This window comes from Sphaerodactylus townsendi, linkage group LG10 (genome assembly GCF_021028975.2).
Source record: "Sphaerodactylus townsendi isolate TG3544 linkage group LG10, MPM_Stown_v2.3, whole genome shotgun sequence".
In the NCBI taxonomy this organism is placed as follows: Eukaryota; Metazoa; Chordata; class Lepidosauria; order Squamata; family Sphaerodactylidae; genus Sphaerodactylus; species Sphaerodactylus townsendi.
Window position 1 is genome coordinate 57435048 of NC_059434.1, and position 288358 is coordinate 57723405.

A 288358-nucleotide genomic window follows, 5' to 3' on the forward strand; every position below is an offset into this window, starting at 1 on the left:
AGATATATTTTCAGCCCAGAAAAATCCAGATGCATATCCCTATTCAAGTGAGTCCTACTAGTTTTAGGTGTAAGGTTAAAACATGCCTTTTAGTCAGACTTTTAAATTAGCCCAGGTGCTGTTGGAATTATGGAATTTTGTCCTGCAGCCACTTAATATTTTTTTACCTTTACCATATTACATTATATTTTTATGCTGACCAAGAGTTGGCTCATGAACCTGTGTGCACAAAAATGTGAATAAATGCATAAAATAATCTGAAATAAGTGCACTATGAAGACTTTTAGAAGTTGTATGTGGTAACAGGATCAAGATGGCACTTGCTTGTCCATCCTAGTGTCTATCTGTGCACATGAAAGGTTACACTTGAGGCCTACCAGAATACAGCCCAGTGCTTTACCTGTAATTTGTATTCTCCAGTTTTGTAATATAACCGAATGCATTGCTCAGGCCTATGTACTGGGTTCTGTGTGCATAGGCCTGCCTCACTGGCAAACATGACATTCAACTTACCAACCTCAATAGGCTTGGATTCACTAGAGTGAGTGAAAGAGTGATTTCAATCCCTTCATTATTCACTACCTTCAAAGGTTAGAATACTGTGTTTATTAGGAAAGACAAAGAAGTAAGAAGAGGGCATAAAATATGAGTCTGAACACGGCATTGATGCTTGACATTTATCCTGCAATTGCCAGCCATTTAAACTATATACTATGTTCAGTCTGCTTTGCTCTGATTTTCTCAAACCAGTCTTAACTTTGAAAACTGCTTTCCGCCAGATGCCACTTAATTCTCCAACAGTATATGTGTGTTAGAATATGCCTAGCTGAGTCCAGTCAGGTTTAGACTCTGTCATAAGAATGTCAAAGAATATGCAAATACTATCTTACAGAATGCCTGTACACAGTATTTAATTTCATTAAAAAAGAGTCTGTCTCCAGTTGACATATGTCTCCTCATAAAACATGAATGTTTATGTGGCTCCATAGCAAACATTGCTATCAAGTTTGTTTGGTCCTTTTGTAATTAGTAAACCATGACTTTGCTCTGTTTCCCTTTGCTCCTTGGTAGTATACTTAAGTGCCTTTTTATGTGTGGATATACACTATAAACCAAACAAAGTCTGGCAAATTTTTAATTCCATTTTCAAAATTGTATATATTGAACTTTTGAGGCTGCCAATGACATGAATGTCCTGTCACATAATACAGTTCTGAGAAGGCTTTAATCTTGTCTTCTTGCTGCCTTTGCAAGAAACTAAGCATGACGGGTTTATGGCCAAGAAAGAAAGAAAACTTCCTGTCTTTATTCTTTCCAGCCAAAAGGTTGCTAGTTTCTTCTTAAAGCTATAAGCTTTAAAGAAAATAGTTCCTAACCCTTGGCTCACAACCTCATTATTCAATCCAGAAAATATTGTGGGTGACAAACTTGCCTTTGCAGAAGAGTTAAGCACAAGGCATAAGTGATTGAGCCAATATGATGTCAATCAATGGGCTTTGTCTGGATGTGGATGGAAGGATGTACCCCACGAAGGTAATTCAATTTATTCATATTACCATTTGTAGTACATAGATTAGTGTAACGCACAGGCCTTTTAGAGATACAGAGATACCTGGGCCACTTCTTGGTTTTAAAACCCCTACTCGTAATAATTTTTTTTTAAAACACATGACAAATGCAAACAAAATGAGGCACCAAAAAAGTGACACCTGTGCAATGTATCTGTTTTATACTTTTTTTTTTGGGGGGGGGGGGTCCCATTATCTTCAAAGGAACTCAGAAAAGTTCAGATTACTCTGTCTTCTCAACTGAATTCCCTACCAGGCCCAGGCAATTGGAAAACCTGGTTATCTACCTTAGTGAAAACGATCTAGTTCAAAGCAGTTTACTGAGTGTACAGAACTAGACCTATTTAGCATAATCAGTCTCTGTCGTGCTGTCATGTGGTCAGTTACAGTGGCAAGGAAAATCTGGAGAAGTGAAGTAAAATGAGCAAAAGGTTCTAACACTTGCCCCAGCTAAAACAATAGGCAGGAAGGACATATTTTACATAACTGAAAATAATCCTTGGCAAAAATCAGTAATGGTAGTCAGAAGAAATTAATAGGTCTCTCCCCTTCTGGCAGAAGATGCATTGTGAATCCCACTGGAAAAATTTCTATTGAATCCCAATGGAAAAATTCTCAACATGAGACTCAGTTGTAAATCTATAGGAAATTTGACTGCAAAAGTGATAAAAGGCATAACTGCTGGATATAGGCCAGGACATGTCTCAACTTCCCCTGTTCCCTTAGAGTGCAATGTACATACAAATCAGAGGATTACATGAAAGTTTTATAATTCCACATGGTGCATGGCTAACTCTCAGTGACAGTGACACTGAACCAAAAGGCCCTTTCAGGCAAAACTAGACAAAGCAAAATGAAATAGACAGTTGCTTTAAACAAATTTAGGAAAAGTCAGGGGCAAGAATACACCATTATATTAGTGGGAATTGCTGTGATAACAAAGAAGTTCTACATGTGATTTATGATAATTTATGATAATGACACTGATAAAGACATGTTTTCAGACTCTGAAACTACATCACTCTCAAATCACTTCACCATATAGCATGTTTATGTACCTAAGAAGTTGACAACAGTATGAAGTTAATTGAAATTATGGGAAGCAGTTACTAGAATACGGACCCTTCATCTCCATCCTCAAATAAACTATCAGATAAACAATAGTAGAGTTGCTACTTTGGGTATACAGAGTGATTAAAAACCCAGACAGATTTTAGGAATAATCCAGAAATTGAGTAATAGTTTTGGTGCTGAAACAACTAGATATTTTCCCCTACTCGTTTACATAAATGTTACTGATTCAGGAAGCATTACAGGAAACAATGCTACACATCCATCACCATGAATCCCGATTTAGTTTTATGTGCTTCACCTTACTCCAGTTTGTTATATCAAGTGACTAATTTCCTTTCCCATTGAAGAATAGTGAGAGGACTCAATCCCTGTTTTCTCCCCACTAGGGAATTTTCAGACATTGTGATAAAGTATGGTTTGTAAAACAGGGTTGATTAATTCCCAGTTTGCAGTGACCAAATTCTGAAGCTCCAACAAACTGGAATTGCAAACTGGGGTCACCAGCTAGTTTGTTCAGCACTATATTTGCACTAAATGTGGTTTGTTGTTGAGTAACAATAAATTGCAGTATAAAGAGGATGTAAACTTCTTCTAGGAACAGTGGTATATGAAGACATAAATATCTTTCCTCCTGGAATGTGAGAGAAAAGACAAGGAGCAAGAGACAAGAGACCAGTATGATAAACAGTGTCATTCTAAGCAAGCTGCACCCTTCAAAACTCCCTGAGATCAATGGATTTAGAAGGGTATAACTATTCTTAGGATTACACTGAAACTAGTAGTATTTATTCAGACCATGGTCATATATGAAGACTCCTGAAACTGTCTTATACTGAATCAGAACATCAGTTCAGTAAGGTCAGTATTGGCTACTTAGACTAGCAGCCATTCTCCAAAGTCTCAGGTAGAGGTTGTTCACATCACCTACAGCCTGGTATTGTTAGTTGGACATGCTGGCAGAGGTGGGATTCAGGGGGTTCCAAAGATTCTGTAGAGTCTGTTGTTAACATTCAAAATATCACTTTTTTAATACTCAAAATATTTTTATTAAGTATTAATATTTTTAATACTTAAAATAAAAAAGTGATATTAACATATATTTTAATACTTTTTAACAGCCATTATTTGAATCCCACCACCATCGGAACCTGTTGTTAAAATGTTTGAATCCCACCACTGCATGCTGGGGATTGAACTTGCATCCTTTGTGGGGCACTGTCTGCAATTATTCATTGCCAAGGCTCACAACTGCTCCGGGAAGGCGCCCGGCTGCTGATTGGCCCCGGGTGCAAGGGAGCAGAAACGGTCCACCTGGCAGCAAGATAAAGCTGTTTGTGACCTCTGGAAGAAAAACTGCCTTAAAAGAGATGTTATTGACCATACATTGTAGCACCAACTCTCGCACCAACTGCATGAACGGCTTGATTGTCTGTTCACCACCCGCACCACTGCTTGGCTGTCGCACCAAAAAATGCACCAAGCAATTTTGGAAAACAAGCAACCACCAACGGCAACAGTTCCAAAAAGGTCATGTCCCGGAGAATGCCTATGGTAGACCAAGGAGGAGGCCATATCCCCCAGGACCAATGGCCACTAAAGTCAATATAGAAGCCGATCCCTCCGACTGCATTGGTATGAACTTGAAACTCTTCCTCAAGCTGAAGGGTGGTTTGCCATAGGGACATACCACTGTAAAAGGCCAAGAATTGCAACCAGACCGAAAGGTCCTGCCTCAACCCAGCTGTGACCCGAATGTGGTGGTGAGGAGCTGAACAGCCCACTGTGGACCATGCCAGCCAAGCGCAAAAGGCTCGACCAGGGGCCACCACCCTGCAAGCAAAATTTAGATGCACCAGTAAGGATTGAATGCCATGCAGTTTACATTTCTTTTTCTTAATGGTGGCCTCTAGCAATGAGCAGAGTGCCAGCAACTTGTCAGCTGGGAGAGATGATGTCCCTGCCTTGGTGTCCAGCAGGACACTGAGGTAAGTCAGTCACCGCAGGACCTTCCGTCTTCTGGGCTGCCAACGGGACCCCAATCTCTGCTGCCAGACTCTGAACGGCCTGTAAACTCCAAGTCAATATGCAGTACCTGGTGGATCCACAAACAAAAGTCATCCAGGTAATGCATGACACAAGCCCTAGGCACTCTGTCTTTTACTGCCCACTCTAAAAAGTTCCATGATATTTGTAACACTCTTCCAATGCCACAATTCAAATAAATCTACTTTCTTCCTGTCAGCTTTTTTCATTGTCCAGCTTTCACACTCATACATAGTAATAGGAAACACTATGGCATGAACTAACTTTATCTTGGGCCAGTGACACATCCCTACACTTAAGAGGAAAATCTTACCATTCTTCAATACTTCATCAGAAACAGAGGGAAATACTCCTTTTACCATTTTGGTAGGACAATTGAGAGTTTACTAAATGGTTAGAAGTAAATGGTAACCTATTGCTGTATCACCCTTTATGGTGACATTATTACAGTGTGGTTTATGTTCATTTCTTCAGTAGCATTCGGCTTAATACAAACTGCCTGCAGATGAAGGAACAAATTATTACAGCATAAGCCTGGGGACCATCCTACACCACTCTGAATGTTGATTCTTTCTTTTTCTCTGTATGATATGTCTCGGTTTGTGCAAACATGTTTGAAGCAAAAACAGTTTTCCGTGCCACTTCAATGCAAATTGAGGTCGGCACAAAACATGATAAAGGAACTGGAGTGCATACATTCATATTTCTTATTCACAAGTAAAGTAAAGGGCACTAGTTTTTCAATAAATCAAGTGTGAATTTTTGGGGAACAATCAGCCATATGCCTTGAACCACTGTGCTTTGTTGTTTTAAAGGACTTTTCTTCTAGTGTGGGTAGCTTCAGATATTAGAACTAGGTCAGGAGGCAAATACTTCAAAAACATTGGGTGATCTCTTTGCCATGGGCAGTGTTTGCCACTTGCATTTTTTTTGTTACAAAGCAGCTACTGCAGGAAAAGTTATGGTTTGACTATGATTTTGCACATGGTTGTGAAATTTGTAAGAGAGAAGAATTAAGAACTGAGAGAAACTATAAACGCCAAGTAGGGCACTAGATAAACAGAATAGAATAGAATAGAATAGAATAGAATAGAATAGAATAGAATAGAATAGAATAGAATAGAATCTTTATTGGCCAAGTGTGATTGGACACACAAGGAATTTGTCTCCGGTGCATATGCTCTCAGTGTACATAAAAGAAAAAACAAACCGAACTCTGAAGTTGGCCCACCAACCAACTTGAGGTGCCATGACCATATTTTTTGTATTATTTCTGAGACTGCAACTAATGTGAAAAGTAGAGGAAACTTCCACTAATGATGTTCACAACTGCAGTTTGACCATGCAAACTGCAACTTCAACTGCAGTTTCACCATGCTAGGTATTCCATTTTAGAAGGACTGGGAGACTTGATCTCAGAAAATAGAACAGACCATTCTTTATGTGAGTAAAAGGCATGCACTGCATGCATTTTTCATTTTTACAATAATTGCTGACTATTCAAATACATGGGTACTACCATGTATTTACAGAGAAAATACATGGATATTATTGTTCCTTAAATCATAGTGCAGATTATATCATACAATAATTATCCTTTGACTCTCAATATCGGGTTCCCAAGTCTGAGAGAACAAAAGTACTATATGGGAAGGGTTTTTAAGGGAAGAACTGATTGCGTGAACTGAGAGAAAACAAAAAGTAAAAAAAGAACATCTTTTTCACCTTTATTGTTGGGTTAGTTTTATTTCAAGACCTTTTGCTGTTAACAGCAAACTCTTATAATCATTTAAAAATGAAAATGATGCCATTAGCATCACTGAATCACGTAGCAATCATCAATGAATCACGTAGCAATCTGTGATTGCATGAAATATACAACCCCAGGTCACCAGAAACCATTTCAGTTGTCACACTATTGAAGCCCCTGCCTCATTTGCTGGGAGAGTGCACTACCCTGTGATCCTCCCAGCATTCTTTGTTACCATTTTGTAGGGAATAAAACAATGTGCATTTGAGCCTTGGTATGAGCAAACGCATGCCTGCAGAAAACTGATACTTGTACATCAAGCAACAAAACAGCATGATTGGAACCCTAGGTTTTCTGCAAGTATGTGTTCACTGAAAGGAGCTGAGATGAATTCACTTTATCAAATTAATCCAGCTAAAGTCTCCACTAACAAGTCCTTCAACTGAAATCTACAAGCTGACAAACATAACAAACAGCCCATTTTTGAGAGCTGCTGTGGCAGTGGTGGCTGTCTGCCATCAGTGCCACTGGACCATTCCCTACAAGGACACTGCACAAGCTGGGGACCAGGAAAATGCCACTGCAGTGGGGCTGCATGGGCTGAAACAACACTGGTGCCCCCAGCATCTGGTGTTCTCAGCATTAGCTTAGAAGATATCACAAGGGCAAAATGCTGTGTTGGTGATGAACGTAGGAAAACCAACCCACCACAGGGTGACAGCTGCAGGAACCTAGCTACAAAAACACATGAGGGAAGCATCCATGCAGATACAAAGCATGCCCATGGCCCCTGTTAAGTAAAGGCATTGCTCCCTGCTTAACAGAACATATATAGCAGAGCAAGGCTGTTAGGCTGCAGGCCACTGTCTTGTACCAGTTAGCATGTCTCCAGGGAAAGTCAGGGGTGTCCCTTGTAGTAGCATGAGGGACTGACCAGGGGAAAATCAACTCCACAGGGATCTTCTGGCCCTCTGCAACTATTCCCTCTCCCAACTTTGTTCTGTTGATGAGGTCTGCCAGTGTGCCCATTCACTGTGTGTGACTTTCAGCTGCCACCAAGATGCTAGATGCTGAGTCCCATGGTCACTGAGCCAGCCACCATCGTCCAATGTTGTGCAACTTAGTATTTGGCTGCTGGCATGTTGCATGGTAGATGACCTGGGGATGGTTCTGCTCTGATCTTGTTTGTTGGAACACAAAAAGTGGAAGGGTGCTCTTCCCCTGTATCAAGTTGATTTGGCCAAGCAGAAAGTGGGCAAGGCTGTCTCGCAATTGGTGGTGTCCCACGAGGGTATGATGATCTCTTATCCTGACATATCATACAGGCCGGCAGGCTTGTTTGAGAATGGTGAAGGGCACCTCTTAGAATAGGGTATGGACATGTGGCTGCACAGCTGGCAGGTGGTATGAAATTGGTTGCAGGCTTGAGAGCATTGGCAGGAGCGGGGATGGGATCTCCCCAATTTTTGGCAGTTTGGGGAATTGGAATGGGTTTTTTTGTGGAGGCTGTGCCTGCATCCCTGCCTCCCTATTAATGGGTGTTCCCAAAAGGGGTCTTGGGGGATGTGGAGGTCACTATGCCGAAGGCCCAATTAAAAGCAGCCAGTTGGCCTACATCCTCCAGTGGCCAGGGTAGGATCACATAAAGACTAGTGCCAATTGGGTTCCCATTTACTTGCTACTCCATAGTTTCTTCCTCAATCAGGCAGGCTGCCTGACATCATAATCAATCCCGATGCTGTGCTTTTGCTCTTATCACCAACATTCAATAATGCACGTCAAAATGCACTCTGGGTGGTTATTGCTTCTCTGCCTCCTCCTCAGATTGACAAGTTGCTGTTTAACTGCTTCTTATTCCTTGTGCACATGCTACCTGGATAAGTGCCATTTATAAAAACCAAACAACAGGATATAGAATCTCTTTCTCTGTGTTATACAAATATTTATTTTCTAAAAGTAATTTTATTCTGCTTACTCATTGAAGCTTTGGCATCTATTTGGCCACTACATGCCTTTCTTAGGGTGCCAAACATTTCATTGTTCCAGGTTAGCAGGTGAGAATTTTAATGGCCCAGAAAATTAGATGCTTTCCTCATATCTGCCTGTTTAGCTTGAGAAACGACCTGAGTAAGGGTTAAGGAATCTGAGAGTATGATTTCAGTCCAATGAGAAAGGGGCTTTGACCATAAATGTGTTTTTCTTTTATTGCATATAAATATTATTTTACAATGGACTTGATTTTGGAAGATTTTTTATTTTCAATTATTTATTTTTGCCCTCCTCCTGTGTTTTAATATCTTCAGTGTCACTGACTGCTGTGGTTCAATTTAATTGTTATTGTGGGTATTAAATATTTTATATTGTTTTAAAAATGGTTGTTAGCTCTTTGGAATTTTTAAACACAGAACAATGGAACATTAATGTAAGATTCTTTCATAAATATCAGCATGGAAAGGCTATAAAATTACTATTAGCTCAGAGAAAATATTAATGCAAAGGAGCCTCTGATTCAGTTCAGAAATCATGTTAAACCATGGCTTTCTTAAACTGTCATTAATGTGAATGTCTGAATGCAGATAACTCCTCAAACTATGGTTAGCTAGGCTCCATCAGACCAGGATCTGAAGTTGGTTTATTGACCAGAATTAGTCTTAATTGTGGTTTCACATGACATCTGAATTATTTTGTTCATTTTACTTTGCAATATATATATCCCATCTTTCTACCTTCATCAAGGACCCCCATGCAGCTAATATTAAGAAATGAACATAATAAAAACTCATCCTAAAAGACATTAAAGCCAAACAAAAACACATAATTAAAACAATTAAAATCAAAGCTAAAATGTACATATAAAACATTTGCAATTAAAACAGGGCAAGAAGAAGGAATCACTGAGGAATTGCCAGATAAAGCAAAAAAAAAAAAGTCTTCACTCGCTGGTGGAAAATGGCAACAGGAGGGGATGGGCGAATCTTTATGGGAAACAATTGTTTTGGTGCCACAACCCCTCCCCTCACTGGGTTGCTACCTGCTTTATCTGAGAAGGCTTCAAGGACACCAGAAGAGAGGCCTTGGAAGGTAACTGTAAAGGTCAGGGAAATTAGTAAGGGAATAAGGATTAAGTCAAAATCCTGACTTAATCTTGGTTTAATTCTGATTCATTCTCTGGCAGTGCCATCCCAAGAAACAGTGACAAGACAAAGAAACTGTATCATTTCTATTATGAAGTGTGAGCTGAATCCCCCTTTTCCCAACAAACAAGCCATAGTTAAATGGTTTTGTGTTATGTCTGAACCAAAGTACAGATGACAGTAGAGTTGCTAGCTCTGGATTGGGAAACTTAGAGATTTGGGTCGGAGAAGGGGAGGAACTTCAGTGGGGTTTAATACTATAGAGGCCACCTTCAAAAGTGGCCACTTTCTCCAGGGAAACTGATCTCTGTCACCTGGAGATGAGTTGCAATCCAAGGAGATCTTTAGCGACCACCTGGAGGTTGGCAACCTTAGATGACAGTCATCATAAGTAATGGAACAGCTTTTCTCCCTGTAGATCACAGGTGTCAAACTTGTGCCCCTCCAGATGTTATGGACTACAGTTCCCATCATTCCCTGCTGCATGATGCTGGCAGGGGATGATGGGAACTGTCGTCCACAACATCTGGAGGGCCACGAGTTTGACACCTATGCTGTAGATGAACATTATATGAAGTGTAAGTGCAGATGAACTCATATGTTTCTTCAATGGTCCATACATTATAGGAAAATACCAGCAATAAAGCAGGAAATAGTATCCAAAGCAATTAAGAGTTTAGCCTGTAATTTCCAAGTATATAAAAATGTTTAACTTTTTATTTGCATTTTAATATTCTTTTTACAGTTTGCAGTATTATGAATGACCTTTTGCATTTAACATTTCCTCCAACTTAATGCCTTGTTAAATTAGGTTTTCTTTCAGGTTTAACCCAGTCAGCCAATAGTTACCAGGAAAGGTCCTTTTTTAAAAGCTATTAATCCCCTAAAATACTGACACAGTATAATTTTAAATTGTATGAATATACTAGTTGTCTTTTTGCTTATTTTGCATAATTACATTACAGGGCTATCCCCAGTATTTCCATTATATAATTCAATTTCTTTCTAAGGCTTAATAGTTTAAAATAAAAACATTGTCTTTTCAAAATTCAGTAAATGGATTTTTATGTTATTAACAGAGGGTAAAGAAGAGATTTGTAATTATACCACTGCCTTTTTATATGAAATTAACTGGATATCCCTTTGTCCCTTTTTCAATCAGTCCTTAGACCTGGATTTGGGACAGAATAGTGTTAGCTTTAAAGATGATCACCAGTTCTTAGAAATTGAGACTGGAATCTGATGAGCAACCAATGCAGTTGATGCAGCACTGGTTTTATCTTTTATTTATTACCCTGCCATTCTGCTCCCACTCCCTTCAAGTGTCCAGGGTAGCTTTCACAGGCTCATAGTTAATACAACAAAGCAATAAATTCATACATTGCCAAATGCTTATAAAATAGAAATTCATATTCATTTTCTGCGTGTGTATGCAGGCACATATGCACATAAGGTTGCCAACTCAAGGATGGGAAATTCCTGCAGATTTGGGGAAGGAGCCTAGCCACAGGGTTTGAGGAAGAGAAAGTTCTCAGCATGCTGTCAGGCTATACAATGCACCCTCTAAAGCAGCCATTTTCTCTAGGGTAACTAATTTCTGTGTTTTGGAGATCAGTTGTAATTCCAGATTTCCAGGCTACCACATGGAGATTGGCGAGCCTAGTACTGAATGTTTGTTTGTTTGTATGTGACAAGTGATTGGAACTGTGCTGCAAAACCAAATTTGAAAGGGGAGGAGGAAGAAAGTGACTTGATTTTGAAGCTTTCTCACCCTTGTGTGCTGGAGCCTCATGGGGGATTGAATGTGAATGAATTGTCACCAATGCATTCCAAGCTTACTGATGTATTTATTTATTTATTGGATTTATATCCCACCCCATCCCACTGAAGTTAGGAAAGCAGATTGTTTAATGCAGTTTTAGCATTTAAAAATGCACATGTATAAGGAATAAAAATAGATGGATTCACAATTAAAAATAACTTAAGCTTATCAAATCCAACACCAACAACGACGACACATTTTCAGGTGAAATTAATGACAAAACTCAAAATTTCTTTAAATAAATTAGGAATTGTTCTTTGTGTGCTACCCAAAGCAATCCTGGAATGCTGATGCCTATTCAGTTAGGGAACATATAAACCAAGAGCCTAATAATGGGGAAGAATGTTGGTATTGGAATTCACTTTTTAAAAAAGTATCTGGGTCAGCTACTTCAGGTTCATCATTTCTGATCCTGATATTAACATTCTGACAGCCATCACAATCAAATATGGTTTCAACCAAACCACTCTGAAATCAAATTTAAAAAATGAAGTACCATGCATTCCTTCAAAATTTCAGTCTTGTTAGGCCAGCCCATCTGTTTTATATTTTGTAGATGATTTTTTAAAAGTCTATTGGTATGTAGTTCATTTTAAAAATCTAAATGAATAGGAGGAGGTAGTCTTTCCAACACCAACAAAATAGGACCTGGAGTATGTACAGGACCAAGAGTATGTTTCAGTGTTCTCCTTTAAGATGACCTTTGTGAGAAGTCCCTTGAAAATTATGGCCACAAACCACTAAAAGTTCTCCCACGCATTGCTCTTGTATTGTTCTCCCATTTCAATTAAGGTTTGTACAGAAGAGGCTCCTGCACATTGTTTCACTATCAGAAATCAGGTTAAACGTGGTATTTTAGAGTGTATCTAGAATATTTCACATTTGAAATTGGGTGTCTCGGGACCTAATCAGGAATGCATTATGGTTTCTTGACCGAAATGATACTGGGAAAAAAATCCTTCTCAAGCATGCAATCATAGCTTCTCAAAGTTGACTGTCAAGAACAGGAATGAACTTCTGCACTGAAATTATACAGGTTCTTCTTCAGAGTTCAGCACTCCCATAGTTGGAAGTGGGGAAAGAATTTCTGTTTCAAATAAATATCCAAAGGCAAATGTCAGAATTTCTGAATAGAAAAGTACCAGAATTGAAGCCTGAAGGATTCTATACTATAAGGTCACTAAGTCCTGCACCAATGATTCCAAGTGTGAGATGAACTGTAACTGCTTAGTGGTAAGGAGTTTGGCCTTTGTACAATTTTATAATTAGAGCAATTGAAATTACCATTGCAGAGCAAAGTGTGCATTGGCTTGTGAATTTCCTCTCATTTTCGGACTTTCTGAAGTGAGTGTGTAACCTCAGCTTGTGGGTTCTGTGGGGCAGTACTTGGAAGGAGTTGCAAAGAACCAAATTTAAACAAAACAGTTTACTTTACTTAACAAATAACACTTTTAAAACATTTAACATTTACACTTTGCAGTCCTGTTAAGTTTGCATTTTCAAGTCCTTATTTTACAGTCTACTGATATTGCCGCAAGTCCAATCTCCTTCTTTGCTTGGTGTGGCTGGTTTTGAAGACTTCTGAGGCTCTGGTGAATTGGGCTTCAAGCATGATGAAGGTCTCCAGAAAACTCTCTCGCACCACTTGCTATTACATACACAAAAACCCTGGAAACAATAAATTTGTAACATTTTACAATAATATAGCAAAAAAAATAAACTCCCCCCTTCCCAACCAGTTCCCCACAACATTGCAGTTTACCTTAAAACAAGGTGTTATAGGGCTTAATAAAATTCAATCATGGTCCCAGGCCTGGTAGTCTGCCTGGCCTCCAACTCAAGGAGTTCTTGCAGCATTCTCTCACTCTCTCATATCTTCAGACTCCACCCCTTTCTGGGGTCATCCCATTCTGATTAAGGATAAGCCATAAGTGGTGCGTGTAAATTTTTTTATATTAAATACAGAGCATATGAGAGAGTGGAATCCATGCCCCAAAACCTACTACTCAGCATTTACACCATTCTATCTGCTAATCTCTCACTAAACTGAGTGATTTAGGAACTCTTCTTTCAGCTCAGCTTCAATAACAAAAGTCATCCCAACAGGCTGGAACAGGGTATAAAATGAAGAACATCAAGATGCAGGATGGGGAGACATTTAAGTTCGCCTGATTTGCATCCTCCACTTTTCTTTAAAATGTGCCCTCCCAACATTCACACATTCTTTTCTGACCTTTTCCTTACTATGAAGATCAGTGACAGCTGTGAAGGTGGGGAGATTTTATCAGGATGGTGTGGAATGCAGCTTGAATGTTTGTCCCTTGAACATCTGCTTCTAGCCTTCCCACTACTTTGTTACACAACCCTCCATGCCTGACAGACGGTACAAACAAAGGTAGCCCATGGCCACACAGCAGATAACAAAAAAGCTGATGCAAAGAGTAACATTAAAAACATTTCTGGTTGGACAATATTCCTGTCACACATGTAACTGCTGAATTCCTCAATCCTTATTTCCTGCACTTCCACCTTCTGCTCTCTAGAAAATTGAGATAAGATAGTGACATACCAGAATAACTTTTGGATCCTAGGCTATGGAGTTGCACATGAATATCAGAAATAATACTGTTCAGATTTAGATTGTTTATATTATTAGGAAAAGGGTATGATTCATGTCAAATCAGATTAGTTAGGTTCCAACTGTTCATGCTTAATAAGAACTAACACATGGCTTTCATCTCAATCTATTAATAACAAGTTTTGGCTCTTCAAACAATAATCAAAAACTGTTCACCACTGAACAAGCAAGTGAAAAGGAATTTATTCACAAGTTAAGGAAGCACATATTATAACATTGGCTTGTTTATATTAAAATAGCATGTATATCACAGAAGCAACTTCAGGTTATGGGACACACTGGAAACATAACCTCATAGCCTTTCAGATGACTAAATCCAGATGTTTTGCATATCGCAATACTATGAGCTCAATATATTTGCAAGGAAGATTCAATATCAGTGTGTAGAAGTTTGTCCTTGGCTTTAATGAAGTCTCAAGGTTAGATCTAGCTTTCTTGCACTCAATATCACCCTGTTTTCCTTTTTAGTGCAGTCCCCACTCCACATTGCTTTTGTCTACGCCTGCTGTCTATGCCAGTTACTATAGCCTTTTGGACTCCCTTTTTTTAATCAGTACAACTACTTGCTTTTCTTCTTGTTCTTCCTAATATGTTTTTGGGTGTAAATTACTATTTACTCCATTTTTATATTGTACCTTTTCCAACAACTGCAGGATGGTATACATTGTTCTCCCCTCCTCCATTTAATCCTCAGAGGAATCCTAAGTGATAGGTCAGACTGAGAAAGAATGACTGGCCTGGGATTCCCCAGTAAGTTTCATGGTAAGTGGAGATTTGAACCTTGGTACTTATGATTCTAGTTCAGCATTGCAACAAATATCCCATACTGGGGCATGTATACTTCCTATACCCCAATATGCATCCCCAATGCAATTTATGCATGATCTGAAGCATGAGGAAATATTATTGAGATGAAAGCCACACACTGTACATTTGGCTGCAAGACAGGTCAGTGTTTCCCTAACCCTCCTTGCTTTTCCTGCAGCCACACTGAGCCTCAATAACCAAAGGCTACAGAGTCTAATTTGGATTGAGATCTTGGAGCTAGGAAAACAGGGGCTTCATGACTCTCTCCTGCACCCTTTTTCCTGAGTTAAAATGATTTGGGAGGGGCTTTGTTTGCTCTGATGAAGGACTTTTTGATGCATGGTCAAATCTATCATGTAGTTTGCCCCTGAGATGGACAGTCAAATAGGGAAATGGAATTTGAGGTATGACATTCCCAAGCCAAATATATACATAGAAAATGCTGGTTCAGGTCATTAGTGTAATTTTCCAAAACAGTAGCTCAGATCTGATATTCTTAGGTATTTTGAAAAGTCCCTCCTATAATAATCCATGTTATTTTCTGTCTTTGGGTGCTATTAGCCTACTATAGTGTGTGTGTTTTTTTTCTTTGATCTTACTGGTTTCCTGAGCAATGACATATCTCCTTTCCAATCAGTGCCTGCAAAGGAGGAGCACGAAGAAGAAGAAGAAGAAGAAGAAGAAGAAGAAGAAGAAGAAGAAGAAGAAGAAGAAGAAGAAGAGTTTGAAGAAGAGTTTGAAGAAGAAGAGTTTGAAGAAGAAGAGTTTGAAGAAGAGTTTGGATTTATATCCCCCCTTTCTCTCCTTCAGGAGACTCAAAGGGGCTTACAATGTCCTTGCCCTTCCCCTCTCACAACAAACACCCTGTGAGGTAGGTGCGGCTGAGAGAGCTCCGAGAAGCTGTGACAAGCCCAAGATCACCCAGCTGGCATGTGTGGGAGTATACAGGCTGATTTGAATTCCCCAGATAAGCCTCCACAGCTCAGGCGGCAGAGCTGGGAATCAAACCCGGTTCCTCCAGATTAGATACACAAGCTCTTAACCTCCTACACCACTGCTGCTGCTCCTAGTGGCTTCTAGCAGCTCTAGCCCATCATATTTGGAAAAAACCCATAGAAAACTGCATTTCTTTCTCTCCTTCCTTTTTATGGTTGGGGCCCTTTTGTCTCTACAAGTACAATATCTAGGAAAATAAGAGAGCTGTGGACAGCATGTTCATGGGCCGTAAAAATCACTCACTCTGCTGTAATTATGGCTTCCTTTAATTAAAAATGGCCACTCTGTTCCCCAACCCCTCCTGTAAAAAATAATGGCAGACCAATGGAAAGGAACGGGTGGCTCTGCAAAGGAAGCCACTTTTATTTTGCCAAAGGAAACAAACAGAACACAAGAATGGATGACAAATATAGAGTTTTCAGTAGAAGGTAAGAAAAATATATAACCAGTCATTAATTTTTTTAAAAAGGAAAATGCAGACAGTTTTTTTAAAAAACATAATTGCTGTAAAAATTACCACACCCTACGCCTGGACCCAAAATTGTAACTTTTTTTGTCAGCATTCACCCCTAAATGGTAAATGACTGGTTGAAATGGTTGCTCATATCAATGTATGCTGTGATGGCAAACACACTATGGCTCATTCCGCACATGCAGAATAATGCACTTTCAAACTGCTTTCAGTGCTCTTTGAAGCTGTGCGAAATAGCAAAATCCACTTGCAAACAGTTGTGAAAGTGGTTTGAAATTGTATTATTTTGCGTGTGCGGAAGGGGCCTTTGAGAGAACTGAGCCTTCTGTATCTAATCCAGGTAAAGTTAGTTATACCCCATTTTTTTCAAATTAGTTTAAGCAATGCTTAAATTTTTGTATAAGATTGTATTGTGTTCTTCTGACAACAATTGCAGAAACCACAAATGTCCCTAGACACTGAGACCCTAAAATTCTGCCATAGTATCATAGAAGTAAACTCAAGAAACAGGTTTTTTTAATTTCAGCAACCTTGGCTTGTAATGGGTAAAAGTCCATTGTATCAATTAAAATCTGTCCATTGAATTCAGTGGGTTTTATCAGTGGGTTCTGATAAATTACATCATCAGATAAATATTCTCGGGTCTTTTGTCTTGGAAACAAATGAGCAGCAGCCACTGAACTGTAAATTAAATCTCAATGTCAGATAAATGTGTTATAATACTAGCATAACATTCTATCTTCATACTTTTGAAATAATATTGGCAATAAACATTGTTTCAACCAAGTGCTAATAAAGAATTTAAATCCCATCTTATAGTTATGAAATTGTAGAAGAAAAATTATTGATAGGATACTTGCAAAATCCATTTAAGTGTATGCACAAGTGAGTTTTAATATCCTATAAATGATACCTCAGCTTTGACCACTGTTGCAAGATTCAGCAGAAATAAAAGCAATGAGAAATGATTTGCAGATTTAAAGCCAAATGTATATCTAATTCTCAGTGATTTTAGAAATATGAAAATTACCAATGTGAGTGTCAAGACTACCTGTTTTCCTTTCCTTTCCATCTTAGAAGTTCCTTGATTCATACATCTTGAGCAACATAATTTAAAATCTATTGCTTCCCTTAAGGACTGAGTTAAATTTTGCCATTTACCAATGTAACCTTAAAAAATAGGGTTACTTTTGGACTAATCCAGTGTGTGTGTGTGTGTGTGTGTGTGTGTGTGTGTGTGTGTGTGTGTGTGTGTGTGTGTGTGTGTTGAAATGACATCTGGAGTGATGCAGGATTGTGCTGGTATGTTTGACCTCTCGTGCCCATGCTGACAGAGGGGCAAAGATGACAGCATCCAGGAACCCCAGTTCCATGTGGCCAAATCCAGAAGTGGGCACTGCTGCAGAGCTATCCTGGAATCCAAGAGGATGGCCCGGGGTGTCCCTGCGGGTGGAGCCAACTTTAGTCAGCTTCCACCCAGGCTTTTGAGCTGGGAGCACTACAGTAGAAGCCTCAGATTTTCAGATGTTGTAACTCTGTTGAGCCCTAAGGAGGACTTTCCAGGCAGCTAGTTTTTTCCCCCAAAAACTACCTAAAAGCCTTCTTGAGGCAACATGATGGTGTAGCAATTGCACCATTCCCAACCACTGCAGCCCTCTGGATTGGGCTGCCCATGTCACTTCATAAATAGGATATTTATGAGCCCTTCGGGGGAGGGCGGTTTAGAAATATAATAAATAATAATAATAATAATAATAATAATAATAATAATAATAATAATAATAATAATAATAATAATAATAATAATAATTAACTTACACACAAAGTCCAACTTGTTAGAAGAATAATAATATAACTTGATCTTAGATCCTAATAAAATGACATTCCAGGAACAAGTGTGCTAAAAAGTCACTAGAACGAAAAGAACTCAGACAGATCCTTTCTGAATATGATAGGTTCATGAATCTACCTTGCAAAACTACAAAATGGTTAGCATTTTAATATGGCAAAAAAACCCTCTTAAGAAATGAGGAGATGTCAAGAAATAGGCATAAGCAGACAAGCTATGTAGGGGAGGAATTCCAAAGAACTATAGAGAGCAAATGCGAGGAGCACAAAACAATACACTAATATAATCAACATCTTTAACATGCTTTTTTATTTCAAAGCCTCTGATTTCCCAAGCTCTCTTATCATATCTCATAATATGCCCATCACTGGCAATTTATCATCAATTTTTTTTGCCACAAGTCATGTTTCAAAAGAAAACTAAAGAGCACTCACTGCTTTAAAAAAACAAAACAAACACAAATACCCAGTCTAAATTGTAGTTTAAAGGCAAAAAACCCTGCCCTGGCTTCAAGAGATATTTGGCCAAGTTCAGAACAAAGGACAACACCACAGGGCATTTAACAGCTTCCCTACAAACTGGAGGAGTGGATTATTGATAGACTCATTAACAGCAGTTATTCAAATAGCAGTGCCAAAAAGAATACTTGGAATATCTTTTTAGATACAAAAATTAATAGCTGCAGAGATATATTTTCCACCTTAGACACAAAAATAATTGACAGTGCCTCAACACCAGGTTTGATTTTATTGGACACTGCCTTTCAGTAGAAGTTTCAGCTCAGATTATTTTAAAAAATAGAATACCAAGATAAGCAAACTTCTCAACCTGATCAACATTAATGACATCTACAACCTAATGAAAAGATGACAGTTTTCTCTAATTAGAGAAGATCATAACCTTTGATTTTTGGTGGTTAATTGGATCTTTGCAATCCAATGCTTGTTCAAGACTGGCAAAATTAAAATACTATGGGGAAAAACCTTGATTGATTACCTAACAAGTATATTGTGATGTTTCACTATGAAAATACTGTGTGTTTTATTTCTATGTTTCAGCATAGAGTTTAAAATTTATGTTACTGTGATAAAAAATCAAGCCTATAAAGCAAGAAAGGAGGGGGGTGAATGGGTGACCGAATACGTGATGATTGGATGGTAACTGTACCTCAGGGGGTGAAATTGATTGTTTTGTTCAGAGAGAGGCTTTCTGTGAGAGTAATGTGGAGGAGGAGTAGCATGTGTATGGAAGAAGGAGCTTGAGTGAGGTACAGTTCAGTGTGAGAGAAATCTGTGTTCCTGTGGAAGTTATTCACCTAAGTGGTAAGTGTAGAAAATAAGTCTGTGGGGGAGTTCTTGGCCTGAGTGACAAATTGGAAAGTTAAGTTGTGTGGCAGCTGTTGGCCTAAGGGGCAAGTGAGAAAGTAAGCCAGCATGGCTAGGTCTGACTAAGGAACCATTATGCTATTGTATCTATCTGAAACCATTATGCATATTAACCATACAAATGCTGTCTTACTTATCAATTCTATTCACGTCTAAGAAAAAAACCCCTTTATTTTAGAGCCACTCTCATATGCTGACTATTCTGTCAGTCTACCATATACAACTAATCCTGTTCTTTAGGTCCAACTACAAATTCTAAGAAAAAAAGTCTTTGATGGCAGAGAAAATAAGAAAGGCAGGAAAACAGCATAACATCTCAGAACACTACAAAACAATGCTTTTACAGAGGATACACAAAAAGGATTCACAGAGAAGGAGCAAAAATGCTACAGATATATATGCTGTGGGAATTGGAAACATCAATATGATGTCTCTAAGAAAAATAAAACTTCCTATAGCTGTGACCTATGATAGTTGAAGGGTTTGCTAAAAACTCAAGCTCATTATGGCTGTCAGAAAGATTCATTTCGCCTTTGAACATGCTAAACTAAGGGGAAGATGTCACTTTAGAAAGCAAAGAAAGATTCTGATGGATGAAAATGTCAGTTTTTAAATTGACCGTTAGCTACTTTACATCAAATAAGCTAAAGAATGGCCAAAAATATTACTCAATTCATTTCAATTACTCAAATGGATTGCCTTCTGTAGCCAACTTTGGTGTTTTACTTACAGACAAAATATCCTGGAATAGACCCGGGATCTATATCCCAGGGTGTTTTTATCCCAGTTTCTCCCTTCGCCCGGCTGCACGTCAGAGCATTGAGGCCAGGAGGAAGAACTTCAGTGAATTATACATGAGCCTCCGGTTTATTTTCATTTTCCATATGAATATTGATTTATAGTGCTCTAGGTAAAGAATTGATGGAAGTCCAAGTGGGTACTTTTTATTTAGCTTCTCGTGCCTTTACACACAGGGCATCTATTCAAGAATTTGTTGCTAATGTTGTTTCTTAAACTGTAGCTCTTTACATCTGTCTTGAAAGACCTAGATGAATTAATAAGCGATAGTTCATACAGTCAGTGGCAAGCAAATATATAACAATACTTTACCTCTATCTGTAATTTTTGTCATTATTATCCCTTTTACTGGATGTATAGCACATCACTTCTACTGGATGTACAGCACACAGGAACATTCTTTAAAATGACATGCTTTGTTGAATGCTATATTTTTTTCTTTTATAGTTGTAGGTGTCATAGAAGCCAGATCACTTTCTGGCAAAAGGAAAATTCCAGTTTTTCAAAGAAATAATTATGAACTAAATTCTGAAAAATTTATCTTCTGTGAAAACATGTCTGTTACCTACTGCCAGCTCATCACTTTCAAGTACACCTTGTGTCGTCTTTTCTGATTTCTAAAAAAAACCCTTATAACTCAAAAGTCATTCCTTCTACATCATTTTATGTTGACACTGCAGTTTTGCCAGAAACAATTCTCCTTTAAAACCTACAGAATATGTGCCTGTTTCCAATATGGTTTGTAGCTTTAGGGAAAACACACTTCAATTACACAGGCCTAGTGGTGCTGGCAGAAATTCAGAGCAGCTGCAAAAATTACTAACATAAACTAGGACATCACTTAGTGAGCTCTTGTCTCAAATTTAGGGATAAATAGAAGAATCTAGGAAGCACATAATTCACAAGGTATTTTCAAATGATATTTTCAACCATTAAACTAACACAATCCCTCCTTTTAAACTGGCAAGAGAAATTCTTCACCTTTAGATTGGACTGTACGGAAGATGTATCCTGCCTATCTGGCACACTGATGCTATGAGATGCCAAACAGCTCTTCTCTCAACCCAAGCTTTTGTGTATGATTCAATCCATATAATCACACCTCAAATCAGCTTACTATCAGTTGCCAGGAGTGTTACACATTGGTACGTGTTGAATGTGTTCAACAACTGACACATGAAGGACCAATCTGTTGTGTGACATTCCCCTGAACATAGGTTCTTAGCCCAGCAATTTGACTCTAGAATTCAAAATATCTATGTCCTGCCTCTCAATATGACCAGGAGCAGACTGGCTAGATACAATTTCAGTAGCACTTTAGATACTAACCTGAACTTTTTGAGAGTTAAAGCTTCCTTCAAAAGACATGAGTTGGAAGGACATTCCAACCAGACAGAGTGATGGAGTTGGCAGAAAGAAGGTACTTGGGTGGCAACCCAAGTCCACCTTGACTCAGGTGGCACCTTTTACAAATGCAATTTGGTTGGGCTTGGTGGCACCCTCCTTACCACTAGGCTGGCCTAGTGACTGAGGATTTGACAGCGCAGTTTCCAAGATCTATTTCAATGTAGCTTACTTAGAGCAACAAACAATTATCAATAACACTAAAACATTAAATACAAAAGAAAATCATAAGCAAAGAAAGAATAAAAGCAATTTAGAAAAGCATCAGCTTGAACTTGTGCAATATAACAGCAGCAGATTAAATTTGGGCGTTCTTTAAAAATGCTAAAAATACCCCACATAGAAATCATAGGATACAATCATTTTTTTGAAATCATAGGATAAAATCATTTTGAAATCATAGGATAAAAGTCGAAGAGCTAATACAGTCCATAATATTGGAGAAGGAAAAGACTTTGTGAAATAAAAGCATATTTGCCTGGAATCTAAAAACTTATACATTTGGCTCCAGGGACATGTCTGTTCAGATGCAGATCAAGTAAATCTTCAGTGCCACTCTGAGAAGATTTTATAGATAATATTTGTTGTGGTCAGAAGTCAGTACAGCATTTTCTAAACTTCTAAGGCCATCCCATTCTCATCAGATTTGGAAGTAAGTGAAGTAGGGTTATCTGAAGGCTCATTCCGCACACGCAAAATAATGCACTTTCAAGCTGCTTTCACAACTGTTTTTGCCATTCCGCACAGCTTCAAAGAGTCCTGAAAGCAGCTTGAAAGTGCATTATTCTGCGTGTGCGGAATGAGCCATAGTTAGTGCTTGGATTGGAGACCACCAAGGCAGACTAGGGTTGCTATGCAGAGGCAGGCAATGGCAAATTGCCTCTGAATGTCTCTTGCTTTGAAAACCATATAGAGTTGCCACAAATCAGCTGTGACTTGATGGCACTTTCCACCAACACCAAGATGTGGTCCTCATAGCTAATATCTGCTTCAGAATGGTCTTCAAAAGGAGTCCCATTTAAAATACATTGTATAAAAGCCAGCATGATGTAGGGGTTGGAGTGTTCAAGTAGGATCTGGGAAACCCAGTTTTGAATTTCCACTCTGCCATGGAAGTTCAATAGATAACCTTGGACTAGTCACACACTCTCAACCTAAGCTACTTGCCTGAGATGTAAAAGGCAGACAGGAATAGTCTAAGACACTTTGAGTCTTCATTGGGGAGGATAGTTGGGATTTAAATATCTTAATTTTCCAACTTAGATGCAAGAAGAGCATGGACAGCTGGCTAATTTATACCTGTTAATAAAAGATCACAATGGGCAAATTAGACAAAGCTGTTCAAAGGTGCTATGTACTAAGGAGGACACCTCCATGTTTATCAGCACTGCAAGTGGAATGGCAACCCTATCCAGAACAAAAAGACTCTTGTTTGCTATACAAAATATCCATTTGAAAAGCACCAAAACTTGGTATTCTTAGTTCCTTAGTATATATTCTCCACAACTAAGTTGTTGTCATGAGCCACTCCCTGGGTACTTACCAGGATACAGAGGACTCTATTGCAGAACCTGACAATACGGTGCAGCCAGAGTTGGAGGAGCCTGCAGATCCTCCTAAGGAACCCAGTAATGAGTCAGTTGTGCACAGGAGGTAGAAGCAGACACAGCTGCTGCAGAAGCAAAGGAGGAGTGTTCATATTGCAGCAAGATATGGGAAGATAGAAGTGTCTGCATTTGATGAGGATTAACTCCTTGCAGAATCCCAACCCCTTGGACAAGGCTCTCTGTATAAGCCTTGCTGTAAGCTTGCTTTTGCCTGGGTGCAACAAGCATATTACCTGTCGTGTGCCTGGGTCATCGCTGATCCCCAGCCTGTTTATTGGTTCTCCTGTTATCTGACTACGCTTTGCCTGCCGCCTGCCTTGACCCACTGGACTGTTATCTGACTACATTTCAGCTGCCACCTGCCTTGACCCATTGGACTCTTATTGGACTATGCTTTTGCCTGACGCCCATTTGATCTTGCAAGGCTGGACCCAACCATGCCCTGCCTGCTGACAGCACAGCTGTTTTGATTCTCTTTATTTACTGTGCAGCTCTCCAAAATTACTACTTTTCATACTACTTCTCATCATGTATCTTTTATTCCACGGCTTTTTTATTGCTTTTTCCAAGAGAGTTAATTATTTTTGAACCTAAACCAAACATGTGATTGAGAAGCAAAGACTCAGAACAGTCAAAAATGGAAGAAAAGGAATACAAGCCATCACCTTTCATTATGCCTGTGAGGAGAATCTGTTTCATTACATTTGCCTGATGTTTAAAACTGCTTTTTTAAAAAAATCTACGGCTGATTCCGCATGGGCCAAAAACAGTGGTGTGAAAACGATGTGAAAACAGTATAAACCCTTTTACACCGTTTTAAACCCTTTTACACCATTTTCACACTGTTTTCACACCGCTGTTTTTGGCCCATGCGGAATGAGCCTACCTTTGATTTTTACCATTTTGAATAGGCGGTGTTAAATGCAGTAATTATTCTATTCTAAACCAAGGAATAACTTGATCTCAAAAATCAAATCAAGATGCTTCAGGACATCCATATGCAAAATATGATTAATAACAGTCATATTATTTAACAAACGTCATGTCGCAAGTGCATTTTGAAGAATAGAAACATGGATCATTTCACATGGCAATGCAGCAATACATTAAAACTGTACTTGTAACTTGTACACTGGAAAACTTGGAAATGAATCAGTGCATGAATATCATGTACATGAAACAAACTACAAAACTGGCAGAGTCAAGACCAAAATAGACAAGATACAGAGAGATCTGTTTTTCCCCCAGCATCTTTTCAGCTCAATTAGAAGAGTGTGTATGAGTCTGGGTAGAGTGGTTAACTCTGTCATGCCCACACTTTTTTTTTCCAAATGGAAACATCTTGCATTATTATAGCTCTTTAGACTTGAAAAAAGCACTGTTTCCTTTAAAGAGAAAATAACAGTGAGAGGTAAGGATTGCTTAATATACCTGTGTGGGAATAGAGGCATTAAACATGAGAATGTGTTGTGGGTTGTGTTGTGGGTAGAGTGCATAGAGGGAATGGAAGGAATAATATGAGAAAGCAGTGTGTGTAGTGGTTAGTGTGTCTGATGAGCACCTAGGAGACCTAGGGTCAAACTAGGTTCAAAGCTTTCTGGATCATTGGCCTGTTCTATTTCTCATCCATAAGTTTCTGTATGTCATATTTCAGGCATTTGGAAGAAATGTTCCACTTTTACAAGTAGTTTAAGATTTTCTATTGTAAACTGTTTTCTCCATCCCATTTTTGATGGAATGCTTCATGATCTCCTCATTTGCCTGATGGATAACCTTTGCCAGATTTCAAGCAGTTAAGGAAAAGGGCCCCTACTTTATATGCAGTTAAAGTTCACACTTACTCAATATGGCACAGAAAAGAAGTTCATACTCAAGAAAGAGAAAGAAAAGTAGCATGATAGGACAGTCATGAAGGCTTCATTTGGCAACTTAAGAAGACAGGTAGCATAGCAGAATGCATACCAAAGACATTTTGCTTTTCCCAGGACATGATCTTTGATTCACTTGGTGCCTTGTTCTGGCAATTCAGTGTTTTCCAAATATTTTCTCTTTGAGGATAGGAAATCACCACGGGTGAATAATAACTATGGCATATGGGTGTAGGATGGGAGTGGAACAGCCAGATTTGCACAGTGACATGCATTTGCATACTAGAAGGCAGGCAGTGCTGTAGGTGATCACAGAGGTGTGCTTGGCATCTAAGCATGGCAGGTAGCTGGCAGCGCAGACACACAGGTTTGCATTAGTGGTCTAAGAAAATCTTCACTTTATCCAACTGGCAGAAATAAGACACAGGAGGTGGTCTGGTTTTAGTTCTTCAACCACATACCATGCCATTTGCTTTAAAATAAATCTCCCATTCTTGCTTTATGTGGGAAACGCCAGCCAAAAATGTGTTTCCTGTTGCAACTTGACACAAACAAATAAATGAGAGGAAGTTGAATGTATGTAATAACTATAATGAAAGAAAAATTATATTATTTTCAAAACATCAAATTTTTTAAAGTTTTTAGACTGAAACTGCAAAGCATTGTTTGTGTTGATCTCTAACCAAAAGGCTTGCCAACTCCAGCTTGGGGGATTCCTAGAGATTTGGGAGTGCGGCATGAGGAGGCTAGAGTTTGGAGGGAGCTTATCAATTTGGGACCTTTTCAGCCCTGAATTGATCTCAGTTGTGTTTCAACCTACTTGATACTGTGTGATGAGGAAAAGCATGGGCTGTTGAACTTTTATTTTTATTTTGCATGATAGATTCAAATCTGTGCATTTAGCTAAAGAAGCAAAGAAACTGGTGTGTCAATTGGAATATTAACGTAATTAAAATAAGCAACTGCTGAGATTAGGGACTGGCAGTCATTATATCTGAGCCAAGAAAAATCCCGCCCCCCCCCCCCAACCCCTTACTGGTAGTTATTTGACTATTTTTAAGCCAAATGCATGCCAGAGAATCTGAACTGCTAGCTAGCTATCCTGGGGGGAAAAAAAAACACAAAAATTTCATTCAGAAACATTCAGGAATGCCAAACAACAGCAGCTAAAAGGGGGAAAATGTTGCATTCCCTTTTCCTACTTTTGGGTCAGTTTTCAGGGCAGCAGGAGCGAGGGTAGATGAGACATCTCTAAAAGGCAAATAGGAGAGCATGTTAGGGAGCTGTAATATTTGCACAATGGCAGCAAGTTTTTTTACAAGGTTACAAGGTTTTTTACAAGGTTTACAATTCGGGTTCAAATGTAGACTCCAACAGCCTTGTTTCTCCCTATAGCAGGTTTCCCAGGGAACAGGAGGGAGAGGCAAAGGGGGTAGTGGCAAATTGATTGAACATTAAGCAGTTCCGTTTGCCCAGTTTTGAAGTGATAGTGGTGGAAACTTTATGATAGTATTGAGTTATATTTACTACTAGCAGCAAAGTCCATTGTGGAAGATATGCAGTGAGCCTGAGGAATGGGTGGGAGACGAAGGACTCTAGGCCTTACACCCTGCTGAGATCCCTCTCCAAACCTCATCTTTTTCAGTTCCACTATTAAATTGCCAGGAATTATTCAACTCATACCAGGCAAACATGAAGCACAGCATAGAGATTTAGGATGTGGGAAACATGAAAAAAACAGAACCTTGCTTTTCGTTTGACCAGTATAAGTCCTTAATTTAAAAATGTGAGGTTTTATTTTTATACAGTTTTATTTACTTTTGAACCTTGTCTATTGTTATTTTAATCTTTACAATTTTCCGCTTTCCTTCTCTTCAGTGTGAAATTCACATTGAGGCAATCTTCCATTTATGGTTATCTATTGCTATGTGGTTCATAAGGAGAAGGAAATCAGAGAATGTTGACAAAATCTGGACTCAAGCAGTCTTGTGCCACTAATAACTGAAAACTGGCCATAAAAACCTCCAGCTATCCAGGCAGAGCTAAATAGCTTTCTTGGCTTTCAGTCATCTCTCCCCTGCTACCTCTAAAGTCCAAGAAGTCTTCAGAGGCATTTGGACAGCCAGCAGAGCTGCATGAAGGGATCAGGTCACCCATCCCCATACCGCTCTCCCCTGATGCCTCCAAAGCAGCAGGACAACCAGCAGAACTGTGTGCAGGAAATGGGGCTACCCAGTCCCTGCACACAGCTCTCTCCAGCTGCCTCTAAAGCTCAAGCAGGCTTCAGAGGCAGCAGGGCAGCCAACAGAGGTGCATGCAGAGATCGGTTGAGCTGATTCTTGCATTCCACTCTGCAGATAAGATTTTTTTTAGGTTTAGCTTTAAAAAAACCCCCACAATTTGAAAAGCTGGAATAGTCAGTATAGGATTCCAGCTTTTTTGAACATTTCCAGGCCTTTTAAAGCTGAAACCAAAAAATGCTTCCCCAAATGGTGCACACCCCTAGTGACTGCTGCTGCACATTAGTAAACAGCCAGACCTAGCTGAGCCATGTATGCTGAGTGGCATCAAGTCACCTAGAGGCTGCCATCAGACATGGGGTTGCCAAACTCCTGGTGAAACCTGGAGATCTTTCAGAATTACAACTGTGTTTACTGACAAAAGGAAGACGGGAATGCTGTTTTTTTAAAAGAATCCTCAGATTGGATTAACTTTGCTATTTAGTGTATAGGTGATGATTAGTATATAGATGATGATTAGTATATAGATGATTATGCCAGAGATAGCCAATAAAACAATAATAAATAAAACAGCCAATGAAACACCTTGAGCAACATGTGAATGGTTTGCACTAAACACTGCATACATTCTATGAAATATTAAATACATTTTATCCTGTCCTTCCTTTGGGGAGCTCAGGGTGGTATATATCTTTCTGACCACCATTGTATCCTCACAACTATACTGTGGGAAGTAGGCTAGGTTAAAAGAGTGATTTGCCCAGACTCATCCAGTGAGCATGCTGCAGATTTGAACATGGTTTGATGTGGAAATAATTTCAAGACCCATTTCTTTTTGAAGTCCTAAACTCCATTTTCACATTTGACAGACAGTGCTTCTAGTTATGAACACTGTATTTTAACTCTTATTTTTTCCAATCCCCTAATATGTAGTACATGAATGATTATAGAATTCATCAGGCCAAGAAAACTGGGCCTGTAACATATATCTCATTATTATTTGTGGAATATGCACATAATTTTGGGCAAAAAAGGTTTACCCCCTCAGAATGTCTTGAATGTATGTGTGATCATAGATATGACTTCTTTGTTTCCCTGTCAGCATCATCTTCCTTTTATGGCAATTTTTAGGACAACCCTCAAGTATTATAGTTCATGTACATGCTTAGTTATAAATGATATCAATAGATTTCACCACAATCCTGAAGGTTCTAGAGCTGATAAACAAGAGATTGTTCCAAGTGCATACTAGACTTCAAATAAGATATGCAGAAGGAAAAATGAGATATAGCCAAATTTTCACTGAACCAAAGGTCTAATAATAAAGTCAGAATATATCCTTCTGTTTGTACTGTTTTCCTGGCCTAAGAGAACTCTTAGATTAAAAAAATATTGAACTAGACATGCTCAAGTAAGTTCTGTGTTCCTGTCTGAGCATGAAATTATATGTTGTAAATTAAAATGCTATATCTGGGCTTTCCCTGCAATCTATTTGTTCGTCTTTTCTTTTTCCCAACGTCTGGGAAAGTCTTCTTATAGATGACATGAGAGGAGAGAGGAGAGGAAAAGAGAGGAACCACTAAAACAAACAGACACCTCCCCCCAGCAAACTATAAATGTCTAAAGGGGGGGATAGAGAGAGAGAATTTGTAGACCTCACACAGGCAACTTTCAACAATAGGGAAAAAAGTCAGGAATTCAGACCCAAAAGTAATAGAAGAATTATGACTGTTGGCTCAACTACCACAGACTGACCTTGAATGTATGCTGTGCAAGCAGTCATTACATCAGCAACTGCAATAGAGAACAGACAATAAAAACTGTCTATTTCTTTACAGCAGATTCCGTCTTTACAGTTTTTCTCTCTTGCTTAACTAGTCATTAATTTCCTTTTTAAAATATAGATTAAAACATCACCAGGTTCTAATGCTGTATCCTGTATTTCTTGTATCCCATATGTGTTAGTTCTCTGGATTTGTTAGTTGACCGATATTACAATCCTGGGGGTGGAGGAGGGTTAGGGTTAGGAAGCAGTGTGAACCTGGCGCTGGGATAAATGCCACTTGTGCTGACATAAAAAGCATCTATGTTGGCATAGGGGTACTCACACTAGTGCTGGGGAGCCACATGAAGGGGGTGTTCCTTGATTCGGCACACTGAAGGGGGTGTTCCTTGATTCGGGCCAGCATCCTTCGGCTTCCTAAGTCCCTTTAGCCTGAATATGCCCATGTTTGCCTGTGCAAACTTATGCCATCAAAATTGTTGGTGCAGCCCATTGAGCTGCATATGCCACTTTCACGGGGGAAAGGGCAATGCACTGTCAACTTCCTCATTGTGATGTAGCAAGCCAGTATTAGGAAGTGGTGCAGCTGTGCCATGGCTATGCTAGCTGTGATGTTATTCTCCCCTTGGGGGGTAGTTAATTGTTTCTCTATGAAATTATTTCCCACAAATATTTTTCTAATACCAAGTTAATTGTTTCTCTTTTCTTATGAACACATATCTAATTCCAAGTATCAGGCAGCCCAATCCACGGAGGAGGGTACTTTGGTGGCAGACAGAGATAGCGCAGTCACATGGCCTCCACAGAGGTTTGTTGCAACATGGCAAGGAAAGATTAAAAGGAAACTTGCTGTCCCTGAAAGGCCGTATTCAGTCAAATGGGTTGTACCTGCCTTTTCGCTGGCATGAGTTTATTCCAGCAACAAGGGGCATTCCCAGGTTAGAAGGCCTGAGGAAGACAACTAAAGTTGACTCCACCTTGGAGAATGGTCCCATTGGTGCAAGTGTGTGCTCCTGCAGTGGAGGAGCACATGCACAGTGTCTGCAATGGTGACTCGGTGAACAGGCAATGATACCAGTGTAGTGTCAGGGTCATACCGGCTCCATAGTCTTTCCACCACCCGTGAATTGCACTGTCAGTTACAAAATTATGCAGAATTAGTCCAAGTCTACTCAAATTGCTTCACAAAGAACGTGACCATTTGAAATTCAAATTACACTCAATTATAATTTGTTTACTGGGCATCTATTCATTGAACTTTGACCAGTACTAATTTTAGGGAGGCACAGTATGATCTCTCAAAAATGATAAGGAATATGGATTTTATGAATCATGTAAAGCTTATAATTTCACTTCTTAATTTAGCAATGGTCCTAAATGCTGCTTGCATAAATCAATAAAATAAAATTGCAAATAACCAATAAATCAGAAGTGGTTTGAAGTTCAGAGGCATATATAAAATAGAGCAAACACCTGCAAGGTAAGATCAGCAGCATTCAACTTTCCAACCTAAGAGCTTTTAAAAATTAGATGCTCAGTAACATCCTAAGCATGGGAAGAAGTGGGCCTGGCAGCCTTCCCAAGGTAAGATTGCATAACTAATAATGAGAGACCCACTAATGGAAAAATCCCTGCTACTAATTATGGGAGAAGTTGTTGATGTTACTCTCCTGTGGTTAGCAATTTCATTTCTACTAGGCTCCAAGCCCTTCATAATACTTCAAAGTTGCATTAAAGAGGACACCCACATGCTGATCCGGCAGCAGGACCACACTTTCCTTTAGGTAGCTAGACCATTGCCCGATGGATCTGACTGTTTGGAGGGAGTAATAAATTTGGGTAAGGTTGATGCTGAATTCAGTCAACTCACCAGTTGAAAAACATTTGCAAGAAGCCAGATCTGTGCTTATTTTTTCTTGATCCTTTATTTTTCAATATATATTCTTCCAGTTGCCTATGAGTTCCACACGGACATTTTGCTCAGATCCCTTCCCCATTATATCTGAACCTTACCACTTGTAAGGTCGGAATTTCCGTTGGACGTTTACTTGTCAACATGAACCGTTCAATATTAACCGTGATTCTCTATAAATACTTAAGAATTCTGAATCTAAAGGAATTGGCGCACATTTGGAAGTGGTATGAAATCTTCTGCTTATAACTGTTTGTTCCATTAAAGAGGGAAAAGCTGACACTTATGCCAGTTCCCTAAATGCACTCTTCAAGCAAGAAAAAGAACATGAACATTTTTCCCATCATACCTGAAGTACGACAAAGGAAACCCTTCAGGGCAGTAATGCAACCCTTGATAATATAATCCCAAAGAGGTGGGAGTTACACCCATAAATGTATTTGTCCCTGACACACTGAAAGCCACAAGCCTTCAAATGTTTTCTAAAGGAAGAATGCTCAGTCAGGGGAGAGTTGCCAATTCTTTCTTAGGAAATGCCTGGAGATATAAGGCCTTTCCCCACTTACTTTAAGCCCCGTGCTACTTGAGGAGAGTAGCGCAGGGTCCCCCGGCACTCCCCATGACAGGGGCGGCTACAGTGCAGCCGCCCCGACACTGCCGCTGTCGCGCCCCCCCCTCAATGGCCAAGTGTTAGCATCCCAGAAGCGCTACTTCTTGCAAGAAGGTGCCTTTTTTGATGACCCTAATGAGAGCGCGGGGTGCGATGGGGACGGTACATGAGCACATCGCCTGGGATGCCGCGCGCTGAGAGCAGCGCACGGCATAAGGGAGATGGAAAAGAGTGGGGAAAGGCCCATTGAGGCAGTGCCTGTGAAGACCAGAGTTTGAAAAGCAGAGGGAGCTCAGCAGGGTATAATACTATATAGTCTATCCTTTGAAACCATCATGTCCTCCAGGGGAACGGATCACTCTAATCTGGAATAATTCTGTAATTGTGATTGTAACTGTAATTCTAGGAGAACTCCAGCCCCTACCTGGAAGAAGCTTGTAGTACTATGATTTCTGAGGGCACCAGCTATCTGATTGGTCTCCATGCATTTTCTCTTGCAGAGAGACATCAACTATGGAACAAATATGTCTTTCCCTTCTTCATATTTGTTCCCTGTGTAAAATATGAAATGCCCATGGAATATTTTTTTTCTTTTGGAGGAAAAAAACCCTGCCTTGTTTACCGCAAAGAGATCATCTTTGCCTTTTTTTCTGAGGCAGAAAACTTTTTTTTCCTTTTCAGAATGTTTGCAAATTTACAAGAAGTATTTTAAATTTGCCACTGTAAGCAGAACAGGATACACTTCCAAGTATTGAAACTATTAAATCTTTTCCTTTATCTTTTTCTCATGAATATTACATGTCCTAACTAATTGGGTTGTGTGTTATAGTTCTTAACTCAGCATTTTCACAGCTAAAAAGCCCCTCTAGATTTTTGCTAAAATGCTTGAGACATTCTAGCAAACTAGAGGTATAGTCTGCTGTAGTAAAGAATACAGAGGGCTCTAGACAGGACAGGGGAGGCGAGGGGTGGATTGAGAAGGCAGGAAAAGCAGCAGGAGGTGGCAGAGATGGCGATTGGGTAGGCTGCTTGGGGGCTGCATGGTGGAGGGAAGACAGGTAGGTGCCCCAACTGGTTTTGTGGGGGGGGAGGAGAAAGGATGGGGGACTGGCCCGGCTTGGTTTGAGGGGGTGGGAGACAGCAGGCAGAGGGAATGGAGAGGCCAGTGGCAGGCTTGGCAGGGATTCAGGCAGCAAGGAACCACTTCCCCTCTGGCCTAGCTTGACTGTGGGGGTGGGGGATGGGGAGGCCAGGGGCAAGCTCGGCAAAACAGTGAGTGGCAAGGTGCCACTGCCCCAGTGACCTGGCTTGTATTTGGGGGGTGGGAGAGGGCAAGCAGGGAGATGGAGAGCCAGTGGGGGGCTTAGCAGGGCAGCAGGCAGCAGGATGCCATTGCCCCATCAGCCTGATTTGACTTGGGGAGGGTGAGTGGAAGAGGCCAGGGAGGAGGATGGAGAGACCGGTGGCAGATGTGAGAGGGAAGGCAGGGGAATGAAGAAACATCGATCACAAGGAAGGCGGTTGGAATGTGAGGGACTCACTTCCAGCCAATGGGCATTGGTGGGAAGTGAGTTGTTGTGACATTTTATCCTATGTATCCTATAATATAATTCCCATGCCATGTATTATGGTCTAAAGAGGAGTCTAACACACACAAAATATAACAAAATATAAGCCTTTATTGGCATAAATTACAATAATACTACAGTACAATGACAGTACAAACAACAGATGAACATTTGAACAAAGCAAAATTTAAGCATTCGTAATTTCAAGCAGAAAATTTGCAACTGTCTCACAAAATGTCAAATCAGCACTATTCAACAAGTAATGTATCCTGTAATAGTCCTACAACTGAAAGCAATTTGCCAAAATTGAGCCCTTATATTTGGACCTGATCTTTTCATGCCTAGGGTATTCAAACAAAGAGTGCACAAGCATTTCCACACTACCATTATTACAAGGGCAAAATCTTTTGGTTCCTCTATCTTCCCGTCAGAAGAGCCGAAGGTAATACATTAAACCTTGCAATTGTCGAGGCTCTTCTTTGTTTAGGATTTGGCGATATGTTTAGGATTTGCCATACTCCTTGCTGGATCAGGATCAAGAGGAGTCACAAAAGCAGTGGAGAGCACTGGATAGTGCCCAACTGACCCCAACATTGCCATGGTTCCTCCCACCCATGTTTATGTACAAATAGGGAAAGGCTTGGAAGTATTTTTGATTGCCAATATGGCATGACAGTTAAATTAATCTTTCTTCAGCATCACAACCCTCATTCAAAGCTCTCCTTTAGGGTCAAACCTTGTACATTGGATTTTCATCAAACTAGATGTATTTTAACACCTAGACTGGTATAGTTTCTCTCTCCAGCCATGATGTCTTCCCAAATATCAGAACCACAGAAGGTCCACCTGGTAGTTGTTCAAGGGGGGAAAGGATCTGACTGCTGAAGGATCAGTAATTTTGCAATCTGGCTCTGGTTATTTGTTTAAGATCACTGAGAAAAAGTGATCTTAATTGAGAATAGGCCTGTCTTCAGACAAAAGCAGACTGGAAGAACTCTGTTTTTCTGAACTGTGGGGTTTGGCTGAGTTGAATAGCATTCGAAAACTGGAACTGTCATACATTGACTGCAATAGTTGTCAGCGCATAAAACCTCTGATAGAAGTTGGGTGCCCTTTTGCTGAAATCCACATGTAACAATAATTCTCTGGAAAAGCAAGTACTGTATCAGCAGAAAGATGTAAACCTATATTATTACAGTAACATTCTAACAGCAGATATTTTAAATATGAAAGTTAAACCTGTTACAAAAACGAATAAACAAATCTGTATATTATTTTATAATACTGCTTCCTGTGCCTCAGTCACATTTACTAATAATTTGTAATTCCACAAAATAACAAACTACATTAATGTAGCCATCAAATTAAAGAGTGACTCTCACAGTCTTAAAATCTACCAGAGAGATTTTTGTAATGAAATCTCCCCAGACAAATTATTTCAGTCCACCTGCCCTTGCAAAATCACTTTCAATATGCACTAAAAATGCACAGTGTCACTCCACCTAGCCAATAGCTGTTGAGAAACTGGGTTGCAATCACGACACCCAAAACTTCCATGCCCACTACATCAGCCAGTAAAAAGGCCTCTCCCTAAGCACAGGACTCAGTTGATTCCTTGAGACATTATGGGGCAGAAGTATGATGATACAGAATCACCTTTGCTGCCCTTTATCCAAGCTGTCCAGTTCATTCTGTTTAGAAAAGATGGCAAAAAATCCCAAAAATCTGAATAGCAGTTAACAAATCAGTCACACTAGGCTTGATTTATCAACACACATAAATCCTGACACACTGAAGAGACCTGTTCTTCCTAAAGTCTGTGATAAGAAAAGACAGAAAAGACAGTTTTTGTAACCTACTGGTTCTATTAATTCAACAAAAGCAAAAGCAAATTATCCAATCATGTTTTTTGCTGAAACTTAATGACAAGAATAGGGCATCTTAACAATAGCATACTCACTGCTATGCCCCAAATCAGAATGGAAGCACAGCTTGAAAAATTATATAAGCATTCATTAATCGCTGAAACCTATTTCACCAGGACTGAACTGCTATGGTGAGAACTTTCTACTTATGGACTTCTGAAATTGTGGCCTGATTTCAGGAATCCAACTCTTCAACTCTATACACTTTTTTCATTCTATCGTTCACTCTAAAGAGTGGTGAGTTGGTTTGCTTGGATATCTCCTGAAATTAAAATTGATTTCCCAACTATAGTGATAAATTCTCCTGAACAAAATGTCTGCTTTAGAGTATGGGCTCTCTAGCATTATTCCCCATTCTCCCTAGGCTCCCCCTCAAACCTCCAGGAATTTCCAAAGCCATAGTTGGCAACTGTAGAGAGACTGGAATCTAGGAATTCTAAGAACAGAATATGACATTCATGGGAGGTGGCTGCAGGCAGGTAATGTTAAACGTAGCCACCAATAAGGAAAACAAACACCTGGACTTGAGTGTAATGCAAGTTTTTGATTGGACAGAGATGAAAATAATATGTCCTTTCACAAGACAAGGACTATGGCAACTGATGTATTAGGAAGGAAACATTAAAGATGATAATTGCTATGCTATACTAAATTACTATACAGAGCATGACTTTTTACAGACTTGTGTCTAGGACTGAGCAAGAGAAAAGCTGAAATCAACTGGGTATGCTAAACAGAAGACTTTGAAGTTCTCAAAGGAAGTAGAAAGATAGTGTTACCACAGAATAACCATAGCCTACTCCAAAACATCTGGGATTGGAGGAAGGCAGTGTTTCACCCTTGAATCTAATAATCAGTTTTAGGCCGATTATACACTGGTGCTCTGTCCCATGCTAAGGAGAGATTCTTTTTCAGGGCAGAGTTTCCATTACGGATTTCTCTGCCCCCCTCCTTCATATTCACTATGTGGCTGATCCCATAATCTCTGCTGTTTGTCAGATCAAACAAAAAGTGATCTTTTCCCCTGTTTTGCAGGGAAGATGAAAACAATGGCTCTGCATTATTCTTTTATTTGGGTTTTTTTGCTCCATCCTGCCTCCCACTGCTCTACTTCCATCCTTGCCAATGATTGGAATGGTGTTTAAAAGATTTATTTCAACTTCAAGTATTTGTACCCTATTGGATTTATAAAAAATACTGATATATCTAATACAGGAATATTGAAATACTGAGGAATATTGAATTAACAAGCCTCTCTCTTCTCCTGCAGCAGCAGAAGCAGCAGGAGATATATGTGTGTGTTGAGTGGGGAAAGTGATAATGTCAGTTCTAGGACATGGTCCCCTTCTACAGCAGAGTGTGGCCCAGGGAATTGCTTTGTCTCTTTCATTTGGGAATTATTTTTGGAAAGTGACTACAATATTGATATAACAGCAATATTGATATGACAGCAATTTAAAGAGTTTTAACAAAGCCAGCAATCTTGAGACTACTGGGTGTGAGGAGATCTATGCCTTTAAGAGTGAATTGATGGATGGAGTTTAAAGAACCAGGAAAAACAGAGATCCGGAAGAGTTCAGCAGGCAAGTCGAACTCCAGGCATGGGTGATAAATTCTTTGCATGGACCTCTTTGCATGTAAATGGCCATTTCCCCACTTCAAACAAGGGCCGTTTCCCCACTTCAAAAGAGAAAGCAGAGGCAAATCTAATAAACCAGTTTCTTCTGAATTCGCATGTTTTTGGCCGCGCAGTCACCTTCCCCACCGCAGCTAGCCCCTTTGAAAAACTTTGCTTTCTACCATGGCTTCAGTAACACAGCACTCAACACAGCCGCGCGGTCGCCGGAGATCGGCAGGGCGGGTCTCTGTTTCTATTGGCTGGAGTGCCATTTCCTACCCCCATTACACCCTTAATCTTTAAGTTCCCCTAGCCCAAAAGTATTTTGAGAATACAGAGCCATGGTCCCTTTAAAAACAAACCTTGTGGAATAGTTTGCCAGCGAAACAAAAAGGAGAGTCAACTGTCAACCACAGCGTGTGCTTTCTTTTTTTCCGCCTTCCCTGTATGACTGGGGGTTGAATTGCGGCACCTAGCTCAACAGGAAGCCGTGGCCTGATTGGATGGAAGGATACTCATCACTTTCAGCGGCGGGAAATTGGGCCTTAGAGTCACACCCCGGAATTTCCCACTCCCCCACGCTCTGTGCGGGCTTTTCCAAAAAGTGCAGTTCCCTCCAGGAGCTAAAGTGACATGCGCTGAGGGGATAGGAGAGCAGCAGAATCGGATGGCTGCGTTGTCGCGGCGGATGTGGTGGGGAGCACTGCTGGACCTCGGATTATTTGCAAGGAGTAGCCCGCAACAAATGGTGCATGGAAAAACGACCAAGGAGACCCCACTACAACCCAACTGTGCTGTAAAGAGTATGAGGTAAGCATTCCATGCATAATGGGCATTAGTCTGCTAATATCTATTACATTTGCAAAGCAAGGGGTTAGGTTTCTTATAAGGGCAACTTGACCATGAAATATCAGCTGTGATTTAGTTTCTTATCATTATCCTTGCTGCCTTTGATTCACAGTTCATGTGAAACCAAGTGCAACATTGTGTGTAGTCTCAAGAATCATTTTACTAGTGACCATTCAGCCAAAGTGAATCATTTAACATTTCCACTGGAATTAACAAAATACCAAAATTTTGATTTGTCTGGATCATATCCCTTTAAAATATGAGCATGTATAAACATCTCATGAGATGATTCACACAGCTGAATGCTGATATTTTAATAAAATTTACCAGCTGGGAACTTATTCTCAGTGTTCCAGTTATGATATCCCATACCCTGAGACAGACATTTTGGGAAATACGTGGGTGACGTAAAATTTACTTTGCAGTGAACACAAGGGATTAATTTGACCTAGGCAACACCAGAACAAATTAAAATACTAGAAGCTGCCCCTTGGGACGTGTGAAGCAATGCCTACAAGCATGTGTCGTGTGCTTTCTCCTTGCCACAGAATAACCACAGCCAGCTCCAAAACATCTGGCATTGGAGGAAGGCAGCCAGACAGCATTACATTTAGGCAACAATGAAGCCTTGGAAGCATGATCACTTGAACACTTTGTCATGTAGAGGTTATAATAATACTTGAGTAGTACATCATAGCGAAATGTTGCATATGGAACTCTTGGGTTTAGGAAAAGAAGTTGAAGGAAAAGTTGGAGAGAAGTTGAAGGAATCAAGTTGAAGGAGAAGAAACGAAATGCACAGTCAGAAGGATTAAAAGAAACAGAACATGACTGAGTGGAGATGGGAGAAGGTAGTTTGTCCCATGTGAGTTGTTAACATGGTATGCACTGCTCTTTAGAGGAGAAAGGAGAACAAGAAATAATAAAATGGTTGAGAAGCCCCTGACATTCACTTGTGTTTCCAATGGAAAACTGCTCAGCATAGATTAAATAAGGTGTTAGAAAGAATGGGTGCCAAAAGATGATGTCAGGTAGGTGTCAGTCACCAGGGGCATCACTCTCATGGCATCCACTAGACTAATTTGTGCATTACAGCCAGTGATGTCAGGGAATTAAAATATGTTTTACTGCATTATTTACAGTTTCACTAAACCAAGAAAGTACTGTACTCAAAGTACCCAGTTTACTTGTAATGCTAGTTGAGTTTCAAAGATTAAGTGGCAAGATGGTTGTTACATATCAGTTTGATTTCCTGTAGTGGAACATTTGTATTCCCCTTTTCTCCCACACTGGTGAGTCTAAGTGAATTTGCCAAAATTACAAGTTAAAGCAAGATAAATGAATCAACAGACACCAGGTGCTTTCTTTAAATAAATTATTAGTTATAAAGTTATCTCTTTATATGAATCTGAGTGGTGATGAATCTGCAGAGCACAGAATGAGGACAAAGCATGACACAAGTCTCACTTGGCATTCCCATTGCCATTCTGATGGGGGTGGCGGGTGAGGGTAACCTCTGGCCTGCTGTATGTCACACAGAGGGCAAAGCCATTAGAGGCTTGGCCAGCATGGAGCAGTTCAGCTGCATTGGCTGTCTGGGGTCTAGACCGAGGTGGGCATGGTGATATAAGGCCGGCATGGGGTGAGCCCTGTCTCCTTCTAGCCCTGCTTCTGGAAGATTGTGCCACCTGCCGTACCTTTGTTTAAATGGTTGTCTTTTTGTATGTCTTAATGTTTGCATGACTCTTGTTTCCCCTCATCACATCTTGGCAGGTTGCACATGGAGACTGATCAGTTGGGGGAGGTGGAGCCTGTGCACCTGCCTCCCTATCATTGCCCACCTAAGAGGCCTCATGACCATGCACGGGTGGGGATGCTGTTTGGCCTACACCCCTAGGAAACAAGGAGACATCCATTCAGCAGCCAACACCCAAATAACTGCAACAAACCTGTTGCTCCAAGTTTTCTCCAAACTGTGGAAAAGATGTCGTGGTGGATTCAGCAACCATGCTGCCTGACAGCAACATCCATCCCCTATACTGCACCCTTTGCTTCTATGTCTATAACCAATAAACAAGCTGTAGCCATCCGTTTTATCACATAATAATAAAGTGTCTATATACAAGAGTGCTATTTAAATAGAACTGTACTGATCTGATACAACCATTGAGACACAAAGAATATTTATAGTGATTCTATGTTTCCATTCCAAGTCATGGCTAATTGAATCTAACAATTAAAGGATGCCAGGATGGGGAAACTACAACTGTGTAAAATATGCATGTGAAAAATAGTGTTGATAACATGAATGAATAGCAGAATGTATGACTTAAAATAAAGTGTTTATAAATAACTGACAAGTTTACTCTTTGTTTAAACATAAGTGGTACACAATAATGACAGGTCTGTAGGTTCAATCAGCTTCCTTTCAAGTGGATAGCATTGTATTTGACAGTCAATATTGTTTCAGTGCTAAGAGAGATTCACAACAATTTATGCTGTGGGTTGATTTGCCTTGGCCCCCAACTTACTTCAAATTAAGCACAATGTTCCATTGACTGTGGTTAAGTCACAACTGTTAGCAGGAATAGAGTGGGTTCCTTTGGATAGGTAAAGTTAATCAGCACACATTCTGAGAAATCTGTTGATGGAGAGCATGTCCAGGATAGGCTATCACATGCCTTGTGGGCAGTAGCAAAGCTGCAATGGGGCAGAGGGGGGTGTCATGCCCCAGCCACGGGCCATTGGCAGCATGTGGGGGCGGAAAATCACCCCCAGACCTCCCTTCCAGGGGGGACTAGGGGCGGGGCAGATTGGAGTAGGGTGTGGGTGGGGTACAGGTTCGCAGGGGCACACACGGGCAGGTTGTGCCCCAGGCACAGTTCCCTCTCCCTCCATCCCTGCTTGTGAGTACGTGCACTACGAAGGAGCACCTTGTTGCTTAGCGGCATTTTTGAACTTGATAGTAGCCTTGTGGCACATCAGAGGAGAGGGATGAAACTGGTCACCTCTCTGCAGGTAGGGATGTGTAGGCAGTGATGAGCAGGTAAATGTTGCCTCATTTTGAAGCCAGGGTGGATCTGTCCTTAAGGCAGTTCATGTAACACACATCCTGCCCTCAAAATCGTAAGCAGAGATGTCAATCATCCATTTACATATGTTGAATACTGTTTAAAACTAGTTGTCATGTTTTCACTGGGGGTAAAATGACTAGACTCATCACAGTTTCAAAACTTATTGTTCACAACCCAGCAAAATCTACCCATCCAACGTAAATTAATGATGCTTTCCAAATGTTCTAACCATAAATGAAAGGCTGGCTTAAGGTAGGTGACCTTATGTTGGTTATATTGTAAAATAGTTATAAATGAATTATTGTGCAAAGCCCCAAGCTGAAGTTTTTATGTAAATACCCTGATCTTAATTTATAGTGTTCTTATTTGTGTAACATTCTGGCTATTGGCATTAGTCCTATGAATATATGGGTTTGGAAATTGTGCACTAAGGTTATAAAACATTCTTGTCCCAATTCACAGCTGTAAGAAACAGAGAAGAAAGAATCGCTTCTTTTCAAAAGATTTGCCTGGTAAACTGTTTTAAGTTGAAGGATTGCGTAAATGACATACATTTGACTGAAGCATAATCCCAGCAACTGGCAGGTTTAAAGTCAACAAAAGGATTTATTTTTTTACACACTGAACAATTGACCTTTGGCAATCATTGTCCTAGAATCTGATGCTGGGAAACAGTAAAAGTATTTTTCAAAGACTAGCAAAGTCTGGAGAATATTCACTTTATTTCTGTTTATATTAATGTATTCAGTAAGGATCACTTTCTTATAAGTGTGGTTACAGTCGCCAAAGTGATGCCAGATCATAATGGTGTTCATCTAAGAGTAAGCTCTCCTAAATTCAATAGTACTAAACATTAATGGGCATAGGGTTGTAACATTAGTGAGTTAAACAGTCTTCTTTTATGGAGGGCGCAGGGTGAGTGATAGTTTAAAATACACGTGTAATAAATTATGGTATTTAAAGATTATCAAGGAACACAACATTATGTTTCCAAGCTGGGAGTGATTATTAGGGAACAGAATAACACATTATTTCACAGTTCCTTTTGAAATTAATATTATTAACATCCCCAACCTTATTGAAATAAAGTAATTAAATGGAGGACCTTAGGAAGATTAGCAGTAAATTGCTACAAGTGCTCTTCTTGATCTTGATATGATGAATGTCAAAGAAGTCTACACAGGAAGATAATCAAGTGTCACTATAGAAGATGTAGAGGGCAGTGGTGCGATTCAAATAATTTAACAACCGGTTCCAGTGCTGGGATTCAAACAACTGTTTGTTTACAAGCACCATTTTAACAACCGGTTCTGCCAAAGTGGCGCAAACCTGCTGAATCCCACCACTGGTACAGGGTCAAATGGACAATCACCAAGAAAGAGCACAGATATGAAAAGAAGAAAAGAATGTACGTTGGAACAAAAATCAAAGAGCAAAAAAATGACTTTGGAAACAAGAACACAAGAAATACAAAAATAACACAACAAGCATGAACACTGGAATGCTGCCAGACATGAAATGATGATGCTTGGAAGCCCTTTCGCAGATCAGAAATCACTTTTGAATAGTATTTTTCCCTACAGGAAAACTGTCTAGAAAGAAACCAGGCTCAAAGTTGCAGGTTCTTTGAAGGAAAGTACAACATCATGGGGACATAGTACTTTAATCTTTTAAAAGAAATCCATGAGAATAAAAGGATTTGTTGAGATCTGTAATTCTTCTGCAATGTTGCCTTTTTTTTCTAATTCACATCTCAGGTTCTCATTTCACTGAATGACCTTTGTAGTTAGGGTGAACTAGGCTTGGTCAATACCCTAGAAATTCTCTAAAATTCAGATTCTGATTTTTTTTAGGCATAAAATTATCTGTATGCCCGATTAAGACAAATAATACCCGAATTTTTGGAGGGTATTTTGGTGTTTTTGTATTTTGGCCTGCAAGGGGTGCATTTTTAAAGATAGCCACAACAAAAATTTTGGGCATCATCCAGAGACTCTCCTGATGATGTCACCCAAGTTTGGTGAATATTGGATCAGGGAGTCCAAAGTTATGGACCCCCAAAGTGGGTACCCCTATCTCCCATTGTTTCCAATGGGAGCTGACAGGAGATGGGGGCTACTGTTTAAGGGTCCATAACTTTGGACCCCCAAAACCAAACTTCACCAAACTCAAGTGGTATCATCAAAACAGTCTCAGAATGATACCCTGAAAGTGTGGTGCCAGTAGCTTTAAAAATGCACCCTTGACAGGCACCCCAAAAATTGCCCAATATTTTCTGATCTGCAGTGCCTTGGCACCATGTGTCCAATGGGGAATTTCTGTGCAGGCTGCACATTTTTGAAGATACAGGCACTAGGCTTTCAAGGTGGCTCCAGGAGACCCTTCTGTCAAAAATCATCCAGTCTGGGTGATCTTTGCTTTTGGGGGTTCAATTTTATGGGCCCCCAAAGGCTTATTTTGTTTCCCTGCCCCTACACATGAAGTCTGCTGGCTGAGTTCTTTCAGAACTCTCTCAACCTGCCATCCCCCCCACCGTCCCCAGAAGTTCACCAAGACTGGATGCTATTACCAGGAGAGCCTCCTGGAGTCATCTTGAAAGTCTGGGTCCAAAGTTTATGTTGACTGAGAGAAGGACTATAAAAGAATTTTTGGAGATTTTTGTTGGTCCCATCCAGGTCTTTTGCATTGAACAATGAGCAGGATACAGAAAGTATGTATCCATACTTTGAGAACATCAGCCAGACTTCTTCCTCCATGATCTTTAATCAACCTTCTTGTCTTTTGTCTTATGCTCTTTCTTATAATGTGTCCTTGCCTTTTGTAGGACACCAAATGCCAACTGGGCCATTTTTGTTGTACAGTAGCTCATCTGTTCTGGGGGACAGAGAAAAATTCTTATTCTGTCCTATAAGTGTGCCTTCCTGATTTAGAAGCTCCTAGTCACTGGTTCTGTGATGCAGGCTACTTTCTGGGATTACCAAATGTCACCATAAACTACTCTGAAAATTAAAGCTGCAATGACCTAGGCAATGGGGTCCTTTCTCCTATCCAGCTGGAAATTGACAGGAGAGATTCCACAAGTGAGGATCATCCCAATGTGATGGGAAGTCAAAAGTTACACCTGGAAATATGTTTCTAGTTTAAATAGCATGTTTCCATTTTAAATATATCTGTAGCAGTGATCAAAACCAAATATGTGTTGTACACTTCTATATACAATACAATGTAAACAGTGAGTGTTTGAACATTAATTAGAATGATTTCAGGTGCATGTTGGCTAGGAAACACTGTTAATATTGCTTTGGTTTCTGAATGAATGTTTAGCCATGTTTTGCCTCAATTGAAAACTCTCATTTGTTCTTTTCTTGGCCCCAAGTGTACCTATTTTCCTATACGCTAAACTGAAGTGTAAGCATCTCTTACACTTGTCAAACCCGTATTTTCTCTGTGGGAACATCTGCAAAAGTGTGACATCTACTTCAGTTTTCCAGCCCTATTGAGGTAATCCTTCTCTAGATCAATGCAGTTCTTTATATCTAGTTTCTGGCCAGTTTTTTAAAGTGTGTCCAGCCAACTGTCACATGGCATGAATCTCCTTTCTGTAGCTTTTTAGACTTTATTACTACTATACCTGTCTATGTATGTGTGTGCATGTGCATCTCTAGTCACATGTTCAGGTTCATGAAATGGTGTCTTTGGTGCAAATTGCATGGATTTCAGTTAGCCTTGAACCAGCAAATTGTTTTGGAGGATCTCAGTTTTGTTGAAAGACTGTAGAATTAATGTCTCTTCCTGAAACGCTGACCTCAGCACTTTCCCACTCTTGCTATTCCCATCAGCTGTGATTGAAAATGCTGTATCTTTAGATGTAGCACATTGAATCTTGAGATGCCAAAACTCCTTTTCTAGTTGAAACTCACTTCTGGATGAATTGGGAATAGGTGTGTCACTTAGTAGAGTCATGAAACCCTGGGAAAGAAACAGAACAAAGTGCTTCACTTGGTCAACCTATTAATTTTTTCATCCCCACCATCAAAAACTGGCAAATTAGCAAAGGGAACTGAGACATGTCACTGTGTGAGCCATGATGCGATGCTGGGAGATATTTAATTGCTTCACAAAGCAGACTCAAGGTTGGAACTTAGACAGGTTCTGACACATCTTTCTGCTCTTCTCACATCTCTTATAACTGCATGCAGTATTCATTTGCAGAAAACTATCTTTTGTAGCTGAAATTTAGCTTAATGCTTTCTGATGCAGATATAATAATAAGAAGCAATCTATGCCTAATGAGTGCATGCAGCTTTGTAACATCTGCTATCAAACCTTGTACATCCAACCTTAGGTCGTCAAAGATAATAGATTTGTCATTGATGGGTAACCTTAACTTTGTTATGCAAGAAGCTATTTCTCAGTTTTACTTGCATATCAGAATGGTCTGATCCTAGCTATGGCCATTTCCGCACAGCCACGCTGGGGATTGGGTCGGCGTACATGACGCCGACCCAACCCCCCCAGGACCATTTGCACGAATGGTCCCAGTAATGAAAGGGAAGACGGAGCCACGGAGTGCTGTCGCCCGATCGACCTACCTTCTCTGCGACTGTCCGGCATGTCGCCGAGGCCAGGGGACATGCCCCCCTGCTCTGCGCGACCGCTCCGGAGTCGCAGGGCAGGGGGTGTGTGTTCCCAGGCCTCGGCGACACGCCAGATGGTCGCAGAGAAGGTAGGTCGATCGGGTAAGTGGGGGAGGGATGGCGCCTTCCAGCCACTGCCGTTCGCACAGCAGCAGTTGGAAGCCGCCGTTTTCCCAAAACCTCGATCGGGGAGCGAGGTGGGAAAATGGAAGCTTCGTGCCGTTGGGGAGGAGTGAGGGTGGTGTGGCTGCGAAGCAGCCGCACCCCCCATATGAACAGCTCCCTGGGGATGGTGTTTTTGCCGTCCCCAGGGTGCTGTATTTGGCCCGTGCGGAAAGGGCCATGTCATCTTTGTATTGCTGCCTTCTCTTCTCTCACCAAAGCCAAAGGAATTAGTGCACATGAAAACTAGAAATCAAGAACTAAAGGTGCTACTCTGTGCACATGCTCTCTAGTAGCCTGTTAGCCATGTAATAGTCACGCTGAGAGCTAGCTAATGAAGCTAGCCAGTTAGAAAGATATTTTCCGTTTCTTTTGCCTCCAAGTTCTGCTATCCTATCTTGTAGCTAGTAAACATCATTTACAGTAAACAACTGGCTCTGTCTCATTATTATGCAAACTCTGCTTTATAAATCTCACAACATTTTCAAGTCTACCTTGTTGAGGGTTTCTGTAGGGGGAGACCCTTGGAATATGCAGCTGCCTTATTTGGACATCCCTGAGTTCTTTATTCTTTTCGTTTCCTTCTCAAAATGAAATATAATCTGGCCACAAACTTTTTTGCATACAGAGCCTGGAACTAGGAAACTTTCAGACTCTCAATTGTTTCTTACTTTTTTACTTCCCTTCAAAAATGGATGTTTTTGGAAGCCTTAGACCTGATCATATTTGAGTCAAAAAGGTATTTTATCTGAAACAATTGCCAGAACTATATAGAGTTATTTTAAGACTGTGATGGCCAGCAATGAGTCCACAGGTCACTTTGACCTGACATTCCAAATCACTGGTGACTTATGAATGAGGGTGAGCAAAATGTGGGTGGAATATGTATTTAAACTGGGAAAAGTTTGGCTCTTCACTCAGGGCTCAGCTCCAGATACACCCATTGGCCAATCTGTGTATTAACCCCCAGCACATAGCAGCACATAACCATTGAAACTTTAATATATAATGTGTTTTCAAATCATAGTTTTGCTCTTTGATTTTCAGGGAAAAGGAACTGGGATGCTGAGAAGTGCTGCCCTTATGGAACAGTAGTCGAGCAGCCCAATCCTCAGCCTTAGGCTGCTGGGAAGGGTGCTACTTCCGTGCCACCCCATTGTCTCCAGAAGGCTTTCCAGTGGTGTGTGGAGGCAGGTTTTCCAAACCTCTCTTTTGGAAAACTCTCCATAGGGCTTAATGAGCTTACACCACCCTAGGCTGCAGCATAACTGCCCACAATACTGGGGTGAAAGCTGACTAACTTTGGCTCCATCCCTGGGCTCAGCATCTAGCACAGGATCCATCCATCCCAGGGGACCACAACATCCACCCAACAACATGTTTGCCCCTTCACTGGGGTAAGTTCTCTGGGGAAGGCAAATCTGCTGGCATGGGCCTACAGTACCACCATATGTTGTTTCCCAACCCTCTGGATTGTGCTGTAAATCTCATGCATCTGGCCTTTTCGCTGTTAAAAAGTATTGAAAAATTGGCAGTAGGTACATTAGCCAGGCAGCCAACTGCCAGTAGATACATTTTTGTGTTTATTTTATATGTGACTGCCGAAGCTATTGAAAATGCGATTAGATTAAGATGTGTGGTTTCAAAGAAACATAGTAAAATTAGCCTACACTTTATCCTTCTCATATCCTTCAAGCCTTTAAAGTCCTTTCCTTACTCAGACCAAAGGTTTTTTTAAAGTATCTGCACTATGTGAAGAATTATTGTATAAGTTTAAACCTTCACAAGTATTCAGTGCAATAAAGAGCACCAACGGGACTGGCAATATTAGAAGGGTTGTGTGTTTCACTGAAACCCTGAATCCAGATGAAAACCTCCCTTTATGTGAAGTTTAGATATTTAGTTAAACCAAATGCATGTGTACTTTATATTACCTATTACATATGGCAGAAAATATTTGCCTGATTTTAATTAGAGGAGCATTTCTCAAACATCATTGGAAAACCAGGATTAGGTCAGACTCTGAAAGAGAGAGAGAGAGAGAGAGAGAGAGAGAGAGAGAGAGAGAGAGAGAGAGAGATTTTACATAGTGAAATGTGGTTCTATTGTAAAAAAAAAGACTGACCAGATTCCTCCAGCTGCATCCTAATTAGGATTTTTTTCCATAGTACAGCTTCAGAAATCTTCTACACAATTTCCCAGAATTTTTGAGGAATTCAGCTCAAAGATGAGAGTGCTTCTTCCCATCCTTCTTCAGCCAAATGATGAAACCTACCAGCCGCCATCCTAGATATAGAAGAGGGACAGAACTAAAACACAACCTATCATCCTTTACCAATCAGGAATGGCAGAAAGGAATGCCCTTTGCAAATATTTATATGTATTTAAATGTATTTATTTTATTTTGCTTTATTCATAGCCTGCCTTTCTCACTGAGACTCAAGGCAGATGACCCAGCGTAAAACAATACAATCATAGGACTAGGATTACAACAATCTTAAAAAAGCACTGAGTGTGGGACTTCAGATGTTCAACAATGTTGATAATGGTATTAAATAAGCATAAAAACAATGCAGTGAGTGTAAGAATAAGCACAGTAAATAGATAATGCATGCTATAATCAGTGAAAGCCCATTCTTGAACCATTTTGTTAAAATGTAGCCCTGAATAAAACCTGAGGCTTATATATTAAAGCAGCTGCAAAAATACCCTATGTGTAGAAATTGAAAATATCAGCTATACCTACAAGTGAAGAATGGTGGGTGAAAGTATTAGAGTTGGCAGAGGTGGCCAAACTAACTAACTTTGTTACTTAAAGAAAGGAATGGGCAGTGTAGTCCAGAAATGGAGGGGATGAATCCAGAGGTGGGATCCAACCAGTTCTCACCACTTCTCTAGAAGTGGTTACTGATTTTTTCTGAGTGCCGAGAAGGGGTTACTAAAGCAACCTCCTTGCCCAATAGGGACTGGAGGTGTGTGTGTGTGTGGCGGCGCCACTGTTTGAATCCCACCACCATCGGAACCTGTTATTAAATTTTTGGATCCCACCACTGGATGAATCCCCCTCTGGATGCAACACAGGCTTCCACCCGTGTAAATGCCCTTTCTGGGGCATTTACGCCAGCAGAAAGGCAACTCCACTGGGCCTGACCACTGCTGTGCTCCAGGGCACCAGCCGGGACACCTGACCTTGTGCTAGTGCTTGTATGCTATGCTGACATTTCAGAGGCACTTGGCGGGACAGGGCTGACCTTGGCCTCCAGATCCTTCTTGGCCCCCATACACTGTTGGAGCTGCCAGGTTTGGGATATGATAACAGTTGTAGAAATTCAGATGTAATCTTAACAGCTATAAAGAACTAGAAAGAAGCAAGATGAGGAAGGAAGGATGTAGGTCATACATTGACAGTAAGATGGTGGGAAAGTTAAACAATAAGCCAAGAAATAGTAAAGGTCATCAAAGGAATAACTTTAAAATGTGATACTTGTTCATCAAAGCATCATGTCCTCTTCAGGATAGGACAGTAAAATATTTGAGGGTACGAAAAAAATTTGGTGTGAAGTAGAGCAATTACACAAATGAGTTACCGCATATGACCAATTCATACCACCCAATCTTAATCAACAATTGAATGCATTTTCAATTAATGTGCTGTGAATCCCAGAGCATGAACTATCAATAGAAATGTTTACTGAGAATGTTTTATATGGGCATATTGTTTAATATCAGTCAAGATTAAGAGGAAGTAGAATTGAGGTGATCAGTCTAGATACCCTGGCTATCATCAGATCACAGCTTCAGATGTTAAAATGCTTGGAAAAACTAAACTTGGTCAAGGCATTTGTGAGGAACTAACGGCATCCAGATGTTCCTTAATTAAAAAAGCAATGAATTCAGAAATCTAGGTTGCCAATTTTTTACAGCATATTTTGGCTGCCATTTATGCCAGAGTACATTGTCCAGTCGTAAAGGATGTCATTTATAGTGAACTGTGATGCCAAAAGTTAGATGTCACATCTTATAAGGCAGATAAGTATTGTGCCTTCAAGATAAGAAATTAGATCCTGTCAAACAGATTCGTGCATACAAGGCTTCCCTCCCTCAGATTTCCCCCATCCTTTGACTGATTTTCAATTCCAATCTAATGATATTCTGTGGATCCTCCATGCCTAGGAGTGACATTTGTGTGTGTGTGTGTGTGTGTGTGTGTGTGTGTGTGTGTGTGTGTGTGGTGTGGGGGAGTATTTAGGGCTTCAGCCACAAGGAAAAGGTGAGACATTTGTACTCTGTGGATAGAATATCAATGTTTTTTAAGACAGACTCCCAGAATTTTGTTTCTGAATTCACCAATGTCATGTCCATGTCATTTTCTGCAAGTTGTGCATACAACAATGAATTGTTTGTCGGAAGAGGTTTTTATGCATTCATAAATATTGCTTAAATTTCAGGAAAATACAAGTGCAACTATTGACATTATATATCGAAGAGTGTGGATTTTTGTTGAGAACACTCCACAGGAACCATATACATAGAAGTCGTATAGATACATAAATTAATATTACAGCCTTTGAATTTAAAAAAAATTCATCAACCATCAATTCCCATGTAGCCAATATGTTTAAAACTACAGTTGAATTGCAAAATGTGGAAAAGTTCTGCTTCAACTTTTGTACCATGTGTAGACAAGATTATTTTACTGTCTGATTGAAATACCTGGAAATGATTGTAATTCAGACTCCAGGGTTAAAGACTGTGTGACTTTCATATCTGTTCATCTGTTTCCATTTTCCCTTTATGCAAAATGTTCACTGTGATTATCTTAGTGGGACACATCACTGAAGCACAAATATTTCCCGCATTAAACTCCTTCTAATTTCAAAACTGAAAATGTTATTATTAAGAGGACAAACAAAATATTTAGTCATGTTCATTAAAACCTTCTTGGTAAAATATTACATGATATACAGAGAATATTTCATAAAATATTCCATAGAATATTCCATAAAAAGAATATCATTGCAATCATACATAAAATCAAAGCAAGGGGTCTTCTCTGTGTTGTTATATGTGAGCATTAGTAGAGGGGGAAATACATGTGCACATAAGGATTCAGCTCCTGCGGAAAACTTCATATAATCATTCATTTTATATATTTTTCAAATTAAATCAGAATTAAGGAGGACTAAGATGTAGCTCAGATAGGATTTCTGGAATAAGAGTGGAAGAGGAGAGTAAGGAAATTTGTTTATCACTAATTTCAATGAATAATTTTTTTAAAAAAATAAGACACATTTTAAAGTTTTCAGTTATTGTGTGAGCTGTTAGAATAGCAACAAAATGCCCCTCTCCTGCAAAAAAAAAATCCTTGGAACCTTTGTGAACTCGATCACTATATAATAGGAACCTTTGGGTTGCTAACGTTACTTTTCCTTTTTCAACTCATTATGTGCTTTCTCTTTTGCTCTTTTAAAAAGATCAAAGACCCTCCAGCTGAATGGATGTTAATGGTCCATGCACTCATTTGAGAAGCTCCAAGCTCCTGAAATCTTCTCACTGGAGGTTTGTTTTTTTTCATTTGCTAAATAATTCAATACAAAGTGTATCTGACACTATTAGCAGGAATTTTGCCTGCCTCCCTAGTTAAGCAAGCCCACTTTACCATGTGTGAAGAAGCAGTTAAAGTGTGAGTGGCTTGTCTCCTTTAATAGAATATGGTCTTTGAAGTCCAGAGCTTTCAGAGGGTTAATGAGTCTCTTCCTCATATACATATACTTTCCCTCACATTGTTTCTCAAGCTTGTCAAAGACTGACAAGCTTGAGAAAACTGAGTTCACTTTGTTTATTTAGAAAATTTGTATGCTACCTCATCAGAGAAAGGGCTCCAGAGAATAGATTAATTGGATTGAAAGCTGTAATATTGATCAAACTCTGTCATTTCATTCTGAGCACAATTGTTTAAACTTTAATTGGCACAGTAGTGTTGTAGAATTCACTGCAAGTGACTTGCTGCTTAGCAAAGTAGGTTTATCTCCTATTCCCAGAGGCATGACAGTGTACAGTTGGTTGAACCACCATAGCTGAAGGAGTGGCCACTAGCTTAGATTGTTTGAAAAGGTGATTAAACAGACTCATAGAACTATAAATGGATTCTCCATATTTAGAAGCAACATAACATTAGATTCCAGCTGTTGGCAATCAAATTCAGGAGGAGGATTCAGTCTAAGTTTATCTGTTTCTGAAGTTTCCAGTTGACCACTGTAAGGAACAGAACGCTGGACAAATCTCAGCAAGGTTTTTCATGTATGATACTTCCAATTTCTATACTTTGCAGCTTCTGGTTGGCTTTGGACCATCTTTCTGTGGAAGCCATCAGTTATAATGCCATTCTAAAAAGCTAATGTTAAATATTAGTCCTGAAATTCCTTCCACAGTCCTTTACACAGGTGTAATGTTACTGGAAGATACTTGCATGGTACAGGAATTACCTGTACGATATTTGGATATTCAAGAACAAGTTCGGATATTCAAGAACATTTTCTAATGTTGCAATAGCTAGCCAGAGAATGTGGAGGAACTGGGCATGGAACACAGCAATTCAGCAGTGCCTGGGAAAACAAGATCACAGTGACCTTAAGTTTTTACCACAGTATGTAGATCGAACCTTTAAAAAGTATGAAAAGTAAGGTAATTGCTACCAGGTCTATTACTTTCCAAAAGGTATAGAATTTGAGGTAGCATCTTGCACTTAGGATAAATCCTTAGGGAATTGGGAGTACTAATTGAAACAAGGAAATCTGATAGTCCTAATTTTTCCACAGCCAGGTATAATAAACAGATGTTTGATCTGTATTAGGCCATATTTTAAAAAATGCTGATGTTCAAAGCAGCTGAATTTTTCACACAAATGAGTGAGCTCACACAATGATGCTTTTGATTTCCACTATAACTCATTTCAACATTGGCTCTGGATTGGTGGGGTATGCTTTACTGCTTGAAAAATAACACTGCAGCTTTCCCCCTTTCTACATAGAGGGGGATTTGCAGAGAAAGAAAATCTCAAAATCTTATGTTGTGTGCTCTGTCTCCTAGTTGCATATGTACTTTCTATCTCTGGATTGTGATCAATGAGTATAATAGGCTGAAAGGGAATCTTATATCTTTGATGGAAAGTTTTCCAAAGCATCACCCACTAGGTTTACATGAGAACGGAAGAAAATAGGAGCAATTTGAGGGCCAGAAAATCAAGTTGAAGAAAAGCACTACTGAAAAATTAGTGCTACTAAAACTTGGCAGAGGGAAATAAAAAAAACCCATATAGTCTATGTTAATACCTCCTTACCAACAGGAGTCTTGGAAATAAGCCTATACATGGTAAAAAGGCATATTGTCCATAGAAGGTATATTATAACACTAGATAAATAATAGCAGCCATGCAGAATTTCATTACTATCATAAACAATTGATCAGCAAGCTATACTGAAGACACCCTGTTCTTGTACCCTAGGAGCTCCTCCTCCAAAGCCAGATTAGATCAGATAATGGGTTTTCCTTAACTTTCTGAAATAGGCATTTTATATCTAGGCTTCTGGCTGATTTGTGCTGAGGCTCTAGAGTTTCATATGATATTGGCCACAGGACAGTGGTAATGTTATTCTGCTCATGAGGTACAGATCTGCAGGATAAAATAATGCCAGCCATTTAAAGTTCTACTTAGCAGATTTAGACTCCTACAGTTCTGTAGAATCAGACATGACAGCTAATCCACAAAAGCTCAAACTGAGCTCATTTTTCAATTCATGTAGATTTTTATTTTCAGAAAGCTTTTTAACATTAATGTAAATGAGCCACCCTGAGCACACACATTATTATCCTGCCTAATTATAAACTTGGTACAATAATTCATGCAGCTCATCATGGACATGCAGTAATTTGTCACATCCAATCCCTGAAATCAGCTCATCATTTGGACTTTTGACAACAGAAAATCCATAAATACAGCAAGCTGCCACATCATGAATTTCAAAAAGAAGCCCATGTATGGTCATGGAATGAACTCACATTTGTTCACATTTTGAACTTTTATGGATATTGCAGACTGAAAGGGAAGCTGACTTTATAGACATTTCATTCGATGACAGGGCTAAATTCTGATCACCTGAACACCATGTGACAAGGATAATTCTGATGACCTCCATATTTTTGCATATCGCTACTAGGGTGTTTCCAAAGTTTTTGCCATCTACATTGTAAAGGAACTAATCCACAGCCCTCCATTTGTAAGACCAGAGCAAGAAGTTTAACATTAAGACATTTTGGAGGACACTGGATTGCCATGAGTTGGAAGCGATTGGACAGCCCTTAACACACAAACACATTTCTCCCTGGAGCAGAGGTGTAGCTCCAAGGGGATGGGGGGTGCACGACACACCAAGCACATGTCCCTGTGGGGATGTGGGGAGGGCGTTCCGGGGGCGAGGTGTTCTGGGTTGAGGCAGGGCTGGAGAATGCACCAGTGCACCGGACACTTTCCCCCTTGCTACACCTCTGCCCCAGAGTTTGGATTTTGAAATTACCTGCTCTTGTTTGATGAATACAGGGTTTTGTTGAGTAATGCCCTTGAGCCTCATTGCATACATGGTAATATCAAGAAGAGGATGGGAGAACCCACACTGTGCAATGCATTTTGTTCAGTTTAACTAATTGATAACTGCTTTCCCCTCCCCACAGCATGGCTGAAACAATTCATATTCATATGTCATATTTATTTATTCTTGAACGTCCAAGCAAAATTATACCGAAAATACGTAACTAGTACCTGACCTGTTTATCTATAATAGCACTATTTATCTATTTATAATACTGGTAGTAGTTGAGATAATACAGCTTTGAGTCCTACCAGTTTTATATACTGTTAGATTACATACATATGGGAATGAGAAGTGACCACTGATTAAAGAGCAGCCGCGACTTACCGCGGCCGCCATTGCTGGTGGGGAAGGGCCACCTCCTAGGTAGCTGCCACCTTCCCCGTTGCCTCACGTGCTGGCAAGAGCTCACGAGGTTTCAGGCTTGCAGGTGCCCCACAGGCACGACAGGCCTCTGGGGCACCAGGCAGTGACGCTGGCGCCCTGACATCATGGGGGAGGCCAGGCGAGGCCTGGCCCAATCCCTCCCCATTTGCCGGAGCAAACACATTCCCACCCACCTCTCCCTGTTTTTACATTTTGATAATGCATGTTTATTATGTTAGAGGGTTGGCGGATTGTGCATGGGGGAGTGATCATTAGCTGGGGGGACAGCGAGCAAAATGCCTGCTTTATGGGAACCTCCTTATGAGGCTAGGGGTGGAGCAAGCCAAGGGGTAACCTGCCCAGACGTGGGCTTCTATGGCTTGCGCCCCTGGCAGCGAAGAGTCTTCAGGAAGTGGCAACCGCCCATCTGGAATCTCACAGCTGCTCCAGCATATGTTAATTTTTCATCGGCAGGCGTGCTGAGAAAAATTTAGGTGTCTGGGGGACAGCACTCGTGCTGCCCAGCACACAGATCATAAGATCAGACCCCATGCTGCGCCTTACACTTTGTTTTACCTTGAACCAATTTTTGTTAATAAATAACTTTTACCACACACAGAGTGATGTTGTATTTTACATTTATTCAAGGAAAGGCTAGGAGGGTTATTGGCTACTTCCCTCAAGCAGCAAATGGGATTACTCTGATCTCTGTACCATCGAATAAGATCTGATTACTACAATATTTTCATAGCTTCTTACCAACATAATGATTCTGAGGTACAGGTCCAAATCCCTATATTCCTGTGGGATTACTTCAGTTCATTTAGTCACAAATAGGTTCCTGATCTACTGTATCATAAAATTCAGAGCTCTTGAGTTTCATGGTGATTAGCATCTCACACATAAATAGGGATTACCACATGGTTCATAAAATGTAATTGCAAAAAGGGATGGGTCACAAATGTCTAATCCCTGGGAGGAATATCAGAGGCTGACTCCCAACTAATCAAAGGGATCAGATGAGGTCAGCTTTTGATTCCAATCTTTGCTCTACCTTTTTCTTGCAGTTTTCTAAAGTTTTCTGTATAGGGTCAGAAGCTGACTTCCAGCTCATCAACCTTATTAGCTGAGGGTTGGCTTCCAATCCCAAAATTTTGCTGCTTTCCATAGAAGATGACTCACAGCTGATCCTCATGATTTTTGCTACTCCTCAAAAGTTTTCTCTGTAACTGAACAGCAATGGAAGTCATGCTGTCACAAACAGGTTGTGAACAGCCAAACAGCCCTTTGCTACATTGGCTGCCTGGGCACATGGTTGAATGAATGCATAATCAATTGCTCCGTGAATACAAAACGTAATGCTGCAGAAAGATGACTGCAGCAAATATGCTAAACTTAGTACATTTTGAGAGTTCAAATGGTACAGTTTCTTCACTCTTTCTTGTCAATGGAAAACAAGCTGGAAAGAGTTGACAGTATCCTACCAGGTTAAAATGCTTTTCTTCAATTATGTGTTCTGAGAGGGAAAGTATTGATATCATTCTGAAAACTAAAGAGAAAGTAGTCTGGAAGAGGATATAAAAAGTCATGAAACAAGCATTCAACCACATGTATTTTAACACGTTGATTTACTGACACTTCACTTTGGAATCTCTGTGTGCGCGCTTGTGTGTGTATGTGGGTAGGTCAGTTCCCTTTCTTTCCTCCTGAGTTTGCCATATCAACTTACAAGCCTGGCAAACTCTGAGAATGTTCTCCCTGTAATAAAATAAATTTGCTCAGTGGGCAATTTGTATCTTACCAAGATCATTATAATAAAAAAAAAAGTCTCCAGAAATTTAGGTCACTTGGAGGGGTTTTTTTTCCCTGTGACTTGAATAAAAGAATGGCACAGCGTCTTTTATTGCTGGTTGCAGCTGTGGAAACACAGAGTGCATTATTCTTTCACTCTCTCAAGAGCTCAATAGCATTGCAAAGATGCACAAGTCCAGCTTTTTAATGATGTTATGGTCATGAAATCAGTGCAGATTAATTGCCGAAAAACTGTAAAGTCTTAGCAGTAAACTTTACTGGGAATCATACATTTTGAAACACCAATCATTAAAATAATGGAATAAGTTGGCCCAAAGTTCCATTAAACTTTTTTAAAAAATGTGTTCAGTGGGTCTTACAGAATCAGCTGAGCTGGTCTACAGAATCAGCTGATTTGGTCTACTCAGAATAGTACTCCAGTCTATTCAATGGGTTTTACACACAGGAAAGTGTTCTTAGAATTTCCCTGCAAAAACAGACATGATGTGGGATGATGCATAGGGCATGGTGTTTTTCAAGGCTTAGTACAAACTTTCAACAGTCCCCTCTATACATAAATTCAAATCTCATACCACACATACCTACTCATGAAAAGAAATGTCTATTGTATTGCCGAAATAAATACCATAGGATAAAACCTCATGGATTTCTTTCCCCTGGTAAAGTTATCCCTGACTACATTTAGCCTGAATGTTCAACTGGATTTCATGATGGTTTAATTTCCCTTCATAAACAACTTTGGGTTAGTGGAGTAGGTCACACAGCCCCCCTCCCCCCCCACACACTTCCTACCTTATTTTCCCTTTCAAAACTGCCTTTGCAAATCAAATTGCACTTCACAAACTGCAAAAAAATCAAACTGGTACTTGTATATTTTCCCCAACAGCAAATATAGCAATTTTAAGGCAAATTTACATCAGAAAAATGATATACAGAAAAGTGATAGGCAAACACTTCTTTCCACACTTGCATGATCAAAGGCATAGTACCTTCCTGTGACTCCTTTTTGGTGAAAATTAACATTTAAGGAGATGGGCAGCACAATCCAGGGGATGGGAAATCCTTCTCTGGAGGTGGTGTCGGCTTATGTCAATGGATTTGCCCTCCTCAGGACACTTACTCCTGCAGAGAGGCAAATACTCTGGCACCTGGCTACTGGGGGGCCCTGAGAAGCACTTCTGCACTACCCTGAGCTGCGTTGACTTGGTGAGAGTATGGCTGGGCATTCCTGGGGGTGGAGCTGATGTTGGTCGACTTCTACTGCCCTGTCAGACCCCTAGCGCTGGCAGAGCCAGTATCAGAGATATACTATGATTTTCATGGTGTATCTCCTCTTTCCCCCATAGGGACTTTTGAAAAAGTTTTTCTTTTTATATTTTGGGCTTCCTACATTGTGGGAAAGCCCTTTGGAGCAGGTGGGTGGTGTCATTCCCTCTCTCACTCCAGTTTTGGATTTAGTTGTATGTAATAAATCTTCCACATCCCATCATTTTTCACCTTGTTAAGGTACATTGGAGCCAAATGCAAATTTGCTTCATTATTTTGATGTCTAGCAGCCAACAAAATGGCATAAATGTGGAAAGAACTCTTCTTTTTTTTGTAAGCTCTTCTTGTAGGCTCTATAAATACAAATAAAATCACATAGTACTCTATCATACAAAGTCACTTCAGAGTATCTCAGGAAGTAAAAATTTGAATTAGATTTCATGAGCACAAGAGAAGAGATTTTAATGTTTTAAATTAAGCCCAAGTTTGCTTAAGATGGCTAGGATAAAAATAAAACAAACACACAAATAGATCAATCGTTTGTTTAAAACATGAATATATTGTGGGGGGTGGTTATGAAAGAAGTCAGTGTCCATTCAGCTGGGGCTGGAGATCTCCTGGAATTATAACTGGTCTCTAGATGATAAAGATCAGTTTCCCTGGAGAAAATTGCTGCTTTAGAGGGTGGATTCTATTAGTAGTAGTATAAAGCCTTTACTGGCATTATAAATGACAGAGGGTGGATTCTATTGAGGTCCCTCCCCTTTCCTCACTTCTATTGAGGTCCCTCCCCTTTCCTCACTCCTAGGCCCTAAGGATGCCAGGAGTTGGCTTGCATGGAGGCCGGGGGCAAGGCTTGCTGCCCCTAAGCCCCGCCCCTGAGCAGGGGGTTGGGGAGGTGGGGAACCCGGAGAAGGTGTTGTCTCTGGGCACCATTTCCCCTGATACGTCTCTGAACTTAGGTGATATAGATCAGTTCACTTGGAGAAAATGGCTGCTTTGGATGATGGACTCCACGGTATTGTACCCCATTGGTGTCCCTCTCCTCTGCATAGGACTCAAGAAATTCTAAAAGTGTTACCGCGCTGCCTGGTAACTTTTAATAGCTCCAGACCAACCAGCTCTCGGCAGTGCAGAGGAACAGAAATGGGACCCAACACAGCGAGTATAGTGAAATAATAAAGGGTTTTCAGCACCTCCACACCACGGCAACTGCAACTGCCTAGCAACACTTTCTCCCACCCGGGAGTCCGGGGGAATACAGGACAGCCCACAACCATTCATTTACAGATACATAGCAACCAATTAGAGTCCGAAGGGCAGTCCCTTCCTGAATCTTGAGGGCAGAAACGGGGCAAGGCGATGACATAGGCACATGTGGGAAAAACACAAAAGAGTCCTATGGGTGTTTGGGGCCAGGAAATGAAACCTAACGACGACGGCACCCTTATCTGCCTGCTGGTGGGATTAAGGCAAATGGAGGCGCTTCTTCCGGGGTCCCTTTTGTCAAACGTCCGTTCATGGGTTTTGCAAATGAAAGGGTCGTGCCCAGGTGGAGCAGGGGTGGATTCCTGCCTTGGGCAAAGGAGGTTCCATACAGATACAAATACAGAACACAACTTTAATTCCTACGTTCTATCTAATACAACTTGTTCCTATCCTCACTCACCCATTCCAAAATCTCCAGGAATTTCCCAGCCTGGAATTAGGAACCCTAAAGTCAATTGTGACAGACTGTAGAGGAAAAGTTAACTTTAAAAGTCTGTCAGGAGCCATTATTGTTTACAATTAGTGAGAGGAACAGGGAAGCCATCTGATTGGTGGTGGTAACCCTGCACTCTGATTGCATGACGTATCTTGATGAGGGTGGAGTTTATCTCCCTGAGGAGAACTTTCTAAGAGGCTTTTGGAGTTTAAAGTTCCCAAAGTAAAGAGCTATTAGATTTTGCTGTTACAAAACATAATAATTCTGGGGAAAGTAGTGACAGTCAGTGTGTGAGTCCTGTCTGTGGTGGTATAAAGAAAATAATGCATAGACTGAGGGTACAGATGGTTGGGTTTCTGAGGGGCCCAGGCTGAGGGGCCAGATATATAATCAGTCAGAGGGATATCTCTTCCAGGAAGAAGAATACCGAAGATTGGTCAGTCTTCAGTATTGGGTTTTGCTTTTATTTTATTGTTTTTATGTTTTAGCTTTTGGGGTTTTCTATCTGTGAGGGTTGTGAAGGAAATGAATGAATGTACAAAGCCTGATAGAAGCCATTGTGAATAATCCATTAGCCAGAGTACCATCTGAAGTATAAGGATTGGTGCCATCTTAGGAAACAACTTATTACTATGTAAGCTTACTGAAACTGAACAAACATATTTAAGCCTGTGCATGAAAACAAATACTGCTTATCTGCCAAAGCTTTTTTTGTTTATATCTATTTTTCTTGCCATATTTACCTTTCTCCAAGTTATTCATCTCCCATTCCCCTCTCCTGTCTGTTAATAAATCTTTGATTTTGTTTAAGTTTTATCTAAGTCTCAGTTTTATTATTATTTGTATTTTTCTTGGAGTATAATAGGACTGAGGAAAAGTGTATCTTTTCATTGTACTACTATATTAGAAACAGCCCCTGAGGTGAAATAGGTGGGAAAATCTGACAAGAAGGGTCAGAGAGTGGTTTCCCTGCCTCAGTGATATTGGAAGGGGGGAGGGGGTCCATCACAACAATGTATACCCTCTTGTGTGTTTTATACTATTTGTAATGTGTATTTTTGCAAGTGTGGCATATAGTACATAATACAAGAACTAGAAGCAAAACTAGATTGAAATAAAACATGACAACAAGGGATCTAAAAGACTATAATTTGTCTTCAACAGATGTTTTAAATCTATAACAAAAAAAAATCTTTGGCAGTTTCTGGTCCCCTGCTTCTTTTTGCAAAGAAACATAATGCCAGCAAAGACACCAAAATAAATATGAACACCTGCCTACACAGCTCAATAATATTTCCCACTTTGGGAAAATACTTGTTTGATGGCATGTGGCAGTATCTGAATTGTACATGGTTGCCTTTTGTACTACTGTCAAGCAGGTAGAAGTGCTGATCAGAAATGTTGATAATGCCACAACAAAAAGGTTAACCTAATGGAGGGAAAATTCCACTTGGGGAAAATGGGAGTATAGAACATGATGTACTATATCAATTAAACACTTAGATAAATGCACGTCCAATTATGTCATGGTTGGAAATAGATCTCAGCCTCTGATGCTCTTGCCTGAGTCTCTTTTTTTTCAGTATTGCATGTCACATGAGAAACTTTGTATCCTATTACAGCCATCCATGTAAATCATTAAGTCAAAACAGAAGCAGTCAAAATCATGAGGCAAAGAGGGCGTCTTTGGTGCTGAGGGACGGAGGGGAGAACTTGAAAGATTCAGTTAATCAGGGCCTTGGCAACTGTTGTGAAGTGTGCATGTCACTGTAAATTTTGATGGGCTTCATTCACTATAATCTTTGATGGGTTTATGGATTTTGTTCTTGTCCACAGCATTCAGGGCCAGAAGAAACATTAAAAAGACACTCATGGATAATACTGAGGGCAAATGATAAAAGAGGAAGCATGTAAAACAGTGTTATGTGTGTTTTTAGGCATGATACATCTCAGGCCAAACACACTTTCAGGTCTTTGGCATTACAGTGAATATCATAAGGCAGACACGTTTCAATGGTTCCAGTCCACAACAATTATTGCAGTTTACTTGAGCAGTGTAAGATAGCTTCACCCTGCACCTCCAATAAGAAAAAGTTTCTTCTCTTAGGTTGTTTCCCCACTTCAAAAATGAAAGTGGAGACAAACTGCGCTCATAAGATCTGGGTGTTCTTGAGCGCAGGTTCATGCTCCCCACTGCAGTTTGTCCGTTAGGGAAGTTCACCCTTCCACTGCGGGTTCAAAGACGTGGCACTCCGCACGGCCCCGCGTTCTGCAGTGATCTGCAGGGCGGGTCTGTGTTCCGATTGGTTGGAGTGCCAAACTATTTTTTTCCTTCCTAAAATCCACGTCGAAACGTCACCACACGCACACATCATCACAAAGCTGCCCGATGTGATTTCCTCGCTTTTGGTGCTGGCTTTTGATTGGCCAGCATGTTGCAGTGCAGAGATTTGCAGAGATTTGCTGAACGAAAGAAGCGCACAGATTTGCAGGAGGCACCCCTGCATTTTCCCTCCCCACCTTTAGGAAAGCAACTCGGGTCTTTGCAGTCGCCCCCCCCCCCATCCCTTTATAAACACACCTGCGCCGAGCTGGTTTGCATCACCTCTCCCACACTCCTGGCTCTGAAGCTTTCCTTGCAAAAGTCTTTGCAAGCCTCGGGGAAAGTGGCCACTCTTCCCCACCCCGAGCAAGCGAATTAAAGCAAAAACTGGAAAAGAGGAGGGGGAAAAACCCCAGGAGGGGGGACAGCTGCGTGCAAGCATGCAGTTTTCTTTTTTGACAGTCTGCGTTGCAAAGCAGGTATCTGAGACCCCCCCCAGTGTAAAAACCAGCCCGATCTTCTGAGGTGGCAGTCCTGCAACTGAGAAGGGGATGTAACACATTTAAGGAGGGAGACAGCTCACTGAAACTAAAAACTTCGTGGGAGAGCCTGTGTGAAAGAGGGTTGGACTGGTCATCTGGAAGCTCTGGGTTCAAATTCTGTTCATGCCATGGAAGCTCATAACAACTTGGGAGAGGGCATTCTCAGCTGTGACCACGTTGCCACAAATAGTCAGTGATCTCTGCTCCACAATTTAAAAAAAAGGCTGCGTGCGCATCCTGCACAGCTCACTGCTTCCTTATTGGGCAAAAGGCTCCACGTCACTACCAGGGGTGGGAAACTTAAACCCAGAGTGACCCACTGGGCTTCCCCACTCCTTGCGCTCAGCACGAGTTTTCAAAAGGGTGCTCTTCCATTGAGGAGAAGAAATGACACGCGCTGAGGCTGGAGGACAGCGGCAGAATCGGGGTGGCTGCATTGTCGCCACCGGTGCAGTGGGGAGTGCTGCCGGACTGTGGTTACTTGTCACAAGTAGCCCGCATCAAAAGGTGAGTGGGGAAACAACCTTAATTGCTGCGCAGCAGCATATCCATTGTGCAGGTGGCAAAAGAGGGAGACTTGTGAGAGTAATTAAAGCTCTACAAAACAACATACATTTTAAAGGAGGGTGTACAGGTTTATGGAAGGCACCACTAGCCCCACAGAAATCCATTTCTCCGTTAATATTTACTCGCAGAATCACTTCCAGATGGTTGAAGTGGAATCTGGGAGACCCTAGTCTGAATCCTGGATGCCCTTGAGATAGTCACAACCTACCTAATTGGTTGTTATTGTGAGGCTAAAATTGAGATGGTAGAAAATGCTGTTTTGGATCACCCACTGGGGAGAAAAGCGAGTATAAATATGTAACTTACCAAATACATACCTATATCATTGTTTTATGGAGTCTCACTTCTCCATCAGTTCCTAATCTGCCAGTCCTGCTGTTTCCCCCCTCCACCTGTCATGGTGTCTTGACTTCCTCCTGTTATCCTTTGCTTTCTTTCATTCTGCCTCTGATCTTCACCCCAATAGCTCTGTGTCCCTCATTTATGGATGCTTTCTCTAATTTATCTCTTTTTTCCCCCTTGCTCGGTTAGCATCCTGTAGTTAGTTGAGTGTCTGGTTGTCAATGCAGTTGCCTGTCTCTGTTTTCTTCTTGGCCCATTCAACATAAGTCTTCTTAACATGGTGGTCATTACCACTATATTTTTATATAGCATAATGGGTTTCTACTGTAATATAATTTGTACCTGTCTCTTTTGTGTAATGTTAAAAGCTTTATATTCCCATTCCTAGATTTTAAGACTTTATATTTCCATTAAAAAATTTTTTTGTATTGTTATGTGTGTGTGTGTTTTGCAGATACCTGTGAGGGAGGCCATGCATGGAACCATCCATGGCTATTATAGAAAGGTCTCTGTAGGGAGGACCACAGACTCCATCTCCCCAACACGGATGTTGTGCACACTGATGAGATAGTGTCAACCAGCTTCTTTGCATGCCAGAGGCCTTGGATTATTATAAACAGGCTTTTGTGCATGCCTACACCAAATTGTGGAATTATTCTGGATACAAAATTCACTCTGGAAAACACCACAGCAGCGCCATCCTGGCCGCCCCTGAGCAGCATTGAGCGAGATTTTTGAAAAGCCGTGTCTTCCTGCCGGCACGGTGCTTACTACACCAGCGGGAAGACACCGCTTTTCCTGCTCCAGCGTCACTCTGGAGGGCTGGAGGGACACACCCACACTGCCCTCTGACCCCTGGAGGTCGGAGGGCAGCATGGACATGTCCCTCCAGTCCTCCAGAGTGATGCTGGAGGGAGAGATGAGTGGAGGGGACCGAAGGAGTGGTGGCGGAAAAGGCTTTTCTTTCATGTGGTTGGAAGGAAAAACACCTGTTATTTTTAATCTTTAAAAATATGGAATTATAAAACATAGAAAAAATTCAGAGAGAATTTTCTACATTTCCAAATCTTTACGCTCTAACATCAAAGGAACTGGTAAAACATTTTCTTCTTCTACTCAAAATTTATCTCACATATACTTAAATTTTGATTTTAAATTTTCATACTTTGTACCTTTTAAAAAAATATTGTTTCTAAACATTAATGCCCATATTATTATCAAGTATATATGTATCCATTCTCATGTTATGATTACATTTTGTGGAAAACAGTCCTGAATAAGAGCTTTTGAAAGTATATCATGTTTACAGTTTGGTAATTCTAATCTCTCTTTAGTAACAAAGGTTCAAACTCAGGAAAAATAAGTTATGCAAATAGAATCTGATGGAAATGTGATTGGTCATTATAGACTTTCTCTTTCCATCGTTATCTGGTGATCAGAAGCATATGATCTTAAAGCCATCAGTAAAGGCTGAAATATATATTTTTGATTAAGCACAGATTACATGAAAAAAGAACTTAGATTAATGTATTACAAATATAAAGACCGAAAACCACTTTAAAGGAATGTTGTCAGTTCACTGCAAACCCACACAGTATATGATTTCACTATAGCAAAATAAATTGATTTTTCAAAAAAGTTTTTCATTGGCATATTGCAAATATCCAGATGCCTGGAGTTAATTTCAAAAGATTTTGTTCACTGATGTTTTCAACATTAATTAAAAAAAATCACTGCTTGGCTTAGGTACAGTCAGCATTTAAAGGATAATATTCAGACCAAATAGACAGCTTTTAAACAGATGTTTAATTACATGAGTTCCAGTCAAATAGATCAGTGGTAGATGTCCTGTTGTTCAGATGTGTCTGCTTAGATACAAATGTATACTGTTCTGGCTCAGTATCTTCTGCTGAGCACTTTTGCCATTAGACAACAACTTGAGAACAACATAATTTTAGCCAGAAGGCTGAATCCTAGTACAAAAAGCTGAAATGACCAAGCCTGGTTACACATAAATCATAAATAGAGTTCTTCCATGTACCTCTGCCTACATAGCTTGCATCCATTTTGGCAAGACTGAGTATAAAAAGCTGAGTATAAAAAGTATACTCAGTATAGACAACAACTTGAGAACAACATAATTTTAGCCAGAAGGCTGAATCCTAGTACAAAAAGCTGAAATGACCAAGCCTGGTTACACATAAATCATAGCTGGAGTTCTTCCATGTACTTCTGCCTACATAGCTTGCATCCATTTTGGAAAGACTGAGTATAAAAAAGACTGAGTATAAAAATGACATTGTCTTCATCATCTACAACATTTCTGCTCACAGTCACATAAATCAAATTTCACATATCAATTATTCAAAATAGAGTCCTTTTGTCAGATTTAGGAAGCAGTCCTAAAGTCAATTATTCAAAACAACTTGGTTAAAATCATCTCTAGACTGTGAGCCAATTCACACAACACAAAGTCCTTGTGCCAGGAGACCCATTTTTCTATGGCATGTGGGGGTACCATTCTAATTGGGACTGTAGCATACATACAGGAGATTAACCTTCCTGTTCCACTTGCCATTTTCCTGATGATCCACATTAGCCATTCTGCACCACTTGCCATCATATTAAACTGTGGCACTGAATAACTCTTACATGGGTTCCATGACAGTTTGGACACAAGTTATTTTTTAGTTAAGTACCAACCCGTGGCAGTAATCTGCTTTATTTGCTCTACTACAGTTCTGAAGTGGATTTGGAGACTGGGATATGTTCTAGTTGATCTTCTTTGACAAATATGCATACTACATAATATAGCTGTAAAGCTAATGAATCTGAAGTATTATTGACATTATTTTTTTTGGCTATGGGTACAAATTTGAGAATGCTTTGCTGAAAGTAAACCCAACAATAAAATCAGACTCACTTCTAAGTAGATGTATTTGGTTGTTCTCTGTATCTTGTGCGTTACCATTTAATAATACTTTTTATCACTAAGAACGTATATTCTGAATAAAAACAGTCAAGGACGATAGTATGTGATAAAGCAGCCACAACATACACTTACAGTGATGCACACTAGACATTTTAAATAAATATTTTAATTCTATTATTGGCATTTACACTTAGAAAGCATACAATATGTTACAATTTTATCAAAATGTAAAAATATGAATGTTACATAAGTAACAAATGTAAAAAAAGAGTATTTTTCTTACTTTCCCTGAAAGTAAGAAAACTATTTTGTATAGGAAAGAATTGATACCAAAAACATAGTTTAGCTAAAAAAAATCTTAAAAAATTAAAATTGTTTTGTTTTTACACAGTACAATTGGATTTCAGAGCTGCAAGGAACTGGGTTTTCTTCACAAACAAAATTTAAAATGAGGGGATTCAGAATGGTTGGCTCCTGGAAATGAATCTAAGAGTGGTTCTGCCCCAACCCCCAATCTCAGGACAACTTGTGATACAATTTGCACTCTCATACAGATATGAAAAAAGACAAAAAAAATAAGGACTCCTGCTTTATGTCTGTTATGATCAGAACAGGCTACTACTGCCACTTTCCCCCTTAAAATGCCTATGAATGGAAGCCAGCTTGCATATATTTTAAAGTGGGGAAAAGGAAAATGTGTGTAAGTCTCTGCTATGGAGTGTTTCATACTCAACTGTCTGTACTTCAGTACAAAACATATTTTAGAAGCACCCTTCCAGCAGCAATGATTTTTGTTTCTAAATAAATAATTCCTTTTCAAATGCCTCTGTCATAGAAAATTCTGCGCTGTAGCAAAAAGGTTACTCTGAGGTTTCACAGGCAAGGCAGTGCTAAAGATTAATGGTGATAATGTTTATTATAATGCTATATGGCTTTTTAGCATTTTATAGGCAAGAAGTCCTTCCAATGGCCTCCTGTGAGGTAGCTTTGTACTTTTTATAACACCTTCCTCCCAAGGAGATGAAAATACAACAGAAACACAGAAACAAAAAGATTTGCCTAGGCCATACAGAAGCAGTGGCCAAACAAAGATTATGATTATTTTTTGCTCACCTTGCACTTGCCCACACTACTTATTTCACAGATTTTACATCCATTTGTTTTCACGTTAGCTAGAAATACTGCCAGTTCGGGAAGGGGGGAGGGGTAAAAATACAAGATTCAGAAGTTCTCACACAACCTTGTCAAAAATAATAAAATCCTAAAGTGCTGATGAGCTTCAGCTCTTTCTAGCACCTTTTTCATTGAGAGAGATAGCAGAGCAATCACTCAAGCATATCATTCTTTAAAGTATCCAGATATGAACAACTGCAGAAATCAGATACAGGAAGTATGTTTTCCAGGAGGCCTTAAATCACAGTTCCTTCATTCAGCCTCTGTTTCTTCAAATGTCTCCCAAGGGGGAAAAATACTCAATATTCTTCCATTTCAGAACCACTTAAAACTGGATACATACGGGATACAAACACACTCTGCACAGTTACAATTTTGTTTCTTTTTTGAACAAATCACTATTAATTTAAAATTTTTACAATTCTTTCCAAATGCTGCATGCCAAATAATTTGTTTGGAAATAATAACACATGCAGGAGAAACAAATCCAACCGATACCAATAAAATTAGCAAAACATTATTTGTCCATTTCAGCAGCATAATGGTGATTATTTCTGAATGCATCCCTCTAACCACTGGCCCTGGGTTTAACAAGTGTGCCTTTTTCTTATCTACAACGATAGAATGGCTTGAGTGTTATGTGCTTTTTCAAAACGTCAGTATGAAGTTCTATACATACTGCTCAGCTTCTCCATCTTTTGGTTGTGTTGTACCACTTTTGCTCTCTTCATTTACATTTGCTCCTGTCTTTTCTGGAAGAGATGCCAAATCTTTAAACACATCCACATAATGCCCAAATCCTGGGCCCCAGTTCAAAAGACTGTCCCAATTGAAGTTGCCTCCTTGTTGCCCGAGTTTTAAAGGTGATGTACTGTCATTAGTGCTAGGTGCAGTTGCCTGTGCACCAACAGGACCACCACCCTCTCCTCTGCGGCCAGGGTACCTCCTAGGCTTGAGCCTAGCACCAAAATTATCCTCATCATCTGCATCTGATTCATTAACTTGAGATAATTTAGGTATCCTGGAAGTATACACTATAGGTTTGTCCCTATCATACTCCATCTCAGAACATGTAAAAGAATCATGGGAATCACTGTCAGATGATGATTCTGGAGCTGGAATTCCATCAGCTGGATTCCTTGTTCTTGAAAGTGGCCTTCTACAGTCCTCTTCAGAAGAAGACCTTCCATGGTCAGCACTGCAAATGCTTGGATTTCTAGGACGTGGTGTGTTGAGTCTTTCCACTTCTTCAATGGAAAGTCCAATAGGAGGGCCACTCTCCAGAGGAAGCTGTCCTATTGATTGTTTTAGGCGACTTCCTGGCCTGGAACTATGAGTTGTCATCATTTGAGGGCTCTTGCTTCTTCTCCCTAGTCTAGTAGGATAGTTAAAAATGCCAGTTTGGCAGACATCATTGTGCATTTCCAAAGGACTTCCTTCATGCATTGAAAGATGCATTTCCCTTGCTGGACTATTCCTGTAGAAAGTTGATGATTTGGAAAATGGAGCTGGACTGTGACGAGAAAGATGATTGGGTGTAGGGCATGCAGAGTGACTCAGGGAGGTTGTCCTTAGACCTTGATTGTATGAAGGCTGATATGTCAAACTGCTTGCTCCCAGGGGCATTGGAGACTGCCTTGCAAACCCTAATGGACTGTGCCTCTGAATGGAGAATTTGGGAGTGTGGCTCCGAAACTGCTTATAGTGCTGAATAATGTCTGCATCCGAAGGAGCTATGCTGCTTGCATTGTCAATGTCATAGTGTTCTATCTCTGGTTCAGGGGAAGCCAGAGGGGCACTAGGTATTGTCTCTGCATTGTGTGGTATGTCTGTTTCATCAAATATGAGATAAGGGTTTTCTCTTTCAATTATGTCAGGCTTAGGGTTTCCTTCAGGCTGTTTCCTGATTGTCATATCATCACCATAAGGAGGTATATTATCAGGGTCATCAAAAGCATTGTTCTCACTGCCCTTCTTTTTCTTTTCCTTTTTTTTCTTTTCCTCCTTCGGGACTTTTGCTTTCTTTCCTTTGCACTGATTGCATAAGATCAGGCTAAGCACGAGCAAGGCCAGCACAGTAGCACAACTGCCAACAATGGCTGGAACAGCCCATAGTGGTAAAGACAGTTCAGCTGGATAAGGCTGAAGGATGCATATATGAGCTCCATTCATTCCTCCCTTGCATACTTGTCCATGGGCACAAAGAATACCAACACAGGCCACTGCTGTCTCACATGTTCTTCCAGTGTAAGATTCAGGGCAGGTGCAAGTGAATCCAACACTATCTTCAGGTTCACAGCTGCCACCATTATGACAAGGGTTGGAGGCACAGGCTCCAGGAGGCACACATTTATACGTATACCACTGGTTAATACACATTAATCCCCCCCAACAGGGGTTGCTGGCACAGATGTTTGGCCCTCGGCAGCCAATCTTCACAGATGGATCTGTTCTGGAGATGGTAGCCAGACTATGCTTGCCCGTGAAAGGAACACTTTCTTCACCATACTTCAGATAGGCGATGCAGCCATCAAAACCTAGGAAAGCAGAAGAATAGTGACTTAATTTTTTTTCTTGAGATTGTTGAAAAGCAAAAATAAATACTTTCTCAAAACTACCTTATGTAAAGTTGAGAAAAAATGAAGCTACAGTTCACTGGGTATAATTCTTGTTAATGGAGCTCAGCAAACAACCTTAAACCTCTGCATTGGGCAGCCAATCCAGATGGGGGGCAGAACTCATCTTTGGAGACTTGTGCCAACATGAATGCCCACCTTGCTGGTGCAAGTGGGAAAATGCACGGGTAGAGAAGGAAGTTAAGTGGACAGCTCAAAGTCATACAGCTCTGTGGTGCCCAACCCCAGAAACGACAGCCATTTCTCAGTCAGTGGATGATAATACTCAGACATGGTTGGGGGCATTTCTGGAGATGTTTCTCAGGGTGGAAACTCAGTTGGTTTCCACCAGCCTTTTGACCCGAGTATACCACTGCAGGAGGAGTTGAACTTATGCCATCCTTTTGGGTGGCATAAGCACATTTAATGCTATGGAGAATTATCTGGTTACAGGGGGGGGGGGTTGGTCTTTTTGCTATCTTCCTGCACCACCTGAACACCACTTGGAGGCAGTGCAGCAGCAGAACTGTCACTGGCTGCCTGGAGCTCTGGATTGGGTTGTTAAAGCCTTTGCATAATGGGGTTTACATACCATTATTTTTAAGGTATCATTTTGCATATCATTATTTTTAAGGTATCATTTTGGAATGAGACATACACCTTTCTCTACTCCTTGGGGATTAAAATGCTTTTCAGTCCATCACTGGATGCTCTTCAGTAAACATAGAAAATCTAGAAACCATAGATTAATCAAACCCCAGCTGGCTGTGACATCATCATCATCATCATCATCATCATCATCACCATCATCATCATCATCTCTGTTATTGTTATACAAATTAATAGGGGGAATATGATTGAAGTCTATAAAATTATGCATGGGATAGAAAATGTTGACAGAGAGAAATTTTTCTCTCTTTCTCACAATACTAGAACCGGGGGGCATTCATTGAAAATGCTGGAGGAAAGAATTAGGACTAATAAAAGGAAACACTTCTTCACGCAACGTGTGATTGGTTTGGAATATGCTGCCACAGGAGGTGGTGGTGGCCACTAGCCTGGATAGCTTTAAAAAGGGCTTGGACAGATTTATGGAAGAGAAGTCAATCTATGGCTACCAATCTTGATCCTCCTTGATCTCAGATTGCAAATGCCTTAGCAGACCAGGTGCTCAGGAGCAGCAGCAGCAGAAGGCCATTGCTTTCACATCCTGCATGTGAGCTCCCAAAGGCACCTGGCGGGCCACTGCGAGTAGCAGAGTGCTGGACTAGATGGACTCTGGTCTGATCCAGCAGACTAGTTTTATGTTCTTATGTTCTTAATATCCTGACCTCCCTGACTGGAGTCAGGCTCAGTGCAGCATACACTATAATTAAAAACAATTTTTAAAGTACATAAAACACAGAATCATTTAAAATACAAGATGGAAATAAATCTGAGCCTATGAAGAAAAACCAGTCTAGCTCAAACATAAACTTTCAATCAGAGCTGTCCAAGCACTGGCTAAATTAAAGGGGATAACGTGGAAGAAAACCCATTTGATACTGAGACTGGCAGATGATATTGGGGAACCATGAGTGGCATCAACCAAAAGCCTGGCGGAACATTTCTGTTTTGCAGGCCCTGTGGAACTGCTTATGATCTCACAGGGATCCACATTTGTTGTAATGTCTGAATTCACAAACCATCGTTGGAGCAGAACTGTCCCTTCCACTCCAACTATGGTCACAGAAACCTAGACAGTATGTCAAATCAACTGAGAAATGAGGCAAAATGCAGACCAACAGCATTATACATACACTACAATTTATTATTTAAATTTATTATTTAAATTATTTAAATTCTTATGTTCTTAGTACAATAAAAAGCCATTATTTATTAGACATGCAGTTGATTCTCTGGCTCTAAATGCTCAAAAATGAATAATACAGTCACTTTTGAAACAAAGATTGGCCTTCTTTAATTTCAACATGTATTGGATTTGGATGAGACACCCAGAAGTCAGTCAAATTTAGAAACCAAAATAAACATGGACTCATTTTCTGTACTACAGCCTTTTAGAACTACATGGACATTTAAACACCTCTGAAGAACAAAATTCTTCCTTTAATGGTTCAACTGATAAATGGAACTGAGCGCCAATCGTATGAATTTTACTGTTTACTAGTATTTTATTGTAAACTGTGGTTTTAAATTTAAAATTGTATTTTATTTGTATTATGTACAAATGGAAGCTGCCCTGAGCCCAGTTTGCCAGGGTACTAAATTTCTATTCTATTCTATTCCTAACTTAAAATGAATATTAAAGCATGATCCAAAACCAGTTAAGACACTTTTAAATCAACTATATTCAATGGAAAAGATAAGCATGTGCTTAACAGCCCTAACCTGTATATGTTACCCTGGAATTAAGCTGTGACTCTTGGTCACAACACTATTTTAGAGAAGAATATGGTCATTTGTAACTGACTAAGTTCTTCTCTAAAATGGTGTTGGTGTCAAAAGTCAGACCCATGGACACCCTAACATCTAGTTTGACTCTTACTTTCTAATAAACATGCATAAGATTGCTAACATGAGTCTCTTCCAATGAAAGTAATGGAACAAAATTGTTGCTTTTATTTTTAATTGCTACATTACAAGTCCCACTGATGTCAATTTAATTTCTAAGCAGGTATGTTTAGAATAATAAAATTAGTCTAAGTTTTAAATTTTTCATTACTTTCATAACATACACTAGAGTTTTAAAACACATTTTCTGCTTTGTCATTTGCCTTCAACAGCTAGAATATAAAAATGATGTAAAGAAAAACTCTTCCAGCTAAAAAGGGCACTCGAAAACAGGCACATTTCTGTCAACTAATGACCAGATTATACTTGAACTTCTGACATTTAACTGGAGATTTTTCTGACAGTAGCCTAAGTACATGTAGACACAGAGTGACCCACCAACCAAGTGCTGAAATTTTCGTGACTTTTTCCCTTTGTCAATGTCAAGACAGAATTGAAAAACAAAGATGCCAAGACCAGTGTTCTCTATACTGATAACTAAGCAATGGTGTTATTTGTTCACTTTAAACTATACCATATCATCTTAAACAAATTAGATGATTGTACATATTGATCAGCTCATGAAATGAAAACTGCAGGCTCATGAAGCTTCAGTTTGCTATGGAGCCATGTAGGGAAGGACAAGTGTAACCATTTAATCTCCAGAGGATTTCACTACCTACATGTGCATTCAGTATGCTAGGCTATTATAGTGATTCGGTAGCCTGTTATTTATGAATTTGATTCTTACATACCTGTCCACCCAAGGAACTCAAGTATTTTGTTCTTTATCTTCACAACATTAATGTGAAATAGGTTTGACTGAGAAACAGGAGGAACCCAAGGTATATGGCAAAGTCAAGGCAAAGGTATATGGCAAAGTCAAGGCAAAGATTTGAACCTGAATATAGCACACTGAATATAGAACCTGAATATAGCACACTGAATCTCAGTGCTTGACATAAGCTATGGCCCTTTCCGCACATGCACAGAAACACACCTCCACCGGCATGCTCCGAGGCTGTTCGCACCGCAGTGTGCAAGCAGCCCCTGACTTCTCCCCCAGCCGGAGAGGTGGCTCCGCACAGAGCCGCCTCTCCTCTGGTCCCCTCCACTGACCTCGTCTTCCAGCATCACTCTGGAGAGCTGCAGGGACCCGCCCACACTGCCCTCTGAACTCCAGGGGTTGGAGGCAGTGTGGGCGTGTCCCTCCAGCCCTCCAGAGCGACGCTGGACAGACAGGTCAGTGGAGGCAATGGAAAAAGCGGCAGCATCTCGGCGGTGCACTTTGCACCGTGCCGGCGGGAAGCCAGTGCTTTGCAAAAACCTTGCTAGTTTTGCGAGGTTTAAAGTGGCGGCTTCACGCTGCTCTGGGTTGGCCAGGACAGCACTGCTGCGAATCAGCAGCGCCTCCTGTGCGAACGCTTCCCCAGGGACGGTGTTTTTGCCATCCCTGGGACGCTCTATTCCGCTTGTGCGGAAAGGGCCTATGTGTGCCAAGATGGAAAGCAATGGAATGAGTAAAACAGAACTCTGCCATGGAAGGATCCTTCTGTACAAATATCATGCCTATACTGAATAGACCTAATGTGGTTACTGAAGACATGTTAAAATTGTCAGAATCGCAGACAATAAAAAAAAAACCAAAGTAAAAGAACTGGAAAAATTAAAAGGGAAAAAGGATATTAAAAAAGAGGGCGGGGAAGGAAAGGCTACTTCTGAAAGCTCACAGTTCACACAGACTTGCTGATCCCAGGTTTTCTCAGAACTACTAGTCCAGCTGTTGAATTTTAGGCTCCAGTGTCTGAGGAGGTGAGAGCTGAAAAAAACCTTGCTCTACAAGCCAGCAAAATTGCTCCTTTCAGCAAGAATGGTCAGGCGCACCCAGAGGCTTGAGTGGAGTAAAGTGCCATTTCCTTTGAAGTCCTACCTACAAAAAACTTTTTAAAGATAGACTTCTCACCATAAAATAATTTTTTCTTTTCTTTACATATGAAAATCTAGACCTGGATATTCTCTGATCCTTCAGTATGTCAAATTGCCAACTGAGCTTGTGATAGTATCTTCTGAAGAAATATACAAATCCTTAATTTGCATTATTTTATTTGATGTTTACAAACAGCTTAAAACAGGCATTTTTTTCCAATCTGTTATTTAATGAAGGCACCAGATAATTTAATGTTCTGGATTCCTGTTCAGTAGTTCCATGAACCAATATTGTGATCTAAAGATATACTTTCCCTGGTACTTTTTATTGCAGAGTGGGGATATTGTAGAGGGTGTCTAACGTTTGGATTATGTGGTTTTGGTGCATTATTTCCACAACTTTGGCATAGTTATCAATGCATATTAGATTTTTTTTCTCCTTGTTTTTCACATACTGTTGAACATCTGAGTTCACAGAGAGTTTTATATCTCCCATTTGTAAATCTTTGGCATGTCTTATGCAATGTAATTTAATATTAAGAAAATAGTGTATAAAATGGCACATACATTCCTACTGCAGGGCAGATTCCAGCAATTTGTCAACTTCTACATCATTCGTTTTTAAAAAATGTTTCTTGCTCCCATCCCATAAGCATCTGTTCTTGCACCAAGTACAAATCTGGTCTGTTAACCAGGTCTACAAGCATTGATTAGGTCAGTATACTGAATGCTTTCTGTGTGACTTCATTCACACCACATCTCATACCAACCAAGGTGATGTGGATTTCTTTGTTTTCATTGGACACAGTAAAAAAATGTGAAGTGTGAACTTTCTACAGGCAAGGTTATCCTATCTGGTGATAATCCTTTAAGTTAGACGATGCTTAGTATAAAGAGCTCTCTCTCTACAATATCACTCCTTACATTTTGTTAGTCTTGGTGTCTGTATCTAAAAAATCTCTCATATATATAAGAGAGAGAAAGAGAGAGAGAGAGAGAGAGAGAGAGAGAGAGAGAGAGAATATCTAAGAATACTAATGCCTTAACTGCTGATTTAAAGAGCAAGTAAGGTTAATCTCTTTAACCATTCTTTATATGCATGTTTCTGAACAAGCTGGTCTGAACAAGCTGCTTTAACTGTAGCAGGATATCAGTAGATTTCACCCTGAAGCTAGATTGGTAACTTTCCTGTGTTAACTGTGTTTGCTAATGTAGCATCTGCAGTGTCAAAAGAATTTGTTCCAGTGACTGACAGCCCCACCCAGAGGGGTCTGGTGGGCAGGGACAGTGCTGCTAATGTGTCATCCAGCACCCTCCAAAGGGCTATCCCATAAACATGAAAAAAGAAAGAAAGCCCTACAATTCCCGCATGTGGGAGAACAGAGATATGCCACAGAAAATGTGATGTACCTCCACTGGTCCCCCCCCCCCGCTTGCTCCTGAACATTCTAGTGCAGAGTCTCATGCCAGCGGGTCTGGACAATGGCAGCAGCTTCTGGGTCGTGAAGCTACTGGGTCCCCTCCACCAACACATTTTCCCCTTGCTCTGGTGGGATGGCACCCATGTTAGCGCTAGGCTGAGCCAGTTCCAAAAAAAGGATTCCTCCTTGGATTGGGCTGTGAGACAATTTCAGTTTCCTAAGACACTCTACTGGTGATCGGAATATCACTGCTATTCAACAAAAGTACCTTAAAGGGAGACCTCAGTATAAAAAATTGAATTGTATCGGTAAGGATTAACTACATTCTTCTAGCAAGACTGTGGCTCATTCCGCACATGCAGAATAATGCACTTTCAAACTGCTTTCAATGCTCTTTGAAGCTGTGTGGAATGGCAAAATCCACTTGCAAACAGTTGTGAAAGTGGTTTGAAAACGCATTATTTTGCGTGTGCGGAAAGGGCCTGTGCTATTGCCTATACTGCTGTTGAAAATGATCTCTATACCTATCTTATAAACATTTCAGTTTTATGTAGAAATATCACAGGCTGCATCTTTTAGATTCTGTTGCTTTTTAACCACAATACTTACATTTTTTTTGCATGGCCGCACATATATATCTGCCAACTGTGACCTTACTTAGGAAACAGTGTAGTATATTTTATGATTATCAATTTCAACTACTAATTTAGTCACAATCTCACTTAGAAGTACTATTTTTTTCCCTTGGAACTCACTTCCAGGAAATATCCCTCAGACAATAGTCTTAGTTCCTCTACAAGCTGATCTACTTTCCAATAGTTAAGTGTTGTTAACTGAGTGGTTTTTATCAGTGCAATCCTATGTAGTATTATAATTTTCTAAATCAATGGATTTTCATTGTCAAAAATTAAATTCATCCATGTTTATTTTACTGTACTCAACCACACTATGTTGCATTATTTTGATGAGTCTTCATAAAACATTATACATAACTTTTGGTTTGTTGGCTTTGCTGTAAGTCTGAACAACTACGTATCTTGCATGACAAATCCATTTTATTTTTTACCACCCATGTGAATTACATACCTGCATCATTACTTCTGAGGGCCTGGTTAGGTGGAATCCCACCAAGAGAAACTGTAACAACATTAAATCCTCCAAAATCTTGTGTGACATGTAGGATGTCTCTATTGTGGATCTGGTCAACCTCCAGTATTGTTGAAGTCCCATTCTTTTCAATGAAGAAAGAATGCCAGTGACCATCAGAAACATAAACTTCAGGGATGCTTCTCTCTACCTTCCCACCAACTCCAGCATCAGAAATATAATGCATTTTGCCACCTTTTATCTGCAAAAAAAGTTTTAAAAGAAATATTATAATAAATATTATATTTTGTATGTTTTGATTGCATAATAACATGTAATCAGAGGGCCACAAGGAGTAATTGGCAAGGGGGCATTCCATTTTCCATTTCCTGATGGGTCATTAGACCTCATTATGATGAGCAGTGGCTTGGGATGACTAAAGTAACTATGGCCCCTTCCGCACACGCAAAATAATACATTTTCAAACCACTTTCACAACTGTTTGCAAGTGGATTTTGCTATTCTGCACAGCTTCAAAGAGCACTGAAAACAGTTTGAAAGTGCATTATTTCTGCATGTGCGGAATGAGCCCAGGGTGTGCTCCACACTCCCATAGGCACTGAGGAGTAGTTCTTGAATACACTTGACATTCTAATCCCCTCCACACCAGCATTGCCAGCCTGCTGACTTGGGATGTGGGCCTTGGCATGCAGGCCCTGGGTAGGGAGCAGCTGTGAGGGTGAAGCATGGCATGCAAGGGGGCAGCCATGAGGAGGCAGCTGCTGCCTGCTGGGTGAGGAAGGGAAGAGGGGCCGCCATGGTTGGCATGGCTGGAGACAGAGTCTGCTTGGAGCCTTCCAATGAGGGAGAAGGGAGAAATGGCAAAATGAGTCATAAAACCCTTTCTGCCCCCCCTCCCAAGACACGCCTCCAGTGGTAAACAGGGATCAGACTTTCAGAACTCTTTTGTTTCTACATTCAGATAATTCTTAATTGTTTTGAACATCTCTGGGTGGAAGCAACAAAAGAAAGATCTCAGAAATTCAAAACTGCTGCAGGCCACAGTGTATGTTTATTATTCTGGGATCCCATCATTATCTTTATATGCTGCTTTTTCTAACAATTTAACTGTCATAGGCTTAAAATCCCACTGGTGCTCCAAGATCATTTGAAAATGCATTTTTTTGCTATAATTTGCACACTGTCAAAAAAAAAATAGGCACTCTCAGCCCAGAAATGTGGAACAATTTTTCTTTAGAGGTTTGCCAAGGCATAAGCCTGAACATCCCTTAGGATCACAGCAACACTTTTTGTTGTCTGTTTTGGGATAAGCAGAACTAAATTTGCTGAGTATTTTTTTTAGGATGAGTTAGATTATTATCTGCTTCATAGCTTCATAGCATGTATAAAATAAAACCATTTTTAAAAATAGAACACTACAAAATGTAGTGACTGTCTGCGCAGCAATAACAAAATTGGTGTCATCTGCTAAAGGGACTGTTGGGCAAATGTGTAATGTAGTCCTATTTTGTAGAGATTCTTCCAGAAGCAAAACTACACACCATGGTAGTCCACATACCCAATCAAAATTCAATATCAAAACAATCAAAACCTATATTGCAATATCCCAAAACTGTGGCACTGCATCACCCCTTGCAATTACTGCATCTTCAGTACATCCAGTCAATTTATATCCCCCCCAAAAACATGGTCTGGGCAGATATCCTAGTCCATCCAGCCCTACACAGGCAGATGTGTAGCTCTGAGCCTTCCCTGCTGTTAAAGTCCACGTGGGCTCCAGAGATGGCGGGGTTGAGCTGAATGCTGGTCTGGCTGAACCCAGTATTGAGCTCTCTGCTAACTCAGAGCCCATGTGGACTTTGGAAGCAGCTAGCAGGTAAGTGAGGAGGAAAGAGAGTAAAAGAGGAGTTGCTCTTATTTTTCTAAAGGTGTTAGGTGAAGCACACCGTTCCCCAAATTCTGGCAAATATTGGCATTTTTCAGGATCAGCTTTTTAGCTCCTTTAAATTGCTACCTTTTTTCAAAGATAAACCCCAAAAAGCCAAAATAGTTTTTTTTTCAGGTTTCTTTTCAGTTTGGCTTTATCCAGATGCACAGCTCTATTGGTAATTCCTTAGGGGGAAGGCACAGGAACTGTGGTTATGTTATAGCATTCTGTGTAAGAATGCATCTTGCACCCCTATGAAATAGACGGAATTTCACATGCACTTGTCCTGAGAGCTGTATCAAGGCTGCTAGAGACTGTGCCTACCCAGCTTCTCTCCCTCATTTGCTTGCATGTCCACACAGACACATGCACACCAGCCTCTTGCCTTGTTTTTTGTGTATCCCCATGACTACATGCCTTAGATAGCTATCACCTAGTGAAAAGACAAATATACCGTAACCAAATGTTACTAATGGTTCACTTTTTAAAGTACAGAAGGAATGAATATGTTTCAGTATAGTCTAGAATATGATAGTTAATATTTTTGTTTCTGGAAAAAAAGAACCCCAAAAACCATAGACCTATGAGAGAATAGGAAGCCAGATAAAACTGATAAATTAATGCTGGCTGAAGCATAAAACTGTGGTATTACACTGGAGATTCATATAAGCTGAGGGAAAATGGAAACAATTAAAGTAGTCCAGAAAACTTGGATCTCATACCTATCCAATAAAGGAGTTTGCCAGCATTACTGTTCTACTCATTTAGCGTTATGACTAAGTGGACTGAGTCATACAGAAAGACTGAGCCCACTAGTTTGTCTTGTAAAAGGTACAGATGTTGGCTATACATTTTAAAATCCATTTGCACTATGTCATGCTGATTCTTCAGCATCTCTTCTGAGAAGATGAAGACGTGTATATTCCATGTAGGGTTCAGCTGTAACTGTGGTTGATACTCTTTTGATAACAAGGAAACTAAGCTGGCTTAAATCAAGGACTTTGGCTCAGTCGGTTTGAGGACTGGATTTGTGTGATTATGCCTTTAAACAAGGCTTCAAATTTCACGGTGGTGGTCACATTTTATAGGAGGTCTGAACAAGAAAAAGATTTCATTCTAATGTGCAATGTTTCATTAAGAACATATGCAACAAACAGCCTTCCGGCTGCCATTCAAATAGTCAGAACTTGGAGTCTAGACAAAGCTGATTAGAAACAAAATAATTCAGCCCTCTGATACTTGGAGCTGTGCCTAGCACTAGTCAGCACTCTGGTATTTATAAATAAAAGAATGGGGTTAATACAGAAAGGGCAAAGACCATTTCATAGCAAACAGCCCAATCAAATCAACTCAAGTCTTACCTTCACGGTAGTATAATTGCTATTTTCCTGTATATGAATTAAAACACCATTTTCACTTCTTGTCCTAAATTTGACTTCTATACTACTCATACTTTGGGGCTCCAAAATGGCATCTCCAATGCTAAGTTTCATCATATATTCCCATTTTCTATTTTGGCGCATGTGGTAGTCAAGACGACCTTTGCCTTCTAATGATAGGGCAGTGTCAGCAGTAAGATCTAGAGCAAAGAAGAAAGTGTTCATGATAAAGTTGTTCAACTCTTGTGTGAAATTTGGCAGGAAGGATCAATATGGCTAGGGGTATAATCTCTTGAGAATTTCATCCTAATTTGTTGAAATCGAACAAAAAAGTATATGCAGAAAATAATGTGTTTCTTGTTAAACAAATAGAAATGAATGACAAAAAGAATAAAAACAAGCATGCTAATTATATTAAAAGAAAATGAATAAAATTATATTAATAAAAATGCACCAAATCTGAATAAAACTTCTATATATATTCGAGTTCTTACAAGTGAAAGTTGAGAAATTTATAGCAGTCATAAATAGTGGTGGAAGAAGATGAAGACAAAGACAACGAAAAAAAAGAAGAGAAATACTGTATTTACATTTTTCACAGTTTTTCCCAGCTAGTCCTTCTTTGCAGTGACATTGCTGCCAAGACCAGTAATCTACACATGTTCCACCATGTTGACAAGGGTTAACAGCACAAGCTCCTTCCAGCCTGGGACACCTCAATGAAGAAAGAAAATAATACAAACTTTGAAGAAGCATATTTATTTAATTTGTAGGATATTTAAATCATTGTGATATTTTTTGAGAATAGTTCCTTACACATGTGAAGTTATGTGCATGTATAACATGGCTTTTGGAATAATAAGTTGTTCCCTTTGATAAAGTCAGAAGGGGGAAGAAGTCTTTCTTCCTCTTTTGAATAAACCAATAAGTCTCGGAGGTAGGCTGGGTATCTAGGCTCTTGTGTCATCTTGAAACAGAATACAAGGCATGCCATATTCATGTCCTGGGAGCTGTGGATAGTGGTTAACCATTTTATGAGTGATTGTGATAATTTTTATGCAAACTTCCTGACTGGCTACAGGGACCTGTAATTTCTGTGTGGTTCCCAGCACTTTGTTTTGGTGTATTTCAAAGGTTAGGATTGTTCAAATTTATATCCTAATTTCTGAAAGCTGCTCAGTAAAATTACAGCCCTCAAGATTTCACCAGTGTCTCACGAAGAGTGTTAGTACTTTGTGTGTGCTCAATAAGCAGAATGGTAGCACTTGTAAGAGCAGAAATTTCAAGCAACACCAAAACTAATTTGGATTGGGGTTTTTTTTACCACGAGATATGACCCTTTAAATGTTAATCCAGGAGGCATGTTTCCTGTTGTTCAAATTAGTTCTTCTGGAAATCTCAGTTTTATGGGAGGCTGACTATTCCTCAACTTGAGCTGCAATTTCACAATTTACCTGTTACCTAGCTTCTTGCATTTTTATCGTCTAATTTCTGACCACAGCATCATAAAATTTCATCCTATCCTCAGCAGAGCTGACATCTTATGAACAAATATGTACTTGAATATTGAGGACAGACTGTGCTATATACACAGTTCCGCTTTTGTTTCTTCTGTCCCCTTTCACTCTTCATTCTTATTATGTTAAATAGGAATTTAATTCTATAGTATTTTGTCAGTTTCCTTTATGTTTTATTTGGAAAGAGAAAGGAGGGTAGAACATTTTAACAAAATAAATAATCCAGTCATTATAAAAGAGACAGGAGATTTACACACTGTATGCCCACCACAGTACATCAGTTAATTTTCTTCTTCAATACTGCTCACTCCTGCTTCCCTTTTCCTTTGGATATAAAAAATTGTGGTGCTGTCCGGCAAAGTTCTTCACCTCACCATTCTCCCCCCACCCCAATCCTCAAGTAGAAATGAAGAAACATTGAGTGATCATCCTTTGCGCCTTGTCCCCGGGCACAACTAATCTGGTCGCATGGAGGTGCAAAATTGGTTCCCCACATGACTAGGTCTGCCGCGAAGATGATGAGGGAGAAGGAAGTCCTGCTGCTTCATTGTCTTTGGGCTCCCTTTGCCCCACCCACATCATTATCGACATGGATGGAACCAAGGACACCCAAGGATGCCGCGCCCCCCTCCCCTGGGCTCCTGGAAGCCTGGCAGCCGGCCACCCAGCATCTGCCTTCCCCTCTGGGGAGAGCAGAAGAGACTGCCATCCTCCGATAAGTGCTTTTATAAGCACTGAGGCCGGGGGTGGGGCTTGGAGACATGGTCACACCCCTTGGTGGGGTGGGCATGGCCACACACCCCTTAGTCCTACCCTCGGCCTCAGTGCTTATAAAAGCACCTCTTGGAGGATGGCAGTCTCTTCTGCTCTCCCCAGAGGGGAAGGCAGAAGCTGGGCTGCTGGCTGCCAGGCTCCAGGAGCCCCGCCCCCATTTATCTCCGGGCGCCATTTCCCCCCAATATGCCTCTGCATTTCTGCATAACTACACTGCATACAGTCTGAATACATAATATAGCAAGTAACAAGAGTAGAATAACTTGGACTATACATTAAATTAAGAGCAGAATGATTTTTTAAAAAAAATATTTTCTGTTAAGCAAATCTGAAAGGAAGCCTGAAACCACTTTGTGCTCTGAAACTGTCCAAGATATTAAAGCAGGAATTCTGGTAGGCAAGAGACACACAAATTACAGACACTTCTACATTTCACTGGTGAAATTCCAGCAGTTGTCTGTCTATGAAAATATAATTGATGTTGATCTCTGCACTACAGAGCTTTAGGAAACCTTATGTTAGAAGTTGAAACTGTGAAAGAAGGGATGAGATAATCATTCTAGACGTTCTCTTATTCCAACTCTAGGTTCAAACAGTAGGATGGAAGAAATAACAGGTTTGGCTAATCAATCATTTTGAAATGACATTCACAGGGGGAAACCAGGTACAAGGGAAAAGATAACAGACCCTGGGACTGTAAAAAGGGCATTAAATGTACTGAATCAAATCAGCTGGAATAGGATTTGGAATTGTAGAAGGAATTTTGCTTGTCTTCAGAATACTAGAAACTGGTATAAGAGGAAAATAGTTCAGCATAGTCTTTGTATTAGTTTTACACATGTGAATACATGTTGACTTCATTGTGGTGAATGACAACTAGTTACAGAACTGAAGAACTAGTTACAAAAGAACTGGTTACAGAACTGAAGTGTTAAACTCTAATGCTATAAAGCCATGTACAATAGTACATATTAAACCAGACACAATACTGGAACATACATTTCCATATGTGTATTGTAATTCAGATGGACATAGGAGCTGCTATTCACACTGTATATTGTACCCACAATTTGTGTTTTGGATATGAGTATGCAGTTAGTGGCAGAATTACAACTCCAGCAAGAAAATTAGCATGATGAAACTTTTCATGGACAGCTCACTTGCTGAAACAGAGATTTATGTACAACAGTCATTTTGGTTTCTGTAAAAACATTTATGACTTAATTATGTAAATCATCTAAATTTGCTGATTCCCTTTTTATTCTGCTGATTTGTTTGTTTAACAAGATTTGGATCTCACCTTTCCACACTTACAAGGGCTTATAAGCCAGCTAACAATTTAAAACATTCATAATAAAATCACCTTTTAAAATCAACCTCTACCCCAAAAACACACACACACTTCATTAAAACAATTTTAAAAAATTAAAATACACACAAAATATTTAAAAATCAATTAAAGCATTAGTTAGGAAGGAGGAATCATTGAGGGAAAGCCAAATATAAATGTCTTTACCCACTAGTGGAAGATGGCAACAGAAGAAGGCAGATAAATCTTCCTGTGGAGAGAGTTTCATAGTTTTGGTGTCATGGCTGAGAAGTCCCTCTCTCAGGTTGCTACCTGGCTAATATCAGAATTGTGTAAATAAATACATTTATAAATGACATACTGATCTAAGATGCCTTCAGCTGCCAAAGCTTGGCTGGGTTCTAAGGGACGTCCATTGACTGCAAACTCCATTATGCAACCGACAAAATCAAGACTTTCCACTTGCCCCTTCCTTTGAAGTACTGGCTCTATGGATCTGACACCTCCAATGGTAACTCTGTTTGGTTGTACATCTAAAGTCCTGGGGAAGGGAATAAAAAAAAATAAGTACTGACAAAATAGAGTACTGACAATAGCCAAAGCTCAGCCACACTACCAATAAATAATTATAATAATTAAAGCATTAATGATCACATCAGTGGCTTGAAGACTACTTACAGAAAACTAATTTGTTGAGGATGTCATATGCAGATATTACTCAGAAAAAGCCTTTTGAAAGTTTAAATTAGTTTTGAGAGGGAAGCATGGGAAAACTCCATTTTCTTTTTAATGCACTTGGCTACAGTTTTAACTTTATTAAAACCATTAGAGAACAATTGTTTATGATGACTACATGTAATACAATAGTTTATTCTAAAATGAAGTAAACACCAGTAAATACCTTACTTTGTTACTCAGTTTGATTGTTCTGACTGATCCACACACAGTATAGCTTCAAAAGTAATTTAATCAAAAAGTAACACAGAATGAGTTGTAACCTGATCTTTAAACATGACAACCAGGATCAGGCAGATTCCATAGAGGTCAATTATATCATTCATCGAAGGCGTACTATGTGTACCTATGCTGGGAACATTTAAGTAAATAGACCAGTTTATGACTATCAATGGGAAAACTTCCCCTGGCTCAAAACATGAAAGATCAACTTATTAGCAACACTGGAGAACTCTTGAGAAAAAAATCTTGTTATTCTACAAAATGTGAAACTACTGATAACCTGCCACAATGATCCCTCCATTCCTTCATCCTATCACCTTCCAAATCTACTTTCCATCTAAATCACATTACATCAGCTTTTTCTCTGGTGGTAATACTTCCCTTTCCCCTTTTAGGGGCCTTAATAGCAGTGGTCATCAAGAGAAGGAGAAAGGAAAAATGGAAAGGCAGTGTCTGTACATCTCTGCCTGACACCCTGAACTGTGCCAACTGCAACACTCATAGGAAGACTGAGAAATGCAACTTTTTCCCCAAGAGTGTCTAATAGCCAGAATACCACACAGAGGAAGTTGCCAGAGACTGAGATCCCCTGTCTATCATCTTCCATTTCTGCTGTATAATTTTTGGTTACATATATATTTTAAGAGTATATTCTATTCTTCAGGATGTTTTCATAACCCTATTCAACCACTGGCTTCTGCTAACCATGGCAGGAAAACACATATTGTAATGGCATATGGACCTGGTGTTGAACTAGACCAGGGGTAGGGAACCTGCGGCTCTCCAGATGTTCAGGAACTACAATTCCCATCAGCCCCTACCAGCATGGCCAATTGGCCATGCTGACAGAGGCTGATGGGAATTGTAGTTCCTGAACATCTGGAGAGCCGCAGGTTCCCTACCCCTGAACTAGACAGTATGGAGGTAGTTGAATAAACAAAGTATATAATTCTTGGTTTCTTGTAGTTTATCTCTCTACATCTGATACTTACAATGCAAATTACAGCAATTGTGAAAATTTTACCACACTTTCATTAAAGTTTGATAGAGGACACGAAGGAGAGACAAGTTTGATTTGTAGACCACATCTGGCCTCCAGGCTTCTGGTTGGTTAACCTTGATACTGATTATTATTCATATTATATAAAATATCTATCTCTGAAAATATATTTTCCTTTGTTCTAAGATAAAAATGTGCATCTGAATGCTAGTGAGTGAATTATAATATTTTTTAAAATTAAATGTAATTGTGGTTGATTAAAATATGAGAGCTTGATATGTTCAGCATTGGCAGTTACAGGGGAAAACTGGTTTATGTTGCAAAGAGAATGCAAAAGAATATAGCATTAATCAAGAAGGATGACAGATGGGCAACAAAGGTGAGAAACATACTGGCTGGGGATACACTTCTGGGCAGCAGTGTGTGTGAACAAGATCCTGGGGTGTAGGTGGACTGTAAGTTACATATGAGCAGTCAGCGTGATGCAGCGGCAAAAAAGACTAATGGGCATTCCTTGGGATGTATTAACAGAGGCATAACATTCAAATTACAAGATGTCATACTTTCACTGTATACTGCATTTGTTAGGCCACACCTGGAATCCTATGACAGTTCTGGAGGCCTTACTTCAAAAAGGATGAGGACAGAACTGAGCAGGTACAGAGGATGATCAGGGCCGAGAGACCAAGCCCTTCAATGAAAGGCTGAGGGACTTGGAAATGCTCAATCTAAAAAAGAGGAAGTCAAGGAATGGAAATTATTGTTCTCTTTATGTATTTAAAAGGCTGTCACTTACAGGAGGGTAGAGAGTTGCTCCTGTTGGCAGCAGAGGCTAGGACTTGTAATAATGGGTTTAAATTATGGGTAAGGTACCAACTGGATACTAGGAATTTTTTTTTTTACAGCAGTGTAGTTCAGCAGTGGAACTGGTTGCCTAGAAAGGTGGTAAACTCACCCATCCTGGCAGTCTTCAAGCAGTGGGTAAACAAACACTTGTCATGGGTGCTTTAAGCTAATCCTGCATTGAGCAGGGGGTTATACTAGATGGCCTGTATGGTCTCTTCCAATTCTGTGATTTCTTCAAAGAAGAATCTTTCAGAAAAGAACCTGAACTTTTATAAAGTGAAGTGAAAGCTGCACTGAAAGCAATTAGCAGAAACAAATCACAAGGAGTAGATGGGTTAACAATAGTATTTTAAGCCACAGAAATAGGGTCCATCAACATCATAGAAAAATGCCAAAATATGAAAACAAAACAATGGTCCACAGACTGGAAATGCTCAATTTGTGTTCTAATTCCCCCAAAAAGCAACTATGAGACTATCACATTAATTTATCACATGAGAAAATGTTCAAAATTTTACAACAAAGAGTGTTATCACATACATAACAACATATGGCAGATGTTCAAGCTGGACTCAGAAAAGGAAGAGGCACTAGAAATCATATTGCAAAATTACATTGGCTACTTGAGCATACACAAAATTTCAGAAGAAAATCAGATTTCAGCAAAGCTGTTTACTGTGTGGATCATGGAAAGGTATGGCTGGTTTCACACATACAAGTTTATTATGGTCAAAGACTAAGCAGAAAGGTTACAGCAAACTATTGGTGTGCTCCAACATACGAATACACAGGGTTAAATGCACATGGTTGTCATAAGTTGGAAGGTATTAAACATCACATCACATAGTTTTTCATGTACAGCCATAGTAGTACAGTATAAATAGTGCTCATCAGTCAATGCTAGAACTTTACCCCCTTGAAGCGTGCCTGGGAATGAAATTAACATTTTTTTTGTCTTTAGTTTTATAAACAGAAGAATAAGAGCAGGGTGGCCAACTAAAAAACAGTAGGTGATTATTTCACATTCAATGTGTAAATATTCATAACCATGATAAAAAGCAGATGTGCAGATGGAGAGTAGGCAAGGCAATGCAAGTCTGTCGTCAGCACCCAAAGAATACCAAAAGAAAAAAAAGCCCTACCATTTTGGGTCATTTAGCTCAATAGTTATGCTTGCCAAGCTCAAACTTCCTGGGTTCAGATATAGAAGCTGGTGAAACTCATAATGTATACCTTCAATTCATGGGAGATAGTATAAGTCCCAAATTTACCCTCCCACCCTTAGCCACCAGTTACCATTGTGGCTGCTGCTATTACAACATTAAGTTGGCAATGAAGGACTCTGACTCCATCTCTACTATGCAGATCTCCGAAGAATATATTTCCTAGGTGAACCAAGGCACAGTATCTCACAATGACTGCCACAGCAAGCATTACACCTCTGACAGGTCATTAATTCATTGGTTTGCCATAAGTTGGAAGTGACTTAATGGCCCTTAACACAGAGACAATGAACAAAATAAAATGTTATTTACCAATCACTAGAGACAGCAACATTGCTAACAGTGCAATAGCCTGGTTCCGGTTCTTCTGAGCAGGAATCCACAGTCAAGGAGGCAGCCTGCAAAAATTACATCATGAGTGGATTAGCACCTTAGGCCTTCATCATAAGGCCCATAATAATTATTGGTTTGATTTATTACTAAATGTGCAAACTGGGAGAGTTGAAACTAACTTTTGTGGTTTTGGATTTCATTTTTTAAATGCATTAAGAAAGAAAACCCAGATGTAAACTCTTACCATCATCTTTCAATACTGGCAGTAACTTTTGTATTGCGGTAATAATTATTTTTAACTACACTTTTGTCTTCAATCCCCACCCCCAAAAGGCATTTGGAAGACCGGAAAAGCAAGGGAAATGAAACCAGCTTATATTTATAGTGTGAATATCTTATTCAGGATTACAGTTAGGTGATGTAAAAGACATTCTCAGATGTTAAAAAAAAGATACTGAGAGAAATTTGAGGGCATTAGCACTTAGGTAGTCACTAAAATGTATGGGGAATAGAAACTTAATATACCAGCAAGACTCATAGCACATTCACAGTACTCTCAGTCCTACAAATGAACTGACAGTACAGGATACCATGCTATCAATATCAGTCTGCCTTTCCCAGAATATGTTATCCCAGAATATGGGATACAGTATCTAAGGTCGATTCTGCACAGCATAATAATACAATGTTACAGTCAGTATTCTAAAATCCGTGTCTATTTTATCCCGGTTTCTCCCTTCGCATGGGTGCCCTTTCTATGAAGGAATCAAGTTAAGACCAGGAGGAAATATTCCGATTTCTTTTGCATGAGCCTGGCTTTTTTTGTTTTTACAAAATTCAGCCACATATACTTGAACATCCCCTGTGTGCTGATTGGCTCTTTCACCCGCAAAGGCAGCACTGCTGATTGGCCAATCCACAGCGACTGTGGGAAAACCAACCAAGACACCCCCCTTTGGAAAGGACCTGGTGCAGTCAGCAACATGGCAAACACATTGTTCTATACAAAGTAAAAAAAATTGACCAATACTGGGCAGAGCACTATGTCCCAGCCACCACCACATGAGACACTCACCCCCCCCCATGATATAATAAATAAATAAAATATACCAAATAACATTTGACTGGTCTTTGGGGCTGTCACAGGGTGCTTGAGAGCATCCTGCCAGGCAGGGACTCCCCTGCCTTTCTGCTCCAGGCCCCATTGGGAACGTGAGCCCAGAGTTGCAGGGCTGGGCTTTCTGGGCTGCGGCTCAGCTAGGCAATCAGGGCTTGGTAAAAATAAGCAGGAACGGGGAGAGTGCTCATGCTTTCCCACATGGTCTTGCTTGCCTGGCTCCCAGAAGAGCTTCCTGCCCCCCACCCCTAGGATCCCGTTAGTAATGTGAGCCTGGAGCTGCAGAACTGGGCTTTCTGGGCTGAGGCTCGGAATGAGGCGAGCACTTGTGCTTTCCTCCATGGACTCAGTTGCTTGGCTCCTGGAAGAGCTGTCAAAGAGCAGAAAACTAGCTTGGGGAATGTTTTGGAAAGGGCAGGCAGCCACTCTGATTGGCAGCTCAGCAGAAATGAAACTGACATGATGTCAGGCAGGGCAGGAAGATCAGGCAGCAGGGCAGGAAAAATAAATTGGTTTTGCTCCTGTGGTGTTCCCACAGAAGTTGGTTCAATGCAGGATTTTGGAAAAAGATTCCGGTTTTGGTGGTTTTTGAAAAATATTGCAGGACAAACCTGCTTCAACACTAGGAACCATGTGATTTCTTGGCCAAACTGGGATATTTCCCTTGTTCAACCTAGGATATTTGAACCATGTGAAATCAACCTAAGTACCCTGCACTACGTGTCTGACACTTCAAGATTCCAAACAGACAAGGTGGAGATGATACATCTTGATCCTTCCATAAAATGTGAATTGTGGGAGACAAGTCTTTTCACCTGTAAAATGGTTAACAACAAAACAGGAAAGTAGGTTTTAAATACTAAAACCTAATGGAGACTGAAGGGTTAAACCCCTTCTTCCTGTCTGACATGGTCCCAAGGCAAATTGAGACTACAGGAGTCTACAATTTGCATTTTATGGTGGGACAAGATGCATTTATAGAGTGTTAAAATGCCAGGCTGTGCTCTGGTATATATATTATTCATGTTTTTGTTAAATAGGAACATTCCATGTCTAAGCACCCAATATATATGCTGTATAAAAACAGACTTTCTATCAGCCAATTCCTTACAATTAATCTATATCCATTTATATTGAACCAATTAACCTTCATTGGCATAATAACACAATTGCAGCATCGATGACAAAACATAAAATTTTTGCTACCGGCGTCACAATCTCCTGACAATCCCCATTCAAAAGGAATATAATCTTTTGGTTATCGGCATGCTCCTCAAGACCCATCAGTAAGGGTTCTAAATATTTGCTCCTAGACCTGATGTAAAGGGGGCAATACAACAGAACATGAAGAACCAACTCTTTACACACAGTTGAACAGGAACACGTTCTTTCATGATGGGGAATTCCCAAGCCCCTCCCCTGTCTAAGAGCAGAGGGTAACACATTACCTCTGGCCAGGGTCAAGACTCTGCGCCATCTGGCCTCAATTAAAATGTGGAGATAGCTAGCAACAGTTAAGTTGGTAAGGGAAATTCCCAAATAGAGGGGAGAACAAAACTTGTCAGCTTCCTTCAACAAGAAGAGGAATTCTTTTTGATAAAGTCTTTTTTAAATGGCAAGATAAATATTGCTATGCATTCTTAAAGACAAATATTAACTTTAGGAAAAGTTTTGAAATTGTAATTTACTGAGATCCAATTTCATAGCATTCAATTCCTAAAGATATTCAAAAGGTAATACTTGATACTTCAGCAGTTAATTTGCTGCTGTTACTTCTTAGTTCTACCTTGTCATATCTCAAATCTGACAAGTTAATGATTTTACCAGTTTCTTACATTCCTGTAGGAAACGATGGATTTTAAAACTGGTGGAGCCACAATATACACTTTTGACACTAGGGTTATTTTATTTATACAACAGACATATTTTAGATAAAGATGGTTTACAGCTCACACAGAGATGATACAAATATTAAAAATATAGACTATGGTAGCTGCATGATAGATGTTGAGGAGAAAGGTGGGTGTATTAATATTTTCAATAAACAAATAAATGTTGCCCTCACTGTTGTAGTTACTGTTAAAGGGATTTGTATATGAATTTGTACTGAGATTGTACTGGGAATACATAAACATCTTAGGGTGGAACTATACAGTATTAGAGATATATGGATAGTGCTGAAAATGGCAGTAATTTTTCTTCCTGTTTTCTCCCCATATAGTGTGTTGTAAAAAAAATGTCCATCACACTCCCACTTTACTTGCTTGACTAAAGTACAGATAAATCAAAAAACATATAATATCCATGCAGATCCCAAATCAATCCAGCATCAGGTGTGAAACTGGCCATTACTCACATCTGGTTTCCCATTTTATGCCTTCACTGGCTTAAACACCAGAGTTTGTGATTTCTGGTCTCTCAACATGCCACTTTATGACACTTCACAGTTAATATTCTTAATGCAACTCTAAAACCAATTTAGGAGATGTTTACGTTGACAAAATTAACAATGCTTTCCATTAACTATTATTGTAATGTAAATAAAAATTACACAAGAGACATGCTTTCCATTAACTATTATTGTAATGTAATATAAATAAAAATTACACAAGAGACATGGCTACTTTATATGAAACAGGACTGGAGATCAGAGCAAAACATAAACTGCCTTGGTTCCAAAGGGACATGTACATACCCTTGGACAGTGGCGTAGCACCAAGGGGATGGGCTGTTTGTGTGTGTGTGTGATGCACCGGTGCAATTCGCCTGTGCGGGGAAGTTGGGGGGGGGGTTCGTTTAAAACTGTATTTGGAATATTCATTGTATTAAGGGATATGAAAAAGTGGGGGAGGGAGAGATAAGAATATAAAACTGCAGCAGAAGAATATCTGTTTAAAAATGCACATAGCAATAATACAGTCTTCCATGTCAATATATTCTTTCATTGTCCCAAGCGTTATACTGGACTTTTAATTAGTCTTTGCTAATTATTCCTACCATAGTTTTTACCAATTAATTAGACCATTTATCCTTTTTTAAAAAACAACATTCATTTCAAACGTTTATATGCTTTAGGATAATATTTGATGTAACCGCTACAATTCTGCTTTTTTACCACATGCATTTGGTGTTTATTTGAAACAACGGGGGCTGGAATGAAATGAGCTTTATTTAATTAATTTTAAGTTGAAGAACACTTACCATTCCAGCCCTCCGGGCTATAACAGTGTGAAATTGCCCATCAGACACTTTCTTTGTTGTGGTGAGTTTGTATGTGCCACTGCCAAGGTTGTATGAGAATCTCAACCTTTCTTCTGTTATTTCCAGGGCCAAGAATTCTGCTTTATCTCCAGTTTGGTTGTCATAGTTATACAACATAAGAGCATTACTTTTGATAGTTGCAAACTTTATATAAATATAATTGTTGTTTGGATCCATACTGGGAAATTCCATATAAGACAGTTCTTCAAATCCATAGCTATTTACTTCACAGTGTTTTCCAAAAACACCTATACACATAAAAAGCATACAAATAAAAAGCATACTCTGTTTAAAAATGCACATAGCAGTAATACAGTCTTCTTTGAAATGTATTTTATTTACCTTTACCTTTGAAATGTATTTCATTTATTGAAGAGTACATCAAAAATAAAGATACTAAACATGGTTCAGTGAAGTTGTGATCCACTTGTTCTAATAAGGGTTCATCAATGTAATTTAACTTCTTCCAATAAGATATAAAATATTTAAAATTTATTTCATTGTTATAGTTCTCAGGAGGACAAATATGCACCAGGAACAAATTAAAAAAACCTCATTTGGCATATGCATTCTAAAGCAAACATTGCTCTGCCTAGCAATATTTTAATTGGATTTAAATATTAATAAGACATTTTCATTCAGACTGTGCCAAATAGTAAGTTATTTGGGTATTTCAGAATTAAAAAATGCTTTTGCTATCTTAAGAAATACATAATCACATTTAGATAGCATTGTATGGTTGTGATCTGTGATCTACATGTACATTCATACTCTGCATGCCCTACTTTAAAGTGCTTTTCACATATCCATGTTCAGTGAAAGTGTGGAAAATGGGACTAAAATGGTTCTGCTGCCCTCACCTTTGATCACTACAAGTTCAAATAAAAATCTGAATATACAGCTGACACTCAATCATTCGGCAGTCCCCTAATGGCACAATTGCACGTTCTGCACAAACAGTTTAAATATGGGTAGTTGTTAACTGGTCAAACCCCACGGCCAGTGGTGGGGCTGGAGGATACAGTTGCCAGCAATAGGTGTGGAAACTCCTAGAGATTTGGGGATGGAGCCTGGGACAAGTAGGCACCTCAGGGGAGCACAATGCCATAGAATTCACCTTCCATAATTTACAGAATATCAGTCAATGCATTCTTTCACTCTCCTATTGTATTAGTCTCTAAATACTGCTTCTGTTTCCCGTGTTTTAAAAAGGAGGTTTGTTATTTCAGAATTAAACCAAAATGCTTTTGCTTTCAACATTGCTTACTATGTCAAATAATATGGAAAAATGGGAGACAAGAAGAAACCACTTGTTCCTTTGATCTAGCAGTTCAACATCTATTATTCCTTAGATCTCAAGTCAACATATAAGGTATTTCACAGAGTGCCTGTGGTATTTTCCCTTAGTATGCACTGGCTTAAAACTTATGGACCCTTTACATTGTCCGTATTCGTATTTTGTTTCAAATAGGAAATCTTTTATGAAACTTTTGAACTGCTTGTAAAAATTTTAAGTTTATAAGACATTTAACAGACTCACTAATTTCTGAATGGAGAAGTAGAATGTAACCAAGAAAGAAAACTATATTGGGGGCTGTAGAGAGGAGAAATAATTGGACCAGTCTGTGAGAGAGTGGGATTTGGGATAAGGAACAGAGGGAGTTGGATTTGGCTTAGGAAAAAAGCAGAAAGTGGTATTGGGATATGGGAACTGAGTGAATTTAGATCTGGGATTAAAAGGAGAAGAATAAAATCTGATATTAGGACAGGGAAAAAAGTGATTTGAATTTAGAAGCAAAAAGGAAAGAATAGCACTTATATTTAAAATCTGATGATTCATCTAGACATGTAATGGAATTAAGTGGTAAGGAGATGGCAGAATGACAAGATGGTAGAATTAATGGAACCACTGCAGAGGAAAGATTGGATCTTTCACAGGTTCCCTACATCAATAATTCCCTGTAAAATGAAATGCTAGAATAGAACTTTTCTCCTTGATGTACACTTTTTTAAAATTGTAGGTAACTTTTCAATATGGAAGTACTGAAAATTTGACTCTCCCCACCTCCTATCTGAAGTGGTACAGTTCATGCTGCCAGTTCAGAATTCTGCTACCTCTTTCTGTTGTGTAGACCAGGCCTGAGGAAAAGTGGGATCTACCATTTGAATAGCGTTGCCAACTTCCAGATGAAGCCTTCCATACTACAGAGGTCAGTTTGCCTGCAGAAAATGGCTGCTTGGGAGAGTGGACTCTATGATATTCCTTACTGAACTCTCTTCCCAAACTCTACCTCCTCAAGCTCAAAACCTCTCCCCTGAAATCTCCAGGAATTTCCCAACTGGGCGTTTCAACCTTATATTAATAGGATGGACGATTGAGATTAGAGGATGGATTTGAGGATGGGATAAGGTTACCTCCCCTGATCCCTGCCAGTAGTCTCAGTTCCTTCATTGACTCAGCTATCTTTACATTGAACCTTCTTTAAAGCTATTTTGTCCAAAGCAGAATGTTCACTGTGGAAAATGGAGGAAAACATATTTTGGAAGCAAGAAATCTTGCAATGGGGAAAGTAAGTTGTTCAGCACTGTTTGTTCCTCCACCTACTTGTTACAGGAGTTGAGTCTGCTAAAGCTCAGGTTAAAGCAATATAAACAGGATGTTTTATGTCTTCATATGTATTTTATCTATGGTCTAAATTGTTTTAATGATGTGGTCTTTTAATGGTTTTAAGGTGTGACCTATTGTGTATGTTTTTAATTTGTTAGCAGCCTTAGTGCCCCTGAGAGGAGAACAACAGGGTATACATTTTGTAAAAAGAAAGCCAGTCTGGTGTAGTGGTAAGAGTGGTAGATTCTAATCTGGAGAACTAGATTTGATTCCTCACTCCCAGACATGAAGTCTGCTGGGTTAACTTGGGACAGTCAAAATTCTCTCAGAACTCTCTCAGCCACAACCAACTCACAAGGTTTCTGTTATGGAGAAGGGAAGGGACAGAGTTTGTAAGCCATTTTGAGATTCCTTATGGTTGAGAAAAGTGGGGTATAAATCCAAACCCTTCTTCTTTTAAAATAAATAAATACATAAATAAATAATGGTACCTCCTCTTCCAGGATTTACCCTGATGGACGTTGCAATCAATGAGTAACAACATCCTGGTGGTCCCTGCCCAAAAAAGGTTTGGCTGCCCTCAACCAGGGCTAGGTGTTTTCATTTAGTAAGACCCTGGTTCTGTGGGATCTGATGTATTTGGCATAGGGTTCTGGATTTTTACCGAATCTGCACTGATTCGGACGGATTCGGACGAGCAGGGGTCGAATCTGAGCTGTCTGAATCCTAACAGATCCGAATCCATGGGATTTGGATCACCAGCCGAATTGCGTTTTTATTTTTTGGTGTTTTTTCACATTTCAGCCTGCAGGGGGCGCATTTTTAAACATATCGGCACCAAAATTTCAGGGTATCATCAGGAGACTGTCCTGATGATACCCTCCAAGTTTGGTGCAGTTTGGTCTAGGGGGGGCCAAAGTTATGGACCACCAAAAGGGGTGTCCCTATCCCCCATTCTTTCCAATGGGAACTAAGGAGATGAGGCTACCCTTTTGAGGGTCCATAACTTTGGCCCCCCTGAACCAAACTGCACCAAACTTGGAGGGCATCATCAGGACAGTCTCCTGATGATACACTGAAATATTGGTACCGATACACCTACAAATGCACCCCCTGCAGGCACCCCCAGAAATTTGCACAAGACTCTTTGTTCTGCAGTGACTTAGCTGCATTGCTGTCAATAGGGAATTTCTGATAGAGGGCTGTGGAGTGCACATTTTTCATGGTAAACCCACAAAACTTTCAGGGTATCTTCAGGAGAGTCTCTGGATGACCCAATCTAGGTTTGGGGAACTTTACTTCAGGGGGCAGTGGGAGATGGGCCCTACCCTTTTGGGATCCCATAGAATTAAACCCCCTGAAGCAAAATTCCCCAAACCTGGATGGTGTCATCCAGAGACTCTCCTGAAGATACCCTGAAAGTTTTGTGACCATACCTTCAGAAATGTGCACCTCACAGCCCTCTACCAGAAATTCCTCATTGACAGCAATACAGCTAAGTCACTGCAGAACAAAGAATCTTGGGCAAATTTCTGGGGGTGCCTGCAGGGGACGCATTTTGAGATGTATCGGCACCAAATTACCAGGGTATCATCAGGTGACTGTCCTGATGTTGCCCACCAAGTTTGGTGCAGTTTGGTTCAGGTATGGCCCCTCAAAAGGGGTGCAACTATCCCACATTGTTTCCAATGGGAGCTGATAGGGGTTGGGGGCTACACCTTTGAGAGTCCATAACTTTGGCTCCCCTGAACCAAACTGCACCAAACTGTGGGGATATCATCAGGATAGTCTCATGATGATACCCTGAAAGTTTGGTGTCACTAGCTTTAAAAATGCTGGTTTGCGTGTTTCACCGCTCACTCACTCCAGCAGGCTTCATGTGCAGGAGCGGTGAAACATGAAAACCAGAATTTTTAAAGCTAGTGGCCCCGAATTTCAGCGTATCATCAGGAGACTGTCCTGATGACACCCCCCAAGTTTGGTGCAGTTTGGTTCAGGGGGACCAAAGTTATGGACCCTCAAAGGGGGCCCCCTATCCCCCATTGTTTCCAATGGGAGCTAAGGAGATGGTGGCTACCATTTTGAGGGTCCATAACTTTGGCACCCCTAAACCAAACTGCACCAAGCTTGGGGGGTGTCATCAGGACAGTCTCCTGGTGATACCGTGATATTTTGGTGCTGATATGTCTAAAAATGTGCCCCTGCAGGCACCCCAAAAATTTGCCCAATATTCTTTTTTCTGCAGTGACTTCTGCATTGCTGTCAATGGGGAATTTCTGGTGGAGGGCTGTGGGGTGCACATTTATCAAGGTACAGTCACAAAACATTCAGGGTATCTTCAGGAGAGTCTCTGAATGACACCATCCAGGTTTGAGGAACTTTGCCTATGGGGGCAGTGGGAGATGGACCCTACCCATAACATTGAACCCCTTGAAGCAACGGTCACCAAACCTGGATGGTGTCATAAAGAGACTCTCCTGAAGACACTTTGAAAGTTTTGTGGGTTTACCATGAGAAATGTGCACTCCACAGCCCTCCCACAGAAATTTCCCATTGGCTGCAATGGAGCCAGCCAGCCAGCCACTACAGAGCACAGAATCTGGGGAAATTTCTTTGGGTGACTGTGAGGGGTGCACTTTTAGAGCTACTGTCACCAAAATTTCAGGGTATCATACAAGTACTGCCCCTATGATACTCCCCAAGTTTGGTGAAGTTTGGTTCTGGGGGTCCAAAGTTATGGACCTTCAAAAGTGTTGCCCCCATCTCCTGTTAGCTTCCATTGGAAACAATGGGGGATGGGGCACCCCTTTTGAGGGTCAATAACTTTGCCCCCCCAAACCAAACCGCACCAAACTTGGGGAGAATCATCAGGACAGTCTCCAGATGATATCCTGAAAGTTTAGTGCCACTAGCTTTAAAATTGCGTCCCCTGCAGGCCACAACGTGTAAAAACACCAAAAATTCAAAAAAATAATAAAACGGACCCGAATTTTTTGGATTTACCCGAATTTTTGGGCATATCCGAATCGGCTATGCCCCAAAATACCCAAATCCGAATTTCAACGAATTTTTTTAGTACTGACCAACCCTAATTTGGCAAAGTCTGTGAGACAGAACTGCTCCACCAGACGTATGATTGGTGCAGCTACAATTGAATCATCTAAGCTGGGTTATTAAATGTGGCATTTTAATGTTAAATTGATCTTATTTGCCATCTGGAATTTTAATTGGTTTATATTTTTATGGTTTTATGATTGTATGTATAAAATGTTGGAAGTCCTGAGCCTGCAAGGGGAAGGGCAACATACAAATCGAATATTTATTTCCACTTACCAAATGGGCAATGACAGTCGTAGCCCTCCACTCCATTTTGACAGGATCCTCCATTGAAACAAGGGTTGCATTCGCAGTAATTGACAGTGGAGTCACACAGTTTCCCTGTGACAGAATCAAGTGTTTCAAGATTAGAAATTCGCAGTAAAATGCATTTGGACAATTCGCCTTACCAATAAACTGGAACCATTCTTTTTAATTGAAAATGATAATCCAAATCAGGGCACAAGAGATATTTGGTAGTTTAATTCAAAGTGAATAGACTGTTTATTTTGTTAGTCTGAGTTGGTTTCCTGAGGTAATATTTTTAATGGAAAGAGAAAAGAAATATCATGACAGAGAATATTTACAGATATTACTTAATTTCCTTTCTATCAACCCAGTATTAAAGTTCATAAAAATGACCTCCACAGAATTATATAGCTTGGGGGGAACTGCAAGATTTTGTAAATACTAGTATCTGACAGTTTTTCTTCTCTCATTTTCCTTCATGATATAACAAGTGCATTTTAAACAAAGGAAGGATGGAAAGAAATAACGCTAGAAACAAATACTTTTAATAGATTTCGGTATTATTATTATTGTTAGTATGGTGTAGTGTGGTGTAGTGGTTAAAAATGTCAAGACTAGAATCTAGAAGACCTAGGTTCGAATCCCAACTTGTGCAGGGAAGTTTCCTGAATATCTTGGGACAGTCACACTAAGCCTAACCAACCTCAAGAGCTGTGAAAAAGTGGAAGAGGGGACAACGATGTAAGCTTCTTTAGGTACCCTGGTCGGGTGGGGGGGAGGTAGGTACAAATGAAGCAAAAAAATTTAAAAGTTTGCTAATAAACAGCACTGAAAATTATTTACTACATCAAATTTTCATGTGTGACACGGCAGTTGAAAAATACAGATACAAGAAGCATTTTTAATACTTTTTCTTTCCAGTCAACTTCTTTTAAAACATTTGAAAATATTTACAAAAATCTAATTCATTCCTTATACTTAGGGTTGCAAAACAGAAAACTGAAGATTTTCAAAAAGGGGAAGTAATACGCTACTGTAACATAACTTACATTCCATCTTGGAACTGATACTTTCCAAAACAAAGTATGATAATCATTAGTAGATATAATTATAACGGATTGCTTCAACCTTGATGTTAAACTGAGGTAATCTTTCATTAAAACTGCTCTCATTGGAGATACTTAATTTGTCTCTATAGAGAGATGAGGTGCAATGCACCTGGCTAAACATAATAAATCAGTGAAAATCTCTCTACCCTCCCTATCTTGAACTCAGTCGTTCTAGTGCTCTATACATTAGAAACTTGAATAATCAGTGAACAGAAAATTTGCATTAGAAACTGTCAGTCATTACAGATAAAAACCACAGTGAGTCATCTGACTCACCTACTGACCATACACAGACACAGGTCTTTTCTGCACAAGCAGGGGTGCATCTATTTAAAATGGCACCGGGGGCTAACTAAGGCCGTTTCCGCACGGGCGAAATATGACGTCGTGGAAACAGGAAAAGAAACGTCAGAGCGAGAGCGTTCGCACGCATAGCAGCGGAGGTGCGCAGTCGCGCTGTCGCGAAAACGCTTAATCGGCGCGAAGACGCTGTATTCAAAAAACGCTTCGAAGCGCTCTTTTTCCACATGTGACGCACCGATGCCGCAGTCGTGCGAACCGCCGCCACGGAGCCGTTCTCAACAATGGCGACTGCCAAAAGGCCAAGCTTGGTCACCGTCCCCCCCCCCACACACACGTTTGTCCCTGGTGATTTCCCTGCATGGGCAAGCACCTTTCCCAGATCCATGTCGCCTGTGCAGATGGTGGCTGCCCATACACACTCTGGTCTCACAGGTAACATGCACTGGGACTGACAGTAGCTGGGAGGGGAGGCAATGACTGATGGGGGACGGGCAGGACATCAGGGCAGTCACGTCAGCCAATCGCGCTGCTTCGCGAGTGCGCAGCCGCAACGGAGCGTGGCGAGACGCCGCTTCCGCAGCGCCTCCGTGCGAACCGGCACATTTCTGCGGGACTGCGGACGCCTCCAGCTCCGCCTGTCTGTGCGAACGCTTTTTTTCGGAGGCATCGCAATTTATGACGTCATCGCGTCGCTCCTTTTGTCCGTGCAGAAACGGCCTAAGGCATTGCACCCTCCCACACACACAGCTGCACCTCACCAGCCACTGGGTATGAGATGCAGTTGAAGGCAATGTGGATTGCAAAAGGGGCTAGCTGGCTTCAGCCTCTCTATGTGGAGGTGGGGTGGGGGGCTTGCCTGATCTCCAAGTGGAGTTGGGAGCTCAGGCCAGGCTTTGATTCAGCTTAGAGCTACAAACTTAGTATCAGCCAAGCTCAGACTAAAACTGGCTTCTCTTATCCCTCTAGCTTTATACTTTTGGTTCCACACCCCAAGCTCCCCAAGACTCAGACCTGCATATCCAAGGGACCATGTCTTCCCCACCAGATCCCTCCGATCTGCAGAGGAGAACCTGTTAGAGGTCCCTGGCCCTAAAGACATCTGGCTGGCCTCCGCGAGGGCCAGGGCTTTTATGGCCCTGGCCCCCATCTGGTGGAACATACTTTCTAGGTAAAACCTTGTAGGTCTTGCAGGGCCTGTAAAACAGCCCTGTTTCCCCAGGTGTTTCCATCTGGTCAGTCGAGTTGACTAATTGTACGAATCCCAACTTACTATCTTGGCCTCTTGTGGGCATGTTGGGAGGGGGTGGGTCTGTCTTTATCGTTTCATTCTGATTACTGAGTTTGTACTGTGAATGTTGTTTTATTCCGTTTTTCTTGGTTGTATGCCGCCCTGAGCCCTTTGGGGGAGGGCGGGCTACAAATATGATGAAATAAATAAATAAATAAATAAATAAATAAATAAATAAATAAATAAATAAATAAAGCCTGCAGCTTAGAGTTAGACCCAAACTTGCACTCAGCTGGGTTTAGACTGAAATTGTCTGCTCTCATCCTTCTAACTTTATACTTATGGTTCCACCCCACAACCTTGACATTGGGTTGGAGGAGGAGCTGGGGGTGAGGCCAGGCTTAAGGCAAGGCTCAAATGAGCCCTTGTTGCTCCCAATTCTACATGGAAACTGGGCAAGACCAACCACACATTCAACCACCACATGGAAATGTGAGTGGGGTGAGTCTGGCAATTGCTGGCAGGGCAACTCTGTTGGGAGTTCTGGACTGGGGAGCAGTTGGGAGGGCTGCATCCCAAGAAGTAGTACCTGAGGCTCAAGATGCACCTGTTCCCCAGATATGCCAGTGTACACAAACTCTTGAAAACGTTTCTCAAATGTTTGCAAAACGTTTCCAAAACCTACTGTTTGTCCACACTCACCCCCTCGAAAATGCTTCCTGGTCACCATTTTAGAGTCATTCCAATTTTTTTACAGATCTGTAGATTCAATGTTACAAGGCTTCAAAGCCTTGTGCTGTGGTTTCTCTATGGGTCATGTACACATCTGCCCTACGCAGTCCCAATGTTTTTCAATGGGAGTCCTCCAAGTGGCTAAGATTCTTGAATGCGTGTCTGCGTATCTTCAAATACAACTCCTCCAATTTTTTTTTTTTAAACAGGAAAACTATATATTGCCAGAATTGGCAGGAAGAGCTGTTCAGGATTGGAGCCTGCAGAGGAAATATCCTTTGGCAAATGGAGCAAATGGAGGCAGGAGAAATCCCTTCAGCAACACACAAAATGTTGGCCACAAGCAGAAAGTGTAACTGACCAGAGAACTTAATGGTCAGGTGAGAAAATAGCGCCTCCTGAGCTATGTATTCTGCACAGGCAAAGGATGCCTTGCAGGCGGCTTAGGGAAAAAAGATGCATTTCAAAGCATCCTCAAAATGATGGTTTGAGCAGAAATAAAGCATTCTGGGGATGTCCTAGGGAAAAAGGTCCCCAAGATGCCTTTTTTGTGTCCTCAGGATGTCTTATTTGTGCTGTGAAGAATGGACTATTAACCTCAATTATAAACAAGGGATGATGTAACTACATTTTGCTGTAACTGCAATGAATGTTCTGCTGAGATGTCCCAGTGAGCACATGCTTATTTAACCTCCAGTGCTAATGACTTAAAGGGTTACTCGCAATTGTGCCATGGAATTATTCTGCACTGCTGCTGGCCAAATAATTTGATGTGCTGATTCATTGTGAAATATAATCTTAGATCATTAAGTTAATTAGAACAGCCATTCAATTATAAATAATTGCTTGTGACCTGAGGCTCAGCAGGCTCTACTGATGGTGTACATTCATGAATCCAACCAGGCTTTTGTGCCCAGAAAGCTTTCACAGAGAACATATGTCAGGGCCACAGATGTTCCTTAAATGCAGGCATAGGATGCATGATGTTGACAGCTCTTGGGTTTTTTCCTACACAAAGCAGTATCTTTTATATTTAACTGATGATTTAGTAGACAGACTCAAAATGTTGGCATTTATACAGTGTTCTCTATGGCAGAAGGGTGGGACGGAGGTGTGCATGCTTTAACGTTGCCTTGTTTCTGGCAAGTGCAAAATCAAGGTTTTGTGAAATTCATTGCTTCATTCTCACGCTTAATATCCTGGCTCAATTTACATGTGACGCTGGTGAAGCAACAGCATTTTCAGGGGTGAGGTGGGAGTGGATTTGCACTTGCATGGTACCTTTTTCAAAACAGGCCTCTATGCAGCACAAGTAACTGCTTTGAACAGGTAATAGACAAGTTTAAATGCGATGTGTGAGCACAAAGCCCCACTGGTGAGTGCTATTATGTTCCAACATCACATTTAGATCTCTCCTTACAAAGAGCAGGTGTGTTGGCACACTATCCAGACTAGATGTCCTCTCCTCCAGGAACAGGTTGTTAAGGAACATTTTGGGCAGCCACAAGAGGCACAGAAGCAGAAAATTCTGCTTCACAGACACAAATCCTTGTGCCTATGGAAATATCAGCCTGGATCCAACTCCATGTCAGGTAGCAGGTGGTACTCACATAACTGATTGCTCTTCTATGATTTAAAAAACACCCATGGTGAATTGAAACTATATATCAGAGAGAAAGACATGTCTGTTTTCTAGGAGCTGCTCTTTTACATAGGAAAGTATTCATCGTATAAGCTTTGCCTAAATCTGAAATGGCACTCATCTGCCATCTTATTTGCTTCTTTTGAGAACTAGGCTGAGAACATTTATTTTTCTGGAGGTGAGAATGATAAAAACTTTTAACTTTTATTCACTGAATCATGGCATTATGCACTGTGAATGAGGAGAATGAAGGCTTACTATGTAACAAGCAATGTACATCAGCCTAAATCTGCTTTAAAGGAGTGTTGTGAATATCAAATAGGAGGGGAACACATATGCTACCCTCAGCCCCTTGGGAAAAGTGTAAGATACAACTCTAGTAAGTAAAGATTATTTCTAGATTGCGTTTTTACTAGAATTTATATTCTGAACAAAAATCCAACAACAACGCATCCTGAAAATAGTTTTCGTTAACAGAAAACTGTTTCTGTAAGTTCTTACCTGTATAGCCAGTTTTGCAAACACAGTTGAAGCTTCCTGGGAAGTTCTGGCAGAGGGCACTATTTTTACAGGGGCTTGACAGGCACTCATTAATATCTCTTTCACAAGCCATTCCTGTAAAACCTCTGGAACAACTGCAAGAGAATCCCCCCACCAGGTTTTGGCAAGTCCCACCATTGTGGCAAGGGGGTGGAAGACATTCATCTATGTCCACTTCGCACAGTGTTCCATCATATCCTGCCATGCACTTGCACGTAAAAGGCTGGAGTGGTTCATTTGCCACAATGACAACTGGTACACTCTCATAGCTGATTAACTTAGGACTGACACTTAATTTTCTCAAGCAGCTACCACCGTTCTGACAAGGATTTTCTAAACATGAATCATGGTCTACAGATTCTATTCGAACTCCACTTTGGCGGAAGAGGATTTCTTTGATGCTTTCGAAGAAAGTAGTCACGCCACCAGAATTCACATACTGATAGTTGTTCCGCTTCACAGCCACCATCATGAATGTCCGATTATTCCTCTCATAAACTCCAAACAGTTGCACAGTTGTTCCTAATCCTGTTAACTGTGAATTGGCAATTCTCAGAAAATGGAGGTAATGATTGGTCAGAAATTCTTTCAGAGATTGTACACTAAGGCGAAGAAGGATACTGTTATCGATAGTGGCATTATTGAATCCTGAAAAGAAAACTCGAATGCTGCTAGTGACTGAACTGTGCAATCCATCATTGCTTAGGACTGTCAGATCAAATGTCCCATCAGTGGACCGTGCCACAGAACTCAGGTCACAGGTGTCTGATGGAATACTGAAAAGAGTTGTCACCCCTGAAGTAAGAGAGCATTGGAAGCTGTCTAGAACATCTGGATCCTGAGGTTTTACATGGCCCAATATTCCACCAGGGAACAGACTGCCATAATAACTGACAAATATTTCTACTGATCTAGGTTGTGATGGGTTATCATTTTGGTCTATTACTTTTATATGCACAGTTCCTGTGGAAGACATCTGAGGAGTGCCAGAGTCTCTGGTAACCACTGACAAGTAGAAGTCACTGATCTGTTCTCTGTCAATTTCTCTTGTTGTAGTCAAAACTCCAGCAGTGCTGAGACTAAAATAACTGGTTGCTGTCCCAGTGCTAAGTAAGTAGTAAGAAAAGGGGCCTTGGTTTGGAGGAAGATCAGGATCTGATGATTGAAGCGTCATCACAAGCGTTCCTGCACGGCTGTTTTCCATTATTGCTCCTTCTATGGTGGAAAGTGTGGGTCCATTATCATTGATATCTTCTAAAGTTACCAACAGAGAGGCACTTCCTGTAGCTGATGGTGTTCCTGAGTCAATTGCTAATATAGTTAAATTGTACACTGGTAAAATTTCTCGATCCAGTTCTGCAGTCACTGTAACCTGTCCTGTTTGGGGGTTAATGGAAAATGCACCATTGTCATTCCCATTACCAATAAAATAGGAGAACCGATTCCAACTAGGGAGAGAGTCAGAGTCAAAGGCACTTACAAATGTGACATGGGTCCCAGGAGGAACACCCTCACTAATCTGTACATTATACATCTTCAAACTGAAAACTGGGGGGTCATTGGCATCTAGTATAGTGATATTCACAACCACTTCATCTATATCAGCACCACGAATGCTTCCAGCATTTTTTGCAAGTGCCTTCAGTGAGATTCTTTCTTCCTTTTCCCTGTCCAGCAGCCCTGTGACATAAATCTGTCCACTATTGTCATCAATCTGGAAACCCTTTTTTCTGCTGCTGCCAAAGATGAGGTAATGAACGTCTCCATCAGTTCCCATATCACGGTCACTTGCAAAGACTTCTCCTACAATGGTGCCATAAGAAGCTGCTTCAGAAACCTCAAAATAATAAAGCTTCGACACAAATCGTGGCACATACTCATTTGTTCCTTCTAAATGGATGTTGACATTAGCAAAGCTGCATCTGTCTTCATCTGGAACATTAAAGGCTTTTATAGTGAGGTGATAGCTTTGTTTGGTTTCATAATCCAAAAAACCTTGAGTGGTGATAATTCCAGTATTAGGATTAATGACAAACAGGTCACTGTCTGAAGACTGAACTGCATATGCAATCACAGCATTAGGTCCAGAATCAATATCAGTTGCGCTGAGATGGATAACAGTTGTGCCACTAGGAGCATTTTCTAAAACACTTGGAAAGTAATCTTCTGGGTTGAAGGTTGGAGAATTGTCATTCACATCAATAACATTAACTGTGATGTTGCAGTATCCAGTTCTAGCAACCCATCCTCCATCTACAGCACTGACTGTCATCTTGTGCTTTTGGCATAACTCATAATCAAGGGGCTTGGCAAGCCTTAATGCACCAGTAGTTGTATTAATTGCAAAGTTTCCAAGCTCATTTCCAGAAGAAATGTTGTATCTGATTAGACCATTCATATCAGCATCTTTGTCCCTTGCTGACATAGTCCTGAGAATAGCTCCAACAGCGTGACTCTCAGGAACTATTATAGTTGCATGGTTTGGGGAGAACTCTGGTGTATGATAATTTTCCTCAGTTACTACTATCTGCACAGTCGTTTCTGATGAGAGAGGAGGATTCCCTTTATCTTTAGCTTTAATTTTTATTAGAAAGTTTTGATTCATATATTTCACCAGTGAAGATGCTACTGAAATCCAGCCTGTGTTACTGTCCAGATTAAATTTATCTGCTAGGCTGTCATTTGAAATAATGTATTCCACTTTGGAATTCAGACCAAAATCTTTAGCATCAATTGCAGTAACTTTAATTAGCTTTGTACCAACAGCTACATTTTTGGTGACAGGTGTAAAATATTGGCTAGATGTGAACTGTGGTGCATTGTCATTGCTATCCACTACACTGATAGTGACTGTTGTTTCACTCAGCAAAGGAGGGCTGCCTCTATCTGAGGAGGTAACAATGAAACTGTGTCTGTTAAGATGGGCATTGGTGGAGCTACTAGAACTCTGGAACTTTAACGATTGCTTGTTAAAAATCTCACCAGTAGAAGCATTAATTCGGAAAAACTCTGACTGGGATTTGATGAAATAAAAGACTTGTCCATTGGAGCCTTCATCTGGATCTGTCGCAGATATCTCAGTAATTTTTGCTCCAACTTCATTAAATTCAGGACAATCCAAGTAATAGGATGGTTTTGTAAATCGTGGGGAATTGTCATTGATGTCTGTCACAAATATGGTTACATCTGTGCTTACTGTCCAACCGGAGTCATGTGCCGAAACTTTGATTCTGTAGCGATCTGTATCTTCCCGATTCAGAAGCCTGCTGACTGTTATATCTCCTGTATTAGGATTTATGACAAACGATATACTTGTATCCCGTATGGAATATCTGCTGATAGCATTCATGCCAATATCTTCATCTGAAGTCGTGACTCGTGTAACAGTGTAACCCAAAGGTGCATTTTCAGGCACTAGAGCACTGAATATCTGGGAAAATTTAGGTGCATTATCATTTTCATCTAAAACTTTAATAAGTACTTGGACAGTTGTACTCTGAACAGAGGTCCCTCTGTCTGTAGCTTTTATAGTTAGTATATATTGGGCCACATGCTCCCTGTCCAAAGGTCTGACACTTCTTATTTCACCATTAGCATGATTGATACTGAAACTGTTTTCCTTATTGCCACTGATTATTTCATAATTTAACTGTCCATTTGCACCACTATCCTTGTCTACAGCAGTGACAGTAATTATTTTAGATGGTGAAAGGTTCTCCAGTACTTCAACAATGAATGGATCTCGGCCAAAAACTGGTGCATTATCATTTATGTCCATCACCGTAATTTCCAGCTTTACATAGGAGGAAAATGGGGGAAAACCTGTATCTCTTGCCTCAACCCATACAACATAATTTTGTATTGTTTCATAATCCAAAGGTTGGTTGATGGAAAACTGCCCTGTTAGTTGGTCAATTTGAAAAGTGTTGCCAAAATTACCACTGGCAATGTAGTATGATAAAGAACCACCTCTGGATGACAGTCCAGAAACAGAGGTGACTAAGGTGCCAACTGCTTGATTTTCAGGAAACATGAAAGTGTGCTGGTCAGCTTGAACTCGAGGAAAATCTTCTCTGTTCACAAATCTTACAGTTACAGTTGTAGAATCTGTCCTTGGGGGTAAGCCTCCATCTTTCACATTAACAGAAAAAGTCACTTCAGAAGTCCCAGAGAGTCGTTCAGCAGCCATAATTGCCCCTCGCTTTGAATCAATGCGAAATTTTTCAGAATTCTTTCCCGAAAGAGAGAAATGAAGTTCAGCATTAGGTCCGACATCAGCATCTGTCACTGTCACTGCAAATACAAATGTACCTATAAAAGAAATTGAAATAAGATAATTAATTGTCTGAAATGAATGTTTGTCACTGCACTGATAATGAGGCCAACAAGCAGATATAATAGTCATGCTTTGGGATATATTTCCTTCTTTTCATAGTAATAAAATTAATTAAGACAGAGATTTTCAGGAGTTGGGAGCACTCAACAGTATCAAAGTATGCAGTTTTTATCCTGAACATTAGGTGGTGATAATCACACAAGAGTTCACAAAGTTGTTATCTCTATGGGAAAAGTATAAGATGCTTTCGAACACATGTAGTTGTAATAGTATGATCTTTAATAACACCTTACATTCAATCAAATGAGTTTAGAATTTTGTTGTTAGTGTACCAACGAAGATGTTAATGTACGTATTTATGCTATTCTGCTTTTCTTCCCAATTAGGACCCAAAGCAACTCAGGCTCTAGTTTTGCTTTCTGCCATTTTTCTCAACAACCCTGTTAGGTAGGTTGGGTTGGAGGAGTGTGACTGTCTTTAAGTCACCCAGCAATCTTCCATAATAAAGTGTATATTCAAAGCCATGTCTCCCTAGTTTGTCACTCCGTCCACTATACAACTCTGCTTCCATCTCTACTATAAATTCTACTGAACAATATTTTGTATTACAGTACAAAACTGGATTGTCAAGATAATAGGTTTATCTACATTTGTATTCTTACACAAAACAAATGTGCATGATTGCCATCTGCAAATTAAACATGTTGTGGATGCAGCAGACTTGAAATATACCCCAAACTGCAGTTTACTGCTTGATAGTGTCCATGTTTACTCGAAATTCAAGATGCTTACTTACAAGAAAGTACAGGACTGGTAACAGTGAAATCCCAAGCTGATGTACACCCCTGAAGTTAATGGACTTAGACTAGTGTAACTCTATTTAGGATTGCACTGTTAGTCTATCTGAATGACATCTGAACTGAAATAGAAAACTTTTCGAACGTTGATGCCCCTCACAAAACATTGCCTTTTGTGTAACTATTTAGAAGGAGAAGAATGATACTGTTCAACCACCAAGGACATGAGACTAATATAGCTAGATTCAAGTCCAGTAGCAGAAAACAAGAAGATTTTTAGTGTACAAGCTTTCAAAGCTCCCTTTGTCAGACAGGCTAAGGTATTCCATTGTGCTGTGCAGGAATGCCAAGCAATGAAGTCACTAGTGCAGCTTGGTAAGAATAAGCAGTTTGATCCAATTGGATGCATATCTTTATGTGGATGGATACCCAGATTTATTCTGGATACATGATTTACACATGGATACATAGATTTAATATGCTTTCTGACTAAATATATAATGCTTACTTAGCTGTACTGGGCACAGCTTTTCAATGTTTCATTAGTGACTTCATTGCCAAATTTCCTCCATTCAGAATGAGGTCAATGCAAGGGCATAACTACATTTGATTGGTTATGTGGTCCATTAGCTGTGATCAGGTAGCCAATGGGACAACCACTGTTTAAAAAATGGTATCAAATCAGCTGTAAGGAAAAACAGTGAATATATTTAGCATTTTAGCAAATATCTTGAGTCCTCGAAAATCTTTTTCACCATATAGAAATATTGCTTCATCAAATTGATTAAAAAGGATGTCCTACACTAAATAAATCAAAGCGACTATTGTGACTTGTGAGAGGAAGTCGCAAATATAACTCCCTCCAAATCAAATACATACCGTATATACTCGCATATAAGCTGAGTTTTTCAGCCCTGTTTTAAGGCTCAAAAATGCCCCCTCAGCTTATACACGAGTCACTTGCTCTTCAGGCCTCTGCCGAGGCTGGGGGCGGGACCTGGACAACTTCCCTGCGGCTGCACAAGCCGCTTGTTGCTGCCCTCCTCGGAGGGTGAAGGGGAACCCTGGCTGGCTGGGCTTCCTCAAACCCCGGGAGGCAGAGGGAGCTCCTTATTTGGGCAGTGACTCCCCCTGATGTCATTGCCCAAATAAGGAGCTCCCTCTCCACCTCCAGTTAGTTTGCTCAGTTGGAGGTGGAGGGAGGTCCTTATTGGGCAATGACATCAGGGGGAGTCACTGCCCAAATAAGGAGCTCCCTCCACCTCCCAGCTGGCTGGGCTTCCTCAAATTAATTAATGTCCTTTCCTCAATCTTATTTTGATCCTTGATTCTCCTAAGTCCAAGTTAATGTCTGACAATATCTTGGCTGTGGAAAGTCTCTAAGGGAAGGCTGATCTACAGCTGTGCAGCAATCATGAAAACCTACTCTCCACAAGAATCATAATACCTTGATGTATAGAAAAGTATAGTCAAGAACGTGTCTTAGTTATTTTAGTGTACTCTGTATATTTTATGGAGTAATTGTTTTAAAAATGATGTACAGAAGCTTAGAAGTTGGGCTGGTCCACAATTAGGGAGATGTTTTCCCAAGGCAGTGCTAAGGCTCTTGGCCATAGGAAACTGGTCTGTTAGTCTGATGTCTCATTGTAATTTTATCACCTTATTAAAATCTCAGTGATCATTTCAATTATATGGTTTATTATATTGGATGATCATTACACTGTTAAAACTGCCAAGATAATGTTATGAATTATCAACTTACCTGAACTCGTAGGTGATGGAATATGAGTGACATAAGGATGATGTTGAAATTTGGGGGGATTATCATTGACGTCAGCAAGAGTGACAAGAACACTTGTAGAGCTGGAAAGAGACCTTGGTGAACCAGTATCTTTGGCTGTAATGATCAAAGTATAATTCTCCTTAGTCTCTCTGTCCAACAAAGCACTTGAGATTATCTGACCAGTTGAAGGGTTGATTGTAAACTGAGCATTTCCACCAGTAAGGCTATAGCTGTACAAAAATAAGACAAGATATAATATTTATTTCAGTGTTAAACATATTGGTTTACTGTGTACTATTGCACAAATTTTACATCATAAAAAGAAGTAACAACTGTAGTCCATTCAAACAATAACTAACGAAATATAAACATAAATAAGCGACTAAATTAAGTTGCCATCTTGATAGCATTCACTTCTGTTCATAACTAAGGGTATGACTGTAGCCTAAGTGAATATAATGAGATATACTGTATATACTGGCGTATAAGACTACTTTTGAACCCTGGGAAATCATCTGTAAAGTCTGGGGTCGTCTTATACGCCGGGTACGTAGTCTTATATGGCGAGTATAACCCAAACTCTATATTTTAACTGGGAAAGTGGGGGGTCGTCTTATACACCCAGTCGTCTTATACGTCGGTATATACGGTATTGGTTTAAACCCAGTGGTGATTTCTGATAATTTTTAGTTCATGTTCCCCCTCCAATCATCTATATACCTAATTTCCACATGTGCTCTGTGCCTGCAGATATTTAAATCCACAGATAGTGGGCTTTTCCTACAATTTTTCTGTAGACTCAGGAGACCCTTGGGTCTGTACAAAAATCAAAAAAGTTTTTAAAACAATCAGGAGGTTTAAATCTCCCCCACACTTACACCCTTAGAATCTGGTAGTGGTTGCAGTGGCAGAGAAGTCAGGGATTTTGGCAGCCAGCCAGGGATCTATGCTGGGTCAGCTGGTACCACAGGGATCCATGGTGGAGCTTGAGAGCCAGCAGTGGAACCTGGGAGTATAGTACTAATGGAGCCCATCTGCAGCGGCAGTGGAGCCTGTCTGTGGCAATGGAGCCTAGAAGACCTTCTCTTTCCCTCCTTTTTCTCCATCCCTGGGCTAGTGGTCAACCTCTGCCCTCTGATGACTCTGTCTTTCACAATATGGGAGCCACTTGCTTCCACAGTACACACTTCATTTCTCAGTAGCAGTGTCATGTGCTGGGTTTTCAGGTGGTTGAATGTGCTACTATTGGAGAGGTGTCCCAAATCCTGCTCACGCTTGCACAGTTTCTTGCAGTTCATTCAATCAGCCATGTGAGCATCTGTTGGCAAAAATGCCTCCAGTTTATTGACTTTGGGAGCTCCAGTTTTTGGGAGCTCCAGTTCCTAACAGGGATTGCTAATTTGTTATCACTGCTAGTTCCGGCAACTGGTGGACAAGTGCATCTGAATTGGCAGGGATGATTTCAGTGTCATATGATTTGGAAACAATGCCCACCTGGATCTCCTCACTTTCTGCTCCCCCACATCAGATGTGTATGTACTTGAAGGGGAGTTTCTCCCAATCACAATGCTACTTTGAAGAGGAGAGATTTGCTGGGAATGGGGACTGGGGGTAAACCCTTCCTTGAATGCATATGATATGGTGGAGATGTAAGGTTTTGAAGGAAATGTATGGTTCTCTTAAAAAATCTTTCTCACAACTACAAAAACAGATGCATTTCTGCTATCCAACTTGGGATCTTCTACACTTCAGGCAGAAACTCTGCCACCATGCCATGACACCTGCTCTCATATTGTTTGGCTACTGTATTTTTGTTATCACTAATGTTACACTTGCAGAAAATATAAAACAGATTACATCAACCTCATTTGTCCTTTGTACATATTTGCTATTCATGAAGGACATGGTAAAAAAACACAAGTCTTAGAGTGCGACAATAATAGTGCCACAAGCAAAGAACATACCTGATAACAGCATTCACTGATGCATCAGCATCTGAAGAATTTACAAGTAAAACATCTGTCCCTGTGGGGGCATCCTCTGGTATGGTTTTAGAGTACATGTTAAAGGCAAATTTAGGGACATTATCATTGACATCATCTACTTTGACAGCAATAGTCCCAGTGCCAGTAAGGGCAGGACTTCCTAGGGAAAAAAGAGATTTAAAAATGCTAGAGGTTACAAACATAACAATACTACTACTGGATATGCCACTCTTCATTTATTATTTCATACTTGAACATGTCACAGTTCACAGACCCAGAAAGCTAAATCCCTGCCATAAACAAGATTACCCTTGCTTGTAAAGACAGTCATTCGAACTCAAAGGATCAAAAAACTGTCACAAGAAAATGTTGAGCCTCATATCATCAAGAAAAGTGATTGAACTATATTTGATGCTTACAAAAGAAATTTAACACACACAAAATGATTGTCAATACTTAGATAAGTTGATGACTACAATAAATCAGTGAGCAAGCGTAAGTAAGGTAAAACAAAACATTACATGCAAACACATATTAAAAATATCTGCACTGCTTCTTCACTCAGCACATTTTCATTCACGACACAGTGGGAAGAACAAGAGAATGCATTGTCAAAGGCTTTCATGGCCAAAATCACTGAAGATGCCAGCCACAGATGCAGGCGAAACGTCAGGAGAAAATGCTACTGGAACATGACCATACAGCCCAGAAACCCCACAACACCCCAACAAGAGAATGATTAACAGAATATACGTCAATAAAATTGTACATGGTTTGGAGAGTGGGCAGGAAGAAGCTTTTCTCCCTTACCCAGAAAACCACAACCTCAGTTCATCCACTCAAGCTAAAGGGTGGGTGATTCGGGATAATTAAATTGTGGAACTCACTAACACAGGATGTGGGATGGCTGTCAACTTGGAGGTTTTAAAAGAAGAGTAGACTAATTCATGGAGGACAAGTGTATCAGTGGTTCCTAGTCATGGGGGATATCTACTCCCTGTGGTACCAGAGTATGCTTCTTTATATCAATTACTGAGGAACAGGGAGAGGAAGCTACTGATATGCTTGTCCTGCATTTGGGCTTCCTAGAGGCAGCTGGTCAGCAACATAGCCCCAGGAAACTTCCCCTGACCATGATTCTCCAGACTTGTGCTTCCAAGTACCAACACAAATCTGAATGCCCACTGGATGGAAACCAAAAAAAGCAACTTGGACTGGAAAATAGTGGAAAAGCTGTAGGCAGGAAAAAAAGATTAAATAAGATCCATTTTCACTGTAATTTCTTCATTCCACTTTGACCCTGCCAAAGGAGATTTACCTAACAAAAGAAGTCTTCTGTGCAGAACATAAAACTAGTGTTGCCACTCTGAGTTTGGAGTACAGCCTGAGAAGGGCAGGACTTGGGGAGTGAAAGGACCTCAGCAAGGAATAATACTATAGAATCCACCTTCTAAAGCACCTATTTTCTCCAAGCAACTTCTCTCTGTAACCTGGAGACCCGTTACAGTTCTGAGAGATTTCCAGGCACCAGCTGGAGGCTGGCAACTCTAAAGTCAGTTTACTTAATTTCTCTGAACTATGCTTCAAAAACTACTCCTATACCTGTAACTGTGTGCTACCAATCAACACTTGCCTTGCTGGTTTCTTAATAAAACAAACCCAAACACTACATTTTTACATTCAGGCATTCTAATTTATTTCTTTTATGGAGGAGTTATTTGTTGTACATCATGATGTATTAAAAATGCCTATCATTACAGGAAAAAATTACGATCAAATGCCACTTCCAGCATTAGCCAACATAGTGCACAGGGGCAGAGCCCTTATAAGTGAGAAAAGTTAACAGCATCCGGCCCCTAGTAATTCAATAAAACTCAACAAACCCATACTCCAAAAATGGCTGCATCTCAATCCCCATTAAAAACCGTGCAAAATAAAACAGCCTTACAGTACCTTCTTAGGTAAGTGACCATTACTTAAAAGCAATAGGCTCTGATAGGAAGACAAATTGGTCCCAGGTGAGCCATCTTGCCTTTGGGAACAGTCAGAAAGTGGCAGAAAGAGGCTAATAAATGGGGCAACAAGTCATATAAGGAGAAGCAGTCCTTCAGATATAGGGGCCATGTAGATCCATGTATCACAAAGGTCATACCAGTACATTTAATTAAACTTGGAAACAAACTGATAGCCAAAGTAGACAACAGCCTCAAAAGCACAGTTTCAGAATTAAAACAGATATGATTGGAAGCTACGATAACAAAAGACACAACTGGCTGTCATCTGCACATTGATGACATCCAACTTTTGAGCTGGACAATCTCATTTAACAGCTTCATATATCTATGCTAAAATAATCAAACTGCCAACAGAAAAAGATTTCTTTCATATACATTGTTGGAGCGTAATTATCCCATACAATTTAGGGATCCTAGTTTGCTCTACTCATACCTGGCATAAGGTAACAATAAACACATGGATATACAATGGCTTTTATAAAAACTTGTAAGCAGATGTTTACACAGTGATAAATATGGGTAGCGGATGGACTCAACAGCATTATCATGGCTCTATGGCTCTGGCTACCCGACACTGATATAAGTACCTATTATGCAGTCTGTTGGGGATCTGAAGTAAAAAGTTGAAAATGAATATGCATGGATTCTACAACTATATATTCATCTTCAAGTTGAATCCAGCTAGCACATTCACTTAATCTCACCCAATTCACCTTGTTATGTTTTCCATCCCACACAACATTTGAATATAGATGTTGCATAATTCTCATGGTCACCTTTTTGGTGGTCAAAGGAGATCCAACTTTTTACCAGCAGTGGGATCTAACCCTTAATCTGGATGAATTGCTGAATTGCTTGACAAAAAGAAATGGAAAGCAAGTATGCGTTTTTAATTTCTGTTGAACTTGTTACTAAATCAATGGAATCAAGTAATAGTATTGAAGGTATTAAAAGAAAAGCAGGTAGCAGCAGTGCAAGGTTAAAATGAATTGTGAGCAGATTAGAAACTTTGCAGAGATTTGCTACCAAGGAAAGCAAATATACAGATGAAAAATGTAAAATGAATCCTTAAAATGTGTCACTTAAACTGTCAGTGAGCCCTAATTTATGTTCTCCCTGTAAATTAAATATGGAATTATCCTGGCACAAAGTAGCATTTTGAAATGGCTGGCATTTTTACTCAGTTGAAATCTGTTGCTTTGCAACAAAGCTGTAGCCAAACAGCAACTGAATGGAGCCTCAGAGTGGAAGTTATGTGCTATTACAAGGGCTATACTTTTCCTTGGAGTAAAAAAGGCTTTCAAGATATCAGGTAAATCTTCAAACTGTACTACAAACCTAATGAAGTCATGTGTAAATTTCTTTTATTCTAATTTTTTAAAAAGAATATCAATACTTTCTTTACAGATCTTTGACCTAACTGCAATGCATACACCATGTTTTAGCGTAACAGCAACCGCACAATCTGTTTTCCTCTGAAATAAAAATTGCCATCCTATACCAAGGTACTAGGTAGACAAATCCAAGTGAGATCAATGGGAAACTGACATATGAGTAAACTCCCATAATCCTTAAAGAAACCATAGAATGAAAGAAACACATGCAACTCAGTATTGCACATTTTTAGTCATGTACAGGTATTTTTAAAATATATCTTGTGTTTCATATGTAGAGTTTGTGGCAACTATAAAAATGGTGGCTCCTTCAAAAACTTCCACTGAAACCCTGAATCCAGGCTGTGAATGAACAAAAACACTTATGAGAAAAATTCTTATTTTATTAGAGATTATGTGGATCTCCAGTCCTGCTTCATAATTAAACCAGTGCTCATCTCTCTTCCTGCCCCCCCCCCCATTTGCACAGTAATTAGCCCACAGCCTGGATCCAATGTTATTAAGTTGTGTCAGTCACTGAGACATATTTTTGATAATGGCTGAGTGTGACATGGTTGTTTGGTTGAACTGTGCAGAAACACAAATTCTATTAACTGAAGGAATAGTCCTAAGCAGATCAATTCAGATGTAATTCCAATTCTATTCAACAGAGCAACTCCCAGGAAAGTGTTCTTACTATTGCAATCTAACGTATCTTACAGCCCACTTCTTAGAATTCTAAACCAGCCACTGTCAAGCATGATAAACGCAAGGAATGGGAATGACTTCTACCAACCTAACCACTATTTTGTCAGAAAACTATCCAAGCTCTAAACTTTGAAAGCAAACAGTATATGGTTAATCCAAATCTTTGGAAAGTTGAAAGGGTTTTGCAATTCAGAATCAAATTCTTACTAGGAACAGGACACATGCCACATCATCTCTTTCTGCAGCAAAGCTGTCATTTGAAAGTATGAAGTGATAACTACCTATAAATTGTCATTGATATATGACCTTCATTGTACACTACCCAGCAACAGCCATATGATTTTTATTTTTCATGTTATATCTTCTTTCAAAATCTTAAATCAAATTAATATAAGCTTTGAAGTGATACTAAAAATATGTCTTAGTGCATTTAGAGGGTCAAAAACAGACTATAATTCACTTCCTAGACATAGCAATGAGAAACCTACAGGGACTATGTCAGTTTCATGCAGATTTTGGATCTGCAATGCCCTTAAATATTTCTATGATCTGTGGGTCTTTATGTGATGTATGGTATTCTTTTGTAGGACTTCAAGAACATAATTTTTACACAGTAAGCATTTTTTTAAAAAATAAAACCATTTATATCTTTTTAAAAATCACTTTTTGCCAGTAAATCTGGCTCACTGAAGATCATTAAGTTAATCTTCTTAATGACTTCAGCATAACCCCCAGTAAGCTGCCTTAATTTTGTTATTTAATTATACTTGTTTAAACACCCTGTTCGACTCTTACAGATTAAGCTACAGGATAAGCATTCTTTACCATATGGTCATGTTTTACAGGCCTTATCCTAGCAGTTAAGCCTTCCAAATTTGTACTCTTGCAGCTGAAGAAGAAACTAGCAGTATTTCAAACGTGTTTAATCAGTCATCTCAAATGAATGGGAAATTTTGAGATAAACAGTAACTCAGAAAATTTACCCTCTCTGATTAGCTAATATTTGTGATTACAGTTAATGTACATCTATAACAAGGTTCTGCAAGGTTATAATCATACTATTGCATTAAGCAACAATATCCAATGTTAAAAAGCACACCCAGACTCACCCGGGGCGCCGTTGTGGCAGGGGAGCAGCTGCTCACCTTTCCCTTATGGCGATGGAGGCTGGTCACCTGACGGTTGAAACCGTCATGTGATGAGGGAGCTGGGCAGGCTATATAAGCCGGTGCCCCGCTCAGCTCAGCCTCTTCATGAGACTGTGAGCAAACAGACACACCCTCCATTCCTCCCTAAGTGATGTGGCAGTGTTATGTATGTTATTTACTGTTATGCATTCTGTCGCAGACTGGGTGGTTTTGGGTACATAGGGGCACATCCTTATTGGGTAGGCAGGCATGCATGCCAGACCTTCCCATGGTGGGGGCCTCAATAAGAGGTCTGGGGTAGTGGAGGGTTTGATGGCGCAGGCCTTGAGGTCCTGTTTTGAGCTTGCTACCCCCGGCAGGAGGGAATGTCACAAAATGGGTATGCGCCCAAGTGGCACCTAGTAACCTGATGTCCCAATCCCCATGGGGGACAGTGCCGGGTTCAGCAGGATTGCTGCCCAAAGGGCCAGGGGTCAGCTGTGGGGCTGACCAAGGCCAGGTTCAGCGGCTTGCTGCCTGGTGGCCAGGATGTCTCCTGTTATGCTTGCCCAGCATCCTACAGTTATTGATATTGTTAATAAACTGGGCTGCGGCCATTTCCATTCCTACAAAATAATAGTTATTGTTGTCGTTACTGGGCAAAGCGAAGTCCGCACATCTGCACGCAAATAATTTAATAGTCTGAACTATTTTACTGCATCAATAAAGGTAATACAATAAAAAATAAAGCAGACAATACATACAATTATATGTCCAAAATAAAACTAGTTGTGTACATTAATAAAGGTAATAATACAAGGAGGAGGAGGAGGGGGGGGGATTTGCATCCTCCCTTTCTTTCCTGTAGGAGACTCAAAGGCGCTTACAATCTCCTTTCTCTCCCCCCTCACAACAAACACCCTGTGAGGTGGGTGGGGATGAGAGAGCTCCAAACATCTATACCACATTTCTGTCATAATATGTGATTGGAGCAGCTTATTACATCCATAAAAGCAACATACCAGTCTAACCCCAGAGTTTTGACATCATTGCTGGAGACATCATCACTGGGGACATCATCGCTGATGAGCTGCTGTGCCACCTTCAGAGGGCTTTTAGGTGGTGGGGGAAGGCAACAACCAAGAAAAATCTCCCGGATGCTTGTGAAGCCCTCCATAGACTAAAATGGAGTTAAGCCACCCTTTCAGACAATGTAATTCCAAGGCCCATGCCACAGCATTCCTGGCTCCAAAACCTGGGTGGAAGCCAAATAAAGTTGGCTCCACCTTGGGATCTCCCTGGCTTACCCCTCCCCTCCCCAACACACACACCAGCATCCACTTGGACACCAGTGTAGCTCCACTTTCAGGTTTCACCACTGCAGCTGTGGGATGCCCACTGCCCCAGATGCCAGCAGCCTTGTCTCCTCCAATGGCAGAGGGGGCAAAGAAACCAGCATGGCCTTCTGCCCCGACCTGATGCTGTATCCAACTATTGTTTTTTAGTTGGACCTCCTGTCACTCAAGCTTCCATGACTAAGACAAGTCATCAGTATTCAGCTGCCTGTCACATTTTCCAATGATTTTCCTTTGCAGGGCAGAAGGCACTCCTTCAGATTTCCTGGTCCTAGACTGTTTCCCAGAGTGAAAATGCACAGTAATTAAAGACACAGTTTGTCAGTTACATACTGAGAAACTCTAGACCAGAAGAGAGATCCTAGGTACTGAAAGATTTAATTTAAATACAAAATGTAATCAGTAATGGTGTTCTACCACTCGAATAAGAGCATTTCAGAAAAGAAGAACTGGAAAAGTATGTGAAATGCTGACAAATAACACCCTCCATTTTTCTCAGGACTCCCCCACAATACAATGTTCTGATTTCCTTCATCTGGTCTTATTAGTCAGTGATATTAGTTGCAATGGATGAATCTACACATATTTCTACTTGATTATTGACAGTGTATAGCAGAGCAATAGCAAGAAACAAAAATCCCTTCATAACCACAAAAAAAGATTCCAAGATTAATTTTTAGCATGAAATAAACTAGAAAAGGTTATCTATATTATGTAATGGATATGAAAGCAATATAAGTACTGTTTTTTGCTCTACCCACATAAGTTACCAAGGTCATGAATATTGGAGTGCTGTGTGGTTTCCAGGCTGTATGGCCGTGTTCTAGCAGCATTCTCTCCTGATGTTTTGCCTGCATCTGTGGCTGGCTTGTCAGGAGAGAATGCTGCTAGAACACGGCCATACAGCCCAGAAACCACACAGCACCCCAGTGATTCTGGCTGTGAAAGCCTTCGTCATGAATATTGTTTGATAGTCATGGTGTTAGAATAGGCAGGGTATATAAAAGAACAGTACAGTAGTGTGAGATAAACTATTCTGCAAACAACATGCTAACATTTTGAGTTAAGACAGAACTCTTTAAATGGAAATTAGTAGCTTGAAGACTACAGCTTGGAATGCAAAAGGAGAAAAATAAAATAGTTTTTTTGAAATATGTAATTTGCCAAACCACTTATGGCAACATAGCTAAAGTATGACAAAAGAAGTATAACAAATCAAGATTCTGAAAATGCATGCTTTTGGTTTATTTAAACCTATAAAGCCATCCCAGTAAAGCAGACTGGCTACAGATGTAACTCTTCTCCAGAGAATGAAAAAATCTAAGCACATCTTTTTAAATGCAAAACTGCAGGTAGGAATATCAAATAGTAAGTATGAAGACATGATACAGATTCCACTTCAGAAGCATTCATCTAATCTTCTGGGAGTTTCATTAAAATCAAACAATGAAAAAAGTTTGAGGTTAGAAGAACAGCTTTTGGCTCTAGCAATGCTTCAGGTAACAGGTCATTCTGCTTCACAAATCGAGGAATGGGCGGGGGGGGGGGAGAAAATATAATCTACTCAATCAGTAGGCCAAAGCAGCTAGTAAGAATCCAGATGTGATACTCTATAGTCAGGTAATTAATAAAACAAAGGACAGAAGCTAATATTTTTACAGGAAAAATGTTCAAAAGACAAAGATAAAAGTTGCTGCTTTAGCTGACAGCACACTGCCATTTGCTCAAACTGGAGCTTCAACACATTATTTTTTTTAAGAAAAAGGAAAATCACTGCTTTGTTTATCCCTTAAAAAGAGGGGTGTTAGCCAAGTAATTTATGCTTTAGAAGACTCATAACATCATTTTCAAATGATCAAATATCACTTTTTTGGGACTAAGTATGGGGGAATAGCAATCTAGATACTATCATATAATTTTGAAGTTCATAATTTTGCCTGTCACCCTTTTCTTCATTTATTAATTACCTCTCTGTGGTCTATAGTAAAAGAAGGATCCTTTAATTCAAGACCAAAAAAGAGATGCTGTTCTTAATCAAATTCACACTGATTTTGAACAGAATGATTGGGGTCAGGCTCCAATCCCATGTTTTTAATTGTATGCTTGCTCTGTAATGCATGATGGAGCTTATGGTTTCAATCACCATCTCAGCCACTTGCAACACTGGAAGGAGGGTCAAACCATGTTAAACTTGCAGCCGAGTCATCCTGTTGCAAATAAATGCTAAGAAATTTCTGTCCTGAACAGATTCAGTTCTGATTTAGCTATTCTTAAAATACTAAGAAGCACATCAAAGTTAGAATGATGTATAAAAAGATAAATATGAGCTGAATCTTGCATATTTTGGTGGTGACAGAACAACATTGATGTGGCTAAAAAGTCTTGTTTTTTCAACAGATGCAGAAGCTGTGGCTCCAATGATAATTGCAAACAAAGATAAAAAGCTTTAAAAATGATACATGAAAAGAGGATGGTCAAGTGCTACTGAAGGAGCAGGCAGAGTGGCCATTTTGTCCACTTTTACTCCTTACTGCAACAGCCCATGCTGTGTGAGGGGTTTTTGGGGTTTTTTTTTTACAGGTGGGTCCTTCATCTTCAAGCATTGTCATTTTGGGACTCACAAAAGGCCACTGGCAGAAAAGTGTGGGAAATCTGTGTTACCCTGGTAACTCTGGTTTCTTCAGGAACCACAGCTCACAATCACACCTGCATGCAGTGTCATCATTATTAGATGTTTATAATCATTACTTTCTTTATGTGCTGTGTACAGGCATCAGCTATGGCCTATCAGGGCCTATCAGGTAGTATGAAGCAGAAGCGTAGCTGGGCCAAACTGCGCCCGAGGCGGACTCGGTGTTTTCCACCCCCACCTATGGCCCCTTCCCCCCCACTTGCAAGGTCTCCTGGGTAGTGTAGTTCCTACCACGACATTTTTCAGCCTGAACTGAACAGGCCACTTTTTACTAAGGTAAGTGTGGGAGGCGGGGGTAAGGGGGCAAGTGAGAGGGGTGGGGGCATGGGGTAAAGGGGGAGGGACAATTTCCCACCCCAGGCATGCACCTGGGGGAAGTGAGAGGGGTGTGGGGGGCATGGGGAAAAGGGGGAGGGGCTATTTTCCACCCCCTGGCATGCACCTTGCCCCCTTCACAATGGTATGAAGTCAGAAGGGATGGCAGGCACAAGCATAGTCCAAGGTCAAGGATGGCACAGGTATTGTCAGGCAGTCCAGAGTCAAGGCACACACAGGAGTAGTCAGGCATTTCAAGGTTAAGTAGTCCAGGAGTTCAAGCAGGTAGACAGATTAGGAACCAAGGTTCAAGGAAGCCAGGCAGAAAACCAGGTGTGTGGGGCTTCCCAGTGAAACACACTCATTGCACCCAGGCAAAGTCAAGGCCAAGACAGAGTTTATATAGGATATCCTTGCTAATAAGGCCAGGAACCTGCAATAACTCAGTGCTCCTCTAATGTTGCTGTTTCTAGCTGGCAGAACCTTTTGCCATACCATGCTGCAATGCAGGCATGTCTCCTTTCACTGCTGAGCTGCTGTCTCTGTCTTTGCCTTCTTTATGCAGTTGGTTCATCAATTAACTAGTCTAGGGCTGTTGAGGGCTCTCCCAGCTGCACTGCATTTGGCTCACTCTTGGCTGGCAAGAAAGGGCTTGGCTCTTCTGCTTGTATTTCTTCTCAAGGAACAGGCTCCTGGTCCATGGTGTCTCAAGTCTCTGCATCTCATTCCTTGTCTCCTGGGAGCTTGTCCATGACAATTTACTTTATACTCTACCTTCTCTCCAATGGGGTCACAAAGTGGCTTACATTGTTCTCTTTATCTCCATTTTATCCTCACAATAGTTCTGTGAGGCCGGTTAGGCTGAGAGTATGTGACTGGCCCAGGAAGCTTCCATGACACAGAAGATTTGACTTGGATCTCCTATGTCAGGCAGACCAATTCAGAGCCCTTAGCAGCTGGTGCCACCCTGTTGCCTTTGAAGGGCTTTTTGATGGCGTGGGGAGACAAATTACAAAAAAAATCCTCCTGTTGCTGAAAAGTCTTCCATTGGCTCAATAGGCTTACACTATCCAAAAATGTAGCATAAGCCCATGCCCTAGGCTGCCATGGATCGGGAGGAAAAGCTAAGATGGAAGCCGACTTAGGTTGGCTCCACCCCTAGTCAGGCCTTCAGAAGGCCCCGACCATGTCCAGGCATCTTAGTGGGTCATGGCGACCACCCATCAGTGAATTTGCCCCTCTGCTGGGCTAAGTACCTGGGGGTGTAGGGCCACACCTCCTCCCTATGGCAATTGCCCCCCCCCCCACGATTGGGCTGCTAGTCTGATACTCTAACCTGTACATAATACTACTTCCCACATTGAGAGAAAAGGTTATCATGTTTAGAAGGCTTATGAAAAGGAGATCTCAGTCAGTCAATAATAAGATCTAGCCAGTGAACTCCATAGATGCAAGACTGCTATATACAATACTGTTTGCTTTTATTTACCACTGCACCACATTTTATTTAAACTCTAATTAAGAAGGATTAAAAACTGTTTAATGGAGTCAATATGAGATGTTTAGCTCCAGTTCCTATGTTGATTATGAGCAACATAATACATTGCAGCTGCAGTAAAACACACAAAATGTTCAAGCAATTAAAATATTACCCTTTACACGGAATTCTATTTGTATATAATTTCATGTCAAGTTAAAAAATTAGACCATATATAAGGAAAAGCAATGTGTAAAATTACAATTGCTTTGTCGACAATAATCAAAAGCAATTCCCCCAATGCCCACTGGCAATAAAACCAAATCAACATCCCCAAAGTGTGATCAGAGAGCATATGGATGAATAATGTTTTTGACAGGCTGCTTTTTTCTAGATGTTGACATGAACAACATTGTAATAGAGAAACTTTTCTACACTGCCCTAGTGGGAAACACTGAAAATAGAGAGAATGCTTAGTAGAAATTAAATAAATATATTTAAAGGCAGAGATACTGTGCACTGTAAAGGGTGATCTGGATCTTATTTATTTATTTATTTATTTATTTATTTATTTATTTATTTATTAAACTGCCCACCCCCGAAGGGCTCTGGGCGGTTCAAAAATTAAATAAATAAATAAATAAATGAATGAATGAATGAATGAAATTAAGTTAAAAACAATGTACAAAATTCATAAAACCTAGCAGCATCAATACAGTACAATACAGTACAACAAGATTATAGAAATATGGCACCTGATCCCAAGGCTAAGCGGGGCAGCAGTGTAGATTAGATGTTATAGTGGGCGTGCCAATGATGGAATGGCACGCAACACAGGGGCATCCTGGAGGGGGAACCTGCAGCCGGCCTCACCAAAAGCCCGGTGGAACAAAACCATTTTACAGGCCCTGGGGAATTCACCAAGGTCCCGCAGGGCCTGCACATCTGATTGAAGGGTGTTCCACTGGGCAGGGGTCAGGGCCGTAAAAGCCCTGGCCCGGGTAGAGGCCAGCCACCTCATGGAGGGGCCAGGGACCACCAGTAAATTGGCCTCTGCCGACCACAGAGACCTACCTGGGGCATATGGGGTGAGATGGTCACGAAGGTATGAGAATTGCTTACCTCGGAAGCAATCCTCAGTTTAAGACTGTGGCTGAACAGTCTGATACTGATGCTTGCACTGCTTTACTTCCAAAAGAATTTTTTTAGTTTAGGCCTAAAGCAAAATCCAGAAACAACATCTACACAATATCCCCAATTGAAACCCTCGAAATGACAACATGTAGGTCTATTGACCACAAAGTTCTTGATTAGTTAAGCAATTAAAATGACACAAATGACACAAGAACAGTGTGCAAGCTTAAAGCCTTCTCCAGAGCTTTTTCAGGCTAGAATTGAAAAAAAAATGGAGGTGGAAGTAAGAGTCTCAGGCTGTGATTTTAAGGCCTTGTCTTGTAAACATCCTGTGCAAAAATACAACTATTTACACAATTTTGTTGCCAATACATATGAGGTGGACCTATTATCTGTGCTAGAAAGCTTAACACTGGCTATGTTTTCTCACCCACTGGGAAGCAGCCACTATTTATTGTCTGTATGACTGTTCTACAAAATGAATAGTTAGATGCATGCAGTTATAAGGAATTGCCATAATGGCCCAACTGCAGTTTCTCTGCTACTGCTCATTATTTCTCACTTTTCCTTTCATCTTGGCATATGTGGCAATATGCCTTAACTGTTACTTCCTACAGCGCATAACAGAAATCCATAACTTTCCTAACTCAGGCCCATTATGCACAAGGTGTCTGATGCGCAGCAGGGGCAAATGTCTATCGCAGCAAAACTTCTTGTACAGATGTATTTCCTAGAGTCTCGCTTCCATTTTTATTCTCCCTGTGGTGAGCAACACCACTTCAAGCAAAACTTTAATTTTCATTGTGGCCAGAGCAGGGGAGATTTGCCAGTGAGCCCAGCTTTGCCCCGTACATCTTTGCTCTGACCACCACCAGCCCCTCCCACTTCCTTGCACCCTTGTGCACACCTCTCTCCTTCCCCCTTTTCAGATTTCTTATTACTTCATTTTTTTGTTATTATATTGATAAATAGTTATACACAGAGAAACACTCTAAAATCACTGGCTTTTATTGCGTTTGAAAATCTTCAAATGATGGATCAGCCATTTTTCTTGCACTCTCACTTCTAAAGCCATTGCAGTTAACAACAGAATGAGGGGCAGATGTCTTTAGGATAAATTACAAATGGTGGGCTAACAAACTAGGGCTTTTCAATCTAGATAAAATGCAGGTTCTATTTACCTGAATCTGCTGCTGTGACCAACAAGACATACTGTTCTTTTTTTTCCCGGTCCAGGCTCTGAACAAGGCAGAGCTCCCCATTGGCTGAGAGTGTAAAGGCACCATCTTCATTTCCACCAACAAGGACATAGGTCAACTTGCTATTCGCACCTTGGTCATCATCTCTTGCTACAACCTAAAAAAAGAAAAATATAACATAGCAGTTATATGTGCCTTTCTGTCTAGTTTCCATATAGTAATTTCTTATGTAAGCACACAGAAGCAGCATGACAGAAAAAATTATCCAAACAAAAAACCCAAACGCAAGAGTGCAATATACAGCTAACAACCTCTTCAAAAATGCCAGTTATATTTGTTTCCAGTAAGCTGCTGATGTCACAATGAAATACTGAATGCAGTTTCCCTAATTTGGCAAACAAACATGCATTAATGTGAAACAATTAAATGACACTTCATTAAGTTAGCAATAACTGTCTGCAAAGAGAAGATGAAAAATAAAGGGGAGAAATGAGAGGATTTACAAAAAAATGCACAATGTGTTTGTTGTTGGAGGGGTGAATGTCTGCTGCAGCAAGATTTCTTACGTATATGTTTGTGCAAGTCCCACTTTTCATTTCATATATTAGATTTATACCCCACCCTCCCCCAAAGGGCTCAGGGTGGCTTAACAACTGACAAATCAAACAGCAAACGTCATCGATCATAACATATCAAAAGTAAACAACATTTAAAGACATAATAGCAAAATATCAATAACATCTTAACAATATCTTAACTTTTAGTTTTCATTTTCCCTGAGACAAGTGAGACCATTTCTAGTACAAATTTAATTTTGCTTCACTGCCAGAGCAGGGAGATTTGCCAGTCAGCACAGCTTTGCTCCAGACATGTATCCTCCAACCACATCCAGCCTTCCCACTTCCTTGTGAAGGTTTTCACTCTTTGCCCACCTTCCCCCCTTGCCCACCTTCTCCCTTGTCCTCCCCCCCACCTCCATGCTGCTGGCTCCTTCAAGCATCCTTAGGTGCACATAAGTACATATATTCAAAGATCTCTTGATATAAAATAACAACAGAGAGGGCTTTTGCAAAGCACAGTACAAGCAGGGCTCCACCCATCTCCCCCATTCTGCTTCCACCCTCCGGATGATTGGGAGGACTTTAAAAACTTTTTCAGAAAAGCTACTATCTTTCCTTTTTTGTAGTAGCAGCAACCAGAGAGAGAGAGACAGAGAGAGACAGAGAGAGCGCAGAGGGGGAGGTGGGGAAAGAATATCAACTCTAGTGTTAAAACTCCCTCGTGTTATAAGATCTGTGCTTTTAAAGCTGCTGATGGGTGGAATTAAGAGAACCAGAAGGACAAAATCCCACTTGATGCTTAGCAAGCAGCTGCGGAGTAAGTACTGCTGCCTCCTCGCAGGTAAGCAGAGAAATGCGAGGAGAGCCCTTTGCAAGTCCAGTGCCTCAAGGTAAGCATTCCATGGCTAATGGGTCAAGTTAAAAACATCTGTCTAGTCTACACACAAAGAACTGGCAAAGCATAAAGGTTTTAGAGAATTAGATATCTCAAGTCATTATATATGTCATTTAATTGTACAGGAGTTTCATAGCATATACTTAAAGTTAATAGAATTTTGTATTTATTACTTTAAATACACTAACCTGAAGAATGGCCTTTGGTAACATTTCCAAGTTTTCTGGGACATTTACAGAATATGGAGAAAGCTCAAATGTAGGAACATAATCATTGACATCCCTCAGAATAATACTGACTGTAGTGGTATCAGTCCAGGGGCTACTTCCACGATCAGCTGACTGAATTGTTAATGAATAGGAAGACATTTTTTCACGGTCCAAAGGTTTACCTACTGTTATTACCCCAGTGACAGAGTCAATCCGGAACTCATTATTATTATTTCCACTGATGATGGAATAGCGAACTTGTCCATTGGAACCCTCATCCCCATCTTCTGCAAATACCTGTAGCACATCTGTCCCTGTTAGAGTATTTTCCGCAATCTCAATTTTATATAGTTTTTTAGCAAAGACAGGGTTATTATCATTGATATCAAGGACTATCACAATTACATCAGTAGATGAAGAAAGAGACGGCTGTCCTTTGTCTGTAGCAATTACAGTCAAGGTATAATTAGAAACTGTTTCTCTGTCAAGTTCTCCAGTGAGCCTTACTTCTCCATGAATAGTACCAATGCTGAATTTGTTTTCCAAATGATTTAGGAGATTATACTCAATGTAGCTATTCGGACCACTGTCTGGATCAGTTGCTTGGGCTTTGAATACAATGGTGTCAATAGGTGTGTTCTCTGGGATGTAGGTCAGCTTAGGAGAAATAAAGCTTGGAGGGTTATCATTCACATCAAGCAGAATAATAGATACTTGGGTTGTGCTTGTGTATCTGGAAGCTGGAAGAACAGCCATATCATGAACTTGAATAACAAGACTGTAGAAAGATTGGATTTCACGATCCAGCGGTTTCTTGATGCTTAAAACTCCACTGTTGTCAATATTAAATTGGTCCAGGCTATCGCCAGAAGTAATACTGTATGACAACTGTGAATTAGAACCTGGAAAGCAAATGCCAAAAAAGAGAGATTTAATCAATATAATCTTAATGAACATGCCACAGTATCAGAATGTTATCTGAATATTAAACAAATTGAGAAAAACATGGTAAGAATGTGCAGTGTCTCCAGGTTATACAAACAAAAAAAAGTTTGAAAACATTTTACAAAATAAAAATATAGAACATATTTTCCTGATGTTTTAGATCGTAATATGCCTTTATACAAAAGCAAGAAAGTAAGATTGAAGGATATATACAAACTAGGGAGGCAGAGTACTTAAATTGATGGGTTATAAGCAAAAAAAATGGATGGGGAACACTTCATGAGATAATAAGCAGATTCAACCAGCTATGTCACACTGGGGATTCATTCTATTTCATTCCTGGAATTTTACTCCATCAGTGTTCTATCAGATTTTATGCAACTTTGAGAACCCAAATTCAAGGAATAAGGGAAAAAAAACTTTATAGCTTTGGTGTCCAAAGATCACTTAGAGAAGAGGAACACCAAAAATACCGACTGCATGCACACTGGAATTCTCATAAACAGTGTTCAGCCCAATGAGCAATCAAACCCAGGTGGTAAACCATGATTTGAACACAAAATGCACCATAATGAGATTTCACAACTGCAGCACAGACTACAATGAGAAAACAATCAGTTCTGTACATCTTGACAGTAGTTTAAGCTATCTAATGTCACATAATGTAAAGTTGCACCCTAAACAAACATGTTTCAAGAAAAGTATGTACAGAGTATTTAAAACCCAGATAATCACTCTATTCCTGTTATCCATTGTAAAGGCAGGCCATCAGCTATTCTTTCTCATACCAATAGATTAATGACTGAATCCTTAGAGTAAATAAATAATGTGGAAATTGTATCTACCTAACTGACATAAAGGATGAGGTTTGGTTTACCGAATTTCTATTTTCTATCATGCCCTTTCCAAAATTCATTTTGTGTAAGACAATGCGAGCTATTGATACAATTAAACTTTTTTTTGTGCTGGTGTGTCTCAGTAACATTCTGTAATATGCAATGCATTATTGACTGCTATTAGTTGTTCTAAAATAAGAGTATAATTTTAGTATCCATATGATCAAAGATGAAAAATGATTCTATACATACTGTACACTCACGCATTAGTGTACAGTTTTTGTTGTGTAAATGTATTCACATCATATTTAATAGGATTGGCTTTTCAGAAAAAAATATGCCAGAATATGTCAGGAAGTGAAGATAAGGCCCATAAAAATACCGGTTAGTATCCTGTCACATTAATCAACAAAGTCTAAAGCCTTCTTCCAACCTAATGCATTTTCCTTCAAATTATGGCTCTTCCTCTAGCAGAACAGCCACTTAAGGGAAGTCTTCCAAGATGCAAAGAAGGATTAATAATTTACTGAATTGAATGGTAGGATATAGACCGCTATATTTATCAACTAACAATTTATTTGTTTTCAGGAATTTTGTAATTAATTTGAAAGGATTAATTCTGAATATACATTATACAGTTGCTGTGGCAGACATACTACTATTTTCAATAACTTGATTTAATTAAAATGTATTTTGTTTCAATTTTGCACCTCCTTTATATTGGCCTCCGTTCTGTTTCCTTAAACTGATATTTTCCTGTCAATTGTACACATTTTTTCAATATTATGTGTGCATCACAAATCTGTCTACTGTATAAATGGCAGGAAAGGAATAAGGAAGTGCCCCCTTTATTGCGGTGTACCCCAGGAGGCACTGCTATCCCTGCTGTTATTTAATATCTATATGTGACCCCTTGCTCAGTTGGTACGGAGCTTTGGGCTGATCTGCCATCAATATGCTAGTGACACTCAGCTCATTCTGCTGATGGAGGGGGAACGGTCGCTGCCCCTGCAGCTCTACAGCAATGTTTGGAGGCAGTCGCTGGTTGGTTGCAGCAGAGCAGGTTGAAGCTGAATCCATCGAAGACGGAGATCCTCTGGCTGGGCCATGAAGGGGGGGCTGGGGATTTTCAGCCGCTGGTGTGGGAGGGGGCCAAATTGGCACCGGCCTCCTCCGCCTGCAGCCTGGGGGTCCACCTGGATTCGTTTCTTTCAATGGAGACCCAGGTGGCCCATGTAACCCGGTTTGCGTTTTTCCATCTGTGTCAGGCCCGGCGGCTGGGCCCCTACCTTTCCCAAGTGGACCTAGCCACTGTGATCCATGCAACGGTCACCTCCAGGTTAGACTATTGTAACTCACTCTACGTGGGCCTGCCCTTGCGTCTGATTTGGAAGTTGAAACTGGTCCAAAATGCGGTGGCTTGGCTGCTCACTGGTGGTGCCGCTAGAGATCACATTTTGCCAGTGTTGCGTCATCTGCATTGGCTCCAGTTGAGTTCCGAATCATCTTCAAGGTGTTGGTTCTAATCTTTAAGGCCTTACGTGGTCTGGGACTATCGTACCTTCGGGACCGTCTGACCCCGCATGTCCCAGTTCAGCCTCTGCGTTTGGCGGAGGCCAATCTTCTGGTAGTCTCCGGCTCCTCAATGATGCGGCTGGCCTCCATTAGGGCCCTTTTACAGCCCTGACCCCTGCCTGGTGGAACGCTCTTCCTCCAACTGTCCGGGCCCTGCGGGATCTTGGAGAGTTCCACAGGGCCTGTAAGACCAAGCTGTTCCACAGGGCCTTTGGAGATGGCGGCCGCTGATGGTGCCCCTTCCTCCCTTTTTATCATCTGTGGCCCTTTTCCATCTTGGGCCTTCCCTTCCCTCTTAAGAGGAGTTTTTTAGATGACCGGACGCTATATTTTTACATTTATATTTTACATCATTTTGTATGCTATATTTTAAATGGTTTTAATTCGATGCTTAGAGCCCTTATTTTATCTTATATTGTATTTAATTTATTGAGAGGGCTCCTTTTGCTTAATTATGTTATATTGAAATGTTGTACACCGCCCAGAACCCTCCGGGGGTGGGCGGTATAAAAGTCAAATAAATAACAACAACAACAACAACAACAACAACAATAACAATAATAAATACCTGCAGTTTAAATTGGCAGACTGAAGCCATTCACAATGACCCACTCCTAAATATTCCTACCAACTATATTCTAGATTCATAAGGCCAATATTTGTTATGAAATGTATTGGGTATTTTCATGCATAGTTGATATTACTATTTGCTTTCTTGAATATGGAAATTATATTCGTTCCGTCCTAACAAAAACACATCATTCACATATTAAAATATAAGTACATACCATCGTCTGAATCAGTAACGTTGAAAATAAGGACAGTAGAGCCTGGAGGCAGGTTTTCCATCAGAGATGTGCTGTATGAAGCCATGTTGAATACTGGTGGATTATCATTTACGTCTAGTATGTTGAAATAAACCCTGTTAGATGTGAATTGTCCACCTCCATCTTCTGCACGAACTGTAAGTATGTAATATTGTTGCACTTCATAATCCAATATACAAGTCAGATTAAAAACTCCAGTGACTGGATTCAGAAACAATGTTCCATCTCCATCATCTTCACTCACAGTGTAAGTGATTTCTCCATTCACACCTGAATCTTCATCAGTAGCTAAGATGGCTGCTACTAGAGAGCCTAGAGTGTAATTAAGAAAACTGTTTAGTAAGCATTAAACATTTTCTCATGGAACAGTTCCAGGATCAAATTATTTTATGGTACAACACAGGTATTTACAACACCTATTTGTATAAACACTACTCATAATTCAGCCATATAATTCACAAAAATGCAAATAATACAAATACAAATAAATAATTTGAAGCCCTATTAATTAGAATGACAAACAAATTCTTAATAAGTCTCATTCAATCAGAAAAAGAAAATGTTCTTAGGATGGCACTGTTAAGCTCATCCAGGCCCATCGAGGTGATCATTTTATCACGTGGACAACCACATGGCAGAAGCCGATTTGTGATAAAATTCCTCTTACAATTTAACAGGATGGTTAGCTAGGAATTCTACAGGAAGAGAATTCATTTCAGGATTGCTTGGTCATATGCATCAGTTTATTTTAAGGATTGATCATTTCAGGATTGCTTGGTCAAAGCAGAATACCATGGAAGAAGTTGAACATAGGTTTCAAGTATTCAACCTTTCACTATGTAAGATAAAGTGGTTCAAGCCTTTGGAAAACTAAAACTCTTCTAGCATATTCATATCCAAAAGTACAGAAAAGAAGAAAGCCCATGGGAGGGAAAGAAAATATACACTGAATTCACATTTCTTCTCTGCTTTAATTTCACTGAAACCAACTTTCTTCAACTCTTAAATCTCATATGAATTCCAGTGAAAACTCTTTGAACCACTCTGGATTCTAAACAGTCCTACGCCTTGATGTCTCATAGATAGCGAACACCGTAATTCTAAATGTGTGTATTTTTTTTAAAAAAGGAGGACATGACTGCTACAGACAACTGTAAAATACCTATGAAAGGCAGGGAGAACTTTTAGAAACATTAGCTATCATTCCACTTGCTGATTTCAAATTTCTTTTTTATACTAGAAACAATGGATTATGCAGCACATACATGCCTAGCTGTTTTCACACTCTGTTTTTATGCCAATCAAAGAAAGGTTTTGATAGCCCTACATCTCTCTTTACCAGTTAAAGAAAGGTTTTGATAGTCCTACTTCCCTCTTTACCATTTGCACCAAGCTAGTTCTGGACTAGCTATCCCAGATATCCCATTGAAGAGTTGGATTTTGCAGGGCTGGAGAGGTGGTTGGTGAAAAGTTGTCCAGAAAGTCCCTTCCCAATTACAGCCCTGACATAGATAGAGGGCCCACAAGCAAATAGTGGCCTGTTACTGCTCCCAGTAACAGCATTACTATTCATTCACCTGCTTGAGTAAATGAATAGTTACAACCAAAGAAGGATCAGCCACTGGGGGCATACCTGCCAGAGGGACATGGGATGTCACATGTCCCTCATTGCCACCCATCTGATCATGTGGGGCGCAAAATTGTCCCCACACACCGAAGCTGCAACCCCTCTGGTCCTCGACAAGTGAGGCAGGGAGGTGGTCGGCTGCCGATGGAAGTTGAGCTGGGGGGGGCTTCAGCAGCCAGCAGGTCACTGAAGCCATGAGTTGGGCCAGGAGCCTGCCACGGGCCTGCCGGGTGCCCCTTAGCCTGGCACCACCAGAGGAAGAGGTCGAGGGAAGAGGCCGAGGGAAAAGGCCATAAGAGGGGCCGTGTGGGGGACAGGGGTGGCAGGTCATGGCAAGCCATGGGCTAGGCCAGAAGCCTGCTGTGGGCCTGCCGGGCACCTCTCAGCTCAATTCCACCAGAGAAAGAGGCCAATAGAAGAGACTGTAAGTGGGGCTGGGGGGTGTGTGTGCACAAAAACAAGGTCTTGCCCTAGGCGCCATTTTCTGCCGGTACGCTTTTGTCAGCCACTACTTGTTCATCTGCCTCCCTCTAGTTGCTAGGAGTTCCTGCTGCATCAATAGGCATCAGTGCTCATGCAGATAGGTGGATAGAAGCAAGCAACATTCCCTACTGCCTACCCTTTTCACAAGAAATACCACTTCTGCCAGGTGAGAGAAGGAACAAGGGCATGTTCACTTGTATATTAAAAGCAGACCACTCATATTAAAAGCAGACTTTACTGTTGCTGGCACACAGTGGCAGGATACATAACGTTGGGTATTCCAACATCTTTAAACCTTGCCCAACAGTGGCTGTCCATGATGCCAACCTGGTAATCTCATGATCTTCTGAAAACTGCAGCTGATACAGTGCTACCACTTCTTACTCCCACTAGTTTAATACACAAATTAGAATATTAGCTAATTAGGTTATACTCTTAAATATACCAAGTTGAACGTAAGTGTCACCAGCATTAATGTAGCTTTCTTCTAAGTCAGCCTGGTTACAGTCAGGCCATTAAACTAATTGAAGGATCTTTACTTGAATGATTATTTACTTAAGCTAGATGAAATCCAAAAGTTTAAAAGTATTCAGATTAATTAAAAAATGAATTGAAAATATCATGAATTGTCACAATGGTTAAAAGCCCATTAAATTAGGTGTTGAAAATAAAGTGAAGTCCCATGTTGATTCCTGTTTACCTGGAGTAGTATCCTCTGGTATGTCAAATGAATACCAAGGTTTGGAGAATGTGGGTGTATGATCATTAGCATCACTAATGGTAATGTTTATTCTCATATCTGAAGACTGTAAGCCATCATCAGCACGAACCAGCAGAGAATATTTAGAACGACGTTCTCTGTCCAAACGCTTGGTAGCTATCAACTCTCCAGATTCGGGATCAATATGGAAGCTGTCGTCTGCCCCACTGATGATAGTATAAGTGACCAGTGCATTTGCACCCTGAAAAGTGAAAAATGAAGACCAAAATGCATATCAACATGAAGTCATTCTGCTTATTCCCAAAAGCTGATTACCTGTCTAAATCAAATTTTAAATGATAAACAAAAAAGCAAGTATATGTAAATGATCATTTTTACATGTTAAATTTTATATTAAAAGTGATAGAATGTAAAGAACGAACATTATTATTATTTCACTCAAGAACCAGTATTGACTGCTAAGAAGTACTTATATAAAATAATCAATTTATGGAGTTTTAGTTAGGTGCTGAACTTAACTAACAAGATCTATTAGTTCTGCTTTGTGTCAATATAAATCAGTTTCTATGGATCAGGGAGGGAGAGGGGTGTGCAAGATGGTAATGCACTATCCATTTGTTTCAGATTCTATTTCTGCTTTACAATTTATTACATACCTGGTATAAAAAAGTATAAACAACTAATAAGAGAAAAAGGATTTAGTAATGAAAATTACTTGTGGGAATTAGGATAAATGTGTGTAAGCTCCCATTTCATCCTTATTAAATGTAAACATAGTCCCCTGTGTAAGTACCAGGTCATTAGTGATCCATGGTGTGACGTAATATTACAATCTTTATTTGGTGGTTTGCCATTGCCTTCCCCAGTAATTTATACTTTCCTCCTAACAAGCTGGGTACTCATTTTACGAACCTTGGAAGGATGGAAGGCTGAGTCAACCTTAAGCCAGCTACCAGAAACAAACTTTTATCAGAATTGAACTCATGACATGAGCAGAGCTTTGCCTTACTGTGAAGGTGCAACAGAATTACTATATTCAGACAGCACAACCAATCTCTGCATACATGTAGCTTGTGTGCCATGTTTGTGTGTGCCCTCCTGTACTCCTCATACACAGTGCTTCCTGGCAGAGGCAGAGCTACCAGGGGCCAGGGGGGGTGCGTGTTGCACAGGGCGTGTGCTGGGGGTGCGGAAAGTCCCCCCCCCACAGTGCCCCCTCCCACCTCCTGTGTAGATTCTGCATAGTATAGATATAGGTGTGGAGAAAGGTAGTATGGATCCCTCATGGAAGAGAAAGTTACAGTGGGTCCATTTTCAGGTAATTTACAAAATATTTCAGCTGACTTTTTTATTTTAAAAAAGAAGTCAGTGACAAACATAAGAACATCCCTGCAGGATTAGACCAGTAGTTCATTTAGCATAGCATCTTGTCAACTTACAATGGCCAGCCAATTACTTTCACAGCAGTAATAAAACATTTTGAAAGCATTTTACATCATATGTCACTTAAAACACTTTTAAGGAGTTATAACAGTGTTAAACATTTTGAAAGCATTTTGAAAATGTTGTCAAAAAATTAATCTAATGTGTGGCATGGCCCATAGTTGTGTTCAGATTTGTGAGTGGAGGCATATTCTATAACGTTATGGTGACTTTGAGATAACCTGGTGCAAAAAATCGTTCTTTGGTCATAGTAGGGGAGGGTGGCCGCCAATACCGAGAGGGGGGCCCCCCGCAAAAATCAGATTTTGCACCGGGCTCCATTTTCCCTAGCTATGTCTCTGCTTCCTGGTTTGGAAATCCTTCAGTCAAACACCAGTTTGCTGTAATGTAAACACTTGGGGGTTGTTTTGTGTTCACATACTGGGCTTCTACCCCCAGATATGCTTATGGTCATCCAATTGCCTGCTTTCAGACATTATGGCAAATTGGAATTTAATTGGAGGTTGTACACTAAGAAACTTGCAATCATTCTCCATACACGAACAAAGGGAAATATGAAGATAGCATGTGAGTATAACCAGAGGTGGGATCCAACCAGTTCTCACCACTTCTCTAGAAGTGGTTACTAATTTTTTCTGAGTGCTGAGAAGGGGTTACTAAAGCAACCTTCCTGCCCAATAGGGAGTGGAGGTACGTGTGTGGCGCCACTGTTTGAATCCCACCACCATCGGAACCTGTTATTAAAATTTTTGGATCCCACCACTGAGTATAACGCCTCACCAGATTAAGAAAAACCTAAAAATGGACCTATGTTCATGAATGAAGGAAACAGAAAATTTCATGGACTGGGTATAAGAATCTTTAAAATCAAGAAGAATTCATTGGCAAACCACTGAAATGCATGGAGTCCAGCAACAGTGAACTGTGAGCATCAGGAACCTTAACCTCAGTTTAGCAAGAAGAACAAAATGTTAGGATTTCATTACTATACCAAATATAATCGTAACAATACTCCCCCGCCTCCATCACTACCACCACAAAACATAATCCTAACAATACTTATCCCCAACTTGGATAAATTTCTAATGTTTATTGCTTCACCAAACTATTTCTCAAGGATAATTAAAATCTGTGAGACACACATGAAAATCACGTAAACATTCATGTCAACTAAAACGTTTTGCATGTCAGAGATTTATAGTTACCCTTTGAAGCACATCCTCCTCATGGGTGTGCAAGAGTTCCCGGCAGAGAATCTACATAAAAATTCAGCTGATGTGGGTAAGAAAATGTAGTGAAGGAAGACTGTTCCTGAATTCTCCCCATTGCTATTCTATTACTTAGGGTCCCCTAACACCTAATTTTCTGCAAAATTTCATAGCCTTCTCCTTGCAGTATAAAAAGAAGCACATGCTTGAACAAAATATTTTCTTCAGTGAGAGTGGAAATCTAAGCTTAACAATATGGTTACATTTGTGTAACAATACTTTCAAACGGGCAATCTCCTACCTCGTCAGCATCCATGGCTGTCAGCTGCATTATTTTAGATCCATCTCCTACATTTTCTTCTACAGTCAAATCAAGCATGTCTGTAGGAAACACTGGTGGGTTGTCATTCACATCTTGAAGAGTTATTTCCACCTACGGGCAGAAGGGAAAAAATGCCATGACACATTGATTGAACAAGAGTGCTATAAAAGACCAAACTTTCCATTAGGACAGGTAAACGGTGCATAAACTAATGTTCAAGAACTTTCCCAAACAAGAACAACAAGCATGAGCAAAATTCCTGGGGCTGTAAAAAAATCCTAATTGTTGCAAAAAAAACCCCTAAAGAAAAGTATCTAACCTAAATAATTTGACTTGTTGATAGTAACTGATTTTAAATGGACCTCAACTGGTTTACATTGGACATGGTCCATTGATTGACTGTCATTGTAATCTCCAAAGTTGGCCCCTGGAGGATAGCTGCCAAGACCTGGGGCACACACTCATTCAACCATTAAATGCTGCCTGACATAAAGACAAGGTGGTGTAAAATTCTTCCTGAAATGTTTACATATTGGCATGTAAAAAAAAAAGATTTATTTTTAGCACAAAATAGGTTCCAATTGTCATTTTGGTGGAGATAATTTGTTATATATATAATCATTACGTCCCTTTCTACTTGGTCTATTCACATCTAAATTCAAACTCATTTTTTTAAAGATATGTTTGTATACTTAACAAACATTACTAATCTGAAATTCTTGCCAGAGCTGTTTACCCATGTTTCTGTGTAATCAAGATTGTTTAGATCTCACAAGCATAGATTAGCTAAGGTTTAAATTGTTAGGTATACACACACTAATAATTGACTAATAAAAAAGGAAAGACAACAGCTGGTCTATATCTTCACTGAAAGCAATGGATTCCTATAGGGCACAAAGTAACAAGTTGTCACCAAAACACGAAGACCACCAAGGAGATAATGGTACAGTCTCATTTCAATAAACTGTTTGTAAGACTAAAGAAAGAAACAGAACTTTGAAAACAAGGAAGATAAGTAGGTTGACAGACAAAGACTCAGTGGTACTCCAGCAAGTTCTCCTCATTCTTTTACAGTTGATTGTTCTAACTCTGGTTTAAAATGCTTACAGTATTTTTTTTTAAAAGCAGTACTAATATCTTTAAAACATTATATATTCCAAGAAATTTACATATTATCTTTTGACATAAGAACAATGCAGACTAGGGTCCCGAACTTCCAGGTTGGAACTGGAGATCAACTGGGATTACAGCTGATTCCCAAGAGAGATCAGTTCCTCTGGAGAAAATAGTAAACCTTTCCCCCTTTGCTTTGCTTTCCCACCCCCTTTGCTTTTACTGTGTGGTGTAAATAGTGATTTTATGGAGGACATAGTTCAGATATTTTTTACTGTTTATCCCCCTTAGTGGAGATTAATGGCGCCAGGATATGGATGCCTATAAATTTAAATAAATAAATAAATAAATAGTTTAACAACATTTTAAATAGATCACTATAAAATACTGGAATGGACCATGGATTCTTCTCAACCATGGTTTAGATGCTTTGCATGCAGAAGGTACCAAGTTCAATCCCCAGCATTTCCCGCTAGCAGAACATTTCACTATTGGAATTCCTGAAGGATGCTGTCAATCAAGTAGATACCACTGAGCTAGATTGATCAATAGTTTGACTCAGTAGCAGGCAATTTTGTATGTCCACATATGCTTGTTGCTCAGTAACAGCTCTCCCTATTGGTTTCTAATGACACTAGTTCACCTCCAGCCCACCCACCCAGACAGAAAACACAGCTTTTCAGGAGCTAGATCAGCCAAGGAACTTTAGCGATATCAGTGTGCTGTGGAAATAATCAGCTTTGGAAGTAGTACTGAAAGACCCATTATTTGGGAGCAAATAAATCAAATAACTGAACAGGAATGAATTACATTAGATATAAATAATGACCTCCTTGGGTTTGGCTTTCATATGTCAAATGCACACCTAGAGATTTTAATGTACAACCTTAAACCTGCAAATGTAAGAATTAGCATAGGTATTGCTGTTACAGCATTAAATACAATGTCCCAAGCTATTCTTCTAGAATGAAATCATTTTGGACTTTCATTTTCAGAAAATTAAACTGCCTGAGAGGTACACTCATAAAAAAATACGCACTGAAAATTGGAACTATTAATTTCAACAAACAACAAACTATAGAACACTAGGGGAAAAAGACGAAGCTATGTGATATTTTAGTACTGACAATCAAGTCTAGACTCTTAAGTGAACACAGCTACAGCAAGCTACCAGACATATTAAATTTCACAGATCCAGTTTCAAGGTACAACAGCTGTGAAGTTCTGTAGTTTACTTATTAATACCATATAGATCATGCACAGCTACAGTTTCAACCATGTCAACGTTTTGCCTCAGAAGCCAGATTTCACTATGGACTGTTGTCCTTTGCAGCTGTATATGTAACAATTTCATTCTTAAAGTATAACCTGTATCACTTTGCACTTCTAAGCTTTCTTGTTTTAAGGTAGCTATAGCCTCCATATGCTATTTTATGAGGCTGAATGGCAAAATTCATGAGACATGCTGAGCTTATTAATGGAAAAACTGACACTGACTGATTAGAAAATAAGAAAAGAATAAATAACATATTAATGCAGAATTATCCTGAATCATTTAGTGCCCTTCATAATATACCGCTGGAAGAAGGGTAAATTGTCTTGGCTGATTCCATCTTGGTGGGAGCTTCCACAGAGTTCTGCCTTAGATGGTTGCCATTACCATATGGAAGAGACCTTCAGGAACTGTAAAACTATACCCTCCCCTACCCAAGGAATGTGCAATCCTGGCTGACGACTGAGGGATTGCAGCATTTCCACAAATGGGCTGAATGGAAACTCTGGACACTTTCACACACTCTGAATAATGCACTTTCAATGTTGTGTGAAACAGAAAAAATCATTCACAAACAATCACTCAAGTGCATTGAAAATGGATTAAAAGTACACTACTCAGCATGTGTGGAAGTGCCCTCCGAAGCTTCTAAGCAAAACAGCTTGTCTTAGAACAAGATCAGCTATGGCATGTTTAGGGCTGATGAACAGAGGATCCTATGTTTACATCTTTCCTTTGTGTTTCTTGCTGAATCTGTTGCTATGCTGATTGAATCAGGATAGACGTCTTACTTTTGATAAATTCTTAATTATTTTAAATGGGAATAGTTGTTTTCTTAGACCTCCACTGTTCAAGCACGCTATTTAAAATGGGTGTCAGGGGAAGGGAGGCACTCAGTTGCTAAATGACTATTTCCAGTGAGTATGTAAATGTGGCAGATCATCCATATGGTATCCAGACCTTGGGTAGAGGGAAGAGCCAGAACTAGATGGAGTGTAGAAGAGAAAGGAAAGCTGGAAGTACTGGCCCTCTTGGTGGGTAATTCCTAAAACAACCAGTTGGTGGCAATGTATTTAAAAAGTGGGAGATAAACAGTGGTGGGATCCAAAAATTCTAGTAACAGGTTCCCATGGTGGTGGGATTCAAACTGTGGTGTAGCACCAATTGGGCTGGGCAGGGCACGGTGGGGGCGTGGCTGGGCATTCCTGGGGCGGGGCATTCCTGGGCGGGGTTGTGGCAAGGATGCAGCCGCTGCGCCGGTCCTTGGGCGGGAAACGAATGCAAGCAGGCACAGGCTGCCACGCACGCTGGTGCACCTCCTGCTAGACTGCTTCAAGTTCTGCGCGCTACTGCTGAGAGGAGGGGCGTAGCTAAGGCAAAAATCACGTGGCAAAATCACCAATTAGTAACCCCCTCTTGGCACATGCAAATAATTAGTAACCTACTCTCGGGAACCTGTGAGAACCTGCTGGATCCCACCTCTGGAGATAAACCTTTCTGAGAGTTGGCCAAACTGGGAGAATGGTGTTACTAGGTATCTAGATGCCTCAGAAGGTCAAACAGCACTGCAAGACCATTCTGCCACAGATTCTTTTGTAAATATGTTCAGCTGAAATGAATATCAGAAAGAATTTGCTTGGTCCACTGAATCATCCATACATAAAATAGAGGTAACCAAGTATATAGACATCCAAATCCCAAATTTCTTTCAGCATTTGTGTCACAGAAATTTTGGAAACCATCAACATAACTAGCATATTCAAAAAACCTGTAAATGTACATCAACAAATTATCACATGAAATAAGAACCCAACAGCATTCTAGAATGTAATGTTTGGGCAGATTTAGCTGTTTATTCTCTATATTTCTGTGGATTTTAAATTTGTATGTCAATCTTTTTTAATTCTGTGATCTTTTAATCTTTGCATTTTTCAAATGGTTAATTAACTCTTAGGCTTTGAATCCTTGCAACTCATTCATTCATTCATTCCATTTATAGGGCACCCTTTCCATTGCAGATTTAGCGTTGTAATGCTGCAATAGCCATCTTGAGTTAGTGGCCTTTAAATAAAGTTGTAAAATAAATGGGATGCATTCCATGGAATATTTTTCCAAGCACAATAGTCCTTGCACAAGTAGAAACACTAAAATTACTCTGTGTCTATGAGGCAAAATAGGGAAGATATATTCTGCATGAGAAGTATAAACTATACTGTTTCCCTTCACCTCAATCTTTTCAACCATCCAATGAGTGGAAGGAAACAGAGCTGCCAGAAAAATGCTGAGTCAGCTCCCGTTAGGCCAGAACAGTTTTGCAAAGCAAAAACACCTTCAATAATCTTTTCTACTACCTCTGAATATGTGTTTCATCAGAATGTCACAGATGGAATATGATCTAAGAAGAAAGGGTCAGTCACGGTTTATCATATAGTTGATATATATTTAGTTGACATATATTTATACCCTATTATTATTTTGTTTAAAAGTAAAACATGGAAAATCCCAACTGGATTAAGGGTACCTGATTTTTGTTTTCTTTCTTCCCACTTTAAATATGTTGGGGCCCCTTTTTCATTTATCTCTACCCTTCTTTTCAAGGAGTTCTGGGTAGACTACATACTACATACATCTTTCAATTTTATTTTCATTTGCTACAATAATATTATCCAGAGGTTTTGTGAAATACCTAATATCAAGGCAATATATCTAGCCATGGCATAAAAATACAAAATAATGCTAACATGTCATTATGCTTATCCTTTTATTCAATAAGGTAAACAAATGAAGTTTTCTTTTCCTCAGAAGGCAGTCAAACCCAGGTTCACCAGCATAAATAAGACTATTTGTACAAAAGAAAGGCACATTACATTCTTTTCCACTTGTAGTGGTGTCTGCAAGTGCACTAACTGATAGTTTTATTTAATGTGGGAAAAGAAGTAACAATTATAATCTGATACCTACTAATAGAATTAATTGCACAGTTCAGATGTCTAATAAGGAACTCCTGCAAAATGTAAATTAAAATTAAAGGCAAGCAACCTAATTACACATTTGGATATTACTGTTTACAGTCCAGGAAATGCAATCTATCATCTGTTCATGTGGTTTTCATCCATATATTTCTGGGGATGATATGCAACAGTACAGAAATAGAGCTTATACTTTGGCTTGCAAGTATCTGCTTTGGCAGAATCCCAAATAGAGAAGTTGCACACAAATGCACTCACTAGATGCCTACATAAACAGGTATAAATAGTTAGGGTGTTCTAATTGTTACGCTGCTACAATGTACAGTATCATAAATGCAGCTGTACTGTCACTACTGGGAAAAATAACATCATTTGTTTGCACTATTATTTAATCAACATTATAATGATTTTGTAAATTCAAACTGTGAAAGGAAATAACTAGGTTAAGAGAAAATGCTAGTATTAGGCTTTTTTGAAGAGAATAACACACATACACAATTATTCTTTTTCTAGCTCACAATCATTCTAACTTAAGCAAACAATTTAATCAGTCCACTGTTACATTTAGACAAAATTGGTTAACTGCCTAAATTCAATAAATTAAATCACTGGCCAGGTCTTTGTCACTGTAGTAGCACTCTCGTTCATATGTGCTTTGAAATTATTTTTTAAAATGATAATCATAACACGTTTTTAAAAAGCAATATGGTACTACTCACTTCATTACTTACTTTACTTTCTCACTTTCCTTAGAGAGCTATACAGCATAGGATTCACTGAAGCCACCAAACTTTATCATGCATCATAGCCAAAATTTACTCTGGGACACACCAGTTAGATACACACCCATTCAGTGCTATGGCTCAGGAAACCAAATTATTAGCTAATGAAGGAATATGAGACTGATCAATGCTCTTTCTTTCAAACTGTACAGAAACAACTGAGTAAACATTAATGTATACACAGTCACCGAATGCCATTATTTGTACCTTGGAATTTTAACATACTAGCCATACATTTACAGATATACCGTCTAATGAAATTAACCCCAATTTCAAAGATTGGTCCAAACTGCTTGGTTCCAGTGCACATTTCCTGCCTTGAATTTTCAAACAAAGACACATTTTGTGCTTCCCAGTCTTGCCCTGATTGAAACAAACTCGTTTATAAGGCTAATATTCTGTCAAACTAGTTTGTGCAAAGATTTATTGTGGTTTTTTAGGTTAAAGGCATGTGGGAGAGAAGGGTGAACATAAATCTATTCAGACAGCCTCTCAGTTTCATACAGCGTATGGCTCCTGAATGGGGCAGGCAATGCTTTTATTTCTCGTATTAAGATGATTATTTCTATTAATCACTACGTATCACCTATCAACCATTGCCATGTGTTCTTCATACAAGAAGGTGGGGAGGGGAAGAAGCAGTATAAATGTCAAACTGGGCTATTAGCCAAAAATGCCAAGAGCACCTCATAGTGTGGATAAGAATGGGATAGCTCTACTCTTGACATTAAAGAAAGCTTCTGAAAGCCCATTGAGTGTGTAGTGAAATAATGAAAGTATTATGCTTTTGTTAGCACACCACGTTGCTTGAACAGCTGAGAATGAGTTTGCTCCCCCTACCCCTGAGAATCAAAGAAAATTACACTGCCCTTTTTAGCTTTCTGGAAATTAATACAGTTTCAGTGATTGTTTAAGTCATTTACTGACCTCTCCTGTAACTGACAACCTCATTGTCAAAATGTTTTTGTGCAGAGGAGGCCTGCCACAGAAAAATTTACAAGCTTTCTGTCTGCTCTGCAGCTCTGAAGAGCACTCACTCCCCCTTGCCCTTCACTTGGGAGGGGAGATTCGCACCCAAATGGTCATGGGATGGGAGGAAGAGTAGTGCTATACCCTCAGTTCTACTGCTAGCATGGCTACACAAAGAAGATCAGGAAAGCCAGTTGCAGTGCAGTAAAAAAATAGCAGGCCACAGAGGGTAGGAGAGAGATATATATGTCTGCACAGAAACCCACTTGATGTTTCACCTTCATGGGGCATTCCGAGCCGCCCCAGGCTAGCAAGCTCAAGTAGCTTTGCAGTGGGCATTAGGCTGTCTATTTGACTAACACTTGCATAATTATTTGCCCACTGCAGCCTCCCTGAAGGAGTTGACATCCACCAAATTGAGTCAAAAGAAGGACATCAGTAAGGACCATGCAGTCACCTTGCAAATGTCCTAAATATGTACATTTGATGGCCAGGCAGCTGACGCTGCTTGGCTTTCGTAGAATAAGTGTGAACATCCAACAGTCAAGACACCCATGATAAGTCATAGGCCAACTTCATGGAGTTAAGACACCCATCTGGAAAAGGTTTGCATAGCTACTGCTTGCCCCCTATGTGGTTCCCTAAAACAAATGAAAAAGTTATTCCTCATATCTGCAGTGCAATGCAGATAGAAAAACAATACCCTATGCAGGCCTAGCATGTTCAGGGACTCCTCCTCTGAAGAAGACTCCTCTGGGCAACACCATGTCCTGATCCAAGAGGAATGCTGAAACCAGCTAAAAGCGGCCAATGGAATTTCAGGTTGGTAAGTGCAACAACACCAACCTTTTCCGGAATGAACGGTTAATTAAAAGCAGATTTGAAATCTGAGAGCCCTCAGATCTCCCAAGCTCCTAGTGAGCGGTGATAGCCAGGATGGTTTGCCGTTTCAGCATGTACAGCCAACAAGACCTTTTTTGGACGCTACAATCAACTTTTACTTTGGTACAAGCGCCAGCTTTTCCGGTAAAGCCGCCGCTGTGCTAGTGAGTGCTTGCATGTTGTGGCACAACAGTTAACCCGTTCTGAGTTGCTCTAGAGCTGGAGGAATGTGAAAGTCAAATTCCTGGCCAACGTTTTAGCATGGGGAACCGAGGATGCCTGCTCCAATGAAAGGCAATGAGAATGCTTGGACTTTGGCTACCACTGCTGAGTAGGGTGAAAGGTGGAAAGAGAAACAGAAATTCGGCAGAAGGAACCATAGTTCCAGACCACCGGGAAGATGCTGAGTAGTCCATTGGGTCTGGAGGTAGATGAGAGACCCCATTCTGAGAATGACGGGAAGAGAGAAATGAGTAGAATGCCTTGGTGATAAAGAACCTTGAGAGCTGTGTCGGTGATGAGAGTAGTCACTCAACACTGAAGAAATCGACAACAGACACTGAGGGTTACCATGGTTCCTAAAACAGTTCCCAAAACTGAGGAAGGTACTGTGGAAAGGACCACCCAACTGAGGTTGAGACACTGAAGGGGATCCCCAAATAGGCTGCTGCAACATTTTGACAATGGCCATCCAATGAAGGCTGCTTGGTTCTGGTGCTTCTGACTCATAGAATATTGTGCGCATTGGTTGTGAAAAGGTCGTCAGCAACAATCGACTATGACTCCTCAGAAGTAATGTGCTTCAGACTGGAGAGATGCTGCTGGCCTGAGAACTCAGAGGTGATGGAACTGGATCCTGTGGAGAACTTGGCTGCAAGGGAGTATCGCAATAGCAAGAATCTATCGACAATGAATATTGACAATGAGACATTGAATGACCCAATAGAAACCCCTATTCAGACTATGTCTTCTTGAAGGTGATCTTAATGGTAATCTTGACTGCAATCAACAGTGACACTCATTTTTTATTGGCCAATTTTGAGAAGAATGGTCTTTTAACAATTCCTCACCATATTTTTTCTTAGGAGCCTTGTTTTGAGAAGGCTCCAAAGCAGTCCAGTTGAAGAAAGCCTCAAAGATCCAGCAAGGAGAGAGAGAAACAGAGGTTGGGGAATAAGCCCTCCTCTCCCCTTATTCTGAAGCACCTAAAGGAACCCACCTCCAGGCCCTATCCTGCTGGGCCTTCAGTGAAAGAGAGAGAGAGAAGGGCACAGACCTTGCCGAAGTCGAAGCTGGATTCAATAGAGGCACTCCTTATGACTCACTGTTAGCCATTTCAAAATACAAGTCATATGCTTCTTGAAAAGGAGAGCCCTTCTTAACTTATATGGTGAAGGAGACAGACTCACAATTTTGAATTAAAAATACCTCACAGGGCCTGAGCCTTGGTGTGAGGTGAAGAATCAGCAGAGAACTTTTCTCCATGGTGGCAAAAGAAGAACTGAGGAAATAGCACTCCTTCACCTACCATCTCAGGACCATTTGGGCAGAAATCTTCCCTCCCAAGGGATGGGTATGTGGGGGAGTGGGAATGAGTGCTCTTCAGAGCAGACAGAAAGGTTGTAAATCTTTCCGTGGCAGGCCTGCACAAGGGCAGTCTCCAATGTGCTCTGCAGTGAACAGCCACGAAGATGAATTACAGGTAACTTTCTTCCTAAATTACTACAGAAATGAGCAGGAGATACGGTTTGCATATTTTACATTTGCACCTAAATAACCTGGATCTCAAAACTCAGTTTTACAGACAGTGTGTCATTCCCTTTAGTAAAGTCTGGTGATTTTATTTTAAGCCTACATTAAGCTTCTTGCAGCTAGCATTACCTTTAGTCATTAAAATCTGTTTTAGCCATCTGCCAAACTGATACAAGTGCTTAGCAAGCACCTTTTCCTAGGATACTTTAAGAGTAAAATACTGGAATCTTACACATTTGGGAATCATATAGTTTACAATTTTATGTTTAACTTAATGAGATGTATCACTGTTTAATAATATGTGGATTTCAGAGGTATGCATGTTACCATTCTTGCAGGGAAAATAAGCCTGCAGTTCCAGAGTATAAATGTCACCATCAGTAAATTAATAAATGAGCAATTAAGGTATACAGGTGTAATCTCATACTACTCCTACATTAACAGTGCTTGGTAAACTTGAGGCCATAAAGAAATAAATCTTATCAGGCTATATGGGAATTGAATTCAATGGAAAAGCTTGTTTCTCATTTTGTATCAGGGAACTTATGAATATACATCCTGGTGGAACTACCTTTCAAGTGAGACTCGGGACCTGTGGGGCCTGCTGCAATTTCACAGGGTCTGAAAATGGCAGTTGTTCAACCAGGCCTACGGTTAAGGGCAGCGTCTTGTGGCTACCCCTCCTCTTTCCCGTTTTTCTTAATTATTCTGTAATGCTTTCATTTGATTTATTTTTATCTTTCCTTACGATTAAGCCCCTTATATTGATTCCAGAAAGTTTTTAGTTTTTAATTTTAGCTTTATACTGGGATTTTAATATGTTTAGTATTTAAATTATGTATTGTTATTGTTAATGTATTGTTATTGTTGGAAGCTGCCCTTAGCACAATTTGTTGAGAATGAGTGGGGTACAATAAATAATGGGTGGAGTACAATAAGTAAAAAAATACCCATAATTTCTTTTTCTTAAGGTATATTTTTAGGACAGCAACATTTTCCCATTCTGCTTTCCCTTTTATTTCCCCCCCCCCACACACACCACTAATAAAAATAGTGGGTGATATTCATTTTCACAGATTTACAGTGCAATCGGTGAACAAATCAGCTTCTAACGTGAGGCCTCCTACTCCTTTGAGGCTGATTCCGAAAATTCGTAAAAACTCGGTCCAGCATCATCGCTGCTGCTCGCTTGCCTTCATCGGGAGGTGCCTCCAGAGATCAGCATCATCACTGGGTGTTGCACCGCTTTGCATCTGGCTCCTCAGTGCTGAATCTCGGCGGAATCGCCTTCAAGGTATTGCAGTGTTAATCCTTTTAAGGCCTTTTACGCCGGTTCTGGGACTCCTGCGTACCTTAGGGACCGGCTCTGCCCCATATTATGTCCCACGCCTGGTTCTCCTGGCTCGGGCAGAGGCCAATTTACTGGAGGTCCCCGCCCCCTCTATGATGCGGCTGGCCTCCACCAGGGCCAGGGCTTTTACGGTCCTGGCCCCTGCCTGGTGGAATGCTCTTCCTACTAAAGGCCAGCTGTCAGGGTCTCCTGCGGGACCCTCGTGAATTCCGCAGAGGGCCTGTAAGAGACTGAGTTATTCCTTAATCGGGCTTTTGGGGAGGGCCGGCTGCTTGATAGGTGCCCATTAATAAATAACAACTGAGATCCGCTGTTTCTCTCCCAGAGTCAGAGAGTGAGTGGGAAAGGTTGAACGCCATCTGTTTTTTAAATATTTATGAACTTGAGAGCGCTTTTGCATTTTAACTTCGATATAAATTCTTAGCATTTTATTCTATTTAATCCACTTTGTATGTATTATAAGTTGTAGAATAGCCCTGATTCCTCGAGGGCGGCTTTATAAAAGTGGAACAAATAAATAAATAAATAAATAAATAAATAAATAAATAAATAAATAAATAAATAAATAAATAAATAAATAAAGATACTCTAGTCTAAGCCCACTGATTTCGTTGGGTTTAGACAGGAGTAACTGCTCTGGATTGTGATATTAACCTCAACTTTAACAGTACCAAGGTATCACTAGAATTTTATGGTAATTTTATGGATTTTATATATCATCTGCCATGTTATAAATTCTTCACTTTAAGCTGTCTTGAGACCTTTTGAGGAAGGGTTGCCTAGAAGACCAACAAACAAATGAACAAATCATTATGAATGGTTTTGGTCCAGCCATTTTCACTGTTTATACCGAAGATTTGTTAGGGAGGGAGAGTTGCATTGATTTTAATATATTTTGTGCAATATACAGTGTACTATGGATAAGATACACATAATTGTCATATATAATGTATAATTAATGTACAATGAACATTTATTTAACCCGAAAAATATGCATACTTAATAGAAAAAAAGAGGAAAATTGAAATGGAAAATATCATAAAAACAAAGTTAATGGATTCAATTTGATCAAGAGATATCAAAATCGAGACACTGAAACCAAACCAGCAAAAGGAGTCCTGGTAGAAGCCAGATACCATTTCAAGATTTAAAATGACTAGAGGCAGGTTTGAGTACCCAAACTACATATTTGCAGCGTTATTTGGTATTTACTTCACAACTAAATAGTTCAGTAAGAGAGCTAGATTCAAGTTCAACCTTAGAGGCCAACGAAGGAACCTTTAACTCTCAAAAGCTTATACCCCCCAAATGTTGTAAGTTTCTGTGGGGTATTACTGCAATCTAGCTTTACAATAAAATACTATATGTAAAATGCTGAAATACTGCATGTAAAATGTCAACAACTGTCTGATTTAAATCCCTGGGTATGTAGTAGTCAATACTGATTTATGTGCAGTCTAAGTCCCATGGAATCAACAGATAAAAATCCAGAGATGTCTTAACTGTTATCCTCTTACTCAAATCTGAGCGGTGGCCTATCACCATTTGTTGACTTGTGATTCAGTCTACATCCAAGAGGAGAGGAACTGTTTTTGTTTTCCCATTGTGATACATTTGTTACAATTAAGTTTCAGGATTGCCAGCTTCTAGGTGGGACTGGTATATTTTCCACAATTACAACTGATTTCCAGACTAGAGAAATCAGTTCTTCTGGAGCAAATGGCTGATAGACTTGGATGATAGACTTGAAGGAACTGTACCTGCTGAGGTCCCACACCCAAACCCTGCCTCCCTCTGGCTCCACCCCACATCTCCAGGACTTTCCCAAGCCTGAACTGGCAACTTTACTTGTCACTCATATAACTGTATTTGTTATTTTCTTTTCACTATTGGAAGTTCTAGGTGAACAAAATAAAATAAAATTCAGGAAATGATCAGAGGCCAGACAGGAGACTTCAGATTCTAAAAAGAAACACATGAAGAATTTTGGTTCAGCAGACTCCTTCTGCTAAGGAGGAGGGAAGGAACAAAGGAAGTGCTTCTTTACCACTGTTACATATTCAGAGAAACTTCCTATAGATTGCTTGACCTGGCAAGCAGTAGGAGAAAAGTGGAGGGGGAGGGGGGCAAGGGGATAGCGGTAATGGTGTGATGTTATGTTCAGGAAAACCCAGAAGTCATGTCATTCATCTATAGGAATTGGCTGATTGGATTGCTAGAGAGGACTGGCATTACTTCCAGGGAATCCAGAAATTCTCTCTAGGACCCTCCAAAAATTCGATGGCTTTACCATACGTTACAGTTATGCTATAAGTCTTACCATGTATTTTTGATTAATTCATAGAGAGGAGTGACATCACTTCCAGGTTTTTCTAGAAGTGATGTCATACCATTGGCTGACAGCTAGTTTCTAATTTTATTTTTCCTGCTGCAGCTCATAGTGGTGGTGGGAAACATCAGCTAGGAGCAATGGATCCCTCATCCCCAGTGGGTGGCTAGCAACTCTAAATTCTTTGCACCCTATTCAGAGAACATGCGAACAAGATTATTTCCTCCAGCATTTAATTAACAGTAACAGAGACAATACACTCCTTTATCTTATATCCAAGATTATTGCACAAGTTATCCCCATTACATACTGATGAAGCCTCTAATCTTGTATTCATTTACCCTTCAACAGCCTGCTGAACACAACTTTAAAAACTAGAGAATGAGAACTCAAATTAACACTGTTCATTAATAAGTAATCAAAATGTTGTCAAATAACCAAAAACAGGAACAGAAGTTTATTGAGAAAGGTACCGGAATGAAGATAAATCACTTTAATATACAAAATGTACAGGCAATATGTCTGTAATTCTGTAACATGTAAAATGAATAAAAGGGAAAAAAGTATGTGGCTGAAGTGCACTAAATTCTTTACAGTAATGTAGTTAACATTATAAAAAGATATGCTTAGCATCTGAGAGAATTTATTGAACTTTCTTTATATTCCCATCAAAATATCCAATCTTCAGCATTACTTAATCACTCAGGAGACCATGGTATAACAGTAAAACTGCTTAGTTCTCTTTTTTGCATGCCATTCAGTTCCAGAGCAAACTTATTATGTAAAAAATGACATCCTAGCAGTGAAACAGAATAGCCACTAATGATTTCTGCAGATAGCACTGTAGAGCAGTAACAAATTTCATCAGTGTCAGCTTATGAAAGAAAGAAAAGATTGTAATGAAAATAGAATGATGAGAAATTAATTGTCTGAGCTACATGATGTATTTGGTTTCCACTACTGTTTAGCATTCCATTTGTTTGTGAACCGTATAACAATTGTGCATACACTCAATAACACATGCAGATGCCAAGTTTTGAATACCAACTCAGTTCCTACACTATATTTCAAAAGGGAAAGAAAAATACATAACATTGGTTAAAAACAAATCCTAGAAAGAACTTCAACACCCTAAGAAGTGTGTGGTCACAGTTTTTGTGTAGAATCCAGAGTAAATTTTACCATGGCAGAATTTAACTTTCCTGCCCATCCTCTCCTGCTTGAACCCATTGATCTTCAAGAAATGCTGCTCTTGGAAGATAGTGGTATGATTTGATGTGATACTGGTATTTGAACAAGCAATGGATTCTATCCACAGAATCAACTGTCACAATTTATGCTTCACAAAATTTCTTATGTAGATCATCTACTACCTTGATGAAGTATAATCCTCTGCAAACTGAAAATCAGGTTGGGCTTCTTCTGGGCATCTATATTATTATTAAAGCATTTTTTCTTCTTTTGAGAGTGAATCAACCCATTTGCACTATGATATTCTGGTAAATACAAAACTTAATAATTTTAGGTGTTAAAAAAAATACAAACGGAGAGTCCAGAAAGTGGTCCTTTCACAATCACAGAAACTGGCTATCTTTGATACATTTCAAAGCCTTTGATTCCCTCTTGCTTTCCTCAGTATACTTCATTAAAACCTACTGGAAGATTTATTTATACAAAAGTATAATACCTCTAGTATACATACTTACTTACAGTTTGGTCTGGAGCAAACGCATACATAGTAAGACAGAGGGAAAGGGAGAATTCTTGTATTTTTAGAGTACTGTTTGTGGCTACGCTTTACACATCATAAATAAGAATAGCAGTGTCCCTGGTTCACTGGAGAGCTGATGGCGATAAACCAGAAGGGATGATGGTTAGAGCCCCTTTGGAACAAGTCAGTACATGGCATAGAGTCCACATTAGACCTGAAGGGGCAATGGCTAAGCAAGCCTGCTTACTGCTTCTTTGATCCTCCAGTAGCTGTGATTGCTATTGCAACCATGGAAATCCCTTTAATTGGAATGAGGGCAGCCAGGAACAAGCCTTGCTTTACTATAGCCCCACCCAGTGGTGGGATCCAAAAATTTTAGTAACAGGTTCCCATGGTGGTGGGATTCAAACCCGTATGAAGCCAATGGGGCTGGTCATCAGGGCACCGACAGGCATGCGCCGGTATTCCTTAGGGGCTACGGGCATTCCTTGGCGCGGTTGTGTGTGTTGATGCAGTGCCGCCAAGTGCTCGGGTCCTTGGGCGGGGAAACGCATCGCAGACGCAGGCACAGGCTGCCACGCACGCCGGTGCACCTCCTGCTAGACTGCTTCAAGTTCTGCACGCTACTGCTGAGAGGAGGGGCAAAATCTAAGGCAAAAATCACGTGGCAAAATCACCAATTAGTAACCCCCTCTCGGCACACACAAATAATTAGTAACCTACTCTCGGGAACCTGTGATAACCTGCTGGATCCCACCTCTGGCCCCACCTACTTTCTGAAAAGCTTAGAAGGCTCCAGGGGAAGTAGTGATGACAAGAGTGCCACACTGGGGAACTTTGCTCCAGGTATTGCACTGATATTGATGTTTCTGAAAAATAACAAAATGTGACAAGAGGTGGAGAAATAATACTACCCCATGCCCTCTCTTAATGAAAGGTCAGAATGTATGTAACGGTTCAGGTTTTAATTACAGTCTATACCTGGAAACAACTGAAATCAGCTTTGCAAAAAAAAACCATGCTCAGCATTTTATAGGTTCAGTAACAGGGACATGAAGTGAATCCTGTATCTCCAGATACAATCAGAAGAAAGAAAGAAAGAAAGAAAGAAAGAAAGAAAGAAAGAAAGAAAGAAAGAAAGAAAGAAAGAAAGAAAGAAAGAAAGAAAGAAAGAAAGAAAGAAAGAAAGAAAGAAAGAAAGAAAGAAAGAAAGAAACCAACCAACCAACCAACCAACCAACCAACCAACCAACCAACCAACCAACCAACCAACCAACCAACCAACCAACCAACCAACAAACTATATTTTATCAGTATTTAGGCATTGTATATTATGCTACTGTACATTCTAAATGAATCACATTTTATCAGTGACCTTCTGTTCACATTGCACAAATTGCCTTGCCAGCTCACTTTTGTTGACCAAGACCTCTCAAGCAAAAAAGAGTTAATCAAAACGTGCTAGTACAAAAATGCAAACTACTCAGATCTGTCAAATTTAATGAGGATGGCAAGAAGGAAACAATACAGTGCTCCTTTCTAGACTGCCAGAAACTACATAGTTTGACTCATGTTAATAAGTACTGTAGAAAGCACATGTCATTTCCTCACTTATACTATTTTTTATTTTATAGTCTATGATTTTTAATGCCAGAGGGAATACTCTATTAAACAATGGAATTTGCTGCAATGTTAATGGCATTTGTATACTTTATTCAGGACATGGTAACATTCTAAACATGCCCACAGCATTCCACAGAAATGCTTAATATAGGATAAATTTTAAAATACGGGACAAAAATTTAATACAGGAAAGTTATTGACTGATTTCAAATATATGCATCCAGCTTTTTGGCCTATGTGTGCTCACAAATCAACTTACAACCAACTTGAAACATAACAAAACAAACAAAAAAATAATAGACATAAAAAATAAAAGCCTTCGGCAATACAAAAAAAATAATAGACATAAACCCCAGAAAGCTATATGACCAGAAACAAAAAGTCTAGCAAAACGCTAATCACCATAGATAAAAGTTACAGAATATAAGTGCAGACCCCAGGAAAAATATTGAGCTACTGATACCAAATGTTTCATGAAATAAAACTGTCTGGTCTGCAAATTAAAAAAACACACCAAAAATGGGCAGACACAGGCATTTTCCCCACAGACAAAATTTCCTGGGATAGACCTGGGATCATATATCCCAGGGTGTTTTTATCCCAGTTTCTCCCTTCGCACTGCTGCCTGTCAGCGCATTCAGGCCAGGAGGAAGAACTCCAGTGAATTGTGCACGAACCCCCAGATTATTTTCATTTTCCACATGAATGTTTATGTTTATGTCATTTACTAGCGGGGCCCAGCCACGCATTGCTGTGGCAATTGTCCTTCTCATCACAGTCCACAACTCACACAGATGTCCATGCAGGTCCAATGATCCACAGCATAGCCTTTTGGGTGGTCAAATGGAATCCCTCTTTCCCTTTTCAATTCACATTGTTATATGGTGGTGCCTTGTGTTTTTAGTATAAGGTAACCCTTTCCATTCCACAACAGAACTGTCCAGAGTGCAAATCCTGCTGTCCATGAGGCTGGTTGACATGCACAGTCCTGGCTTGAGTAAGGCAGAACTGGGGCAAGGCAGCAGAGGCAGGGTGGTGAGGCGCTCAGATCAAGGCCAGCTCTCTGGGTTCTTAAAGGCCCATGTGCAAAAGAAGCTGAGCCAGTAGTGTTGGTTCGCCCCCACCCCGCGCATTTTCTTAGAAGAAAAAGGCAAACTCCAGCTCGCTTTTAGTAAAAGAGAGCTGTGGTGAATATGGGTGAGGAAGTGGGTAAGTGGTGGTTGGAGGTGAGGGAGGGCAGAGTGAGGTGTGTGAGGATGAACTGGATGTGTATTCTGTGGTAGCAGTGGGTGAGGCACAGAGAATGAAAGTTACCTGCGTGTGTGGGGGGGGGACCCCACCTGACATCTCACATGGCAAAGTGTGTATGTGTTTCACTTCCACTCATATTACCTACCAGTATTACCTATTTACTGTTTTCACTGCTCATCTCTGCCCATCTGCGCGAACATTCTAAGCCCTCAGGCCATAGACAGACAGGCTGCACGAACATTCTAAGAGTGACAGTTAAACAGAGGCAGCCTCGTGGCCTGGTGCACCAGGAAAAAGACGTTTTACCTGGCTCAGATATGGACTTTCGGCGGTTTGAAGGTCCGATTACCTGTCTGCAACAGGGAGGGACATCATGTGAAAATTTGGGGGCGATCCGTCCAGCTGTTTCAGCGTTAGGGAGTGACTAACAAAGTCACTGTTTGCTTTTTATATATATAGATGTAGTTTATCTAGTTTGCGTATGTTTATAGCAGTGGCATAGGAGGTTAAGAGCTCATGTATCTAATCTGGAGGAACAGGGTTTGATTCCCAGCTCTGCTGCCTGAGCGCTTATCTGGGGAATTCAGATTAGTCTGTACACTCCCACACACGGCAGCTGGGTGACCTTGGGCTAGTCACAGCTTCTCAGAGCTCTCTCAGCCCCACCTACCTCACAGGGTGTTTGTTGTGAGGGGGAAAGGGAAAGGAGATTGTAAGCCCCTTTGAGTCTCCTGCAGGAGAGAAAGGGGGGAATATAAATCCAAACTCCTCCTCCTCCTCCTCTTCTTCTTCTTCTTCTAAATTCCGTTTTCTCCTAAATTCCGTGGCTGTAGCTAAGGGGCGGGGAGAGCAGGTGGCGAAGCCAGAAAAATAAACCGATATTTGCATGAGAGCAGCTCAGCTCAGTCTTTTTCAAAAGAACCGCCAATTTTATCGTTTTTTGAAAACTGTGGGATAAGGCAAATTTTGCAGGGTAAGCCCAAGTGAGACCCAGAAGCCTTGCGGAAGTCATGGCCAAACAGGGATGGTTCACTTCCTTATCCCAGGATATATTGGCCGTGGGGGAAATGCCACAGAAAGCCATGCTAGGAAGGAAAATGTAAACCATCAGGGAAGGAGAAGCCAAGCCATTAGTGCAACCACTGAAAAGCCCCTGCTTCAGTACCTCTGATGATAACAGAGCCTCTGTAGAAAGGATAGTGAAAGAAAGGAATAAATTAGTTGCTGAAGTACCTTTTCCCAGGCAATTGAAAGCTTTAAAGACCAAAATGTACAATGTGAATTGATCCTAGAAATCTGTTAGGAGCAAAGAAACATGTGTTCATTACAATTAGATTGGTCTATCAATTTAAACTTATTCACACCTATGGACTGATTACAAATTGTTTGAACAGATCACTAAACTGCATTAATACAAATGAACACTTTATACAAAGTGTTTCACGTCTATTTTCACACCCTTAGTGCACACTTATTTTATGTGGATTAAGTACAAATTGTTTGAACAGATCATTAAACATTATACAAATGAACAGTTTCAACAACTTAAACTAAATGTAGGGATAATTACTTAAAGAAATATCAAAAATGAGACACTAAGGCCCTTTCCGCACGGGCGGAATATAGCAGCCTGGGACGGCAAAAACGCCGTCCCCAGGCCGCCATTCGCACAGGGGGCGCAGCTGCAGCGCAGCCGCGCTGCTCTCGCGCCGCCCGACCGGTGCCAAGCCGGCGTTTCCAGAGTGCGCTGGGAAGTGCACTTTCTTGGAAACGCCGGCTGGAAGCTTCCAGGCGCTTCCCCCCCCCACTCCCTCCCTCCACTTACTTGCTCTCCGGCCCTCCAGCACGTCGCCGAGGCCTGGGGACACGCACCCCTGCTCTGCAACGCTGAACCAGGCGCGCAGGGCAGGGGAGGCGTGTCCCCAGGCCCTGGCGATGCGCCGGAGGGCCGGAAAGCAGGTAAGTCCACCGGGCGACAGCACCCAGCGGCGCCATCTTCCCGGTTCTTTCTGGGACCGTCCATGCGGACGGTCCCGGCGTCGTCGGGTCGGCGTCAGTAACGCCGACCCAAGCCCTTCCACCTCCGTGCGGAAAGGGCCTGAGTTTATCAATAATCTAACTGTACATCAGTCAACCTCGAAGGATGCCCAAGACTTCTTGTTTGCTTAAAAATTCTCAATCATTGGTATTCAAAACTTCAACAAACTAATACAAAAATAAATATACATATTATTTATTTTGTTTAAAGCATCTTATCTTTGCAACCAATTAAGATTCTTAAGGCAGTGAAAAAGCCATTAAAATTAACTTTAAAAACGGAGTTTAACATAAACAGGAAAAAGCGCACCAGGACTTACCCTGGGCGCCATTGCGGCAGGGGAGGAAGGAGCGATCGGCTCACCTCCCTGTCATCGGATCGACGGGTCACGTGACGGGGTGGGAACCGTCATGTGACGAGGGAGCCGGGCAGGCTATTTAAGCCCATGCCCGGTTCAGCCCAGCCTCCTTACAAGGCTGTCGGCAAGCGGAGCGGTTGCTCTGGCTTGCAGCTGGTTAGGCCCGAGGCATCGCTCGGGCCTGGGAACAGCACGGGCGGGCCTTGAGGAGTGGGGGGGAAAGCCCCAGGCAGCAGAGCAGGGTCTCCCGGCACCCTACACAGCCAGACAACGATAGCTCAGATCGAGGCTGGTGGGGGCGGGAAGGCTCTGTTAGCGGCAGATTCGCCGCTTGTTGGCCCGCGGCATTGACCGGGGCCTTTTAAAAATCGGCAGGCCACCTCCTGGAGGTGGGTGAGTTCCCAGGGATGCAGGTCCCAGTCCAGTTCGAGATGCGGGGGCAGGAGAAGCGGCTGCGCGCCGCGGATGCCTCAGCAGCCAGGCCGGGATTTGGAAATGACTCACGGCCAGCCGCATTGAGTGCAATGGGAGGAGGTGGGGCGAGCGGCCGCCGCTCCATAACCCAATTCAGACTAGTCTCCGCTCAGCATTTTACGAGGGGAGCTTCAGGAGAGGGTCCAATGGTGGGGCGGGTGAGATGCCTACCCCCCGCCACAAAAGAATGTGAAGCCCAAGGCAGAGGCAGGGCGCCCGTTGTAATATCAGCAGAGGGGTGGCGGCGGCCATTTTTAGTTCCTGGTTGCCAGGCAGATTATAGGGGCCATGTTAGGTCTCCGCTGCTGGGCAGTTTTACAGTGGTTGACTTGCCTATTAGTTTTCAGTCTTAGTATAGTTAGATGTTGTAGATCCACGGTTATTCATAGTTACTGAGGGTTTACAGTATATTCAGCATTCACAGTTCTCAGGCAGTCACGGCAGTGAGTGTGGGTTTATAATCAGGGGCTGAGGTTCTGCCAGAATCAAGGCCTTTAGTTATCCCTTCTTCTCATCCTCTCCTGTTTCGGGCTCTATTCCTGTACACTGAAGAGAGTGCAGTAGAATGAATTTCAGCATTGACAATGCTCTAAGTTAGCCTTGCAGGCCTCCTGGAAGCTGTAAAGGCTTTGCGGAGCCAGAGAGGCCTGTAAGGGCCCAGGTCTGAAGGCCCATGAAGGCTCTAGGGAGGACCTGGCAGGCCTCTGGAGGATTCTGCAGGCCCTAAATGTGCAGACCCCATTGAGGCCTAAAAATAATTATTAATAAAAGGCTTTGCAGGCCCATAAAGCGCTTTGGGCCTTAGAAGGGGCCAATTGGGTGGCCAGCTGAGCACAAAGATTCCCTTATTACAGTGTATTGCTTTATCCATGTTTAATTCTTTTAAGTTTCAGTGATTCAACACAAGCATTTGCGGCAGTATCTCAGTAATTAAGATAGTTTTTACTTCGATATGAACAGATCTGCTTATGATCCAGCTGCCAGCACAGATCGAACAAAAGGCACACAGGCTCGCACTTTCTAAAGACAGGTAAAATGTGGGTATGGTCAGGAGACGTTTGGAATCAGAGTGTGGACAAAAACATCAGGAACATTCCAGGGTAACACCAGTTAACGTGACGCTAATTTCTCATACTTTTGATTATGGCAGTTTGGTGGCTGGCATAGATGGTTCCCATGTAAGGGCCCTGTTTTGGGGAATGCGAGCAGCTGCTGCCAGCACAAAATTTTTTTCCATGTATGTTTCCATTATGGATAAGAGAAGTTTAAGGTGCTTTTTGGTGGTCATTATGCTAGTAAATACACAGTTTAGAAACCTAATGCTGGCACCTTGCAATGTTCTTGTGGCATGTGAGAGAAAAAACTATTGCAACTGAAGTAAAGGGTTTTGGAATCCATATCTCGGGGATATCCCGCAATAAGTCCAGTTACTCAGGAAGATTTTGGCTGAGATAGCAAAGCGGCTATGGTATAGGCTGTTATTATCAGCAAAGCTTAGAAAGGTGCTTTATTGGGGAGTCTTACACCCTTAAAGCTGATCAATGAAGTGGCATCGCTAAATGGGGGAGTCCAATCTGAACATTTGGTTTCCTTGGTAAGTGCAGGTCTTCAATTCAGCACTTTGGAAATCCAGGGCATTTAACTATTCAGCATGTATACATAATAATGGGTGCAGAATTCTCTTGTTTATGATTATATACTGCACCCAAAACCACCATTTCCTGAGATCTATGTACTTCTGGCCACCTTTCTTGGTAAATGCTTTGATAGAATCAGAAGGAAATTGGCTGGGCTATCTCTGATAACACTCTTCCTGATGAGATAGGGATAGAATTGGGGTTCTCATAGTAATCAACGCAGTCTTCTGCAGGGCATCCCCTGTCTTTGGAATGCCCAGTTGGTGGCTTGATGGAAAATCTCTAGGTGGTTTTATTACATGGGCAGAGCATGTTAAGTACACCTATCGTAAGATGACAGGTATCTCTCCCTGATGGGCCCTTGGTGGACTGGTGAATGGTAGTTGAGATGGCAAGGGAATTGCCTTGCCTTTTCCTGGCACCATAGTAGTACTGTCCATTTCTTTTACCAGAGTTATGTCCATCTAATGTTGGGCAAGATTCTCAGGGATTGTTCTCAGCTGGAAGGAAAACTTTTCTGCTTCCCGCCAAAGTTGGCAGAGAGATGTAAACACTGGTATTCCAAATAAGTTACTGTGTGGTTCTTTTTTGGCCCTAGGGTTATATTATTATCACATTTTGTCAGGAGGCCCTTGAGCCTAAGACAAGTGACAGGAAGGTTTGAATAACTGGAGTGATCAATAATAATTAATAATAATGATAATTCCAAAGACGTGAAGATTTATATCATTACACATAGCCAGCTATCTTGAAATCGCATTATTTCCATTATGCTCCAGAGCTGGCTGACCTCAAACCAGGCCAACTCTGGCTGGGCATATTCCCTTTGCTGATAAAGCCAATTGCATATGGTCCAATATTGACATTATAATTCCTTGAACAAATCCATCAGAAGCAATCATCATCCTCTGTGCCTATTGGTTTACAATCATCAGGGTTTTATCATCACAAGTTGTCGGACTTTGGCACAAAATGAGATTTTAATTTCTTGGGTCACACTTCCTCATATGCGGTACAGGTGCGAGTCTTTGCCAGCAAGTAGTAACGGGTTTCTTAAATTCTTTTCTTACTTGATTTCCATGCTGTTCAACTTCTAGTGCTCAGGGTAGGATTAAGTTGATATTGACGGTTGACAGGGTTCCTCCACGTTGCCAAGTTTTGTGTCCAGGGTTTTCTTTTTTAAAAAGGGACTTGTCTTCACTGGATTTTCCACAGGATGTATAGGGACAAGTGTTGTTTATGGGCTTGGAATTCAAGCTGCTCATAGATATGCTTTCCCCTGCTAGGAGCACCCAAATGTGTCAGCAGGGTCATAGCGCTGTAAAGGGCTTTTAGGCCCAGCTTCTGCACAATCCATGGGCGCACCTCATAACGGCTTTTGGCTAGGAGGACTCCAGTAAATAATAACGTTAGGAGTCCTAGCGTGGCATTGGCAGTTGTCAGGACAATCCAGCCACTTTGGCAAAGGTTGCTTAGCCATTCAGGAGTTGGTGTCATTATGGCTAGCAACTAATTGGCATTTCTTTGCTAAGGCTGGTCTTTTCCAGGTATCAAATTTTCACGGGATATTGCCAACAGTTTAATCTCGGGGCTCACCAGACGGATCACTGTTCCTCGCTCCATGGCCCCCAAGGCAACCGGCAGTCAGAGGTGCATTTCCAGATCAGTCCGTGTGGAGACCGGGGCAGCACTTGACCATGGATGGAGTCCTCCAGTCTTTATTGGTGGTATGCATTTATTTGATCTCGCCATTGGCACAGGGAGGCTTCTTCTGGCATTAGGGAACTCCTTCAGGTCTTCCCTGTCAGTACTTCACTATTGGATGCCAGTGGGTTTCCCCAGGCTTCCCTTCTCTGTCTGGCCGTGGTACCCGAAGAGGTAGCGCCTTTAAAAAAATGTGAAGGACCACAGGCCATTTTACCTTCTGCCGATGTGTCATTGGTGATGACAATCTGAGTGATCTGGCTGAAGCCAGTTCCAAACTGCCCAGCCTGGGACAGAGGGACAACTTTTAACCAATAACGTGAGCCAGCATGGTTTAGTGCGGGTTAAGGTGCGGGACTAGGAAACTTGGGAATAATCACATGTGAATCTCCCACCGGCAACCATGGAAGCTTCTCTGGTGACCTTTGGGCCAGCTCACACACTTTGGACTCAGCTTTAGAGTATCGGGGTGACATGAAGGCAGGCAGTGGCAAAACCATCTCTGGAGACCCAGTGTGGGCTGTGTTAAAGAGAGGTGGATGATAATCTGGTGAACTGGTTTAAACTCCACACCATTGCAGGGCCTTCATGCCCAGTCACTTAGGCTGCTGTGGTCCCAGCTTAAGCAACCAGCAATTTCAGGCATCATAACTTTCTCTCACCGGATGGGTTTCCCCTGTTTAGATGGAAGTTGTTCTGTGCTATTACTCTGAGTGGTGGCTTCTGGGATTTTACTCACCAGGGGATTCTCCGACCCTCAGATCTCCTGCCGCATAAGAGCTGCTGTAGCAGTGGCGGAGGAAAGTCACCCCTGAACGAATTTTGACAGTCAGCCATGGGTGTCATTAGTTAACAAGGCAAATGTTCAGCCTCAATTTTCTCTAATTTATTTACCTAGTCTTGTCGAGCCAGCCAGCTGGAGTATGGATCGGTGGACACAGCTCGGACCATTGGGCTGGTTGGTTTGCTTCATCAATCCAGAGGAAGTGGAGCATCGGTGGTGACTCATCGTTATGCTAGCTGGTTCGGTCAACATGGTTTGCGATGGGATGCGCTGCCGCCGCTGCTCTATGAGGAAGTTTCCTGATGTGGTTCACCGCTTGCCACAGCTCCACATCATCATCCCTGCTCAGAGGGGCATTGGCTGTCAGGCTAGTTGTTTACAGCTTGGAGAGCTGCATCGGGCAGCTTCAACTGGCCAGGAAAATATGGTTATGCCTATCACATCAAGCGGGCATAGTGGAGTGCTATCACGCCCTAGTACAAGGGAGAGCTTCTAGCACAAAAGTGCACTTCCTAGCTCAATCCTGCTAGGCTATTTGGGGCTAAGCAGGGAGGCCCTGGCTCTCAGTCAATAGCCAGTAAACTGGGCCAGGTATATGAGATGCAAGGACACAGCCAAGTGGTTTGGGAGTCAAGCGCGTGAGGTTATCCCACAGGTTGAAGCCTCAAATTACCAGACAGCATAATTCTGTTTTGCTGACGCCACCTGTCCAAGTTGAAGCGGAGAGGTGGGGTGACACGCCATGAAAGATGCATTATTGCAATAGCTAAGCATGGTCTTCGTAGAAGTGTGAGACCTGCATAGGCCGCAGCCCAAAGCGGTGGTACGGGATAATGAGTGGTGAGTTTATCCCACAGTCTGACAATTTCATCCCTGCGCAGGGAGGCGGGCGCTTAATTTGGGCCAGTAGATGTGGAGTTCACCTGTCCGAAAGTGGGTCGGACATTTGGCTATACGCCATGAGGTATGCTATATTGCAGCATGGCTGGGTGGCACGCGAATAGGCTGCGTGGCTCCGGCTCGAAGTTGGGGCGTGGAGCTGCTTTGCTGGCAAGCTTCCAGTGGCGGATTCAGGGCATAGGGGCACATCCGTTGGGGGAGGCAGGCTTGCATGCCAGACCTCCCTAGGCGGGGGCCTCAATAAGAGGTCTGGGGGGTAGGGCTGGGCTTGAGGATTCAGGCCTGGAAGCCCTGTTTCAAGCTCGCTACCCTGGCAGGAGTGGGGGGTAGCCACAAATGGGTAGGCTTCCAAGCGACATCTTAGTAACTCTTCTGTCCCAGTCCCTCATTGGGGACGGTGCCGGGTTCAGCGGGTGCGCTGCCCGGCAAGGGGCGGTAATAGGGGTCAGCTGTGGAGCTGACAGTGACCAGGTTCAGCGGTTCGCTGCCTGGTGGCCAGGATGTGCCCCGATATGCCTGCCCAGCTTCCAAAAGAGTTATGCATTATTTGTTAATAAACCGGGCTGCGGCCATTTCTTTTCCAACGAATTTAAGTGTGTGTTTGGTTTGTGAGGGAAGCGGAATCTGCACATCTGCCCGCAAGAGCCAGTAACAGAAAGTAAAATGAAACAAAATGACAATAGAGAGAGTGCTGGTGGTGATCATCCCAAGCCACATTTCCCACCACCTCTCTGGCCAGTGGTAAGAAGAAAATAAACAAAAAAAGTGGCTGTCAGTCTGATGTTGTGACATCAGGAAACCCAGGAAAACCTAGAAGTAATGTCTGTCCTCTCTATTAATTGCAAAAATTCTTTGGTTGGAGTTTTTGGTGCTGCCTAGAGAACACTGAAGTCACTGTGTCTCCTGCTGGTTGCCAACCCTTATGGTTGCCAGGCTGACAAATCTAGATAGAAGAAAACAGATGAACCTTTCCAGGAGGGAATTCCGCAGTTTGGGTGCCATGATTAAAAAGTCTCTTTTCTAGTTGCTGCTCATCTTGCTCCAGATGATGGGAATGTCCCTGAAGACTGCCACAGCAGCTGGGTAAATTCATATGGGAAACGATTATTCTTATCGTAGGCTGTTTCATTGACCACCCAGCCCCCTGAACCTAAGTGGTGTGATTGTCTTGCTAATCAGAAATGAATTGATAGTGACTAATCACTTGCATTTGTATCTACTATTTTATTAAAATAGTGTGATTGTATGCAGATAATAATAGTGTAATACAGTAGTAGCCAGTTCACTGCTTTCTTTGTTGAGATTGTCAGTTTTGAACATTTTCCAGACACAGCAATGCACAATACAAATTATGTTGTTTTTCAGTATTATTTCCATGGAACAATGAAAGCTGGCAAGGAAGAAGATTTAGAATTACAACTGAAACAAAACAGTACTAATTCTTCAGGGTACAAAAATTGAATTCAGGCACAGGGATGTATTTAAGTGACCAAATTCAGTTCAAAAGACAATTATACGGATTTTAATTATTCAAAGCGCTATTATGTACATTCATGTTGTAGTGCTGAGTTGATATAACACAGAAAATATCACATTAATATTCTGATTAATCTGGGAAAAAGAAATTGTATTCAAACTGGACTACTCAGAATAGTTATTAGAAAAAAAGCACTAATTGTATAATAAATACAACTTTCTTCACTCCTTGTTTGAATGCATGGAAGAAAAGATGCAAATGCATCAGAGGACACAAACATTTCCTGAAGCATTCATATACATGCTTACATGTATTGTGGACTTGACTCCATACACTCTGCTCCCACATACAGGTTTCAATAGCTCTGAGAACACAAAACCCAAATTTAGCATAGGCACTCTTAGGCTAGATACACCAATGCATATCAGCCTTAGCCTAAGTCTTTGAGTCCCTCTAAGCCTCCTTGCAGCACTCTCACAGCCCAAACTGATGGGGGGAGGAATCGCCTCTGAAGTCAGCACACTCTCCACCACTGTGGGTGCCCACTCCACCAGTGCAAGGGGCAAATGCTCCAGCAGGGGGGTTACTTACCCTGGTGCCTAACCCAGAAGCCTCACCCCTTGCCTAAGCCTGCTGGTGCAAAAAAGCTGCACCAACATGGCCAGGGACATTCCAGGAGTGGGCGGGGGGGGGGGGTGAAACCGATATTAATCAGCTTTCTCCAGGCCTTTGTCCACTGGAATGTCAGAATACAAATAGAGCCCAATGGAAGGCTGTTCAGCAGTAAGGAGGCTTTCCCCCCCATTTTTTAGCCTTCCTGCACTGCCTTCTGGAGGCAGTGGCCCACAACAAGGGGCTCTGAGTTGGGCTGTTAGTCCTGTAAACCTTATCTCATGTAAACATGAAGGTTGCTCATGGTAAGATCACATAGAACAGGGAACTCTCAGCTTCCAGGATAAATTAGGAACTATTCATTTATTCCCATATCAGCTCTGTCAGCATGGCCAATTGGCCATGCTGGTAGGGGCTGATGGGAATTGTAGTTCCTGAACATCTGGAGAGCCGCAGGTTTCCTGCCCCTGACATAGAAGGTCTAGCTGGAACAAGCTTGAGGCTACAGCAGAAATCATGATGGAAAGCATGTTCAAAAGTCTTCAAAGTTCCTATCAGATCCCCTGTCCTTACTAGGCCTTCCGTTGCCTATCCTTCCACTTTCAATAGATCATCTTATCAATATGCGGAAAAGTACTGCCTAAAGACATGGATATTTTTACTTATATCATATTTGGAAATGTGACCCAATGTCCGTTGTTGTGGTGAACCTCCCCTTGCCTGTGCCACATACACTAATAAATGAATACCTTATATAAGCCACTTCAGATGAATACCTTATATAAGCCACTTCAGATGAAGTCAATTGATTCAAGGGTCTAGTCCACTGATGATGAACTTATGACACGTGTATCAAACATGACATGACACAATGTTTAGGGTGACACACCAGCATTCATCAACACTCAACAACAATTTTTCCTATTTGATTTTGAGTCATTTTTTGTAATCGTTTGACATTTCTTTATATAGTACAAAGCACCAGACATGCTTGGACTGCATTTTTTTTAAAAAAACAAATGAATATGTAAAGAATTGTTTCTCTTTTGTTTGGGGAGGGGGGGGTGACACACCAACAATGTCAAATTAGGCATTTTCTAAATGTTTGACACGTGGAGTCCAAAAGGTTCACCATCACTGCTCTAGTTAATTTGGTATGTGGTTACTATATTAGTTGTGTACAGAAGTCTGAAAACACTGTCCAATCTGTTATGGTATTGTAAGTACATCTCTACTACTCAGTATTAGGTATACTTTTTAGAAATTCCTGGCACAATCTGCTGGAATGAGAATGAGGAAATAAAACATTGAGAACACTGAATAGCATATGATTTCTATTACAGTTTGTGGTTAAACTGTTTCAACCCTTTCTGAGTTATTCTTGCAGCACAGATTTCAGGGAATTCACTGAAGCTAGTCCAATCCCTGAAGGCCTTTTTTTATGCACACCTTCCAAATTACATATTCTTAGCAGGGAACCCTCAGTTTCCCAATAAATTCCTTAAAAGTAAGTTCTATGTAATTGCATTATGCTGGAGAGTGTTGAAAAACTGTTACTGGTAGTACCCTGACCTAGCCAATATATATGTATTTCTACAGGGACATATATGTTAGATATTGTTCATTTTGGGAAGTTCAAATTTTGAACTACAGTGTCATCACCCATAAGTGCTCCTTGAAGAACAGAGAAGGATCTTATAACATCAGATTTGCATATACCATCAGATTTGCTTCTCATTCTCTTACACAAAGGGTCAAATCCCAAGTAAATACAGCTTAGCAAATAATTTTGCCAACAGTAGACAATAAATCGTGGCACAAATTTGCTCAAAGCTTTGTTATTTGCAGCAGCTATCTGTAGAGCTAAAGCATATTGAGTAGGCTATGCCCTCAACCATTTCATGTAAAACTAGATGAGCTAAATGATGTTCATGTGAGAATACCCAAATAATTTGTCTAGAGAGCATGCAGAGCCTTTGACCATCTTCAAGAACTCTTGGAGGACAGGAAACGTGCTACAAAACTGGAGGAAGGCAAATTTTATCCCACTCTTCAAAAAAGGGAGGAATGCCCAGGAAACTACAGGCCAGTCAGTAGTTCTCTGTCCTATGGAACATAAAAACATAAGAACATAAGAACTAGCCTGCCGGATCAGACCAGAGTCCATCTAGTCCAGCCCTCTGCTACTCACAGTGGCCCACCAGGTGCCTTTGGGAGCTCACATGCAGGATGTGAAAGCAGTGGCCTGCTGCTGCTCCTGAGCACCTGGTCTGCTAAGGCATTTGCAATCTGAGATCAAGGAGGATCAAGATTGGTAGCCATAGATCGACTTCTCCTCCATAAATCTGTCCAAGCCCTTTTTAAAGCTATCCAGGTTAGTGGCCATCACCACCTCCTGTGGCAGCATATTCCAAACACCAATCACACGTTGCGTGAAGAAGCTTTTATTAGTCCTAATTCTTCCCCCCAGTATTTTCAATGTATGCCCCCTGGTTCTAGTATTGTGATAAAGAGAGAAAAATTTCTCTTTGTCAACATTTTCTACCCCATGCATAATTTTATAGACTTCAATCATATCCCCCCTCCGACGTCTCCTCTTCAAACTAAAGAGCCCTAAATGCTGCAGCCTCTCCTCATAAGGAAGGTGCTCCAATCCTTCAATCATCCTTGTTGCCCTTCTCTGCACTTTTTCTATCTCTTTGATATCCTTTTTGAGATGTGGCGACCAGAACTGAACATAGTACTCCAAGTGCAGTCGCACCACGGCTTTATATAAGGGCATGACAATCCTTGCAGTTTTATTATCAACTCCTTTCCTAATTATCCCCAGCATAGAGTTTGCCTTTTTCACAGCTGCCATGCATTGAGTTGACATTCCCATGGAACTATCAACTAAGATGCCCAAATACTGGAGTAGGTTTCAATGGGTTCAGTCTGCAAGCATCTGAAGGACAACTTGGGGAATTAGCACAGATTTGTCCCAACAAGTCCTGCCAGACTACACTTGTTTCATTCTTTAATCAAATGACAGGCTTACTGGATCACGGCAAAACTGTTGACATTGTTTACCTGTATTTCAGCAAAGTTTCTGACAGAGTTCTGATGGGTAAACTGGAGCACTGCAGACTGGATTACAGATTTTTTTTTATTTATTTGATTTCATAGGCTGCCTCATCCCCAAAAGGACTCCAGGTGGCTCATAAATTAGGTGGATAGGGAACTACAATAGTTATCAGTGGTAATTCACCTTGGTCCTGGGCATAGTACTTTTGAGTATTTTGAAAAAAATACCTGGATGAGGAGATGGAGGGACTACTCATTAAACTGGCAGATGATACAAAACTGGGAGGAATAGCAAACACCCTGGAAGATAGAGACAGAATTCAACAAGATCTGAACATACTGGAAAAGGGAACAGATATGAATTAGATGCAATTCAACATGAATAAACACAGAGTTCTCCATTTGGGTACCAAAAAATCAGAAACATACATACTGGATGGTAGATACACTTCTGGGTAGCAGTTTGTGTGAACAAGATCTTGTGGTATGGATGGACTGTAAGCTAAATATGAACTTCTGATTAAATTGTCTTAATGTTTATCTTGAGCAATGCACTGGGCTTAGAATGATCACAAATTACACAATAAAGTGGTCCTAGAGATGCCACTGAGATCTTGCTGCACAGTTACTGAAGAAAAATTAATATGAATAATCCCATCAGATATAATGCATATCTCCAACTACCCTGTTTCCCCGAATATAAGACATCCCCGGAAAATAAGACGTAGTAGAGGTTTTGCTGAAATGCGAAATATAAGGCATTCCCCAAAAGTAAGACGTAGCAAAGTTTTTGTTTGGAAGCATACCTGTCGAACAGAACACAAGAGCATGCAGCTGTGGAGTGGAAAAATAAGACATCCCCTGAAAATAAGACATAGCACATCTTTGGGAGCAAAAATTAATATTTCTTATTTTGGGAGCAAAAATTAATATGTCTTATTTTTGGGGAAACACAGTATCCTGTCAAAGCTGTTATTGATAATAATATAGACTTCAATTCAGTGTTTGGATGTCCTTACTATAAAAGTATCAACAATGTCCATCATAAATATTTCCTGCCTTAGTATCCTCCCATTGCTCCCTCTAGTTCACACCTGCAACTGTGAACAATTTCTTTCCTTTGTTGATTTTTTTAAAGAGTATTTATAGACTGTATATAAAAACTGGCTAAATCTTCTCTCCTCTACTTTATGAAAAGCATCCTGCTTTTTTGTATTATTCTATATCTCACATCCAATCTCATATTTTATAGATCTGGAACTACTTTCTTTCTGACTAGTAAAATGATGTGACAGATGGATGAAGTAGCATAAGGCCAATATAAATGAATGCATGTAGTCACTACATTTTATAACTGATCCTTTATTATGTGCGCTCAAGGTGGTGAGGGAATTATTTTTGTAATGTTACTCAAAGGTCAACACATCCTCTGAAACAGAATCTGAGAGACTTTTGCCAGGAGTGGAAGAGCCCATCTACTCCAACAGTACCACCCCACCATTCCTTGCAGCCTCTGACTTCTTGTCCCAGTTACCAACTTGGCTGCCAGAAGGAGAGCAAGCCGGCTGCAGAGAAAAGCGCACACATCCCCAACATCCTTGGGTGATAAAGAGAAGGATTGCCATGGTGGGATGGTGATGGTTTTACTACTCTGTGTTCACAATCAGCCTGCTCTCTGGGCAGTTTAGCAATCTCAACCAGCCTGATATGTCTCATACTGAGTAGACAGAGAGAAGAAAGAGTAGGACTAACTCCTTGTATTCTTGATGCAGAAGGACTGGCAAAAGTTCACCACTGATAAGGAAAGACACTCCTACATGCACAGAGATACCCTGGGAATTAAAAGTGTTACACATTTAATATCAATTTGTTGTTTGATTGTAATTTGTTATTTGATTGCAAGTACATTTTTGGTGAAGGAGTCACATAGCACACAGCTGTAGCGGTAGCTTTTTTGATTGAATGTTAATGCAGCTGTCCATGAGTAGTACTGGTTTAACTAAATGGATACATAACTTCTCATCTGCAGAAAATGAAGCTTACACCCTTGGACTGAGACAAACCTTTTCTACTGACACGAAGAAGACATTTAGATACTGAACATTTCTTAACACACCATACATTATTGAAAGTAGAGTTCTCCAAAATCCAAGCACAGTTATCTGAGATAGTATTACAACAAATGTATTCATTCAAATGGGGGGGGGGGGAGAGAAGCAGGAAGAGATCTACATGAACAGTTCACATCATTCAGCATCAGAATACATGTATGATCTCTAAATACATTAGTTTTGGAGGGGTAGCAGAATCCTTTGGAAATCTACACACGTAGAACAGCTGTTCAACACACACAGGGATCCTACTAGATGGCCAAAGCAACTTCTGGATCAAGAAGGCCAAGGATAGTCATGTATAAGTTTATAGACACGCCTTCCTTTATCCCCTTTTCATGCTGCCAATGTCACCTTGAGTACCAGATCACTAATAAATGTCAAAGACATTTTGCAAAAACATCTGTACTGGATTTGTTCTTCCTGCTGTTGAGCGTACTACCACCACCACAATCACAACCAGATGGATTTGGCTGGACACACTGCCCTTTTATTACTTTATTATGCTTCATTGCCAATCCTTATGACAATATAATATGCAAAGTCATGGACTCTTTTTTTTTCTTTTTTAAAAATAGTGCTGAGCTCTGTTCAGGAAGATTCCATCTGCTTGTAGATATTGTAGAAATTTCCTGGAATTGTTTTTACTCTAATTTCCTTTCATATTCAATATAATAACCAGAAATGTGAGCCTGCAACAACATTCCACTTAAAATGAACATACCAATGGATTAAAAAATGAATAAACACTACTTATTTCCTTGTAGGGCCCAAGAACATTTTGCAATATTACTGACCATTACAATTCAGTTATTCAAACTGAAAATGTTCTATAACTGTGATTCATTCCAAAAGTATAAAATTTAAACTGCTCCACATGAAAGGATAACATTTAAAACTGTACTTCAACAAATTAAAATTGTTATGATGCAGAAAAGAAAACAATGTGCAATTTGTTTCATTTTAAAAATCAGGTTTTTTTAATGTAGCAGTGATGAAGAAATGTAGCAGTGATGTAGCAGTGATGAAGCTTCTTTCATTAAGACAAAACCAGTTAATAGCTTGCTATATCTTCTTTGAAGAGCAGGGAACAGTCACTGGAGTGTTTAATCTTTCTTTGCCTCTTCTATGATTGAAATAGCTCTCCCAAAGAGTTAACAAGTATTTCAGAACAAAGCCCACACTCCACTAAGCTACGCACTGCCACTAGGGGCGGAGCGAGGGGGAACTGCACCCGGGGCACATGTGCGCCCTGTGCCCTGCCACATCCCCACTCCGTAACACCTCTGGCATGCCACGCCCCTGGAGCACCCTCACCACGTCCCTGCAGGGGTGCATGCCCAGTGCATTGTGCACTTCCACCCCCTTGGCCCTGCGCCACTGACTGCCACTTAGATAGGTGCTTTAGAGGGTACATGGCATTTTAACCCAATGAGGTCACTGCCATCCTCAAACTGTCCTCTCCCCAGGCTCCACCCCCAAATTTCCAAGAATTTCTCAACCCAGACTTGACAAATTTGCTTTCTGTATCTTTTTCCATGGAAAGATGACAGGAGATGTGAGAATTAATCCACTACGTCTTCCTGGACCCTTTCTGTGGATGAATGCTCCACCAGGGTCTTAGTGTATTCCTTTACCCCATTTTCCAATTTTCTAGAAGCATTAGAGAATCATATTTAAGTGCCACCATCAAAACCTTTATTCTCTGTACTGTTAAACATAGAACTTTGATAAAAGTGCATTTATAGTGCTCTGGACAGAAAATGGAAAGAAAATGGCAGGTATAGCTTTACAAAAATGAAGGTGTTGCTGATAGACATCCAGAACACTATAAATGCACTTTTATCAAAGTTCTATGTTTAACAGTACAGAGAATAAAGGTTTTGACATAGGTGGAGCTTAAATATGATTTCCTAATGTTTCTACAAAATCTGGACATCGGTTGTTAATATGGTTTTAATGCTTAATATGGTTTTAATGCTTATTTAATAATTTGTTTCTGAGACTCCTGGAAGATAAGTAGGAACGTAAAGATTTCAAACAAATACCCTGATCTGCTGCTTAGCTATTGTGAGATGCATTGATTATCAGTGGCACATGTTCCTGATATGATTATGTAAGGAGGTAATGGCATTATACCAAGCAAAACATTCTATGATATCATCCTATAATTTGTTTATGTGAATAGAATGGATGAAAAACTGGTTTAGGCAGCAGCTAAGCCAATCACTAGCACACATTTTGGAAGAGATGAGGGCACTTCAGTTGAAACAGTCTATGCATTTAGCAAAAACAGATAATAGAAAAAAGCATCAAAAGTTCCTAGAATAGCATTATCTACTTCTCAGAAGAAGTAACCCTCCAATCTCTTAAATGTATCTGAAGAACATGTTGTTGGGCTTCCCGATTTGATTGTTATTTTAAAAATAGTTTTTTGTTTTAAAAATATAAAGACTATATTATTTGATATTATATAACATTCATTAATTAACTATTTTTCTTGTTTATTTCCTTCTTATTTGTACATGGGCATACAGTGAATACATTAGCAAGGCTGTGATTACATGGCAGTTATTTTGTCTAAATTATCGGTCTATCAAATATAAAAAACCAAGACATTTCATTAAATGAAATCCAGTCTATAAGAATACCTCTTATGAATTCTAGGAAAGATTTTGGAGACTCAACCAGCTAAAGAAAGAGTGGGAAACAAAGGAAGCTGAACACTAAGAAAACAATTAATCTACTTGTATTGCATATAAATTGTAAATGGCTTTAATAAAATTACAGTACTGCCTTCAGTACAAACCTATGATAATCCTGTCTCTGGAGGGCATCAGTCAGTCATCATTGTGACAGATTAAATAAGCGTGCATTAGATATAAGAAGGCAGGCCCTTAGACAAAGCTGCTTATCAGGAGAGACAAATGCTCAACAGAGACTCTTTAAAAACCTTAAAAAGTAGAAACAGTATGTGTTTGTTTTATATGAGGATAATTTCCACAGCGGGAGACAAAAAGCAAGAACCAACAGTGTGAGTCAGTTTATGCTAAGCCCCATTCTGCAGTGGAATCTTAATAATATAGCTGCACTTTGAAAAGGTTTCAAACAAAATTAAATGCATTTTTTTCTTTCACAACTTTTATTTTCTTTATGTGGTTTGTATTCCAATCATAGAGGTTGTTTGCTATAACTACTGGGGCTGGAGCCAGCTGGACCCAGAGGGGCTACCTCCAACCCCTGCTGGCCCACCCAGGCACGGGGTGCGCAGTTGCTTCACTGCTGTGACAGCAAAGCCCAGAAGCCATTCTAGGCCAGTCTGCAGTGGAGGCCTGCTGAAGCTGGGCTGTAAGGTTAGAGGGGAGAGAGAAATGGGATTCCCATCCATGAGTTTCACAGGCCGGCTCTTATTTCAACTAATGTGCATGCAAGATATTACTGCACAGGATAACGTTGTGTTGAAAGTACTATCCATACTATGGTGCTGAAGGCAGAGATACCAATATAACTGTTTTGAATCGGAGTGTGTACATAATGGCTCATATCTGAAAAATCAACATATGAATCCTGTAAACAGGCAAAGCTCATTCATTTCCTAGAAGACTTTATATTATCAAAATTTTATCACACAAAGACATCATACATTAACATCATAGAACTGAATTGAAACAGCTTTTTATTTATTTATTATTTTATTGAATTTAATACCATGTCCATTCTAGCCTAAGCCGGGCTCATTATTATTATTATTACTTGATTGTAGCCAGGCCTTCTTTGCTTCTATCTACAATATTTTTAATTATTATTTTCCAACTGTTTTCCATTCACCTGAAGCTGTTTCATCTAGGACTGTATGAATATGTCCTATTCTGGATTCTGTTTGTTTCCACTATGGTGCTATTGTGGCCCTTTTCACTTTGCCAAATTTCATACCTAATATTTCCAATTGTTTCTTTCATGCAATATTTGTACCATTTTAATACCATTTTATACTATTTATATGCAATGTCCAGAAAAATAATATCACAGGTTTGCCATGAGACAACTGAACCTGACACAAAAATAATGCCTTGTATAAACATGTCCAAGGAAAAGTTGAAGTTCAAACAGGAATTCCTCAATCAGAAACAGCAGAGATGAGAAATTCAAGTTATCTCTAATTAAATCATGTCACAGTAGGTAAAAGCTGCCTTCTACATGTACTAGTGCCTTGGGTAATATGCTCTGCCAGAATCAAGAAATACATCTAATAAAAAGACAGGGAGCATAGTATTTTTTGTAAAACTGACAACCTCAGAGATGTGTATTATAATTTTCTTTGTTTGAAAAAAGTTTTATGCACTGCATTTTCATTATATTTCAATAAAATCTGTCCATATGGATTGTTTATTTAAAGTTCACAAAAACTAAATAAAAGGGCTAGAAAAGAGTTAGAAGAGTTAAGTTTAGAAGAGTTAAGGTTACATCCATGTGCATCATGCAACTTTAATTTTTCTCCTTTTATTATTTCTGTTTAGTGTAAATTAAAAGTCTATTTAGTAAACTATAAACTATTTAGTAAAAATACATATATAAAAAGCATCAATCTACACATTCACTTATTTATTATTTCCATTTTTTAAAATCCCGCCCTATCCCTGTAAGGCTCAGGGCGGATCACAACAAATTCCCAAAACACAACAGAACATTAAAACATTAAAAGTGCGGACTAGATGGACTCTGGTCTGATCCAGCAGGCTTGTTCTTATGTTCTTATAGCATCCATTAAAAATACTACCATATTAAAATTAGTGCAAGAATAGATATTAAAAAGATAGATGGCGTTAAAAAGTTCCCCTCTCTCCTCCCCTTCAATCATAGATCAGGGGTCTGCAAACTGTGGTTCTCCAGATGTTCATGGACTACAATTACCATCAGCCTCTGCCATCATGGCCAAGTGACAGGGCTGATTGGAATTGTAGTCCATGAACATCTGGAGAACCACAGTTTGCAGACCCCTGAGCTAGATGGAAAAGGCCTGGTGGAACAGCCATCTTTTATAGGCTCTGCGGAACAGAGACTTGTAGAACAGGTCTTATGAAATTGTTTCATAGGATGCCTTATGATGTACAAAACTGTGGTTTCTTAATATACAGCTCTAAAGAAGTTGTTCCAGTACCCCAGCCCGCCTGCCCCCCCCCCGAATACATGAGTCAAGAGCATTGGATTCAACTAGTTTATTTAAGTAATTAATTATGCAGATCTACATCATATCATAAATATGCTAATGTATTTAAATGGGTGAGTGGCCATGCTAGGCAGACTGGTAACAGCTGCCTTTGTTGTGCAGTCCCATCCTGACTACAACCTTGGTCTACGTCTTCCACTGGGCTCATTTACCATCATCAGTATAAAATGTGCCAAGAGATGTCCACTCCCAGCTCCTTCCCCTGATGTACTAAACAGCCACTGCCAGGTTCAGAAAGATGTTGCTAAGCACCAAAGGCACTTCTTCCCAATTGGTCTCAGCTGTACACACTGTTCCAGACATGCCTTCCATCAATGCTGATGCCTCAGGTATTTGCCTGTTGTCCTTACTTACCATGACCCGCCTGTACTATCACTGTTAAAATGTGTTACTGTCTAAAGACTACAAAGTCCTCCTTTTCCCTCACACAATGAAGCGGGGGGGGGGGGAGATTCCCTCAACAGCCATTCAGAGGAAACTGCAAAAATTCCTCCACCCCCCCCAAGGCAATTAGCTAGCCCTATGAAACTAAGGCTGTTTCCGCACGGCCACGATTGGGGTTGGGTCAGCGTACACGACGCCGACCCAATCCCCCTGGGACTGTTCGCATGAACGGTCCCAGAAACAACTGGGAAGATGTGCATGCGGGAGCCGTTAAGCCCAGTCGACGCCTATCGTCAGCCCGGCCGGCTGTTCTGAGCTTACGTCAAGCCGAGGCCTGAGGACATGCCCTCCTGCTCCCGCCTTTGACGCTGCATCCAAGCTGTCGCAGGGCGGGGGGCATGTCCCCAGGCCTCGGTGATGCGCTGGACAGCTGCGGCGATGGTAGGTTGACAGTTAAAAGGGGGGAGGGAGGGCGCCTTCGAGCTCCTGCCATTCACACGGCAGCAGCTCAAAGCTGCCGTTTTCCGTAAACCTCGCTGGGGAAGCGGGTGGAATCAGAGAATATGTATGGCGACTTCAGCGCTGCTCGGGCCTGAGGCAGCGAAGGCTGACAGCTCCAGTCTGGTACAGCAGCTGCGCCCCTTGTGGGAACAGCTCCCTGGGACGGCGTTTTTGGCGTCCCCAGGGCACTGTTAATGGCCCGTGCGGAAAGGGCCTAAGGTAGAGTCAGAAGCCGGCATAAAAAGCCTGCACGAAGGAGAAATGGGAACAATGTGAATAGCAAAATCTCGTCTGCTAATTGGCTGCTTCTGAATTACTCATAAATTAAGGGCTACTCATGAATTAAGGGCGATTACCGACTGCAGAGTCGACCTTGTTCCTGATTGGCTCTTGTTTTATGGCGGGAAATGTGAGCGTGCGTCCTTTTTAAAAAGTTTTTATAGGTTGCAGCTACCTAGAATTGGGAGAGTGGTCGCATCATCGTAGCTTCGAAAATAGCAGTTAAAATTAAAAAGGCATGCTTTTCCCCACCGCAACTGGCCTGTTCTGCGCATGCCCAAAACACAGCTCTTGATTGGCTGAACGGGAGAGTCACCACAGACGATTCCCCACTGTCTAGCTTCCAACTGAGTTCGACCTAGGTTCAGGGAAAAAGCTGTACCTTAGAACTGGAATCAGAAACAAAACGAAAAAAGTTCTCAAAAGTTGAACTCAGTGGCAGTGGGGAGTTGCTGGGACGAACCTAGGTCGAGCCTAGGTCGACTTTGCCAGTGGGGAATCATAGCCTTTTCTTGTTTCCAACAGGGACTAAGGAAAATCTGTCCTGGGCATTAATGCCAGAAATTCCACTTTTCACATAGAATTATTTATTAGGTTTTCTCAGTTTTCACATATAATTATTTATGAGGTTTTTTTCCCCTGTGAAGTTAACTTTTTACATAGGGTATTCATAATATAATCATTTTACAGTGTAGAAGAGAAGAAGAGTTTGGGGACTCAAAGGGGCTTACAATCTCCTTGCCCTTTCCCCTCACAACAAACACCCTGTGAGGTAGGTGGGGCTGAGAGAGCTCCGAGAAGCTGTGACTAGCCCAAGGTCACCCAGCTGGCGTGTGTGGGAGTGTACAGGCTAATCTGAATTCCCCAGATAAGCCTCCACAGCTCAGGCGGCAGAGCAGAGAATCAAACCCGGTTCCTCCAGATTAGATACACGAGCTCTTAACCTCCTGCTGCTCCTGTGTAGGCAGTCTACCATCTCTATAAATGATTCAAAGCCTAGCATGTCTTGAATCTTCCATTATATCAAAAGTAGCCAGGTTCTCATAGGTGAAAATTGAATCCAAATATCTTTTCCACCACTTTTTGTAAGACAAAGCACTCGCAATAGAACCCTAGCCTAGGAGTCTGTTTATCCACCTGGACACTATAAGTGTGCTAATGCTTTAGTACGAATAAGTGGGAAATGATATATGCTTACAGCTATGTGAGAATCATCTATATCTACCATTGCATAATGATTTTTGCATTAACAGAACAAACACCACTTAGTTGGAGCTAGATTCTGCTGACATTCAGTAAAATTCTAAGTGGAAGTTAACATTAAGAAAAAAACAAACAGCTGATACTGTTTAGAGAGGGTTGCCAGTTCTGGGTTTGGAAATTCCTGGAGTTGAAAGTGAAACCTTGAGATGGCAGGCCTTAGGGTGGGGTTTGGGGCAGGTGGGCAGAGACTTATAATGCTGTATAGTTCACTCTCCAAAGCATCTATTTTTCTTAAAGGAAACTGATCTCTGTAGTCTGGAGATCCGTTGTAATGGCAGGTGATCTTCAGATCCTATCTGGACATTGGCAATTGTATGAAGGGAAAATAGGTGAGTAGAGCATTGAGATGGCAGAACAGGCTGCACCAGTGTGAGTAATGTCATTTTGTATTCCGCCGTATGGAGAAAAAAACCTCCTTGTAGACTTACGGGATACAGCATAAACAGCACTGGTTTCAAATTTCTTCCTGGTGTATTGGTCTTCTACTCTCAGGGAAGTTTATTTTTAATGTCAGAGAACATTTTAAAAGTGATGTTTCCCACTTATAGTCTGTAATAATGTTTTTATTACAGCTTCAGCATTCTACTATTTCATTTTGCTGCAAAAGTAAGCCCTGTGATAGAGTATGGGCCATTAGAGGAGAAAAGCAGAGGTGGTTGTATTGAAATAATCAATTTCTAGATTCAGTTTCTTAAACACAAATGAATGGCCTATTGTATGTACTAATATCTTGTTTGTTTCAAACTTAAATCTTGTGCAGTTTCATATTTAGTCTACTGAAACAATGTAATGCAATCAGCCATTCATTTCATACTGATTTGCTTAACTCAGCTTTTCCCAAATCTCAAGTGTTTTGCTCATGGGTACAATGTTCTGGGAATAATAATATCCTATTCAGAAGCTACTATTATTTATTTATTCATCCAACTGTGGCACTTGTAAATGATATGCATACTTTCCCTCAGGTTACTGTTGTACTACATTATTATTTTAGTGGTCTCCATTGTGTAAGATATATGTCTTCAGAGGTTATCACGTCAGCTGTCACAAAACTGGGGCTGTATTTCTGCAGAACTGCATATCTCTTTGAGCCCCATTGAATTTGGAATTCCATAACTGAGCTCAGAGCAGAACTGAATTCAGAAATAAAGAAGCAGATTAAATGTTATCCATACTGTAATTATATTGTATTACAGTAAATGACTCAACAAATGACAATAACTGTACCATGGCAGCAGACATCTCGTTTTATAGAAATTAAATATGTTACTTTCTAAGTAATTTTACTGTTCTGCTACAGAGACAGAAAGTCACTGTATGGCAGTTTATAAATAAAAATAAATAAAAATAAAATAAATAATGAGTGAAGCATTATTTTACAGGAAAGATATTAGCTAATATTTTATAATGTTTTCTCAAAAGTTTCTTTGCTTTTCATTTTTTCTGTTTTCTAGATTTTTCTGAAATTACAAGTTATTGAATCTTCACATTCTGAATGTTCAAGGTGTTTAAATAAGCCAGGCCCACTAAATGCATAAAAATAGTCATCACTGCCCAGGCATAACAATCAATAGGTGTTTTAGACATCACCTTTAGAACACAATTACTGTCACCACATTATCACACTGAAGTACAATCACTCCAGTCTTTCATTATTCAGATGCAGGCCAAACACTGAATAAATTTCAAATTTTAGCGATTTCAACTATGGCTTTTTCTGTACAATCAAAATAAGACGTCCTGGGGACATCTTTAAAAAAACCTGTCTCTTAATTTTTTTGGGTCTAGATAGCATAGACAAAAATAAAGTGTTTGAGGAGACAGCGGGTTTTCCCCCTGCCCGTCATGTGTTTTGTTGTTTCTACCTAACCTATAAGCTTTCTACTTCCATTTTTTTTCCACCTGCCACTTTCTGCCGCTTGACTCCTCCATGCAGCCTGTATTTGCTGAAGATCCCCCTGGGAGGTTTGCTCTGCAGGCATCATGGCCTTTTTAGTCAGTAAAGTACATGATTGAACAGCTTTTCCTGCCAATCTTGGAAATGTATAGTTTTTCCGTTTTATTTTTATTTTCAATGACGTATCTTCAAAGCTACGACGACTCGAAATGAGAATCAGTATGAAAAATGAAAGAAATCTTGTAAGTTGGGTGGGAAAAATAAAACATTTCCTTGTTCTGCACAGACAAGGGGGGAAAGGGTGACATCAACTTGGGGAAGGGGAGATCACAAGTTTAGCATTTTATTTTTTTTAAAAATAGTTCATCAGAAATAAAATGTCCTGAAGACATCTTAGGGAAAAAGTAGTGTGAACTTCTTGGGGAAAAAGATGTGTGAAATGTGTTTTCCACATAAAGTCTTTTAAATTATTATTATAGTAAAATCTGAAGAATTCTGATACATAGCAATATAACTGCTTTCCAATAATGTTTTCTTTGTACAATAACTATTCAGCAATGACAAGATGTGCTGTTAGCGTCAGTTATCTGAGGTAAATTCCTAAAGTTTTCATTTTAGCTCAGGACAAACACATCTGTGACTCATTTAGGCCTGTGCTGTCAAAGAGCATAAACCCTTGACCACAGCCCTTCTAATCCTATGGTAAACAAACTGAATGCCCTGAGCTTCATATGTAAACATCCCACATTACAATTAGGTTTCTGTGTCACTGTACTTTTAACATTACCCTTAATATATGTTTACAATCATTGATCACAAATACAAATTAAATGCCAGGCTGGAAGTAATAAGAGGAACAGAGAGCTTGAGTCAGCAGTTCTAGGTTAGGACTGTTGTGCAAGAATAAGAGACAGAAGGATCCCAATTAAATGGGGTTTGTTATTGCTGACACTGCAGTACAGAGTTAAGGCACCAGTTTGATTGACCAGACCTGCTGGCTAAAGCTATTTCTAGCCAATTGGTCTAGTTTCCCAAGACTTTAAATACCTTTGGTGGCCTCTGTTGTTAGCCACTGCTGAAGTGAACTTCCTCCTCCCTGAAGCAATGTTGTATAAGCTGGTCAATTCAGGACCAAGAGGAAATGTTTTTGGTCTCTATTTAATTAGCCATGAGATTTTCTTTTTCTTTTTTTGGCCTGATTCATACTCCTTGTTTGAGAAGCTATTTATTGTATCTGGCCCGACTTTGCCTTAGCTAAAGGATGCAGGCTCAACTCAGCGAGGTGTAGCGGATAAGAGCAGCATACTCTAATCTTTAGAACCAGGTTTGATTCCCCAATCCTCCACATAAAGCTTGTTGGATGACATTGGGCCAGTCACAGTTCTCTCAGAACTCTCTCAGCCCATGCAGAGGCAGCCAATGGCAAACTACCTCCGAATTTCCCTTGCCTTGAAAACCCTATGGGGTCACCATAAGTCAGCTGTGACTTGATGGCAACTTCTATCATCTAATGATGCAGGCTAGGAATACTGCAATTTAATTCCATGACTGATTTATGGATTACTTAGCCTCATTTTACTGGTGGATATTGACAGAATCCTGGATGTTATGAGGATCACCACATGTTTTGAAATTCTTTCTATCTTGGTTATTGAAATTAAGCAAAGACAACGCTAAGAAGCATTTGTTTCTCCTTGTCAATGGTGTTTGCACCAGAGGATCTTCCCTTGATCTTTGGCATAGGCAGTATTTTTCAGCTACTAAAAAACTATAGCTTGAGAAGCGTGATGAGGTAAATAATTATTTATAATTAGTGTTTGAAGTGATCAGCGACTGAGAAAATTCTGCTGACGTCCTCAGAACACCCTATTTCTGCTCCAGGTGTCCTTTTTTTAAAAAGCTGAAGAGCATCTTTTTTCCCTAAGCTTTCTGCAAGACATCCTCTGCCTGGCTTTGTGGAGATCACTAGGCATTTTTTCCCCACCGGATCGTTTTGCTATCTGGTCAGTTTCACTCTCCACTTGTGCCCGATATTTTGTGTGCTGCTGAAGGAATTTTCCCTGCCTTCATTTACTGAAGGCTGCCCAGAACATGTGCTCTGCAGGCTCTGATCCTGGGTACTTTTTCAGCCCAAAAACTATATAGTTGTTCCTGTTATAGTTTTCCCTTAAAAGAAAATCAGAGGAGCTGTATTCATAGCTATGTAGATATGCTTACAAGACTCTTAGCCACTCAGAGGACTTCTCTGCCTCATTGAGAAACACTAAGTAGACCTGCCATCTACAGGCCATCTTCGTTTTAAACAGGAGGCAGGTCTACCCAATGCTTCTCAATAGGTGGCAAAGCATTGAGCAGATCCAAGCAGCTAAGATTCTTGCATGCATGTCTGCATAGCTATGAATAGAGCTCCTCCAAAATACAAAAAGAAAACCAGGACAGCAGTCAACAAAGGGAGGCTGGGAGAATCACTTCAGCAGCACACAAAATGTTGGACACAAGGGGGGAGTGAAGCTGACCAGAGAGCAAAACTGTCCGGTGGGAAAAAGATGCTTATTGAGCTCCACAAAGCCAGGCAGGGGATGTCTTGCAGACAGCTTAGGGGGAAAAGATGCTCTTCAAAGCTTTGTGTTTTTGTTTTTTTTTAAAAAGGACACGTGGAGCAGAAATAAGGTGTTCTGAGGACGTCTTGGAAAAAATTTGTATGGAGTTCCTCCCCAGGACTTTTTTTTTTGGCATCCTCAGAACATCTTATTTGTGCTGTGCAGAATGGACCCAGGACTGCAAAAAGAGATTGTTCATTTTAGTAATGGTTCCAATATTGCAGAACAGTTGTCAGTTACTATTAGAAGGGATTGAACATTACTGAGAATTACTATTACTGTTTGGAGGGATTTAACATTAATTACTATTAAGAGGGATTTAACATTACTGAACAATACTGAGACTGTGTCAATAGGTAGCACAATATAAAACCTGAATGGATTAAATAAATAAATAAATAAATAGAAACACTACTTAAAGATTTTCTAAATTAATTTATGGATCTTTGAGTGTCTTTCCAGTAAGTTAAAATGGGAATTCACTTTTATAATTGGTTTGTCAACCAATTACACATCCATCTAACAGTAGCATTGTCTAGTCCACATTTTACCAGCTTGTTTGCATGGGGAAACCTTGCCAAAGTCAATGTATGCTACATCCACAGCATTCCCTTCATCTGCCAAACTTGTCACTCTATCAAAAAAGAGATAAAATTAGACTGGCAGGACTTGTTTTTGAGAAACATAAATATATTTCTGGGGAAGCATTCTTTCAGAAACAGGAAGGAAATGTCTTATTGATAACCAGATTACCTTAAGAAGTGGTTGTGTAAATGCTTGGCCTTTTGATAGACTTTGCTCACATGCCAGCTCTAATATCAGCATTTTCTTCTGTGACAATTTCTCCCAAATATATATATATTTTCATATATACTATGAACTTTTCCTGTTTCCTATAATAGCCAAGAGTTCTTTATTTTTTCACCCTGAAAGCAACTACAAAACTAATACTTAAAAGACTTTTTTAAAAAATGTTAACTGAAGCATTAGTGGTGTTGATGCCACTCATGAGGAGTTCAGGACAAAAACCTAAAACTGTAACATCATTTGTCATTTTGTAAGCTCAGAGTCTGAAAGTGTTTTATACATCAACACAAAGTAGTACTTTTCATCGTCTGGTGAGATGACAAAATGTCTGATACGGACACAAGAGTTCCTTGTTTCATATCTGGCACCATGGTTCAGCTACTGGTTGAATCATACGATCATTAAGCAAAATAATAATAATAATAACTTTCTCTGATTCCTTTCTCTTGAGCTGGCAAAAACATTCCAGCTATTCAGGGCTAAGATAATGATGGATGGTGCAATACTGGCAGTAATCTACTGACCTAACATGACTTCCCCAAAATGTGGGTTTATATCAGTTATTCCATATGCTTAAATCTAATGTTAAAACTGGGTTTCATTCAGTTGTGGAAATTGAAATGATTTTTCTTCATACCCAATCATGCTTAGAAGAAGAAAAATCAGTTCCCAATTTTATACTGAGATCACATCTGATATAATTTTGATTAATTCAACTTCTACCTGCTTCCCCTGCTTCTTGAACCTTTTTGTTGCTTTTCTAGTCAATGCCACAGAAACCTGTTTTGTTTTAACTAATGGATTGGAAACAGCCAGCATTTTCACCCAATCATGGCCAAATCCTTATTACAGACTGTCTCCCATATGGTTGTCCATGAAGGTCATGATTCCCAGACAGCCTTTTTGGTGGTCATTGCTAATCTCTTCCTGCCTTTTTTCTTAGTGGAAAATCTCATTGGATCCAACCCAACTGCAAAATCCAGAAGCTCCACTTTAAACGGCATTCTGAAGCAAATAGACAAAGCTGCTGAAAACTAGATGCCGAAGATCACAAGCAGAAAATCAACTCAAAATATAATGAAGTATAAACCTTGGGATGAGTTTTTTTTTTTACAAAGGAAACAAGATTAGAAAACTTGAGCCCACTCTCTCAGAATTCTGTTTAGAAGTTGTTCTGGCAGGATTTTTAACTTCCTATTTTTGCTCTGGTTTTGGAATAAGTTCAGTTTGAGTGCTTGTTTCTCTATTTCAATGGGAATTTAGCAGAAAACCCAGTGTGGACACATAAAAAACCCAAAATGATAAGAGACAGAATATGAAGGCACACAGGAGAGCCATTTTGATGTGATATTAACATAGCTGGAATATCTCAAAACACTGAGAAGTGAAGGTATGGGCAGCATTGTAGGTGACTCAAAAGTAAAACCAACCTTACACCTGCTTCTTCCTGCAATGAGAATGATCTGCAATTCAACTGGTGTAACTCTGGGGTCAGTTGCCTAGGAAGACACTGGTCTATCTATGCCAGTGGTGGTGAACCTTTGGCACTCCGGATGTTATGGACTACAATTCCCATCAGCTCCTGCCAGAATGGCTAATTGGAGCGGATGGGAATAGTAGTCCATAACATCTGGAGTGCCAAAGGTTCGCCACCACGGATCTATGCTGTTCATCCTTCATTCACCCAAATTTTCAGGGGAGCATATTTTAGTTTCGCTTCCTCCTTTTCCCCCATGAAGGCGGTTAGGCTGAGAGTGTGTAACTGGCTCAGGGTCATCCAATAAATGTCAAGGTAGAGTGGAGATTTGTATTTGAGTCTCCCAGATTCTAATCCAAAACTTCCAACCACTATACCAAACTAGCTATTAGGACACGGTTAAAGATAAACCCCTTTCATATTTGGCTATTTTTTATGTATATACATAGCTATTGCACAATAATGCATAATGTAATAGTATAAGATAAAATACTATAATATCCGCAATTCAGCAATAACTATATGATCCAGTAGGCATTTTATACTATGATCATTTATCACTATGATCAAAAATATGTATTATGATGTAACCTTTCAGCAGATCAGGCACAATCTTTAATTCTGTGTCACGATCCTGGCAGACAGGCTGACATACATCTCATGGAATTTACATTTATAAAGGATGGAGTAAATCCTCAGACTATGAACTAAAAAACTATGCTTGTGAATGGTTTTAGAGTAAGCTGTATATACCATCCTTACAGTAAATCCCCAGCTAGGAAGGTAAAATTATCATAGCAGCACATGTTTGCACAAATATTCATCCCAAATTAAGCAAAACAATTATTTATAATTCAATAAATTAATTAGTGAAAATGGTTGGAATTTTTAAAAATATATGCCATTGTTTTTCTGATGTTAGTCACAATAAATAAACATATTTAAAATATCCTTGAATGAGTGGAGAGCTGCAATGTTTGTAAGGGAATACCAAGCCACTCACCTACTCACTTATGTGTCATTACTCACATAAAACTGTTCTAATCTGACAGCAGAAGACACATGATCCAGACAACTGGTGGTCTCACCCATGATGTTTATAAAAACAGGAGTTCAACTGAATGAAGACTATAAATAACTAAGTCACACAGCAAAACTTCCTTCAATGACTGGCATATAACTAAAAAGAGGGAAAATAGGATAGGTAACACAGAAGTAGGCATCAACTGAAAAACAAAACAAATCTAATATTAAAATTGCTTTTGGATTAAATGTGAAAATGCAATCAGTTAATAGAAAATGAGAAATAGTACAGACATTCCGCCTATAGCAGCAAAAGCGACAGTAATATAGTGGTGTTGATATAACAAGAGCAATGGGCAAAGAGTAATGATTGTAGAGAAATGACCTTTCATTCCAGATCTTTTCCTTACTTTGGCATTAAAGGGGGAAACTTGCTGTTGTTTTTTAACTACTGCAATGTTTACACAAAGGTATTATGGTAGATACCTTCAGGATTTTTTACTATGACTAATAATAAAGAGATGGAGCTTCATTAGTTTTTGATGTATAATTTAACATACAATAAAAATACCATTTTATTTACCCAACTATAATTAACACATTGTGCTACTAATGTCTGGGCATGACCACCTAATAGATGACCAAGGCAATCAGGGAGTAGATGCACAGGTTGAGTAGCTTACCGGTTCAGTCAAAATAATGTCTGCAAGCGTAAGTCAGGCAGTCCAGGGATCGAAACAGGTGACCTTCATAGGCAGAGGTAAGGCAGTTCTGAAGTCAAGGCAAAAGGTATTTGTAGGAAGAGGTCAGGTGGTCCAGGGGTCATGAACCGAAGGCAGTGGCTAAGAAGTACAGGCACACAGTGCCCCCCAGGGAATCACACTTGTAGCACCCAGACAGAACCAAACCCAAGATGAAGCTTATATAAGATGCCCTTGCCAAGAAGGCAAGAACCCTGCAGAAATGTCATGCTGTACTCTGTTCTCTTCTGATGCTGATGTTTTCAGTTCACAGAGCCTTCTTCCATATCAAGCTGCAATGTGGGCACTTCTTTTATTTCTTGGCTTCTGTCTCAGTTTCTGCCTCCTCCATACTTATCATTCATTAGCTCCTGCTGACCCTTTCTCCTGTGACTCTGCTTGCACTGGGAGCTCATTTTGATATGATTTGTTTTCCTCCTTCTTCAGCTTCTTGCTTCTCTTCCATAGGTCCCTCACGCTCAGAAGGCTGACTCATGACACACATACTTGAAAATTCAGTTGGTTACACTGGAACTTAATTTCATATTGGGCCTTTCCCCACTCTCTTCGATCCCCCTTATGCCGCGCGCTGCTCTCAGCGTGCTGCATCCCTGGCGCGCGCCCGGGTGTCCCCACGACCCCGCGCAGAGAATGAAGAGAGCTTTGAATCTACAAAGCTCATACTTTTCAAGATCTTGGGCATTTCCCCACTCACCAGGATCCCCCCTATGCTGCGCGCCCGGGCGTCCCCACGACGCTCTGCGTGGGGTCATCAAAAGGCGCCGTTAAGAAGAGCGCAAGGGATGCCGTGCGCTGAGGGGGTGCGACAACGGCAGTGTTGGGGCGGCTGCGCTGTCGCCACCCCTGTCGTGGGGAGCGCCGGGGGACCCCGCGCTACTCTCCTCAAGTAGCGCGGGGCTTAAGGTTAGTGGGGAAAGGCCCACTAAGTGCCTTTATTACTGCAGCAAAAAGTCAATGTAATTAAATCAATAACAACAACAACAATCGAAGGTTGGTCTCAGGAAGGGCTGCCAGTTGCAGGTTGGGAATTTCTTGAAGATTTTAAAGGGTTTGAGGAGGGGAAGATCTTCAGTGGAGTCAGTTTCACCCTCAGTTTGCACTCAACATTTTGGGTCCAGTTGAAGAGATTCTCCTCGCCACCATTTGCTGAAGGTTGCCCCAGGAAATCTGCAGGCTCCTATTTTAAAAAAATGTTTTGATGAGCTACCTCTGGGGCTACACAGACAAATATAGAAGAATCTTAGCCACTCAGAAAGCCCATCAATCTTCCGTTGAAAAGCACTGTGTTGACTTGCCCTCTGCAGACAAATTAGGTCGGTTTTTTAATGGGTGGTAGCTCCATCTTTCATTAAGCTAAGATTATCATTTTTGTGTCTGCGTAGATACGAGGATACCTCCTCAAAAAAGAAAAATAGAAACTATATATTGCCAGAATCAGCAGAATAAGATGAGTACAACTATGTACTTTTAGGGCTGAAAGCGCAACCAGAATCGGAGCCTACACAGTAAACATCCTGAGGCAACCTTCAGCAAATGGCAGCGGGAGAAATCCCTTCAGGTGCACCCAAAATGTCAGGTGCAACCTGAGAGTGAAACTGACCAGAGAGTGAAACTGACCAGACAGTAAAATGGTTTCCCTCTGAAACATTTGCTGTCCGATAAAAAACAATAGTCGCTTCTCTGTAAGACGTTCCCCCGGACATCTTATTTCAGGTGTGCAGAGTGAAAAAAGCAGTCACCTCTTTTTAAGATGTCCCACAGATGCATTTTTTTGTGCAGAACAAACCAGTGATGATTTTGAAAAAACCAGTGATGATTTTGAAAAAAAAAAAAACACTATGTTTCCAGTGTAGCTGTACTAGGTGGTCAATCTTAAAAGGGCCATAAAGAGCCATTAAAACATTCAGCTCGTCACCTTTTGCAATAATTGCCAAATAAAAGAGATGGTGGTTGAACTAAATAATGACAAGCACCACTTTGCTGGAAACAAATTATTAGGTTCAACAAAATGAGGCCACCCTAGCTGCCCTGTAAGGAATAAGGCAGCTGCCACTTGGTCCTTTGAAATGATTCAAAGGGAGTTACAACAACACACAGCTTTTACCAGCTCTACACTTGAGCCCAGTGAAGAAAACACTGCTGATATACCGCTGACAAAAAACAAAACATAGTAAAAACAGCAGGGCTACTACTTTGAGGGTATTACTGTGTCAATCAAGGGATACAGCTGTAATACAAGCAGCTTTAAAAAAAAACATGCCACAGCTACTTAGGTATGCAAATATTGGACACAGTTACCTTTAGCTACAGCTTGCCAGAAGCCTCTTCAATTTTTAGGAATTATATTTTCTCATTTGTAGACAAAAGCAAATGCAGCAAACACAGGAGCTTTATACATAATCTATGCCAGTGAGGCACATCTATTTTTATTTAAAATAGTGATATCCAATTTTTATTTCAAATTCACAAATCAAGTACAGGAACTTTTGTACAGTTTGGTAAATAAGTGCATGTTCAGTATCAATGGGGCTTTGCATGTTAAAATACATGAAAGTATGACAAATTGTGTGAGCATTGGCTGTAACACCGATTATGCTCCAGAATTACCACAACCTTCGTATCCTGCCTTTTGAACTGGCTTCTGACCAGAAGATCTAACCTGTGTGAAGTACAACTTAATCTTTCGTTTAAACTGCGTTGTCTTAATTAGTTAATAGGCTTAGCTGGGTCTGTCTTCCCAAAAGGAACCTACAATCCTGCACCTCTTATACTTGGAGAAATTGAACTGACTTGTTGTGACCTGGATAGCCCAGGCTAGTCTGACCTTGTCAGGTCTCAGAAGAAAAGGAGGTCAGCCCTGGTTAGTACTTGGATGGGAAAACTACTAAGGAAGTCTAGGGCTTCTCTCCAGAGGCGTGCAATGGCAAACCACCTTTTGCCTTAAAAACCATACGAGGTCGTCATAAATTGGCTGTAATTTGATGACAGAAAAACAGAATGGGAACTGTACCCTTTGTAAGCTATGAAGAAAAAATAATACCAAAGAGCAGATTAATAGCCACAGTCAGTATGCATATCTTCATTCTTGAAGTAAACACACAGGCAATACTGATTTTGTATTGTCGAAGGCTTTCACTGGGGTGCTGTGTGGTTTCCGGGCTGTATGGCTGTGTTCTAGCAGCATTCTCTCCTGACGTTTCGCCTGCATCTGTGGCTGGCATCTTCAGAGGATCCTCTGCTCAGATCCTCTGAAGATGCCAGCCACAGATGCAGGCGAAACGTCAGGAGAGAATGCTGCTAGAACACAGCCATACAGCCTGGAAACCACACAGCACCCCAATACTGATTTTGTTTTTAAATCACAGGCTATTTGTTAGAACTCATTGACAGCAGCAAAAACTTGTTAGCTAGTGCCCCAATATAATTCATAAAGCAAGTATTTCTAGTACCAGTAAGGAACTATATGTATTTGAGGCCTGTCACTTTTTTAGCCATTCTTTTCTCACCTACATGGGGGCTCAGAATGTTGCATTACATACATCTGTTTGAATATGAGATATACTTATTTGGGATGTATGAGCTGTCAGATAAGTCAAGTCAGATAAACAGTGATAATCTCCCAAACTAACCATCAAGATTACTGACCAAACTAAATCCATTTCACAGTGCTTTGAAGTGACAAATTAGTTCAGACATTTGACATCTGAGATTAGTGTGCTGGTTGATAGAGGCACTGTATAGATCAGGGGTAGGGAACCTTTAACACTCAAAAAGCCATTTGGACCTGTTTTCCATGGGAAAAGAAAACACTTGGAGCCGCAAATAATTTTTGACATTTAAAATAAAGATAACACTATATATATATATAGGGGGTTTTTTACCTTTTACTCCGCTCATTCTGAGAAGCGCATGGATGCGCCCGCCCTGCTGCCTGCAGGGTGGGCAAGGATGGGGCCGGCGGCTCGGCTCGTGGAGCCACAGTGCAAGGGCAGAAGAGCCGCATGCGGCTCTCGAGCCGCAGGTTCCCTACCCCTGGTATAGATGCATTAGGGTTGTCAGTTCCAAGTTGGGAGATGCCTGGTGATTTTGGGAATGAAACCTGAAAAGGGCAGGGACTTCCATGGCATATGATGCCATAAATCCACCCTCCAAAGAAGCCATTTTCTCCAGGTGAACTGATCTCTGTCACCTAGAGATCACTTGTAATACCAGGAGATCTCTAGGTACCACCTGGAGGCTGGCAATCTTAAAATGGCTTCAATTTGTTATGTAATGGTTATTGATATTACTAGTTTCATATAAAGTAAATTAAAAGTTGTGGCACAAAAGGGGAAACAGAAAAGGAAGCATATTCCAATACGACTGATTTCATCAATGGAAATTCAGTCACATGTTACTTACATGGATAGGATCACAATGTAAAAAAGACATGTACTGACTAGAAAGATATAAATATATTATCTAGTATTTCCTGTATGTGTGCATCTAAACTGTGAAGTATTATATGTCATAAGTATTCTATCATTGTTTTTCATCACAGGTATGTCAGCAAGGTGCACTCTCTTTAATGGAAGTGATAAATGTCAAGAATGGCCCTAACTGTACAACAGATGAGAAATCACCATCACTGAGGATCTAGATTTGTTAGACCAATCAATAGATATCAGCTTTATTAGTTATAAATGAGAAAATATATATTATAAATATTATAAATATTTATAAATGAGAAAATAAACTTATGAGAAATGAGAAAATAAATATTATAAATGAGAAAATAAACTTTATTCAGCAATATTCAGAGGGATGCTTGTGACAAAAATCTAGATTTATACTTAAAAGAATGTAGCTACCACTGTGTTTGATTCTGATACCTGACAGTGTTCTTGATAGTTGTGTGTATGAGAAGACATAAAATGAAAGCATAAATCTGCAGTGTATGTTCAACTGCTATTTTATGAACAGACAGCTATATCACTACCATTTGCTGAGTATACTGAGAGGGTTTTTGCGTTTTTCCTGCCATTCAGTTAAGTGGTACTTCTTGCTAAATGATAAATATTTTTCCTATCATTATGCTAATGCAGAAGTTTTATCAGTCCCCAACAAGAAGCAGCCCATCAGCTCTAGGACACTAGAACTGCTGTTCCCTTTTAAAGCTTTCTTTTAAATCTTGCTCTTTTTTCCTCCTAATGAACCAGTACACAATGATGCTAAGGGCTCCCCTCCCCAAACCACAGCTGTCAATATCAGGTTGTTTAGCCTCGGAGTATGCGAGCAGTCTAGAGTCAGGCTTCCCATGAAAATCAAGTCAATGACCTGCGTCCCTTGCTCATGTGAACCAAGAGATGGCTATAATTTTTCTTCCACCCAGTTTTCACATGTTGTAAATGTTCACTCAAGTCATTAGCCAATACAAAAATGCATTAATTCTTGCAAAGTTAAGTTCTGTTTGAATAGTTTCATTGTGGCTGATTAGGCACAGTTTTCGTCTTTTCAAATCTTTAAAAAGAGAGAATTTTAAAAAGAAGAGAAATAAAGGGGTGAAATCAGGGAACGTTAAGGTATTTTTTTTTTAGTCGCAGACTGTTTGCCTTGCTATCTAATCAAGTGGAAACAGCCTTTATCTGCCATGTTTCATTGTAGAAAAGTGAAGCAATAAACAGTCCAAAGATTTTCCCAAACTTTTGTCATCCTAAAAGGCCCAAGTTTAGTCAATTACTGTCACATTAAAAATATAGATAAAAAGGAAATACTTGGAAAGAAAAAAATCTGCATTTGTAGTTGTATAAAAAAAATCAGACAATGAAGAACCATATACCATCAAGAATCCTTTTACTTTGAAAAGATTTGCACTCTTTAAAAAAAGACTGTACATGGCCTTGAATGAGGGTTGCTTCTTGGTGACCATAGAAACATTAGAAATGGTGGAAGATGCAGTCCACTGAACTTCAAATGACTTTATTAAAGCATCACTAATCAGAATCCAAAGTGTTTTAGCATTAGGGCCAAAAGACTGAATAGCTCTTAAAAATCTAATGACTTACGAAGAGCACTGCTTTAAAAATAAAACTTTTGTGGAAAGCCAGTTAAATATTGTTTTGTCTGAGATCACATTCCTTTCACAACAATTAATCTTCAGTAGATCACAAATCTCCAAATCAACCATGACAGTCATGATTTTATATGTCATGGCCTGAGATCATATAAGAGGAGGTAGTCAGACCGGGGGATAGGGTGAGTATTTAACATTGCTACCTTTTAAGTAAATTAACCATGTCGTAATCTCTAGTGCATTAAAATCAGAACACAATGCAAGAACACTCCATTGAGACATTTTACATCCCATTAATTCCACTTAAGAACATATTTTATTCTCCACTGAAATCAAAGGAACATAAATATGGTACCGTTGGCTAGCTAAATTGTGTGCACCTTATCTAGTGAAAACATTTACCTCTGAAGATGCTCCTAGTATTAAGAAATAAGGAGCTTTTAGATATAGGAATAATTTACGAAAAGAAACACTGGTAAAGCAGAAATTTCTGTAAAGCAGAAATAAAATGTCTTGAGACATTTTAAAACCATTTTGGAAAAGAAATTCTCACAGCTCTCTCCCCCAAAATGTCTTCAAAACATTTTATTTCCACCCAGGTTTTTGAAAACCTGTTGAAGAGGTTTACTGCTCTGCTGAGCGAACAAAAGCAGACAGGAAAAGCTTTATTTCTCCTACCCAAACATCTTACTTTCACTTTCGCCATTCACACACACCATTTTTTGCTACAGCAGAGATTCTTCGTGAAGGTTCCCCACAGAGGTTGCCTCTGCTTGAAGCTCACCTGTGCATGATTTCCATGTAAAAAGTAGATGAATAATGTTTGTTTTGTCAGCAATACCATGCATGTGTCTTTTTTAAAAAAATTTGTTTTCAGGGGTACATCGGCAAAGCTACGATATCACAATTAGAGCTGCAATACTCTTCGCAGACAGACCCCCAAAACAACAAAAAAGAAAAGAAAAAATACGTGCACAGAATTGCTAGGCAAAACAAACTATTCATTTACTTTTTACATGGAAATCGAGTGCAGATGAGCTGCAAGCAGAGGAAACCTCTGTGGAAAACCTTCACCAAATGGCAGAGGCAAGAGAATCTCTGCAGTAGAACACAAAATGGCAGGTGCAACTCTGAAATTGACCAGAGCTCCATCAGCCAGCAGGTGCGAAATAAGAACTGTTTTGACAGGCAACTCTGGTGTTCTCCATGCTGTGAAAACACAAAAAGACTCCCAAAAATCTACAGGACATTTTATTTCTTCTGTGCAGAAAGGACCACTACTGGTTCTGTATATTGTCCAAGAACTGCATGGATATTCTGGAGGACTAAGAGCCTTCATTTGGTTTTTAAATAATTTTGATCTTTTGAACTTAAATATAAAAATGAAATGTTGCTTCAAAAATTTATCCTCTTTCCATACATTTGTGAAAGTCCTTTTTACACTCATATCATTGTGCAAAGTAACCTATTTGTCTTCTACATGTCTTTATAACTTGTGACAGGTGGAACCTGGTGTTCAGCCAGAATCATCATATCATTTTATAATCCAATAGTGAAGTTGGCCAAATGTTTGAATATGTAAATCTGTTGACTGGACAGATCTTTCTGCAAAGGGGCCCAGGTTTTCAGAAAAGGGGCCCAGGTTTGCAAAAAAATGTGAATGGGGAAGGGGAGAAAGAAAACTTAAAACAGGCAGTGTAACACTCCACTTTTGTCATCCATCTGAACAATGATAGGACTCCTTTCTTCTTGCTGACTCTTCCCCAGAGAAAACTGGGCAAGTTGCTAAATTTTTCCTGCGTGCAAGTGGATGCAAAAGGGACTGACTCCTGTCTTAGTAACTTTGCCTGGATCTGAAGATGCCAGCCACAGATGCAGGCGAAACGTCAGGAGAGAATGCTGCTAGAACACGGCTATACAGCCCGGAAACCACACAGCACCCAAGTGATTCCGGCCGTGAAAGCCTTTGACATTACATTGATGGTTTTATTCTTTGTCCCCTTTTCAACTTATGTATATGTTTATATTTTTATTAACAATTGTATCAAAATACATTTTCCTCGCTTACATTTTATCCTCAAAATAGCCCTTACAACAAAGTAGGTTAGGTTGAAAGTATGTGATTGTTTCAATGTGACCCAGAAAGGTTTCATGGCAGAGTGCAGATTTAAACATGAATCTCTTAGATCCTACTGTACCCCATTGGCTCTATTATTCAAACCTGGAAGTATGAAGTATTTCTTAGTCTCCTTACCATAGATCTTGTTTTATAAACCAGTACCTGCATAAATGCATACCATTTATTAAGAATAATATCATAATACATTATGAATAAATCATAACACATTATGAATAAATCATAATACATTGGTCTCAAAACCATTAATAACTATTGTAGGTTTTAATAACCTGAACAGAAAGGCAAAGGAAGGCCAGGCTACATAAAATTTTACACCACATAAATATGCTTATTTAAATGTATATTACCCCTCAAAATCATAATTTTTAATATCACATACTTGATACAATAGTTTATTTTGTCTTCTCATTTGAACCCATTATGGGGGTTATAGATAACATTATATTGTAAAGCTTTTTGTGAGCTCATAGTGTGATTCACACAGGCCGTTTCCACACGGGCGGAAAATGTGACCTGGGAGGCGTTAAAAACGCCGTCTCCAGGCTGCCATTCGCATACCGGTGACACCACGGCTGGCCGCGGCAGTATTCGAAGCAGCTAAAGAAGCGTTCTTTTTTTGGAAGCATCTGCCGCCCGTGAAACTGCTGCGGCGAGAGCGGCAGCGGCTTCACGGCGCTTACTCGACTTTCCGGCACTTTCACCTTGTCCTGGGCCTCCGGCATCGCTGAGGCCTGGGGACGCCCCTACCCTCGCTGGCTTCGAAGCAGGCGGCGCTGCCAGAACGAAATGTCCCCAGACACAAACGTGACGAAGTGCGCTGAAACAAATCGGTCATAGCGCTCGCCGGACGGCTGCCACTTCTTCGGGACCGTCTGTGCGGACGGTCCCAGCGTCTTCAGGTCGGCGCGAGAACCGCCGACCCAGCCGTTTCCGCCGCCATGCGGAAACGGCCACAGTTAGTTCTAGTTCTCATATTATGCTACACTGTTATAATTGAATAGTTAAATTATGCTACACTATTGTAATTAAATAAGTAATTAAATAAGGCACAGTTGTATAGAAGGAAGAACTATCTTTATAATGTACCCATTAAAAATTCAGAAGCTTATACTAGAAAGCTAGAAGGAACAGCTTTAGGAAGGCATGTCTGAGGACAATAACAGTAGCCAGCTCATTTTCTTTTCTTGTTTTAATGACATTTCTGTCTTAGAAGGACTATGTACACTTCTATCCTAGTTACTATAAAACCTGAACAGTACAGTTTAAACGTACCATATAATAGGATAACAGTTAATACACATAATCCACTAGTAACAGCAAAAGAGTGATTTCTGTACATAATCCCAAGGACACCACTTCCCAACTAAGAATATCTCTGAGCATTTAGTGAAGGGACTCCACTAAAATATGCTTTTTGCTATTGTTGCTGATGATGGTAGACTGATATCTTTGTCTCTTGAAATCTGCACCACCTCAGTAGCACAGATACTCACATTTCAATGCCACAAGTTTGTCTGATAAAACATAACTACACATTATGGTTATCTAAATCAAAACACCTAGTGAGATACTTGCATATGAAATACTCTGTCATAACTGCGTAAACTTCATAATATCTATCATTTATTTATTGATCAATTTTACAGAACTAGAATAAGGGAGATTGCATTTCCTGTTAATATTGCTTGCAACTTTTTTAAAAAAATAATTTTAATTAAACATAACACATGGTCTAAAAACCACTGAATGGCAGTGTACACAGAATCCCACAGTGCTGCTCTTAGAAAATGGATCTGCAACATGTGCTACCAATCATTAGCAACTAAAACTTCAAATTAAAACCAAGTCAACATACTCCAGACTATGTTGTAACTTTCACACCCAGCCATATAAAATGAACATCTGTCACCCCTTTTCCAACTACTTAACCAGAACAGACAGAAAACATCATTGAGTTGTACATCTCTGGAGCAAGAGAAACTGAAAAATCTAATGAATGTGGAAACAAAAGAACAAACTTTTTATGCCTTGATAGTTGGCTTTAATTGAGGTCTATATCTGGCAGATTTACTGGAGGTCAGTTTTTCAAATTAGTTGGCCTAAGAGCAAATGATCAAGTTTACATGGCCTGTACAATTTCAGAACACAGTTCAGAAATTAAAAAATGTTTGAATATTCTGCTGCAACAAAAAAGTGTCTCAAAAATTAGTATGACATGTGTTGTAAAATGGGTTGGATCCAATGGAGCGTTGTAGGCAGAAGGGGCCAATCCAGGTAAACTATTATTGCCTGGTTCTGCTAATTCTGTAAAATGACCCTGTGCTTCACCATGTTCACCATATCGAACCCAGACCTTCCTGGGGTATAATGTCATGCAGTGCATCTTCCAAATCAGCCATTTTTCCTTGGAGAAATGAAATAAATGTTTTCAATAAATAAATAAGCAATTTATGTAGTCAACTGCAATTCCAGAAGACCTCCAGTCCCCCACCCGGTGGTTGACAATCCTAACAAACAAAATCCTCTTCCAAGGAGAAGTGCCTGGTATTTTCTAATCAGTTCATATAGGAACCAACATTCACTTGGCACACACAGTACTTAAATCAACTATTTCCAGTTACTTTGGAACAATTTCTAATTACTTTGACAAGTCAGAAAATATTAAAATGTACTGTCCTGTTAGTAATAATTACACCTTAAAATGTAATGGATTCTTGACTTTATAGATAAATACAAGAAATGGCTGACACCTGAAAGGAATGTGAAACATACATGCCCAATACTAACATCCTTCCTGCTATTAGGACAGCCTTTTCCCTTTATAACTGATGTCAGCATAAGTAGAATGCAATCCCCTTGAGTCGCTCAAATAATACAAAAATTGGCAGCTTCATATTTCAAAAGCTTAAAAACGAGAGAGCCAGAATGAAATGCCTATTTAATTTCAAAGCGATTACAATAAATTCTGCTTTATGCAGAATCTAATTGACCTCCTAACTAAGACTTCTATAGAATTCTCTCCATTCAGTTACACAGTTGTCCTCCTAGCACACAAATTTATCGCTAGCCTCATTCAAAGAAGTACTTTGTTAACACCACTGTCTCACAATTAATGAATTCTGTCCATGTGAACTGTCTAATTATAGAGTAGTACCTTCTACTTTTAAAGACATTTCTTTAGCAGGAAATTATTGTTTAAAAATCAGTGTTGTCCTGTGTTTATCCCTGTGACATAGCTCAGGCAACACATTTCTCTAGACTCTATATAAATTGATTATATCCAGAGGATTTGTTTAAATTATTTCCCTATCTACCTTTTCATCTTGATTACATGTGCAAACAAACAGCTGTGATGATAAGCTGACTGCATTCCGTAAGGGTAGCAAGACCACACATAACATATATACCACCCACAAGTTTGCATACTGAAATTGTAGGGTAATGATTCCAGCTACTGTCTACATGCAAGTAAAGAGATGTGCTGGCAAGGGTTACCACTCAGTGGCTCTGCAACCTGGCCATGCTGGCAGGGGCTGATGGGATTTGTAATCCATTAACATCTGCAGAGCTGCAGATTGCAGACCCCTGCTCTACACTCCTGCTTGTACACATTCAAGTTCCCATCACAACTGGGATCCCCTACATAAATATATCCTAATGAATGAAGGTCCCAAAAATGCTTTATACACTTTTAAGATGAAGGACTGCATGAACATTCCCTGTGCAGATAGCAGTTCAAGCACATAAGAGTTAGCTGCATTTTCATGCTGTTTTTGGTGTGTGTTTATTAATATGTATTATTATTCATAACACAACCAATTTTTTTCAAATCCATTTGGCAAAATATCTAAGGCCGTTTCCGGAATGTGGAAGCAGCCGGTCGCGTGCTAGAAGGCGCCCGACTCAGCGGCGCTGGGACGCGTCATGGGCCGGTCCCGCCGAGGGGAGATGGCTGGGCGCCGTCAGCCCTGTCGCTACCTGCTCTCCGGCCCTCCGGCGTCGCCGGGGCCTGGGGACCGCCTCCCCTGCCCTGCTTGGCGCCTGCTTCGGGTGCGCCAGAGCGATCCCCAGGCCAACGACAGCGAGCGGGCTAAATGGCTGCAAAGAGGGTGGGGCTGGGAAGCGGCTGCCATTAAGCGCGACGAAAGCTTGGCGGCATTTCCCCAACAAAAGCCAAGCACTTAAGGAAAATACCGCGTGGGGACTGGCGGCGGCTCGCATTCTGGCTTCATGCCTGTCGCGAATGGCTGACCTGGGGCCCGGTTTTGCCGTCCCAGGCTGCCATATTCACTTCCGTCGCGAGCGGCCTAAGCAAAGAAAGTTTCCATCAGGCACCAATAAATCACACAGCATAATAGGGACTGGATAAGTGACTCTATTCCATTCTTCCAGCACAATTATAATGCAAGAAATTTGAGTGGATGTTAAGGGGTGCAGGAACTACTGAGTATTACAGAAATATTTGTAGTGTTCTCTGAATATATTTATTGTGGAAAACATCACTCTGTAATGGTTTGCAAGACTATGACACTTTTGATACACCCATCAGGAAGAAAAGTAGCAGGCAAGCTAATCATTCACAGTTGCATTGGTAAATCAACTCACTTGAAGTGGTACTGAAAACCAGTATGCATGCAAAGCCAAAACTAGTGATCTTGGACTAGTATGGGGACTTCATGTATTCATACTCTCATTGCAGCCACATTTATTTATTTGCTTCACTTAAACTCTGTCTTTCTTCCCAATGAAGATCCAAAGCATCTTACATAATTCTCCTTTCCATTTATATTCACAACAACCCTTCAAGTTAGGTTAAGCTGAACGTATGTGACAGGCTCAAGGCCACTCAGCATGCTTACATGGTAGAGACACTCTAACCACTACACACCACACCAGTTCTCTCACATGGCAAAGATTCTCCATTTTGCAAATGCTGAGGCGAATGCAGAGTCATTTACAATAGCAACAGAGTATCCACACAAATGATCAACTGCCATTTTCCAACTGTGCCAGCAGACGTTTGTAATTATTACAGTGCTACAACAGGGTTGCCAACTCTGGGTTAGGAAATTTCTAAGGATTTTGGGGGGTTGGGGGGGAGAGATCTGGGGAAGGGAGCTCAATGCAGTATAATGCCATACAGTCTGCTCTCTAAAACAGCCATCTTCCCCAGTGGAACTGATCTCTGTTGCATGGAGTACAGTTATAATTCCTGGAGATCTCAGAACTTATTTGGAGGTCAGCAACCCTAGCGCTCAAGTTCTGATTCATTTTAAAAACTCCCCACAGTCCTGGCATGGCAGGGAAAACGGAAGCAGCAAGGGACTGACAAAAAGAAAACTGCACAATTGTGAGTGACACGGGACCTTCAAAAATGTGCACCTTTCCATCAAAATAGCAATTTGGATAGACCACAAAAGACCATTTCTATTTGGAAAACTGTAATGTTTCAGTAAACCTTACTACAATCATCAAACATGGGCTGGCATTATTGCCTCACAATGGAAGACTTGTTTATAACATTTTTATCTCAGCCTTCCTGCAAGGAACTAAGAATGATATACATATATATATATATACTCCACTTGCTTTCCCAACATCAGATCCTCTGAAGATGCCAGCCACAGATGCAGGCGAAACGTCAGGAGATAATGCTGCTAGAACACGGCCATACAGCCTGGAAACCACACACCACCCAAATGATATACATACTTTTCTTCCCTTCCCCAAACCCTGATGCTATCCTCACAGAAAATCCCTGTTATATAATATTGTGTCAGCCCAAGAGATATAGCTGTGAGATCATATTGACAGATCCAGGCTGGGAAGCTTTTGGAGATTTGGGGATGGAACCTAGGGAGGACAGGGAGCTCAGTGGGGTACAATGCCCCATCCATTTTCTCCAGGGTAGATGATCTCTGTAGTCTGGATATGAGCTGTAATTCTGAGGGGTCCCTATGCCCCACTGGTAGGCTGGCATCCTTAGTCTGGACTGGTACGTTCCTGAAAATCTGGGGATGGAAACTGCAAAGGGCAGACTTTGAGGAAGGGAAAGATCTCAACCAGGTACAATGCAACAGAATCCACCATTTCCTCTGAGGGAATTGATCTCTATAGTTTGGAGAGCAGTTGGGATTCCAGAGAATCTCCGGGCTCCCTCTGGAGATGGGCAACCATATCACATGAGCTTACTACAAAGAAAAACATATTTGTTCCGTGTTGTTCCTTAAAGTTGTCTTTCAGTACCATGACTGAATGAAAGTATTAAAAAAAATACATTTACAGTTTTTATCTTTCATTGGGGTGCTGTGTGGTTTTCAGCGGGCTGTATGGCCGTGTTCTGTAAATTCTCGATGTTTATACTAAATCTAATGACTTTAACATCTTCAGAGATTCTGATAAACTGAAATTAGTCTATTAGATGTCAGGGTGGGGGAAAGAACCATTGTCTGTTAACAAGTAAAGGGTGCAATTAGCAAGCTAGATTTACATGTGTTGAGTGGATGCAGACGAAACGTCAGGAGAGAATGCTGATAGAACACGGCCACACAGCCCGGAAACCACACAGCACCCCAGTGATTCTGGCCATGAAAGCCTTCGACAATACATTTATCTTTCATTGTTTTTATCTGCTGGTCTTGCTACTTTCCTCTTTCATTCCACGCAGATACACAAATGTGTGTGTATTTGTGCTTGCGCACGTGCGTGGGTGCATAAACGTGTGCATGTCCTAAGCAGAATGCTTATCAGGAAAAAATAACAATAATAGACACATTTATCAGTAACAGCCATCTGTGTTCCTTTACAGCGAGCCAACTATTTTGGCAGGCATTTATATTTTCTCCTCCCATCCAATAGGATAGAGCCTTGCAAAGAAAGTGTTTTACTCCCAGTTCCTTTATTCTCTAACATTGCAAAGGTCAAGTAGTGTTCTAAATATGTCAAGGACTGGGTGTAAAATAATACAGCATCACTGGCTACATTTAATTAAGCGCAAGTGGTTTTGGTTTTGCTTTTTTACAAACTGTACACTTACACATTATATACACAGACATACATTCCAGTCTTTCCTCCAACAGTTTTTTTTTCTGTGCAAAAGAGAAATATCAGAAGTTGCAAATGAGAGGTAAAGTGGTTATTTGTTAGCTCAAAATTATGTCTACATTTAGATGTGATGAAAAGCCCTATTTGTCTGTGACAAGTGCTAACACAGCTTGTTTCTTCTGATATGGGAGCCCTACTGTGAAAGGCTGTAGGAAAACAAAGCACCTTATATTAAACATGGAATCAAATAGGCACTTAGAGGAGATGTTGTGATACAATGCAGACAGAAGACAAGCAGCTCTATTCTGCACCAATTGAAGTTTTCAGATTTTCTCCAAGGGCAGTACGCCACATAATGCTTCACAGCAGTCACAGTCTAATAGTTAACCATGGCTGGATCTGATAATCTCAAATAGGGGGCCAAATAACAAGCTGAAAAAAAAACACTTTAAGAAACACTACCAACCTGTTTATCCAATAGCTTCTCAGTTTGGGAAAGTTTAACTCAAATTCCAATTTGCCATAAGTCTGATTGTAAATACCTGTACAAAAGTATATACTCTAATATTGGCAGGGCCATATCTAGGGGGATGAGGGGAGCTGGTTCTCCAGGCAACAGGCGGAGAGGGTGCAGTGGCAAGATTAGAGGAGATTCAGTTACCTAGAAGAGTCAGTTTGCGTTACAGCACACCTGCCCTGTTCTCTCTATTAGGTGCTGCTAGGACCGTGGTGGCGAACCTTTGGCACTCCAGATGTTATGGACTACAATTCCCATCAGCCCCTACAATTGGCCATGCTGGCAGGGCTGTTGGAATGCTCAATCCTGTATCTGGAGATATAAACCGCTGCAATACTAGAAGGTGGTGATTGCCCAAAGGAGATGGTTCATTCTGCAGTGCATGTGTCCTGTTTCCCCATTTAGACTGTTACTCGGAGGGGAAAGGCTCAGTTGCCCAGCAGAGGTGGATCATCTAGCAGCACTCATGCCCGTCCCATCAATTAGGCTGATGCTAGGAGGGGGAAGAGGCTCAGTTGTATATGTAGGGATGCACTGCTGACCCAGCAGCACCGTAAGTAGAGCGCCGGCACACCGGCGCTCCTCGCCGACCTACAATTACCGCGCAGCTCCCCACCCTCTCATCCCCGATGAGTCACAGGTCATGAACTACCTGGCTCACAACCACGGGTGTGTCCCAGACAAAGGGACAATGGCCTTGCCCCAGGTGAGGATTAGGCCCAGGCGCCCGATGCTCCTCGCGTAGCAGCCAGGTGAGATCATGCATCACATGATGATCTCAGTCCCAGCTCTCGCTCTCGAATTCCCCGTTCCGCCCTTCTACGCCCGCTAGAATCATAATAAAAGGTGCAGGAACCAGCATACGGGAGAGTCGCTTGGAACACGGACACCCGCGCTCCCGTTGCTGGCGCTCTCCACCAGATGAAATCACCGCGTCTCGTCTCGTTCTTACGCTGACCTCGGCATGACTACAAGCTGGTGCGAAACCCGGGAATCCTCGAACCTCCACCCTGCTCACCGTAAGCCTGGGAAAGGGCAGCGGTACCGAAGTCCAGCTGGATCGAGCGCATCCAGGGACCACCATTTCGGTATCGCCCGTCCGCTGGATCGGCGCATCCAGGGACTCGAGTCCTAGGACACTCTCTCGTCCAACGGAACACCGGTGAGTATGGGAGCTTGCAAAAGCAGGGCTTATGACAAGCACGTTAACGAGCTAAAAGCGTTAGCGAAACGCGGCAGGGTCCCCGTTAAGAGAGGGGAGCTGCGCAAATTGGTCGAGGAGATTGAAGCTCAATGTCCATGGGACCCGGAGGGGGGGACATTGAATCTTAAGGATTGGGAAAACATCGGGCGCACTCTTCGCACAGAGCCTCGCGCGCCGGTGTCGCTGCTACTGACATGGAGACAATGTTATGTCGCCATCAGCCTGCAGACCTATGGCTCCCTTGCTGAAGGCCGCCCTCCTTTCGATCTTTCAACTTCAATTTCACCCCCGGAATTTTCTCTATCCTCTAAATTGGACGCCTGTCCTCCTTCTGCCCCCAGTGCTCCCCTGCCCCCTTCAAATTCTCAGCGGCTTGTGCCCCACCTGCTCCGCCTTCATTTTCTGAAGCCATAGCACCTCCGTCGGCGCCACGTAATGGCGCGGGTTTCAAACCCCTCGCAGAACGTATTAACCACGACCTGCGAAAAAAGGAAACCCTGACGGAAGACGATACCGATATTCGCCTTATGCCCCGTTCACTTCCGCGGATACCGAGGGGAGGATGGTATTGTTCGACGGGTTGTCGAGTGCAGCCCTTTAAGCTATAATATCCTCACCGAACTCCGCTAAGCGATGCGGGACGTAGGAGTCACCAGCCTATGTGAGAGGCATGCTAGAAGCAGTCGCAAGGAATCACCTAATGGTTCGGATGACTGGAAGACCACCTTCGCATGCTTTTGAGCCCTGCACAATTTGTGATCTGGGAAAGTGAGTTCCGCCAGCAGTGTATCGCTAAGGGAGCCGCCTCGGGCGGCGCCTACACCGCCAGCGCAGCTTTATGGCTTCGATGCGTTCGCCAACCCCAACGATCAGATTGTCCTGCCAGAGGCCACCCTTACGGTCGCCTCGGAATGCGCCTACAAGGCGTTTATCAAAGTCCCTAATGCTGGCCAACCTACCCAAAGTTTCTCCACCATCCGACAAAAACCCCAAGAGCCCTCGCCGACTTTGTGAACAGGCTCCAGGAGGCCCTTAAGAGGCAGGTAGATAGCGAGGAGGCCCAAAACGAGCTCCTCATGCGCCTCGCCAAAGAGAACGCCTCCACTGAGTGCCGTAGAGCAATCATGGGCCTAGGCAAAGATCCGGAACTGGCTGACATGCTTAAGGCTTGCCAGGACATCGGATCCTCTGCCCACCAAGCTAGCCTCCTTGCCGCAGCACTCTCCACCGCCAGGGGACAGCCCCAAGGTGATTGCTTTAATTGCGGCAGGTCAGGACACTTCCGGAGGGAGTGTAGGCAGCCCGGCGGGGGGGCCTACAACCCCGATGGAGGAGGGTCCTCCCCCAAGAGGCGAAGGCCCCCGAGGCCGCCAAGAACCCGATGCCCCCTGTGCCAGAAAGGTTTCCACTGGAGAAGCGACTGCCCGTCGGGAAACTCGCACCCGGGCATTTCCCCAGCCCAGGACCAAGGGGAAGAGTACTAGAGCAGGCCCAAACACCAAGACCCACACCCAAACCACCCCCCTCTCGTGGCATCTCGCTCATGTGCACCCAGCCAATCTCCTTTAAGTTCCCCCACGAGGTCCTCGTCGCCCCAACCCAATATGGCGACCCCATCCCTACCGGGACTATTGGGCTGGTGCTGCCAAAGGCCTCCGCCGCTGAGCAGGGATTGTTCATCATCCCCGGAGTCATTGACTCCACGCACCAGGGACTCATCCATCTCCAAGTCTGGGCAAACATCCCGCAGGAGCTGCCCAGCGGGACCAGCTGCGCGCAGCCGATGCTACCATCGCAGCGGTGGAAACACCCATCGGAAGCTCCCGCCCGTATCTGGAGCTCACCGTGGAGGGGTGTCTGTTCAAGGGCCTGGTGGACACCGGCGCTGATGTGACCGTCATCAGAGCAGCCGAGTGGCCTGACCAGTGGCCAACCGAGACCTGTCCGCACATCTGGGGGGTGGGGGAAGACAAACTGCGAGACGGAGCATCCGCCCGCTCACGGTCCACAGCCCAGGGCTCGAGCGGCAGCTCACAGTCCGCCCCATCGTTCTGGACATCCATGTCAATCTCTGGGGAAGGGACCTCATGAGCCAGGTCAAAACGACCCTAGTCTGGGATGGATAAACCCATCACACAGATCATAGGTCCTAATTGTGCCTTCCGAACTCATTCTCGAACTTCCGCAGGGAAACTACCCCCCTTTTTCCCTCTTTTCTTTTCCCTCTATCTTTCAACCAGCAGAGGCGGGAGGGCCAATTGGCTGACTGGCCCTCCCTGGATTAAAATCTGAGCCCGTCCTGGTACCGCAGCACTGCCAGGACAGGCCCCAGTTTAAAAAAGGAGGCTGCCGCCACTATGCCCCTGACAAACCTGTTTGGCTTGTGGCTACCATCGCCAGGGCGCTTAGCGAAACCGCCCCTTAAGGAGCGGTTTCGGCGGCCAGGGCAGGCCTCTAGTCAAAGGGATGCTGCCGCACCAAATTCACACACAAACCTGCGTGGGTTGTGGTTGCCAAGCGCCTGGCAACTTTATCAATACCACGTCCAAGGCCAGGCGCTTGGCAGCGAAGCCGCCCCTATAAGGGCGGTTTCGTAGGCGGCAATTCCCCAAGATAATTCGATTACAAATTCAGCACCATTCCAGCCTCTCAGCGTTAACCACCAAAGGTCCGCGGTAAGTACATTTTCCCCGCCAAAGAAAAACCCTCCCCTTTTGTGTGTGAAATTTACCCTAATCGCCTGATTACTTTGTCTCCCGGATGCATCCATCACCCAAAAGCGCATCCAAGCCCTCTTTTGTGTTGCAAATTAAGCATGCATACCCACAATTCCCCCAGGGTCCGCTTGCCCCTCCTTCCTCGAGGATTGGACCCTGCACTTTGACGCACCCTGATGACGCCCTGAAGCCAGCTTCCATCAGGATCGCCTACCCTCTGCCCTTCCTGTCAAACAATTTAAAGAAAGAGGCGTGGGCGGCCCCAGTAAACTGCATTAAAAGCAACCCATGCACGCAGGCTGCAAAATAAGCCTGCCGTCCTATATCAAACACTAAACCCAACAAACCTGATTTAACAAACTTGATTTTGACCTCCCGCCATCGGCTCTCCAAGCCCGGCAGGACCCGGCCCCTCCTATAACCTGGGGAAGGGGTGTGTTTCAGTCCCTCTTCCTACAGATCTCCGGTGGATCGACTGCGCCATGGCAGGCCAGCCCATGGAATGGCGCGAGGAGGAAATCGACCCCATTCGAGGAGATGGAGCGAATCTCTCTGGAGGATCCCGGCCCAGCGGCCTCGGCGAGGAACGCCGCCACCCGGCCCAGACGGTCCAAAGAGCCGGATGACCTGGGGGAATGTCAAAGCAACCACCAGCCAAGCTCAAGAGCTGCTGCGCCAGCAAGGCCACCCAAGAACCTCTGTGCCGCCCTCTTTGCAATCATCACTGCCAACTCGACGGCCACCATCCTTTGCCTGCTCTGCTGCCTCCTGCCAGTGGCAGTCGGCCACCCCCTGACGAGATTTGACCAGACCAACATCTGGGAGCAATTTGCTGCCGCTGCCAACGTTTCGTCCTTCTGCCTGGGCCAGTACCTAGGAGTCGGGAGCCTGCTAAGCTCCTGCCTGCTCCCCGTTTGCAAAGCCCCTGGAGACTTCCTAGCGGAGTCTGGCTTAAGCCCTTTATGAATGCCTCATCCATCAAGTACTCTATGAGCACTGACTGGGGACCCGTCGTCCAAACCCTCCCGGCCGGCGCTCTCTCCCTTGTCACCAAGACTGTCGCTAATCACAAATCCAACACCTGCGCTACCATCTCCAACGCTGACGAGGCGAGGAACCGACCGGGCCCATTCACGGTTGGCCAGCTGGAACTGCAGCACAGAGGACATTCCCCGTGTACGGGGAACATCTTGCTCGAAGGGTTGGTTCTGGAAGCTTGCGGGGAGAGAACTTTCAACTACATCCCTGCACGGCTCTCTGCCGGGACTCTCTGTTGCCTTAATTAAGCCTCACCATCGTCCTGCGTCAGGCTCCACCCCAGGAGCCAGGTGCCGCCGCCGCCGCTCCACTCTGCCCTCGACCCTTCTTGCGGGCGATGCGGTTGCCCTCTCAAGCGGAGTTAGTCTCCCTCGCGACTTCCCTAGTGGGAGTCCCGGACTGCGCTTCTTACAACGCTAAGACCATTGGCCGGCTGGCCTGTGCCCTTCTTGAAGTCCATCAACTCTACCTCCATTGCTCTGGATGCTCTGGCCTCCGAGCAGCAGGAACTTCGTCCAGCGACCTTAGATAATCGTGCCGCTATTGATTATTTGTTGTTATTGCATCACCAAGGTTGTGAGAATGTACATAATATGTGTTGTTTTAATCTTTCTGATAATTCCCATTTGATTCATATGAAAGTGCGTGAACTGCAAGATGTTGTATCTAATCTGAAGCATGACGTTCTACCCACTGGTGGTCAGCCCTCTGGAGCTGGCTACCGGGGGGATGGTTGAGTGCTATTGTACAGCTCTGCATTGGCTTGATTGTGTGCCTCATTGTCGGATCTTGTTTCATTCAATGTATATCTAATATTGCCTGTAACATGTGTAAGAAACCCCTTGACTTTCCCTTACATGCAACCAAGTCTTAATGTTGCACAAGCAGCTCGGCCAGCTTGGCCAAACGGGCGGAGGAGACGAGCGTCCCCTAAATCGCCCCTAACATTTGGCCTCCTTCTAAATGTAAAAGGAGGAGATGTAGGGATGCACTGCTGACCCAGCAGCACCGTAAGTAAGCGCCCGGCACACGGGCTCTCCTGCGGCTTCTTCTGGTCGCACAGCTCCCACCCTCATCCCCGATGAGTCACAGGTCATGAACTACCTGGCTCACAACCACCGGGTGTCCCGGACAAAGGGACAATGGCCTTGCCCCAGGTGAGGATTAGGCCAGACGCCGATGCTCCTCTCCGCACGTAGCAGCCAGGTGAGATCATGCATCACATGATGATCTCTCAGTCCCCCGCTCTCCCACTCTCCCGGAATTCCCCCCGTTCCGCCCTTCTACACGCCCCCGCTAGAATCATAATAAAAGGTGCCAGGAACCAGCATACGGGAGAGTCGCTTGGAACACGGACACCCGCGCTCCCGTTGCTGGTGCTCTCCACCAGATGAAATCTCCGCGTCTCGTCTCGTTCTTACGCTGACCTCGCGGCACGACTACAGTATAGAAGAGATCACTCACTATGCAGCGTTCCCCCAATTAGGTTGTTAAGAGGGGGGGGGGAAGGCTCAATTGCCTAGCAGTCCACTGTTTTGAAGTGCATGTCACACTCCCCAGAGTAGACTGCTGCTAGAAGGGTGGGAAGGGAGAGGGAGACCATGAAGTCAGAGCCCTTGAGCTGCAACTGTTAGTCAGAGCCCAGAGCTGCAGCTGTTAGTCAGGCAATATTATGGAGAGTAAAGAGGAGGGGAAGCTAAAGATTCCTGAAGAGATGTTCAAAGATGTCAAGTTCTGTGAAGTGAAAGACACAGACTTCCCAGGTAATCATTCTTGGTCTTGCAGTCTCCCCCCCTTTCCATGGCCAAGGCATCCTCCACTCTTCCACCTCCAAACCTTCTAATCCATTGTGTTCCCACCTCCATTTCAAGGGCCACACGTTGTCAGTGGTTGTGGTAGGCTTTGGGCATGCAAAACTTCTGGGAAGGGCTTAGGGCACACGCTAAACTCTCACAGGAGAAGAAGAGGTTTTTTTGGGGGGTGACCATTAATGGTTTAGAATCCCTGATACACACCCCTCTTTCCAATCCCCATGCCCTGTGCTCTGCTGAGATGTTACAAAGCCCTGAAGCAGACTGGAGTTAAATGTAGATCTGGCCCTGAATATTGTGATTGAACAAGGGTTTAGAACTCACATTTGGGAGAAGGAAATAAAAATTTGCCTAGGTTTCTAAGTTCATGAGTCATGGCAGCTTGCAATTTTATTGAGGGAAGGGAGGACGACTGGAAGGAGCCCATGAACATGGTAAGAAGTTGTGTTCATCTTATTATAAAAAGAGATTTGTTGTGACATCTGAACATATCCTATGTCTGCTATAATCCACAACTATCCTCTCACTGACTTCTGCCATCAAAGGGTAAATATAGGACCTAATAACATAAGCCTAATCAATAATAAACCAAAATACAATTCTCCAAAAGATACAAGTACAGAAGTTAAATCAATCAATGACACTATTTCCTTAACCTTCAGACGAAGTTTCATGATGGATTGCAAACAAGCATTACAACAGTGCAGGAAGGGAAAGTTGGGAGGGAGTAAAATGCCAGGGAGTCTAAATGTTATATGAACACTCCAAGAAGAAGCATCAATCTTTACTTGCACAGTGAACATTTCTGATACAGGCATCTTAATAATCCTTCTAATGTATTCCTATGAAAACCTTTTGACATTTCAACATACCCAACAGAAATTAGTTCTGTAAATCTAGATTACAAATGTTTGAATATGAATAAGGCATTTTCCGCACAAGTTATGTTCAATGTATCTTGCTGCCCAATTCTGTTTCTCCCTTTTAATTCCACATTTTCCTCTTCCGTTTGGTTCCAGTAACATTTTTCCTTCATTCTGCCTCCACTGTTTTCCCAAGCACTTTTACCGCGATTTTTTTATCCATTACTGAGCCAGTATGCCTTGAGCATGCGTTCATGTTGAAATGGTATTTATTTTTTCCACTCTACGAAATACCTGGTCTTCATATACCTGGTCTTCAAATACCTGGTCTCCATGTAGTCGCCCAACCACCCATTTTCTTTCTCTCCTTTCCTCTATTTTTAAAGATTTTTTAAAACTTTGTCATATTACATAGCGTTGAAACATTAGGGCACAGTCATAAGCCAGGTTGATTGTATCAGCTTTGTCACTTTCATTTTGAATTAGAGATATAACATTAAAGGCAAAAATACACTGTGTCTAAAGTTAAGAGTGAGTGACATTGACGAAGGAAGTAGCTTTTGCAGGAAGAAATTGACAAGGGACAGCTGCAGTAAAGATCATGAGTTACTGCAGCTTTAATTTATCAAGAAAATGTGGTTCTATGTGTTGAGTGGGAAAAGGGGTGGGCTACATGTTTCTGTTCCTTCAGGTAATGGTGCCTGCTCCAGTAGGAGTTTTGTGCAAACACTTGCCCCTGATCCATGCCCAACCTCCCTTTCAGCCATTTTCTCTTCCCACTCCTCCTCTGTTTTCAAAAGGATTTTTCCCTCTTCGTCATACTTAACTAATGACACAAACTAGCATGGTCAATTTGATCAGTTTTGTCAATTCCATATCAGATTACCAATATAACCTTAGAACAGAGAAGGTTTTGAAGCTGAGGTGACTGAGCAGAGGAGGAATTGCTGCGTGTATTCAGGGATTGATGCAGCAATAATTTTGCATAACTGCAGATCAAATTTAGCTGCATGCTGCTGTTCTTCAGACAATGTCACCTTCTCCAAGAGCTGTTTTGACTTCCATTTTGAGTTGGTAATTCTTTTTTTTTTTGAATTGCCACTTCAAAATGTAACTGCACAGTAACACTAGAGAACCTGCACAAAATAAAAAAAAACTGGAGGAGGGAACTGTTTTTCTTTGTCACAGATGACATGCCACAATCATCATGAGAATTTTAAGTTATTCTAAGGTGCCATTTTTATATAACAAGCCACAGTATATCCCAGTCATTGACAGATTATTAAGTTAACTGTTGGGTAATGCATATAAGTGAGGCATCCTGGAAGATCAGTTTGTCCCAACACTGATTATGTTTTAATGAGACAATAATGGCTGCAACATATAAGATGGAAGTGGGAAGGCATATAATGGAATGGACTTCTATTAAAAAATTCCTGAAGACTGTATCAAAGCTGCTATATAATCATGTGAAATGCAGGAAGTGGAACAAAGAACTACCCAGTAGCTCATTTCACTGACTGCAGAAGTAGCTTCAAACAGAAGGGGAGGTAAGACCTATTGCTTTCTGTATTTACTACATTTATAGTCCATATTTCTTCTCCCTGGCATTCAAAGCAACATATGCAGAGAAGCTAAGGTCCCTTCCGCACACGCAAAATAATGCGTTTTCAAACCCCTTTTACAACTGTTTGCAAATGGATTTTGCCATTCCGCACAGCTTCAAAGAACACTGAAAGCAGTTTGAAAGTGCATTATTCTGCATGTGCGGAATGAGCCTAAGTTTCCCATCCAAGTACTGACCATACCCGTTACTGCTCAGTATTAGGTTTCTCACTGTCCCATCAAGCCATGGCCTTCTTAACAAAGTAACCCTTTACTAAAACCACTACTAGTTCTGTTTTGCCACAACAGCAGGTATGGTTGCCAACTCCATGTTGGAAAGTTCTAGAAATTTGAGGGTGGAGCTTGGGAAGGAAAGATACCTCAGTTGGCTATAATGTCAAGGAGTCCACCCTCCAAAGCAGCCATTTTTTCAAGGAGAACCAACCTCTGCTGTCTGGAGATTATCTGTAATCCTGGGAGATCTCCAGGCCCTATTTGGAGGCTATCCCTAATTATAGGATTTAACATTTTCACATGTTCAGAGGAATTTTTGTCCTAAGCAGTGACAGACCCCAGTCTGCTGGATAATTTCATCAGATTTTTCAAAGCTTTTGGGTTCCACTACATATCACAGTCAAGGTACAGGGTGAGGGATACATTTGACCCTTCTTATCCCTTATACAATCTTTTATTAGCCTCTGAAGGCTCTTTTGCTGTCATTTTTGCTTCTCCAAGCTAATAACAGCTGGGGACCGTTTAATCTGTAAAATCACATAGGGAGACAGGCTTAAACTAACTCTTCCCCTAGAAGTGACCCTAATCCAAACTGGGACTTGTACAGCTGCCATTTCCATTTAAAATACACAAGAAAAATCTGTTTCAATATTCCTCTGCACTGTCTGGATTGGCCGCAAGTTGTAGAACTGAAAACAGTACTGAAACACTTATATGCTTTCACAGCATTAAAATCACCGCTAGTAACTAGGCTGTAGTGGTGAAGTGGTCAACTTTTTCCACTACGACCTTTCCCTTCAGAGCATCTACATGCTGACATCAGCTGTAGAAATCACTGACAAGGAAACAGCACTTAAAAGCATATAACTACCATAATAGGCAGGAATTATTTTACATCATTTTAGAAATATTTGTTTGGATACCGGAGAAATGTTTATTCCCTTCCTAATACAACAGCGACATTCCTATGAAAAACCAAAAAGGGGGGAAAAGCAATTAGGGTAAAGGAGTGCAATTTAAAACCATTCTCTAGGTTGCTTTGTTCACATTTTGAGGACATTCAAGAGAATATTTTTGAAGGCATTTATATATGACCAAGAATGCACAAGAACCAAAGTACTTGTTCAGAATCTTGTAGAAGCAGCAGAATCATCTATACTGTTCTTTACAAAACATGATCAGTATTTGGAAGGAACACCAGCAAGGAAGGTTCTCCAGAGGAAGACAATGACAAACCACATCTGCTTCTCACTTGCCTTGAAAGCCCCTTGCTGGAGTCACCATAAGCGGGCTATGATTTGATGGCACTTCACACACACACATTTTACATTCCAAGCTCCAAATGATAGCATTTCCTTGTAGTACATTAAAATATGCAGAAATTCTTGTTGGACCTTTCTTCCACCATCATCTTGATGTCCTTCAATGACCCAAATGTTGGTACCTAAAGTTTTGGTTAGTTCATTAGAAATTAGACCTTGCCAGATTCCATTATTTCACAATCAGAGACTACCCCAGTAAGATAGTAAACCTATAGTGGTATCCTCATCCATAACTGGTTAAAATTTTTCTTTTTTTTAAACTGAGTTGCACTAATAGATGAAGCTGGAAACCTCTATGTGGCATTTTTGTGGTTGTATACAAAGTATAGATAGTTTCTAATAAAAGACAACATCATTATTCCATCAGACTGAATCATGTGCCAACACTTACTAAACAATATCTTGATTGATGTAAAAAGGCAGAACAATGTACTGCTTAAAACAAGAGATTTGTGAGTTTTGGAATTCCCTATCAAGAACCATACAAAAATCTGTTCTAAATTATAGCAAGAGATGTGATTAATAGCAAATAACAATATACAAACACAAAGAGGCATACTTTTGGTTTAAAAGGAAAATGCAGAAATAATACAACATAGTCCAGTGTACATTCTCAGAAATAAGTCTAAGCATGCATATTTCAAGCCTGTCCATATTTACTTGGTCTAATCTATGTTAGCCACAAACACATTGCACTGATAACAAAGGGACTTGCGTCCAAGAAAGTATGCATATGATTGCAGGCTTAGTGTATCAGCAATTCCTGGAACACATTCAGTTTCAGAGCTAAAGAACTGAGACCAAAAGGGAAATGTCTGAATCACTGTACACTTCCGGCATTCCCTGCTGGTTGCCTATAAAACAGATTTTGTTCCAATGTTCCAGATAGCAAAAGTTGACATGGAGTACAGAAAGAGAATCAGGACCTGAACAGTATCATAAGGAACAGTATCACAACTGACCAATCAGGTTCCAAATTTCTTTCTGAAAGACAATAGCCAGAGTATGTTTCCAGCACAGAAAAGACAATATAGTTAAATATGCTGACTGCAGAATTCCTTCAGTAAAACAACTTGGAATATCAATCTGAAACCATTATCCTCTCATTCTTAAGCGTGAGTTAAACTAATAAGAGAGCTATTTTAACCTTCATGATTTGGATTCAGGAGCAGTCTATAGATATCAACAAAACATTGAACTCAGTTCTGAATAGAAGAAACCAATGCCAAGGGAAACCAAGAGGTGCTGTAAAATGCATTTGGCAGAAAAAACTAAATGAGATGCATTTGGAAAAAAACAGTCATCCAAACATTCTACTTTTGTTCAATAAATAGTTAGGAGGCCTAGAACAAGATAACTTCAAATACTGTACTTTTCCTACACAGAGAAAAGATCAGGTATGAAGCAACATAAATAGGTGAAGTCAGCTTCTAGACTATGCAACTGGAGCCCCTTAACCCAATCAGTTATGCATCATGCTAATCAGTTAATTAATCTCAGAGGGGAAATTCCATGTTTCATTCTAATATAATTTCCTTGGCAGATGCTCCTAATGAACAAACTTGCTTACTTGCTGGCTTAAAAGTTGCTTTTATGCCGTTGACAAGACATTACGACAATATAACACAGTTTGGCATCAATAAAATAACACCTGTCAGATTAAAGAAAATTTAGCTAAGAGGAGGGAAAGTTGCAAGCTTTTTACGCCCCCCCCCCCCCAAGAAAAAAAGAATAGTAAAAAGGTTATACCTCAGCTCTCTGGGTCCGGGGCAAAGAAGCAGATTTTTCAATGGCATAAACGTCCACCAGGTACAAACGGGCTCCTAGCTCCCTGTCCAAAATAGCAGCAGTCTGGATCACACCAGTGTGACGCCCAATAGTAAAAAGTCGACCAAACGTTTTGTCTTCACAATGCACTGAGACAATAAAATACTCCACAAGAGCTTCAGTCCCCCGAGGACTAGCTGCCACTATGGATATCACATTTGTCCCAATAGGTTCACCCTCTTTTAAAATAGTAATGTATTTTGGCTGAGTAAAAATAGGCCCATCAAGACCCTGGAGAATCACAGTCATTTCGGTAGATGATTTTCTTCTTTCAGGGCCAAGATCTGTGGCTGCAACTATAAAGCTGTACATAAGCTGTGAAGGTACTAAGGCCGAAGTCACTCTCAGATCTCCACTGTAGCGATCCACAGTAAAGGTGTCCATGTCCCCATTAATTATTTCATATTCAATCTCCCCATTAGCCCCTTCATCAGGATCAGCAGCAACAATAGTAGTCAGGACTGTACCAATCACTGCAGAGGGGTCAGCAGCAAGAGCATTTTGTGATACAAAAGTAGGGACATTGTCATTCTGGTCAGTTACCAAAATGGTCACGTTCTTCAAAGCAAATCTTCTGGACTCTACAGGGACAGCCTGATCAGTGGCTTTCACTGTTAACTCAAAGAGGTTAGCAAATTCACGGTCTATTTCAGCATTAGTGTATACTGTTCCTTTGATTTCATCTATATGGAAATAGTTCCCTCTTGGCATCTGCTGAATGATGGTGTATGTTAACTGGCCATTAATATCCGCATCTGGATCATGAGCAGTTACAGAAATGACAGAGCTCCCAACAGGAATGTTCTCAACAATTGATTTAAAAATGTCCCCAGGTGGAAATGTAGGAGGGTTGTCATTATAATCCCTAACATATATTACAATTGACATAGTAGATGACTGAGGAGGCCTTCCTTTGTCTTTTGCTGTTATGTTTAGTTTATATATGGACTGTGTTTCAAAATCCAACTTTTTTGCAAGGAAAATACTCCCAGTATTTGGACTGATGCTAAATGTTCCATGATTATTGGTTCCAGTAATACTGTAATAAAGATCCGCATTGTCACCTGCATCTGAATCAGTGGCAGTGACAGACGAGACCAGTTCTCCAATTCGCATGTTTTCCAAGACATCAACAAATAGGGTTGATTTAGGGAAGGTAGGACTGTTGTCATTTTCATCTAATACATTTATGTTCAAAGTACAAACCGAGCTTAGGGAAACTGTCCCAGAATCTACTGCTTGGATAAGAAGTGAGTAGGATGCAGTAGCCTCATAGTCCAATTTGCCTATTAAAGTCACCTGCCCAGTGCCACTGTCTATTGTAAACTGGTTTTCTTCATTTCCCTTAATTATAGAATAATGGATCAATCCATTATTTCCTTCATCAATATCCGAGGCAGAAACTCTTAAAACCTGTGTCAAGGTTGCAGCCAATTCTGATATAGTAGCTTGATAAAGTTCTTTTAAAAACTTTGGCACATTATCATTTATATCCTTCAAGTAAACTTGTACAGTTGCCTGATCCCTTAAAGGCTTTGGCAAGCCCTGGTCCATTGCAATAACTGTAAATGTAAACACGGCCACTCCCCTTTGCCTCATAAGGGATTCCCTGTCCAGCTGATGAGTACTTTTTATTTCTCCACTTATTGCATCCAACTCAAAATCAGGCTGCAGGTGTTCAAATGAGTATCTAACTTCACCGTTAGATCCAGAGTCTTTGTCAACAGCATTTATTTTACCAACAAATGATCCTCCACTCTGTTCCTCCTCATAATAAAAAACATAATTGGTACTGTTAAACAATGGTCTGTTATCATTTACGTCTTCTAGAATTACAGTGACATTCACTGTGGCACTGAGTGGTTCTACTGCTCTGTCAGAAGCCACAACTAGTAGTGTGTATTTTTCCTGACGTTCACGATCCAGCTCACTCTTTATGTACAGCTGACCATCTGGAAAAATGCCAAAGGCATCCCCGGCATTTCCTTCAATTATGGTATAAGCTATTTCTCCATTTGTGCCTGAATCTTTGTCAGAAGCATACACATTAAAAAATCGGGAATTCACAGGTTCCAATTCAGAAATTGTAACTTCATAGGAAAGCTGGTCAAACACTGGTGGGTTGTCATTTACATCATGAACAGCCACAGTTAAAATGAAACTAGAGGAGCGCTGTGGCACTCCCAAATCAGAGGCCGAAACCTCCACTTGATAAGACCCAGCATTTATATCAAGCGGCCCAGTTAAACTTATTGCACCGCTTTCCTCACCTATTTGAAACAGGTCCTTTGGATTGTGCTTTAGGCTGTAATGGACCATTCCGTTGATCCCTTCATCAGGGTCAACAGCTTTGGCTTGGAATATTGTGTGCCCAGTGCTCCAGTTCTCAACCACATTTACACTTTCTACTGCATGAAGGAAGTGGGGGGAATTATCATTTAAATCTCTGACATGTATGTTGACCAAAGTATCCCCAGCTATGGCTCCAGCACTGGCGACTACTTTCAGCTGGTAAAAGGCATGCTCTTCCCTATCAATAATACTAGCAGTGGTTATCAGACCAGTCATTTTGTTAATTTGAAAAACACCCCTTTGATCTCCTGTTGTGATAATGTATGTGATATCAGTATCGAGATCCATAGTGGAAGCAGAAACACTTCCTACATGATAACCCAGGGCAACATTTTCAAAAACCACAAAGCTGTACATAGTCTGGCTAAACACTGGGGGATTATCCTGAGTGTCCAAGACAGTGACAGTGACTATTGCTTGGTTTTGGGACTGAAGGTTGCCTCCATCACTGGCCACTACTTGGAGTTGGTAGGCAGTCTTCTCCTCTCTATCAAGGACTGTTTTGGTGGTGATAACTCCTTTATGACTATGGATTTGAAACCTGGAAGTGTCTCCTGCTGAGATGCTGTATTTAACTGTCCCATTGACCCCAAGATCTGGGTCACTGGCAGACACAGTGGCAACATAACTCCCTGCAGGTTCATTTTCCTGGATATGGGCAAAGTATTGAACTGGATAGAATATGGGGCTATTATCATTCACATCCAGTAGGCTCACATTGATCTGAGCCACTGAGGAAAGGGGAGGAGAGCCCAGATCAGTGGCCAGGACATGCAACAAGTAGTGACCCTGTTCCTCCCTGTCTAACTGTGAGGCTGTACTAAGTTGGCCTGATATAGGGTCCAAGCGAAACACTTTCCATGGGGCTACCAAAGGACCAACTGCCAACATCCCCGGCTCTGTTTCTTGTAAGGAGAAGCGCACAGTCCCATTGTCCCCTAAATCTCCATCATCAGCTGTGAGAACTAACAACTCAGTTCCTGAAGGGGAATTCTCTGACACAGACACATGATAACAATCTGGCTGGCTAAACTTGGGCCTCTCATCATTTACATCCAAGATATTCACTACTAGCTGGGCATAGGAAACCTTGGGTTGCACACCTTGGTCACGGGCACTGATGTTCAGTACCACCTGTGAAGCTAGTTCCCGGTCCAGCCCTCCAGATACTGCCATGCTCGTGCTAGAAACACCCAGGGGAGGTCGAGCCATGATAGTATTAGGGCTGTGGGTGGTGACCAGGCCACTGTGCTCACTAATACAGAACCAGCCAAGCTCATTGCCAGAAACTATGTTGTACTTGAGGTTGGCATTGAGACCAGAGTCCCGGTCAGTAGCACTAAGGCTTTCTACATAGCTGCCAGGTGGCACCTCTTCACTGATATTCACTTGGTACACTGGCTGTCCAAAGACAGGGGGGTGGTCATTGATGTCATTCACAAAGATCACCAGACTAGCCACAGAGGAGCGGCTCACTGGGGCAGCAGAGGCTCCTTCAGGGCTCAGGGAAGAAGGGGGTGATGGTGGAGGGGCCCCAGAGTTGTCAGTCACAGCCACAGTGAGGTTGTAGGTGGGTATGCGTTCCCGGTCAAGAGCAGCAGCCACTTTTATAAGGCTAAGATTGGGAACTTTGCTGCTCTGAACCTCAAAGTGACGCTGCTCATTTCCACCCAAGATGGACACTGAGATATTCCCATTGGCAGCTGGTGAGTCAGCATCACTCACAGTCAACAGTGCCACAACCGTGCCAGGAGCTGCATTCTCATCCACTGAGGCAAAGCGGGAGGTGGCTGGGAAATAGCGGAACTTCACCCGTGGTTCATTATCATTCACATCAAGCAGGCGGATCAGAGCCTCGGCACGACCACTTAAAGCTGGCACTCCACGGTCCGTAGCCTGAACCGTCAGGGAGTACTGCCGGCGTGACTCATAGTCCAGTCCTTCCCGGATACGGATGACCCCACTCTCTGGGTCCACCTCAAAGGGAACCACCCCTGCTGCATCTCCGCTAGCACCTTCTGCCCCTTCCAGGCGATAGCGGATGTCAGCGTTGGTGCCTTCATCTGCATCTGCTGCTGTCACCTGTAGGACACTGGCTCCAACAGGTGCATCTTCAGGTACACGAGCTTGGTAGAGGGTTTGGCTAAAGACAGGGGGGTTGTCATTGATATCCTGCACAGTAACATTGACTTGTAAGTATCCATGCCGCCGTGGTTCCCCTTTATCTTGCACCTGCACCAGCAGCTGGTAGGTAGGGGCGCCCTCTCTGTCCAGGCCACCACGGGAGACCAAGTGCAGGAAAGCACCTTCCCCACTAGGGTTGAGAGTGATGTTGAGTCGGAATCGGCCTTCTTCATTGCCACCCACAATGCGATAGGAGCTGTGGTCCACACCATTGGTCCCGCTGTCCGCATCTGTAGCTGTGTCCAGGATCAGCTGTCGGCCGCTCCCTGTGTCCTCCTTGAAAGTCACCACAATGGAGGGGTCTGGGAAGACAGGAGCATTGTCATTCAGGTCCAGCACCACGATGCGCACCTCACTGGGGTAAGTTGGTTGGCTGGAGAGCACCACAAGGTCCATCACGTCGCTGAGCAAACTCTCCCGGTCAATGGTGGCGCGGGTGTGCAGGTCTCCTGAAGTGGCGTTGATGGAGAAAAGAGCATGGAGTTCGCTCAAGCGGTAAGTGAAGCCCGGCCGGGTGGCAATGGTCCCCACCCAAGTGCCCAGCGGCTGCTCTTCCAACACCTGGAAGACCTGCCTGGGCTCCGTGGAGGCATGAAGCGGGAGCAGCAGAAACAAGGCAAAACTGAGAGGCCAAGTGGAAGAGGCACTGCCAGTCCAAAGAAGGCCCATGGTGCTGAGGCAAGGGTGGGGGAGCGGGGAAGGGTGCCTACCTCCGGCGCTGCGGACTCTCCGTCGGGGCCACGCAGGGTCAAAAAAAGGCAAGCTGGGCAGAGCCCATCAGCATCACCAGCGGTCTTCAGGGGGCAGAGCGCCGGCTGTCATCCGCTGCACAAGGACGCACGCCGGGCATCTCTCGCCCTAGCCCAGAGCCGTCGCCACCACAGCCCGCCGAACCGCGGGCTCGCCTCGTCTCCTGTCGGGCGAGCAGGGCGTTTGCTCAGACGCGGAGAGACCCCGCCGCAGCTTCGAGCTCTAACTGCCCGCCAGAGGTAAGTCCAGCCAGCCCCTTTAGCAAAACTCGGTGCGGCAAGTTGGCTCGAAGCTAGAAAAAGTCCTTGCCGCGTCTCCGGCCGGGCTGTTCTTGCGCTCTTTGCCCTTCTCGTCGCCGCTCCAGCTGCTGCTGCTGCTCGTGGACTCCTCGGGATTGGCCGCGCCGCCCCGAGCGCTCCTGGGCATGATGAAAAGTTCTCCCGTCAGCCCAGCCAGTCTTTGTGCATCCTTCAGCGCACCGGCTAAGCATCCGGCACAGCCGGCCGAGGCTCTGGGATCCCTCGTTGCCCAAAGCGGTGGCGGGTGGGCGAGTCCCGCAGCCGGCACGAAAGAGGGACAGGCGAAAGGGGGCAGGAACTTTTGTAATCCAAAAACTTTGGAAAGTTGCTGGCGCAGCCCTTCAGTTCGGCAAGGGAGAACTTCGCTTGCGGGACTCTGCAGGCAAGAAGCGGCGCGCGCGCGCTCGCCCGCACCTCTCCGCACAGCAGCGAGCCAGGCAGAAACTTTGCTGACTGCCCATTCGGCGCTTCACTCTTTACTTCCAGACGCGGCTCCGCTCCCAGCCTTGCGCCGCCACCCTCCCCGCCTCCGATTGGCCTGTCATCCCCCGCCCCGCCCACGAGCCTTCTCATTGAGACGGAGCGAAGCAGTCTCTGCCCTCCCAGAAAGCGCCTCTCCCCTATGGAGAATCCCAGTGGTTCCTCCCCGTGTCTGTCAAAGCGCGAGGTTGCTCGCTTGGGTTTCTGCCACAAGCTGTTCGGCAGCCGCGGAGCGCAACTACAGAGGGGGGACTCTGGGTTGCCACAATAAACAATAAGCCTTGAAAGGGATTAAGGAAGGCATGTCTGGGGAGGCGCGACATGGATTTAACGTTGGGATGTGCTAAAAGGAATGACAGGCTTGCCCTGTGGAAACCACGGAGAGGCTGAAAGGCCTGTTTGAAATAATGGGGACCTGGAATGCCAATTGACTTCCATGGGTTCTATTGAAATACATTACAGCACCAAAAAATGGAGTAAAGACAATGCATTTCAGCTAAGGTATCTGGCCCCTATAGACTACCATAACATTGGAATACAGTCTCCAGGGTGGAGTGACAGCCCCTGAGAACAGTATCTGTCCTCACAACTGGAAAGAGAGGTAGCACCCTGGGAACAGAATCTGTGCTCTGGCATTAAAATGACAGGTCTGAGGTCCCACACTGGAATGAGTCCCAGGGAACAGAATTTCTGTTCTTGGAATGGAATGACAGGATCAGGGAATAGAATCTATGCTCTGGAATGACAGATCACACACTGGAATGACAGCACCTGGGAACAGAATCTGTGCTCTGGCACTGGAACTACAGATCCCTCAGAGTCTGTTCCCAGGGGCTGTCATTCCAGTCCAAGAGCATAGATTCTGTTCCCCAGGGTTGTCGGTCCAGTGTGGGACCTGTCATTTCAGTTCCAGAGCACAGATTCTGATACCAGCAGCTGTTATTCCATTGTGTGACCTATCATTCTTGCCAAGAGCTCAGATACCCAGGGGCTGACATTCTAGTTTTGTACCTGTCATTGCAGTGGCAGAGCACAGATTCTATTCCCCGGAGCTGTCACTCCACTGTGGGGCCGGTCATTTTAGTGTCAGGGTAGTTTGTGTGAACTCAGGGACCTTCATTGAAATCCAAATTTTCGTTGTTCCCTTTTTTGTGCTGTAATGTATTTCAATGGAGCCCATGCAAGTCAATTGACGTTCCTGATTCCCGTTATTTCAAATGGGCCTTCCAACCCACCCCATGGTTTCCGATGGGCAATCCTGTCATTCCTTTTAGTACACCCTTTAACATTAACAGTGTAATTTCCTTTGGGAGCTACTGGACAATATGTGTTTCTGTTGTATCCCACTGTAGTTCCAAACCTAGCCCACATACATTTACAAGTCCATGTTTCAAAAGATCCAGACACCTGAGCCCTGTTCTGCTCCTTTTGGTATCACAAACACCTGGGTTATTTCTAAACAGTAAAGCACAGGACACACACACAGACACACAAATCTGATACAGAGAACTTGGTACTAGGATAGAGGAACCCATGGAGCCCCCCACCCCATTATCACCAGAATGCTGCTTTTGCAAGGAAAGGAAAGAAATGTTGCAACTCTAAAATGTGAATATCTACAATGCAGGGGCAACACACTTATCAAATTACCCACGCAATGGTAAAATGGGGAAAAATCATTCAGATTACTGGTGATCTTTCAAACATGTTTAATATATATACAGAGACATGCTGTCTTCTTATAAGTACACTACAAAAGAAAACTTAAGGGTGCTAAGAAATACTGGCAATCTGCTTTAGGTCCCTGGCACAGCAGCACAGCACACTCTCCTCTGCGCTGCAGTCACACTTCCACTGAAATGTCTGTAGTCAATCCATATTGACCTCTCTGTAAATCATCCTGAATTCCATCCCACCCCATTCTTGTCACTCCAGGCATCAGTTTAGTCACCTCAGCCATCTGTTTCTCAGGCAATTCCAAATAGTTCAGCCCCAATTCCTTATCTGTAAAATGTAACATTTTGAAATAAGAAGTGGCTGGATCAAAACCTATCTGAAAGATATACTCTCCTTAAAGATGTTCACTTGAACTTTAGGGTACAAATTCGAGCTTTACCTGATGCTTTTGTCTCCTTCCTTCCTTCCTTCCTTCCTTCCTTCCTTCCTTCCTTCCTTCCTTCCTTCCTTCCTTCCTTCCTTCCTTCCTTCCTTCCTTCCTTCCTTCCTTCCATCTGTCCATCCACCATCCTGGCACAGAAACAGATTGTGAAGGATAATTATCTCCTGGCACAGAAATAGTTTATATATATATATAATGTTGCAATCGCTATAAATGAACTCGTTTCCCTTTTTTATACATGGAAAACAAATTCATTTATAATGATTGCAACTTATTATAAATATGCTGCGCAGATTGAGCCCCAGTGACTTTAGTGGGCATGGTATGGTTACTCCTTCCTTTGAAACAAAATGGGCAGAAACATCTTTTAACTCAAGTACATTCACATTCCCTTTTTTATGACAAATGTATATGTTCTAGGAATGGACATCAGAATTGAGAACTGATGCCAGGGCTGAACTTGGAACTCACTGGATCACATTAAGATCTCCTTATTTTATAAGTTTCTTGTAAGGACAGTGTAAGGACTAGCTAAAGCGGGAAAAGTTTAACTGACAGTCTTACTGGCAGTAGATAATTGAATGCCAATTAAGTGTTTTTGAACACCATTGCTATTATATTTTAATTGCATTTTTAAAAACAAATATACAACAATCACATCCTTCTAGGTTTATGGTAAGTAGGTTTATGGGGGTATAACTCTATTTAGAATTGTGTTGTAATTTTATGATTTCCACATTTTTCTAAATTGCGATTTTGACAACACAGCATATTTAAGGTAATAATAAGAAAAAGACTTTCCTAGCAATAAATATAATTAAATAGAGTATAAAATGCATAGCATATAATTCACCAATATTAGCAAATGATTGACCAAGTTTTCTGATTGGACAATGGAACACGAATATTGCAGAAGAAAGACAATAAAATGCACCTACTGGACAGCATCTGTGAAATCATTTATGATAAATCATGCAATGGTCCACTCCCCTGTCCCTGATAATTTGTAAACTTTTCAAATAGTATAAGATTATTTAGAAGTTGGCCTCTTTTTACTATTGAAAGACTAATGTATCCATTTAAACAATACAGGTTGTTGGCTTTCTGTCTACAGTGTTGAAATATACATGTCCAGACATTTTAAAATATATCAAACATATTTACACTTTTTTCAGGAATTTTATCCCAAATACAGAAACATAACGTTCATTCCAGAAATGGCGGGGAGATGGGATATTGTGTTGCTAGCAACCACAGAGATGAATTTAAATAAAATAGAATCTGCTTTTTAATGTCTGGTGAGTTCCTGTGAATATTATATTAAAACATGAATTAGCAACAGTAATATCTGTAATGAAGATATTAAATGTGCACCCTTCAATTTACTAATGCCTATTCAATGTCTTCTGTAGATTGATGTTGAACAATTCAATCGCAGGTAAAGACTGCCCTCTGGTGTCCTTATGCTATTAAACTTGTTTTCATGTGGCTGCCCTGTTTAATTTTTATTAGTAGAATAGAAGTCTCTTATTACAAAGCTATTTCCTCTTTACTGCCTTGGGATAGTAGCAGGGGGAAAAGATTTGCAGGAATCTCTGAATTGCACCTTTTGGGAGAAAGTATAATTTCTATTCTACAATAACTTCAGATTGTATCCGACCACTAGTTATTTCCTGAAGAGGAATCTTCCTGGCAATCTTGAATCTTTGACTGCCAAAAGCTAAATAGTATGTTATGGAAATCAGGGATTGGGGGAACACCATCCATTTAAATAAGTGTAAAACAGCTATTTGTAATGTCTGTGGTACTATATGTCTGTTTCATGCTCTCCACAGCAAAGGTGAAAATATCCAAATCCAGTATGACCTCCATTTGAGCTCAAGAAAGAAATTTCAGGTGAGTCTTTCTGAACCTACCTCAAACTTCACAACTGACATTGCTAACCATTATTTATTTTGATTTAGTTCTGGGATTTTTTTTTCTAAGTTCGACAAGTATAACTCCCTAGTACCTATAATGTGTTCCACTTCCCAGTTTTGGCAGAGATACTATGAAGGTAGACTTTTTATGACTGCTTCTACCTTCCAGCCTTACATGAAACTTTGCTGTATCTGGGGGACCCTTCCAGCAGTGTGTTCCACCTGCCCCAGGACAATAGTGAAATCAAGAGCACTTCTGAAATAGTTTTACTGAGGAAATATATTGTTATCATTCCACTGTGCTTGTCAAAACTCCACCCCCTCCCTCGGGACATTGTCTGTCTACCTCAGGTTTTCCCTGAAACATGTCCATTGTTGTCATCGCACCCATCGCACACACCAAGTGTTTTAAGAAAATGCGTGGGATCAGGTTAAGCTTTTTGAGATTTTTTATGTTTAGGGTATAATGCAGACAGTAGCTTTATATATGCAAATAGCAAAGTGACATTGTAAAAGAAGACTTGATTCTGACTAAACACAACCAGGCTTAACTGCTAAAATGATCAATGCCACTAATATAAGGGCTAGGGCAGGGGTCTGCAACCTGCGGCTCTCCAGATGTTCATGGACTACAATTCCCATCAGCCCCTGTCAGCATGGCCAATTGACTCCATGAACATCTGGAGAGCCGCAGGTTGCAGACCCCCTGGGCTAGGCATTTGCACAAAATGCAACCAAAATACCTTATCAGAGTAGGTGCCATTACCTGAATGAAAAGAAATACATAGCCTATCCCCCACACATACACACACAAGGAAGCACATTTTTTCAGGCAAATTAGAGCTGTGGTGACACACAACCACTACTGCAGCAGCCCCTTGTCAATTTCCTCCTGCAAAAGCAACTTGCTTTTTGCTTTTGCTCTTAATATAGCAGTTAAATGTTTTTTGGGCAACATCTGTTGCTTGAGATAGCTGAGTTTACCAGGATCCAGAATAATTCAATACAGCTCCAAGGTATTGAAACATTTTAACTTAAGTGAAGAGCAAACACACCACAGCTCTAATTTGCCTGAAAAATGTGTTTCCTTGTATGTTTCTTTCACATAAAAGGAGGAACTTATATATCATATACCTTGACAGTGTTCCAGGGAAAAGTGATTGTCTACCTTATGTATGGAAGTCAGGTGTGCCTATGCAAAAGCCATAAAAAATTAGCAATCCAATCTAAATTTTGAGAGCTATATTCTGAGTGCCTTGATGTGATCCTAATGCTTTACTCAAGCTATAAGCAGGGATAATCTCGCTAGAAAGACATGCGTGGCTCCAAACCATATACCTCTGGCTTAAGGTAAATTATACATCCTTCCCTTTAATATCATTAATTCTCTGAGCACTAACCAAACAAAGACTATGGGATATCTCTCTACAAACATACCAAGCATACCTTCATCCTATTTTGATAGCAGGAAATTCACATTAAAATTTTTGCTCCAGCAAAATATTTATACTTTTTAGAGTATTGAAAACATCATACACCATTTATGGCTATTCCTTCTAGCAGCACTACTTGAAGGAACTGTGTATACACTTTGTTTATGCCCATGCCAATTGGGTGCAGTAGAAACCTACAGAGTATGTACTCCTACACTGTGACTTCTACCAAAACATCCAAAGTTGATACATCTCTTCAATATTAATTAAATGCCCAGGCAGAACAGACCATTTCTATGTGTCGCTGCTTCTTGATGATAGACATCATGAAATTACATGCAGAGTAGCAAGATTCTGTGTGATAGCTTGTTTGGCAAGACAGAGTAAAATGGGCTAGGTCCAACAAATAATTTTACTATTCTGTTTATTTTATTATTTAAATTGCTATATTTTAAATTAACCATGGTTTTCTGAGACTTAATCTTGTTCAACTGATCTGTTTGGCAATTTTGATTGTAATACAAACTGAACTGAACTGATTTTATTTACAAAGAATCAGATCGACCAATGAACTCTTTAACCCCTTTCCTCTTAAGCACCAGAACTCATTTTTTCTTTGAGTGAAGGAAAAATAAATGGCAAAGGACTGATGAAAAACGGCAGGAGCAGAATGTTAACAAAGCAACTTCCAAAGGATCCCTGGCTCCCTGCTTGCCATGAGGATGAAGTGCCAGAGATTTGTTACTTGTGTTTTCCCAGGGCTGCAATGAAAAAGGGAGATCAGATCTAAACATTACACGGGACCTTGGCTGGTGTTCATTACCAAAAGAATTGTTTGGGCTGATTTCTGGAAGGCTTTGGACTCTAAAACAAAGAGCTATCACAGGTCGTTAATTCTTGCAAGTTTCCTGTTCTTTTATATAAGCAATTTGGCATCTGGCCTAATGATGGGAGAATTGTATACATATTGGCTATGGCCTTTACAGATTAGAATCTTTTGGAATCAGACAGAGATGAATACAAACAGTGGAGAAAGACTACAATGTGAAATTGATTATCACGTATAGTTGTGTCCTGCTATCTGGCTACTGATTTCATCTGCTAGTTTGGATTATGAGTTGCTTGCACATATGAGGAACATCCTTTGCAATAGCTGTTTGTTGCAAACAAGGCAAAAGCTTCTTCTTTTTATCAGGGAAGGGAGAAGAAAGAAATAGAAATGAAGACTATACCATCTTACGCAGAGTTACTCCAGCTTTAGACCAGTAGTTTTAGCAGACTTCCAATAAAATCATATGCAGAGAAACTCATCTAAACCCACTGATTTCAGAAAACTTAGGCTTTGTTTTATTTTTATTTACTTAAAACATTATTATGCCACCTTTCCACCCACAGAGGGCCCAAGGATTCTAATTCTGTTTAGGATTGCTCTGTAATAGCTTGGGCAGTGGGATCTTGGGGGGAGGGGTAGATTTACAGCTGGGCACAACGCAGTAGCGCTGCCCCCAAAGAGGTTTGCAGAGTGAGCTAGAATAGAGAAAAAACCTCACTGATCACCCTGCAAGTACCTTATGCAGCTCAATGGGCTGTGCCTGACTCTTTGGTGGTGTCAGTCTATGTCCACGAAAGGCGACGTTCCCAGGCTGAATGTCCTCAGGAAACGAACTAAAATCAGTTCTGCCTCGGAAACGCCTCCATCAGTAATTGTGCTGGAGGAGCACCACTGCTGCATTTGCGCCCAGGCAATGTGTAGCCACAGGTTCCCTAAAACTGGCATATGTGCCCCTCTCTCCAGCACAGGTGCCACTTATGCTGTGTGGAGTAGCATTTATGCTGGTGATGGGACCATGTCGATTCCACAACCCTTTTGTCCTTCATCAAGATTGCATTGTTAATTTAACAATGTTCAGTGGGAGTTTCTTAAGCTATTCAGCACAAATATTCATGCATATTGCTTATTCCCTCTACTTTTCTTACCTTTTTCCTTCCTCCCCTTCTTCTTTCTTGTTTAGTATATCTGTTTATAGTCCGACTGGAGATTTTGTTGTAGCACAGGAGGTGGTGAAAGGACAAAACTGAGAGAAATAGAAATGTTATAGTGTTAAAAGTCCACCAATACAGATGGATATCCATTAAAAAAAGAATGTCAGGATTCAATTTCACTTTTCACATTTACAAATGCACTGTTTATTTAGGAAAATACTAAAGAACTGTCAGTCAGGTGTCTAGCTTGCTAGGAGGCACTTAATTGCCCCACTTAAACATTATCTGAAGGCAGTAAGCAGATTGAACAAAGTGGGTTTTTCATCTGCATGAACGTTCATATGGTGAAGATGCATGGTGGATTGTCTGAGTTTTGCTTTCCACTGAGTTTTGCTTTCTGTTTCTTTTGCACCCCGAAATGTTTGAACAATCTAAACACAGTAGGTTGTGCCTACTTTGCATATTAGTGTCTAGGTAGCCTGTATGTAAATAATGCTTGCATTAATCAGTACTGAAAACTTTAGGAGTCAGGTCATTTTCTGGGAGTGAACTCAGAGGGACAAATTAAATCTGGATGTATCAGACAGAGAAGAGCTCCTATTTGTTCTGATCTCTTTTATCTCCTCGGCTTCTTCTGAATATGTGCACACACTATTCAATACCCACTGAAGCTTGAAACCTGATCTCTAGCTCTGCCTTGGAAAGCTCTCGTTTAAATTAAGGGAGGAGACCCTAAGAAGAGAAGGCACCAGGTTGTAGACTTAGCATTACGGGTACCGTTCTGGGAAGGAGGGAAGCTTCTGTGCCAGGCTAAATGGCCGGAAGTACTGCCTGCATGTTGATCCTGGTACTGCTGCTGCATAGGCACAGGCATATTACTAAGAATTTATAGAACTGCTTGCAGTCACTGTCCAAGGCTAGAAGGACCAATGGCCTGACTCCTGTCTTCTGATTCCTTCAGCAACTTGGGTACCAGTCACTGCATTCCCAGGACTGTCGATCATATTTTTTTTCAAAGAAATATTTGTTATGGTGTACCTTATGGGTTTTGCTCATGGTTTTTGTGTTAGACTATATGTTTTCTTTCCTTGACGACACTTGACAAACACAACTTGATGGCACTTGACAAACATGAGTGAACAAATTTAATAATAAATGAGAGCCAGCACAGGATTGTGGTTAAAAGGTTGGGCTAGGATTTGTGTAAACTCATCTTGAAATCCCCACACTGCTGTAGAAACTCATTGGGTGACTGTGGGCGAGTCACATACTCTGGGTGGTTGTCAGGATAAAAGGAAGGAGAGGATAGTAATGGTCGTTTCCCCACTTACCTGGGTGAGTGGTTGCTGCGCGCTACTCCCAGTGCGCGTCATTTCTGACGCGTGCCCGGGCTTCCCCATCAAAAGGCGCCGTTTCAAAAGGCGCCAGGAATGTCACGCACTGAGGGGGCACGACAGCAGCAGCGTTGAGGCGGCTGCGTTGTCGCCACCCCTGTAATGGGGAGTGCCGGGGGACCCCGCGCTACTTGGGGAGAGTAGCGCGCAGCAGCAGGTAAGTGGGGAAACGCTCAATGTAAGCCATTTTGGGCCCCATCAGTGTTACTATACTGCCCTGGCATAGTAGTGTGGGTGGGTGTAGGTGTGCATGCGTGTGTGCTTATTCATGGTTATCTGTGCCCTCATGCCAGCCTTAAGGGTGATGCTAGCGTTGCAGAAATGGGGAGTCCATTCTCTGGAAATAGCCAGGTCTACCTACAAAAAACTTCAAAGAATTTTTCTTTCTGTTCTCATGCTCTCAGCTTGCTTGCCACAGCAACACATTTTCAGCTCCACAGCCCAAGAAGAATGTGACTATAGTAGCTCTGCTGAATAGATACTCATTTCCGGCCGTAAGAGGACCCCTGACGACATTGCCTCCCCTGATTATCTTAAGTCAGACACTCCATTCTGTAACTAGCGTCTCCTGACCACCTTACAAATATGTTCTCTTGTTTCTCAAACAATCTATCTGGACACCTCCCAGAGGTTCTCCTAACACCTCCCAAAGGTCATCCTGACAATGTATTGTCAAAGGCTTTCATGGCTGGGGTGCCGGAATCACTGGGGTGCTGTCTGGTTTCCAGGCTGTATGGCCGTGTTGCTAGAACACGGCCATACAGCCCAGAAACCAGGCAGCACCCCAGTCATCCTGACACCCCCAAAGGTGGTTTTTCACCCTATAAATATCTTACCCTCCAAAGCACCAATTGTGCAGTGCCATTGGCACCTTTCCATCTTTGTCACTGTGTTCAATGCGTTGCCCCCTGGAACCAGAGGCTGGCTGTTTGGTTCTGAACCCCGAATTTTCTTAACATCACGATCAAGTCATATTATCCATATATACATCCCATACCTCTTTCTATTCTAAACATATTTTCCAACCTATTTATATCTTAGGAACGCTGTGTATATGTGTGCTTATTGCATAGAATCAAGTGCTTGTGGACCTCTTATTCCTACAATAACGACTGTCAAATCTGCATTATATTCCTCTCTATGGATTTTTTTCCAAGAGCTGATCTTGATATACATTGGTATTAAAGATTCCCTACCAAGCCTCTTGCAATATTAATAAGCAGTCTGCCCTGAGCTAATTTTCCCCACATTATTGAGAGATTGTCTCTATCCTGGGTAACATCAGGGGGGAAAGTAGTATATAAATGAACAAATAAAAATACGTAAACAAACATAAATGAAATAGGTGATTTTGGACTCCTTGAAAGAAGTACTTTCTAAAATGTAAAATATACACACTAACTGCTATTACATTGCAATTACATAATATCCTGGCTTTATATTTTCTGAATCTTTTGGGTGAAAGGATTGGGATTTAAATAGCTTTTTAAAAAAATCCATGTATTTTCTAAAGGCAAATCAAAACATGAAGCTGCTATTTTCTGGAATACCACTAGGTGGTAGAATCCACTTATAAAGAGTCACCATTTCTTACTCGATATAAACGAGTAAAATAGGAACACTTTAAAATAATAGCCATACTTCTTTTTATAAAGATAAAAGATTACAATAATTCAGCACATAAAAATCAATTGCTAATGTATATTAACTGCATTGATTCTTGTTGATATATGATGGTAAACAAAGCAAAATACCATCATTTTGTAAATTATTTACAAGCCAATTAGATTTGTATTTTGCAATATTAATTCAGACTTCATAAATTAATTGCATGGAATTATAGTCCATGTTGGTCTTTGCATTGAATAGCAACTACAGGCAGAGACCTTCAGGAGCTGCCTGAAATTCCATTACACTGTGGATGTGTGGATCAACACCAAGACTGGAAAGGATTTGTGGTGGCCTGCAAGGAGGACGGAGAGCCCATAATCAGTAATTCATTACTCAGCCCACAGGGATGTGAGGAACTTGAGGATGAGGTGATGGGAGCAGCCCACACTGAACACATGGAGGATACTGACAGTACTCTCACAGCTTTTTACCATCTAGTGCAGAGGATGTTGAAGTACAGGGCCTATCCTACTTAGAGAAGTTTAGTTAACCAGCTAGGGGAGTTGGAGTGCAGGTGGGCTAGCTAACCTCACCCTGTGATTTATCACTATAGGCAGAGTGAGGCCTATCACTATAGGCAGGGTGGGACAGCCAATGTGGATAGAGTGTGAGGGGGGGAGGAGTTAAGCTGTTGGTCAGAGGTCAGAGATACAGGAAAGACTGATCAACTTCCAACTTTCATCCCATCATGTGTTTCAATAGCAGAGAAGCTAGAAAAATTAGCCCTTCTCTGACACTGATGATGTATAATGCCAGGTCCATTAATAATAAAAACCATAACTCCTTTGCGGACATTAAACAGACCTGGCATGTATGACTGAGATTTGGGTGAGGGAGGATGGAACTGTCACCCTAAAAGAACTCCTGCCACCCTGGATTTTCAGTTCTCTATCATTTCTGGACAAAGAGTGGGGAGGAAATGCTGATTCAGAAAGCTTTCTCTTTCAGGACATTCCTTTCTCTAGAGATACCAGGTGTTGAGTGTGTAGGCCTGACATGGAATGCTGAGGAGAAATTGGTCATCCAGTTGGTGAACCAACTGCCTAACACACTGGCTGATACCCTGCCATGCCTGCTGGGACTGATCTTGGGCTGGGCTATGGAGTTCCCTAGGCTACTGGTCTTGAGGGATTTCTACATCTATGCAGACAATGCTGCCTCCATGCTGAGTGGCGTAGGACATTAAGAGCTCATGTATCTAATCTTGATTCCCAGTTCTGCCGCCTGAGTTGTGGAGGCTTATCTGGGGAATTCACCTTAAAGGGAGAATCTGGGCTCCCTAGTTTAAACCACATTGAAAGTGATGCTGTTTCAGTGTAGATTCCCCCCCCCCCCCAGACAGCGTCATTTTCAGTGTTGGTTGTTGTGGGTTTTACAGGCTGTGTGGCCGTGGTCTGGTAGATCTTGTTCCTAATGTTTCACCTGCTTCTGTGGCTCGTATCTTCAGAGGTGTATCACAGAGAGAAGTCTGTTATACACTGTGTCCATACTTCTCTTATAACAGACTTCTCTCTGTGATACACCTCTGAAGATGCCAGCTACAGTTGCAGGTGAAATGTTAGGAACAAGATCTAGACCCATAACCCTTTAAAACCACAACAACCAGTTGAATCTGGTTGTGAAAGCCTTCAACAATACTTTCAATGTTTTTTTTTAAATCTAGGGAGCCCAGATTCTTTCTTTAAATCCACTCCAACGGGAGTGGATTTAAAGAGAGAGCCTGGGAAAAATTTGAGGGTGCATGTAAGGGGAGCAATTTTTAAGCTAACAGTACCAAAAATTTAGGCTATCTTCAGGAGACTCTCCTGATGAAACCACCCAGGTTTAGTGAAGTTTGGTTCAGGGGGTCCAAAGTTATGGACCCTCAAAAGGGTATCCCCATCTACCATTAGCTCCCTTCAGAAACATTGGGGGATGGGGGCACTCCTGATGATACCAGCCATGTTTGGTGAAGTTTGGTTCAGGTGTCCAAAGTTATGGACCCCCTGAACCAAACTTCTCCAAACATGGCTGGAATCATCAGGAGTGTCACCTGACAATAGCCTGAAATGTTGGTGTCACTTGCCTAAAAACTGTGCCCCCTACAGGTCAACTAAGTAAAACCACTAAAATACCCCCCCAAATTAGAAATGAGCCCAAATTTTTCTGCGTCCCCAATGGTGGGTGCCCGGGACATTTGTTCCCAGGTGTCCATATTGTAGCTACACCTCTGGGATGCTGGGACACTGGTGCAGCATCCAGCGCCACATTCCAGTGCTGCGGAGGCTGCAGTGGCTTCATGCCAGTGGAATCGCTCCTCCACTGGGATGAGTATCCCATGGAGAACAAGTCTGCTGGCAATGCAGCGTGCTGCTCCCATGATGCCCCCCCCCCGCTTTGGATAGGGCTCGTAATATAACAAAAACCATAACTAGTAAAATGTAAGGTAACCCATGTCAATTTTATTTCCATTGGAAAGTTTAGACTTTAGGGCCTGGGGAGCAGGAGTTCACTAGGCATGAGCAGTTGGTCAGATGTTAACAAGTGCAAGAGTATTCTCCCCTCCCCTATCCCAGCCAGTCTGGTCTTCAGCAGAAGGGGGACGGCCCAGACCTTGACTGAGGGAACTGATGAATTCCTTACAGGTCCAAGCCAGAGAAAGACCTGCAGCAGCCACAGCAGCAGCAACTACAGAAGAAGAGAGGGGGAAGAAGCAGCCCTGCACTTCTAGTTAACCTTATGGACTCCCCCACCCGTCCATTTCTTATTTGCCATGGTGCTGAGTGCCCTTCCTGAAGGGCACTGAAGATCCTGTCTATCTCAATTATACTATGTCCACAGCCACTATGATTTAGTTTTACTTTAAGCTATAAAATTATGTACATATTAAATATTTGTTACCTGTAATGTTATTTCTGTTTGAAGCAACTTCACATTGTTTACCAAGCCACAAGGGTGCTGTCATTTTTATTGATTTTAAATCCCTCCCCCCCCCCCCCAAGTCTCCAATGGAGATTTATGTAGCCGGGGTTCTGCTGGGTTACATAAACAAGACTGTTCATGCATAAGCCATATTTGTCTCTGCGTAGACACTGCAACTCTCTTTTTAAAAAAGACCTAGATGTAATATTCACTGAAGTGGTAAACCTAAGCAGGGTCTGAAGGTGGCGAGCCATATGACAGAATTCTCCATACAAAAAGAAAAATTACTTGTATACGAAACCAATATGTTAAGTTTAGCCTTCACTGACTGGTAGATAGTTGTTTTTTTTCATGTGAAAGTTCTTTTTACTACCTCAGCGAATGAGTCAAGCCAAAGTTAACTATATTGAAACAAATAATGTGTTAGGTTTCACTAATGTTCCCATCTTCACCCAGTATTAATGAAACTGAAAATAATGGGATTTAATAAATAGGAATGAAATAAATTGTACAAGCCTAAGGGGGGGAAATGAGGCCCAGAAAGAGATTTTTTACGGCAGTTTCATCAACAAATCTCATCTTCTCCTATCACTATTGAAAGAGGTAGGATGAATACAATTTATCTGCAGGAAAGTGTGTGGTATAAGAAGGAGAGCCCTTTTCTGCAAGTAACCTCTGGTTCCAGCTGAGCCCATGGGAAAGGTCTGATTTTTTTTTCTTACAGCCTCTTCAGAATCCACATTAATTTTTCTTAATTAGCCTTAACGTTATCTTTGGTGAATCATAAGGAAAGCTGTGCTGCGCATAATATTGGATTTGTCTAAATATTTATGAAAAAGAAGCAAGTTTTTAATTGCTTCTTTTTGTCCCTCCAGGCTTTGGATCACATTTCTGGAACATTTTATCTGTGTTAACACTAGAGGCTGCTATTGCCATTGAGATATCTAGTAGTAAACCACTGACAAATACTTTACAAATGACCATTTGATCTAAGTGTAAGTATTTTCATCATCATTTACGGGGAGAAGATGTTTTGCATATTCATCACTATGCCACTGTAATGTTTTTATACATGTCTTTGAAGCCTGACCCCTGACATGCCTAGGATTGCTTTCAAGTTTAAATAACATTATTAATTAGTAATTTCAGCTTTAAAATTTTTTAAAAAATAGCATCACCAAAGTAACCAAAAGTTCTAGAGCCTCACACCATCACCATAATTGTTCCCATTGATTTCTCATATATTTTGTTATCAAATTATTTAGCACTTTTAACTTTTAACTGAAATTCCTAAATATGTGTGTTTCAATTCTCTGATATTTAATAGATCCAAAAAAAAAAAACAATTATGGGGAAAGTGTGAACAAAATTGTTAAAATGTTTAATCTGGTATAAGATATTTAATTCTGATCATACATACTGTATCTCAACTATCCAAATATCATTTGTTTCAGATTGCTTTCTAAAACAGAGTCATCCTAAAAGGCCATTAGGGTGAAAATTGCCTCCATTATCCAAAGCTTCAATTATGCAAATATATTCAGTGTTCTTCATGACACTGGAATAATCAAGGTTGTATTCTGCAGACAATAACTCCATGACTATCTTCTCGTGCCTCAGGCTGAGAATTCTTTGCTCCATCTGGTCCCCCCCCCACCCCCACCCCCACCCCCCCGCACACAGACATGCAGAGGCCCATACAAAAACCAGCTTCTGGGTTAAAAAAAACCCCTTTCGTATAACTGAACTGGCACCTTGATATTGACAGTCAAATCCTAAAAATCCTTTCTTGAGCCTAAACTCTATTGAACAGATTTGAGAAGGACTCTGAGTAGGAAACAGTGAATATGAAAGAAGAGTGCATGAGCAAAGAAATAATATGCATATCACTTGCTGTCTGTTTATGGAGCAGGGATATATATATGGAGCAGGGATATATATACTTGTTACTGGGCATGTGGTGGTACTCATATTAATGAGCATCTATACATACCACGTCAGTAGCTTTGTGGCTATAATTGTGCAATGAGGGGCAATATGAGCTTCCAAAGGCATCTGGTGGGCCACTGCGAGTAGCAGAGTGCTGGACTAGATGGACTCTGGTCTGTTCCAGCAGGCTCTTTCTTATGTTCTTATGTTCTAATATACATTTTCTATTTGCTAACAGATTTGGATAATGTATATGGGTCAATCCACACATTATGAAATGCAGGGCCGTACCTGTATACCAGTCAGATATGCTGTGGGTTGTCCTCATTCCACATATTCATGAGCTCAATTTGGTTTGGGATCATGGCATGCTTTGAAAAGGGACTTCAGCTTTTCTCCTATGCAGTATTACTAATTTGGATAAGTTCGGGGGTGCTATTGGCCCACTGGAGAAACCTACACGTTCTTTCCAATATACTTTTTGGAAGAGTGAATGGTATTTTTTTTCAATGAACTTGACTGAGATTGGTAGACAATAAGCTTTGAAAGTATGGATTGCTTAGTTGTATTTATATATACATGAACCACAATCCTTATCTGCCCTCTTTTTGTAGTGGCCAGACAGAATGATTGGGATCTAGGAATCAGACATTCAATATTCAGGGTAGGCCATGCATTGCTAAAATCACAGGTTCACATATTTCTGGGAAAGGCGGGCAAACTCCATGCCCCAGTGACAACAAGAGCAAGGGCGAGCATCACATAATAATCCATAATGTCTCTTCAATTTTGTTCCTGAAATTGACATTACAGTGCTCTAGGAATTAACAGAGATGAGTGACTATCATTACTTTTTTTCTAGGTACAAACCAGAAGTGACATCACAATATTGTGTGCCTTTATATGATGTCACTCTTGCTCAACTGTTCGTACTCTGCTAGCAATCCTAATAGAGCATATGCAGCAGCATAAATCAACTCCTGTAATACTTATTAGAAAGTAATTTATAGACCTCTGAGATGGACTCCCTTCTCAAATTTCTTCAGGCAGGGAAACCACTCATTGACCTTGTATGTTTTCCTGTCTTTTTCCTTTCACTGACAAGTGCTTCAGAAATGGTAGCATTTGGTATAATAAAAGCACTTTCCCTCAGCCCTGGAACTGACCCAGAAGGAGAAGGATGCCCACTGATTTAAACCTCCCTAAGCAAGTCCCTTTACTAAGGCACACAAAATAAAAACACTGAGGCAGATTTTAAACAGAAAATAACATTTACTAACAGAGATGATGAGAAAGGGAGCTAAATAACCTGAAAATAGGGAGTGGATTAGGCAAATAAGGCAGGATAAATATATACATATACACTAGCTTGGCACAGAGATTCAGTATTTAGTTCTTTAAGCACAGACTTAATAGGATTCGTTAGTTTCAGTTCTCAGTTACAGTTCAGCTTAGATGTTATATAGTTGTTTCTTAGATGGCACAATTCCCTAGACTCAAGATGTTCTGGCTAATGGCTTGTTCATCACACAGGGTCCTAACAGGCTTGGTACATATACACAGTACCCTCACAGCTAGAAAACCCTCAACAAAAACATAAAATGTCTACTGAGGAAACACAAAGCAAAACCCAATACCCCACACTAACTGATACACTGGCATTATTCCTTCACTGGAAGATATTCCTCTCTGGTTTATATCTATGGTCTTTCAGCTTGGCCTCTCAATAAACCTCTCTACCAGTTCTCTCAATCTGTGCTTTCACTACAGCTCACAGGATGATATTAGTAGAACCAGCCAGAGGTGGGATTCAGGGGGTTCCGAAGGTTCTGTAGAACCTGTTGTTAAAATTTAAAATATCACTTTTTTAATACTTAAAATATTTTTATTAAGTATTAATATTTTTAATACTTAAAATAAAAAAGTGATATTAAAATATTTTAAATACTTTTTTAACAGTCATTATTTGAATCCCACCACCATCGGAACCTGTTGCTAAAATGTTTGAATCCCACCACTGGAACCAGCCATACGTTGACTGAAATGCTTCCATCTGAGATACTTTTTCTTAAGAGCAGATTGCTCTTAACATGAGGAACTCTGAAGTCCAAAAGCCTTCCCTCTCTGCCTAATCTAGCTATTAAGCCAATCAGAGTGCAGGATGTCACAGCTAATCAGGTAGCTTCTTCTGTTTCTAGACATTTATGCCTCACTCTGAATGTAAACAATGCTTTACTATAAACAGACTTGCACTTTTAAAAATCATACTTTCTTCTGCAGTCCATCACAGCCTCAAGTGTAGATGTTGGTGAAGTTTCCTTATACTGGTTAGTTCATTATTTATTTCAGCATCAGCTCTCAAATAAACATTTAAACATCAGGGTTACACTCACGCATACAAGCTTTGGAACTTAAAACACGCAGAACTACTCTTTGTTCCTAACACACAATGATTTTGCCAAGCATCAACTATTTCTTTATGTATATACAGCTAGTTTTTTCCTAAGAAAATAAAATGGCTGCCAAAAGCCATCCTGTCTTTAATAAAAACTAATGAACTCTGAGACTGTATAAATATATATATTGTGTGCTTTGCTATGCATGTATTCACAAATGTCAGAATAAATCATTTCTGACTAATGTCCTATTAGAACATTGCTCCCTTTATATAAGCAAGCAGTGTTCGTGTTTTTAAAGAAATTATAAGAAAGTCACTGCCCCATATTATGACTTGTTCCCTTGGCTGAATTTTGTGAAGCATTCTCAAGTATTTGCCCATAGGACTTAATGCAGTAAATCTAAACATACTTATTGGGAGGTGCTATCTGTGAGCCGTGCTTTAAAAATAATAATAATAACAACAACAACAACAACAACAACAACAACAACAACAAACAACAACAGTTGTATTTATATCCCCCTTCTCTCCTGTAGGAGACTCAAAGGGGCTTACAAACTCCATTCCCTTCCCCCCTCACAACAAACACCCTATGAGGTGGGTGGGACTGAGAGAGCTTGGAAGAACTTTCACTAGCCCAAGGTCACTCAGCTGGTGTGTGTTGGAGTGCACAGGCTAATCTAGTTCCCCAATTAAGCTTCCACAGCTCAAGTGGCTAAGCGAGGAATCAAACCCAGTTCTCTGGATTAGAGTGCACCTGCTCTTAGCCACTATGCCACTGCTGCTCACTGAAAGGGATTCAATAGAATTAGAGATGAACTACATGTGATTCTAGTGGGGAGGCATGTTTGGAGCTTCATGTTATTTGGCTTCAAAATTCAGCCACCAGAAAGTAAGAATATGGTGTTCATTGGAGTTGTGGAACTGGTGAAGGAGAACATTCAATTCTCTTCCTATGCTATTTCCACAAGCAGAATTCTTTTATAACTACGTTCCAGCCCCGGGAAGGAAACAAGACAGGCACAATAAGTGCCTGTCTTCCTCCCACTTGGGGCTTAATGTAGCCCAGGAGGACATTTCCCATCTGAGAAAAAAAACAAAGGTGGAAGCATTAACCCTAGCCTTTTCCCAACACCACGGTCTCAATCCAAATGAAGGAGTTTCTTGACTATTTTTGCAAATCTGAGGAACTGATCATGAATTCCCAACACTGTGTACAGTTTATTCCTTACTGTTAATATATACCAGAATAAAATTTAAATCAAGAATTCAACGGTTTACTTACTTGTTTTGAGGGAAGTAATCAATGCTCTGTGATGATGATTAATTACAGAAATTAATCATCTAACATTCTTAGCAATTCCATTTAATTAGTAGCTTCTGTACAAGGTGTCCTACTAACTGCACCATTAGGCACTGAAAGACTGTATGGTAGATCGATACAATTTTTTGTCTTTGAGTCTATTTTGGAATTGGTCTCTGTGTACTGTATAGGGACTATACAGTACAAAGACCTAATGAGATATCAATACTGCCCAGTACTGAGTTGTAAATTGTGACCTGAAGGTCAGGTGTACTATATCCCACCATCACATCAATATGGTATGTGTTGCTTTAGATTAAACCAGAGGTTAATCATATCTTCTTGACAGATTTTCACTGCCCATTTCTAAACATGAGTACCCAGTAAAGGGGAAAAAAGGATTTTTAAATTTTGTACATAACCAAAGGGTTGGCAAAAGGGCAAATTAGAAATATCTTAGAAAAATATTTTTAACTGCAGCGCTGCACCTTGTAAGCCCCCCCCCCCGTACAACTGAACCTGATTCACATTAGATACAGTGGAGAACATAGATCTCAGTTTGCCTTTAAAAGCTAGAGACCAAATCTTCAGCTGGTGCTGTCCACTGCTGCACATCTGGGTGGTGGTGGGGAAAGTGACTGAAATTAGGGAATGAGTGCCACATAACTGCCATCACAAGACTTTTGGTGCAACCTGTGTGACACTCTTTGTCCCTATGTGATGATGTCACTTCTGGTCTGTTCCAGAAGTGACTTCACTGGATAAGTGTCCCACCAGTTGCTAGCCACAGATGATAAACTATTAAAAGCCCAATTAAAAGACAAATGGAATCTACTGGAATCTATTCTGTCTGGATTCTCCTATTTCGTTTTTTTTTTTTTAAGTGATGGAAGGGTTCTCTCCTGCTTGTCCTGCTTTAGGCCCTGAAAAGCTGCAACTGATTTTTTAAATACAAGTCAATCTATAACTGTATTTGGTAAAACACATGGTTCCATTTTAAAGTCCAAATCTTATTAAAGCCTGAAAGTAAAACAATAAGACTCATTTATGCCTACTTTAAACTGATGTTCTGAGAGCCAGCACGGTGTTGTGGCTAAAAGCGATGGGCTCTAATCTGGAGCACAGGGTTTGATTCCTCAATCCTCCACATGAGCAGAGGACTTTTATCTAGAGAACTGGATTTGTTTCCCTGCTTTTACACATGAAGCCTGCTGAATGACCTTGGGCTAATCACAGTTCTCATAGAACTTGTGGGGGGAGGAAGGGAAGGAGTTTATAAGCTGCTTTGAGAGTCCTTACAGGAGAGAAAGTGGGGGGGGGGACCAAACTTCTCCTCCTCTTCCTCTTCAACATAATTTCAACATGCTTTCTATTTCTCTGCATAGCCTATTTCTCCCCCCCCCCCACATCCCACACAACACCTTATTTTACCTCATCTTCTCCTCATACATTATTAATTCTTGCCTATTATTCAGGCTGATGGAAAGCTCCTTGGAGGAAGGTTCAATCTGCTCAAATGCAATTACTATCCCTGTTCACAAGCTATGTAAGTTCACAAGCTATGTACTGAGTACACCTTATTTTTTATCCATGTGTAAATATTTATCATGTTACATCCAACAAATGTACAGCTGAGTGTATAATTTAAATTCCACATTTATTTAGATTCTGGTCCCTGGTTTCATTTGCAAAATGCACGCGCAGTGGCTCTATGATAAAGAAAGTTCTTTTAAATAACAAAATGGTCCAAAATATAGGGCACCTGAGAGGCTTTTTAAAATACAACTTAAAATAGTTTTCTTTGGCTCTTTTTGTGGGCTTTAAAAATCAGGTTAGCAACTCTTCAGTAACCAAAAATGTAGATTGTGACAGAATAACAGCTATGAGAAGACTGAGATGATTGTTTCCAAGTGATATGTTGTACTTCCAAATGTATCAAAATGATTCACATATAGGTGTTCTCCTAGAGAAAATGGCTGCTCTGGAGGGTGGAGTCTATGGCATTATACCCCACTGATGTCTCTCACCTTCCTAAATGCCTTCCTCCCAAGGCTTCACCCCAAATCTCCAGGAATTTAAAGGGCAGCGAACCTGCAAAAAAGTTTGGGCATTACTTTGGTCTATTCAGCTCTTCCCCAAACAGCTCATTGCCCTTGAAAACAAACTCCGTGAGTCTGGCTTTGGCCCTTCATTCAATTTGCCATGCTTTTAGCAAAAGTAACCTTCTGACAGCAACCAAGGAAACTATGGCCCTTGCTGAAAAAGTCAGATTGTCGAGGGTAGCATCAGTGCAGAAGGCAGCAGCCATCAGAATTCTACTGACTCCCTTGACCATTCTCTCCTCTGTAAGAGGGATGAGCTCTAAAAGTTTCTTGGCCCAGACTCTGGAAGCCCTAGAAACTTTGGAGGCAGTGGCTGCCTATTTAATGCTCATGGCCATGGCCTCGTGGGCCCTTTTGCAAAACAGTTCAGTCCTCCTGTCTGCAGTATCTTTAATCTCCCCTTGACTGTATTTGGTAAGTAAGCCAGTGGACTGCAAGGTCGTCACAGAAGTGTCAATGAGTGGGACCTGAAGCAGCTCATTGGTGTATTCGGTGTGAGCATAAAGCCTACGGAGCAAACTAGGGAACTGCTTGTTAGCAGCAGGCTGCTCCCACTCTTTGGTGAACTGGTCTTCAAACACTTCTGGGAAGGGAAAAACCTGTTTTTGTTTGGTGGGGAGCATACCACATATTTTAGGTTATAACTACTCCCTAAAATTCTCCCTCCACAAGCACAGCCCTAGATTTCCAGGAATTTCTCTAGCCAGATCTGGAAACTCTAGCATGACATAATACTCAATGCCATGAAAATCAGAAGACTGCAGTGCTTTTTGCCTTTCGCAGAAGCAGAATTCGGCTGAAGGAAGAGGCAGAAAGCAGTGATTTCCTTTCCACAGCAGCTTCTCAACTTCATAAGAACATAAGAACAAGCCAGCTGGATCAGACCAAAGTCCATCTAGTCCAGCTCTCTGCTACTTGCAGTGGCCCACCAGGTGCCTTTGGGAGCTCACATGTAGGATGTGAACGTAATGGCCTTCTGCGGCTGTTGCTCCCAATCACCTGGTCTGTTAAGGCATTTGCAATCTCAGATCAAAGAGGATCAAGATTGGTAGCCATAAATCGACTTCTCCTCCATAAATCTGTCCAAGCCCCTTTTAAAGCTATCCAGGTTAGTGGCCATCACCACCTCCTGTGGCAGCATATTCCAAACACCAATCACACGCTATGCGTGAAGAAGTGTTTCCTTTTATTAGTCCTAATTCTTCCCCAGCATTTTCCATGAATGCCCCCTGGTTCTAGTATTGTGAGAAAGAGAGAAAAATTTCTCTCTGTCAACATTTTCTACCCCATGCATAATTTTGTAGACTTCAATCATATCCCCCCTCAGCTGCCTCCTCTCCAAACTAAAGAGTCCCAAATGCTGCAGCCTCTCCTCATAGGGAAGGTGCTCCAGTCCCTCAATCATCCTTGTTGCCCTTCTCTGCACTTTTTCTATCTCCTCAATATTCTTTTTGAGATGCGGCGACCAGAACTGGACACAGTACTCCAAGTGCGGTCGCACCACTGCTTTATATAAGGGCATGACAATCTTTGCAGTTTTATTATCAATTCCTTTTCTAATGATCCCCAGCATAGAGTTTGCCTTTTTCACAGCTGCCATGCATTGAGTTGACATTCCCATGGAACTATCAACTAAGACGCCTAAATCCCTTTCCTGGTCTGTGACTGATAACACTGACCCCTGTAGCGTGTATGTGAAGTTTGGATTTTTTGCCCCTATGTGCATCACTTTACATTTTGCTACATTGAACTGCATTTGCCATTTCTGAGCCCACTCACCTAATTTATCAAGGTCCGCTTGGAGCTCTTCGCAATCCTTTGTGGTTCTCACCACCCTACATAATTTGGTATCATCTGCAAACTTGGCCACCACGCTACCCACCCCTACTTCCAGGTCATTTATGAATAGGTTAAAGAGCACTGGTCCCAAAACGGATCCTTGGGGGACACCACTCCCAACATCTCTCCATTGTGAGAACTTCCCATTTACACCCACTCTTTGTTTCCTGTTTCTCAACCAGTTTTTAATCCATAGGAGGACTTCCCCTCTTATTCCTTCATTGCTGAGTTTTCTCAACAGTCTCTGGTGAGGAACTTTGTCAAAAGCCTTTTGGAAATCCAAATAGACAATGTCCACCGGCTCACCCCTGTCCACATGCCTGTTTACACCCTCAAAGAACTCTAGTAAGTTTGTAAGACAGGATTTGCCTCTGCAAAAGCCATGCTGACTCTTTCTCAGCAGGTCTTGCTTTTCTACATGTTTTATAATTTTATCTTTAATGATAGATTCTACTAATTTACCAGGAACAGATGTCAAACTGACTGGCCTGTAATTTCCCGGGTCCCCCCTAGATCCTTTCTTAAAGATTGGTGTGACATTGGCCATCTTCCAGTCTTCAGGGATGGAGCCTGATTTCAGGGATAAGTTGCATATTAAGGTGAGAAGATCAGCAATTTCATGCTTGAGCTCTTTAAGAACTCTTGGGTGAATGCAATCTGGGCCAGGGGATTTGGTAACATTTAGCTTATCAATGGCTGCCAGAACTTCTTCCTTGTCTACCACTATCTTCGCTAGTTCCTCGGATTCGCCTCCTAAGAAGCTTGGTTCAGATGCAGGAATATTCCTCACCTCCTCTTGGGTGAAGACAGATGGAAAGAATTCATTCAGCTTCTCTGCAATCTCCTTATCTGGACTCTTATCTGGTGAACTTCCAGTAGTATTGGTATTGGTCATGTATTCTGATTGAACAATTTTCTCCTGGACTCTTGTTTTTAAGTTCCTTTGTTGGAGAACTGTAACTAAACAGTAACAAAATGTCCTAGAAAATCAAGCATCATTTTCTGAACATAATGATTTTTAGCATCAGCTTTTGTTGTCAGAGTAATTGCTGGTGGATATTTTTATTTAGTTCCCTTTAATATTGTTTGTACTTTATTTAGCTTGTTCTGCGCACCTTTCTCACTGAGATTCAAAGTGGATTACGAAGTGAAGAGGAAATCACACAACATAAGGCATTCAATGAACACAATAAGACTAGGAAATGGAATTCAAAATTGATGCAGTAGAAGTGCCTCTGAGAACAACCGTCTAAGGGAAAGGAGCAGTGTGAGTCATGCAGAAACTATACGACAATGCAGAAAAAAGCAAATACCTACAATAACAACAATGATCACTGGAATGAACTATAGACTTATTCTTATATGGTGTCCTTTCAGATGGTTCTGTGTGAGCTGCTCTGAAGAACCAATGGATTAAAAACCGAGATATAATTATTTTAAATATAATAAATTGTGATCATTTTCACATTTTAAGTGTGCATTTATGAGATTACAATGAAGAGTTACGGGCATTCTTCAGAAGACCATAATGCAAACATTGTTATATGGGCATATAGTACAATTTGGAAAATAGAGTCCTAAATGTGATTACTAAGAACTATATTGAACTAGCAAGACTTCAAAGTAACCATTATTAGGATTATCCTATAGAGTGTGTAATTTTAGTATTGGCATTAGTATAAATTTGTCCCTACATTTCTAAAATAGCTTTCTCCATTCTACAATGCCTTGTCCTGCCAGTGAATTTTTTTTAGCATCACACAACTAATGAATGTATGTGCTTTGTTTAATCACCTATATATATACTCATATTTGCTTGGTGCCCAGCAGTACAAGTGCTTGCTGTGTTGATTATGATTTTCTAGAGAGGGGAAGAAGACAAGTGAATTCTGTTTATTAGCAGTCTCCTCTGAGAGCCGACAAAAAACATTCCTTAAAAGTTTTGTGTTCCAAAAGGCCTGTAGTCATCCGATGAATCATGACATGGCAATTTATGTTACCTTCTCTTATAATCAGCTTAACATAACTACTGTTGATACATTAATTCACTGAAGTTTCCTGTGCTAAGGGTTCCACCTTCTGAGTTAAGAAATGCCTGGAGATTTGGGGCAGAGCCTGGGGTGGGTAGAGTTTGGAGCGGGAAGGAGCTCAGCAAGAATGTGATGTTTTATAGCCCACTGTCCAAATCTTCCATTTTTCCAAGGGGGAACTGATCTTGATAGTCAAAAGATCAATTAGTTGAAAGTCTAGTCTAGAGATCTGTTCTAGAGACCAGAGAGCCAGCAAAGTACAGTGGTAAGGAGGGGTGGACTCTAATCTGGAGAATCGGGTTTGATTCCCCGCTCCTCCACATGAACAGTGGACTCTTATCTGGTGAATTGGGTTTGTTTCCCTGCTCCCAAACAGGAAGCCTTCTGGGTGTCCTTGGGCTAGTCACAGTTCTCTCAGAACTCTCTCAGAACTCTCTCAGTACTCTCAAAACTACTTACAAGGTGTCTGTTGTGTTGAAGAGAAGGGCAGGTGATTGTAAGCTGCTTTGAGACTCCTTACAGGAGAGAAAAGTAGAGTATAAAAACCAACGCTTCTAATTCCAGGAGAACTCTAGGCCTCACACTGAGGATGCGAACCCTACCTGTGCTAGATTAGGCTGTCTTTTGTTAGCAGTACTTTGGCAATCCATAGTGGCATCTAACTCCCTATTATGTCATTTGTGCAGTCTTTAGGTGGGAGATCCATCACTGTAGACTATATACAGATTCTAAACCTGATACCACTTACTTGAATAGGATTATTATAGACAATAGACAACTTGAGAAATGCTACTTAATGATATACAGATGCAATCAGTTGGTGAAAGTCTAAAGTTATTTGACTGCTAGTGTCTTCCCATTATTCAACCTTGGTAATGCCATGGGGAAGGGGGGTTAAAAACCATTTAGCCCTACAGAACATCCCAAAGTTTATTTGTTTTTATGAGATACAAGTATTTGCATTTCTGCCAGGTGTGTGTATGTGTATGTATACAGGCTCAAGCAATGTGATATTTTACATTATAGTCCAGACCCAAATTCCTTTCTTAATTTTTTTTTGGAGGGTGGGGAACAATAGTACATTATATGTTCAGAATCCTGATTATGACACTCTGATCCAGAGCCAGCAGAAGAGAGCAGCTGTTTCTCTAGCCTTGCATCTGAATTGCGGCCTCCTTTTCTCCAGCTCAGAACACCAGAGTCAAGTGACTCCTTTTGGGGAAAGTAAACATCATCTGTGCAGTTTTTTTGCAAAAGTGGTTGGGGAGGATGCAGGCCACATGGTTTATGTTCACACCCCAAAGTTAAAACAAAAGGCAGCTTCTCATCTTTTTGAAGGCTGATAGATTGAAGCAACCTGGCACAACCTTTGTTCACCATCCCCACTAAAACCATTGGAAGAACACGCCATTTCATGTTCCATCTCTTTTGATTAATTGCTTTCAGATTGTTCCCTTTGCAACATGTTATTATATAATAGTAAGGGGGATGAGGTCTTTAGAGCAGTAAAAAAAAATACAGGGTGTTGTAATTATTTGGCACCTGATGGGAGGATTTTGCTCTCCCTTGTTTTCTTCATCTGCTTGTGTAAACATACCATAATCTCAAAGAGCACCTGCATTTGAAAAAAAAATCCCTTGATCATTTAGCATAGGAACTCTTTCAAACTCAGTCTTGCTACAAATGGTTATACCTTCTGTTTCAAGGAGGCAAAGTTCCAAGGCAAAGCTCCGCCACCAAACCTGATTCTGCAGAGTCAAGTTAATGGCAGAACTGTCTCAGCCATGAGACAGACAAGACAAGTGGCTGTGGCTTCCTCAACCTAGTCCTGAACATCTTTGTTGTTGTTGAATATAGACTCTGTGTGACATTGGCATGAAATTGACAGAAATGGCAGAAAAAGAAAGGTGGCAGGTAAATGAAGGTTGCACAGAAACAACAAGGAGGTGGCAGGTGGGCAAAATGGTGGATCAGCTCAGTTAGGGACACTCCGCAGGAGGAGCACCCTGTGTAAACAAAAAACTGTGGAGAAACCTGACTGCAAAGCAAACAGCTATGTGTTAATGCATGCATAAATGGCCCACATTGTTTACTATGGAGTTTGAAAAGTGTGATTCTACTCATCTGAATCCTCATACTTTATCCCCAGCTACTGTTGGATACCCACCTTGTCTTGCTCATTTGACTTAGAACTCCAGAGTTGGCAAGACTTGGACAATTGATATGTTTCTTAAAATGTTTAATATAGGTCTTATAATATTCCTATTTCATTACTAAATTTTGTAATTCAGCAAGAAACGTGGATTGTAAATAAAGTAAATGAACAAATTGTTTGACAATGAGTTTATAGGCTGGCCACTCTTCTCATTAATGGGGCCCAAAGTGACTACCACAAATAAAAATACTATCAGACATAATTTAAAAAATCAATTTGAATATATAGAAAATAAATTATAAGAACAAAATGTATCTTGAGGCCAGTCCATAATCCAACAGGTCACTTATCCAGGCCACAGAACATGAACCACAGGGTAAGAACTAAGGACAAATAGCTCTTTGACTCTCATCCTTTGGATCATGGAAAAGGACATGTGCTTCACTGCTACATCTTAGATATATATGTGACAGCCCCATCCAAAGGTGGATGGGTGAATGGCTCTGTGGAGTGGATGTGAACTCGCAGTACCGCATTCGCCCACCTTGCCAGTGCACCTTGTAAATGCGCCAGCGGGGCAAATCTGTGAGCTGGGCCAGCGCGGTGGATCTCTGCAACACCTGATCAGTTGACATTCTGCCATGTTGGCATCCAATTTTGTTTGTGTGGGTCTCTTTTATCCAAAAAACAGGATTTGGAGGGCATTTTGGCATTTCAGATAGCTGCAGGAAGAGAGAGGCAGGAAAATCTTATTTCATGGGCACAAGAACTAGTGTCCTCAGAAACCCTAGTATGGATCCAGAAGAATGTTTTAGCTACTTTAAAATGCTGGCATTTCCATGGGCACAAGACATTGCATCTATGAAAACGCTAGCATGTGGAAGTAATGAAAACCTTGAGAAACTGGCATTTTCTACAGCAAACCTGATTTTCATTCCTCAAAACTGCAAAGAACAACAAAACCCCCATAAATATATATACATTTCAAATAAAGCAGATCACAATTACGATTTACAGTTACAAAATTAATATTATTCCAAACCAGCTGCAACAAACTTGTTAGGTTTATTGTTGCATAGTGAATGTATCAAGCCATGCACAGTAGCTATTGTTTAACGTCACACACAATAGAAATAATGTCCCATTGTACAGCAACCCAATGGGTAGCAAAATCTCATGCCATCATCAATAAGCATTCACAGTAATAAAGAACAAAGATTATAAGCCAGTCAAACAGCATATATTTGAATACAATCTTATCCTATATTTAAGGAAGCTTATCTGATCTTTTCTCAAGATACCGTTCACAGGGTTGCAATTGTAATTCCATTTGCACTGGCAAACTCCTATTCATGTCTCAAATAGGTCTGCAGGTGCAAATCCATTTGATTGCAGCTTCTAGCACTCTGTTGGCAAAATTATATAATACAGATTTTTTTTTCTTTTAGACTTTCTGAGCAGAAGCAGCCTGATGAGCCTGCAGCTTGTGAAGAAATAGCAGAAAGCAGATAGACCTCAGGAGATGAATCTGGTCTTTCCTGCACACACCACAAAATGTACTGCCTGAATAAGAATTGGATATCATCTGGCCTCAGCCTGCTTCCACTAATCTAATACATCTATTTCACTTTGCCATGCAGAAGCTGCACTCAGTCTAAAATTTCCATGCATGCGAAGGGGCAATGCGTGGTGATTTCCACCTCGTGTGGCACACCTCAGACTCTCCCAAGTCATATCTGGCTTCCATCTCCACAAGCAGCTTGGAAAGGGCAGTTGGGACTGCAGTTAGAGGGGGAGTCATCCTTCCGCAGAAATTTTAGATGGGATCAAAGCTAGAGAGTTCACATAATCTTCTCCTTTGGAGGGCATCGATGGGACCATCCACTTATAGTACATGCTCAAAGAGACTCCTGTATATACCTGCTACACAGCTTAGGTCTTTTTCTACCAGAGATCTTGTGCCTTCTGATGTGGAAAGATGAGTTCTAGGAAAAGATTTTTTTCTTCCATTGCAATCTAGATTTTGGAATGCCCTTCCTATGCTGATCTACCAGGCATTAGGCTTCCTGATTGTTAGACTGTATGCAAAACCAAAGTCTGTTGTCCATTTTATTTATTTTCTCATGGAACTGTTTATGGTGTCCATTAATCATTTGTCTTACATTATCATATCTTATATAAATCTTTATATGGTTTCATTATATCCATATTATTATATAATTGTCAAGTTTAATAGACAGTTTCTTTTATTGTGGCTTACTACTTCTTAGTTTACTATAGTTTACTGCATTTTATTAGTTCAGGCTCAGTTTGTTTTTTAAATGTGGTTTTATTGACTTTAACAATGTGCTATCCATTCTTAATCTGTGTTTATGTATTTCAGTATGTTTCTGATTAGTATATTATATAATTATATGCCCACATAGTTCTGTGGGAAATTCTATTCCTGCCATACTAGCTTCTGCTCCCCCTGCCTTATCCTCTAGTTTTTTCTCCATCATTCAGTTTCCTTCTCCCTGCCAAATTCCTACTGTGGGTGTTTTGTTTTTGGAGGTGATAGCAAAGATTTCTTGAAAATGATTTCCAGTGGTTCATGATTACTGTCAATCTGGATGTATTTTTGACTTGATATGTACTAATCCAATTTTCTCAGGTAAATACTATTGCTAAACATTCCTTTTCAATTCGGTCATACTTCCATTCTATTTGTGATGCAAATAGAACAGGATGTTCATTTTGCAAAAAATACTATACAAAGACTCTTTTACACTCTAGCCATGTTGGACTGCTAGATTCAAGTCCAATACACCTTAGAAAGCAGCAAGATATGAGAGGTGTAACCATTTCAGAGCTTCAGATGAGAGCTTCTGATTAAGCTTCTAATGAAGAGAGCTTTGATGGTCAAAAGCTTATACCTGTACAACCTTGTTGGTCCCTAAGGTGCTACTGGACTTGAATCTAACTATACCAAGTCTGGTTTGACTGGTATCTCATTGGATAGTAACTTCTCCATGTTGTTATATTTTAAAACACGGTGTTTAGTAATTATTGGTGTTTAATCTATTGGAAGGCTGTATCATGTTTGGGTAGCCAACTCTATGGTACCCAGTAGTCAGCTTAGATTCTCACTTACTTTGGGTACAGGATGAAATTTGGTATTGATGGTTTGGGCATTTGCTATATAGCTGTCCCCTTTCCAAGATATGGTTGCAAACCTTGAGGTGTTAAAAGGAGGTACGTGTATGGTACTGCTGTCAGTTTTGGTCTTGTCTCATCTTTGTGTCATTTTCTTGCTCTTAAAAGAAGGTAAATGGGAATATGATCATGGCCTGTAATAGTTGTCTCTATGGTATTAACATCACCATACACTAAAATGTTACCTGCAGATACACTTATTCCTATGGGACCTGTCAACACATCCCATAAATAGCACTGATAATTCTCAGCTGCTAATTTTATTTTGAATGGCATGTAATGCATGTAGAAGATATCAGTGTCTGAATTATTGCATTGGTCATTGTTGTTTACTATACTTCTCTCAAGTGGTGTACAGTTTTGCTTTGTTTGGAATTGCAGACTCTGGAATAATGATTCTATCTTCTGGCAACAACTGTCAATCCTCCTTTAATCCTTGATGTCTGACCAGACACTGCATTTCTGGTTTCTTACTGGCTAGATTGCAGTTCTCCTGCTATGGTGAGAAAAAAGGTGGGAGGTGGATTGGCACTGCATAAATTCTGCATTGCAACATCACTTCTAGTGCCAGCCTAATATTGATGTCATCAAATCAATTCCAGGCACTCTGGAATTTCCACAAATTCTAGAACATCTCTTCAATTCAATGACATCACTTCTGGGTTTATGCACAGACTGCGGGTCCCTGAGTTATTGAGGGACCCTGGTTGAGGGGCAGGTAAATAACCAGTGAGAGGAATATTTCTTCCAGGAAGAAGAATCCTTGGGGCCAGTTAGTCTGTGGTATTGGGTTTTGCTTTTATATTTCTCAGAAGAGTGTTTTATGCTTTAGTTTTGGGATTTTCTATCTGTGTGGGCTGAGTGAGGGTACTGAAGTGAATGTACCAAGAACCCAGTTTTGATATCCATTAGCCAGAGTACCTTCTGAACAAACTGAGAACTAAGTAACTGTACCATCTTTAGAACATCTAAATTTACCATCTAATCTTACTGAAACCAAACAAACCCACTTAAGCCTGTGCCAGAAAACAAATATTCCTTATCTGCCAAAGCGCTTCTGTTGTAAATGTATGTTCTCTTGCCTTAGCCATTGCTTCATCCAAGTTATTCATATCCCATTCCCATCTCCACTCTCTGTTAATAAATATATTATTCTGTGTAAGTTATCTCAGTGTTATTATTATTTGTGCCTGGTACAAAGGGATTGTCAAGAAAGGTTTTAAAATAACAGACTTCCTTCACCTTCTGGGAGTATAACAGGGCTGATGGAAAGTGATTCTTATCATTGTATGATACCATATTAGAAGCAGCTCAGTCCCTAAGGTGAAAAAGGCAGGAAAATCTGACAAGCCTCTGGGGTAGCCAGCAAGGTGCCTATAAAGATGAGGAGAGTTCTTCCCATCTCCATAGGCACCCTCCACACACACCATTTGCAAAACTTCAGAGGGGGTGGGAAGCACTTGTCACATATTTTTGTTAAAATTCTTTTTTTAAAGTAAAAAGAAAGTGTCCCCAATGATTGAAATTTTGGTCCTAAGAATTTATGTTATGTATGCAGAGGGAGGAGGGGAGGGGGAAAAACTCAAAGAAAGCATCATTTTTCTTATGAAAGAAGAGAAAAAAACCCACTTGTAACAGCCTTTGGAAACTACAGAGATTCTCTGATTTGAGAGCATAGTGGTTCCAAAGAGGGGAAAATCTATACATAACCAAGAGTCAATCTCGAAGGGAATATACGCTCAATGCAAAGGAAACTACAAGTGCAAAAATGACCATAGACTTTTGACAGATACAGTTGGGGAGTTTGGGTATGACTGACATAACATAAAACTGAAAATATTCTGGGTCAATAGCATAGGTGTTGAGTTTTAGGAATTTGCTTTTTTAAAAAATTAACCCTCTACAAGAAAGATTACATCCTCCAGAGCAAACCTATTCCAAAATTCCTGGTATTTAGAAATATACATATGTTCTTTCGAGGTGCAGTCTAATTCTATATTCATTCAACTGGCATAACTTATTTTATATTTTGCCATGAATCACAAAAAAGAAGGAAAAATATATTTCCTCTCATGTATATTTGCTTTTGCTTCAAAGCCAAACGTATATGCTGGAATCCAGTCAATCTGACAGTGGGAATACTGCATTGTCTAAAAGAAATGACAAATATGACAATCATTGCAATGAAACAAGATAATTGCATAATTTGCAGCCATGTGGGATGAGAATTTCCAAATAGGTTCAGCTCAAACTCTCTCACTGCACATATCTGTATGTTACGACAGAAATGAAATTGTCTCATTTTAGTGCATAATTGTCTCATTTAATGAATCAAAGTTCCCAGCCTTTTTGTTTTTAATGCTTTCTTTCAGTTCTTACATGTGGGCTCCTGTTCAGCTCTAACCCCAATTTCTTTACTTTTTATTTTCTTCACCATTTAGTTAATAAATACCAATGTGTTGTAATTTGCAGGCTTGTTAAATGCATTTTCCACTCCTTGGAACATTGTATGGTGTTTCTTCCAGTAGAAAAAAAAGCAGATGGAAATCAAATAAGCATAATAAAAGCAGCTCAAGCTTCTGTGGATTTATAAAGTGCTGGTTTTCAGTTGCAATAAAAGAAATATTTACATGAGATAAGCATGGAACAAACAGATATGTACCAGCTGCACAAAGAAGCATGTGGCTTTATTTTTTAAAAAATCTTATAGACAAAAAAGCCACTCCCCCAAAGCTCTTAAGTGAGAGAGGAGCTCTATTTCTAAAGAAAATGTTAAATGGCTCCTTTAAAAAACAACTGTATTATAATGTTGCAGAAGTGGAAGAAATAGTTGTCCTCTAGTAATTTTTTTTTAAAAAAATCAATATTCATAGGTGAACCATAGAAAAGTTGAATCAAACCTGCTTTTGGACAGGTGAAAGTGGAAAATGGTGTTCCTCTGGCCACCCAGAAAGTTGGACTGTGGATTTTGAGACCTGCATGATACAAGCTGTTTTGGATTGGAGCTGTGGTATGGAGGGAAACTGAAAAAGTCTGAGCAAAAAAACTTGACTGGATGTCACCGAAGACTCAGCAAGACTGAGGAAATTGTGTAAGACTTGAACTTCAGTTGATGTACCTTTTTTAAGATACTTTATTTTTTATTCTCAGTTTGAAAAGATTCAATAAAACATTGTATAGGTTCAGAGAACCATCATGTAGAGAAAATGTATGTGGTCTCATAGATAGGAGGTTCTAAGGACTTTTCATGTGATGGTGAATATCTTAAATTGAGCCCAGGAGCTGATGGACAGCCAGTGGAGTGTCTGCAAGATGGGAGTAATATGCATATGGTCTGCCCAGCAGTGAGGATATATTCCCTTCAGGTCTGATTCTTGGCTGCATATGTTTTCCCCCTCTCTCAAACTCACTGCATCACAGATCAGAGAAGTTCCATGGCTTCCAAAACCTTTTCAAGTGTGACTTTTCCTTTCTCTATGTTGAGAAGGTGAAGATCTTTTGTGTGCATTCAGCTCGCTTAGGCTTTGCTTGGCTCTCCTGACTTTCTCTGTCTTTCCCTGCCTACCCAGCAGTGGTTCCTCCCACTCTCAGCCAACAGAGCAACCTGAAAGGTTTCTATTTTTCTATAGGCAACAAGGAAGGGATGGGCAAGGAAATTAGTGGTTGCCAAGCGAATCCCCAGAAAATTGTGGGAAAAGCTAATTGTAAAAAAAAAAGAGCAATGGGGTAAGCACTGCATGCATAATATACCCATATCAAAGTAATGGGACATCTTACAGGCTAGGTTGAATTGGAAAAAGCCTTTTTTGCAATGGAATTAAATTGCTTTTAAATTTGTTTTATTGGTCTTGCAACATTGTGCAAGTTGATTTGGGGGGTTGACGTTTGTGCTGGGTTCTTGGGCTTGACATTACCTTTGCCCGTTTCCGCACGGCCCATAAACGACGGCCAGGGGGCGGTAAAAACGCCGCCCCCAGGCCGCCGTTCGCACAGGCGTGGGGGCGCCAAGAGTGCTGGCGGCGTGGGGGCGCCTCTTCGCCCTCCTCCGTTCTACTCACGATGTCCTCGTCGTCGCCTGCTGGCCGTCGGAGCCCCGCCCACGCTGCCCTCCGACCCCTGGAGGTCGGAGGACAGTGTGGGCGGGGCTCCGAGGGCCAGCAGGCGACAACGAGGACATTGTGAGTAGAACGGAGGAGGGCGACGGTGTCTTCCCAGCGGCGCGGTTTGCACCGCGCCGCCGGGAAGAGCAGCTTCCTCCCAACAACAACCGCTTTAAAGGGTTGCGTTGATTAGAAGCGACCTGGCGCGCCAGCTGGGGGGAGGAAGCGCATTCCAGGTGCGCCCGCTGCTGCAGCGTCAGGCCGCTAATCAACAACCCTTTAAAGGGTTGTTGTTGGGGAGGAAGCGTCTTCCGGCGGCGCCCAGTCGCGAACCCAGCGCCCGCTGGGAAGAACACCCGTGCATCCCCTCCTCCGGTTCTACTCCACCGATGTCACTGCGTCGTCGCCTGCTGGCCCTCGGGCCCCGCCCACACTGTCCCTCCGACCTCCAGGGGGGTCGGGAGGGCGAAGCGATGAAGCGAAGCTCCAACGACTTTCAGGCGGCTTAACGAATATCGTCGGAGGAAGGAAGCGAAGCAGCACTTTCACGCCGCGCCAGCACTCTTGGCGAAGCGATGGGCCGGCGCCAAGGAACCCGTGCGGCAACTTGACCTGATTGATTCTTGGGTTGTACATGGGTATAAATTCTCTCATTTTACGTTTTTCGAACTTACAGAAGCTCCACTGCAGTTTTGGTGTAATTTGGCCAAAATATCCACCTCCTCCAGACATCTAGAAAGATTCCCTATAGGAAATTATGGAACGGAATAATGTCAGAATGTCCCCAAAAGAAAAAAAACCCAGATCCAAATGCTAAATGGAGGCTGGTTCCGCATGGGCCAAAAACAGCAGTGTGAAAATGGTGTGAAGATGGTGTAAAAGGGTTTAAAACAGTGTAAAAGGGTTTATACTGTTTTCACACTATTTTCACACTGCTGTTTTTGGCCAATGAGAGTACTAATGTTTTATTTGGCTCCCTGAAGTCTGGTTACCCCAAAAATTGATTTTTAAAAAAATGTTGAGCTACATATCCCTACTATGGATAATCAAGACTAAGCTTTAAAAAATTATTCCATGTAATGAAGATGGTTTATGATGGAAAGGACTGGGTGTTGATGGAAACAGAAATTAAAGAAAAAGAATGAACACATTTCAAAAGATCTCCAGTGATCAGTAAACACAGTTAATTGTTGTTCTGTACTACTTCACAATAACAAAGCTACAAAAAGACATGACATTAATTAGAAAAAAGTATATGTTGAATAGTTAATTATTAACAACATAAGCTGACAAATTAAAAAATATCAGTTTCATAGTCAATAAGCTACATCACAAACCCTGAATTAAAATTCCTTTCTAAATGCCAAGACAACTTGATAGAGCCAAAAGCCCGTACAGTTGGTTTTTATTTAATTTAATTTCCTTTGATGACCAATCTGTCACCACCCTGAGAAAGGATTATTTAATTAATCAACTAACTTGCTTTGTTTTCCTCATTTTCATAGCACAGTGAAATGCTGAAAACTATAGTAATAGCGAAGTAGTAATGGCAAAGCTCTGTAACTGAACATAATGTTTACTTTAGCAGGAGGCTCAAAATAGAGAAACTTAAACCCCATTCAATCTTTATGACAATAGCAAAGTGTAGTGGCTTCTGCAAAACAAAGATACAACTGAATGGTGGTAAAACAGACAATTGCCTTCATAACAAACTGTCAAAAGATGTGTAGTTATAGAACAAATCATAAATCCAAAATCCAAAAGAGGCAAAGTTGGATTTTGTGTTGCTGCTTTAGCTTTACAGTATAGTTGAGCCAGTCAACAAAATAATAAAGAGTGTCTCTTGGCTGTTGTACTATCCTAAAGCAATATTCTTGACAACTTAATGAAACCGATATGTGAAACACATCAAATGAGCGTTCATTACCATGTCTCTGGGGGTCAATTCTTCTTCCATGTTTCTCAGACTAAATATAGTTTTAAAGATAGATAACTTGCCATTCCTGGACTGCTTACTCTGGAGTAATTACTTCTTAAGTAGTAGACTAGCTCCAAGCATTAGTAGTCTGAGGACTGTTTGACACAGAAGCACCTGATTCGATCCAGTGATTCCATGTGGTCATAAAGTTTCCCTGCTTTTAATTTTCACATATAGGGTTCTGAGTTTGGAAATCCACAGAGATTTAGGGATGGAGTCTTGGGAGGCTGGTGTTTGGGAAGGGGAGGAATCTCAGGGAGGTATGATGCCATAACTGATCTCTGTCATCTGAAGGTAGGTTGAAATTCCAGGAGATCTCCAGACCCCCAACAAGATGTTGGCAACTCTACAGGGTTTCCATAGTCATTTCAGTGAAGTTTCTCAGATATGAAGCTGTTCCCTCCTATGAAGTGAATGGGGGAAGAAGTTTGTATAAAAACCAGGGGGGGGGGGGTATTCAGACATAGCAAGCCAACATTAAGCCTTGAACTAAACTTACTGTGCCTCCAGACATACCTTGTTCCTCTAACCCACCCACCCACCACCCACCCCCAATTCTCTTTTTCTTCTCACTTGGACAATCCAAGTTAGAAATGAATTCTAGAAATTACCACATTTCTACAAAAGTAAGACCCTGAAATTATACTGACTGCTTGCTAAAGAAAGTTATATACCACTTTACTGTATATACCCAGAAGATAGTGCTTTACTTTTTTTTGACAGCACCTCAGGAAAGAAACCCAGTCTTTTTTTGATGTAAGTAGTGTAGCTGATGAACATATGTAGATGACATGTAGATAACTGGAATTGGGTCCCCCCCGCCCAAAATCAGGATTCTAAGCATGGGTTAAAGCTTACTCTAGAATCCCAGTTCATGGTGGTGTGTATGTGGGGGTTAACTTGTGCACTTACATTTCAATGTTATGTGTTGTTGGTGTTAGTTTGTAACTGGAACTTTTATCATGTTCCAAGGGAAGGATGAGCAAAGTACAAAGCAAGCTGTGTTCAGGATGAAACATTATGGGATGACTGCAACATTGAGAATTCTGCATGTGAACGATTTTTCACAGATCTAAAACAATAGATAAATGTTCCATTAGGTAATTACAGCAGAATTCAAAACTTGAAATTTAGAAAATGACTTACCCAGTTTGGATAATAATAAACCATAATTAGAAAATTAGACATAATTAGACAATCCAATATTCGTGAAATTGGGACCTGTGTCATAATAGCTAAGCTGGTGTCACTAGACAATGTCTCCCACTAGCTCCCCTCTTTTCCATACGTTCTTCAGTCACAAAACCATCTTTGGCAAAAGAGGGTTCGCATCAGAGAATGCATCAGAGAGCTTCAACAACAGCAGGCATGTCATCTTTAAGATCAAAATGCTCTGGATTTTCCTGAGAACAAATACTTTGCAGTGCCCATTCTTCCAGGATGCTTGAAATGGATTCAACTTCAGATGGATTCAGCTAGGAAGCATTGGGATTTCAGTTCCTAAGGCTCCCCAGCATCAGTGACCATATGTGAGCAATAACTGTTGCCAGTGAAGAAGCTTTGGAAACTGAGGTATCCATGCCCTCCATATCAAAGTGCTAAGCTCTTGTTCTCAAACTATCACACGTATGAGAATTTTTCTGAAGCCTCGGCAGCATAGTTTGCTGCCATTTCATTCCTTGCATTACTTACAGCAAGTCCGAAACAGTCTGTTATGCCCTTCTAAGTCCATTGAAGTTAATGGGCTTAGAAAGGTAAACTGTTTAGTATTGCACTTCAAGGAAGCAAATGGCAGCAAACTTCTAGAAACTGAAGAGATGTGTACAGTTGAATACTAATCTGAGTGCAGCATGGTAAAAAAGAATTCAGCAAGTTTGATAAATGTAATGTTATTTTGACCAGCATGGCAAAGTGAACTTAATAAAGGCTGCATTTTTTATTTTTTTTATAGAATTGGAGATGAATTTGTAAAGCTTTGTATTCAACTCTTTTACTGAATCATTTTTAAAGGAAATGGAAGCAGGCTTATGATCTCAGATTTCCTTGCAGTTCAGTTGTGAGCAGAGTTCCACTCCTCTGGTTCTACTGATTGCACTATTAATATCTACAATGTCTTGACGAAGACTCTAGCCTCTCATCAATGGAGTCAGTTCATTTTAAGTTGTGTCAAATCCACCCCTGAGACTGTCAATCAGAACATCCTTACATGAATGAAATACTATTGCTGGGGAAGTCAGTAACCACAACTGTCATTTTATGTAAATAGACCAACAATGCTGGTAGAAATTACTGTGACCTTGAATTTTCTGACAGGCTGGTATTGGTTTTTTTTTTTAATCTGCCTTTCTGGGTTTTCCGGAATGTGAAGTTTTGTTACCAGTAATAAAGGCTGTCTTCAGTACAAAAGTATGTCTTCTTTCCCAAAGCTGAATTTAGTGAGCAGATATTAAAATGGTAACAAACAATGAGAGCATGCAGAAATGATGGCAGGATAATTCCAGGGTTATGGAGAAAACAGAGATAGAAAAAAAATCTAATTCTTTCTTGTTCCAAAATAATATCAAAGTATATATTTTTAGAAAGAGAAGGAAGCCAATAATATTTGAACAATTTCAACTGATGTAAAGAAACCGTACGTGCAATTTTCTTTTCAGAAAATGGTCATTCCTTTACGTTTCCTCAGTTTGAACTCTTCCTTCATCATGGAAGTGTAAAATACGAACGTTGAAATAAGGCCTCCCTAACAAATCTCTTCACTATCTCTAACAATCTCCACTATCTAATATCTAATCTCTCTATCTAATATCTAATATCTATCTAATATCTAATTATCTAATATCTATCTATCTAATATCTAATCTAATCTATCAATATCTAATCACTATCTAATATCTAATCTCTAACAATCTCCACTATCTCTATCTAATCTCTCCACTATCTCCCTAACAAATCTCTCCACTAGCTGTTAGGAAGAAGCAGCCAGAACCCTGGGTGTACATGTGCCTTTCCTTCATCTCTGTCAAACAGCTGATAATCAGTGAGAGACAGGAGAGAGTAGGATTTGGGAAAATCAGGTTCAAATTCCCATTCTGCCATGGAGGCTTGCTGGGTGACCTTGGGCTAGTCACTGTTTCTTAATCTAACCTACTCACAGGGTTGTTGTAAGAATAAAGTGGAAGGGGGGAGTGAAAAGCAGGGTATGAAGAGGGAAATAAATAAATTCTGCACTATTGAATTTAAAAATGCTTAATGCCCCCAACAATTATGCAGTGTTACATTGGAAATTTGGGGTGTGCCTTCAACAAATCCAGCCCCCCCAACTCTGAAAAACACTTTATTTATATGTTTTGAGTTTTTTCTTCTTGAAAAAAATTGGGAGCAATTTAAAAGGAGTTGAAAATCAGATCCCAAATAATGCCTTTTTTTTTACATTTTTCAGGCCACTTCGGCCTTGCCGATGTTTTAAAAGACTGTGGGGAATCCCCTCTACCACCTCTCTACCATATTTATCGGCTGGCCAGCCCAGCTGGAACAAAACTCTACTGCCATCTCCTTTTCCAGGCTCCACTTGGTGTTTGAGGCAGCAGCAGTGCAGAGCTGCAAGCCACACAGCCTAGCTCCTTGTGGGTCTCCAAGGTTGTGGAAAGCACAGAGCTGCGTCATGGAGCAATGTACCGTTTGCTGCGACCTCAGGGCTCCAGATAGGGCTCAGAGGCATCCTCTGCAGCTGCTTGACTCAAGGTAAGTGAGGGGAGTGGGACAGATGTGGGTAACATTCAGAATTGGCTCTAATGGACCTAGTATTCTCAATATAGGGGTTCATAAATATCCAGATTTCCTGAAAAATTCAAGTCAATTAGATCCAAATCCAAATTTTGCTCTCCTATTTTTGGGGTTGTGGGACACTTCTATTGGAACATGACTACATATGCATTCACTATAACTAACAATTTCACTACATTTATACTTAACAATTCTGAAGTAACATTATTTTCAGTAGGAGCTGAGGAACTCAACTAAATTAAAATCATATTGCCTTTCGCAAAATCAGCAAAATCAGTTATCATAAACTATACAAATGATAGCCCATCATTTATCTTTTCATCAAGAAGGGGGAATGCAGATTCAATTGTTTATTACCAATAATTTATTTTTGAGAAAAATTGCAGAACTTTTGATTTTTTGCCAGGGTGAAAGGGATGATCACCTCAATGAAAGATTACAGGATGGAGGATGACTTCTGACCTCTCTGAAACCAGTAACATATATATCTTTGGTGATTTACCAGCTTGTGGTGTTAACTTTTCCAAATAAATTATTAAGATGATGTAGATTTTCCCTACAACTATATACTTTGTACTTTGATTACTGCTAAATTTTCCCCAAAAGGAAATTAAATGCCACCCTTCTTGAGAAAAAGACTAGTTCTAAATTAAGATAGTTCCTCCAGGATACATTAATTTTTTAAAAGTATTTTTCATGGGGACCATTAACACGTGCAGTCTGAAGGGTCTCTGTCCACAGATAGAAGTTATTCAGCACTGGAAAAAAGCTTCATCACTTGGAGGAATCATGGGGCCAGTAAGGAGGAGGAAAGATAACAATAAGAGAATATTCTGTGGGGTGGCATGGTAAATTTGGGTGCAAAAGAGTCATGAATTACAATCTCAGTAATACTATATATTTATAAACTTTATCTTTATCTTTATTAACCTTTAATAGGCATAAATAGATCAAGATTTACACAGACACATTCTTCAGTCTCAAGTATAGTTCAGTAGCAAGGAAATAGCAAGGATAACTTGACGGTTGACTTCAAGGGGTTCAAATCACTTCAGACTTTTTTTTTAAAAAAAAGAAATAGCCAGAGCAAATGACAATAAATACCCCTACACATCAATGTAAAAATACAATCTAATATAAAATTGCAATAAAAATAGATCTGTTTAGCAAGTTAAAAGCAAAATGATACAGCAATAGGTATCCTACCATGCAGATTAGACAGATTGGAGAAGATACCTATCTTTTATAAGAAGTTCTACGTTTGTTTTATGCATCATATTTTATATTTAAAAATTTGATTCTGTGCCAAATAATAAAAAACCAATTTGGTTTAGTGTACTGGTATAATATATATATATATTTAAAAATACAGTTAAAAGTAATAAAATGGGAATAAATTAGCACTTTAAAATGGTTGTCAGGTATAGAGCTACCATACGTGTTGTATGAGCATTGTAATCTCCAAGAAGAAAATGTATGGCAACAGTAGGGTTAGAAATTCTCCTTGCCACTAATAAAGGGTGAATTAATCTGAGTCGCGCATCTGCATTTATTTGACACTCTCGGAGGACATGGGTAAGAGAGTCAATGGAGCCACAGCGACAGTGTCTTTGTTGTTTTGGAATTTGGTGATACCTTCCATTGGTAGAGGTTGAAGGAAGACTGTTGAATCTGGCTAACATATTTATAAACATTAATATGAAAAAATACAATTTGCTCAGTTTAAATTGATTTGAGATTACTGTGTTTAATTTTGGAGAGTAGTGTCAGGTTCTTTTACAGTTTACAGTACAGTTTACAGTACAGTAAATTTAGAAGTAGGTCCCATTTCAAGGAGTTTGACTTATATAAACAGTTTCTCTTATTCAAGTATTAACTTTTAGTGTGATTTAAAAATCTCTTTCTATTTTTGTTCTTTTATAGTTTGGTACTGTTTGGGCTTGTCATTCTGTCAGCAATATAAACACAACAGATGGGATAATCTTTTCAGATGAGAAGGAACAAAGGATGGAGGATTTTAAATGTCCAAAAATGAATCGAGGTTTTTAATATCTCTGTGTTGCTCCTTTGCAAAAACAGAGGTTGGGGTTTAGAAACAGGATGTTGGTTAATCTCAGCTCTGGGAAACCACACAGCTGATTTTTCCCAGTCTCAACACGCAGGTGTTGGCTTTGCTGGAGGAATACACATAAGACAGCAGTTGAGGAATTTGAGGGTAATAAGATCTGATGGCTTTAATATGCGTCAGGAACAACAGAAATAGCAAAATGCAAATGTGACAAAAATGCATAGCATATGCAAATAGTAGAGTCCCCTCACATTTGTATTCCACAGGAAGGTTTCCTCATGGAAATAACTGTGAATGCAATGATGACAGAAGAGCTCGATATAATCCTTGATGTTTAGATAGTCCCACAAACCTATTATGACTATGCATATTTATACACTTTAGGCCATACACATTAATATTTTTATGTAGATGTGCATATATTTGTATCAGCTGGACTGTGGCTGCTTTGGCCAACAACAGACGTTAAACAGGAAACAGGAAATTGAAGATCAAATTGAAGATCAAGTATCAAATGGAGAAAATAGCAATAGTTCAGGAAAGCAGACAGACAGTTTCACATTACTGTCAGAAGCAGACTTACATACATACATCTAGATAAATGCATGCTTTTCGGAGCTAGTTCTCTGCCTCTTCACTCAAGTATCTCTTGTAGCATTGTATGAGAATGAGGTGAGAATGAGAAGAATAGCGCTTTCCTTTGGATCACAAATTAATCACAGCACCTGCATCTTTCTTAAACACTTGTGATGCCTATTGAGAAATCATACAGATTTCCATCTGTGTACTATCTGTATGGATTTTTACATGGGCATTGCTTGTGCTTTATCGTGCTTGTATACTGAAATTTTCCTTCCAGGTATGCACTACCAGTGTAGCATCTTCTTGCTAATGGTTTAGTATGACATACCACTTGGTTTAAAAATGTTTGGACTGGAGTAGAAAGTAATTCAAAGGGACAAAAGCCTTCTACAAAGCATGTTCTGCTCCAGGATGAGTTGCAGGAGTCAAGGCAGGAGGCAGTCAGCAGTGGATTATATACAACAACAAAGACCATGTGTGCACTGAGGCCTTAAATACTCTGTCAAGGAGGTGGAACTACACGTTCCTCCCCTCCAGGAGAAGGCTTATAGTAATTAAAAGTGTCGTTGCCTGGTTACGATGATGAGTACTGTGCTGGGGCTGAGATGGTACAGGATTTTTTGAGACCTGATGGGTTGGTTGTGGAAAGACCTCAGGTGGGGCAACAGACTTTGGGGTGGAATGTCTTATCATTAAGGCAGGGTATTTCCCAGGAAGATTTGAATTCCTGGTCTCCCATCTGCCTCATTCGGTGGTGATGTTTAGGTGCCGAACTCTTGTTTCTCTGAATTTCTGGCTTGTTCAACTGATAAGAAAAAATCTGTATATTGGTCCATAACAAAGGAGAGGCCATCCTTCTATTGAACTGCCACAAATTAACTCAAATTGATCCAGCCACAGTGTCAAAAATCAAATATACCACAGAAAAGTATAGAAATTGCTTAATATTACTCAAGCCAGCTACATTGTCATCACTGTTGACCTAACAGAGAAAAAAAAGTCTTTCTGATTCCACATAAGACTAATTGGCTGATGTCTTCAAAATGAAAAGTCATCCTGAGAGGATGGATAAGATGTGTGTTTCCTGTTCTGTGGTTATTATGTAAAGATAGTCACTTTTTTATTTTCTCCTTGTGTTTTCTTCAGGGGGAGGAGCAAAGAAACAAGATAGATTTGACCAAAGAAACATGAACATTATATACAAAAAAACCCACCCAAGTATCAGATTGGATTACTAGAAGAAAAAGTGCCAATAACATTATCTCTAATGAGGAAGAACTTTGGAAGTGTATTCAATGGAAACAAAATTAGTGACACATTTTATTGCATAGACTTTAATTATTGCCATTGAGTGAAATGTATCAGAACTTATGAATGTTGCACGTGCTACTTTAAAAAAAATAGCCACATGACTTGTAACTTCGATTTTTATAATTACACCCTACAGAAAGAGAGAGAGAGAAAGATCACAAAGAAAACAGTAAATGAATGAAGCATAAAAATGGTCGTATGTACTGCATCTCCCAGTTTTGGTTTGTTTAAATGCTTTCGGTGCATAATTGTCATAGTCTAGGTTTGGCAGGAAAAGAGCTCTGGGCAGGTGTCAAGGAAGCTTGGAAAGGGTCAGAAGGAGAAAGGCCAAGAAAGGAAATGAGTTCAGTCTGGGAAGGAGATTAGAAAAAAGACATCCCAGAGCAACAGGGACCAAAGCAAAGCTAACCTAGAAAACAATCAGTGTTGGAACATACAAAGAATGCAGCACAGGGATTGTTAAGGATGGAAGAGAGAAAAGAGGATGCACAGACATAACAGATGTAGATTCCATAGGAAGCACTAGAGGAAAAACAGGAGCCAGCACTGAGTTCCTGGGCACAATCCAGCGGACATTTTCTTATGCAAGCCCTGTTAAATTGAACAGGAATTGTATGCAAAGATGACCATCCATTGAACCCGAACTGTGCAATTTGTTGTTTACCATTTATTAAATGGGTTTAATTGCACAGAACACATTGGGTTAAATCTTCTATATCATTTCATATGAAATACATGAGAAAGCCCAGGTCACAGCTGTGCAGCACTCCCTCCAGACCTCCCTCCAGGCTGATGCAGTGCTATTGATCTCTCTTTCACTACAGTTTTCCAACCCTAATCTGAAGAACCAGGGTTGATTCTTCACTCCTACACATGAACTCCCACAGTGAGTATGAAGATGTTATGTGGACAATGTTTTTAAACAGTAACTTAAGAACAGTCCTAAGCAGAATTACACTCTTGTAAATCCACTAAAACCAATGGAATTAGAACTCTATTTAGGACAGAACTGTAAGAGTATTAGAAGAGTTGTTCCACTGTTTTTCTACCTTTAAGGAGTCTTAAGTGGGTTACAATTAGCTTCCCTTCCCCCCACCCCCATAGCAGAAACCTTGTGAAGTAGATGGGGCTGAAAAAGTTCTGAGAGAACTATGACTTGCCCAAAGCCACCCAGCAGACTTCACATGGAAGAAACAAGCCCAATTCACCAGATTAGGGTCCAAACCTCATGCGGAAGAGTGGGGAATCAAACCCGTTTCTCCAGATTAGAGTCTGCTGTTCTTAACTTCAACACGAAGCTGGTTCACTAGATAGGACTACACCTAGATAAGCTGTGAACCTTTACAGTGTGGAGTCTGCATGCTTTTAAGAGCTGTCTAAGAAACATAAAATAAGCAGGTAAAGCTTTTCATTGCACAGACACACAATACTAATGGAAAGCTACCACTGTTAATTTTCTGATACTGTTGAATACATACAGTTTCTGCCTATAAACCAGTTTACATCTTATAAAGCTGGAGTGCAGTTTTGTGACAGCTCATATATTGAACGTTGCAAAAATACAGCCCATAGAGCAAAAGACACAACAGCTTATTGTGAAGGCTGGCTCCAACGAAGTCAGGCTGGAATAAATGAAGTCAGCAGTAACACTGGCCAAGTTTGGAGCCAGGGTAGAATTACCGCAAACACTGGTTGCCATAGGCTATTTGGTAGATAGCAACCAACAGTGAAAGTGAGGGCAGTGTTTCAATGATGCAGACCAACTATTAATGAAGCCTAATTTTTACCCTGATGTGTGGTGTGTCTTTTTCTGAGCAGTTACAAAAGTTGGCAAAATCTCAATAACCAAAATACTTCTGAGATATTACACGGCTCCTACTGAAACCTTTTTATTTTTTCCCCAAAATATTAAACAGACCTTTCTCCTAGTCAGAAGTTTTCAGATTGACTTCAAAATTTACTGGAATAATCTGGTACTCTATTTTCATATTGTTCTTGTATACTTTCATACTAGCTTTCCTCAAGGGAAATAACTGCTTTCCTTTTATTCACCTCAAACCCTGAGAGATAGGTTTCAGCGTGTGAGACAGTAAATGGTTCAAGATTACCTAGCAATGATGGCTGGCTGGGAATTTTAACCTAGGTCTCCCATATCCTACACATTGGCCATTTTTGCATAGTTAAAATATCCTGGGTCAAAATATCCCAGGGTGAGCATGGAAAATATCCCTGTGCAGCCGGGAATTCCGCACTGTTCCCGAAGCTTCACAGGGTCTGCCCCGGTGTTGCACCACTATTTTCCCTTTGCCCCACAACTTTCAAAAACCTCCAAAGTGGTGGTACTTTTAAAATGTCCTTGTGTGACCCTACTGCCGTGCAAACATCATGGGAGAAGAACTGGGGCAGAACTAGTCTATTTTTCCCATATCACCACTTAGCCCACCTCATCAATCAACAGGCACTGGGAGCAACAAATGTTTGCATTGGCTTAGGAAATGCTTGCAGTTGCTTGAGAGACTTCGCTGTCCTCTTCTCTGTGTTTTTTTCCCCACTGCAAAACGGAAGGCGTTTTGGGTTCAAAGTCATTTAAACTAAACTAGTGAAAGTGAGTGGGGAAATGGGGGGGAGAATCAGCCAATCAGAACATGGGAAATGGAGGTTGTCTGCGCATTTGCGGAAGAGATTGCAGAAGAGATTGTGGTGCAAATGGAAAAAGATGTAGGCTTGTGTGGAAACAGCTGGGGCATTACGTCCCGGTTCTGCCTCGATTCCTTGGAACAACCAGGGAGCTGTGTGAAAAGAAAAACTGGGATAAATCAAGTGAAAGGTGTCAAATTATACATCACAGTGCAAGTAAACTTTTTCTTTTGTAAGTCCAATCACATCTTTGCCCAAAATTTCAACCGCAAACAGCATACCAGGGAACTAAGCCATATATTTTATTGGTCCTAATAGAGTTTTGTGTGCAAATATTTTTATTCATGTCACAGTCTAAATAATATTCCACTGAACAGTAGCACATTAAAAATATCAGACTACCAATTGTAGATTAATGATAGTGTAATATATGAGTGGTAAGTTTTCAAACAAAGCTATCATTGTTCTGAACGAAATCACATAAGAAGTATGGAGAGATTACTATCTTGTACATAAAGCTATGATGACTAGGGTTGGTCAATGCTAAAAAAATTCGGTAAAATTCGGATTTGGGTATTTTGGGGCATAAAATGATTTGTATACCCGAATCCGAATCATAGCCGATTCGGATATGCCCGAAAATTCGGGTAAATCCGAAAAATTCGGGTCCGTTTTATTATTTTTTTGAATTTTTGGTGTTTTTACACGTTTTGGCCTGCAGGGGCGCAATTTTAAAGCTAGCGGCACTAAAACTTTCAGGATATCATATAGGGGACTATCCTGATGAATTCTCCCCAAGTTTGGAGCAGTTTGGTTCAGGGGAAAGTTATTGACCCTCGTGCTGGGTGCCCCATCCCCCATTGTTTCCAATGGAAGCTAACAGGAGATGGGGGCTACACTTTTGAAGGTCCATAACTTTGGACCCCCTGAACCAAACTTCACTCAAACTCTAAAGGGAGTATCCATAGGGACAGTACTTTTATGATACCCTGAGGTAATTTTGGTGACAGTAGCTCTAAAAGTGCAACCCTCACAGTCACCCAAAGAAATTTCCCCAGATTCTGTGCTCTGTAGTGGCTGGCTGGCTGGCTCCATTGCAGCCAATGGGAAATTTCTGTGGGAGGGCTTAATGGAGTGCACATTTCTCATGGTAAACCCACAAAACTTTCAGGGGTCTTCAGGAGAGTCTCTTCATGACACCATCCAGGTTTGGTGACCGTTGCTACTCAAGGGTTCAATGTTATGGGTAGGGGTCCATCTCCCACTGCCCCATAAGCAAAGTTCCTCCAAACCTGGATGGTGTCATTCAGAGACTCTCCTGAAGATACCCTGAATGTTTTGTGACTGTACCTTGATAAAATGTGCACCCCACAACTTTCCCTCCACCAAAGAAATTCCCCATTGACAGCAATGCAGAAGTCACTGCAGAAAAAAAAAAGAATATTGAACCGGCAAATTTTTGGGTGATTGCCTGCAGGGCGCATTTTTAGAACATATATCAAAGCACCAAAATATCAGGGTTTCATCAGGTGACTGTCCACTGATGACACTCTCTAAGCTTGGTGCAGCTTTGGTTTAGGGGCCAAAGCTATGGACCCTCAAAATGAGTAGCCACCATCTCCTTAGCTCCCATTGGAAACAATGGGGATAGGGGCCCCCCTTTGAGGGTCCATAACTTCAGCCACCCTGAACCAAACTGCACTAAACTTGGGGGGTGTCATCAGGGACAGTCTCCCGATGATACCCTGAAATTCGATGCCACTAAGCTTTAAAAAATTCAGGTTTTCATGACTTTCAATCAGCTCCTGCACATGAAGCCTTCCGCTGGAGTGAGTGGCTGATTGAAACACTTTTAAAACCAGTAACATTTTTTTAAAGCTAGTGACACACTTAAAACTTTCAGGAGTATCATCAGAGGGAGACTGTCCTGATGATACCCCCTCGTGGTTTGGTGCAGTTTGGTTCTAGGGGAGCCAAAGTTATGGACTCTCAAAGGGGTAGCCCCCATCCCCTATCAGCTCCCATTGGAAACAATGGGGGGATACTTGCACGCACCTTTGAGGGTCCATACCACCTGAACCAAACTGCACCAAAACTTGGTGGGCTAACATCAGGACAGTCATCTGATGGATACCCCTGATAATTTGGTGCTGATACATCCTTCAAAATGCGTTCCCTGCAGGCACCCTCAGAAATTTGCCCAGAAGATTCTTTGTTCTGCAGTGACTTAGCTGTATTGCTAAAATCAATGAGGAATTTCTGGTGGAGGGCTGTGAGGTGCAGCATTTCTGGAGAATATGGTCACAAAACTTTCAGAGTATCTTCAGGAGAGTCTCTGGATGACACCATCCAGGTTTGGGAATTTTAAGCTTCCAGGGGAGATTTAATTTCTATGGGACTCCAAATGGTAGAGGCCCATCTCCCACTGCCCCCTGAATTAAGAAGTTCCCCAAACCTAGATGGTGTCATCTAGAGACTCTCCTGAAGATACCCTGAAAGTTTGTGTGGGTTTACCATGAAAGATGTGCACTCCACAGCCCCCCTCTGTCGTAGAAATTCCTATTGACCAGCCTTAATGCAGCTAAAGTCACTGCAGAACAAAGTTAATCTTGTGCAAATTTCTGGGGTGCCTGCAGGGGGGGGTGCATTTGTAGATATAGGTCAGTATTCTCAATATTTTCCAGTGTATTATCAGGAGACTGTCCTGATGATGCCCTCCAAGTTTAGGTGCAGTTTGGTTCAGGGGCCAAAGTTATGGACCCTCAAAAGGGTAGCCTCATCTCCTTAGTTCCCATTGGAAAGAATGGGGTTAAGAGTCCTTAGGGACACTCCTTTTGGGGTCCATAACTTTGCCCCCCCTAAACCAAACTACACCAAACTTGGAGGGTATCATCAGGACAGTCTCCTGATGATACCCTGAAATTTTGGTGCCGATATGTTTAGAAATGCACCCCTGCAGGCCAAAACGTGAAAAAAAACACCAAAAAATAAAAACGCAATTCGGCTGGTGATCCGAATCTCATGGATTCGGATCTGTTAGGATTCGGACAGCTCAGATTCGGACCTTGCTCATCCAAATCCGTCCGAATCAGTGCAGATTCGGTAAAAATCTAGATTCGGACTGTCCGAATCTCCAACCCTAAAATGACAGATCCACAAAATACCTTCAAATCTCTGTTTAAAAATTTGTATAACTATACCATTAAGTAAACAAAACCTTGAATGTTGTATCCTTGTTTTCACAATCCAAGCTATCTTTTATTAACAACCCCCATAAAATTTCTATCTTCATAGACTAGTATCAACCACAAGCACATCTGTTATATTAGTCATACAGGGATCACCATAGTAGAATATCAGTGATCTTTTTGGGTAACAGATATACTTGGAAATTATAAGCAACCATCTACTTATTCTGTTTCTATTTAATCTGGTGACAAGTTTTGTGATAGTCTGGTATCATAAAAAGAAAATGAGATCTGTACCATAAAAAGATCAACAGACCTATGGTGACAACCTTTCATAGACTATGCAACGAAGTTTATGTCTTAGTAAAGCTGTTAAATACTAAGGTTTCATAAAACCTGCTTTTGTGTTTGCTTTTGGATTGTCTCGATTGTCTTAACTCCTTGGTCTAACTGGGGCATTTTGCTGTGCTGACATTTCATCTGTATACTCCAGGAGTGTATACAGATGAAATGTCAGCACAGCAAAATGCCCCAGTTAGACCAAGGAGTTACTCCAGGAGTGTAACCAGGCCGTTTATACATGCCAGGCATGTATAAATCCTTTGTGCAGGGTTCTCAAGAGGAATCATTATAACTTGCAAGGGTTCTCAGAGCAGGCAGTTTTTTTGAGCCAGATGGCCATATTTCATGTATATAGTATGAACATCTTTTTCATGTTGTCACAAAGTAAGCCATGACTAAGTAGCACATTGCATTCTGTTTATGGTGGCTTTTTAATGCAAATTTTATGCCATTTATACAATAGCTGTTCTTTTCATTTTTCAGAAATAGTCACATTCAGCGATGTTTACAAAGTTCAGCAATGTTTACAAAGACACATACTGTCCCAAAGGATGCTTCCTGGATATATGATAATATTTTATCATGTTTAGATACATTTTTTAATGAATAGAGGCACACTAACCACCAGTTATGTATTAGACAAGTAAACTTACATTATAGACACAAACTGATAATAGAAAATCTGAGGTTCTTTTTGGCTTTCAGCCACAAGAAGTATTCTTAAAATTTGAATTGCTGACATTTAAATGTAATTGCTCTTATTCTAGGAGAAATGTTTGGGGCCACAGAAGGGCTATGGATCACATGTGCTCAATCTTGCTGTGCTTCAGGGAAACAGCAGTCTTTGGGATAATTTTGAATTGTCTTGTCTTTTTAAAGTGAGTTATGAATATTTGATATATACTATTAGAGATGTCTCTATCTAAATTTATTCAATTATGAACTAAGAGAACTGGACAAATTACAGAGCTCAGTAATAGTCACATACATGTGCATACACAGCTAGCAATCACTTTCGATTCACAGCTAGCTACAATTGATGACTTCTTGGAAGGATGTCAAAGAGATCTTCAAAGGCATGATCCAACACTTAGAGAAATAATAACAGTAATCTCTGTGGTCTTCAGTTACTGAGTACAATAGTCATTCTGTGTGAGCAAAACCCTACTGTTGTTTTAGGAATGAAATTACAGTACAGCGTCTTTACATTTGCAGAGGAACTATAGATATTTGAAGTCAAAATGTGATTAGGCAGGTTGAAACTGGGCCAAGCCAAAGGAGTCCCAATCTATCTGGGGAAAGTTTGCTTTTAGAAGCACAATTTTAGAGCGATATTGATAATAATACATCTTTTTACAGATTGACAATGCCGTCCAAGGGGTGGGGGCTGAAAGGGCTCTAGGGAGCAGTGTGGCCTTGCACTGGCACATACACCCTTCCAGGGCACTTACCCTGGAGGAGTTGCATGTCCCACAATTGCAATGTTCAACAGCCCTGCTGCCTCAAGACCTGGAAGTTTGGGCTGCAGCAGGGCTGTGCTGGCATCCAAGCTGGGGAGAACAGGCTGGGGTATTCCTGGGTGCAGAATCATCAATCAGCTCCCTCTTGGAGTTTAGGGCTGGTTGTTGGCACACCAGCCCACAGATATATGCTGTCCTTTTGGCAGTGTATGTGCTTTAATCCCTATAAGGCTTTCCAGCAGTTGGGGAGTTTTGGGGCTTTCCCTGCACCTCCAGAAAGCCTATTGGAGATCATGGGGTGGCACCACACTGGCACCACATCCTGCTGTCTCCAGGTTTGGATGGGGCTGCCTGGCATTCATGACTATGTATGGTACCAGCTGAGATCCCACAATGACTTGCTGGAGGCATCTCATTTCCCTCTCTCCCACTGTCCTCTTTCCCATCCATGGAAGGCCCCAAGACCCCATATACTCCAATTTTTTGAGTCCTTCTCTTCTTCCCACCTAAAAGCCAACCTACATTTATCTGCCCTTCTGTCTTCAGATTTCTTTCTTTTCCCCCCCAGCAGTCTCTGTCTAGGAAAACTGTGGACCAGTTGTGTGGTGTTGGCCACTGGACCAGGCCCACTTGCTTGGTAGGGGATCCTCAAGGGCTTGTGGGTGGCATATCACTTTCTTGTATCTTACCTCTTTCCATCCTCCTGGCAATCCCCATATCCTTTCCCACTTTACCTGCCTTATCAGCCACTCACCAACCTACCTTTTATCTGCCTCCCATCTTCAGCTATATTTATTACTGATTTACTTCATTTATACCCCACGCTGGGGACCAAAGAAGCTTACATTATTCACCTCTCCCATTTTTATCCTCACAGCAACCCTTTCAAGAGGGGTTGCCAGCTACAAACTGTGAAATACCTGAATATTTTGGGGGATGGAGTTAAGGTTTGGTGTTCCCCCATTTGGATTTCGGCAATAAATAAATCATTTAATTTATTACATTCCAAATTCCTTCGGAAACTAATGGGGCTCCTTAGATGTGTGCCTTATGCTGCGTTGTGCATTGAGATGGGCCAAACAACTCTAGAAACCTTGGCATGGATAAGGGCCATAAAATATTGGCTGCATATACATTTTCTAGTGGGATCCAATAGCTATATTCCCTCTCTGTTATCAGATCACTTTATTTCAGAATGGTATACTTTGATCTTTAGAAAGGTTGAAGCTATTGGTTTCCCCTTGGAATCACTCCTTATGCTCACAAAGGTGGAAGCCTTCAGACTAGTTAAGAATAGGCTCTTGGATCTTGATTTTCATAATTTGACTCGTGCTGCCAAGACAATCTGTTCTCCGACTACATTATTAATCCCATGCGAGCGTGGAATTATGGCAGCATATTCCTTTGCTGTCTGCTGATGAATCCCAACTCCAAGGAGGGGACAGCCTTGGCTACTGCGGGCAAGATGTAATGTGTTGCCATCAGCTCTGCTGGAGGGAAGATTTAAGAATATGGAATCGTTCTAAAAGAGTTTGTTCAATGTGATGATAGACTACGGTTGAAACACTTGACCATTCTTTGTTTCTATGCCCTAAATACAATAAGATACGCATGAAATACATGAATTCCATTTTCTTGAAATGTTCTCAGTGGCATGAGTGTTATAAGATACCCAATCTCCTGAACAGCTCTGATGTGCTCTTTTGTGAAACTGTTGCAAATTTTATACTGGAAATTAGTAATTTTAGCAATTTTAACTGTATTTCTTAACCTTGTTTTGTTTTAAAACTTTGTCCCGTTTTATATGCCAATAAAGGCTTGTGTTGTTGTGAGTTAAGGTTTGGGAAATGGAGGGATTTCAGTGGGGTATAATGTCATACAGTCCATATTCAAAGGGGCCCCTTCTTCAGTTAAACTGATCTCTGACACCTAGTTGTAATCAAAAGAGACCTCCAGCCACCACCTGGAGGTTGGCAACCCTATAGTAAAGCCTATCCCCAAGGTGACCTCCATGACAGGCCAAAATAGGCCTGCAAAGGGCTCTTCCCTTTCCCCTGTGCTTTTACTGACAAAAGCAAGACTTGGAAAGCTGTAGTTGCCTAGCAACAGCCACTGAAGTAATCCACTGCCTAAAACTACAAGTTCATTTATATATTTTTATATATTTTTATTATTTTTATCATTTGAGGAGTTTCCTCAGTCTTTAGAAAAACCTGTTGGGATGAGTGTGTCCCCTATCTATGGACTGAAGACTCTGCAGGCAAGGACACACTCTGGAATTAGATATATAGTTGATTGATCAATATGGGCTTTTTATATTGTCTTCCTTCTTTGTTTTTATTATTCAATACATTGGTTGATTTTTATATTGTGCATGATCTGAAGTGCCCCTGAGCAGCCCATCAAAGTATGCATCCTATTAAAATAGCTCCAGAGTTTTATGTTGCAATGACAGTTGCGCACATACAATCAAATATGGAGGCATATAAATATTCCTAAATGAATAAACTCTGTGAATTCCAGCAAAAGATCTTACTAAATCAATTCTTTACAAACAAAAATAAACTGGCTCTGAAACAGCCCTACTTAGAAATGCCAAATTGCTGTCTGAATACACAACCCTTTTGAAATCACTGAGATATTTTTTTCAGTCATTAATGAGTGGGCATTCAAGTTCACATTAATATGAATGGGGGGGAGGGGTTGTTCTTATGCACTTGTGAAAAGACTGGTTCCGTTATGATTAAAATGGGAAAGGGCAAGAATATTCCCATATTGACTTATTATCTGGAGAACTGAAAATGATTTAAATGAGACCTCCAACGTGGAGGAGTGTTCAGTGTTGATGGCATAAATTTAGCAGTGTATCCCTCGAATTCAGTAATGTGCCCTGATTTTTTTTAAAAAAAGATACAACCACTGATTGGTTGTTTCCTTTATTAAAGAACAACATTTATCTTCATGAAATAGCCACAAAATATCTCTTCTGCCATATTTATTTTAATTGACTAATGACAGTTTCAAAACAAGAGACCAAAACAAAACAAAACAAGACAAAAAATTTGGAGAGTCCCAATCCATGGCGATTTTGATGCAGTGTACTCAATACAAATGGCTTCTGCTGGTCTGATAAGAATCATACTCAGAATGGCTATATGGCTGAAGGAGTTCTTTACATTTTCTGGACAGAAAAATAAAGGCTCCTTGCCAGCATTTAGCAGCTGAGTCTGAAGGGGATGAAATCCAGTGTCATGCAAATTAAAAACCTGGGGAAACCTGCTGTGGTGTTGCAGAGGTAGTGGATGCTGTTTCAGCCCACAAACAACAAATAGCACCATGGAAGGCATCCATTCCAAGCAAACCATTCCATAAAACATGGAGCAGAGATTCCAGGTAGCAGATTCCTCTTTTTTGTGAGTGTTATACCAGCCCCACTAGAATATTAGGTGTACATGAATAGAGAAAGGACAGAGGGCATCGGGAACTGAATTAATGCTTAATCTTAATATCCTTCAAAGCAAGGTGAACTTTCAACTTCTTAACCCTTCAGAGATGGGTAGTTGTACTCTATTCAGCCTGGACATATCAATTCCTGCCAAAATATTGTGCCCAACCACCATCACCTTTGCACTGTGCTTTAGATTTCATTTCAGTACATTCACTCACACTAAGCACTTGCTGACCACATCAGTGGGACAGTGGTTTAGGATAAAGTAATGTAAGAATGAGTGATGATAAGCAGCCCTACAGTGATAGTACTCTTGTTTAATGGCTAATTTAAACACTGAAAAATGGAAGTGACAGGACTGAGAGTTGAAGAACACCAAAACGTAATTCCTGGGTTGCTGACACTACCTCCACAACAGAAACTCTGCAATATGTCCAAAAGAAAAGTGGAACCAAAACTTCCTCATCTCTCAAAACCCCTCTACAGATCATTTGATAAAATGAAGTGACTACATCAAAAGTAGTAATAATCCCAGAAGAATTAACAGAGATTAATTACTCTAATCCTTTTCAAGCCATAGACCATTCACCGGAGCCACTAAAGCTGATTCTATTCTATAATCAAGTTAAAAAACAGGTGGAAAGAATTCAAAAGGTTTATTTTCCCAGTCCTTCCTCAGGGTTCTCACAGTGAAAGGCACCCAAAGAGGTGGGAATCCAAGCTCATCTTAAGCCACCTTCCCCTTCTCCACTCTTGCTACAAACTAGATATCCTACTATACATTGATTTAAAATATTTTTTTTAAATAACCCTGGTATACTAAAAGTATTTGCAGCAAAATCACCTAAAATAGCATGTAATTTCTCCCTCTATTTGGCTGCAATAGGGTTTCTGCTATACAGCAGAAATACTGAATACCTTTCATTTAGGCCCCTTCCGCACACGTAGAATAATGCACTTTCAATCCACTTTCACAATTGTTTGAAAGTGGATTTTTTGTATTCTGCACAGTAAAATCCAGCTGCAAAGTGTATTGAAAGTGGATTGGAAGTGCAGTATTCTGTGTGTGCAGAAGGGACCTTAGAAAACAAAGTGCTGTGCACAGGCATTCCACAGGAGTTAATTTCAACATCAGTATTGGTTGTCTCAACTACTATTGAAAATCTTTAGCGGAAATACCAAGGGAATGGGCCATTGCTTCTTGTAATTGAAATGGATTGGTTATTAACATTCTAAATGAAGCAACTACATATATAGAATCATTTTTAACAAATTTAAACAATACATTAAGTTGTATTGGCTGTTCCCTGGGGTGCACAAAGTAACTTAAAGAACTGTGACTCCCAAGTGTAAACTCACATAATCATAATGACTTATTAGAGTGCCTCATTTCTCAATCACTCATCAATGAATTTACTTCTGTATATAGATGGATGGTAAATAAAGATGCTTTACAGGGATTTGGTAATGCTAATGTTAGGAACATCTGATTATTCATGTTCAACTTCAACATGTTAGGAACCTTAGCTGAAAAAGTTCAACCATTACTGCACAATAGCCCATCATTATGAAAGATAGAGGAGGCTGAAGGCGCATATTTTCAGGAACACTTGGGAATGTGCAGTAGCTTTACTTCCCCAGCTTCCTTCCTGATTGGAACAGGGTAGTATCCCATATATATCACTGGAATTAATTGGCGAATATGAGGGGGAAAAACAGCAGAAATCTGCATTCTTATCCTAAACAGTTGCAGTTTTACCATACCTCAGATATGAAGATAGCTTAATTACTCTTTGTAATTTAGTGGCAGCTATTAAATACTAAGCTTTTGTCTAAATAGATCTTTATCTGCACAATTCCATCATTATACTGAATTTTGGACTTGCTAAATGTCACAATTTTGATTTTGTTTCTCCCTTATAACAATCCTGCCTGCAATTCTTTATTTCTTCACCAGTTTCTCCTCCCATACACACACACAACTGAATATATATTCTTTTTTGTATTGTGTATCAATGGCATGGAAATATGATATATTAGTGAAAAACTGAGAAAAATGGCATGAATATGGTATAAAGAAACAAAAGAGTAATCAGTTATAATAGTGAAAGCGAGGCAGACTGAAGCTGAAGAAAATGAAAAATCAGGATCCCCCCCCCCAAAAAAAAATTAGTCATATTTGTTCATCCCAGGTTTATATCGGTATAAAGACTGTCCAGAAAGTATAATGGATACAGAATTCTATAGCCAGAATGTTGACTGGCATCATCAGGACTTTAGCACCCAAGTCTTAGGGCGAATTCCCACTGCCTCCTTAGCACGGTTTCGGGCCACTTACTAACACGGTTTCATCGACGTCCTCCCCATGACTTCTGTGGCAGCAACCGTTTCTGACGCTCATTTTACCCATTAATGTGTGTCCCGGCAGAACCTGGATGCAAGTGGGTTGGGCCCTGTTACCACAGTTTATGGCTGTTCCGAGGGGAGGAACAAGGTTTGGAACCTGGAGTTGTTCCCCGCCCCAGAGCGTGACGTGCATTTTGCGCAGCCAATCCGATTGATTTGACCCTCGCGCAGTCTACTTCCGGGTTGATGGAATGATCACGTTTCTGAGCATGTGCAATACAAGTGAAGGATCGCCTGTTCACCGATTTAACGGTAAAACTTTCAGAAAATAGTTGCTTTACAGTAAATGACAAGTATTCATAGTGGTTGCACTTCAGCGTTCGCACAGGTTTTTTAATGGGTAAAAATGGGTAGTGTTTCTGAAGTGGCTAACAGGTCCCACCCAACTGAACACCGACCAATCAGATTAGGGCAATGAAGCGTGATCACATGGCTGTGGGGATTGCAACGATGCCTGCACCCAGGAGTGTCTGCTGTGTGCTCGCTGTGGTGGGGAGGGAGAAACTGCGATGAGGAGGACACGGATTCACAAGGAACAGGTTTGGATCCGCTTGCAATTTCAAGTGGGGATTCGCCCTTAGTCTATCAACATTGGCTCCCAGTTTGCTTCCAGTTGCAAATCAGGTTGCTGGTATTAACCATTTTACTTGGGGTCTTATATGAATCTATTAATCTAATCCAGTAAACTTCAGAGGTCCTGCTTCGGTTCCCCTCTCCCCGCACCTCATTTGAGGCTAATGGCAAGCTGGGAAAGGGTCTTCTTAGTTGTAGTGTAGCTCCCTCTCCAGAGAGATTCATTTTCCTTTATTATAATTTGTCAGCAGGTGATGACTCTTTGAACAAGAAGAGTTTGTATTTACACCCCCCTTTCTCTCCTGTAAGGAGACTCCAAGGGGTTTACAATCTCCCTTCCCTTCCCCCACCCCAACAAACACTCTGTGAGGTGGGTGGGGCTGAGAGTGCTCCAAAAAGCTGTGTCTAGCCCAAGGTCACCCAGCTGGTGTGTGTTGGAGTGCACAGGCTAATCTAATTCCCCAGATAAGCCTCCACAGCTCAAGTGGCAGAGCAGGGAATCAAACCTGGTTCTCCAGATTCGAGTGCACCAGCTCTTAACCACTACGCCACCGCTACTCCTTTGCTTTGTTTGCCATACCCCTAATAATGTCATTGTCTCTTCTTCTTGGTTTTGTTTCAATAGGGATGAGTAGACACTTCTATTTTTAGAACAATATATATTGAATGGCAAAATAAGGGAAAGGATAGGTGAGAAGAGGAGAGGTGCCTGAAATAGCAGTCACCAATATGTTCTTCTATGCCAGGTCCACCTGCCCAAGATTCCTGACTTAGGTTAAAAGGAAAGTGCACCCTACTGTGGTTTTTTCTGCACTTTATTGATGGCTAAAAGGTACTCCTAAGCACTCACTGCACTGAAATGAGATGTATATGGGTACTTCAAATGAAATATATATAGATCGCTGAAAGCAATTGCTTTGTTTATGGAATTAATTTCTGTCATCAGAACATGCATTTGGATTCACATCTGAGGCCATATTCCATTAAAAATAATAGACTGTGAATAGTGTACCCACAACTGAATGCACATAGGGATGAACCCCATTCACAAACCACAGCGTTTTTTGTGGGTCTACATTTGTTCTTATATAACTGTACTGTGAGGGGAAAGTGTTTTATTTTTTCCTTTTGAAAATTCCCCATCCTTTTAGTTTTTATTCATTTTAATTGCATTCATTTTTTTCGTTAGTTATTAGTTGTTGTTTTGTTTCCCATTGGTTTTAGTGGGAAATTCACCTAGGGTGGATTTACTTATAACTCTGGTGTTTGCATCCAAATGGCCTGAACATTTCATGTAATTTGCTGCTTGCGAGTGCTATCAGATCTAGCAAATTTCAGATATATTCAATTATTTATTGACTTCAGGTAAGGAGCTTTCCAGCACTGTCCTTACTCTTTCCCTGCCCTGTAGCCTTTTCATGAGGTGCCTGACACATGCTGTTTCAGGCAGGGTAATGCAATGGTAATCTAAAGCAATGGGAGAATGAATATAGAATGAAATAATGAGATTTTTCTGTTCTTGTCCAGTTGTTCAAGGTTTTCTCCTTTCTTTCCACTGTAAAATGGATGAAATTAATAGGGCTTGGTTTTTTTAAAAAAATGCCATTCATTATTAACATTATTAACATTGACTTAACTATCAGTCAGCTTATGCTGTTAAGTGGGCTCTCATTTCCAGTGTATTCTGAATTCTATAGTGGAACACTGAAACAGAGAAGAGATAATAGCCACTCACAGACACTGTGGTGCCCATTTTTATAGCTTCTATTGGATGTAGCTCCTGACCTGCGGAGACAAAAGATCAAAGTAGACTTTGTCACTTGCATATTATGGCAGACTTTACTCCCATATCCTCCTACTATTAGAGTACATTTAATTAGACACTTCTCTGTCTGTATAAGTCAGAATGGTTTTGGCATGTTTGTGTTCATTGCCCTTTTGCTATTCACCTTGGTTGGCCGCCAGCTGTTGATGAATGAGAGTAATTCACCTGCTGTAGATTCCATTTCAACATGTCAGGAATTAAGGATAGATTTTTAAACCTAATGGTATGTTCACATAAGAATTAATGGATTTTTGTCTCCCTTCATGCCCTACCAAAAATATATTAAACTGCCATCTCATATTTCTCCTACTTGTAGTTTGTAAGAGATTTAAAACTAATCCCCACTACTTGACTCCTTTGAGATTTCTTAAAATTCTGATTTTGCAAGGTAGATCTTACAGGCCGCTGTTCCCTTTTTAAAGCAATATTGAATATTTTGCTAGAGGGATTAAAGCTCCCTATTACTTTGTAGTTGGTTAATTAAATCATTCCACTCCTTCCCATGTAACACATAGTAGAATGAATGGCACAATGAGTCCCATATAATCTTTGCAACGTGTCTCTCTGATAGCATCAACGTCTATATATAATGTAGATCCAAGATCAGTTAAAACACTGATTTACACAATCCCAAAGTTGCACTTTAAATCCACTTAATCACAAGATGCGAAATGTCATATTTTATCATTTGAACAGGAAAGAGATTCTCTTATGTTCTTGTCAAGATAAATTTGATTTCCATCAAGAAGATAAGAATTTTCCAAAGGTACGAACCAGTTGCTGGAAGATATCATAAGATCAACATCTTCAACAGCTTCCTTACACCAGGTCAGAACACTGGTTCTTCTTACTTAGGACTAAATCAAACACAACCCCCAAATGCACAAAGTTCTAAACCACAGTTCTATATCTTTACAGTACATTGACTCTTCTTGGAAGCCAAGCTTCTTGGAAGGAATAAGTATCAGGCAGATCATATCTGAGACAATTATTCCCAAGGAGATTGTTCACTAGCAATCTCAGCTCTCATTCCCCTCCCTGCCCAGTCATGTTATAATACTTCAAACAGGTCTGTTAGTATTTCTTGCTAAATTTCCTTTCCTTTCTTGTCAAATGCAAATCAGTGCCACAGAACCAGTATGTTCTAGGCCAGGGGTAGGGAACCTGCGGCTCTCCAGATGTTCAGGAACTACAATTCCCATCAGCCCCTACTAGCATGGCCAATTGGCCATGAAAAGTTTTTGAAAACTTGGGGGAAGCTAATTATATATCTAGAAAAGAGTTCAAAGGATAAAATGATTGAAGAATATATAATATGAAATGGTTTACAAAATTATATTGCAATAAGTTAATCTGCAAAAAAGTTGTATTACAAATTAAATTGTATACCTTTATTAAGAGAAAAATAAACATGGATTCAGTTACTTAACAGGGGAAGTCCAAAGCAATAAGTATTGGACAGTTACCACAACAAAAGCATTATGAAATATAAGGTATATTTGTAGGTTAATTATTAAAAATATGGAATGAAAAACAAGGTAATATACTATAGATATTTAAGTTTATTAAAGCTAAAGAATAAATTACCAAAGAATAGTGAAGTAACTGAATTGATTTAGATGTATTGAATTATGTGATTGTTATGGGTAGTTGGGGTAGGATAGATTATGTTTGGGTAACTGTAAATGTGGGTCATTTGTTACATGTTAATATTTGTTGATGTCTTATGTGTTTCAATTGTTTCTTGTATGTTTTATGTTCAATGTGTTTTTTAAAGAAGGAAATTAATAAAAATATTATTTAAAAAAACATCTGGAGAGCCGCAGGTTCCCTACCCCTGTTCTAGGCCACCACCCCACACTGTACTAAGCCACTCCATATGCACAGCATCTTTTATTGTATTTATTTCATTTCTACCTTTCCTTTCTCCCCAGTAAGGATACTTAGGAGTTTATATCTTTGTCTTTTCCCTTTTATCCTAGCAACAACCATGTGAAATTGGTTAGGCTGACAGTGGGTTTTCCTGCACAATTCATTTAAAACATTTTGAGGCAGGAAATAAAACATTTCCTCCATAGAGTTCCACATTGTTTTAATCTCAAAATGTTTTATTTCCAGCCTCAGAATGTTTAAAACAATTTAAAACCGTTCTCTGGCTGAAATCTTATGAAAATGTTTTCAGTTGTTGTGTGATCAATTGATTATGTTTCCCACATTTCTCTGCTTTCCTGAACTTCCTCTTTGACGCCATTCTCTGAGCTGACTCTGTTCTGTATTGCCTATATATTTGCAACATTTCTCTGTTCTTTTATGGCGGGGGCAGTCTTCAAAGCACTGTGTATGCAAGGAGTGTAGAATGCAGCATGAGGCTGTGAAGCATTGAATTCAACACAGAACTCAGAAGAAAAGAAGGGGGGGAATCATGCAATGGCAGCCAGGAATAGTTTCAAGGGGGCTAGTGTAGACAAAAAAGAGGGAATTGTGAGCATTTTACAAATGCTTTACAAACATTTTAGGAGATTTGTGCAGAAAGGACTAGTTTGTACTTGGCTCATCTGGTCACATCAAGCTTCCATGACTGCGTGGGGATTGAACCTGGCTCTACCTGATCCTAGTCCAACACTCTAAATACTACACCACACTGGCTCTCTAAAATATCTGATGAAGTGAGCTTTGATTCACAAAAGGTTATATTCTGAAAATTTTTTATTGATCTGAAGGTGCTACTGGACTTGAATTTTGTCCTACTCCTACAGACTAACACGGCTACCCACCTAAATGTCCATAAGTGAGTGGTGTCAAGTTTCAATTGATTTATGGCCATTCCATCAATGGGTTTTCAAAGCAAGAGAGAAGCAGAGCTGGCTTGCCATTCTCTTTCTGGCAGATTACGCATGGACCAAAAACAGTGGTGTGAAAAAATGGTTTAAAATGGTGTAAAAGGATTTACACCATTTTCACACCACTGTTTTTGGCCCATGCAGAATCTGCCTCTCTGAGTGTTTTTGTGTGTGTGTGAGCTCCATCCAAATACCAACCCTGGTTAGTTTTCAAGATATGATGGGACTAAGCTATAACATGCAACCTTCCCTCCTATCCCACTTGAAACTATCTTCAAAATAGTCGAGAACTGTGCTGTAATTTTGGATATCAAAGTTAAAAATGTTAAAAAGTTGAGAAAAGGCCATAGATGTGACTGATGGGAAGTTGGCTGATAGTTGTTCAGAGCAACCATCAGAGCACCCCAAAATGCTATCATTGATTCAAGACAGATAGTGCGTGGAACTGAAAGGATTCAAGATTTGAACTAATAAAAATGCACCACGTGTGGCAAAAATCACATCAGCTTAAGGGCCATTTAATTTTTAATTTTCTTATATGTAAAATCTACACTATATGCAATGGTTATACTTCCCTTTTATTGTATATGTGAGCAGTAGCATCTGCTATAGTTTAAAAGGAGAATATCAAAAACATACATGTTTATATTTCACATAATTATGAAAAGACAAGCGTCACTGGAAAAAACAGTAGTGCTATTAAATGTTGACAGCACCAAAAAAAGGTGAAGACCCAACATGAGATGGATTGACTCTATAAGGGAAGCCATGGTCTTCATTCTGCAAGACTTGAGCAAGGCTGTTAATGATAAGACCTTTGAAAGTCATTAAGTCACAGGGTCACTATGAATCAGAAGCGACTTGAGAACACGTAATACCCACACATACCTCACACCTGGAGCTATGCATACACATTTAATACTTGCGTACCAATTCTAACATTTAGAGCAGCCCTAAATTTCTTATTAGTATTACAGATAGATATGCCAACCCGAATATTAAAGATTATCATTTTAGATAAACAATGGTGAGTGGAACTGAAAGCATTCATGATTTGAACTGACAAAAATCTGAACAGTTTCAAGAATAAGTACATATAACGTATTTGAGGTTATGCATCAACTGGAATTATTCCTTCAAAAGGACCCAATACCCAGATACACCTTCTAAGAATGTTCAGATTTTTCAAGTGATGGCACACATTTTAAATTATCTAATTGCCCCTGCAACCTTCAAATGACATCACCCATTAACCAAGTGTGAGATCAACTATTTATTTAAATAATTATTCAAATTAATTAAATGGTCGATCCAATAAGCTGCCTATTTTGAGCAGACTGCACTAAATATCAACTGCACTAAATATCATCCATCTCCAAAATTAGCTGGCACTTCCACTGGCCTTGCATATAGGGAGGTGCCAAGCTTGATACCTGTCCCCTGATGTGCCACAAGGCTCCTATCAGGTTCAGAAGGTGCTGCTTAGCACCAGGACACTTCTTCCCAGTGCATCCAGCCACAAGGCATGTGTGGCCTGTTCTGAACTCCCCCACTTCACCTGCTGTCTCAGGTGCTTGCTAATTAACCCTACCTATCCTGATCAACCCACACTATTCCCGTCCAACTAGCAGTGGCCTAAGCAGTTTTCAACCAGGCCTATTTAAATGTCAATGCTATGTTCACCATGACAGCAGGGAGCAGGAGAAAAAAAAGAGACTCAGATTGAGCCAATCTGGCAAACCTTCCCAGAAATTCCTGATTGGCCTTCACTGAGGGACTAGTCAGTCACAGCAAAAATGCCTGTAAGATAGAGGGAGGAAATGAATAAGCAACCTACTGCCCTCTCCTGTTTGGTTTACCAATATGGATCTGAAACAATAATGTCCCATGGTTCATTTGAGCTTAATGGGTTCTAGCAAACTGACCCATGAATGCCATGAGTGTCACTTGTTAGAGTGACTGACTTTAGCTATAACCTCATCAAAATATATAGTTTTGATTGTAGATACTGAACACTTTGGAAAATCTACAGCTTATTATTTATTTAGCATGTTCTGCAATTTTGTTCTAAAGTGACTTCCAAGGTGGTCAGAACATGAGATTAAAACTTTATAAAATTATAGATTAAAACAATAATTTTTTAAAAGAATCAGTTGTCAACAGCCAAAAAAGTAGAATAATAGAAACAGTAATTATGTTTTCAATAGCAGCAGAGAGAAAAAGATAAATAGCAGTAACTAGTAATAAAATTGGTCATCAACAACAAAAGTTACATAAGAACATAAGAACATAAGAACAAGCCAGCTGGATCAGACCAAAGTCCATCTAGTCCAGCTCTCTGCTACTCGCAGTGGCCCACCAGGTGCCTTTGAGAGCTCACATGCAGGATGTGAACGCAATGGCCTTCTGCGGCTGTTGCTCCTGATCACCTGGTCTGTTAAGGCATTTGCAATCTCAGATCAAAGAGGATCAAGATTGGTAGCCATAAATCGACTTCTCCTCCATAAATCTGTCCAAGCCCCTTTTAAAGCTTTATCCAGGTTAGTGGCCATCACCACCTCCTGTGGCAAAGCATATTCCAAAACACCAACTCACATCGCTGTGCATGGAAGAAGTGTTTCTCTCATTCGGCCTAATTCTTTTCCCCAGCATTTTGCATGAATGCCCCCTGGTTCTAGTATTGTGAGAAAGAGAGAAAAAATTTCTCTCTGTCAACATTTTCTACCCCATGCATAATTTCCTAGACTTCAATCCTATCCCCCCCCTCAGTCCGCCTCCTCTCTCCAAACTAAAGAGTCCCAAACGCTTCGCAAGCCTCTCCTCATAGGGAAGGTGCTCCAGTCCCCTCAATCATCCTTTTGTTGCCCTTCTCTGCACTTTTTCTATCTCCTCAATATTCTTTTTTGAGATGCGGCTACTCAGAACTGGACATTAACAGTACTCCAAGTGCGGTCGCACCACTGCTTTATATAAGGGCATGACAATCTTTGCAGTTTAATTATCAATTCCTTTCTAATGATCCCCAGCATAGAGTTTTGCCTTTTTCACAGCTGCCATGCATTGAGTTGACATTCCCATGGAACTATCAACTAAGACGCTTAAATCCCTTTCCTGGTCTGTGACTGATAGCACTGACCCCTGTAGCTGTGTATGTGAAGTTTGGATTTTGCCCCCATATGTGCATCATCATCTTCCTACATTTTGCTACATTGAACTGCATTTGCCATTTCTGAGCCCACTCACCTAATTCTATCAAGGTCCGGGCTTTGGAGCTCTTCTCAAGAATCCTTTGTGGTTCTCACCACCCTACACATAATTTGGTATCATCTGCAAACTTTGGCCACCACGCTTACCCACCAACCCCTACTTCCAGGTCATCATTTATGAATAGGTTAAAGAGCACTGGTCCCAAAACGGATCCCCTTGGGGACAATTCACTCCCAACATCTCTCCATTGTGATGAACTTCCCATTTACACTCCACTCTTTGTTTCCCTTGCTTTCTCAACCAGTTTTTAATCCATAGGAGGACTTCCCCTCTTATTCCCTTCATTGCTGAGTTTTCTCAACAGTCTCTGGTAGGAGGAACTTTGTCAAAAGCCTTTTTGGAAATCTAAGTAGACAATGTCCACCGGTTCTACCCC

The 288358-nt window shown here is 40.9% G+C and overlaps 1 protein-coding gene across 2 annotated transcripts; it reads right to left on the reverse strand.

The window, feature by feature from the left end:
* Nucleotides 1-64946: 64946 nt before the first annotated feature.
* Nucleotides 64947-221775, reverse strand: FAT4 (FAT atypical cadherin 4). 2 transcript variants are annotated; one of them, XM_048508826.1, is made up of 17 exons: nucleotides 215661-221775; nucleotides 137962-138093; nucleotides 134989-135250; nucleotides 132140-132490; nucleotides 128710-128897; nucleotides 126314-126488; nucleotides 112916-113096; nucleotides 110931-111181; nucleotides 103997-108346; nucleotides 98470-98574; nucleotides 92469-92776; nucleotides 88130-88215; nucleotides 84153-84332; nucleotides 80782-80906; nucleotides 80174-80391; nucleotides 76865-77126; nucleotides 64947-69803 (listed from the first exon to the last, which is right to left on the reverse strand). In XM_048508826.1, the coding sequence occupies exons 1-17, from the start codon at nucleotides 220941-220943 to the stop codon at nucleotides 67936-67938; spliced, it is 14325 nt and encodes a 4774-aa protein (XP_048364783.1). In that variant the 5' UTR covers nucleotides 220944-221775; the 3' UTR covers nucleotides 64947-67935. The 2 variants fall into 2 exon arrangements, with proteins under 2 accessions (XP_048364783.1, XP_048364782.1); XM_048508825.1 differs by having other exon boundaries at nucleotides 127975-128897.
* Between the last annotated feature and the right edge of the window lie 66583 nt (nucleotides 221776-288358).

Coding starts and splice junctions, on each gene's coding strand:
- FAT4 (XM_048508825.1), bottom strand. CDS start 220,943: ATGGGCCTTCTTTGGACTGGCAGTGCCTCTTCCACTTGGCCTCTCAGT. Junction 80,392..80,781: donor TGGGAAAAACTGTGAAAAAT/GTAAATACAGTA, acceptor TCTTTGCTCTAG/ATCTTACTGCTGACACTGCC. Junction 77,127..80,173: donor GCAATTATACTACCGTGAAG/GTAAGACTTGAG, acceptor CTTTTTTTGCAG/ATAAAAGGTGGCAAAATGCA.